Source organism: Strix aluco, chromosome 29, assembly GCF_031877795.1.
Source record: "Strix aluco isolate bStrAlu1 chromosome 29, bStrAlu1.hap1, whole genome shotgun sequence".
Classification (NCBI taxonomy): Eukaryota; Metazoa; Chordata; class Aves; order Strigiformes; family Strigidae; genus Strix; species Strix aluco.
In genome coordinates, this window is record NC_133959.1 from 5,264,280 (window position 1) to 5,529,871 (window position 265,592).

The 265,592-nt window shown below is 47.0% G+C and overlaps 13 protein-coding genes and 1 long non-coding RNA gene across 25 annotated transcripts; 5 read left to right on the forward strand and 9 right to left on the reverse strand.

Annotated features, from left to right (window-relative positions):
- Positions 1–2,652: 2,652 nt before the first annotated feature.
- LOC141916257 (uncharacterized) lies at positions 2,653–3,491 on the reverse strand. Its single transcript, XR_012621092.1, has 3 exons — positions 3,470–3,491; positions 3,198–3,230; positions 2,653–3,012 (listed from the first exon to the last, which is right to left on the reverse strand). It is a non-coding gene; the product is annotated as an uncharacterized LOC141916257 (long non-coding RNA).
- A 489-nt stretch (positions 3,492–3,980) lies between these two features.
- On the reverse strand, positions 3,981–6,540 carry LOC141916255 (butyrophilin subfamily 3 member A2-like). Of its 2 annotated transcripts, XM_074808579.1 has the most exons (5): positions 6,059–6,540; positions 5,664–5,747; positions 5,161–5,508; positions 4,412–4,693; positions 3,981–4,091 (listed from the first exon to the last, which is right to left on the reverse strand). In XM_074808579.1, the coding sequence occupies exons 1-5, from the start codon at positions 6,228–6,230 to the stop codon at positions 3,982–3,984; spliced, it is 996 nt and encodes a 331-aa protein (XP_074664680.1). In that variant the 5' UTR covers positions 6,231–6,540; the 3' UTR covers position 3,981. The 2 variants fall into 2 exon arrangements, with proteins under 2 accessions (XP_074664680.1, XP_074664681.1); XM_074808580.1 differs by lacking the exon at positions 5,664–5,747.
- A 1,618-nt stretch (positions 6,541–8,158) lies between these two features.
- On the reverse strand, positions 8,159–13,872 carry LOC141916254 (butyrophilin subfamily 1 member A1-like). 4 transcript variants are annotated; one of them, XM_074808578.1, is made up of 9 exons: positions 13,100–13,279; positions 12,627–12,728; positions 12,232–12,315; positions 11,729–12,076; positions 10,981–11,262; positions 10,556–10,660; positions 10,037–10,057; positions 9,765–9,797; positions 8,166–9,328 (listed from the first exon to the last, which is right to left on the reverse strand). In XM_074808578.1, the coding sequence occupies exons 3-9, from the start codon at positions 12,302–12,304 to the stop codon at positions 8,787–8,789; spliced, it is 1,404 nt and encodes a 467-aa protein (XP_074664679.1). In that variant the 5' UTR covers positions 12,305–12,315; positions 12,627–12,728; positions 13,100–13,279; the 3' UTR covers positions 8,166–8,786. The 4 variants fall into 4 exon arrangements, with proteins under 4 accessions (XP_074664677.1, XP_074664679.1, XP_074664676.1 ...); XM_074808575.1 differs by having other exon boundaries at positions 8,167–9,328; positions 12,627–13,869; XM_074808576.1 differs by lacking the exon at positions 12,232–12,315 and having other exon boundaries at positions 8,159–9,328; positions 12,627–13,872.
- A 541-nt stretch (positions 13,873–14,413) lies between these two features.
- On the reverse strand, positions 14,414–20,424 carry LOC141916494 (butyrophilin subfamily 1 member A1-like). Its single transcript, XM_074809060.1, has 9 exons — positions 19,193–20,424; positions 18,798–18,881; positions 18,295–18,642; positions 17,546–17,827; positions 17,121–17,225; positions 16,799–16,819; positions 16,600–16,620; positions 16,328–16,360; positions 14,414–15,891 (listed from the first exon to the last, which is right to left on the reverse strand). Exons 1-9 carry the CDS (start codon positions 19,362–19,364, stop codon positions 15,338–15,340), a joined length of 1,620 nt encoding a protein of 539 aa, XP_074665161.1. The 5' UTR covers positions 19,365–20,424; the 3' UTR covers positions 14,414–15,337.
- Positions 20,425–25,780: 5,356 nt separating this feature from the next.
- On the forward strand, positions 25,781–77,517 carry LOC141916497 (ceramide synthase 4-like). Of its 6 annotated transcripts, none has more exons than XM_074809068.1 (13): positions 25,781–25,873; positions 26,062–26,223; positions 36,120–36,174; positions 52,168–52,341; positions 59,053–59,170; positions 61,717–61,835; positions 63,826–63,883; positions 66,318–66,368; positions 69,894–69,986; positions 70,936–71,064; positions 71,335–71,441; positions 71,867–72,023; positions 75,574–77,517. In XM_074809068.1, the coding sequence occupies exons 2-13, from the start codon at positions 26,205–26,207 to the stop codon at positions 75,763–75,765; spliced, it is 1,272 nt and encodes a 423-aa protein (XP_074665169.1). In that variant the 5' UTR covers positions 25,781–25,873; positions 26,062–26,204; the 3' UTR covers positions 75,766–77,517. The 6 variants fall into 6 exon arrangements, with proteins under 6 accessions (XP_074665169.1, XP_074665170.1, XP_074665171.1 ...); XM_074809069.1 differs by having other exon boundaries at positions 25,816–25,934; XM_074809070.1 differs by lacking the exons at positions 25,781–25,873; positions 26,062–26,223 and adding an exon at positions 32,320–32,403.
- Positions 77,518–81,610: 4,093 nt separating this feature from the next.
- On the forward strand, positions 81,611–94,379 carry LOC141916500 (ceramide synthase 4-like). The gene is made up of 10 exons (XM_074809075.1): positions 81,611–81,909; positions 83,596–83,713; positions 85,751–85,869; positions 87,037–87,094; positions 87,648–87,698; positions 88,430–88,522; positions 89,875–90,003; positions 90,293–90,399; positions 92,446–92,590; positions 93,663–94,379. The coding sequence occupies exons 1-10, from the start codon at positions 81,743–81,745 to the stop codon at positions 93,732–93,734; spliced, it is 1,059 nt and encodes a 352-aa protein (XP_074665176.1). The 5' UTR covers positions 81,611–81,742; the 3' UTR covers positions 93,735–94,379.
- A 2,045-nt stretch (positions 94,380–96,424) lies between these two features.
- Positions 96,425–101,496, reverse strand: LOC141916493 (kelch-like protein 23). The gene is made up of 3 exons (XM_074809059.1): positions 98,396–101,496; positions 97,232–97,643; positions 96,425–97,020 (listed from the first exon to the last, which is right to left on the reverse strand). The coding sequence occupies exons 1-3, from the start codon at positions 99,372–99,374 to the stop codon at positions 96,708–96,710; spliced, it is 1,704 nt and encodes a 567-aa protein (XP_074665160.1). The 5' UTR covers positions 99,375–101,496; the 3' UTR covers positions 96,425–96,707.
- Positions 101,497–101,657: 161 nt separating this feature from the next.
- On the reverse strand, positions 101,658–106,023 carry LSM7 (LSM7 homolog, U6 small nuclear RNA and mRNA degradation associated). Its single transcript, XM_074809083.1, has 4 exons — positions 105,962–106,023; positions 105,467–105,557; positions 103,900–103,971; positions 101,658–102,728 (listed from the first exon to the last, which is right to left on the reverse strand). The coding sequence occupies exons 1-4, from the start codon at positions 105,998–106,000 to the stop codon at positions 102,586–102,588; spliced, it is 345 nt and encodes a 114-aa protein (XP_074665184.1). The 5' UTR covers positions 106,001–106,023; the 3' UTR covers positions 101,658–102,585.
- Positions 106,024–106,089: 66 nt separating this feature from the next.
- Positions 106,090–131,492, forward strand: SPPL2B (signal peptide peptidase like 2B). 2 transcript variants are annotated; one of them, XM_074809051.1, is made up of 15 exons: positions 106,090–106,227; positions 114,722–114,841; positions 116,613–116,795; positions 117,547–117,636; positions 117,995–118,134; positions 118,961–119,103; positions 119,928–120,024; positions 120,181–120,297; positions 121,817–121,898; positions 122,662–122,736; positions 122,863–122,925; positions 124,314–124,413; positions 125,411–125,488; positions 127,628–127,788; positions 128,765–131,492. In XM_074809051.1, the coding sequence occupies exons 1-15, from the start codon at positions 106,171–106,173 to the stop codon at positions 129,050–129,052; spliced, it is 1,794 nt and encodes a 597-aa protein (XP_074665152.1). In that variant the 5' UTR covers positions 106,090–106,170; the 3' UTR covers positions 129,053–131,492. The 2 variants fall into 2 exon arrangements, with proteins under 2 accessions (XP_074665152.1, XP_074665153.1); XM_074809052.1 differs by having other exon boundaries at positions 127,628–127,856; positions 128,765–128,877.
- Positions 131,493–153,726: 22,234 nt separating this feature from the next.
- TMPRSS9 (transmembrane serine protease 9) lies at positions 153,727–168,944 on the forward strand. The gene is made up of 19 exons (XM_074809034.1): positions 153,727–153,847; positions 154,718–154,845; positions 155,285–155,352; positions 155,773–155,951; positions 157,096–157,137; positions 157,477–157,590; positions 158,167–158,338; positions 158,593–158,867; positions 159,404–159,540; positions 160,743–161,058; positions 161,872–162,043; positions 163,350–163,621; positions 164,232–164,368; positions 164,953–165,310; positions 165,405–165,521; positions 166,659–166,830; positions 167,140–167,405; positions 167,922–168,058; positions 168,520–168,944. The coding sequence occupies exons 1-19, from the start codon at positions 153,727–153,729 to the stop codon at positions 168,679–168,681; spliced, it is 3,345 nt and encodes a 1,114-aa protein (XP_074665135.1). The 3' UTR covers positions 168,682–168,944.
- A 1,946-nt stretch (positions 168,945–170,890) lies between these two features.
- On the reverse strand, positions 170,891–171,742 carry TIMM13 (translocase of inner mitochondrial membrane 13). The gene is made up of 3 exons (XM_074809086.1): positions 171,553–171,742; positions 171,203–171,271; positions 170,891–171,126 (listed from the first exon to the last, which is right to left on the reverse strand). Exons 1-3 carry the CDS (start codon positions 171,688–171,690, stop codon positions 171,028–171,030), a joined length of 306 nt encoding a protein of 101 aa, XP_074665187.1. The 5' UTR covers positions 171,691–171,742; the 3' UTR covers positions 170,891–171,027.
- A 1,410-nt stretch (positions 171,743–173,152) lies between these two features.
- LMNB2 (lamin B2) lies at positions 173,153–215,266 on the reverse strand. 2 transcript variants are annotated; one of them, XM_074809050.1, is made up of 13 exons: positions 207,576–207,645; positions 207,106–207,260; positions 202,004–202,140; positions 191,344–191,500; positions 190,561–190,686; positions 187,904–188,074; positions 184,181–184,306; positions 183,762–183,982; positions 182,880–183,171; positions 182,252–182,359; positions 181,277–181,396; positions 179,750–179,851; positions 173,153–178,527 (listed from the first exon to the last, which is right to left on the reverse strand). In XM_074809050.1, exons 2-13 carry the CDS (start codon positions 207,121–207,123, stop codon positions 178,486–178,488), a joined length of 1,620 nt encoding a protein of 539 aa, XP_074665151.1. In that variant the 5' UTR covers positions 207,124–207,260; positions 207,576–207,645; the 3' UTR covers positions 173,153–178,485. The 2 variants fall into 2 exon arrangements, with proteins under 2 accessions (XP_074665151.1, XP_074665150.1); XM_074809049.1 differs by lacking the exons at positions 207,106–207,260; positions 207,576–207,645 and adding an exon at positions 214,966–215,266.
- A 14,353-nt stretch (positions 215,267–229,619) lies between these two features.
- On the forward strand, positions 229,620–232,898 carry RPL36 (ribosomal protein L36). The gene is made up of 3 exons (XM_074809085.1): positions 229,620–229,794; positions 232,100–232,234; positions 232,767–232,898. Exons 1-3 carry the CDS (start codon positions 229,702–229,704, stop codon positions 232,854–232,856), a joined length of 318 nt encoding a protein of 105 aa, XP_074665186.1. The 5' UTR covers positions 229,620–229,701; the 3' UTR covers positions 232,857–232,898.
- A 911-nt stretch (positions 232,899–233,809) lies between these two features.
- On the reverse strand, positions 233,810–263,833 carry LONP1 (lon peptidase 1, mitochondrial). Its single transcript, XM_074809035.1, has 18 exons — positions 263,516–263,833; positions 259,607–259,695; positions 259,077–259,196; positions 258,340–258,568; positions 257,710–257,771; positions 256,993–257,122; positions 256,518–256,601; positions 254,600–254,820; positions 252,958–253,096; positions 250,722–250,900; positions 249,479–249,566; positions 247,944–248,066; positions 247,052–247,168; positions 246,636–246,776; positions 246,387–246,552; positions 238,065–238,273; positions 236,628–236,792; positions 233,810–234,180 (listed from the first exon to the last, which is right to left on the reverse strand). The coding sequence occupies exons 1-18, from the start codon at positions 263,618–263,620 to the stop codon at positions 234,016–234,018; spliced, it is 2,532 nt and encodes an 843-aa protein (XP_074665136.1). The 5' UTR covers positions 263,621–263,833; the 3' UTR covers positions 233,810–234,015.
- Between the last annotated feature and the right edge of the window lie 1,759 nt (positions 263,834–265,592).

Genomic DNA, 265,592 nt, shown 5'->3' on the forward strand with positions numbered 1-265,592 from the left:
CGCCCTGCCCCCAGCAACCTCCCCAGTTCCACCTGGGGAGGGAAAGGGTTAAAAGGGGCCTGTGGGTGCAGGTGCCTTGGGCTGGAAGCCTTGGTCCGTTGCCAGAGCTGGGACAGCCTTGGGATCAGGGGGACTTGGTGGCAGGAGCCCCCCGCCTGGAGTGCTGGGCTGGAGGGGGCAGGCAGAGCAGGAGGGGCAGGCAGGGCAGGCGAGGGGAGGGCTGGCAGGCGATGTGAGGGAGAGGTGTGATGCTGCAGGCCTGACAGTCAGCGAGGACGTGGTGGGGAGCCTCGGGATGAGGATGAGGGGGATGGAAAACAAAGCAGATGTCCTAGCGGGTGTCTCCCGCTGCTCGCCGGTTGGCAGCTGGTCACGAGTGGTGTCCCCCAGGGCTTGTTTTTTGGGCCACTCTGTTTAACATCTTTATTGATGATCTGGATGAGGGGATCGAGTGCCCCCTCAGTCAGTTTGCAGATGACACCAAGTTGGGTGGGAGTGTTGATCTGCTCGACGGTAGAGAGGCTCTGCAGAGAGCCCTGGCCAGGCTGGAGCGATGGGCTGAGGCCAACTGTATGAGTTTCACTAAGGCCCAATGCCGGGTTCTGCACTTGGGCCACAACAACCCCACAAGAACTTAATTTAACCCGAGGGCATCACAGAACCTTTATGATTCTCTGGGCTCCCAGTACGGGTCGCAACACCACCCTCCCCCATCCCCAAAATAAGAGGTGCAAGGGGGGGTGTAAGGGGCTGTACCCATAAGAGGGTGTGAGTAATGGGGGGGGCATACCCAGACCTGGGGAGGGGGGACCAGGGTGAGCCCATTTCTCCCCCGAGGGGTTTTGGAGAGCCCGTACCTAACACTGGGGGGGGGGGGGGTTTGGGAGGAGCAGGGGGTGGCAGGCTGTGGAAGGAGGAACCATCAGTCACCTGGGTCGGTGCTTCGTGCTCAATTCCCATAGCCCTGGCCTCTTCCAGGGCTCGGCCTTCCCTGAACCCGGCAGCATCCCACCCCCCCCGACCCCCGTGGGCCCAGTGAGGAAGGGAATTGCCTGAAGAAAACTCAGTGTTGCTCACAAAAGGATTTTGAGTAGTGCAGGAGGATGCCGAGAGCACAGGGGCATCCCGGGGTGCTGGCAAAGTTTGGGGCTCCCCACAAGGAAGACAAGGGGGTGCCTGAGGGCCAGGCGAACTCCACCTCCAACCCCTCCCCCCCCCCCCCCCCCCCCCCCCCCCCCCCACTATTGTCCAAAAAGCGGATTCGGCGCCTGATGTGCAACGGGTCAATAATCACACGCTCGCGAGAGACATTGCTTCTTCATTTCAGGGTTGTGCAAGCCTGGGTGCTCGGTGGTCTCCCACAAATCCCACACCCCAAGGGCACTTTCCACAGTATATTTATACACAAAACTTGCAGAGTTAGTCATTTTCCAAGTCCGTCCCCTCTACGATGATTGGTCAGTAATTTACATACAATTATAACACTGCTGCCACAATACTTCTACTACTGCACGTGCTCAGGGGAAGGGTCTCCACCTGGGCAAGGCTCTTCTTGACCTACACCCGTCATTTTTAGTATTCTAGTGAGGGGACTTCAGCCAAGGATACATGGACCTCGAGTTTGCTTGCCACGTTGGCAACGGACACAAAACAGCCTTCAGACATCCTGATGAGATGTCCCCATCAAGGTGTAATTGCTCCGGGATGTCTTTGCTCAAACAAGGCTTGTTCCTCTGATGAGGGACGCCTTTGGCTTGTCAACTTGACATAGAGACAGAAAATCTCTCTTGACCTAAGCATAATATTGCTGCGTTGTTCCAAAAGATTAGGTTCCTGCACCACCACAACTCCGGCTCTTCTGCCAATCCCCTTTGGGGAGTGGGACAAAAAGCCTCCCGGACCTCCCATGACTGGATTCCATGGGCACCTGGAAACATTTACTGAGCCCAATCCTGCTGTGCCCAGGCAGGATGTGCTGTCCCAGAGAGAGAAGAGTTGCTCAACACCGAGAACATGGCCAAAACCCCTGATGCAACCTGACATGGTGTTTGTAGTGGTGCAGAGCATCCCCCAGCAGCCTCCGGCACCTCAGTGCCCCTCTGCTCCCTGGGCTTGGGCAGGGCTGAGAGGGGCATCTGCTGCCGCTGGCGCGAGGAGAGGAGAGTGGGGAGTGTCTGGAGAAGGGCAGGTGCTCCTGGGGGCTGCAGTAGGGATGAAAGGGGGTTAGAGGGGCTGGGGGGGGCCTCCCCTGAGGCGCAGCTCAGTGTTCTTTGTCTGCACCCAGAACCAGGGGTGGAGGATCTCCCGCTGAGCTGAGCTGGTGGAAAAGTGAATATCTCACCCCCGGTCTTGGCGTTGATGAAAGTCACCAGCCCCTCTGCGCAGTCCAGACAGACCCAGATTCTGCTGGGCATTGGGGACAGGGACAGGACAGTGCAAGGGGAGGTGAGAGACTCAAAGTGCCCTCTATAGTGCCGGACAGCCCAGATCCCTCCTTCAGGTACCACAACCGTACACAACTTCCTCTCAATGTTGTCCCTGGCCACTCCCACAGCCTACTCGAAATCACCTCCTATGTTCCCCTCCACCTCCCAGCAGTGCCTCCCCTCCGTGAACCCCTCCTGGCCCAGCACACAGTAACATTCGCTAAATCTAGTGAAGATGTCTGGCAGGTTCTTCCGGGCACTTCCCAATCTCACGCTTCTCCGATCCTCTGACAGACGAGTCAGGAATGAGCTGTGTCAGGGTCCAGGGTCACCGTATCTGCAGGGCACAGGAGGAGCCAGAGCATCAGGGGCAGAGCTCAGTCCTGGGCAGGGTTTCACCACTCCGGGCCAGGAGATTGGGCATCTCCTTCCTCCTCAAGATCCCCGTCACGGGCCCAGCCCCAGCTCGGTCCCATGGGAAGAGCCCACAGTGGGAATGGAGCCCCACGAGGGAGCAGCAGGATGGGGAGGCAGTGGCTGGGTCTGGGCCGTGCAGGGGTGTCCAGGGGAGGTGGCTCCTCTACGCCTCAAGGATGCAATTCAGAACAGGTCAGAAAGGCAAGAAAACACGGTGAGACCCCAGCTAGTGCCATGGTGTGGGGTGGCTGGGGTACCCAACACACTCGGCACAGCCAGTCCTGTGCACTGGCCAGCCCAGCACAGAGGGAAAGGGAGGAGAACCACCCAAAGTGGACAAAAATGCCCAATTACCTGGATTTTCAGGAAGCAGAAACTTTCTCCATGCTACAAGGAGAGAGAAGAGCTGGTCACATCCCACAGCTGGTCCCCAGCAACTCTGGGCAGGGGAGAAGGTCCAGCCCTGGGGGGTCTCCCCGAGCTGCCCACCCCAACAGACACAGACCCTCGGGGCTTCCCCACACCCAGGGGATGGAGGGATGGGAAGGATGGGTGAGGGGGGAAGGACCAAGCACAGACTTCCCGGGCGAGGACCCTGTGCCGTGCCAGAGCTCGCAGACACTCACTCAGTGCTGCGTCTTGTTTCTCTGGAAAGGAAAAAGGAAAAAACATGTGAGCAGAAGAGACAGCTTCTCATCCATGGCTGCTCCCACAGGAGCTGGCAGAGCTGGGGCACACCCCAGACTCCAGCCGGGCCACAGTCCCCCCAGGGCGACTCCTTTCTCAGGAGGCTTAGATGGTGGAAGGGGCCAGAAAGACTCACCCAGCTCTCGCGACTGCACCACTGCAAAGCAAATGTAGAGGAAGAGGTGGTCAGGAGAGCAGCTTGGGTCATCAGGGGCAACATCTCCAGAGGGTCTCTGGGACCTTCCCACCAGCCTGGCACTCTGGCCGTCCTCCCTGTACTCCCACGCACACCCTGAGAGGCCTTTGGCCCCTTCCACCCTCTGCCCAAAGAGCTTCAGGAACGCAAAATGCTGCTTGAACACAATGATGGTCCCCTTCCACGTACACCCATGGGCCAGGGCTCGGCCTCGCTCCACACCCAGCAGTTCCCCTCCACTCCTCCATCACAAACTTACCTTTCCCTCTCCATCAGAAAAGCGCTGAGGCCCGTTAATGCAACCAAGAGCACAAGAAGCACAGCGAGAGCCACCATCCAGGGATGGGCATTGTGGAAAAAAGGAGCTGAGAAACAAAGAACCGTCAGGAAAAGGGCTCGTCTTATGCTCTCGTCTAGGAGGAGAAGGAGAAAAAGCAAAAACCCCAAACTCGTAGCTCCTAGAACACTTGTCGTGGGAGCCCTGTGCTCAAGGGACATCGTCCTCTCCATGCCATGGCAGCAGCAGTGCTGGCCCCAAGCACACGAGGTGGGCTCAGGGTCCCTCGCGCACTGAAGCTCATCAGGTGGTGCAGATCCCACTGTCCCCCCACCCTCCCCTTTCCCTAGCAACCCCAGATCAAAGCTGCTCCAAGCAGCACAGCAAAGCCCAGCCCTGGGGTCGCACCCGAGATGTGCAGGGACGACTCCTGCTCCTGGTTGAGGCGGCTGTTCCTGACCACACAGGAGAAATTCCTGGATACACTCCCACTCACAACGGTGGCATCTTCAACAGCAAACAGGCCCCGCTCGTCAGAGGAATGTCGCTGGGAGACTGAGGGCAGATGCTGCCCGCCGGCATCTTTCCACAGCACCTGTGGTTGCGGGTACCAGCCGGCCGATCGACACAGCACCTGGATGCCTCCGTCCTCGTAAGCCTCCAGAGAGAGCTGAGGGACAGAGCCTGTGGCTGGGGAGAGCCCGTGGGGGGCCACTTAGGGATGGACCCGGCTCAAGGGCAAAGCCTGCGCCTGCTGCCAGAAACAGCCCAGGGCCCACAGGGGCTGTGGCACCGTCCGTGGCCAAGTCCCTCGCACCACCAAGCCCAGCCCAAGTTGTGCAGGAGCCCCAGAGCATTGGTGCCCCCTGTTCCCAGCTCTCCTGGCAGAGGAAGAGCGAGCTGCCCAGCTCCAGCACCTCAAGGCAGAATCTCCGCACCCACCCAGCTTTGCTCAGGACACCCTGATGCTTCCAGAGAAGGTGCCAGGTCTCCTACGGCACAAAAAGCAAAGTCAAAGGCCACAGCTCAGGCCGACCCCACCACTTGTCCTTTGGCACGTAGCTGCTGGGTGGGAGGATGGGACAGAGGCCTGGCAGGGACACACAAACCCACGGACACCCGGACTGTCCCCTGGAAACCCCACACCGGCCACACACCTGCCACCTCCAGCTTCACTGCAGCTTCTGCGTTTGAGTCAGCATTTTGTACAGTGCAGACGTACTGGCCATCATCAGAGGGTCTCAGCCCAAGGATTCGCAAGTCCAGGCTTCCATTGGAGAGACCAGCTCTGACCAACTCTGTCCTCCCCCAATAGGCCCTCAGCTGCTCGTTGTACTGGTCTTCTCCGTTTCGGTAGTGGTGCACAATTTCTGAGAACTGATGCCTGATCCAGAGGATCTCCAAGCTCCGAGCGTCCTTGGGTGGGGACAAGTGACATGGCAGCACAATGTCCTGCCCCACGGTGGCACGGAGAGGGTAGCCTGGTCCCACCACTCTGAAGCCATCTTGGGGAGGGAGAAGGACACAGAGACACAGAGGTTGCACCTATGTTATTTTCCAGAACCGCAGGGCTCGGACTGAGCTCGTGTGAGCGGTTCCCCTGCCCCACATCTGCCCACCAGAGCGGGCAAAAGCCCCCCCAGCCCTGTAGGATCCCTACCTGATCCCAGCCGCAGGACGTGGAGAGTCACCAAATAGCTCAGGAGGCCCCTGGGACTCACGGGGAACCGCATCTGCAGTGGAGCTGGAGGAGAGGGTGGGGAAGGGTGGCAGAGGGAGGGCGATGATGGGGGTTACGGCCACCGGAGAGGGGATGGGGAAGAAGGGCTGCACCTGCCCCCGACAGGGGCTCTGGGAATCCCACCAAAACAGTGGCACCGACACCCCGACGTCAGGAGAAACCGGAGCTCGAGGGCACACATGACCACACACAGTGTCTCAGTGCATCCCCAGCACTGCCCCGCTGTCCCCCACCAGGAGTTCTTCAAAATCCCTCTCAAGGCTCTAAATTAAATTAAGTATTCCAAAGACCCCACAGAAACAAAAGTCACTCACTGGACGGGTACGAGCAGCGGGAGGCACAAGGCTGCACCAAACACCTCCAAGGCTTTGCCCAGTGTCGGAGTGCAGTGTCATGGGCTTTGGAGGGAGTCCAGGCTCCACCCCGGCACCCAAAACATGATAAAAAGAAGGAGAAAACTAAAGGAGGAATTGAACTGCTGTGCATTTGTGGGCGAGCAGGGTAAGCTTAGAGCTTCCTGGTGACTCCTGGAGATGTGGGAGGAGCCCAGCAGTGTCCCTGCAGCCCTACAATAGCCGGGAGCTTGTGGGGAGTGGGGGAGAAGGGGACAAGATGGGGGTGGCTCCAAGTGCTGGGACATCCCAGACGTGTCCTGTCACCTTGTGGACCTCAGAGCCCTAGGGGGGATGTGTTCCCCACTGTCCCCAGTGTCCCACCTGTAAGGAACTGAAGGAATTAATGCCTCAGACATTCATTGACACAGAACACCTCAAGCACAAGCTCTGACCTTTGTCATTGGTCTCTGCAATGTGGCCCAAGGCAGCGCGGAGTTTATCGAAGGAGGCAGGTCCCCACTCCCTTGCAGTTGTGTCCCCAAACTCCTTAGATAAGCCTCGAAGCGGGGAAACGTGGACGGAGTGAAACCAAATGTTTGGGTTAAAAGAGTGATAAGAGAGAGGAAGAAGCACCAGATGGACCTAAGCAAAAAGGGAGGGAAAGCAGAGGTGGAGGGGGCGAACACGACCACCGCCTCCACCGGACGAGGGGTTGGTGCACCCCATTCCCCCTCGAGGTGTGCGCAGAGCCCCTGCTCCACCTTCCCCTCATCTCTCGTGGAAATGAACTCACGGGACACCTGCCTCTCTTGGTCTCCTCTGCAAATCAGCTGATCAGACCAACGGAAAAGGCGACAGAAAACGTTGCTGGGTGTGCACCCCCTACCCAACGTGAGCGGGCCTGAGACAACGCTGGGACCTGGGCTGGGGATCCTATTTCTTTGACTCTCTTTCTCTCCTCTCTTCTTTTTTTCCTTTCTTTCCTTCCTTATAGGTTTATAAGAGCCCACATCACGTACTTTCCTTCTCCAAGTTCAAGCTCTTTCTACCGCAAATAAAACATTTGAACTGGTTGTCTGGTGTCATTTCACCTTAATTTAACCCGAGGGGATCACAGAACCCTTATGACTCTGTGGGCTCCCAGTCCGGGTCGCAAAACTGCCCTCCCCCATCCCCAAAATAAGGGGTGCAGGGGGTTGTGAGGGGCTGTACCCATAGCAGGGTGTGAGTACTGGGGGGGCTTGGGGGCGTCATACCCACCTTGGGGGGGCCCTGGTGGCCATGCCCAGACCTGGGGAGGGGGACCAGGGTGAGCCCATGTCTCCCCTTAGGGGTTTTGGGGAGCCCGTACGTAACACTTGGAGGGTCTGGAAGGAGCTGGGAGTGGCAGGGTGTGGAAGGAGGACCCATCAGCCACCTGGGTCCGTGATTCGTGCTCTATTCCTGCAGCCCTGGCCCCTTCCAGGGCTCGGTCTTCCCTGAACCCGGCAGCATCCCACCCCCCAGACCCCCCATGGGCCCAGCAGGGAAGGGAATTGCCTGAAGAAAACTCAGTGTTGCTCACAAAAGGATTTTGAGTAGTGCAGGAAGATGCTGAGAGCGCGGGGGCTTCCCGGGGTGCTGGCAGAGTTTGGGGCTCCCCACAAGGAAGACAAGGGGGTGCCTGAGGGTCGGGTAACCCCCACCTCCAACCCACGCCCCCCACCCCCTACTCCCACTCCCACTGTTGTCCAAAAAGCGGATTCGGCGCCTGATGTGCAACGGGTCAATAATCACACGCTCGCGAGAGACATTGCTTCTTCATTTCAGGGTTGTGCAAGCCTGGGTGCTCGGTGGTCTCCCACAAATCCCACACCCCAAGGGCACTTTCCTCAGTATATCTATACACAAAACTTGCAGAGTTAGTCATTTTCCAGGTCCGTCCCCTCTACGATGATTGGTCAGTAATTTACATACAATTATAACACTGCTGCCACAATACTTCTACTACTGCACGTGCTCAGGGGAAAGGTCTCCACCTGGGCAAGTTTCTTCTTGACCTACACCCGTCATTTTTAGTATTCTAGTGAGGGGACTCCAGCCAAGGATACATGGACCTCGAGTTTGCTTGCCATGTTGGCAACGGACACAAAACAGCCTTCAAACGTCCTGATGAAATGTCCCCATCAAGGTGTAATTGCTCCGGGATGAGTTTGCTCAAACAAGGCTTGTTCCTCCCATGAGGGACGCCTTTGGCTTGTCAACTTGACATAGAGACAGAAAATCTCTCTTGACCTAAGCATAATATTGTTGCGTTTTTCGAAAAGTTTAGGTTCCTGCACCACCACAACTCCAGCTCTGCTGCCAATCCCCTTTGGGGAGCGGGACAAAAAGCCACCCGGACCCCCCATGGTCGGATTCCATGGGCACCTGGAAACATTTACTGAGCTCGATCCTGCGGTGCCCAGGCAGGATGCCCTGTGTCCCAGAGAGAGAAGAGCTTCTCAGGACCGAGAACATGGCCAAAACCCCCGATGCAACCTGACATGGTGTTTGTAGTGGTGCAGAGCATCCCCCAGCAGCCTCCGGCACCTCAGTGCCCCTCTGCTCCCTGGGCTTGGGCAGGGCTGAGAGAGGCATCTGCTGCCGCTGGCGCGAGGAGAGGAGAGCGGGGAGTGTCTGGAGAAGGGCAGGAGCTCCTGGGGGCTTCGGTGGGGATGGAAGGGGGTCAGTGGGGCTGGGGGGAGCCTCCCCTGAGGCGCAGCTTGGTGTTCATTGTTCGCACCCAAAAGAAGGGTCGGAGGATCACCCCATTGAACTGATCTGGTGGGAAAGTGAAGATTTCGCCCCCAGTCTTGACATTGATGAAAGTCACCAGCCCCTCTGTGTAGTCCAGACAGACCAGGATTCTGCTGGGCATTGGGGACAGGGACAGGACAGTGCGAGGGGAGGTGAGAGACTCAAAGTGCCCTCTATAGTGCCACAATACCCAGAACCCTTCTTCAGGTACCACATCCATATACCCCTTCCTCTCGATATTGTCCCTGGCCACCCCCATACCCCACCAGCAATCACCTCCTATGTCCCCCTCCACCTCCCAGCAGTGCCTCCCCTCCGTGAACCCCTCCTGGCCCAGCACACAGTAACGTTCGCTAAATCTCGTGAAGATGTCTGGCAGGTCCTTCCGTGTACTTCCCAATCTCACGCTTCTCCGATCCTCTGACAGGACGAGTCGGGAATGAGCCGTGTCCGGGTCCATGGTCACCATATCTGCAGGGCACAGGAGGAGCCAGAGCATCAGGGGCAGAGATCAATCCGGGGCACGGTTTCACCACCGTGGGCCAGGAGATTGGGCATCTCCTTCCTCCTCAAGATCCCCGTCACGGGCCCAGCCCCAGTTCAGACCCATGGGAAGAGCCCACGGTGGGAATGGAGCCCCATGAGGGAGCAGCAGGATGGGGAGGGAGTGTCTGGGTCTGGGCCGTGCAGGGGGTGTCTGGGTGAGGTGACTCCTCTACGCCTCAAGGATGCAATTCAGAAATGGTCAGAAAGGCAAGAAAACGGGGCAAGACCCCAGCTAGTGCCATGGTGTGGGGCGGCTTAGGCGCCCAACACACCTCGGCATGGCCAGTCCTGTGCACTGGCCAGCCCAGCACAGAGGGAAAGGGAGGAGAACCACCCAAAGTGGACAAAAATGCCCAATTACCTGGATTTTCAGGAAGCAGAAACTTTCTCCATGCTGCAAGGAAAGAGAAGAGCTGGTCACGTCCCACAGCTGGTCCCCAGCAACTCTGGGCAGGGGAGAGGGTCCAGCCCTGGGGGGTCTCCCCGAGCTGCCCACCCCAACAGACACGGACCCTTGTGGCTTCCCCACATCCAGGGGATGGAGGGACAGGGAGGATGGGTGAGGGGGGAAGAGCCGAGCACAGAGTACCCGGGCGAGGACCCTGCGCCGTGCCAGAGCTCACAGACACTCACCCAGTGCTGCGTCTTGTTTCTCTGGAAAGGAAAAAGAGAAGAAATGTGTGATCAGAGGGGACAGCTTCTCATCCCATGGCTGCTCCCACAGGAGCTGGCAGAGCTGGGGCACACCCCAGACTCCAGCCGGGCCACAGTCCCCCCAGGGCGACTCCTTTCTCAGGAGGCTTAGATGGTGGAAGGGGCCAGAAAGACTCACCCAGCTCTCGCGACTGCACCACTGCAAAGCAAATGTAGAGGAAGAGGTGGTCAGGAGAGCAGCTTGGGTCATCAGGGGCAACATCTCCAGAGGGTCTCTGGGACCTGACCACCAGCCTGGCACTCTGGCCATGCTCCCTGTGCTCCCACCCACACCCCGGGCCCTTGGCCCATTCCCTCCTCTGCCCAAAGAGCTTCTTCAGGAAGGCAAAATACTGCTTGAACACAATGCTGGTCCCCTTCCGCGTACACCCATGGGCCAGGGCTTGGCCTAACTCCACACCCAGCCCTTTCCCTCCACCCCCTCCATCACAAACTTACCTTTCCTTCTCCACAGAAAAGCGCTGAGGCCCATTAACGCAACTAAGAGCACGAGGAGCACAGCCAGAGCCACCATCCAGGGATGGGCATTGTGGAAAAAGGGAGCTGAGAAACAAAGAACCATCAGGAAAAGGGCTCGTCTTATGCTCTCGTCTAGGAGGAGAAGGAGAAAAAGCAAAAACCCCAAACTCGTAGCTCCTAGAACACTTGTCGTGGGAGCCCTGTGCTCAAGGGACATCGTCCTCTCCATGCTGTGGCAGCAGCAGTGCTGGCCCCAAGCACACAATGGAGGCTCAGGGTCCCTCGTGCACTGAAGCTCATCAGGTGGTGCAGATCCCACTGTCCCCTCACCCTCACCTTTCCCTAGCAACCCCAGATCAAAGCTGCTCCAAGCAGCACAGCAAAGCCCAGCCCTGGGGTCGCACCCGAGATGTGCAGGGACGACTCCTGCTCCTGGTTGAGGCGGCTGTTCCTGACCACACAGGAGAAATTCCTGGATACACTCCCACTCACAACGGTGGCATCTTCAACAGCAAACAGGCCCCGCTCGTCAGAGGAATGTCGCTGGGAGACTGAGGGCAGATGCTGCCCGCCGGCATCTTTCCACAGCACCTGTGGTTGCGGGTACCAGCCGGCCGATCGACACAGCACCTGGATGCCTCCATCCTCGTAAGCCTCCAGAGAGAGCTGAGGGACAGAGCCTGTGACTGGGGAGAGCCCGTGGGGGGCCACTTAGGGATGGACCCGGCTCAAGGGTAAATCCCGCACCTGCTGCCAGACACAGCCCAGGGCCCGCAGGGGCTGTGGCACCGTCCGTGGCCAAGTCCCTCGCACCACCAAGCCCAGCCCAAGTTGTGCAGGAGCCCAGAGCGTTGCTGCCCCCCGTTCCCAGCTCTCCTGGCAGAGGAAGAGCGAGCTGCCCAGCTCCAGCACCTCAAGGCAGCATCCCTGCACCCACCCAGCTTCGCTCAGGACGCCCTGACGCTTCCAGAAAAGGCGCCAGGTCTCCTACGGCACAAAAAGCAAAGTCAAAGGCCACAGCTCAGGCCGACACCACCACTTGTCTTTTGGCACGTAGCTGCTGGGTGGGAGGATGGGACAGAGCCCCGACAGGGACACACAAACCCACGGACACCCGGACTGTCCCCTGGAAACCCCACACCGGCCACACACCTGCCACCTCCAGCTCCACTGAAGCTTCTGCGTATGAGTCAGCATTTTGTACAGTGCAGATGTACTGGCCATCATCAGAGGGTCTCAGCCCAAGGATTCGCAAGTCCAGGCTTCCATTGGAGAGACCAGCTCTGACCAACTCTGTCCTCCCCCAATAGGCCCTCAGCTGCTCGTTGTACTGGTCTTCTCCGTTTCGGTAGTGGTGCACAATTTCTGAGAACTGATGCCTGATCCAGAGGATCTCCAAGCTCCGAGCGTCCTTGGGTGGGGACAAGTGACATGGCAGCACAACGTCCTGCCCCACGGTGGCACGGAGAGGGTAGCCTGGTCCCACCACTCTGAAGCCATCTTGGGGAGGGAGAAGGACACAGAGACACAGAGGTTGCACCTATGTTATTTTCCAGAACCGCAGGGCTCGGACTGAGCTCGTGTGAGCGGTTCCCCTGTCCCACATCTGCCCACCAGAGCGGGCAAAAGCCCCCCCAGCCCTGTAGGATCCCTACCTGATCCCAGCCGCAGGACGTGGAGAGTCACCAAATAGCTCAGGAGGCCCCTGGGACTCACGGGGAACCGCATCTGCAGTGGAGCTGGAGGAGAGGGTGGGGAAGGGTGGCAGAGGGAGGGCGATGATGGGGGTTACGGCCACCGGAGAGGGGATGGGGAAGAAGGGCTGCACCTGCCCCCGACAGGGGCTCTGGGAATCCCACCAAAACAGTGGCACCGACACCCCGACGTCAGGAGAAACCGGAGCTCGAGGGCACACATGACCACACACAGTGTCTCAGTGCATCCCCAGCACTGCCCCGCTGTCCCCCACCAGGAGTTCTTCAAAATCCCTCTCAAGGCTCTAAATTAAATTAAGTATTCCAAAGACCCCACAGAAACAAAAGTCACTCACTGGACGGGTACGAGCAGCGGGAGGCACAAGGCTGCACCAAACACCTCCAAGGCTTTGCCCAGTGTCGGAGTGCAGTGTCATGGGCTTTGGAGGGAGTCCAGGCTCCACCCCGGCACCCAAAACATGATAAAAAGAAGGAGAAAACTAAAGGAGGAATTGAACTGCTGTGCATTTGTGGGCGAGCAGGGTAAGCTTAGAGCTTCCTGGTGACTCCTGGAGATGTGGGAGGAGCCCAGCAGTGTCCCTGCAGCCCTACAATAGCCGGGAGCTTGTGGGGAGTGGGGGAGAAGGGGACAAGATGGGGGTGGCTCCAAGTGCTGGGACATCCCAGACGTGTCCTGTCACCTTGTGGACCTCAGAGCCCTAGGGGGGATGTGTTCCCCACTGTCCCCAGTGTCCCACCTGTAAGGAACTGAAGGAATTAATGCCTCAGACATTCATTGACACAGAACACCTCAAGCACAAGCTCTGACCTTTGTCATTGGTCTCCGCAATGTGGCCCAAGGCAGCGCGGAGTTTATCGAAGGAGGCAGGTCCCCACTCCCTTGCAGTTGTGTCCCCAAACTCCTTAGATAAGCCTCGAAGCGGGGAAATGTGGACGGAGTGAAACCAAATGTTTGGGTTAAAAGAGTGATAAGAGAGAGGAAGAAGCACCAGATGGACCTAAGCAAAAAGGGAGGGAAAGCAGAGGTGGAGGGGGCGAACACGACCACCGCCTCCACCGGACGAGGGGGTTGGTGCACCCCATTCCCCCTCGAGGCGTGCGCAGAGCCCCTGCTCCACCTTCCCCTCATCTCTCATGGAAATGAGCTCACGGGACACCTGCCTCTCTTGGTCTCCTCTGCAAATCAGCTGATCAGACCAACGGAAAAGGCGACAGAAAACGTTGCTGGGTGTGCACCCCCCACCCAACGTGAGCGGGCCTGAGACAACGCTGGGACCTGGGCTGGGGATCCTATTTCTTTGACTCTCTTTCTCTCCTCTCTTCTTTTTTTCCTTTCTTTCCTTCCTTATAGGTTTATAAGAGCCCACATCACGTACTTTCCTTCTCCAAGTTCAAGCTCTTTCTACCACAAATAAAACATTTGAACTGGTTGTCTGGTGTCATTTCACCTTAATTTAACCCGAGGGGATCACAGAACCCTTATGACTCTGTGGGCTCCCAGTCCGGGTCGCAAAACTGCCCTCCCCCATCCCCAAAATAAGGGGTGCAGGGGGTTGTGAGGGGCTGTACCCATAGCAGGGTGTGAGTACTGGGGGGGGCTCGGGGGGTGATACCTTGCTCACTGGGCCCTGGTGGCCATGCCCAGACCTGGGGAGGGGGACCAGGGTGAGCCCATGTCTCCCCTGAGGTGTTTTGGGGAGCCCATACCTAACGCTGGGGGGGTCTGGGAGGAGCGGGGTGTGGCATTGTATGGAAGGAGGAACCATCAGACACCTGGGTCGGTGCTTCGTGCTCAATTCCCACAGCCCTGGTCCCTTCCTGTGCTCAGCCTCCCCTGAACCTGGCAGCATCCCACCCCCCAGACCCTCCATGGGCCAAGCGAGGAAGGGAATTGCCTGAAGAAAACTCAGCATTGCTCACAAAAGGATTTTGAGTAGTGCAAGAAGATGCCGTGAGCGTGGGGGCATCCAGGGTGCTGGCAGAGTTTGGGGCTCCCCACAAGGAAGACAAGGGGGAGCCTCAGGGCTGGATGACCCCCACCTCCAACCCACCCCCACTCCCACTGTTGTCCAAAAAGCAGATTCATCACCCGATGTGCAACGGGTCAATAATCACACGCTCGCGAGAGACATTGCTTCTTCATTTCAGGGTTGTGCAAGCCTGGGTGCTCGGTGGTCTCCCACAAATCCCGCACTCCAACAGCACTTTCCACAGTATATTTATACACAAAACTTGCAGAGTTAGTCATTTTTCAAATCTGTCCCCTCTATGATGATTGGGCAGTAATTTACATACAATTATAATACTGCTGCCACAATACTTCTACTACTGCACGTGCTCAGGGGAAGGGTCTCCACCTGGGCAAGGCTCTTCTTGACCTACACCCGTCATTTTTAGTATTCTAGTGAGGGGACTTCAGCCAAGGATACATGGACCTCGAGTTTGCTTGCCACGTTGGCAACGGACACAAAACAGCCTTCAAACGTCCTGATGAGATGTCCCCATCAAGGTGTAATTGCTCCAGGATGTCTTTGCTCAAACAAGGCTTGTTCCTCCCATGAGGGACGCCTTTGGCTTGTCAACTTGACATAGAGACAGAAAATCTCTCTTGACCTAAGCATAATATTGCTGCGTTGTTCCAAAAGATTAGGTTCCTGCACCACCACAACTCCGGCTCTGCTGCCAATCCCCTTTGGGGAGTGGGACAAAAAGCCACCAGGACCCCCCATGGCCGGATTCCACGGGCACCTGCAAACCTTTACTGAGTTCGATCCTGCTGCGCCCAGGCAGGACGCGCTGTGTCCCAGAGAGAGAAGAGCTTCTCAGCACCGAGAACATGGCCAAAACCCCCGATGCAACCCAACATGGTGTTTGTGGTGATGCAGAGCATCCCCCAGCAGCCCCCGGCCCCTCAGTGCCCCTCTGCTCCCTGGGCTTGGGCAGGGCTGAGAGAGGCATCTGCTGCCGCTGGCGCGAGGAGAGGAGAGCGGGGAGTGTCTGGAGAAGGGCAGGATCTCCTGGGGGCTGCGGTGGGGATGAAAGGGGGTTAGAGGGGCTGGGGGGGGCCTCCCTTGAGGCGCAGCTCAGTGTTCTCTGTCCGCACCCAAAACCAGGGGCGGAGAATCTCCCCACTGAGCTGAGCTGGTGGAAAAGTGACGATTTCGCCCCCAGTCTTGGCGTTGATGAAAGTCACCAGCCCCTCTGCGCAGTCCAGACAAACCCAGATTCTGCTGGGCACTGGGGACAGGGACAGGAGAGTGCGAGGGGAGGTGAGAGACTCAAACTGCCCTGCAAATTGCCGCACTCCCCAGAACCCTCCTTCAGGTTCCACATCCATATACCCCTTCCTCTCGATATTGTCCCTGGCCACCCCCAGAGCCCACGAGCAATTATTTCCCACATTCTCCCACACCTCCACCTCCACCTCCCAGCAGTGTCTCCCCTCCTTGAACCCCTCCTGGCCCAGCACACAGTAACGATCACTAAATCTCTTCAAGATGTCTGGCAGGTCCTGCTGTGCACTTCCCAATCTCACACTTCTCCGATCCTCTGACAGGACGAGATGTGAGTGAGCCGTGTCCGGGTCCAGGGTCACCGTATCTGCAGGGCACAGGAGGAGCCAGAGCATCAGGGGCAGAGCTCAGTCCTGGGCACGGTTTCACCACCCCGGGCCAGGAGATTGGGCATCTCCTTCCTCCTCAAGATCCCCATCACGTGTCTGGCCCCAGCTCGGTCCCGTGGGAAGAGACCATGGCGGGAATGGAGCCCCACGAGGGAGCAGCAGGATGGGGAGGCAGTGGCTGGGTCTGGGCCGTGCAGGGGGTGTCCAGGGGAGGTGGCTCCTCTACGCCTCAAGGATGCAATTCAGAACAGGTCAGAAAGGCAAGAAAACACGGTGAGACCCCAGCTAGTGCCATGGTGTGGGGTGGCTTAGCCACCCAACACACCTCAGCATGGCCAGTCCTGTGCACTGGCCAGCCCAGCACAGAGGGAAAGGGAGGAGAACCACCCAAAGTGGACAAAAATGCCCAATTACCTGGATTTTCAGGAAGCAGAAACTTTCTCCATGCTACAAGGAGAGAGAAGAGCTGGTCACGTCCCACAGCCGGTCCCCAGCAACTCTGGGCAGGGGAGAGGGTCCAGCCCTGGGGGGTCTCCCCGAGCTGCCCACCCCATCAGACACGGACCCTCAGGGCTTCCCCACACCCAGGGGATGGAGGGACAGGGAGGATGGGCAAGGGGGGGAGGGCCAAGCATAGAGCACCCGGGCGAGGACCCTGCGCTGTGCCAGAGCTCACAGACACTCACCCAGTTCGGGGGCTCGTAGCTCTAGAAAGGAAAGAAGGAAACAACATGTGAGCAGAGGGGACAGCTTCTCATCCCATGGCTGCTCCCACAGGAGCTGGCAGAGGTGGGGCACACCCCAGACTCCAGCTGGGCTACAGTACCCCCAGGGCGACTCCTTTCTCAGGAGGTTTTGATGGTGGAAGGGGCCAGAAAGACTCACCCAGCTCTCGCGACTGCACCACTGCAAAGCAAAGGCAAAGGAAGCGGTGGTCAGGAGAGCAGCTTGGGTCATCAGGGGCAACATCTCCAGAGGGTCTCTGGGACCTGACCACCTGCCTGGCACTCTGGCCGTGCTCCCTGTGCTCCCACCCACACCCTGGGTGGCCCTTGGCCCATTCCACCCTCCGCCAAACAGTTTCTTCCAGAACACAAGATGCTGCTTGGACACAATGCTGGCCGCCTTCTGCGTACACCCATGGGCCAGGGCTTGGCCCCGCTCCGCACTCAGCCCTTTCCCTCCACCCCCTCCATCACAAACTTACCTTTCCTTCTCCACAGAAAAGCGCTGAGGCCCGTTAACGCAACCAGGAGCATGAGGAGCACAGCCAGAGCCACCATCCAGGGATGGGCATTGTGGAAAAAGGGAGCTGAGAAATAAAGAACCATCAGGAAAAGGGCTCGTCTTATGCTCTCGTCTAGGAGGAGAAGGAGAAAAAGCAAAAATCCCAAACTCGTAGCTCCTAGAAACCTTGTCGTGGGAGCCCTGGGCTCAAGGGACATCGTCCTCTCCATGCCGTGGCAGCAGCAGTGCTGGCCCCAAGTACACGAGGGGGGCTCAGTGTCTCTCGCACGCTGAAGCTCATCGGAAGGTGCAGACTCCCCCATCCCCCCACCCGCCCCATTCCCCAGGAACCCCAGATCAAAGCTGCTCCAAGCAGCACAGCAAAGCCCAGCCCTGGGGTCGCACCCGAGATGTGCAGGGACGACTCCTGCTCCTGGTTGAGGCGGCTGTTCCTGACCACGCAGGAGAAGTACCCGGCTCCACTCCTGCTCACAACGGTGGCGTCTTCGATGTTGAACAGGCCCCGCTCGTCAGAGGAATGTCGCTGGGAGACTGAGGGCAGATGCTGCCCGCCGGCATCTTTCCACAGCACCTGTGGTTGCGGGTACCAGCCGGCCGATCGACACAGCACCTGGATGCCTCCATCCTCGTAAGCCTCCAGAGAGAGCTGAGGGACAGAGCCTGTGGCTGGGGAGAGCCCGTGGGGGGCCACTTAGGGATGGACCCGGCTCAAGGGTAAATCCCGCACCTGCTGCCAGACACAGCCCAGGGCCCACAGGGGCTGTGGCACCGTCCGTGGCCAAGTCCCTCGCACCACCAAGCCCAGCCCAAGTTGTGCAGGAGCCCCAGAGCATTGGTGCCCCCTGTTCCCAGCTCTCCTGGCAGAGGAAGAGCGAGCTGCCCAGCTCCAGCACCTCAAGGCAGCATCCCTGCACCCACCCAGCTTTGCTCAGGACGCCCTGATGCTTCCAGAGAAGGCGCCAGATCTCCTACGGCACAAAAAGCAAAGTCAAAGGCCACAGCTCAGGCCGACACCACCACTTGTCCTTTGGTACATAGATTCTGGGCGGGAGGATGGGACAGAGGCCTGGCAGGGACACACAAACCCACGGACACCCGGACTGTTCCCTGGAAACCCCACACCAGCCACACACCTGCCACCTCCAGCTCCACTACAGCTTCTGCGTATGAGTCAGCATTTTGTACAGTGCAGACGTACTGGCCATCATCAGAGGGTCTCAGCCCAAGGATTCGCAAGTCCAGGCTTCCATTGGAGAGACCAGCTCTGACCAACTCTGTCCTCCCCCAATAGGCCCTCAGCTGCTCGTTGTACTGGTCTTCTCCGTTTCGGTAGTGGTGCACAATTTCTGAGAACTGATGCCTGATCCAGAGGATCTCCAAGCTCCGAGCGTCCTTGGGTGGGGACAAGTGACATGGCAGCACAACGTCCTGCCCCACGGTGGCACGGAGAGGGTAGCCTGGTCCCACCACTCTGAAGCCATCTTGGGGAGGGAGAAGGACACAGAGACACAGAGGTTGCACCTATGTTATTTTCCAGAACCGCAGGGCTCGGACTGAGCTCGTGTGAGCGGTTCCCCTGTCCCACATCTGCCCACCAGAGCGGGCAAAAGCCCCCCCAGCCCTGTAGGATCCCTACCTGATCCCAGCCGCAGGACGTGGAGAGTCACCAAATAGCTCAGGAGGCCCCTGGGACTCACGGGGAACCGCATCTGCAGTGGAGCTGGAGGAGAGGGTGGGGAAGGGTGGCAGAGGGAGGGCGATGATGGGGGTTACGGCCACCGGAGAGGGGATGGGGAAGAAGGGCTGCACCTGCCCCCGACAGGGGCTCTGGGAATCCCACCAAAACAGTGGCACCGACACCCCGACGTCAGGAGAAACCGGAGCTCGAGGGCACACATGACCACACACAGTGTCTCAGTGCATCCCCAGCACTGCCCCGCTGTCCCCCACCAGGAGTTCTTCAAAATCCCTCTCAAGGCTCTAAATTAAATTAAGTATTCCAAAGACCCCACAGAAACAAAAGTCACTCACTGGACGGGTACGAGCAGCGGGAGGCACAAGGCTGCACCAAACACCTCCAAGGCTTTGCCCAGTGTGTGGGTGCAGCGTCATGGGCTTTGGAGGGAGTCCAGGCTCCACCCCGGCACCCAAAACATGATAAAAAGAAGGAGAAAACTAAAGGAGGAATTGAACTGCTGTGCATTTGTGGGCGAGCAGGGTAAGCTTAGAGCTTCCTGGTGACTCCTGGAGATGTGGGAGGAGCCCAGCAGTGTCCCTGCAGCCCTACAATAGCCGGGAGCTTGTGGGGAGTGGGGGAGAAGGGGACAAGATGGGGGTGGCTCCAAGTGCTGGGACATCCCAGACGTGTCCTGTCACCTTGTGGACCTCAGAGCCCTAGGGGGGATGTGTTCCCCACTGTCCCCAGTGTCCCACCTGTAAGGAACTGAAGGAATTAATGCCTCAGACATTCATTGACACAGAACACCTCAAGCACAAGCTCTGACCTTTGTCATTGGTCTCCGCAATGTGGCCCAAGGCAGCGCGGAGTTTATCGAAGGAGGCAGGTCCCCACTCCCTTGCAGTTGTGTCCCCAAACTCCTTAGATAAGCCTCGAAGCGGGGAAATGTGGACGGAGTGAAACCAAATGTTTGGGTTAAAAGAGTGATAAGAGAGAGGAAGAAGCACCAGATGGACCTAAGCAAAAAGGGAGGGAAAGCAGAGGTGGAGGGGGCGAACACGACCACCGCCTCCACCGGACGAGGGGGTTGGTGCACCCCATTCCCCCTCGAGGCGTGCGCAGAGCCCCTGCTCCACCTTCCCCTCATCTCTCATGGAAATGAGCTCACGGGACACCTGCCTCTCTTGGTCTCCTCTGCAAATCAGCTGATCAGACCAACGGAAAAGGCGACAGAAAACGTTGCTGGGTGTGCACCCCCCACCCAACGTGAGCGGGCCTGAGACAACGCTGGGACCTGGGCTGGGGATCCTATTTCTTTGACTCTCTTTCTCTCCTCTCTTCTTTTTTTCCTTTCTTTCCTTCCTTATAGGTTTATAAGAGCCCACATCACGTACTTTCCTTCTCCAAGTTCAAGCTCTTTCTACCACAAATAAAACATTTGAACTGGTTGTCTGGTGTCATTTCACCTTAATTTAACCCGAGGGGATCACAGAACCCTTATGACTCTGTGGGCTCCCAGTCCGGGTCGCAAAACTGCCCTCCCCCATCCCCAAAATAAGGGGTGCAGGGGGTTGTGAGGGGCTGTACCCATAGCAGGGTGTGAGTACTGGGGGGGGCTCGGGGGGTGATACCTTGCTCACTGGGCCCTGGTGGCCATGCCCAGACCTGGGGAGGGGGACCAGGGTGAGCCCATGTCTCCCCTGAGGTGTTTTGGGGAGCCCATACCTAACGCTGGGGGGGTCTGGGAGGAGCGGGGTGTGGCAGGGTGTGGCAGGAGGAACCATCAGCCTCCTGGGTTGGTGCTTCATGCTCAGTTCCCACAGCCCTGTCCCCTTTCTGGCCTCGGCCCCCCCAGGGAGCTGTGGGTGCAAGTGCTTTGGGCTGGAAGCCTTGGTCCATTGCCAGAGCTGGGACAGCCTTGGGATCAGGGGGACTTGGTGACAGGAGCCCCCCACCTGGAGTGCTGGGCTGGAGGGGGCAGGAGGGGCAGGAGGGGCAGGCAGGGCAGGCGAGGGGAGGGCTGGCAGGGATGTGAGGGAGAGGTGTGATGCTGCAGGCCTGACAGTCAGCAAGGACGTGGTGGGGAGCCTCGGGGTGAGGATGAGGGGGATGGAAAACAAAGCAGATGTCCTGGTGGGTGTCTCCTGCCACTCGCCCAGCTGGGACGCCAGCACTGCGCAGTTCCTCTGGGGGCACTTGGAGAAATCTCTGGAGTGCTGACCCTGGTCCTTGTGGCAGCTGCCACCTCCCCAGTACCACCCGCTGGGAATCCCATCGTGCCGGGATGAGCAGGGCTGGAACAGTCCTGAGCTCTGTAGGAGAGAACTTCTGTCACAAGGACTCGGGGAGCCAGCTAGGACAGATGCCCTCCAAGACTGGCTTGGAGTGAGTGGAGAAGGGCTGGTGGGACGTGGGATGTGAGGGGACTGTCTTGGCCAGAGTGATGACAGAATCGTTGAGTTGAAGCTGGTCAGTGGCAGGAGGAGAAAAGGGCAGCAGAGCTGCTCCTGTGGATTTTGAGAGAGCAAACGTTGCGCTCTTCGGGGAGGTACTTAGCAGAGTCCCTGGCAATCTGCAGTTGAGGCCTCAGGAGTCGGCGAGTGCTGCTCAGGGTTGAAGAAGCACCTTTGAGGAGCTTGGGAGCAGGCAACTGCCCCATGTCAGGCATCAAGCGAGCGGGTCATAAGGGGGCTTGGCTGAGCAGGGACCTGCTGGCTGAGTGCAGAGGAAAAAGGAATTGCACCATCTCTGGGAGCGAGGTCAGGCTCGGCAGGAAGACGGCAGAGCCGTGGCTCGCACACGCAGGGGGGAGACAGGAAAGGCCAAAGCTCAGTTAGAGTTGGAAGCGGCCAGTGATGGGTCTGACCACAAGAAGGGATTTTCAAGTAGGATTGTAGCAAGAGGAGCTCTGCAGAAAACATCAGTGATACTTGTCAGGATGGTCACCTGACAGATAGGCATAAAAGCAAAGCGAGGGATTGAATTTTTATTTTTTTTGCCTCAGTCTGTAATAATACTCATAGGCCGTGGGCTGCCCGGTCCCCTGAGTCAAATCACCCCGAGTGTGGGACCAGCGATTTTCCATTTGTGGCCACTGAATTTGTCAGAGACCAGCTCTATCAGCTGAATGTTCACAAGCCCCTGGGCCTGATCGGATTCACCCCAGAGTACTGGAGGAGATGGCGGATGTTTTGACAGGACCCCTCTCCATTGTCTGCTTTGGGAATCTGGGGAGATCTCGGCTGACGGGAAGCTGGCCAGTGTTGACCAGAGCATGAGGGAAGACCAGGAACCTACAGACCTGTGAGTCCAACCTCAGCTTCTGGAAAAATGCTGGAGGAGATTATAGTGGGTGTTACTGAGGGCATGTAAATAACAATGCACCATCAGGCACAGTCAACACAGGTTCACAAAGGGAAAGTCCTCTTCAACTCATTAGTTAATCCTTCTAGCATGAGGTCACCCGCCCAGCAGATGAAGGGAAGGTGGTGGATGTAATTTTGCTGGACTTGAGTCAGAATTTTGCCACTGTCCCTCATAGCATCCTTCTGGACCAGTTGTCCAACTGTGGGACAAGCAGCTTCACAGGGCGCTGGGTGAAGAACTGTCTGGACGACCGGGCTCAAAGGGTTTGATGATGCCAGGTCAGGGTGGGTGTGCAGCGACTTTGGTTTTCCACACGAGGGTGCTGTCCACATTGGCAAAGGCCACACCTCGGGTTTTCCAGTGGAGCATCGCTCCAGAGATGATCGCCAAACTGACCAGCAGGCTGGGCGGAGCTTTATCTGGACTTGTTGAACGGGATTTCAGGGGGTGACTCGTTCATGGACTGTAACTAGAGGACTTGCTTGACATCTGAACACCATCTCATCCTGCTCACAGTGGGCTGCCAGCGGATAAATGATTACATTTGAAAAACCTGTTTTGCTTACTCATAAATATATTGTACTACAAATACTAACCTGTCAGGGGTTCAGCAGCCTATGTTCATGAGGTGAGTGTTTCCGGGATAGATAATGATGCTTAATGTGAAGTGTCGTGGTTTGAGCTCAGAGGGGCTCTCTGGAAGGCTGCAGGGCCCCACACGGGCCACAGCAAAGCCTGCTGAAGGTCCTGCAGCTCTCTGGAGGTTAGCAGGACTCTGCCTGGGCCCCCACAAAGCCTGGCCAAAAGCTCTAGAACACTCCAGAGAGCAGCACAGCCCTCTGACAGCCCCAGCAATCCCCAGCAAAGGCCCTGGGGCACTCTGGAGGGCAGCATGGCCCTGCCAGGGCTTCAGTAAAGTCCAGTAAAAGCCCCAAGGGTCTCAGGGAGGTAGCAGGGCATTGTCTGGGCCCTGGCAAAGCCCAGCAAAAGCCCAGGGGCTCTCTGGAGAGCAACAGGGTCCCATCTGGGCCACAGAAAAGCCCCGTGAAAGCTCTGGTGCTCTCTGGAAGAAGAACCTTGTGATGGCTCAGGAGCGATGCATCCCAACAGAGAGGAAGTCAGGTAAGAACACCAGGAGGCTGCATGGGTGAACAACGAGCTTCTGGACAAGCTCAAACACAAAAATGAAGCCTACAGAGGGTGGAAGCAAGGACAGATAGGCTGGGAGGAATACAGAGAAATTGTCCGAGGAGCCAGGGATCAGGTTAGGAAGGCCAAAGCCCTAATAGAATTAAATCTGGCTGGGGATGTCAAGGGCAACAAGAAAAGCTTCTATAGATACATTGGTGAAAAAAGGAAAATGGAAAATGGGAAAATGTGGGCCCTCTCCAGAAAGAAATGGGAGACCTGGTTACCCAGAATATGGAGAACACTGAAGTACTCAAAAACTTTTTTTCCTTAGTCTTCACCGGCATGTGCTGCAGCCACACCAACCAAGACGCAGAAGGCAAAGGCAGGGACTGGGAGAATGAAGAACTGCTACTGTAGGAGAAGACCGGGTTCAAGGTGCACAAGTCTGTGGGACCCGATGAGATGCATCCGCAGGTCCTGAGGGAACTGGCAGATGAAGTGGCTCAGCCACTATCCATCATATTTGAGAAGTTGTGGCAGGCTGGTGCAGTTCCCCCTGACTGGAAAAGGGGAAACATAACCCCCATTTTTAAAAAGGGAAAAAAGGAAGACCTGTGGAACTACAGGCCAGTCAGTCTCACCTCTGTGCCTGGCAAGATCAAGGAGTGGTTTCTCCTGAAACTATGCTAGGGGACATGGAAAATAAGGAGGAGACTGGTGACAGCCAACATGGCTTCACTAACGGCAAATTGTGTCTCACAAATTTGGTAGCTGCCTACGACAGGAGTTACAGCGTTAGTGGATAAAGGAAGAGCAACTATTGTCATCTTCCTGGACTAGAGCAAAGCATTTGACACTGTCCCGCACGACATCCTTGTCTCTGAATTGGAGAGGCGCGGATTTGACGGATGGACCGCTTGGTGGATAAGGAAGTGGCTGGATGGTCGCACTCAAAGAGTTGCGGTCAGCGGCTCGATGTCCAAGTGCGGAGCGGTGACGAGTGGCATCCTCGGGAGTTGGGGTTGGGACCAGTGCTGTTTAACATCTTTGTTGGCAACATGGACAGTGGGATCGAGGCACCCTCAGTGAGTTCACCAATGACACCAAGCTGTGTGGGGCAGTGACATGCTGGAGGGAAGGGATGTGCCATCGAGAGGGACCTGGACAGGCTGGAGAGGTGGGTCTGTGCAATCCTCATGAAAGTCAACAAGGCCAAGTGCAAGGTCCTGCCCATGGGCCGGGGCAATCCCAAGCACAGATCCAGGCTGGGCGAGGAGGGGATGGAGAGCAGCCCCAAGGAGAAGGACTTGGGAGTATTGGGGGATGGAAAACTGACCATGAGCCAGCAATGTGCACCCGTGTGCTGGGCTGCATCCAGAGCAGTGTGGGCAGCAGGGCGAGGGGGGGATTCTCCCCCTCTACTCCACTCTCGTGAGACCCCCCTGCAGCGCTGGGTCCAGCTCTGGGGGCACCATCATCAGAAGGACACGGACCTGCTCAAGCGGGGCCAGAGGAGGCCACGAAGATGCTCAGGGGCTGGAGCACCTCCCCTGTGAGGACAGGCTGAGAGAGTTGGGGGGGTTCAGCTGGAGAAGAGAAGGCTCCGGGGAGACCTTAGAGTGGCCTCCCAGGACTGAAAGGGGCTACAGGAAAGGGGGGAGGGACTCTTGATCAGGGAGTGTAGGGATAGGACAAGGGGTAATGGTTTTAAACTGGAAGAGGGGAGATTTAGATTCGATCTAAGGAAGAAATTCTTCCCTGTGAGGGTGGTGAGGCCCTGGCACAGGTTGCCCAGAGAAGCTGTGGCTGCCCCCTCCCTGGAAGGGTTCAAGGCCAGGTTGGACGGGGCTTTGGGCAACCTGGGCTAGTGGAAGGTGTCCCTGCCCGTGGCAGGGGGGTGGAACTAGATGAGCTTTAGGGTCCTTTCCAACCCAAACCATTGTGTGATTCTATGATTCTATGGATATGAAAGGTGTATGCAAAATACAGCACATGGTCATAAAGGAATGAGAGATGTGCTGCCTGTGCTCAGTGTTATTGCAGGTGACCTTGGCTGAAGCACTTGCACACATCCATCGCAGTACTTGTCTGTGAGTATCAGAGAACCAGTGAATGGAATCTGTTTTGTTTAAAATAAAATCCCCTGTTCAGTCTATCACCCTGAGGTTTGCTGCACAAGGGGAGTGGGGAATGCTCTGGTACTCTGCTGGGCTCTCTCAGGACACTTGCCTCTCCAAGGTATGCAGAGCAGGGGGCTGAAGGAGCAGGGACCTCAGCAAGGGACCAAGTGCCAAGTGACGTGAGCCCTGGGGTCCTGACATTCAACCTGAAAATAGCACTGCAGGCGGAGATCACAGCAGGAGTGGGCAGAGCCAAGCAGTACAGAAAGGGCATTGGATTGCTTGCTGAAGTCGCAGTGTCTAATATTAGCCACGGGTCATATACTTTAGAAGCCCTTTCAAGAAGGACAGAGACCCAGGGACAGCTTTCCTGCCTGTAATCCCCTGGAGCAGCACACTCAGTAGCAGTCCTTTGAGGTCTGTAACACAAATCCTGCCAGGCTGCCCAGGGGAGACAAAATGGCTCTTGGCTACTTTGGTCTGTACTTTAAATAGGAACAAAGCTGCTCCCATGTGCCTCCCACAGAGCCTGGGACTGGGGGGAGGGGGGTGCACGGCATCTGATATTCTCATGGTGTCTCTCTCTTTTTCTGTGACACTCACAGAGCTGAAACTTCGGCTCAAGCTACTGAACTTTGGCACCCAGCAATAAGCCACCTTCTCCAGATATCCGAGGTTGGACAGAGACCCAAGGACAACCAAGTTGGGCTGACGGCAAGAAAAATGTGCGAGTGAGGCAGTGCAGTGGATGCCGTCAGCAGAAGAGGGTAAGTGGACTGCAATAAGCACCAGGACGGGCAGAGACCTGGTGTGTCTGAGGCCCCTTGGCCATTCTAAACGTTAGAGTTCAGAAACCAAATGGCACAGTAAAGGCAAACACCTATGTCAGAGGATTGGAGTGGGAAAGAGGGGAAGCGGAGCTGTGCCAGTGGGCCATCATCTGTCACCTGCAGGATTTAGGGCAGAGTCCAGGTAGCACATAGCTGCTGAAAGACAGATCAGGGGAAGGGACCCAGTGTCCCCGAATGAAAAAATCTGTATCACGCCTGAAACAAGTGAAGAAACTGAGTGGCACCAAGAGGTGAGGATGACCCAAGCGGGAAAAAGGAAAGCAGGTTAACAAAAATATCCATACAATGGTGATAACAGGGAGCTGCACAGCATGTTCCTAGGGAATAGTGTATCAATAGTATTGGAATCTCTTGGGATGGTGTTGGCCCTCAAAAGGGAGCTGTTATTTCAGGAAATTCAGAGAAGACACTGATTTTACAATAGCCATTGGTGGATGGAGAAAGGGACCTAGCAGGTTTGCAGATGTATATAATCTTTTCCTAATTAAGACAGTCTTTAAAACCCACCAGCTATTCTGCATTCCAGGGTAAATAAGATGGCAGAGACCTGCTCAAAGCCCTCCGAGTGCAGTATCCCTAGGAGGCTATATGAAAGTTTTTCTCAGTGTGTTCATGTTACTTATTAAACTTTGTGAGAATATAAAAATAAGCCAAAGATGTAGGTATAAGCTGCTGAATCAAAGATTTTTCAACATAACCATAACACATGCTATATATAAGTCAGTGTTTCCAGCGTAAAACAGCATGGGGAACACCCAGGAGCTGGTGAAACCAACAGCACGGCCAGAACAACCTGTGTGTGGCCATTTGTAAAGGTGCTGTAAGTAAAACAGCTCTTGCTGTTGCAACGTGCAGGCTCTGCTGGCCTTCAGAGAAACGGGATCGGAGACATTTACACGTGCGGTGCATTATATTATTGGATTATATTTTGTTGAACTGCAAACGGAGCTGGACTCCTTCTGGTATGTCTTAATCCTGTAAATGCCCGTTACCCTACTGACCCCAGGCAATGCTGAGCTGTGCCGAGTCAGGTGTAGCGAGCAGGCAGATGTGGAGGCCCCCAAGTGGAGCTGGAGTCTCTAAAGAAGGGGTGGCCAGCAGGCTTGGAACAGTTATCTGCTTTCTGTGAAGACACGTGAGGGTTTATTTTGAATGACCTAGCTTAGCTGATGACATAAAGACTTTAAGACTCCTTAGGCTGTTAGGGTTAGGACTGTCGGTGTGAGTAACGTCACCAATTTAGAACAAGAGCATTTCTAGAAGGAAGGGAGGTTAATAATGGTTGGGCCTCCTCTTGAGAAGCACAAATGAAGTGTTAGCCATAGTATCTATCCACTGTCACCCTCATTGCCTGGCCATAACCATATGCCCAACCATAATCTACAGGAAAGTAGATTTCTGAGTTTGTTTGCTGCTGATGACTCCTTCCAAATTCCCAATTTACTCTGCTCTGACACAGACACAAAGCGATAAGCAGAAAGGCACATTCAAAAGAACAGTCGTGTTAGCAACAGCATCTTGTCAGATTCCAGGTGTAAATAACTGCATGCTCATCCCTGAACTATCTGTGCAGTTCCAGTTAGACACTGTCTCACAGCATCCTCTCTCAAGGTCTGAGGAACTGCAGTATCTACTGAAGACAGCCTCTCCCTTTCTTCATAAACAGGACGGATTTCAGGAGTAGGTGTATTAATCCCATGGATATGCTGCGTCCTGGTCTTAAATTATAATGGCCTTGGGATCCTTAGGATTGAGAGGTGGGACGAGGTGTCATGAGAGAGTCATGACTGGGAGTGAATTGAATTTAAATGTAAGAATCCAACTATTTTCCACACTATAACCGAGGGAGATCTGTTGGTGGGGAGGTGGAGGAGTAAGGCTGCAGTCCCCAGTAGCTCTGTCCAAACCCCTGGGCCACATCACGCAGGAGCACTCGCCATCAGAGCCCCTGGCGCACGCCCAGCCCTACGCTTATCAGCGTTCATTTATGTTTAGAGTTTGATGATGCCAGGTCAGGGTGGGTGTGCAGCGACTTTGGTTTTCCACACGAGGGTGCTGTCCACATTGGCAAAGGCCACACCTCGGGTTTTCCAGTGGAGCATCGCTCCAGAGATGATCGCCAAACTGACCAGCAGGCTGGGCGGAGCTTTATCTGGACTTGTTGAACGGGATTTCAGGGGGTGACTCGTTCATGGACTGTAACTAGAGGACTTGCTTGACATCTGAACACAATCTCATCCTGCTCACAGTGGGCTGCCAGCGGATAAATGATTACATTTTACAAAACTGATTTTCTTACTCATAAATACACTGTACTATAAATACTAACCTGTCAGGGGTCCAGCAGCCTATGTTCTGGAATGACAAGTGCTTTTTACATACCTCAGATCCTAATTATTTTATGAAAGAACTTGAAGAAGCCTGATATTTAGAGACTGTTTGTCCACCTTTGTGTTTCAGACCCCTGTGGATGTCTCGAGGTACATATCCCCAAAAGACTGGTACCTTTTACGGCTCCAAGGGAGCACTCTACAGTGGGAGTGAGGGGTGGTGTTCAGCACTCATAGTTCAGAATTCCCCATGATTTATACAACAGGCGAGGCGTGCAGGGGTCAGGGCTGCTCACCAAGGCTCTGTGTTCTGGGTTGCTCTGCTGTGTGGAGCCTTTAGAGGTTTGTGCTGTGCTTCCACGATGCTGCGGGTCTGTGTGCTGGTGACTCTGGTGATTACAGAGAGACTGTTAGTCCCGAGAGGCGGGGCTCATATTGCACCTCTGTAACTCAGAGAGTCACAGCTAACCCAAGAAAAAAAAAAAAAAAGGACAAATAACACCCTGAACACAGCCCCTTCCTTTGCTCCCGTGGTCTTGAATGTTTTTGTTTCACCCTCTGCACACACTGAAATGAGCAGATTTTTGCTCACGAAATGCCCAATCCTGATTCTTTGGAAGTCAGTGGGAGTTTTTCACTGATGTCAGTGGGCTTTGGATCAGACCCAGAAAAGCTGACATTACAAATACAGATGCTGCAAGTCAAGCACTGTTTTAAATTGGTTTCAGTGATGCCACAGAATGAGCTAAAGGACCACTACCCGCATGTGGGAGCACTGGGGTCCCCCCAAGGGGCTATGATACAGCCAGAGATTCCTGACGTGATTATAACTCCAAGGCCCTACTACCTCGTGCAAATATATTCACTGATACATTTCCCCGGGTACCAATCTGTTTGTGGCAACCTGGCTACTGGAGCAGAAACTGTTTTCAAGCCATCAGTCTGCTACAAGCTTGATTTTGTATTGCTTGATTGGAACGGAACATGTGGACTAAAATGTGTGAGAAAAACGTTTGTTTTACTAACACTTCTATTTGTTTGTTATTCTATTATTTGTTTTAAAATTGCTAACATTTCTATCTGCACTGGTATTTATAACCATGCTCATCATAACCATGCTGACTACAGCTTTAGAAAAGTCTGGAAATAAAGAGCTGCTGGACAGCATTTTAGTAAGATGAGACAACAGTCTTAAGTGCTCCAAGAATGCCTTATAGCACCCTGGCAAACAATAATAGTGCACATGATCGTACTCCCAGGACCTGAAAGCAAGAATGATGGGGTAGAACTTTTTTTGGCCTGTGTAACACAGGAGGACAGAATAGATCGTCTTCAGGATTTTTTTTCTGGCCTTAAAATCTAGACAGCTGTATTGCAGTGATTGCAAAGCTGTGCTCCATGGTATTAGCTCTTTTTCCTTGTTTTGACTGAAATATGTAGTACTTTAAGCAGTGTTTTTCCATATAAAGAGCAGATGCAATTTGCTGAAATGTCTTATTTTTTTTTTCCTTTTTTTCTTCAGCACTTCTTTTCCACAGCATTCTCCTGGCAAAACTGGCTGCTCGAGGCTTGGACGAGCGCACGCTTTGCTGGGTAAAAAACTGGCTGATGGCCGGGCCCAAAGAGTGGTAGTGAATGGAGTTAAATCCAGTTGGTGGCTGGTCATGAGTGGTGTCCCCCAGGGCTCGGTTTTGGGGCCACTCCTGTTTAACATCTTTATTGATGATCTGGGCGGGGGGATCGAGTGCCCCCTCAGTCAGTTTGCAGATGACACCAAGTTGGGTGGGAGTGTTGATCTGCTCGAGCGTAGGGAGGCTCTGCAGAGAGACCTGGACAGGCTGGAGCGATGGGCTGAGGCCAACTGGAGGAGCTTCAATAAGGCCAAATGCCGGGTGCTGCCCTTGGGCCACAACAACCCCCAGCAGCGCTACAGGCCTGGGGAGGAGTGGCTGGAGAGCTGCCAGTCAGAGAGGGACCCGGGGGGGGGGTTGATTGACAGCCGGCTGAACATGAGCCAGCAGTGTGCCCAGGTGGCCAAGAAGGCCAATGGCATCCTGGCTTGTATCAGCCATAGCGTGGCCAGCAGGGACAGGGAAGGGATCTGACCCCTGTGCTCGGCACTGGTGAGGCCGCCCCTCGATGAGTGGGTTCAGTTTTGGGCCCCTCACTCCAAAAAGGCCATTGAATGACTCGAGCGTGTCCAGAGAAGGGCAACGGAGCTGGTGCAGGGTCTGGAGCACAGGTCTGATGGGGAGCGGCTGAGGGAACTGGGGGGGTTTAGTCTGGAGAAGAGGAGGCTGAGGGGAGACCTCATGGCCCTCTGCAACTCCCTGAAAGGAGGGTGCAGAGAGGGGGGATGAGTCTCTTGAGCCAAGGAACCAGCGCCAGGCCAAGAGGGAATGGCCTCAAGCTGTGCCAGGGCAGGGTCAGACTGGCTCTTAGGAAGGATTTCTTTGCAGAAGGGGCTGTTGGGCGTTGGAATGGGCTGCCCAGGGCAGGGGGGGAGTCCCCATCCCTGGAGGGGTTGAAGAGTCGGGTTGACCCAGTGCTGAGGGATCTGGTGTAGTTGGGAACTGTCAGTGCTGGGTTAACGGTTGGACTGGATGATCTTCAAGGTCGTTTCCAACCTGGATGATTCTGTGATTCTTCAGTTGTGAAGACAAGGCTGGGTTGAACTAGACACATTCATTGTTGGCAAAAGATGAACTGTGGGACTGCAGAAATGGTTTCCAGCATCATCCACTCGGGTGTTTGTAGGCTGCTGTGTCCTGCTTGATGCATGATGTTTGGATTTTAGAATATAACTGTGTGCGCTTGCATTCATGCACGTATTTAACGTGTTTTTATATGTGACAGAGCAGGTGCTCGGGCATGAAATTAGCAGGTTTGTTGTAAGGAGCCTCAGGAGAGTGATGGAGGTAAAAAGAGGTTACAGGTAAGAGAGAAGTGGGGAAGCATGCGGGAGCAGGAAAGGGGCAGAAGGTGGTTCAGCGGGGCGGTGGCGGGACGGCGCAAGGCTGTCTCTTCATCAGGCTGCAATGAAGATTCGCCGCCTTTATCTTTTTACTCGCACTCATGGAAGGTGCATCTAAACGGCCAGGCTGGTCCATCGGCGTTTCATTCTCACCGTGGCAGCTGTAAGCGGCCCCGTGCGAATGGCAGCGTCACCTCGCAGGGACACGGGACAGTCGGGTCCGTGGTGACGCGGATCTGCCGGGCTCCCCCCGTGTGAGGGCTCCGTGTCACCGCTGTCACCTCGCACCCGTCCTAGCAGGGCTGGCCCCTCCAGCCCGGCTCTCCCGGAGACCCTCGGCCCCTCCGGAGCAGGCGAACAGGCCAAGTTTCCCCCAATGTGCCTCCCGTGGCCCCGGTCCCCTCCCGGGCGCGTCGCTCCCGGCGAGGCCCGGGCGGGGTGAAGCGCTCCGGGGCCGCCCCCCCCTGCCCCGTGCCCCGTCCCCGAGGGCTGCCCCCGCCTGCGGCCCGCGGACTCCGGGCGCCCGCCCGAGCCCCCCCGCCTCAGGGAGACCCGCCCCGGGGGGCCGCGGGGCGCTCGGCCCGGGCCTCTCCCCGCCGCGGCGGCCGCGCTGAGCGCGGCGGGGCCCGGCCCGGCCCGGCCGGCAGCGGAGCGGGGCGGCAGCAGCGCCCGAGCCCGCCCCGCCCCGCCCCGCCGCCGCCTCCTCGCTCCGCCCGGGGCGCGCAGAGGCCGGACGCGGCGCGGGTCTCCGCGGAGAGCGGGTCGGCGCCGCCCCGGCGCGGGAGGCCGGAGGTGAGCGGGGAAGGAGCGGCGGGAGAGGCCGGGGGGTTGCCGGGAGGGCGGCGGGGGAGCCGGCGGGGCCCGGGGAGGGAGCGGGCGGCGGGGCCGGGGAGCGCTGCCGAGGGCGGGGGCTGCCGCGCGGGCTGCGGAACCCGCGGCCGAACGGGGGGTGTCGGGGAGCGGCTCCTCGTGCCGGTGGCGCCGCGGCGGAGGCGCGGGAAGCGCTGAGGGGAGCCCTGAGGGGAGCGCTGAGGGGAGTCGGCTCCCGCCTGCCGAAGGGCGCCCGGCGCGGCGGGAAGGGGCCGGGGGGCTCGGGTTGGCCCCGCAGCCCGGGGGAGGAGCGGAGCCCTGGGCGCCGGGAGCCGGACGGCGGGAGATGGACGCAGAAACCGAGGGTCTGTGGAGCTGCCGGCGCGGCCGGGAGGGTCCGAGCCCGCGGCGCTCGGGAGGAGCCGTTCTGCCCTCCCGGAGGCAGCTCTGGTGGAGCTTCAGTGCCTCGCTCGTAACCCTTTGCATGAAAAATGGTGAAATTGGGGGAAGATTTTCTCGCTGGCCATGAAAACTGTTCCTAGAGAAAAGGATGGCAAAGCTGGCACGAGGCTGAAAGAAAATGTGATTATGGGCATTCTTTAAAAGATTGGTGTAGTGGTCAAAATCCACAGAATCATCTGGGTTGGAAAGGACGTTGAAGCTCCCCCAGTCCCACCATGAACCTCACCCTGACCGTTCCCAACTCCACCAGATCCCTCAGCGCTGGGTCAACCCGACTCTTCAACCCCTCCAGGGATGGGGACTCCCCCCCTGCCCTGGGCAGCCCATTCCAACGCCCAACAGCCCCTTCTGCAAAGAAATCCTTCCTAAGAGCCAGTCTGACCCTGCCCTGGCGCAGCTTGAGGCCATTCCCTCTTGTCCTGGCGCTGGTTCCTTGGCTCAAGAGACTCATCCCCCTCTCTGCACCCTCCTTTCAGGGAGTTGTAGAGGGCCATGAGGTCTCCCCTCAGCCTCCTCTTCTCCAGACTAAACCCCCCCAGTTCCCTCAGCCGCTCCCCATCAGACCTGTGCTCCAGACCCTGCACCAGCTCCGTTGCCCTTCTCTGGCCACGCTCGAGTCATTCAATGGCCTTTTTGGAGTGAGGGGCCCAAAACTAATTCAAGTAGTATAAGGATAAAACCAAATCATCTTAGGCTAAAGTTGCCAAAAAACCCAAACCAGATGCTTGGTGACGAATTCATGTCTGGAATCATTTAAAGCCCGATCAGCTGGCAGGTTTGGGGAAGCACTGGCAGTTGAGTAAGACTGAAGTTGGGTGTCGGAGCATGAGTTGAGTGTTTCCGGGATAGATAATGATGCTTAATGTGAAGTCAGACATCTGAGTTTTACCTAGCTAGACTTGAAAATGCTTGCTTATTTACATACATAATTTATCAGCATCTAAAGGTAATTCCTTGTTTTGCAAGTGTAATGTGCAGTTTTATGACATAAGTTTTGCAAAAGTGGGGTGGAAGATGTTAGAGAAGGCAAATGGGGTGATGTTTGTCCCCCAATCTCCCCTTTGGCCAGCAGGGACAACTGGTTGTGAGATGTGAGACTGTGCTGGTGATTGATGTATTTACAAGCTCAGGTTTATCAAGATAGTCAGGAGACTGACGGGGACTTAAAAAGGCAGAGGAGCTTTTTCCCCATTTCTGTATTTTTTTTAAAAAAAAAGCTTTTATGTTGTTAACCTAAGGTTGTAAACCTAAGGAAGATAAGGACTGTGTGAGCTGCCTGTGTTCGGAGCAGCAGAGAAGCTGGCAAAATTGAAAAGTGCATCTGATGTTATGCCAAAAGTGCTTTTTTCCTAGAGTCAGTGCTGCTGAGTGAGGAATACCTGTTCTGGGTTATTAGCTGTTGCAAACTGGTGAAATTTGTATAAAATACTGATTTTCTTAATCTAATTCCCATCTCGTGTTAGAGTTATATCAAGGAGATAAAGCAGACAGTAGAGATTTCTCAGCTTAATAGCTGCTTCCAGGCAGGAAGGAGAGCAAACACCTGCACTGAAAAATTATTATTGCGTTGTCTTTCTGTTATAATGCTCCTACATCTGCAGAAACTGGGTTTAGTTTTGCAGTCTGTTGCACAGGTAATTCAGAGAGATTTGGCTTCTCTGTTGACATGTGGCAAAGATTAGATTCCTGCTGCCAACGCTACAGGCTGTGCTTAAGGAGCTAACGCTGTATTTCATCTCTAATCAAAATAAAAGGGTCTGTTCTGAGTTGGTGCCCTTTTCCCATGTTCTTAGTGTCTGGGGAGACCCTACTCTACCAGGAGAGACAAATGGGGGTGCTTGGGGATGTCTAAACTACCTGCTCTTACCTCCCAAGTCTACCTGGGGACACCGACCTGTCTGAACTCTGACGCTCTGAAGCCGTGTACTCACGCAGACATCATCACAGACTTAAAAATTCAGTTTTCTAGTATGCACTTTTTTTGGCAGAAATAGAAGTATTGAAGACTTCTTTTTAAAACTTCTCCACTTGAGGGAGTTCCTTTTCTTCTCTTCATGAGGCCACCGGCTTGATGGAAAGCATTTTTATTGTGGTTTTGAAGGCGACTTACAGTTTTCTGACATGCCTTTGAGTACAGAACTGAAACGGTGCCTGGTCTGAAGGAGAGCACGAGCTCTGAAGAGTCAATATCACACAACAGCCAATTTTTTATAGACCTAGCAGTGTCCAATAAACACAAAAGCTGTATCAGTCATTCCTGCAATTGAAAATATCTCTGAAAGGCAGCTGAGGAAGATCTTCAATGATATTCATGAGCCCAAGAGGGCTCAAGAAGCAAAAAGGTTCCAGGAAAGTCTGATTGCTTTCTGTCCTTTGAGATATATATCAAGAAAACGAATACTGTTTTTCTAATATTCTATACTTCTATAATATTCTAAACTCTTCCCTGCAGAAATTTTTGGGAAAAAAACTGAATTCAGGTTCATAGATTTAGACACATTCTTCTTTTCTGAAATGTTTATGGCAGAGAACAATGCTTTACAGGCCAGGGAAGGAACTGAAAGCCTCTGTAGATTGTTCATTTGAGCATTCTCTGATTCTAGGAAGCAGCATATACGGGCTCGATATGCAAAACTCAGACTGCAAACCAGTTATTTCTACTTGTGAATAGTAATTATGGTAAATGAGTGTTTAGTCAGTACAGCTGCAGGTGGTGAGGCTGTAGCCACCTAGACATACTTCTGAGCTTTGCCTCATTTTCTTCCAAGGTAGTTACAACCCTGGGACTTCTCTTTCTGGAGAGCACTGCACGCAGAACTAGGATAAAAGAGTTTGGTTTGTGACCACTGCTTGGGGCAGACTGAGTGATCTGACACCCGCTCTGTGGCAGCTGGTTGCCACGTATCCACGTTATGATTTGTCAAGACTTTAGAAGCAGTTTTTTTAAATGAAAGATCTCTCAGGGATTTATAGCCAGTTTCTCTGCAGGTGAGTAAAACACAGCTAGAATGTTGTCATACACTACTTCTTCAGGTCTAAGATGAGCAGGGGCAAGTTTTATAAGCTTGCTACTCATCCCTAAGAGAAACTGGGAGAAACACAGGCACAGAGTATTTGATGTGATGTGATGCTGAGGGTCCCTGCAACTTCGTTGCATATGTACACTCAGAAATTGCTTTGGGCCGCATATATAATATATTTAGACTTAATTTTGTGTTTTGTGGGTTTTTTTTCAGGTTCCTTTTGCAGAGGCCAGGAAAAACTAGATGACATGAATCCCGATATTACCAGGTATGCTGTCGCAGTTGGACATTTGGAGCTCAGTGGGGGCGTTTTCTGCAACAGTTCAGTTTGATCAGCTTGAGCTGCATTTCTGTAGAGAGAAGTAACACCCTTGCCTGCCCCAAGCCACTCGTGCTTTTCTCTCATACCTTGATTGAGCCTGCACAAATGATTTCAAAGCCAGGTAGTGAATTGCACTGAGGAACCGGTGTGGGGTAAAATCAACCCTGAGTAAAAAGAAGAAAGTTTAAGTTTTAACCCAAATCTTTTTCTCAGCCTGGTTCTCTGTGAAGCCTCACAAATTCTCGTACTGAGTACGAGGAGGCAGAGGCGGTGAAGTGGGAGTGCTGGTCAGGAACGGGTGGAGGCCAGGGTTTAGTCTTTGATGGCAGTGTTGGTTTACACTGTCTCTAAGTTATAAAGAACCTGTCTCAGCAGGGAAATCTTTTCATGCTGGAAAGAGCAGCAGTTTCATTTTAAGGACTGTAGTGGATCTCTCCACCCACTGATATAATCTTAAAGGAAACACATCTGTTTCTTCCCTCACTGTGGTTCCCCGTGCTCCAGTCTTTGGCTTTGTTCAGGTGAAAGCAAATTTACAAGAAATGAGATTATGGAATCTCAAAGGACTAACATCCACAAGTCAAAACCAATAGTCTGTCTTGATTTTCTGTACTGTGGGCTGTAACTAACATGTACTTGTTCTCTTAAAAATGCTGAAAATTGCACCTGTAGCTCACAGCACTATCTGGAAAATCACATTTTTAAAAATTTGGACTCTTTGGATGCATCTAAACATTGCTATGGTGTACTAAGTACACGCTGAAATCCCGTGTAAAGAGGAGAGTGCAGTTTTGAACTGACTCTACTTTAGCTGTGAATTTAGATGCTATTGATAAGAACAAAAGTGTCATAAGATTTCCAGAGTCAGGATTGATTATTGTGCTCTGTGTTTTATCTCCCGCTTGTATTTCTAATGTCTGTTCCAGATTTTTTACATGTAGGAGAAAACCCATACTTTTACCTAAAGGGAAAGAGGAAGTCAAGAGTCTTTATCTGATACAAGATCTTACTTAAAAATAGATTGCTCTTTAGAAAACCAAAACCGTGTAATTATTTCCTGCTAGTAAAATTAATTATCCTCATTCTAGGTAATACTGATAGAGTAACTGAATACTTCAATGGAATATGTCACAGGTTTAGAATTTATACCACCGTTTCCATTTGCAGTGCAACATGCTGCAGGTTGTGTTGTAAAAGCTCCAGCTACCAGAGTTGCTGGACCCGGAGCACATCAGAGGAAGAGGTGTGTAGGAAACTCTGCCCAGAGCTGGGCACTGCATCCTCGCCCAGCAGAGTATAAGGCCCCAGCACACACAGTGCAGGTTCTTGTTTTGTTATGTCGGGGAAATCTGTTCCAGGAGCCACTACCCAGCCTAGACTGGTGTCTGCTGCAAAGCTGCCCTGAAGGGCTGAGGTGAGCAAAACGTTGCTCTCCACCACTGGCATCCTTGCCATCAAAGGAATAAGAGCTCCTCTCCTTGGTCCTGTGCAGTCATGATGTGACTCAGTGGTGGTCCTGGCCTTCACACTGACCTGCTAGCTGTAGGCTGTTTTCCACAAATCGCTGAAATACATGGCAAGTCCTTGTTCCATGTCCTTGGACACCCTCCTCTTTCAAATAAAGGCTTTCATTTTATTGTGGGTTTCTATTGTATGCATGCATTAACCTTTAGTATATCTGCATTGAATGTTTAATATTTAATTCCACTGGCATTCCATGACAGGTTCTTCTTAAGTAAAGAGAAATCAAATGTCATCATTTTCCCAGTTTTGAAAATCCACTGAAGGCTGTTTGTTCTCCTGGGGTAATTTTTGTGGTGTATTCATGTTTACTGACGAGTACACCTCAGCATGTTTGTCCACAATTACACAGCAATGTCAAGAATCCAGTACATGTTCCCCACTCCTCTTTCCAATATGCTTTAGTTTCAATTAATCCGAGAGTAGCTTTCATTTGAAAAAATAGGAAATATGCTCAAAACGGACTAACTGCAGGAATTCAAGATTGATCCAGCTTTTACTGAAATTGGTTTTGATAACAAGTAGTTTCTTTGTTTTAAAAGTCATTTCCAAAAATCAATGAATTCTTCAAACAGTTTGCTTTCTGAGGTTGTGGAGCAGATGGCTAACACGGGTATGGCATATGCCTTCCAACCCAACAAGTGCCAAGGCTTTGAATGAAAATAGAGAAGGAAAGAAAAAAATCTTGGAAGAGGTAAACTACAGGCTGTGCTCAGATTATTTTTTTGTAATAAGCAGTGTTATTTATACCCCTGGGGTACTATCAGAGCTTTTTGGGCAACTGCATCCTTATTGTTCATCTCTCTTTCTTCATACATATATATGAAAGATAGCCTCCTTCTGGAGGATGTCTAGGACGTTATGTCAGACTTTGTGTTTAATATTTTCAAAGAAAAAATCAGGATTTTTTCTATTCAGAGATGATGATGAAGTAAAAGCATGAAGGCAGAATTCCTGAAATAATAATTTCTAGGTGATTTTTCTTGTAAAGTTATTTGGGGTGAATTAAAGCAAGGAGAAAGTGACCCTTAGTTATCTGTATTTTTAAAATAAACCCTGAGCTCAGCCAGCATGAATCAGGGCTGTGCTGCAAGAGCCAGAGGTGCTGATTTTGTGCGGGAGGATCCAAATGGCTGTGGCTGTCAGTCTGGCCTGTGCTCAGGGCTGGCCTAGTCCCCCTCTGCAGCTGGTGTAGGCGTGATTGTCTCAGCTCAGGGAGGGCAGAGCAACTGGCTGCAGTGAAGATAAATTAATGTATGTATTGTAGAGAGATTGGCCCAGCTTGGAATAAATGGGGTGTTTGGGTTACCTGTCACAGTGCCCTCGTGCCTGCAGTGTAACGCGGGGACTCGTTAGCAGAGCAGGAGGCGGAATCTGCAGTTTAAGGAGTGACCGGGTTAATAAGGAGAAGACCACTTAGGCTAAGCAGTCTGAAATAAGCAGTGAAATAAGTCTGCATTCAGCAGCACCACTCATTAAAATGGTTCCATTGTACATCAAAATCAGAACCATCCCGTAATGCCAAAATTGCTGGATGAATGACACAAGGTGGTTGCAGCCTTGAATATCATGAGAAATAATAATCCTGTCCTATAATGATTTGTTTATGTAATAGGTAAAGCTCAGTTGGAGTCAGGTTCTGCTGGTGTTAGGTACTACTGCCTGTTGAAAGAAGTTGAGTTTTACATTCTGCTTTATAAGCTGTCTGTATTACAGGGCTTTTAACTTATCTGTTGCTAATCAAGAATAATTCATATTCAGATTTTTTTTATCTAGCCATTATAGATTGCACTACTCATTAAGCAGTAATGATTGTAAAAAGTGAGTCACAATTCCTTCAATCTTGGGGAAAGGGAAATCTTTGTACCAGTTGCAGTTTCTTTCTCCATGTTTTTAATATATTTTGCTTTTGCAGTAATGTTGGGAATGTAGATGTTGTTCTCAGATAAGGTTTTAAATTTTGTGTTTTGAAACGAAAAACAAAACATGTACTAATTTTAGCTGTGTAAGAGTATTTTTTTTAAAAAATCTTAATTTTAGACTAATTAAATTTCTTTTTTTCTCTCCAAGCTTTGGAAGAGCCTGGGGAGTTTGTGGGAACAAATACGTGGGAAACTGATGGGACTGGTGATACTGAAATTCAAAGCCAGCTCATACGAAGTAATTAAAGTCTCTGTGTTTCCTTTATGAGGGAGGAGAAGGAGGATTGTGTGTAAAGTCATGCTCTGCATATTGTAGGTGTACTAGGTTGTAATATAGGGATGCCTCCCTCAGCTTCATGCAAACAAATTCATCGCGACTGATAGATAAGCACTTTTCTAACCCGCCTTGGCATTCAAGATGATCCAGTTCCACTTTGATGTTTTATTTTTGTTAGATCTGTGGCACATGACACGCGCTTCTGTCCCTTTGTCTTCCTTATTTATCCAACTGATTCTCTCATTTTGACCTAGCATTGGCAGTTCAGGAGTTCAGTGCTTCACCTAGCTGCATGCTCACAGTTGCTGTTGTGATAAATTAGAAAATAGTCCTTGGGGAGATGGCCCGTTTGTGGGAGAGAGAAGGATGACACTGATTGACTCACTGTAGGGGTTGACTGTACAAATAAGAAGCAACGGCGAAGCTTTGGTCTGTGGGGAAGTAGGAACTCGAGATGAAACTAGGGATGAAGAGCTTCTGAGGGCTGCTGCAAACTGCAGAATTAAGCGTGTGGCCAGAGGTGACAGAGAGAAGAGGAAGAGCTCTCGCAGAAGGGAACAGAAAGGCTTGCCAAGGGTGATTCTTAGAGCACAGAGTAGGAAAGGGCCATCAGACCAGAACCATACGACTATTTAGGAATATTTATGCTTTGAAAGGGCTGAAGAATCAGGTAATGCACTGGACAAGCATTGCACTGTCCCATGAGCTTATATGAAAGAGGCTTTATTCAGATCTGTGCGGTATTTTAATGTGACTTGAGTATGGCTTGGAAGCTTGAACCTACTACCTGCTTCTTATTTTTCCCAGTTTTTAAGTTAGAATTAATCTTTTTGAGGCCTGATATGTGATTGCTGAGAAACAGGGATAGTGATAATCGGTTGAAAAATTTCACTTGGCACTAGAAAAGATGTCTGGGGTATGTGTCATATCAAAAGGTCTGGGCAAATATTTTCTGTTTCTCCAGCATCTGAACCTCCATGCTCAGGACCTGGGTTGTAAGGCCAGAACTTGCCTTTGAAAGAGTTTTGAGGATTTCACAAAGTTATTGCTGCTCATGCTTAAAGTTTTGAGCCTTGTTCAGTGTGTATTCTCACAATGTGTGATTCCTTTTGACCCATTCTCCCTCCAAAATCTGTGAAAATGCTCCTGTTGGTGTACAGTCTGCTTGTTGGTACAGTCTTTGGGGATAAATAGCATTTCTGCTTAGAGGGTTTTCTGGCAGTTTTACTGTCTCTTAACTCTGTTTGAAGGAGAAGGTCTCAGTAAGACTGCCTGACTCTTTTGTTTAGTACTGATGAATTCAAGGAAAGGAGCAGTGAGCACTTCGGGTGGAAGCAAGCTCCCTCCTGATTTCTTTGTGTGATCTTCCAAGCTGAATTCTTAGTGCACTGTGGCCTGAGGCCAGTAACTTCATTTTCTTCCTCAGTACTATCAAGTGATGTCAGCCAGTGACTGCTACTTCTGCAGTGAGACTGGAGGAAATAGCAGGCACGACAAGAAAAAATGAAGGAAAAAATCCAAAGAAATTGCTGACTAGTTTGTTTGGATTTTATAGGTGCTTCCTTCTTGCATTTTACATTTACTCTCTAAAGAAACACACGTAGGTCTGGGAATGTCTCTGTGTATTTTGTGGAGATGTTCTAGCTGGCACTTGGGATGCCTCAGTTGCCTTACTTGGACACTGGTCATGTCTGATATTCTTACTAAGACGCAGTATGGTCTGTAGTTTTTTTAAACAGGGATGGTAGAACATGGTGTTCTTGTGCCTTACCAAAACAATCAGCATGTGGTCTTCAGTGGTTTTTTGTTGAAATTTTTTTTGTTTGTTGAGTTAGCGTTCAGTAGCAGAATACTGATTGTTCCCAAGTGTCAGGACAACGAGGTTTATGTTACCTCACCCTGCCTTGGAAGTAATAAAGGAATGTTACTTCATGTAATAATACAGCCATGGAGTAAGTGCCACACAGAGCCTACAGAGGTCTTCAGCTTTTGTGTCTGCTGCTTTTTACAATGGCAACTTCACGCTTTATTTTTGAGACGTTTGACAACGGGTGCTGCAGTTCAAGCCAGGTTTCTTCAGCCTTAGTAGGGAAGCATCTTCAGGTTCCTGGAGGAGGAATATGGCAGAAGCAGCTGTGGTATTTCAAAATGTGCATGGAAGTTCTTGCCTTTTTTTAAATTTCAGGAGGGTAGGTTTTGGCTTGTTCAGGGATCTGCTTGGCAGGTTCTCATGGCAGACTGTGCTGCCCAGCAAAGGGGCCCAGACAGCTGGTTGCTCATCCAGGACAGCCGGCTCCAAGCACAAGTGTGGTCCATCCCAACATGCAAGAAGGCAAACAAAAACGGTAGGAGGCCAGCAGGGGTGACCGTGGAACTGTTGTGGAGCTCAAACGCAGAAAGGAAGTATCAGGAGGAGGGTGGAAGTGGGGATGGATGGCCAGGAGGAATATAGAAGTGTGGCCTGAGTGTATGAGAATGGATGTAGGAAAGCCAAAGCTCAGCGGGAGTGAAGGATGTGAAAGGCAGCCAGAAGGGCTTCCCTAAGTACACTGGCAGCAAGAGGAAGGCTAGGAAAGATTTGGGCCCACAGCTCTGAGTACCTCCTGACCAAAGATACGGTGAAGCTGGAGGTACTCAGTGCCTTTTCTGGCCTTGTTTTTAACTGGTTAAACCAGTAGTTGTTTTTTACTGAGCAAAACCAAGGCGTTGTACTCATCCCTCTCAGCGAGGGATGATGGAGTGAGAAGAGCTGTCTGATTTGCATTCTGAGGTGGATGGGTGCCATCAGCCTGAAACCTGTGCTGTGGGTCATACCTGGCAGTCTGCTTGGGAGCCAAACACTGCAGTCAGAGCAGCCTGGCAACGAAGGAGCTGGCAAGCAGAGCATGAGGGCTGGAAGTTTGTAAGTAATTTATGCTGGGTAAGGAAGAAGAGAGTATTGCTCACTGGAGATCTAGGTAAGCAAGTTTGTCAGCTGGCTGGGCTTTCATTTGCCACTTCTAATGTTTGTTTGGGCATTCTATGCTTTTTCTGGGACCTTCCCAAAAGAGGGTGTATATGAAAATTATTGCCTTTGAACAGAGCAACACATGACCAGCCTGCACCAAAGTATGAGATAGGGTTAATGTTGGTGAAAAGCTGGAAAGTCTAGGAGCCAAGGCAGAGCAACCCAGCTCTCTCAGGGGGCTGAAAAGAGATGTTTTCTTAGGGAGTTATGGAGGCAAATTTTGTCCTCCTGCCTTTAAAGTTAGGAGTGGAGAATCAAGCTTTTGTTGGACTGGTAGTGGAAGCAAGCAGATGGTAAAAAGTTCCTTGAAAAAGTTGAACAATTGCAAAATTAATTTATTCTTGGGTGAGCAGAAGACATGAAATAATTTGATAGGAAATGTCAGCTGGTAGAGCTAAGTGAGGAGAACATCTGAAAGCCAGGGACTTGAGGATAACTGGTCATTGGTGGAGAAACAAGGCTGCACAAATAATTTCAAATTTTCAGCACGCTTCCGAAGAAGAGGATTGTGGAGAGCAAAGTTTGGATGAGGAGAGTGAGCCTGGAGAACAGTGTGTTGATGATTACAAAGGGAAGGAGATTGTGGTTTTGTCACTACTAGTCAGGTTGAAAATCAGTCTTATTTCATGCAAAAACAAAGGGGAGATTCTGCCAGACATTGTGGTTTTGTGGAAAAGCCAAGGGCATTCAAAGTCACAGGAGAGATGAGAAAGCTGGGGAACAGAGGAGAAATACAGCAGAATCAGCTGTAGGTAAAAAAAAGATTTGTACCTAAGATTCATACCAGAATTCCATGTGATTGGAGATTCTGCATCAGTTATGGCCAGAGCAAGCAGGCTTAGATAATCTCCAAAATAAGTTCAAAGAAATGGAGGTGTAAAGGGTGGTGGGTTTTGTAGAAAAGTTACTTTGACAAAGAGAGTGAGGAGGAGACATGCCAAGAGAGTGAAGATCAATAGGTGGTTCATGGATTGAAACTATAAGGAAAGATTTATTTTATTTTATTTTTGCCATGGGAGGACATTCTTAGGCATTTTTCTTAACTGACAAATTTCAGGTGTGTCTCTTGGACACACACTTTCCTCCGTGGTGAAATTCGCTTGATGATAAGAAAAGCCTTAAAGTAGTGAAGAACCAACAGAGGGGTAGGGAAAGAGAGGGGTCTCAGGCCAGGGAGATGGTACGGATAAGGCAAAATCAGAAAGCAGGTATGACACCAGGATAGCTAACAGGGATGAGTAAATGGAAATGAGCATGTCAAAGCTGAAGGGAAATTTGAAAAGGTTAATGTATTCCCTTCAGGCTGGAGACTGGAACTACCTAATCTCCATCTCGGCATGCTGAAAATAATGGTATGTGTAACTAAGAATTTTGGAGCAAAGATTTTTTTTTGTCTATAAATTTTACCAAATCTTTGGTGACAATACTTGATATATATTAGAAAAAATGTATGAAAAATGTTAGAAGAAATACATGTAGAAAAAATTATCGCAGCAACTGTAATCCCAGTATTGTGATCTCAGTGTGAATCTTGTACAAAAAAAAAAAAAAAAAAAAAAGGACAGAAAAACCCTGGAGACTGAGATTAAGAAATTAAATGTAATGTGGGTGTTCAAAGGATAGCCCATGTCACATTTACCTGAGCTTTCTTGTTAAAATTATTTATTTCTGCATAAGAGAAATGCAGTAAACTTCATGTTTGAACTCGTAACTTCTCTTGTGTAGCTGGAGTGGGTAATTTTGGTTAAAGTGGAAGACATCGGGATTATGGGAAGTATCAAACAGGTAAGAAACTGCCTAGAAGAGCTATCAGGAGAGGATTTACGCATGGAATTCTTGAATAATTGATTTCTTAGCAAAATTAGTTAATGGTTCAAATGCATAATATGCAGTGGTAACCCAAATTCAGGAAGTATGGACCAGAGCAGGACTGGAGTACAGTGGCTCTTCCGATTTGAACTAACAGGAACCTTTATAAATATGCAGAGTACTTTGTTTCTTGACCCCAGCTGCTTCTCAGAAAGATAGGACGAGCCTCTCCATTTTGGTCTGCAGCATATCAAGATTTAAGAGGCTTTTTTGGGTTTAATTATTTCAGCCATAGCCCCATGATAAAAATAAAGCGACTTGAATCAAGAAGCAGTGTAAGTGCATCCTTATGGTGGTGTGCTTCCACATTAACGAATAATTCCCCCTGTGGCAGTATTGTGCTGCTGGTGGTTAATTAAGTCCTGGGAAAACTGGCTATACCAGGAAGTCTTCTGCAGGAATACCTGTGCTGGTTCTGGCAGCGATGTCATTAGCATGATGCTGCACTTAAGCTAATAAGAGTTGGCAGACCTAAACGGCTTGGCCCAGAGCCACTTCAGGGATGTTTGTACCAGTGACATTGTCCACCCACAAACCTGAATAATCCACCTGCAGACAGTGGACCACTTCGGGCATAATCAAGAACTGGAAAGTCTTCATGGCCAGAGTAAGAGGCGTGAGGTGACCTTGAATATAGCACAGTGTGCAGAGTTGTGTATTTGGACTAATGGTAGAAATTTGTGTTAGAAAATGCAGATGTTAATGCTAGACACTCCTCTCAGAAGCCCTGTTCAGGAACAGAATCTAGTCAGAAACAGAGGAATGTGCAAAGAAAGGTTTCAGCTTCTCTGACTATAGCAAGTTGTATTAGCTCTATACAATATAGGGAGGATTAGAAGCAGTGGACTTGTTTAGCCTAGACAACGAACTATGAGAGGAAGGTATTGTGCTATAAACAGTAAGAACAACTTGTTTGTGGTAAAACCCAGTGTTAATACAAAATGAATTTTAATGGCATTAAAATTCTTTACTGTGGTTATTCTGTACCCACCAGAGGGTTTAGGAACAGCTTTCTAGTATGAGCAAATGATGTAAAAACATTGAGACACCTCTGATACAGCTTGGTACCCTTATTGAAGGGATTATTGTTCCTTGTCATAGCAAAAAGCTGAAAGTGCCCCAGTGAAGTCTTGGTTATTTCTAAAATTAAGAGCTTCCAGAGGAAGAGAGGAAGAGGAAACAACTTAGTGGGTTGGAATTGTATGTTGGAATTTGGAAAGAAGTTGGAAGTTCTGTGCTATTGGGGTCAGAGTTCCTACAGCAAAGACCAAAATTACCACCACATCAATGTTACCAGTATCTGCTGCACTAAAATTGAAAACTCCACTGTAATCTTTTCTTTTATTATGGTTCTTTATTTTACCTTCACAGTATAAGCAGTGAACAGTGGCTAATGCAGTGTCTAGCGTAACACTGTAGCTGTAAGCTGCCCGGCAGATACCTACACCCAGTCATCTTCAGAGTGAAAGGGTATTTACCCAGTTCTTTACCGAGACTTGTACGTCTTTTCTCTCTTTGATTCTCCCCCACCCTTATCTCCTGTATTCACATATTTAAATTTACATGAGTATTCATGTGCCTATATATTAATGTTTAGCTTGGGAATAGATTCTGTAAGTGAAGCAGCAGAATAACTCTTTGAAGATGTAAGCAACAGTTAACGTTTTCTGGGTAAACCTGCTTAGCCATTTTACCTGTGAGACAAGGAGTAACCTTTCTAGCTAGGTGCCATGCTGCTTCTCAAACAGTTCTGCTTTGAAAGTGAAACTGTATATAAACATGTCCTGAAGGGGTTTAAGTACAGTCGTGTTCCTGATGTATGGCCCAGGGTTCAGGCAGCCCTGCAGTGCTGCTCTCTGCTGCAGCGTGCAGTTACTGCAGGCGCATCCCTGCAGGCCAGCACAGCAGTTTCTCCTTTCCTTGGAGCAGCTCAGTGCAGCTGGACAGCAGAGAGAGTTGCTGCAGTTAAAAAGCTCGTAGTTGGATCTTGGGCTCGAGCTGGCAGTCTGCCGCGAGGCGAGCCACCGCCTGTCCCAGCCCCTGCCTCTCGGCGTCCCCTCCGTGCTCTTAGCTGAGTGTCCTGCAGGCCCAAAGCGTTTACTTTGAGAAAATTAGAGTGTTCAAAGCAGGCTGGCTGCCGGCATACTGCAGCTAGGAATAATGGAATAGGACTCCGTTCTATTTTGTTGGTTTTCGGAAACGGGGCCGTGATTTAGAGGGATGGCCGGGGGCATTCGTATTGTGCCGCTAGAGGTGAAATTCTTGGATTGGCGCAAGACAGCCTAGAGCAAAAGCATTTGCCAAGAATGTTTTCATTAATCAAGAACAAAAGTTGGAGGTTCGAAGGTGGTCAGATACCATCGTAGTTTTGACCAGCAGTGTGCCCAGGTGGCCAAGAAGGCCAGTGGTATCCTGGCTTGCATCAGCAATAGCGTGGCCAGCAGGGACAGGGGAGGGATCTTACCCCTGTGCTCAGCACTCGTGAGGCCGCCCCTCGATGACTGTGTTCAGTTTTGGGCCCCTCCCTCCAAAAAGGCCATTGAATGACTTGAGCGTGTCCAGAGAAGGGCAACGGAGCTGGTGCAGGGTCTGGAGCACAGGTCTGATGGGGAGCGGCTGAGGGACCTGGGGGGGTTTAGTCTGGAGAAGAGGAGGCTGAGGGGAGACCTCCTGGCCCTCTGCAACTCCCTGAAAGGAGGGTGCAGAGAGGGGGGATGAGTCTCTTGAGCCAAGGAACCAGCGCCAGGACAAGAGGGAATGGCCTCAAGCTGCGCCAGGGCAGGGTCAGACTGGCTCTTAGGAAGGATTTCTTTCCAGAAGGGGCTGTTGGGCGTTGGAATGGGCTGCCCAGAGAGGTGGTGGAGTCCCCATCCCTGGAGGTGTTTAAGAGTTGGGTCGACACAGCGGTGAGGGATCTGGTGGAGTTGGGAACTGTTGATGTTGGGTTAACGGTTGGACTAGATGGTCTTCAAGGTCTTTTCCAACCTAGACGATTCTGTGATAAACGATGCCGACTGACGATCTGCTGGCATTATTCCCATGACCCACCATGCAGCTCCTGGGAAACCCAAGTCTTTGGGTTCCGGGGGGAGTATGGTTGAAAAGCTGAAACTCAAAGGAACTGGCGGAAGGGCACCACCAGGAGTGGAGCCTGCGGCTTAATTTGACTCAACACAGGAAACCTCACCCGGCCTGGACACGGACAGGATTGACAGATTGAGAGCTCTTCCTCGATTCCATGGATGGTGGTGCATGGCCGTTCTTAGTTGGTGGAGCGATTCTGTGATTCAGATAAAACCACCAAGTTTTAAAAAAAAAAAAGTCACGAGGCAAGTAAAGATTTAACAAAATAAATACAGTGGACAGGGCTGCAGGGCTGCACAGATTCCAGTTGTTTCAAGACCTTCTAACTGCGTCAACTTCAAGGAGCTTTGCTGGTTATATACTGAGTGCCTGATCTTGTCACTGTAGGCTCAGTGAGTGCCAAAGCCACGTCCTCCCTGTCCCCATGGCATGGCCGTGATACTTCTCTATTGATTTCATCCTTACATGTATATTCTATGACAAACTTAATGTTGTTCTTCCAGCTTTTACTCTTTTGCTTACCATTTGTGAAATCCTAAGGCTGATCTGTTTAGTGTCAGGTATGGAAAAGTGGTTTGCACTGTTGGTTTTTCCCTTTGTTCTTGCTGTACTCTTCTGTCTCTCTGTTCCCCTTGTACTCAGAGCTGGAGGGCTTCAGGGTGCTCTGTGAGGCATAAAGAACTTTTGAGAAAGAAATGGGCCTACTTTTGATTTTCTGTGGGTGCTCAAAGGGCATTTTAAACACACCGTTGTCTTCAGCTTTCCAGCAGCCTTGACTTGGGAACTTGTCCTGTGTAAGTTGCAAAAGATAAACATGTTTCTTCATACTGTACCCTTTTCTATATTTTTGCGATATGTAAAGATGGCTGCAGAGATAACGACAGCTTCCAGGAAGGTGATCTTGACTATGTGTAGTTTACACATGAGAGTGGATTAGATAATGGCTGTTTACTTCCTTAGCACTCTGCATCTAAGAATATTCCCCATAAGCAAATGGGAAGACTTGTTTTATATACTCCCCACAGAGAGCCCTCGTCACAGTTCAGCTGCTGTCCTCTACCAAGCGTGAGTTGCCCCCTTTTTTTTGAGAGTTGCCCCCTTTTTTTTGAGAGTTGCCCCCTTTTTTTTGAGTTGCCCCTTTTTTTTGAGTTGCCCCTTTTTTTTGAGTTGCCCCCTTTTTTGAGTTGCCCCCTTTTTTGAGTTGCCCCCTTTTTTGAGTTGCCCCCTTTTTTGAGTTGCCCCCTTTTTTGAGTTGCCCCCTTTTTGAGTTGCCCCCTTTTTGAGTTGCCCCCTTTTTGAGTTGCCCCCTTTTTGAGTTGCCCCCTTTTTGAGTTGCCCCCTTTTTGAGTTGCCCCCTTTTTGAGTTGCCCCCTTTTTGAGTTGCCCCCTTTTTGAGTTGCCCCCTTTTTGAGTTGCCCCCTTTTTGAGTTGCCCCCTTTTTGAGTTGCCCCCTTTTTGAGTTGCCCCCTTTTTGAGTTGCCCCCTTTTTGAGTTGCCCCCTTTTTGAGTTGCCCCCTTTTTGAGTTGCCCCCTTTTTGAGTTGCCCCCTTTTTGAGTTGCCCCCTTTTTGAGTTGCCCCCTTTTTGAGTTGCCCCCTTTTTGAGTTGCCCCCTTTTTGAGTTGCCCCCTTTTTGAGTTGCCCCCTTTTTGAGTTGCCCCCTTTTTGAGTTGCCCCCTTTTTGAGTTGCCCCCTTTTTGAGTTGCCCCCTTTTTGAGTTGCCCCCTTTTTGAGTTGCCCCCTTTTTGAGTTGCCCCCTTTTTGAGTTGCCCCCTTTTTGAGTTGCCCCCTTTTTGAGTTGCCCCCTTTTTGAGTTGCCCCCTTTTTTTTTTTTTTGAGTTGCCCCCTTTTTTTTTTTTTTGAGTTGCCCCCTTTTTTTTTTTTTTGAGTTGCTGCCAGGTACATAGAGTTCTGGAGGAAGAATCCTTGGTTGTGGAATTGCAAAGCAGGCTGCTGTGGCACCTTTCCCTAGCGTGCCTGCTGGCTCTGCACTGTTGGGTAACCCTGTGGTACTGAAGAAGTGTTTTCTGAAGAGCTGAGGCGGGGAGGAAGTGTAATTTCTCTCTGTAGTTCTCACAGATATTCCTGATGTACCGATGCTTCTCCTGACTAGAGCTGAGGTTTTTAACAGCTAAGAAAGTTTACCAACACTTCTGAGGTTGGTGTTTTTTGTGCCTTGTGAAGCTCTTTGTAATTCAGCCACCTCGCTTAGGTTACCTGACTCTTCTGCTGGTATCCAGTACCTATCTGAAGTGCACAAGCTGTTTTGAAACACGTCACCACACTTCATAGTGACAGTGTGTTGAATTCATCATAGGCTAAGCCCAAACTCCACAATTTGCTTCTACATATACATACACATTCCTTCTGCTCTGTAAGTTTGAAGGCTCTTAAAACAGAATTTGCAGAGTCTGTAAACCCTGTTTATCTTCATTTTATGTGCCAATGATTTTTGTCCAGACATTGCATTTGGAAGGAGAGCTAGCAGAAGGAATGGAGAACAGCCTGGAAGTGGGAGCAAAACCACAGTTTCCAGAGTCCCAGAAGCTGCACCAGAAAGAAAATACTGTGATTATAATCAAACTGAAAGCTGGTAAAAGCACTGGATGTTCTTTTTGGTGCTAGTGAAGTTGGATATTACCTTCCTGCCACTCCTTCTGGTTGTAGTTCTGCAGTATACCAGACTCCTGATTTTTAGGAGGTATTTCTATGTTGTGGCTATCAAAACATAAATGATACCAAACATTTATGTGTTTGATATCAAAAGGTGGAATCAGAGAATGCAGGGAGGAGAAGAATGCATTTTTAGTAAGATGTTTTTCCTTTTTGTTTGTGGAAAAGGGGGAAGTGTTTTCCTGCTTTGTAGATCATAAATGGTCAGAAAGTTTGCATCCACTTGGTATCAATTACATCTATATTTGTAATCAGCTTTATTATCATACTGAATTGGCTGTGCATGCTCCAGGAGAAATGAGAGTCAACTCTGAAGAAAGCGGGTCCTGGTCCTTCCCTGTTGTAGTCAGATCAAAAGACACATTGAGATGAATAATAAAGTCCCAATCAAGAAAAGACATTATGATTCAGACGATATCCCTCAGACTCTGCAAAATTCTGGAATAAGGCAGATCTTCAGTTCAACTAACAAAGAAACTACTTCTGAATTAAAGATATCTTCAAAATCAAGCTTTGATCTGTTAGGCACTTCTCCTTGCAGAAAATAGGCCAGGGTTTGGGCCTCTGTTGGGTGAGATACTTGGTGATACTCCGGTCAGACACTTAAATTATGCTTTTTCTCTCGGTTTTGTAAGGTGGCATTTCCTGTGTACTGTTCCGATGATCTCAGTGGGCATCTCATTCCCACACTTCCCCTTTTCTTACTCTGTGCCTGCCCAGAGTCTGTTCAGAGCTTGTGTTTGGGATATGTGCTGTTAGCAGCTAGCCTGAGCAGCCTGTGTTGGAGGGCAGTGCAGCTCATATTTGTGTATGAGGTAGAATCATCTAGCAGTAGTATTTTTGTGTTGAATGCTTTGTTCCGCCCATTCCACTGTCTTTTATGCTGCTCAATTCACTGATCATGTATGTAAATCCCACCTTCAAGCACGGTCTTTTAAATTACGTTAAGAATCCAGTTTACCAGTTAGCACAAAAGTTCTTACCTGGAAGTAGTTTCCTTAATCATTTAAAGCAGAAGATAGATCTTTTTTTTCTTTTTTTTAAGGTGAAGTCTCAGAATAATGTTCATTCTAAAGCATACATACACACACATGCACACAGTGGAATTGCAGCGTGTTAATAGAAACAAATACAAAATATCAAAGACTAAAAAATAAGGTTATGTACATATAAAAGGACAGCTGGCAGCCAGCCTTGGAGCAGACTTGCTGCATTCCCATGATACCAAGCTGTCAGTCTTGTAGAAAGGAATCTATGAATCTGAGAAGCTGCAGTATTAAACTTAAAACTTTCCGATACATCTTGCTGAGAATGACACTAATGTTCTGTTGAATTCTGAGGCGCTGATCTCCACTTCAGCCCTTTTTTGTTTCTGTGCCAGGAGTCAGCAGTCACCAAGCACCTGATAACAATCTTTGAGCAGGTTATCAGTTCCTTGGGCACTGATGTATTCCCCACCTCTTCTGCTCTCGCAGCCAGATGCAGCCTCAGCGAGGGTGTAATTCTTCCTCTGCTTCACTGGCTTGTGCTGACAGGTTTGCTACGTGCGAGGGTGTCCTCAGTTTATTCTGGTCTCTCTTCCTTCCAGGATGGCACGCTCTCTGTATGACTGGCTGTGGCAGCACGAGTTCTGGCTGCCCCCAGGAATCACCTGGCAGGATATGCAAGAGTCTGAAGATGTCCATTACCCACAGCCTCGTGATCTCTTGCTCAGCATCCCTTTTGCTTTAATCTTGGTTGTCATTCGATGTGCCTTTGAAAGGTAAGTTATGTAGTACAGTTTGGGGTTTCTTAGGGATGATGCTGGCAATTTTGGTCCAAAAGCTGGCTTTATTGTCTGTGCCAGTGTATGACTGAAGAGGTCCACAGAAACTCCAGGTCTTAAAGTTTGCTGAGACATATTTTTCAGCTCTTTCTTTCCAGCTCTGTGTACTGTGGCTAAAGAAGTATGTTGAATATAGAACACAAAACCTGCCCATAAGGTCTAATTATAAGCAATGTGACTACCTACACTTCCAACAGGTAGACCCTAGATAAGGTTTATGCTTTGTAAAGACAGACACGCTGTTTTGTGTTCTGTTGCACATTACAAAGAGGGAAAAAAGACAATTGAAATGTGTTTGTCATCTTTTTTTAAAAGAGTAACTGCACAAGAAAATGGAAGCAGACCTCTGCAGGCTGGAAGGATGTTTCTTCTCCAGATTCTCTGTGATACAAGGACAGCTTGGAAAAGTTTATAGAAGTTGAAAAGATTCAGAGCTCTGCTGTGAGAATGGTTTTAATTAAAAAAGAATTATAGCCAGTATTTGTATGTAAACACAAATGCGTGAATAATTCTTTAAATAATCATTTTATGATGATAGAAAATTGGAATCCAAATCTCTTCTTTGTAGCAATATGTTTAGTGTGCATTCCATAAATTCCATGAATTTTATCCTGCACTTTCCTGGGGACATAGGTGTCTCTGTTACCTCCACTGATGTGGGAACAAAGGTGCTGTAGGTAACCATTAAAACACAAGTGACTCACAGTTCTTCCTTGCTGATCTGCAAGACATGGCTGGACACAGTACTCCTGCAGGTAGGTGCTGTCAGTCGGTGACTTGGACACAGCTGCGAGGTGCAGCTGGAGATCAGCCCCCATGTCCTGCATCGACTGGGACTGTCCAGGTCTCCCTGGTACAAGACACGAACAGGAAGAAGAAGGAGCCAAACTCTTCTCCATGGTGCCCAGTGACAGGACAAGAGGCAGCAGGCACAAACAGAAATGGATGATACTCCATCTCCACATAAGAAAACACTTTTTTTTTTTTTTTTATTGTGAGCGTGGCCAAACATTGGAGCAGGTTCCCCAGAGGACGAGTGGAGTCTCCATCTGTGGAGATACTCGACGCCCAGCTGGACACAGCCCTCCCCAGTCCCCTGTAGCTGACCCTGCTTGAGAGCAGAGGTGAGCTGGATCATCTCCAGAGTCCCTTTCAGCATCGATTCTGTGCTTCTGTGACTCCGTCCCTTTATTCCCCTTCCTCTTGCCACACCACTCTTAGTCAGTCTGAATATCTTCTCCATCTGCTTTAAGATGCCAATGGCCAGGTAAACCAATATTTTTCTTTTCCCATCCAAGTGCTGCCTCAGCTGGGAGAGTTTCCACAGGCCTGGTCGTACTCATTAATTTTAAAGCTATTTTGATTCACAAACTTCATTAAATAAAAGCTTGTCACACCCTTAAAAAAAGATAATATCACAAGTCCATTTTACAGGTCCAGGAAACCTGTAATCATACCACTATCTTACCTATGGCAATTACAAGCCAGTGTTCTGAGCTGGATTCTTGTTTGTCCTAACTCTCTGCAGTCATTTATTTCAGCATGACATTTTCTCATTCTCTATCATTACTGTTTCATGTTCAGTTCATCATGGAGGAGAACACTTCCCCTAGTGAGTGGGAGGTATGAACCAAGTCCTGTTACCCTGTACGTGCAGTGGCACTAGCCCTGTATAAAATAATTTGCAAAAAGTTTGAGAATTGCAGACTGAAAGGATGCGTGTGTTATCTCTCATTCTCCGTGTAGATGGCCTTGACTTTGTAGCTTTGGCTATCTAGTCAGTGGCTCAAAACGAGTGTATGTAGCTAGTATACAAGTTTGGGTTTGGTCGCTTTAGCTTGGTCTCTGGCAGTTTATTCTGCCTGCACCAATTACTTGCAACTGTGCATCGGGTGCAAAGCATTTTCTTCTCTAGGTGCACTCTGTGTTCTTGGTGGTGCCTGCTCTGGGATTTCAGAAATGCTGTAATGCCTTCATGTCATTTATCTGTGTCAGAACTCCAGGAAAATACTAAGAGGCAGGAGAAGCCAAGAGGATTTTCTGCAATCCCTCATTCAACAGCTGCATCAGCCACCATGCTTGGGCCAATGGTTCCATCTTCTTGGTTTGGAGATTAAACCTGGGAAAGACCCCGCTTCATCAAGCATGGATTTTCCTCTCCTTGGCACCTGCTGGCTGAACTGGGAAAAGCTGAGACAGCGACATCCTTTTAACAACCAGTTATTCTGTGGATTAGGTGGTGGCTGTGGGAAGAGGACATGCGGTAGCTGGGTGGGGCCTGGGAGAGCTGAGGAGGTTGTGGGCGCAGCCCTGGGGGAGAAGAAACAGCTCACACATCAGTGAAGCAACTCTGCTCTGAGCCAGTTCGCTCTGGAGAAGGTGGGAAAATGGGATGTTTGGTGCTGGTGACCTAGTTTTTGCCACAGTACTGAAGCAGGTGCTGGGTAATGAGGACCTGGCAAAATAGAGGACCTAGAAGTTTGGAACCTCTCCCCTTCCTTTGATGTTTCCAGATTGTGCTTGTGAGTAGGAGATATGTCCTGCACCCATAACTTGGAGCCTGATTTTAAGCACCTGTACAGCTTAGCAGAACTTTTCCCTGGGCATATGCCTGCAAGCAGGGGTATTGGCTTCTCCTCTACTTCTATAATATTTGAGACCCTTTTCTGTAAAAATCAAATTCTTGGTGTGCCATGATTATGAAAGAATCACAGCTTCTATTGCAAAGTGTTTCTTGCCTGTAAGGTTACAAAAATGTGGAAACTGAAGTGCTTAGAAGGATAGTAAGGCAGAAAGTTGGAAAACAGAATTTGCATACAATTTAATCATCTTACTTCAGACTTGACCAGTGATTTTTGGATGCTGGGGAACTGAAAGCCAATGTCAGTGAATTTGAGTACAAATAGTTCCCAAATTGCACTAGAGAATTTTAATCAGAAAGATTAGGTTTTTTTCTTAGGAGGGTTGTGACAGCATGTGAGCCATGAGTTGTACATAAAAAGAACGGGATACTGTTGATCTGCAGGGAACAGATACTTGAACTCAGAATCAGAAGAAAGATAGATGGAAGAGGACACCCTTTTAAAGTATTTTATTTTGAAATGTATCTTTCTGAAATTCATTCTGCACAGAGATTTTGTTGTTGGTCAATAATCAGGAAGGATCTGAATACAGTTTAGGTTCTATAGGCAGGTTTTTTTCTGCAGAGATGTGGGACACAGTGTGGTATTTAATTGAAAACTGAACTGACTTGACTCAGTTTGGACAGTAGCACTGTAGTGACTTGAGATCTTGTATCAAACAGAACAGTTTAACTTTGATGTGAAGCATTTTCTTGTAAGCAAGAGAAGGTAGAGACTATTCCAGGAGCACAGGGGTAGCCGTCTGCCAGAGGAAAGCGTGAGGCTAAAAGAGATTGTGCAGTTCAAAGAATAGAAGTTCTGGTTGCTGCTGTCACTGATTCTGCATTTCTTAGTACTAGAAGATGTTTGCAGAGTGCACCCTTATAAATTCAAAAACATTTCTGGGAGGAAAAAAACCCAACTCCCCCCCCCCAAGTTAAATTATTTCTTGTATCTCATGCTAACCCTGGAAGCCTCTGCAGAGGGTATGTAGCCCAGTTTTGCAAGGTGGGGGAGTATCAATTTATGCTCCTTCACAATTAAGCCATTTAGTTTCAACTTCAGCAGGTTTCACACAAGACATGGTGCTTACTGAATAAAATGTCTTAGTGTGAACTTTCCTGTGTAAACCGTGAAGTGAGAGAAGCTCACTGATGGAGAAGTAGGCTAGAGATGAGAATCATCTCGCTGACTGTACTTTGCCTTACCTAGCTGTGGAGAGGGGTACAGCTTAGTCCTCAGACTTTCTCCTTCTGTCTTCCAGAGAGCTGATAAACTGCCATGATGAGACCATCCCTGCAGCTGAGATGATGAATCTGTGATGTTGAAATCAGAACAAGCATCATCCTGTTAGGGTTACTTGGAACAAGATTTAACTGAAAACTGAGTCAGAGCATACATCCAACATGTACAAATGTCCCTTAGGAAGAATTTCAGGCCTTGATTTCCCAATGATGCTCACAAATGTAGGATGGTCCCATAATTCATGGTTAAACTCAAAACCTCAACAACAAAATAATTGTAACTTTGGTTACAACACCTTGCCTTCATCAACTGCACCTGGCTTGTCTGTTACAGTGAGATTTTATGCCATGACCATAACAAACCAGCAGGAAAAAGAGAGATGACAGGGATTAAACAAAATTAAGAAATCAGTCAGGATAATTTAAATAGTTTTTCAATAAGAAACGTGATGGCAAGTTGCCCTAATGCCTCGCAGAAACATTCTTTTTCCTTTTAACGTGTCTGAAAAATTTCAGACCTTTCAGTTCCTGATGTGGACTGATAAGAAGCTGCAATAAGGTTCTTCTTTAACAACAGACCTTGATTACCTCTTCCTCTTCGGAGGAGCGTGTATCAAATGACTTTTGAAAAAGAAAGATCAGGCCCACTTCAAGGAACTGCTTAATATAAGAACCAAGACCTAGTGCAGAGCTTAAGGTAAATGTTTTATCAATTTCAGTATAGTTGCAGATATCATTGAAATACCATGTCATTTTTCTTAGCACAGGACCTGCTGGTCCAACATCACTGTTAAACCCTTTGATATTAAAACGAATTGTAAGATATAATTGAAACATTTCTTAAAGAGCAGTTGGAGGTAAAATCCAAAATTGCCAGTGATGGCTGTATTCCTCTGCCACCCAGCAGTCTGCTGGTTGCAGCAATGCCAGGGTGCTGCTGGATTTCACTGGAGCTAATCTGCTTACACATAGCTCTTGTGATCACTGTGTGTCTTGTTGGAAAGTAGTTAGCAAGCGCCCTCACCCCTGCCTCTTCTCTCATGGTAGAGACATACCTTTTTCATTGGTCTTGGTACATCTTTGAATATTCCTGCAGCCAGTGACGCTAAAGGAATTTCCCAGAGGTGATGAAAAAGACCAACTGGCTGTGCAAAAGAAGGGTGGAAATGAGTGAGCAAAATGTGTAACCACTCTGTGGTTTATGCCTCAGTGTAAGAGAAGTTGCAACATTCCTTAGGTAGGTGATCTGTTTATAAAATTGCTTTCAATACCTGTTAATTAAATTAAGAAATGAGTTCTTGGAAAGAAAACTTCAGAAAGATCCTTCTGGAAGGATGTTTGATCTAGAATAGTCCCTAAGCACCTGCACATGTGCAGTATAGGCTGTATGGCTGGAAGAGACCACAGACAACCACACCATATAGTCACAGTCACAAATATATCCCACGCTGTTTTGAAGTAAAACATCTACATAGAGAAGAAACCTCCACAGCGCTTTTGCTGCAAAGTAAAAAAGAAAATCTTGTTCCATGTCTGAATCCTTAGGGGTAACTCATCGGAGGACCTGCCCGAACAGTGTGAAGACTTGACGGGGCAGAGCAGGCGGGGGTCTCAGCACTCGCTTCCTCTGCGTGGTATTCGTCAGCTCATGACCACCCTCAACACCGGTTTACAGTTGATAACCCAGTAACTGTTCAGGGAAGCTGTTGGTACCTTAAGCAAAAAGCTCTTACTCCAAAATCCAGAGATTTTGTATGATTTCAGCAACAGTGCTGCAAAGTGCTTCTAGGCAGACAGTCTGCTCTTTTTTCTGATGAGGCTGACTGCATGCCAGTGGCAGTGTGTAAAAGGTAGCGATTCATAAGGACAACAGATTGTACAGAAATTCAAGGAGAATGCAGTTAATTCGGGCCTTTTCTAAAATGATGGTTTGCCAGGTTTCCTGTTTGTGCAGTGTCCGTGCAGGACCTCGCTTCACACCATTGATGAGGCTGTTCCTATTGCCAAGGGAGAGAAGAGTGTTTGTGGAGGAGTTGAATTGTTGAGCACAGCAATACCGTGCCCAGTTTTCTTACTTCTTCGTAGCTTTTTTCTATTTATGCAGATTTTTTTATTTATATTGTTTCACTGTGAAAGACTGAAGATGCACAAGCATAAGCATCCATTCCTTGTGACTACATTTCTAGTTGCTGTGTCCTTATTTTACAACCGATGTTTGACTTGCATTAGGAAAAATGGAGGTAAGTTGCTCCAGTAAAGACCAAGTGGCCTCCTCTTTCATCAGGACATTTCTTCTGCGTTAGTACCACACATCTGATAGAGCCTCCCTCTTGATCCTGAGCCAAGTCCTTAGTTCAAGTGGATGCCGTGTATGTTCAGTATTCTAGGCTGAGCAGTGAACAACATTCAGGCCTTATCATCACTGTGGTACTCTGCTGCAAGCAAGCCAAAGAGCAAAGATAGGTATCATGGCTGTCTCCAAGCCTGGGCTTTGTGCCATAATCCCAGATGCCCAAGCACAGTGGATTCAGAAGCTGACAAAGCAGGATATAGCATTTCCCAACCTCGTGTCATTTTGGATATTACAGCACAGAGCTCAGGACAATAGAATACAAGTCTCGCTGTAAGTTTGGGGATTTTTTCCCTCTCTGGTTTACCATACTTGTGCCTAGATTCAAAATGTGGGAGGTAGCTGTTATGTACTACATCATGTTACAACAGTGCTGCAAAGTCAGAAATTACTCTTCTGTTTTTGGCTGGACCTTTTATCTTTTCTTTTGCAGAGCCATAGCCCTGCCCCTCAGCAGCAAACTGGGTGTGAAAGACAAGCAGAGACCAAAAGCTCAGCCTATCCCCGTCCTGGAAACATTCTACAGTACACGCTGCAAGAACCCTGAAGAGGCGAGTCCTTTCTTTTGCTTTCCTTTTGCTTTCCCTTGTGTCTTTAGCCAAATAAAGTCACATTTGGAATCCTGAAGTTTGGTAATGCCACTCATATTTGGAAGCTCAACAAAACAGCAGGAACCACTATAGTGTTGGCTGCCTGAGACCAGCCACAGAGGTCATTCTGCAAATGCCATCAGCTATCCGTTCTGCTTCTGCATGGGGGAGTAGCAGCTTTTTGTAGGTAGCATACAAAAAATTGAAATGCCAAACTTCTGTGGACGGGAATCTGTTCTCCCAAAGGAAATGATGACAAATGCTGTTCCCTCTTGTGTTTGCCTTATACACAGCACAAGCAGAAACACAGGAGGTTCTGTCTGAACATCAGGGAACATGTTCTTACTGTGAGGGTGACCAGGCACTGGAACAGGTTCCCCAGAGAGGTTGTGGAATATCCTTGGGGATGCTCAAGAGCTGTCTGGACATGGTCCTGGGCAACCAACTCTGGGTAGCTCTGTTTGAGCAGGGGGGGTTGGACTAGATGACCTCCCTTCCAACCCCAGCCATTCTGTGATGTTGTCTTTTCATATATCAGCAAACCCCTGTCACATCAGCTGCCTTACTGACTCCACGTTGCTAGTCCTTGCAGCTCAGCAGGTGTGGATTACTAGGAGGAGTTCTGGAGTGGGTCATTCTGTTGCTGTGCAATCCATGAGTTTGAGATTGGCCTTTCAGGAAGCAACCAAAGTCTTGGCCGTCTTCACAAAGATTGTAAGGAGCATCAGAAAACTGCAAATGGTGGGTAGTTTTCCCATGAGAGATAAAAAGATTGATCTTGAAGAACTTGGCAGGATAATCCAGTTATAATGGCTGTTGCTGAGGGGAAAAAGCATTGGCAGGATTGTGAATTGACAGGCAGTATTAGGATTTAGCCTTGTCAGTGAAGTCCCTGGATGTGACCCTTGTGGTAGGGAAAGGAATCAGATTTTCTTTCAGCTCCTTTTTGCAGGCTTTCTTGGCCTTGAAGCAATAGCTATTAATCCTTACTAAGGATGTATGAGCAGGGGGCTGGGGTTCCAGTCACAAGGGGTAGTCCTAGCACGGACGTGTTGCTGCCTTGAGAAGACTGTTGCAGCATGGTTCATACTGCGGTGGGGCATGTGGAACCAGCTTAAAAGTAAAGGGATGGAAGCTAAAATAAAAATGCAGGCATTCATCTGGGTTGCACAGCCAGCCTTTCTCCCCAGCAGTGGGAAGGAGTGTTCTCAGGAACACTTGCCAGTACGGTGGTCCCTGACCTTCCTCTTGCCTCTCTGTCTGCAAAAACTGCACATTTCTCAGTAAAACTACTTCTGTCGCAGAGATCTATCTCAAGGCCTAGCTTTGCAACCAGGATTTCCCCACAGCTCTCCCTGCATCCGCACTGCAGTGAAGCTGGCACTTCTGTCAGAGAGAATCTGTGATACCAGAGCATATCCTCACCACGGGACTCCTGACAGCAGCGTGACATGGAGCAAGAACAGCACAGCTGGCTGCTGCCTGGCTTTCTCCATGCACCAGATACCCCTCAGCCAGTCTTCTAGCTTCCCCCCTCTCCCATGAGCTCTCAGACACCAGCTGTTGTCCAACACAAGATGAGATTTTGCTGTTCTCAGCAGCCTCCTCCTTGAGAGGAATTTCACATTATGGAGCAGTTGGAGAATATAAATCTGTGTCTCCATTTGTCTCCACCACAAGAACAGAAATCAGTAAGAGTGGAAGGAGACACATCTGAAAATTGGTAATGAATATACTTTTGTACAACATGCTCAAACTGTGTACGTCACTCTCATGTATGATGCCATTAAGGTAAATGCATTCCATGAAAAACTATTGCTTTACTTAAAAAATAAGGCTATCCATGGTGACACTTCCAGAAGGAATATAAAATGTGACAGACTTTTTTCACATCACATGCCAAACCCCTAAGAGTCTAAGGACAAGAAGGAAGGTAATTGCAGGATTTCTGTGGGTAATCTATTGAAAAATGATCCCTAACAGGTTTACCACAGCAAGAGAATATCCGGTAGGAAAATGATGTTGCCTCTGCTCATGATGTCAGTCAGGATATTGGCTGATACTGCATGAGAATGCTGAAAGCGTGACAAGATTTGGTGCAGAACTTTAAAAATTATTTAAGCTGCGGTAGATCTTTCTTGGAGTGACAGATTTAAGGGACTTGGTCCCTGAAAACAGAGTGAGGAAGTGATTCAACAGCAAACTCCTTTGAGGAGACGAGACCAGAGTTTGAAAATAGAAACTGGAGAAGTTCACGTAAAAAATGTAAAGTTTTAACATTTAGCATTAATAACCAGTTTCTTATGAGGGGAGTGGAAAGATTTTCTATTATCTGAGGTCTTTACACTAAGAACGGACAGCTTTCTGAAAGATGCCTTAGCTTGAACAGATTTGGGCTTGCCAGGAGCCTGCAGCTGGGCTCTCTGGTGGGTCAGACGAGACGCCTGTGTTGCCCCTTCTGACCTTCGAACCTGGCTCTGAACCCTGCTGCCTCACCTGTTTTCCAGGGTGAGCTGATCAGTTTAGCCAAACGGTGCGACCTGCCGGTGAGGAAGGTGGAGAGGTGGTTCCGGTGCCGGAGGAACATAGACCGACCCAGCCTGTCGAAGAAGTTTTGCGAGGCCTGGTGAGCAGGAGCACAAGCCATGAGTGGCAGGGCCCTTTCACTGAAACTGAGCTCCACAGGCAGCTCAGCACCTCCCCGCCTGCCCTCCACCCTGCACAGAGAGCATCCCGGGTCTTCCCTACCCCACCTGGTTCTTTTGCAACTCTGCTGCTTCTCTGTTACTGAAACATTCCTTGCTTTCTCCCTTTTTCACTCCCAAGTCTCCTTTTATTCCTGTCTCACCTTTATTCCTTGTAGGGCCTCTGCTTCTGACTTTGTGAGACTGGCATTCTGCTCTGAAACACAATCGTGCCTGAAAAGCTCCCTACTGTTTTGCATCTTACTGCTTCTTCCTGCTTTGCTGCTGTTTAGGTGCCTCCAAAATAGTCAGCCTTTCTCTTGCCTTTCCCATGACTTCCCTTTGCCTCACTACAAGCTTCTTCAAACTTCTGCTACGTCTTTTCTGCAACTGTTCTGCATGGTGTTGCTTTCAAAAGTCACAGGCTGTGGGCTGGATTGTGTTCTGCTGTCAGTTGACTTCAGCATCCTGTAAGTCAAAACCCAGAACCCTTTCATAGTGGCAGAGAAAGGGGCCTATGTGAAAGCCTGTGTTTTCCAAAGAGCAAAACTACTCTTGAAAACAGATGTGTAGAATCCTTATTGTGTGTAGAATCCTCCTTATTATGTGTAGAATCCTCCTTATTACGTGGAGGCACAGAATAAATCTGTCAGCCAGTTCTGTGACTGTTAGTCCTGGCTAAGCTTTCCACAGGAAAGGAGGATTCTCCTGAGCTTGGCTGAAATGCCTTACGTAGGAGTGGATGCTCTGCCATTCATGTAAGGAATAGCTTCTTGCAGGAGAGCCCCAGAGATGAAAGAAATCAGTAAATATCTGCAGTGCTGTTCATCTGTCTAAAAGTGTGTATCCATAGAGTGGGCATCAACTTTGAGCTAATCACCTCACGCTCCATTTAGCACACAAGCTCTAATTCAAAACCCCTGCCTAAAAACCCTAATTGAAAAGGAAAAAAAAAGGATGTGTATTATTTATTTATAATATTCCAGATAGTTGCAGTTAGAAATATTTACAAAATCTGCGGACAAGGAGTTGTAAAGCAGCCATGCTTAATCTACTTCCATCAAGATGAAATCTAAGTTCTCCCTGCACTTAGCTGGCTTGCAGTAAATTGTAAACAGCAGATTCTTTTCTGACTCAACTCACCTAGGATGGTGTCCTTTCACCTGCCCTCTACCACTGTTTGCAGTCTCTAAAAACAATGTCTTCCCCATGTGATGTAGTAGCTTTGTACAGTTTATGTCTGTCTTGGAGCTCCTGGGGGTTTCATTGACAGGTGGAGTCTCTCCCTCTCTCTCAAAATGTAGTTACTTCTGATCTGTGATGGAGATTTTTGGAAATTAAAGGACTGGGTCAGGCAGCTTTACTCCTTTGAAGATTTCCTGTGTTTAGTGTAGTAACAACTTGTTTATTCTGCTGGGGTGAAATTCCCCTCATTCCTTACTATATGTGTGTATATTCAGTGTGACCTGCCTCTGTCCACTGAACTTGGCAAACAGTCCATACATACTTCTGTGTGGGTTTAATGTGGGTAAATCATTACCAGCTCCTGACTGAGACCAAACATGACAGTCATTAATTACTTTACATGATAATGAATTTAGCATGCCTAATCTCCTGAAGCCTAGGAGAGAGATTGGCATTGCTTCTGCTAGTGCTGGGAGGGCTTGGGGTGATTATTCGGCTGATCATAGTCGGTGGGATTCTTGTATTTTTTGCCATCTGTAAAGCAGAATAATTGCTCTTTGTGAAGTCTGTTGAATGTGCTAGGGACATGCAAAGAGCCACTGCTGCTATGATCTGGGCAAACTTTGAACGTATTAATGTCTTTGTCTTAATAGTGTCATTCTTTGAATGAGTGTGATCGATACACAGAACTGCAGCTTGGGGGGTAGTGGATGGGATTCTAACGTACTTTGTTTTGTTTGTTTGTAGCTGGAGGTTTACATTTTACATGATTTCTTTCTTCACTGGACTTGCTGTTCTGTACGATGTGAGTACACAAGCAGTGCCACCTGCTGTTCTACCTAGCCAGTGCCTGCAAGAATGGCAGATTTTGTTGTCAAACATGTCCTTTCAGACCTTCTTGTAGAGGTTTTCCCACCAGGTCAGTGTGTATCTGCACAGCACATTTGTGACACCACAAACATATTGGACCATGCTTATTTTAAAAACTCCAGCTCAAAACCAAGAGGTTTCCTCTTCTTCTGGCAAAGCAGAAGACAGTTGTGTAAAAATACATTTTTGTGGGGTAGGAGAGGAAACCCTTACCTGAGATGAAAGCTGCAGGGCCTGTTTGTTTGTTGTATCCAATACCTGTTTAAGGTGAAAAACTCGGGCTTCCTTTGGAACATGGACTGCAATTTCATAATTTTATGTATTAATTTCTTCTCCTTACCCAAGATGTAAGAGATTCAGGCTCATGCCTTTGCTGTTTCTCTAATTTGATAAATAATGAGTTCTCTTGATACAAATTGAACTGCCTCAACAGGCAGAGGAGGTAATAGAAGCCATGTGTATGCTCTAATCACTGAGCTGTGATCACTAAGCTGGGACTAGGGGCATTGGTCATCCTCTGACTGTGTTTTAAAGGTTCCCCTGGCTCTTTTGCTGAATCCAATTCCCTAGGTGAGCTTTGCAAAAGTCTTCTACACTAGCACCTTCTGAGAGGGTTAAATAATGGAAAACCTACAGATCCCAGGATGACAGACACCAACTATGCTTGTAACTTCTTGTTATTGTAACAAGTGAAGAACTTTTAAACTTACACTGACTTTCAGGTGAGAATTTAAGGTACTCTGGGAGTATGAGGATTACAGGATGAGCTAGCAGAGTGGAGGTATGTAAATCCCAGCAAGTGTTTTGTGGATCTGTACATCAAAATAGAAGGCTATTCTTTGAGGCCAGCTATGAAAGTTTGGTGTGGATGACGTGCTTAGATAGTACAAGAGCCCCCCTGTGTTCTTCTGCACGTTACCTGACCATTCTAGGAATGAAAGATCATCTTCACTTTTCCTGAAAGTCTGTGCTTTATTCAGTATACATCTTCCAGTTGTCACAAAAAAAGGAGGCATCTGTCCTACAGACAGCACCTCTAGATCCCGTAGCAAGTAGCATGTTACTCTGTTATCTAATATTGTACCAAAACGACTGCATTAAAAACAAGGACAAAGAATTAATGTGCCAGGGCATATTTGCATGTGACATTTCCTGACTTTCGCGCGTTTACTTTGAAATCTGAGTAGTATTTTAACATGCATTTGTTTCTGTGGAATGCTGCTCTTTCTTTAGAAAAAAGCAAATGTTTAAATTCTGTATTCGTGGCTTTAGACTGGTGGGAAAAATCGCTGCCCCATGAGTCAGTGAAATAGCAGGTAGCAATGGAAAGTTATCTCACAGCAGGCCACCAGAAAACAGCTTCATTTGCTGAGGATAGAGGAATGATAAAATTCAGGGATCTGGAGTTCCTTTCTAGTTTAGGTAGCAGGGTGTGCCATAGTTGTTCCAGAGCTTTCGCTTTGTCCTCTCTGATTCTATATCACACATCTCTCCTGGTTCTGGACCTGTATTTGCTGTAAATCCTACTCCCAGTCCCACTCCCAGCCAGCGGGAGGTTGTGTCTCCTCCTAATTACCGCTGCTCATAAAAACCCACTGCTTCCTGCTTCCCTTCCGACTGCTCAGGCACCAGCAGGTGCTCAGTGAGAGAAGAAGAAATGTTGCCTTCTTGCTCTTAGCTCTGATATCTGGAGCCTTGTAGAGCTGTTCTAGAAAATTCCCCTTGCAGATGTGGCCTGTGTTCCATCCCTGTATGCTCGAGGACACGCCTGCTCTGATCAGGTCTGGGCACAGCCAAGGGTCAGAGCATGCTCCATGCAGGAAGAACTTTGGGGGACTTTAGTTGCCATGTTTCTATGAAAGTTCTAACCTGCCAATTTTCTATGAAGTGTGAACAAGGTAGGATTTTTCAGAGGTTCATTACTTAGCAGACTGCAGCGTGATCCTCACTGTTAGAGGAAGAACCATGTTCCTGACACACAAGTTTTCATCCATCTTACCACATTTAAGTATTGTCCAAACCACAGAGATTCTTAATGAAATAGTTGTAAGAATATTTTAATATATCCAAAACATCACCACCACCCAAACTTGTAAAAGGCTGCAACAAGTTGGTGGAAATCTTCCCTGAGCTATTTTGTTTGGAACTGGGCTAAACAGCATGTGAAATTTCAGCACAATAGCCACAAATTGGCAATGTCACAAGCAACTGCAAGTTCTTGTAGTGGAAATCTCTTGGGAACTGAATTCCAGACAGTGTGACCAGCTCTGCCTGTCATAAAATGCAACAAAGAATGTAGTAGTAAGAAACTAAAGGAGTTAGTTGATAAGAGAAGAATTCCTTGTGTTCATGTTGTATTTTCTTTCCAGAAACCTTGGCTTTGGGACCACAGAGAGTGCTGGACAGGATATCCACAACAGGTGAGCCATGCAAGAGGGAAAATGGCTGTCATAAATCATGTATTGTCTTTTGATATCTTTTGCAAATCAGGTTATATTAGTGACAAAAGAGAGGGCACTCACGAGCCCTAAGAATTCAAAGCCAGATCCTCATTAAGGAAGAATATATCTGGTATAGTCTAAACACAATAGAGGACGAGCTGGGAGAGCAGGAGGACAGTGCAGAAATAAAGGGGAAGTGAGAGTTCTGACCAGGTGAGCCAAGAAAGTGAAAATTGGGAACGCTCCAAGGTGGTTTAGTTTGTGGAGGAGACTGAGGCCAGAGGAGGACACATTGCCTGAGGAGAAGTGAAGACTTCAGTGGAGAGTATCTAGAGCAGAGGACAGGCTCTGATCGCTGTGTACTTTCAGCTCTGCTGAAGAATCCTGTCCACGGTGCTCCCCAAGGAGTTTGCTTCCAGTGGAACTGGCAGTATGGCCAGTAGCAATGCAGCATCATTCCCATTAAGTTCAGAGGATGCTCTCTTACAGTTTTACAGTGCATACTCTGAGTTTTTTCACAACAGCTCTGCAAGAAGCTGTCCAGTGAGTTGGAAAGCATACATCTCTTATCAGTGCAGACCAGAATAACCTCAATGAAAATTGCCAGCTGGGAACAAAACCTGCTTCATGTTCATCAACACAAGAAGCAAAGATAGCAACCAGAAGCCAGGTACTTTTTTGCCCAACTGCCTCCCTTGTTATTCCTGCTCCTATAACTTGAGTTGAAAGAGTTAGAGAGGGGCTTCGCCTGCTGAGCACAGGAGCTGTTGCCTGCTCTGCCTTTCCCTTTATGTTTTTACATGCTCTGAATTCTTTAGGGAAGACAGCTGTGGCCTGTTCTATAGCAGAAGCCTTCCTATATCACACTGCTGTGGATGCCAGAGCAGACATAGTAAAGAGAGCTAAATTTCATTAAAGTGAAAAATCTGATTCCAACTTTGGAAGAAGTTCCTCTATCCTATGAGAGCAGCTGGTAAGTGTTTCTAGCAGGATAGTAATCTCCTGTATTACCATGCAGGGAGCTCCCATGCAGAGGATTTTACAGTACTAGAATTTCCTGGATAGGAAATAAATTCTTTCATTAATTTAAGAGGAGGCTGAAGGAAACTTGATCCTAGTACCAAGACAAAGTGAAGACTGCCTGTGTTCCAGGGCTTTTTTGGTCTGGCAGTCAAAGTTAGAGCAGGATCTCATGACAGTACGTTGGGGTTCAAACCTGTAAATGGAAAGGTAATGCACAATTTTAACAAGTGTGAGCCACAGGAAACAGAACAGAACAAATAGTGAAGAATGAGGTAGTATCTTTCAAGCCAAGTCTCCAGACAATCTGCTGTCTCTCAAAGGCAGAAGTTTTAGGGGCAAATCTGTAGTTCAGTGTAAAAGTCAAACCATACAAACAGGTGGTGCTTGGATAGGAATGTAAAACTAAAAGGATCACTCGGATCCTTGTGTCCTGTTCTGTACCTTTGGAGTACGTGTCTTTTCGAGGACAATCCAAGCCATCATAATGGCACACTGGGGTGGGTTGACCCTGGCTGGCTGCCGGGTGCCCATTGCTCTATCTCCCCCCTCCTCGACTGGACAGGGGGGAAGAAATATGGTGAAAGGCTTGTGGGTCGAGATGGACAGGTACCATCATGGGCAAAACAGACTTGTCTTGGGGAAATTAATTTATTGCAAAACAAATCAGAGTAGGATAATGAGAACAAATCTAAAAACACCTTCCCCCCACCCCTCCCTTCTTCCCAGGCTCGAATTCACTCCTGATTTCTCTTATCTCCTCCTGCCAAGTGGTGCAGGGGGATGGGGAATGGGGGTTGCAGTCAGTTCATCACATGTTGTCTCTGCTGCTCCTTCCTCCTCCCGCTCTTCCCCTGCTCCAGCGTGGGGTCCCACCCACAGGAGACAGTCCTCCATGAACCTCTCCGCAGTGTGTCTTTTCCACGGGGTGCAGTCCTTTAGGAACAGACTGCTCCCACGTGGGGCCACCGGTCCTGCCAGAAGACCTGCTCCAGCGTGGGCTCCTCTCCGTGGGGTCACAGCCTTCTTCAGGCACGTCTGCCTGCTCTGGCCTGGGGTGCTCCGCAGGCTGCGGGGAATCTCTGCTCTGGTGCCTGGAGCACCTTCTCCACTCCTTCTTCAGTGTGGCCTTGGTGTCTGCAGAGTTGTTTCTTTCACATATTCTCACTCCTTTCTTCCAGCTGCTGTTGTGCTGCAGTTTTACCCCTTCAGTATGTTATCCCAGAGGTGCTGCCACTGGCACTGATGGGCTCAGCTTTGGCTTGGAGCTGTCTGGAACTGGCTCTGTCAGACATAGGGCAGCTTCTGGCACCCCTCTACCAAACCCTTGCCATATAAACCCAACACACACACTTTCCAACATCTGTAACAAACAGAAAAGACCAAAACCAGAGCTAGTAATGTCCCACTGGCAAAGAGCAAGAAAGGTCAAGGACAAACCTGTGTATTAGCAGGAATAAAGAGTGTAATAAATACAATTTCTACTAAACAGACCATGACCTGTGCTACAGACAATGAGAAAAGAAATGCCAATTCTTCCAAATAATCTTTGGAGAAAAAAAATCCCTTCTGATCCAGAGCTCCTGTTTGGATAACCCCCAGAGTGTGAACAGCACATACCAGCCCAGAAGATGTTACTGTCCCCCCTGGTAGCACCAGTGCATCCAGCTGGGCTTCCTCCTGTGGCCAATCACTGGTGCTACAAAGGAAAACAAACTAAAATCTCTGAAGGCCATAGAGCAACACTTTGGGTGGAGAAAGTCCAGATAAACTGGTATTTGGGAGCACCATACTCCATGATTCTTTGGAAATGCTAGCTGCAAAGCCCCTTTAGTCATAGTAATTTTTTTTAATCAAACAGGTTTGGGTTTAAGGAGGCCATATAGTGCTACAACAGTGAAAAATTACTTGTTAAATAACACATACCTTGCTGACTGAATCTAAGCTCTTAGTTTTCCAGCTGTAAAACCCCAGAAAAATCACTCAGAAGAATGCAAATTACTGTTCACACTAGGATTGCACTTTCCCCCCATTAGTTTAATTAAACTGAAAAATCTGTGATAGAGTGCAAGGTGTCTGAAGCCTCTCCTTGAATCCTAAAAAGGGAATGATTTATTTAGTTACTACTTACCTATTTCACCAGGGTGAAATGGTTTACATAGTTTTTAAAACTGTACTGACTGCTCAGGAATCTGCACAGTGCTGAAGAAATCCTAAAAATATTCAGAATATTCCCGGTGGTTCCCTAAATGTTCCACATGATGCAGCAAAATGGAATTTCCCCTGCTATTTGCCTCCGCCTCAGCATGATGACTTTTTAGTCAGTAACCACATTGTTCACTTGAAGTATTTCCCCCTGAAGCTGCAAGAACGAGTTTTGTTGGTTTGGTTGTCTGATATTCTTTTTCCTAGGAAGGAGTCTGCACTTCCAGCCCTTGCTCTACTTTATCTGATGGGTATTTCACTGTCTCTTCCCCCTCACAGCCTCTCCAGCCCTCCCTGTTCTGGTACTACATGCTGGAGCTCTCATTCTACTGGTCACTGGTCTTCACCCTGCCCTTTGATGTGAAGAGGAAGGTGAGTGACAGCTTCAGGGAAGAATCAAGCACAGACAGACCCAAACTGAACCCTCGGGAGAGTCATCTGTGAGAGCACATGAGTAGTGGTAGTCTGAGGTTTTGAGGGTCTCTGTCCTTGCTCATTCCCAGGGATTTCCATTCCCAGTCACTGGCTTCCTTCTGGGAAGCAGAGAACACAGACCCTGGAGCCTTTCCTCCTAGGTGAGGTGCTCCAGTCCCTTCAGCTTTGTAGCCCTTCACTGGATTCTCCCCAGTGTGTCCATGTCTCTCTTGTACCGAGGAGCCCAGAACTGGACACAAGAAAGGTGCAAACTACTGCAGAGTTCTCAATCCAAACTTAAAATCCAAACTTTAAAGTTGTCTTCTGGGATTCTGCAGGCTGCACTGATCGTAGAGGCAGGCAAAGAGACGATTCTCTGCCAGTTGAGCTGCACGTGTTCCTAGGTGCCAGCGCCCCGACAGGCAGGGTGATGTGTGGTTACACAGGCATACACGTGCGCTGAGGCTGTGAGTATACCCTTAGAAGTGATACAAGGTGTCATGAGTCTCCATCAGCGAGCCTGGGGGTGTGAGATGAATATGCAAACTGGCATGGACAGGGGCACAGAGCAGGGATACGGGCACTGCTTTGTGACAGAAAGGGAACGCTCTTCATGTTGAATTTGTACTGATAATTTGCACCATCATCAGATCATTACTGGTGGAGGGAGAGAGTGTTCTTTGTTGTGAGATCCTCGTTTTACACCATAAACTCTTCATTACTCTGTCTCTTAGTTGCCTGCACTTCTAGAATGTGTTTGGTAAAAGAGTTACATAGGTAAGTCCTTACAGTGGGAGGTTTCTTAGTCACTGGGTAGAGATCTCACTGCTACCTGCAGGAGGCATGCTTTAACCAGGGCAGAAGGTGCATTATGTATTTTATTCTCTGCCATGCCCTTCCTCATCAGGATTTCAAGGAGCAGATAGTCCATCACGCTGCAACCATCTTCCTGATCAGTTTTTCATACTGTGCCAATTACATCCGCATCGGGACGCTGGTGCTGGTGATTCACGATGCTTCTGACTGCTTCCTAGAGGTGAGCTCCACAACCTACCTGCCAGGCAAAGCCTAGCTAGCAACAGTGCTCTTCAGCCAAAGGCTGTCTTTTGATCTAGCACAGTATGGGCCAAGCATTATGATGTCTCACTGATAACTCAGTGCTGATCTCCTGACCCAGCCTGGGGTGCCCTGTGGAGAGCCATGATTACCTGCGTGTAGATTGTATCATATGTGGCTCATTAGCCTCCTGGAGCATGTGCAGATGCACTGTTGTGACCTGCTGTTTTATTGTTCTTTCTCCTTTTAGCCAACTAAGATATTCAATTACATGAAGTGGAAAAAAACTTGTGACAGCCTCTTTATGATCTTCTCAGCTGTTTTCCTCATCAGCCGCCTGGTCATTTTCCCCTACACGTGAGTCTGCTGCAGTCAAGAGAAATGGAAAAGCTGCCTTCTGAGAGACAGGATAATTCAGCTGGGTTCTGAATCTTTCGCTGCACCCTTTGCTTTTTCAGTCCTTGAGCGTATGTCCCTGCCCTCTGCATAGGCTACAGTGCCACATGGCTGTTGCACCTGCCTTGGGGTAAACTAGAGTGGTCTGCCTTGGAGTTCATACAGTAGCCTTAAAGTCCTGAAGTGTGCTGCAGAGGAGGAGTCCTCGGCCTGTGGCTCTACCCCGCTTATTTCTGGTGGGGAGCTGAATGTTGGCTCACATGTGTTACATATAAGAAGGAGGTGACTGACCTGAAACTTCCTCTGTGACTAGAGCTTTCTGGGGCTTAATTCCAGCCCTACTAACAACACACTTTCCCTCCACTGCAATTCCCTCTCTCTTGCAGAGTGCTCTATAACACCTACTATTACTCCATGGAGATATTCCAACCCTTCTTTGGATACTACTTCGTGAATGCTCTCCTGATAATTCTGCAGCTGCTCCATGTCTTCTGGTCCTGCCTAATTATTCACATGGTCTACAAGTTCATCCTCCAGGGCACGGTATGGATCAGTTTGTAGTTCCCTGTACATCACATGGGGAGGGAGGGTCCACCTAGGCTGCTTGGGAGCACAGGGGTTCATCTGGGATGGATTCCTTCTTGCCCTAGTGAAATTACACATGTAAGTGAGGTGAAAGGAACACTCATTATTAGGGAAAGTTGACCCAAAAAAAGTAAAATTGTTATGAGTCACTACAACATTGGGTCCACTTCTGGTGCTTGTATCCAAGAAAAATGTGGATTGGACTCCAGGGGAGATTTCTGTGAACAAAGCCAGTGACATCTGAGTAAGGATCCCAGCACTTGGTCCAGTATGATTTGTGTTTGTAACAAAACCTAAGAAATCAAGACAGGGAAAGTTGTCATGATAGTGAGGCCAGTGCAAAAGTGCTTCCCTTATAGTACAGAATTTTTAATTACAGTGTTACTGAGATCACAGAATGGCTGAGGTTGGAAGGTACCTCTGGAAGTCTTGTCCATATGCCCTGGCTCAAGCAAGGTCACCTAGAGCAGGTTGCCCAGCACCATGTCCAGACGGCTTTGGGTATCTCCAAGGACAGAGACTCAACAACCTCTCTGGGCACTCTGTGCCAGTGCTTGGTCACCCTCTCAGTAAAAAAGTGTTTCCTGATGTGCAGAGGGAACCTCCTGTGTTTCAGTTTGTGCCCGCTGCCTCTTGTCCTGTCACTGGGCACTACTGAGAAAAGCCTGGCTTAGTCTTCTTTACACTCTCAGGTATTAATATACACTGATAACATCCCCCTGAGCCTTCCCTTCTCCAGGATGAACAGTCCCAGCTCTCTCAGCCTTTCCTCCTAGGTGAGGTGCTCCAGTCCCTTCATCTTTGTAACCCTTCACTGGATTCTCCCCAGTGTGTCCATGTCTCTCTTGTACTGAGGAGCCCAGAACTGGACACAACACTCCAGATGTGGCCTCACCAGTGCTGAGTAGAGAGGAAAGATCACCTCCCTCGGCCTGCTGGCAGCTCTCCTAATGCAGGCCAGGAAGGGCAAGGGCTCATTGCTGGCTCATGTTCAACTTGGTGTCCGCCAGGACTTCCAGGTTTTTCTTAGAAAAGCTGGTTCGCCCCCAGCATGTAACTGGTTCCTGGGGTTGTTCCTCCCCAGGTGCAGGACTTCACGCTTCCTCTCGTGGAACTTTCCAAGGTTCCTGTCAGCCCACTTATCCAGGTCCCTCTGGATGGCAGCACAATCCTCTGGCATATCAGCCACTCCTTGCAGTTTTGTGTCTTCAGCAGTCTTGCTGAGGGTACACCCTGCCCCACCATCCAGATCATTAATACATGTTTTGTATGGATTGTCTTACGGTGCTGTAGGTGTCTGTAGAGGAGATATTTCTGTCTAAACTAGCTGTCTGGACTCTTTCTGTAGCAGTAGAGGTAAACAGGCATGTCCAAACCATTCAAGATTGCACCCAAGTAGTGCTGTATCAGTCATAGAGCAACCCTAGATAAATGTCTGAGATGCAGCTGTATAAACTTAAATGAAATGCATCCCGCTCTTCCTGACCACAGCCTGCAGTATTTGCTGTGAGATCAAACTGCTGCTCAGCATGAAATTCTTCCAAAATCAAAGACATGGCCTAATGGCATTAGATTGGCCACGTGCCAAGGACACAGTCCAGGAGTCAGTGCCTTGTGGGAGTTGACCTCATAGCCCAGGATGAGTTGTTTTATCAGTATCCAACTGGGCAATTCTGTCTTACGGGAACTGAGAACAAGGATTAAAGACTCATCTTCATCCATATTGTCCACATTTTCTTTGTCTGCCTTCCCTTAAGGTAGCACAAACCAAATTATTTGCAAATCAGGAAACGGAAACTTCACAGGGCAGAAAATGAAGATGCAACTGAAAATGCCCTTCTGTTGTTTTCCTAATTCTTGTGTGGGCTGAATTACCACTGCAGTCATTACAGTGTGAAATGATGAGGTAATAAATAGCCTTATTAGAAAGAAATCAGAGAGAAAAATAGTGAAGCATATCCAGAATTTTTCCTGTTTTATCTAAAAATCATCTGCCACATTTGATGCAAAAATACATTTGAGACCTTTCCATATCAAGCAGTGAATAGCAAGGAAAAATTCTCCTAACAGATCTGTTTCAGTGATGATATTTAGTAGCCCAAAGCAGTGTCAGCAAGAACACAGGACATTCTCCCCTTTTTGAGAGACATGAAGTTCTCACTCCAGTCAGTTCACATTCTTCTCACGGGCCTTTCTAATCTCCAGTTTCCCTCTCTGGCTACAGGATTATCTGCACCACCCTCTCACATGATGCCCCCTAATTCCCAATAATTAGATCTGAGCCTAAATCCTGAAGTACCAGTTTCTTTCCCTCATACAGGCAGCCTGAGATAACATTGTTGTAATTCATGCAGCTATATAGTTCCTTTGTGAATCCTGCTGGGTTTAAGGCCTCAGCTACATTCTGTAGCCATGAATGGATAAGTTTAGGAATATCAATTATTATTTGTCCTTATGCTGCAGGTTAGGACTGCTGCGTAGTTCCTGAACTGCCAGTTCCAGAATGACATGAGGTCCAGGTTGTTCACAGAAGGCAGCATCTCCTACCCATGTTGTCCTTGGGGGAAGTTTGAACTCAGTGCAGGTTTAGATTATTACAAACCTCGTCTGCATTTGGGTGTAGCGATCTCTAGAAACAGCACCAGACCAAACAGACTTCTTAATATGATCCAGGAGATAGCCCCAGAAGAACGGACTGAATGGAGAGTACAGGTGTCGGTGCAGCAGCTCACATGCCCCTGAGCAGTTTCCAAAGCCCAGGTCACAGAAGGGGTTTGCTGCTTTCCCTTAGAGCACTATTTCCAACAAGGAGTATGACACTGAATTTGTCCCCAATTTTGGCATCTTGTATTGCAGAGTAGAAACAGCCTGGGAAGCCAGCAAGTGCTGGGCTGCTTTTTCTAAACTCATTTTATCATAGTGTTTCAGCTTTGTCTTCCTTTTAAGGCAATGAATTAAATATTTATAAAAGTGAATTACAGATCTCTCAGTCAATAACGAGAGGAAAAACCTGAACGTAAAACTGAGTGTCATCAGACTTGAGTGGCTTTGTGTTGAGCATATCCTTTCCAACTGTCCAAAGCTCAACCTGCAGCCACCCAGTGGTCAGAAGCTATCTCCTTGTCCCTTTTGGAAGATGTTAAAGAGTTTGATTAACTGCCTCTCCCCATCCCTCTTCCACATGCTCATGCCCAAAGCAGCAGTGTGGATCCCCTCGGTCTTACGTGGTTTTCCTCAGTGCTGGGCATCTGTGATTTGGTGCTGCTTCTCAGCCTGTGCAGTAATTCCTAATGTTTATCAGGGTCACAGCTAGGATTCTGCCGAGACTGAAATAAAAGAGGTGGAGAGAATCTGTTTCCAAAAGTGATATAAAAGCTGGAAGGACACAGTAGAGCTGTGCCAAAGGCACGTCTGAAGCAGCAGAGGAATGTTGTCTGTGGCTCAGGTAGCACTGCTGCTTGTGCAGACTTCCATGTTTGTATTGCTTCTCATTCACGTGTTTCTGTAGATGGAAAAGGACATGAGAAGTGACACAGAAGAAAGTGACAAGGATGAAGAAAGAGAAAAGATTAGGGAAAAGGAGAAAAACGGGATCACGTATTTCAGCAACGTCACCAGCAACAATTATATGCAGAGGAACGGATCTGAGCCACTGAACAACAGAACCCACCTCACCAATGGCCACGTCAAGGAGAGATAACTACTGCTCGTGTGCTTCTGAGCTGGTCTTTAATGAGTCAACCATCTTTAGAAACAGTTTTGCTCATTGTGTAGATAAAATGGAGTGCAATTGCAGTATCATAACTGAATTCCTGCTTCCCATAAACAAAGTGTTTATAGTCAGTGATATTTGAAGGAAGTTTTTGGTCTTTCTTCAGTAAAAGCTTACTATAGGTTGTAAGATAGAAAGGGATCAAAGTGTTTTGACTTGTATTAGGCTGTACCATAGCTGTTGTTAAATGTGTTAATCTTAAAAAATACTTTTTAAAAAAAAAAGGTGGATAAACTCTGGCAACGTCAAGTCTTAACCACCTAATGTTATTTAGCCTGGATCAGCCTCTGGAGGCCTTGGCCCATTGCCATTAATGTTTATGACTAACAAGTGTGAGACTCTAAATCTTAATACGGGGACACCTCTTTTAAGAAGACAGGTGCCCTGTACACACTCAGAAAATTCAAACTGAGCATAGTGGAATGAAAGCTTTGGAAAGACATATGAGAAAACATTTTCTTCTCAAAGAAAATGCTGCCGTGTGCCACGTGACCAGTTTTGTAATGGTGTGGATGTCAGTCCCTTCTGTTGTCAGCATTATTGCCACAAAGGTGGGAACTCCAAAACCCAGACTGGGGAGGGTACCCACCCAAACTGTAGTTGGAAGAGCTGGAAAATCCAGGCAGCTGTGTCTCAACTGTCAGGTAATCCTTTAAACCTGTCTTGGAAGGAAATGCTGTTGTGAGAAGGGAGGTGACAAGAAACTAGATAATCTGGAAGACAACAGTGATTTAAGTGCTCATGTTTACACCTGGTGTGATTGGCACAGTGGGAAGTGTTTACAGAGTTAGCTTGTGGCAAGAAAGGAGTACATTTCCCCTATCCTCAGAGGGAAAAGGATTCAGAGATCTGCTGAACTTTATGGAATAATGCTTTAACATGGCCTTCTAACTCTGGGGCCTTTACCTGGATGTATCAAGAATAGCAAGTTTAAAGCAATAGTCCATGAAGTCATGACGCAGTTTGGATTCAGTTTGTGTAGCTGTCCTATATCTTACAGCGTGTGTAGTCCTAGACTTCAGATTCCGTAACACCTTAAAAGAGTTAAATTAGTATGACACGAATTTCTGTTTGATAAATTAATCTATGAAACCAAAGTATTAACAGATTCACTGCAATGAGTGCAGGGACTTAGACTGCCAAGGCCATGCAGACACTTGCCTATATGTGCCCAGTAAGGGCCAGTACTAACTGGGGGGAGGGGGACATGGACCAAGGAAATGCCTGATTTGAGGAGGTGGTGCACATGCTAAAAGGCAATAAAATTAAAAGACAGCATAGAAGGACAAGAGGGTTTTCAGCAATCCACTCAGATCACCTGAGATGTGACTGAGAGAGCTTTGACCTGAGCCTGTATGTGCTCATCTTAGGTTTCAGTCAAAAGACATTGGATAATTTCAGAGAGGAAAACGTGGTTGCAGTGCGAGTGATTTCCTGGGCAGTAACATGCTTTGGGAGGAGCATCTGCTCCTGCATCATCATTTAAATTTGTGTTTGCTGAAAATAGTTTGTCTCTGAAACCTTGATTTGAAGTTCGAAGTACATGTTCTGTATTCTGTCACGTTTCTTTAATCTGAGTACAACCTTGCCACTCCTCTGCAGGTGATCAGGAGGGATGCTTATATATCATTTTGTACTACTGAATGTAAACGTTCTTTATAAATTACTTCTAAAAACTTTGATTGGCCTCTTTCTGCTTCTTTTACTAGCAGGAGGTAACCTGGCTAGATGTGCCTTACAGGTGGACGTGTGATGAGGCGGACGTGTGGGTGCCGTTTCCGAGGTCCATACACGTGCAGCCTGCGTGGAGAGGATGGTGCATACCCAGCAGGTGGGGCCGTACTGGGCCATGCCAGTAGAGAACTGGAGATGCCTGATTTGTCTCCTACTGGGTAAAACTGCATTTGGCCCTGGAACAAAAGACACTTTGGGGCACCCCTACACTAGACCTAGGGGGTGGACTGGGTTACTTGGTACTGCCAGGCCAGCTGGGGAAATGCTTTGGACTTGTGAGGGTAGGAGGAGAGAAATTAATGTATATTTTTATTTTTCACGAAGTTTTAGAAGACTAGGAAAGACCCCTGTTGTAAAACCACACCACCTCTCACCTGAGGAGCAGAATGCCTCCCAGGGGCTGCACAGTGCGCTGTGGAGATGGTGCAGACATATGTTGATGCCTGCTGAATTTTATCCTCAGGGCTTTGCTGTCCCCCCTGAAGATTGAGATAAGCTTATTAGGAGGCAAATCTGGTTCTTGTGAAAGGATACACCAAGGATTCAGGAGAGCTGTTGGACTTGATTGAGTGCTGCTTTTAGCTGAGGAACGGAGCATGACAGTGATGAGTCACTGGGGCAAGTTTTCTTGCCATCAACTTGCTTAAAGAAGTTCTGTCTGTAATCAGCTTCCTCGCCCTGTTGTTCCACCTTCTCTATGTCTGTGCCAGTGTTGGGAAGCTTGTGAGTGCTGTGATACTGTTTATGAATTTAGTGTATAAACTCCCCCCACCCCCTGCATACTAGGGACATCACAGCCCCAAGCACAGAGAAGCTGTTGTAGGAAGCCTGCAGCAAGACTATCACGTGTCTGCTGAAAAACCCAGCAGAGCAGATGGAGCACGGGGCACCACAGCAGAATCTGGATCTCTTTACCCTGTATTTTTATCACCACATGTGCACAGAGAAAGTGCATCGCATGTTAGCAAGCAGCTGTTGGAGATGAGGTGTCCAACACCAGGTGAGCTACAAGAAAAAGAACATTTACTGGTGCTCCCAGGCTGCTGTGTGATGGGTGAGTCAAGGAGTGGCAAAAACATGGCCCCCAGGGTGGCATCTGGTCATCGTAGCCCAAAATTAGAGCTGACATGAATCTGCTGACTCCAGACCATGCGGACCTCTAGTGCTGTTTGGGATCTTGTTTTAAGAGCAGTTTGTCACAGTTGTTCCCTTCCCCCTGCACACACTCGGGAAACATCAAAGATGTACGTCCACTGCATTTTTTTCATTTAGACACGTATGCCCAAGGGAACCTTTCCTTGGTTGGCTACACGTTGAAAGACACTGTTTTTCTTACGCACACATGTGCACCAGACACAGTGCCTGCAGGTAAGGGCGTCCCATAGAACAGGAAGGCAGCGTTAAAAAGTCATGTCTAAACGAGGAAAGTTGAAAGGACATGTAACTTTGGCAGACTAATGTGAACTTGCAATAAAGCAGGCCAAGAAATATGTTGAGAAACAATACGAAAGGCAATACCAGTCTCTGAAACATTGGAAAGACTGCGGGAGTCACAGAATCACAGAATCATCCAGGTTGGAAAGGACCTTGAAGATCATCCAGTCCAACCGTTAACCCAGCACTGACAGATCCCAACTCCACCAGATCCCTCAGTGCTATGTCAACCCGCCTCTTGAACCCCTCCAGGGATGGGGACTCCCCCCCTGCCCTGGGCAGCCCATTCCAACACCCAACAGCCCCTTCTGCAAAGAAATCCTTCCTAAGAGCCAGTCTGACCCTGCCCTGGCGCAGCTTGAGGCCATTCCCTCTTGTCCTGGCGCTGGTTCCTTGGCTCAAGAGACTCATCCCCCCTCTCTGCACCCTCCTGTCAGGCAGTTGCAGAGGGCCATGAGGTCTCCCCTCAGCCTCCTCTTCTCCAGACTAAACCCCCCCAGTTCCCTCAGCTGCTCCCCATCAGACCTGTGCTCCAGACCCTGCACCAGCTCCGTTGCCCTTCTCTGGACACGCTCGAGTCATTCAATGGCCTTTTTGGAGTGAGGGGCCCAAAACTGAACCCACTCATCGAGGGGCGGCCTCACCAGTGCTGAGCACAGGGGCAAGATCCCTTCCCTGTCCCTGCTGGCCCCACTATTTCTGATGCAAGCCAGGATGCCATTGGCCTTCTTGGCCACCTGGGCACACTGCTGGCTCCTGTTCAGCCAGCTGGCAATCAACCCCCCCAGGTCCCTCTCTGACCGGCAGCTCTCCAGCCACTCCTCCCCAAGCCTGTAGCGCTGCTGCTGGTTATTACACTGCTCTGATGTCAGACTACAGCTGGCTGTGCCTCTTCACATTCCCACTTGGAAACTTAGATTTTTCTGGTAACAAGATTGAAACAAAAAATGGCATTCTGCAGTTGGCAGTTTAACTCCTTCTAGTACGAGTTTGCTCTTGACACCTGAGTGAACGCCAGGCAGGTTTGCTATTACCCAGTTAGTGTGTTTGCTATGTAACATCTTCTCACCCACCAGCCTGAGATGGATCTTCTCTGGGCTTCTAAGCAGGGAAGTCACATGCAGGCAGCTCACTGAATTTTTTGGTTCTAGCCTGATCTTGTCTCCGTGTTCTTGCTATATGCCTCGATTATCTATGACTATTTGGGCCCCTCCCTCCAAAAAGGCCATTGAATGACTCGAGCGTGTCCAGAGAAGGGCAACGGAGCTGGTGCAGGGTCTGGAGCACAGGTCTGATGGGGAGCGGCTGAGGGAACTGGGGGGGTTTAGTCTGGAGAAGAGGAGGCTGAGGGGAGACCTCATGGCCCTCTGCAACTGCCTGAAAGGAGGGTGCAGAGAGGGGGGATGAGTCTCTTGAGCCAAGGACCCAGCGCCAGGACAAGAGGGAATGGCCTCAAGCTGCGCCAGGGCAGGGTCAGACTGGCTCTTAGGAAGGATTTCTTTGCAGAAGGGGCTGTTGGGCGTTGGAATGGGCTGCCCAGGGCAGGGGGGGAGTCCCCATCCCTGGAGGGGTTGAAGAGTCGGGTCGACATAGCACTGAGGGATATGGTGGAGTTGGGATCTGTCAGTGTTAGGTCAATGGTTGGACTGGATGATCTTCAAGGTCTTTTCCAACCTAGATGATTCTGTGATTCTGTGAATAAATGATGGAATTTGTGGAAACACATAATATTAGAGGAAAGAGTCCCCATGGGTTGTGTATGAGAAAATTATGTCTCACTCTGCTGGAGTTATCCCAAAGAGTCAGTGAGCACATGCAGAGGAGAGAACTTGCTACCTACTTCGCTTTACAAAGGCATTCAGAAAGGTCCCTCACCACAGACTTAGCGAAATCCCTCTGAGGTGTTACCATGAGACCAACAGGGATTTTTTTGCAGCTCTGTATTGTTGTAGGTGCCCCAAAAAAGGGGGAGGAAAGGCAGATGGCAAAATTGGCTGATAATGAAAGTTACTCATGCTGATGATGCAGAATGACTGCGAGCAGAAGGTTTTATGGTACTGAGGGACTGAGTGACAAAACCCAAGTGAAACAATACGGAGGAGAGCAACGTGGTGCACCAAGAACGTCTCCTGAAGTGCTGGGCGGAGCGTCAGCACTTCAGAGTAGTTTTGGGGAGCGGCATATCCACTTAGTGCTCGGTATGTGATGGTTCAAAATGCAAATAGGATACGGGACGTTGCTGGGCAAGACGGAGGAACCAAAACTGAGACTGTTGGGGCCCTGAGGGTGCAAGAAGATCTTTATGGCTGTGGCCAGTCTCACCTGGGACCACACCCTCTGCCAGGTGTCAGAGCTGATTAGTAAGTGAGGGCTTCACAGCCTAAGGAAAAGGCTGGTGGAGCGAGCAAGAGAGAAGCCCCTGTTATTACTGTCACCAGGTGGGGACTTCAGTCATCTGCGCAGCAGAGTGTAATTGAAGTCAGCCACCTCCTTGACACCCACTAAATTACTTTCTTGTACTAGGACATCTTACCCCACCTCCAAGCTCACGGGCAGGTCAGAACAAGCGATGCTATTTCAACTAGTCTGAAGTAATGGGATCAAGTGAGAGGTGGGGAGTGTGACTGATGAGCTGTTTTGCTGGGATTCCTGATTTAGGAGTGAGTTTTATGCCTTACTGCTACCTGCTTGCTGAATCCCAGAGGCTCTGCTTTCTGTGCCCGCCGTCTCGACCAGGATGGGACTATCAGAGGGGTTCTGGCACCATGAATATTGGCTGCCGCCTGGAGCTACCTGGGAAGACATGAAGGAGTCTGCGGATGTACACTACCCACAGCCTCAGAACCTCCTGCTCTGCATCCCTGGTGCCCTGCTCTTGATCATTGTCCGATGCATCTTTGAAAGGTGAGTGCAGCCAATCTGGTTTCTCTTGCCACCAGTGTCTTGCAGAGTTGCTCCAGACTAATCCTTACCTCCTTCCTGGCCACTACAAAACGGATTGTCCCCAAGAATACTGAATCTCTCTGCTTTTTGTGACATGTGGTATTTCCGTGGCAGCTCTTTGCCCTGCCCTCCCTCTCTCCTGTACTTGTAACATAACCTGTACCAGCAGCTGTGTAAAGACAAGTCAGTCAGTCACACCTCAGCTGTGGGTGGAGGGTCCCTCTGGAGAGAGGCCAAGTGGGAGCTTGCAACACAGATTTGCCGGGTATGTCAGTGTTGGGATCCCCCAGCTGAGCCAGGGCTCAGCCTGATCCTAGAGGATGCTCCCAAGTGAGCCCCCATTGTCAGCACAGAGGCAGGAGGAGGGGGTGTCCATGGCTCCTGGGGCTCACTGTGGGATCACTTTACTCACACCGCTCCTCCCTGCCCAGCTCTGCCCTGCTGTCTCCTCCCAGCACCAGAGGTCCCCAGTTCGATCAGGGGTGATGCACCCCAGTTGCCGTAGCTGTGGGCATTCGCTTGGCTGAGGGAAATGGTACTGCCCAGGGGAGCCTGAGGACCCACTGGCACCTCCCCAGGACTCGCCTGTGGAAATGAGGCAGTTCCACATGGCTCAGCACAGGAGATGGACCCAGACTGGGCTTTGGGCCCCTTTTCCAGACCAACCCTCACGCACAGGAGCTGATGAGTTGAAGCAGGGCAGTGCTAGCGTGGTCAGAGCTGCTCAGATGCTTCCCCACCAGGCAGAGCGGGACTTTGGGCAGGGGGGGTTGTGAAGTAGCAAGGCTGTGCTCAGCAAACATCCCTCAGCTGGGACATGGGCTTTCTCCTGTGGCCTAATGGAGCTGGGGGAGCACTAGCCCATCTCCCTGGAGAGCTGGCTCCTGCCCACTGCGCACAGCCATGGGAGAAGCTGTGACAGACGGGCTGGAGAAGGAGCCAGAATTAATTCTGGGGTCATCAGGTCTTCCCTCAAAGGTGTTGCACTTGATTGTCTTCCTAGAAACAATGAGATTTTTAGAAACCAGTGTCTTCCACTAGAGCCTTGCTGGACTTTCCTGCAAAGCCAATGTTTCCTGCAGGAACCAGGATGTCCCCCTGTGCTCCGTCCTTGGCTCCTGCTTCAGCCAGTGGGCACAGCACACGGGACAAACACTTGCAGACTCATTCACTCAAACACTTGCAGACTCATTTCATGGCACGGTCTGGACTGCTTGGGAACGTTGTAAAGGTGACCACCATGCACTCCAACACAGAGAAATGCAAGGTGTCTCAGGGCCTTGGCGGAAGAATTCAAGATTGCTTACTTTGTAGTTGTTATTGTTGTCTCCACTGCAGATCCAACATGCCTCACCTTTACTTTGGTGCCATTGCATCTCTCTCAAGAAAGAGCATTGACCTGACAGAGGCGCTAGGCTTTGCGTGTGCCCCTGGAGCAGTACTGGGTCCCTTGGGCTGTGCATGCGTAGTTGGGGTGTGCTGGTGCCCTCGGGCTGGGTATGTGAGCACCCAGGGCAGGGCTGGGCCCCTGGTGCGGTGAATTCGTGCACAGGATACAGCGCTGGCAGGATCTTGCTCTTGGCTGACTCTGGCTCACAGCGTGGGCACACACGTCCTCTCCTGTCTGAACTCTCTTTCCTCTTTCAGAACCGTAGCTCTGCCCTTGGGCAGGAGGTTGGGTGTGAGTGACAAGCGGAGGCCCAAAGTTCAGCCCAATGCCACGCTGGAAGGCTTCTACGTTCTGCTGGGCAGGACCCCAAAGAAGGTGAGTGTCCCCTGTGTCCCGGTGTCCTGAGCGCTCAGGCAAGTAACACCTTCTCTCTGTCCAGATACCCCAGCCCAACCAAAACAGCCTCAGAGGCAAGGCCGTTACTGCTAACTAGCCTTCCAGGGAAGAAAAAAAATATATATTTATACACAAGTATCTCAGCATCTTCCGATATGTTCAACAGCTGCAGTCCCAGCACCCCCGGAGCTGCTGCGTATCGAATACAGCAGGTGGTGGTATGAGAGCTGCTGGCTCCGCTAGGGACGCAGCCATCGCCCCGTTTGGGTACAGTCTATGGATAAGGCTCTTTTTTTTTAGCAGAACTGCAAGTCCTTCAGAATCGTAGAATCATTTAGGTTGGAAAAGACCCTTAAAATCATAGAGTGCAACCATAAACCTAACACTACCAAGTCCACCACTAAACCATGTCCCTAAGCGCCGCGCCTACACGTCTTCTAAACACCTCCAGGGTTGGTGACTCAACTGCGTCCCCGGGCAGCCTGTTCCAAGGCTTGACAAGCCTGGCAGTGAATAAATTTTTCCTAATACCCAACTGAAACCTTCCCTGCTGCAACTTGAGGCCATTTCCTCTCGTCCTATCACTTGTTACCTGGGAGAAGAGGCTGACACCCACCTCGCTACAACCTCTTCCAGGTAGTTACAGAGAGTGATAAGGTCTCCCCTGAGCCTCCTTTCTTCCAGAGTAAACAACTCCAGTTCCCTCAGCCGCTCCCCATCAGACCTGTGCTCCAGACCCTGCACCAGCTCCGTTGCCCTTCTCTGGCCACGCTCGAGTCATTCAATGGCCTTTTTGGAGTGAGGGGCCCAAAACTGAACCCACTCATCGAGGGGCGGCCTCACCAGTGCCGAGCACAGGGGTCAGATCCCTTCCCCGTCCCTGCTGGCCACGCTAGTGCTGATACAAGCCAGGATGCCATTGGCCTTCTTGGGCACACTGCTGGCCCATATTCAACTGACTGTGGACCAACACCCCCAGGTCCTTTTCTGCCGGGCATCTTTCCAGTCACTCTTCCCCAAGCCTGTAGCGTTGTGTGGGGTGGTTGTGACCCAGGTGTAGGACTCAGCACGGAGCTTTGTTGAACCTCACACAGTTGGCCTTGGCCCATCACTCCGGCCTGTCCAGATCCCTCTGTAGAGCCTTTTGACCCTCAAGCAGATCAACACTCCTGCCCAACTTGGTGTTGTCTGCAAACTGATTGAGGGTGCACTTGATACCCTCACGCAGATCATTGATAAAGATATTAAACAGAACTGGCCCCAGTACTGAGCCCTGGGGAACACCACTTGTGACCGGCCAACAACTGGGCTTAACTCCATTCACTGCAACTCTTTGAGCCTGGATTATGACTCACACTAATCCATGGATTTTAAATTATTTTTTTTTACTTAAATTTCTATGAAGCTTTGTCAGAATGATTAAAAAATGCTCATGAGCTCATTTTTACATTCATTTTAATCTCAGTTTGTAAATCTTAAGGCTGAGTAGTTTTATTTGAAATTCATGCATAAAACAGAGCATGTTAGAAATTATGATTTTCAGCCTGTGAATGTGCAGTCACTCAGATGCTTTTTCTGACATTACTGAGTGAACTATGTGCTTGGTTTTTTTTATCATCACAAGCTAAAACTTATCTTGAAGTTTGCTATCTGTAGCTGATACTCAGTCAAAATTGCATCAGAGGTGGAAAAAAAAATTATTTAGACTTTTTTAGCAAAGACATTGAATCCCATTGTGTAAGCTGGCAAAATTTAACCAGGGAGAGCCTGTGCTTACTTCTGAACCTGCATTTAGATACGACTGAATTGCAGTTTTAACATGGCCAAAATGATTTGGGGGTTCACATATGCAAATAGAGCTGATACAATTATGGGTTTTTTTCCAAAGAACGGTGTTCTTTGGGGAAACATGGACCCACAGCAGCAGAGGCAGCCTGCAGGGGCACAGCTCTTCCCCCTCCCATGGGGGCACACAGCCTTAGGAAGGCTGAGTCCTGCTTCCCTGCTGTTTTCTAGGGGGACCTGGTTTCACTGGCCAAGCAAAGCGACCTGCCGGTCAAAGAGGTGGAAACCTGGTTCCGGCACCGGCGGGCCCAGGACCGGCCCAGGCTGATGAAGAAGTTCTGCGAGGCCAGGTAGGTGGGCCAGCAGGGGCTTCTGGTGATGGAGACCTTCAGCAAGGTCTGCACTGCATCACCATCCCCTGCCCTGTCCGTAGCCCCAGACACACCCCCAGAGGAGCCTGCTGCCAGCTGTGGCTGCGAATGGAGACTTTGTACCACGAGACTGGGTCCCACCCCTGCACGCTGCCAGCTTCATCCTTCCTTCCTTTCCACTTTTAACTTTAAAAAGTTAAAGTTGCCTCAGAAGAGTCCACTGGCCTTGATGGAGGTCGGGTTTAAATCTCAGCTGCTGGAGGGATTTTGAGCAGCATTGCCGTTTGCAAAACGTGTCAAACTTCTTCTCAAGATGATACGAAATTAAAATTTTAAAATATTCTCAGCATGGATCATAAAATAAATCCATAAAGTGCAGTTAGTAGGCAGTGCAAGCCGTGAACAGAGGGAGGTAAAACTGAAAAACGCCAGAAAGCATTCCTTTTCCTCAAGTTATTTGCTCTCTTGTATGAAATCTTCCTGCATATCTCATCCATACGTGGAGTCAGAAGGGAGAGAGGAGTCACCAAGTGTATTGACCAGAAGTCAGGTTACCTCTCGTTCTCAGCTTGAGGTCTAATGCTGTATGTACACAAAGACCCCTATCAGGTGTGAGATCTACTCTCCCTCCCCCTCTGAAAAATAAATTATTCAGTGCTTGAATCCTGTTGTTACGCTTTTTAAAAAATATTCTCCCGAAAAAACTTGCTCAGTGCTTCACACTGCAGCATTTCTGAGGAAACTCCTAAGACCCCTGGTATTCCTGTGCCATCACTGGGAAAAGTTAGGTGCCTTCCACAGGCTGTGGCATATAAACATTTGCATAGGTGATCTACAAACACCCACATAGCAAAGGGAGACAGGTAGAGGCATCTTGGTAGTCATGCTGCATCCTGTTTAATGCTGATGCAGTACGGCAGGAATTTGGGCACCGCGTGGGCCGCAGCGGAGCCTGGGTGGGCTGTGGATACCCTGTTGCCTTAACAACACACACGTGCATGTGCAAAAGGAGCTGAGGTTCTGCAAATCCCCGCCCAAACAAGCGTAGGTTCCCCTGTGGGCTTTGCAGCGTCCTGGGCACGGGCTGGGGAGCTGCTCCAACTCTAGAGGAAGTCATAATTTTTTTTTTTTTTTTTTCTGTTTTAGCTGGAGATTTACATTCTATTTCACCTCATTCTTCTCTGGGCTGGGTCTCCTGTATGATGTAAGTACGTGAGCAGAGTGATGCTGTGGAGTGACCCTGTTCAGGGCTTCCTCGTTCATGGCAAATGAGGCCAATGGTCCTGGGCCATTTTGGAGAGCCCATCCAAAGATCATGTGTGGCCACAACTGTGGGTCCAAAGCCAAAGAAGGACAAATTCAGGGGCACGGAGCAGAACCATTCCCAATTCTGATTCAGCAGAACAGTCCCCCTTTCCCTGGGTGAACCTGGCCAGGTGTCTGTGACGTTACCATGGCTTTCCCTGTCTTAGATCACTGTGTGATTCCTCACCGATAACCCACAGACAGCCCTTGCACCTCAGCCAAAACCAGACCCTGTCCTGACTGTGGCTGCTGCCCACTGCATGTTGAGACCCTCTGTGTGACATCCTGTGTGTTCACTAATGACAAATGCATTTTGCCAACCACTTTTTCCAAAGCTCAAAGGCAGATTGGATCTAACATGGGCACACTGACTTCTTAAAGTACTTCTTCACATGGTCAATACGTGTCATTAAAAGGCTACGAGTTCTTACCGCTGCCTTCTCTCTGCACAGAAGCCCTGGTTTTGGGACCACACCGTGTGCTGGCTGAAATATCCACAACAGGTGAGCAGCAAGTGCATGGAATCACAGGATAATTCATATTGGAAGGGGGACCAGAAGGTCTCTTGTCCAACTTCCTGCTTGCAGCACTCAGCTGTGAGATCAGACCAGGTTACCCAGGGTTTTCTCCAGTCGTTTTGAAAACCTTCAAGGATGGAGAGAACACAACCTAGCCCACTGTTTGACTGTCCTCATGATGAAAAAGTTTCCCCTTGCACCCACCTCTCTTGTTTCAACTTATGCCTGCTGTCTCTCATCCTTGCACCATGGCAAATGGCTTTGACTCTCTTCTTGACAAGCTCCTCATAGGTGCTCCGTATGATAGTGGACAGAGAGTCTCTGCCCTGAACAGGCACCTCCTCTCGATGAGATTCTCTGTAACCCAAGCCTGGCTGGAAGCAGCTCTGTGTATGCAGCCACAAAAGGGACCAGACAGTCAGGACATCCCTCAACCTCTCAAAGCAGGGATGGAGATGGGAGATGTCCCAACCCCCTGCAGAGGGGAGACCCCAACTCCTCTAAGTCCCTCTGCAGACTGGCCAGGGCTGGTTCTGCTTTTGGACCAGGTTTGTCAGCACATCAGCAAACAGTTCAGTCACAGGGAACATGAAAATTCAAGCCCTGCTGTCCCAAACACGGGTTGAATGAAGGGGCCTTGCCTGGGAAGACCCTTCCCCTCTCCCATCCCCCAGGGCTAGGGAGGGATGTCACGCTGCCTGTCGCTTGTCTCGCAGCCTCTCCCATCTGCATTGGACTGGTTCTACCTGCTGGAGCTCTCCTTCTACTGCTCACTGGTGGCTACCCTGCCCTTCGATGTGAAGAGGAAGGTGAGTGACAGCAGCACAACTGCAACCCCCTGCCAGGAGGCTTTCCTCTCCCTCTGTCAGCTCCCCAGGAATACAAAGGACAGGGCACACATGCTGCCACAAAGACCCCTGAGCGCATGAGCTCTCGTATCCCACCATTGCACCTTGCGCTGGGTCCCACGTGTGTGTGGTGTGGCCTTCCCACCTGCTGGGCTGGGGAAGCACCAGGGGCTAATATGGGGTCCCCCCGCCTGGCCAAGGGGCATCATGGCCCTTCCCAGCTCTGGTCTCAGGTGTAGCCTGAACCAGAGGGCTGTGTCCTGATGTGATGAGGGTCCTGTAGATGCGTGGCTACATCTACATCCTGTAGATGTGTGGCTTTTCAGCATGTGATGAGGTGACCTCCTGGGACCCATGGACCCAGCACCCACCATTGCCCTCGCCTCGTTCTGCAGTGGAGACTGCACAGAGCTGAGTTCAACTGCACAAGCTGAGGTTCAACCTCAGCTTCATTTGGTTGTTTAGTTTGATCATCACATCTCTCTTTGGAGATTTCATGCCTTTCCCCAGAGATGAGCTCTGTCCAGCTCTCACAAAGCATGTCTTGAGTCCCAGAGGACCCACAGAAACTCTATCAAAATTACCAACACTGCAGTAGTCTTTGTAGACAGGTCAGTTATTGGACACCTGCAATGCTTCCAAGAAGCAGCAGGAACCCACTGCCTGGCAGTGATTCTCCGTGGGCCAGAGCCAGAGCTGCCCTTCCCAATCCCACCACAGAGCACTCGGGGGTCATCGTCTCATCCCCCAAAGCACGGCCTTTTTGCACACACAGATTTGTTCACGCAGGCATGAACCACCCAGCAAGGTCCTCTCTTTACATGAGGCATGTGAGAAGGCATATTCACTGCCTGCAGCATCTCCAGCCCATCCCATTGGTCCCTCTCCAGGGCCAGCATGGGGAGGTTGAAGAGCTGCCTCTGTTATGGCTAGTGGGTAGGACCTGCCCCAGGCCAAGGGCAGTCTGCTGTCATTATTAAAAGCTCTTCAATACGCAATGGAGGGGTCTGGAAGGAAAATATAGGGTGTTAAGAAAGGAACTTTGTAAGGGCAGATTGATTCATGGAAAATTTATAAAATCTGTCTTCTAGCATGTTTGCACCCATGTCTACCTCACTGGTATTTATCTGTGTTTCCATAAATTGGGCATTCATTCTTCTTGGGAATGTGTGGGACCTCAGAGAGCTGTAGCACAGTGGGGAGGAGCACTGATGCCTTGTGGAGGTATCTGACACATCCTAGTGAGGCAGCAACATCCAGGAACGAGTGCTGCCAGGTCAAGGTAAGCCTGACAATCTCTCTTCTCATGCCAGGACTTTAAGGAACAGATCATCCACCACATCGCCACCATCACTCTGATCTTTGTCTCCTACTGTGCTAATCTGATACGGTTTGGGATGATAGTCATGCTGGTCCATGATGCCTCCGATTATATTTTAGAGGTGAGTTACCCTCACCCAGAAATGCAGAGCTGTTCTTGTGTCTGTGGGCAGTGTGTGCCTTGACACATGTGGATGTGTTGGCCCACACAAGTGAGCCACTTACGTTCCATAGTGCCAGAGCATTTAGGAAGTATCAGATTTATTGCTCTTGGGGAAAAATAAGTGAGTGCGCAGGGGCTGGAACACATCCCCACAAGCCTGGTAACCCTTGCAGGACGTGGGAAATCCCTCAGCCCCTTGGAAGGAGAACACAAGCACATGGGACATACGGCAATTTGTCTCTCTACAGCTTGCCAAGATGCTCCATTACATGAAATGGAAGCGGGTCTGTGAAGCAGTCTTTATTGTTTTCGCTGTGGTTTTCATCATATCCCGGCTTGTCATTTTCCCGTTAACGTGAGTTACGTTTTAATGTTCTCTGAACATGGGTGTTACGTGCTATTTGAGCTTCTGCAGAGATGACCCTCCATGCTGAGGGGAGGGAAGGCAGGGAGCAGGACACTACAGGGAAGCTCAAAGATTAATCCAACTGGAATTGAGGAACCCAAGAAAAAAAATCCAGGGTTTTAGCTATATTAATTATTTAATTAACTATATTAATTAATCCAGAGACACAGCCTCTGTCCTTCCATTCCCACACTCTCACTGTGTCTCCCAGGCAGGGCCTGTCTCACCAGGGGCTGTCTCTCATGCTGTGATGAGATGTTTACATGCAGCCCCAGCAGCTGACCTCTCACGAGCTATTGTGGCACTGGGAATGTTTTAGGTCTGTCTTTCTCCATCCTCCTAAAGCCAGCCCCACCACAGTCTGAGCGTAATCCTTCTCCTCTACTCCTGCTCAAGACCTGGTGTGACTCTTCCACTGTGTAGGAAGTTGCCTCCTTCTGTTGCAAACGCTGGTTCCTACAAGAGAAAGAAGGTACAAACTGTACTGGTTAGAATTTCTTAGCAGACTAAGAAAGGCCTGCTTAAAGCTCTCTTAACATAAAATTAATATAGAAGCAATGGCATAGTAATTTAAAGTGACCCATCATCTATTTGAAGTAAAAGAAGAAAATCATGAGCGCAAGCTAAGGATTCAGGAGGTAGGATACTCGACGTGCCAGGAGAGTATCAGCAATGATCCCTCCAGCAGCCACACACAGTCTTGGAGAATGGCTGACCACACCCCTGACCACACTCCCAGCCTTTAACTAGGCTGAACTTGTTCCCCTTTCTTTACCACTGCCAAGTCCCCTGGAAAAGCTGATTCCAATGAACTTCCCAGAAACTCATTCCACAACACTTGCGTTATAGTCTAAGGTTTCTGTTTTCTTTCAAAACCAAACATTTCATTTATTAAACCCAGAAGAATTTTTTGAATGGGACATGTTACACACACATAAGCACAAGTGTGCATTGCTGTCCTCTGTTCCTGCCCTGGCTCCATACCAGCGCTGAAGATGCTGAGTTTTGAGTTTTGGTCCTGCTGCCATTTAGTTTGGACACCTGTGAGGGTGACTTTGCATAACCAGTCCCAGATTCTGGCGGTGAAATGGCTCCCTCAGCAAAGTAATAAAAGCTTGAGGCAACTTTCCTGAGAAAGAAACTAGAATAACCATGACTGCAGTTGTCTCCACCGCAAAAACACCTCAATATCTCAACCTGCTGTATCGTAACATAAGGACAAAGAAGGTAACAGATGTCCCAGGTCAGACCAAGGGTCCATCTAGAGCAGCACCTGTCTGCATCAGCAGCAAGAAGCAGATGTTTAGGAAGGCAAGAACAGAGCAAATAGACGTAGTGTCTCTCCAACAATCCAGCTTCCAATGAGTCTTAGATTTCATGTCTTAGATAACTTGCAGAGGAGGACACATACTAGTGGTCATCATTCCTCTCCTGCGTTGAACTGCTCTCTGCTCTGTCTGCTCTACATTTCCAAACCTTCCCTCCTTTCTGTCCCCATCTAACTGATGATAGTTTCTGCGACTTCTGCCAAAAACAATGCCCTGCCCAACTGCTCATCTGTACCCTCAACTCTTCCCTAACTTCAGTTAAAAAATTAATTTATAATCTTTTTATTTAAGTGCCAGTCGCCAGGTCCCCTTATGGTTTAATTTTTGCTCCTCTCCAGACTCATTTTAGGAGAAATGCTACCTGTTCCTGCTGCTTCTGGGAAGCATTGCATGTTTCTGATAACCAACCTGTCCGCAAAGACGATCGCATTGTTAGTGATTTTAATAGAGAGTTTCTGCAGGTCCTCTGGGAAGCGGGCCACGCTTTGTGAGAGCTGGGCAGAGCGTGAAGCCTGATGGTCAGTCCTAGCACAGCTCAGCTCTGCACTGGGGTCACACGAGCCAAGTAGTTGCCCAGAAAGACATTTGACCCTTGTAAGAGTGAAGGTAAATGCCCTGCTTTAGTCTTGGGTGTCCTGATTTGTCTCTCTTTCTCTCTTACCCACAGCACATACTATTACTTTGTGACAAAATTTCCGTTGTTCCTCATAAGCTGTCTGATAAACACTTTCCTGCTGATCCTGCAGTTGTTACACATTTTCTGGTCCTATCTAATCATCCAGATGATCTTCAGTGTCATCCTCTGTGGTGCGGTATGAAAAATCTTTGTCTCCTTCTGTGCCACCACTACTCATGAAAGACCGTGAGATCCCGGGTGACTCCTGCAGGGAAGGGGTGGGAGAAATGGGACCACCCAACAGGCAGAGCTTCTGAATTCATGTGTTGGGAGTTGTGTGGATACCTCTGCTCACAGAGACCAGAGCAGCAGCTCACTTATAGCTTGTGGCTGTGTGCTGGTGACGTGGGAGCCATCCATGGTCGTTTCTCCTCACGGCCTAAAGGCTCCCAGTATGCAGTTTGCAAGACTGGGAACCTGTTGGTATGGCCAAAGCAGAGTAAGGAAGGAGCAATCAGGTAAGCCTGGTAGATTCCATGCTGTGTATTTGCACCTCTGAGTTTTGGGTGCATTCCACAGGCTTTTGATGCATGCCAGAGTTTGCATAGGGATCACTGAAGAAACCTTGTCCCCAGAGATGCCCGTTCCCTGGCGTGCTTTGCTAACGTAAGCAGGTGGCATCTTGGTAGGCTCTGAGTAGTTTTGTGAAGGCTTTGGGGATCTGTGGCCAGGAGAAAAAAAACCCACCACAGTGTTGGTGTTACGCCTTCAGCTTACCTTGAACTACCCCTTCATTGAAGCTAAATTAAGAGAAAAACAGTTTTTCTGGAGGAAATGATGGAACATACGCTCATCAAGTTCGTAGATGACTGCAAAATGAGGAGACAGTCAATACGCTCACCGGGCAAACACGTGTTGACTTGCAGAGCTTTGACAGTAACAAACTGCACAGGGAAACATGCAAAATAACTATGTGTAGAATAAATACTAACTTATTTTCAGAAGGTCACATTACATTATTAGGGTGACCAAAAAAGTGTCCAAAAGTTAGGTGAAACCATAACAAAGTCAACCTCTGGCAGTTTAAGGCAACCTCCCAATGCAGGGACAATTGCACCACTGGCTTTAGGGACGTGATCGCGTGTTATTTTTACTCTAGCTGTCAGGTTAACACACCAGTGCTGTGAATGAAAACAGGACTAGTCCCCTGCAGTATATACCACAATATAGGTTTTGCAGCTCATTTACATTGTCTTTCTTTCCTACAGAAAAGAAAAGATGCCAGAAGTGACACTGAGGAAAGTGACAGGAGCGAAGCAGAGGATCTGGCAAAGAACTAAATGTAATATGGGTCTTGCTGCAAAACACCAAGAGCTGGGCAGAGTCTTGAAAGCAGGGATGCTGAATCGGACCTGGGGGGAGAGGCCACACAAGCTCACAGATGGCTTCATAGAGGCATCATCCAACATCTAGATGGGAATGAATTCCATCATAGCTTTTATAGGCGGTTATAAATCACTCTAGGAGATGATTTCTTCACTTCTCCTCTTGCGACCATTCTTTTGCTACTACTCTTATGATCACTTATCCAGGGAAAAAAGGTCTACCAGCCAAAGTCTCCGTGTAAACAGAGCAGGGGTTGAACAAGCTGCTGAAGGGGTGACACCTAACTGGTTATCTCAAAAACTTCCCAAAGGTTCATGAGATAATAAACTGCAACTGCTGATGATTTAACTAACCTGGCATTTCAGAAGATACTAGCAGTTATTGCCAACAGTTATTGTCCTCAGGAAAGGCCTTGCACGTCAAAGACACTGACTTAAGTGGCAAACAAGTTTTCAGTTGTATAGTATAAAATGGACAGGCTTTGGGGAAGAATAAACCATTTCTGCAAACAAGGCCTGGCCAACAAGCTGTGTTTGCTGTATGAATTATACAAGATAGCTTGTGTGTCTAAAAGATTTTGCTAACGGAATGTCTACTTGGGGAGAAGGGTCCTAAAATTGAAAGCAACTGAAACTCTTCCAAACTTTTCCACCAGAAATTATAATTTAGTCTAAATGGCAACTTTCCATAGGGATGTATTCATTTTGTTGAGGTTTCATTTTGAAAATTGGAAGAGTGTTACAATACAAACATTTTAATGGGATAGTTTAGGGGTTGGATGACTTTTCACCTTGTAATATATTGTAATTATTGTAATAATTACATATTACTGATGTAATTTTCAGAATTTATCGTAGAACATAAAATCAAAAGTCAACGTAAAAATGAATTTTACCTAAACCAAAGACTTTGCATGATGCTGCAGCTTTTTAGAATATGTTTATGTCAGTAGGAAAATCTTCTTAGAAACTTGCTGGAGGTCTGACATCACTGCTAATTCAAAGGCTCAGAAAACGCAGAGGACAGATAAATCTACATATATGGATGTAAACAGTGTACAGAAACCTGCAAACACGGTCTTTAAAATGTGTTTTCTACTCAGGTTTTGAGTATGCTTCCAAGGGGTCTGACACATTTTACACAAATACTGGGGGAAACTGTTTCTGAGAAATGCAGAGAGGTGGAGAACGAGGGATGGTGTAACTAGAACACACTGCTGTGAAGAACCGTGGTCCATCTCCCACACCTGACCTATGCAAGGCAAAATACAGTCAGGAAAGGTGCACGAGAAAGGCAGGAGGAACTGAGCCAGCGTTCCCTTGAAGGGCTTTGACATTCAGATCTGCTGGCAGCAATGCTGAAAGGCAGCCAGGCACCTGTCTCTGCGGGTCGCTGGCCTTGAGGAGGATGCTGCCTAGCCCCAGCTAGCTGTACTGCGCTGGGCGTGCAAGACCCTTCATCAGGATACCTGCTGCAAGGGTTTGCCCAGGAATTATTTCACTGTGTCCATCAAGGATGATACTTTCTTTTAAAGCGCCAAATGATACATGAGAATCTCAGCTTTTTAAAGATTTATATCCAGGGCACAATAGTACAACTGGCCATTGGACTCAAAGAACAGGCCCAGCCTTTCATTGCCACCAGCTTCATCACAGGGGAAGCACCAAGTCTGCTCTCAGCTCCTGGAGCTGGCAATGCCACCGCCTGGCTGGGGGCTGATAGATGGACTGGAGTCAAGGAGTGGAAGCCAGCCTGAATTGAGAGGACTCCACGTTTGCAGGCTTGGTCAGAGCAGCTCCTGCCATCCTGACATAGTTCTCACAGTGGTAGGATTGTTTTTAAGCAACACCTCTCTGTTTTTAAGGCTTCTCCCCTTCTCCGGAGATCATGATCACTCAGCTCAGGAACTCTGAGTACATTTTCCTTTCAGTGTTGCTGCATCACACCAGACTCTGCTGACATAGGTGACCGATAACACTTGTAGTGCAACCTCCCAGGTTGCACTCTCCCCTTCTCGTCCAGTCAAGCAGTCTCACAAGGCAGCCACTCCCTCAGCAGCTCCATCCTTGGGAAGCCTGAGCACCCTTGGAGATCCATCCCCTACTGCTGTCCTAAGGCCATAGTTCTGCTCATCAAACCCTCTTCCTCATACACAGTCTTTAATTAAGGCTATGTTCAGGTCCCTGCTCCTTGCACCCTCATTTCAGTGCTTTGGGATGGGAATTTTTATTCTGGGTCTGTACAGGAACAAACCCAAAGGGGACTAAAGAAACTGAAGCAAGACTTTTAAGTGCCCCCACTTGCAAATGGTTATCATCACATACCCGAATGCACAAATCCAGAATAGTCTCCCTCCTTCTGTGGTGCTCTCCAGCCTGGAATAAAGGTAATTTTAGCCATAATTACATAACCTAGGAAACTTGCTGAGTTCAGGCTAAAATGATACTGCGTATGGCTTGACTGCAGTGGTTGTCTGGGGTTCTTTTTTTGCTCTGTCCTACAGCACTAAGAGCTCATACACCCTGCTGAAGATTCCCTTGACACACATTTGATTTATTATTTCACTCCTACAGTATTTTCTAACACTGATGCAATTACTTTCCTGTCTCTGCCAGCTGTTCAAAGGAGAGAGTGCCACAGAGGTCAAAGGTCAAACCAACCCTTTATTTACCATCAACCCTGAGGAGTTTATGTACCATAACAATGCTGACCACTATTTCCAGTAATGATCTGAAACCTTTGTGTAGACATAAAGGCTTCACTGGCTTTTGCTTTAAGTTCATTTGCCAGGTAGGAAAAAAGACAAAGTTATGGAGGAACAGATTTATTTTCAAACTGAAAAAATTTCACAGACCAAACTTGACACGATCTAACTCCCATCAGCTGTAAAGCACACGACTGTTTAGTTATGCTGGATCTGGCATCTCTCATGCCCACGTATCAAATCTTCGCACAGAGACACACCCATGAATAGGAAGGGGGCAAGGGAGTTTGTTATCTATGACCTCACACATATCAACGTAGGGATCAAAGAGGACTACAACAGGGAGGGCACTGTTCCCCTTCCTCTGTCCAAGGAGATAAATTCGTCCATTCACAGTGCTGCATCCCATGAAGAACTTCCGAGTCAAGCATTCCTCATCCACCTGGGTCCATTCATCCGTCTCCACATCAAACCGAAAAGCTCCCCCTCCTATGGTGTACAGAGCACCGTTCAGTGGTGTGATGCAGAGGTCATACCTGGGAGGGAAGATCAGAATCAATAGGAAGATCTGGCCCCTGAAATATTCAGTGTGACCTTGGTCCTCATACCGAGTCCTGTTTAAACAGAGAACCACACAAGTGTTGGTGGGACAGGACTTCTGGATTTCTCCAGCCCAACCTCTTCTTGGAGCAGGACCAACACTAGAAATTTTTTTCTTCTGCCAGGTCTCAGAATATTATTTCTTACCTTGGAAGTGGGGAGAATGAGATGACATCCCAGCTGTCTGTCTCTGTGTTCAGCCTTTGCACTCCATCGTATACGTGTCCATTTTCATCCAGGCCACAGACCACATAGATCCTGGTTCCCACGCTGGCTGCATCTCCTCTCTCCACAGGCTGAGCCATAGGACTCATGCTTTCCCACTCTGACTCCACCAAAGCCATGCGCTCCACCGCTGGGATTATCCCTTCATCTGTGCTCCCTCCAAGGACGTACAGGTAGAGCCCTGCTCCTACCGCACAATGGCTATTGCGGGACTTCTTCATGGCAGGCCCTTCCAGCCAGCTGTTGTCCAAGCAGTTGTAGATGAGCACCCAATCCACACTATACCACACAAACTCATCCCGGAAATATCCTCCTGTCACAAAAAGGAAGCTCCCTGGAAAGACAGGAGAGAAAAGTATCAGTTACACAAAGGCTGAAAATTGCTCCTGAGAACTAGGGTTCTCATTTCTCCCTAGACTGTACTGATGAGGTGCAAGATGAGCAGAGAAAATTACTGCTCTTGATCAGTTTGCAGTATTTGACTCCTCATCTGCACATACATGCTGGGCCTACAGGATGCAGTAAGTCCTTCCAAGTCTGCTCCTTCTCTTGAACAGAATCATGGAAACAGTGGTTGGAAAGAACCTCTGGGGAAGAACCTCTGGGGATCTCATGTCCAAGCTCCCACTTGAAATGGGACTGTCACCAACACTAAATATGGGAAGCCATTGTATTGAGCTGTCTTCAAAGTCTCCAAGCATGAGAATGTCACAACATCCATGGGTAAGTTTAACTTAACAGCAACTATAAACCAGAAGTCACCATCTGTCAAAACCACATGAAAGAGAAGGCCAAACAAATACGCTGCTTAAAGTGAAGCCGTTAGACTCACTCCAGATAAAGCTGATGTAAGGAGTTCAATAGTTTCTGCTATATGAAAAGAAATATTCAGCCTTGTCTAACGTTCTCCCAGGACTAAGGAAAACAAGACCATTCTTTGAATGAATAGGAACACAAATATGAATGAGGTTTTAGCAACACTGAACAACGCAGTTTTACAGGAGAAGCAGCTGAACTCCCTGCATACGAGTCTCTAAGCCTCAACTTCTACTTGGATTTGCTCAGTCCCACTTTTCTGTGAGTTACCTACTGCTGCCACTGCATACTGGGTGAGGTTCCTGCGCTGCAGTGGAGAACAAGCCTGCCAAGTCCCTGTTTTCGGTTGAAAGAGAAATAATTCTTGCTGTTCCTTTTCATGCTTTCCGCCCAGGACATATAAGGTGTCATAGCTCCGACCAGCATAAGGACACAGTTCCATATTTTGCCAGCTGGGTGGAGGACAGCTGTCTAACTTCTTTATTAGTCTGGAAAAGGTATCTGTCTCTCCAAGGCGCTTGCTGCGTTTCACCAAGATATCGAGGAAGGACAAACTCAGAAAAGTGACCCTGACTTCGCCCACCAAATCCAGAAAGTCTTCCTCTCTCGTTGCTGGGTCCTCCATTATCCACCTCATAATACTGTCAAAAACCACATCTTCTCGTGAAACGAAGAGGTCATTGCTTTTTAGGAGCTGCATCAGCATTTCTTTGGGTAGGGCCTTAAATTCTTCCTGGCACATCACATCCCCCCAGTGAGTGAGAGCCACGTTCATAGCAGACACATGCAGCTCTATAAAGGCAAATTGCTGCGAGTAGGTCATCAAGCCCAGGCAGTTGGAAACATGCAGCTCCCTCTCCAGAAATTTCTCACACAACAGTTTCACCCTGTCAAACTGGAAAAAATCAGCTGTTTCCAGTAAGCTGATCACATTTTCTTGACCTATAAGCACCTGGGCTGTGCGAGTGAACTCAAGTAGTGCCTGAAAAGGCACCGCATCTATCCCTCGGATCACTATGTGGTATTCAGAGCTCTCTCTTGCCCCCCCAAAAAACATGGCTTCAAAATAACGACTGTGTACTGAAAGTACCCTACGGCTGACCTGAAAGAGTCTCTCTCCAACCTCAAGAACTGTGTCTGTGATCATTTCTGTCTGAGATCCCAGCTCCTCTGGTTCTTGTGCAGGCTCCATGCTTGCTGACTGCCAGGCAGTTAATTTTAACTCAGCCCTTATGCAGCCTTTACTCATGCGAGGTCTCTGGAAACATTATCCCCCTAGCTAGGATAAATACAAGATAAGCCAATCTTGTCCTAAAAATAGAGCATGTTTTCTACTCTCCTGTTTTGCTTTTCAGTCTTTCCTGCTGCTTTCAGAGCAGCAATAGTGGGAAAGCTGTATGACCAAAAAACCACAGATTTAATTGGCATCTACCTAAGCCAGGTAAGACTACAGTGAATTAGGGGAGATGTGAGCCACTCAAAGAGCCTGGACTACAATGAGGACAAACAGCCAAAACCTTCCTAAGCACTGACTAAATACCCAGAAGTTTTAGAACACTGAACCCATTTCTAAAAAAATATCCATTTTACAACACTTTTCACTTCTGCAAATCAAAACCAGGAAAGCTCGAGACTTTCTGGCAAAAAACACTGATTTCCCCAAAGCCACAGTGTTCATCAGTTCAAGTTTAATATCAAATTCCAGATTGCTCACAGCATTTAGTATATATTTAACTTTATACTTTAATAAGAGACGGGGGGAAGGAATGAGCCCCCATGCAAACCCAGATAGCTGTCACATATTCAGTCCTCCTCAATCTCGATGCACTACATAAACACTCATAGTACAAGCAACAGCTCACTGATTCCACATAGTGAATTTTTCCAAAGCGTTTAGACCAAGCTATTAAGGGGAGAGATTTGCACAGTGACCTTGAACTAGTGCCCCTTATCCCCAAGAGCCCATCCCAGCAAGACTCAGTCTCATCTCTCAGTGGAGCTCAGCAAGCAGAATAGGGCTATCTGGATTAAGAGCACCTTTTTTCCTCTAGAGGTTCCCTCCTGCATTTCTGGAAGAGGCTTCTGTAAAACTGCTGTTATAAATGGTTTTATAAAACGAGTCATATTTAGGAATTAAGTCCAATAGAAAAGCATGTACGTATTTAGAATTCAGCTATAGAATCACAGAATAGTTTGGGTGGGAAGGGACCTTTAAAACTCGTCTAGTCCAACCCCCTGGGACATCTTCAACTCGAGCAGGTTGCTCAGAGCCCCGTCCAACCTGGCCTTGAACGTTTCCAGGGATGGGGCATCTACCACCTCTCTGGGCAACCTGTGCCAGTCTTTCACCACCCTCAGCATAAAAAATGTCCTCCTCCTATCTAGTCTGGATCTACCCTCTTTTAGTTTAAAACCATTACCCCTTGTCCTGTCACAACAGGCCCTGCTAAAAAGTTTGTCCCTTATCATTTTCACATTCTTATTTTCAGGTACTCGATTCCCAAATATAACCCACAAGTCTGCATTGCACAAAAGGACAGCCATGCATCATGCAATGAAGACTGAGCAACCCCTTAACCGAGCAGGAAATGCTGAAAACGTGCCCTTCTCCAGGTTGTGCACTCGAGACATGACTTCAGTCAGAGCTCTGTCCCCTCTCTGCATCCGGAGTGTGGAACCCACTCAAGAGCTCCAACACATCTGTTTCTGATGCTACACTTGGAAAACAAGAGTGCAGAGATGGTGCAGCGTGTTATTGGTACCAACAACCAGCACCTGCTCCCACCTGAGGGACAGCTCAAGACTACTCAGGCTGATGGTGAGCAAGTTCTGCTCCAAACACTAAATAAGGAGCCTCTTCTGAATTGAGCCATTGCATGAAGAACAAGTGTTGTAGTGTTAGGAAAAAATTATGTTGGAAGGAGCATGACTCTGTGAAGCACTCCAAGAACGAACCCCTAGGAGATTAAAATCTAGAAGCACTCAAGTTTACACAGGCACAGGTCCCTAGTTTCACAGCCTCCTGGAAAAGTCAGATATACTGAACTGGAATTTATTTACTTCAAGTTCCCATCCATTTCAGAGCTGACCCAGGAGAGGCTCTGAATGGGAGGACGATGCTGCTGCCAAAATGAACAGCCAATACAATCTGTCCTTGGCATGTTTTCTTGACAACCTCTAGGAACAAGACTGCTGCTGCCACCAAAACAATTTACTCTGCCACAGCCTCCTCACAAAGGGTCCTCAGGAAAAGCAGGTGGCAGAAGCACATAACAAGCAGCCTAGGGGCACGTATCTCCTACTAGTGAGTCTTTAAAATGCCCAACAGAAACGCACGAGTCCTCATCTAGGGACAGATGCCCTCAGTCATTCCTCACCGATTTTCTGTCTTGAGTGGAACACAGCTTCTGATCTGGTTCCTTCCAACTTTGCTGTGTGTACACACCTCCTGAACAAATTTCATTTACAACTGTGGAGAACTGCGATGTCAGCCATAGAGCACTTTTTCAGACTAAAAACCAGGACATTTAAGAACAGATTAATTTGTATTTATTCACTCAAAGGTCCTCAAATCTTGCTGTTTCTGCAGTATAAAAGAAATAAAAATGTTTACTTACAAATCAAGTTATAACAAGCATAACCACAAGTGGATAGCTACAATATAAAAATATGCAGTATTTCCAGACACTGCCTACAACTGAACATCAGGATCTTAAATATTCTTCCCCTAAAATTCCAAGTATCAAATAGATACTTCCATAAGGTTCATGTCAGCCAAGAATCGCCCTAGAAGTTAGTCTCCAGTTCTTCTGCAGAAGTGTGGGAGCATTCTGATACACAGATCACAGCCCACAAGATCTGGAACAAATGTTACGAAAGAACTTCTTAGCTTGTAAAGGTGATGACAAGGTACTATACAAGGAAAGTAATTTTCCTGCACACCCCAGAGCAAGCAGGCAGGAGACTGAACTCAACAGCAGGAAGACTACAACACAATGCTTCCCAGCTGAGTACTGACATTAAGAGGAAGAAAACATGTTCTAATGTATTTAGGCTTTGGATTAATTTAGGTTAAATACATTTCAATGTATTTAAAAATGTAAACAATATAACCAATATTGAGGGCATTCTTTACTAATTTTATGTGGTTGTTTCAAAACTCACAAGATCAACAGGGTCTCAGACAATTCCACGACAACATATTCTCTCCTGTCGGCTCTAAACAATGTAGTTACACATTTATTTGGCAGGGGTGGCAGGAATCAGAACTTACTTCTTACACACCATGCCCCATCCTCTCATCATTTATGGAAAGTCACAAAAATAAAAGTTGACTGTTCTTTCACACTAACAAATACACATTCAAACTCCTCCTCCAAAACAGGAAGTTTCTCACACACTGATAGTTTTCTCAGGTGATTTGCACCCTTGAAGTCTTCAGAGACAATCCAAAGAAAGCATTAGCCATCTTGCTGCTGAATGAAAGGGTTTGGAATCGCTTCCATTCCATCCTGTGGACAAATAAGAACCACTGAAGTCCCTCTGCAGACCACAAGTCCCAGCTGACGTGTGTCTTCTGTTAATTTGTATTGATCATCTGGATCTGAAAAGCAGAGATTCACAGTTACAATGGCAACATAAGGAGAAGAAACCAAATTCCATCAACTTCAAGAGGCACAGTCATACAGGTTTTTTCCAGGCATTTCTGCATTGTTATATTGAATACATGGACTATAAAAGGGATGCAGCAGTAATATCTGATGCCTTCAAGGCATTACTGATTTACTAATTTTCAGAAATAGCACATGCCACAGTGAGCAATAAAGAACTTCACTATGTATGTGAGGGAAAACACGTATCTTTTAAAGAATTCAAAGGTCTTTGATTATCTAACCAAAAGCATACATACAAGTGATTGAAAAAGCTCCTGATCCCATTTCAAATACCATTTTAGACAAACATTTTGGGAACAATGCGAATCAGAAAAAGACCCTGACTTCAGAATGCACTAAGTATGCAATGCACTGGTCCATTCCCAGACCAAGCCAAACCAGGCTGTGGAGGGGGACAAACACTTGACACAGCAATAGCCAATTCTACCCTCCAGGAGATGTCAATATATTCAATAAAAATGCACTACACTCATCTTTTAAAACTCCCCTCTAAGAGTAAAATTAAAGCTTCAGGTGCTTCCTTGTAAGCAGGCAAGAGAATACTCTTCAAAAATGGTGTCTTATCGTAAGATAAATTTTATTTCAGAGAGGAGAAAGGGAAATGAGAATATTTATCCTTGGATGGGAAAAAGAAACAAGTAAGAAAAAAAACCCCTACAGCTCTATTAGCTCTAAGAAGCTAAAGAAGGCTGTAGTTCCACAAAAAGGCAAAGATGTTTAAGACAGTAAGATACTAGCTCTTGCTGAGATGCTTTTCCTGCTTTGAGCAAATCAGCAACCCTTGAGCAGTATAAACAAAGGCAAAGGCAACTGCCTTATCTGAAGAGACACACTACTTTGTCCAAGCTTTAGAGGACAAGAGCAGTAAAGGATTTATAGAGGAGCTCAAGAAAGGACTACCAAGAATGTTCGACCACAGGGAACGTGCTTAACCTAACTTCTGTTATCTTATCCCTCCCTTTACAACTTAGTTATCATGAACATGTCTCAGTTTGGATGATGTCAACCTGCAGTTTCTGGTTATTCACTCACCGATCTGTAAGATTTCCGTTAAGAAAATCATTCTTAGGGAGCGTTTTACACAGATAGCGCATTACTTACCTCGCATATATTCAATGGTACCATCAAGCACAAGGTTCAGAAGAGGGTCAAATCCCTTCAGGACACCACTTGCTATTGAAGAGCACACACAAAACAATGATTAGAGACCAAAACCAGGTATACAAGACCACGTGAAGGACACGTTCAGTTCTCTGGCTCTTTTCCTCCTTCAATCAAGGCTATCAAGCAAATGAGACCAGAGATATTAAACAGTGCCCTCTTCATCACATGCAAATGCACAAGAACTGGTTTGTGTTGTGCCAACTGAAGCTTACAGGCTTTTTAACCAATTCTGCAAAATGCTCTTCAGGACATTGACATTTCTGTTTTCAGCCAATTTCAGGGCCATTTTAAGAATATTTCAGCATAACAAATCAATACAAGTCACATCACAAAAAAAAAGAAGCTAACCCCAAACCAAATAAATACCATTAGCAAAGGGATATGGCAAAAAATGAGGCAAGACTGCAATATTTTGAAGTGCTTTCCTTAGACAACCCATTTTCCAGGTGCCCTCCTGGAATATAATCTCTTTAGCATAAGCACTGCCTCCACAGGAGTGCACTGCAGACAGCCAAGCACTTTGTCCTAAAACAGAACATGATTCCACAATTGTGGTCACTAAATAAATTGCAAGACTACACAGAATCATTCCCAGTTTGAAAAATACTTGCTGATTACCAGCATTACTATCCCTACTAACAGCCCAAATCTAAGAAGGGACTCCCACCATCCTACGTGTTACATGAAGATCATAAAAGAACTTGGCATGAATTTTTTGAGAAGGAAATCTAAACAAATGGATTCAATGGAATTGTCAACTGCCCCAAAACCCCCCTCCAAAACCCACATTTATCAGCAAGGAGTCCAAGTAACTTCCAAAACCTCACAAGCATCAGGTCCCAGTAGAGTTTTAAAAGAGATTTTTAAAAGCAGAGCAAGCTTGCTTTGGAAAAGCTTCTGCTGAGCATCTCCCACGCAGCAGGCTGTTAACTTTCAGACAAACAAGTGGTCTGCAGGATGGAGATGGCAAGCTGGGATGGAGAGTGCAGGTACGGCAAGGGAGCAAGAAAGGGGTGGGGGGCTGGAGGGGAATGACGACGTGAGAGTCTCGAAGGGGATGAAAAGCCATGATGAAGTATATTAAAACAATCTGTGAACTCCAGGCACATTTAGTATGTTAAGAGATGACAGGGGTATTAATCATAACACCCATAAAGGTTTCTTTGCTGCTTTAAGTGCACCCTTGCAATGTGAAAAAACAGTCAAAAGAAACAAGACAGTTGAAGACAACCAGTAAAAGAAGATGAAAGAAAGGTGCACAGATGAAGCATAAAGATAAAACTGCAGCCAGAGGATTAATGGAAAAGTTGAAGAAGATAAGCTTCACACCGGTAACATCAAACAGTAATGAATAAAACTCATCGTCCTTCCTTGAAAGACAGCAACGACCACAAAGGACACAAAAGCCAAGCAAAGAGCGAGGAAAAACGCCAACATGCAAAGTAAACCTCATGCTGCAGAGGCACAGGCCGCATCCCCGGCCCGGGGCCGAGCCCTGACTCACCTTCTCTCCCACCTTGGAACTTCACTCGGATCGTTTTATCGATGTATTTGGAGAGATCCAAAATACTCTCCTTCTTCTTCTTCTCCTTATCCTAAAGGAGAGGAGCACAGGCAATCTGAATTAAAAAGAACCCTCCCCTGCCCCGCCCTCCCCGCCGGTTACACATATACTCAGTAACGCTTCTTTTTATTACGCTGTTTGCAATACAGCTGCAGAAACCGCCCCAAGGTTTTCCACCCCAAGAGCTCCACGCGAAGGCAGAGCAGGAGGACCGGGCTGACTGGCGCGGCAGCGGGCCGGTATCCCGGGGCGAGCGGGTCCCTGCAGCACCGCCACGGGCCCCGGGCCCGGGCCCGGGCCCAGCCCCAGCCCCAGCCCCAGCCCCAGCCCCAGCCCACCCCGTGCGGCCGCGATCCGCGGGAGGCGACTGGAGCCCGAGCCGCAGCCGCCTCCTCACAGGCGGCCCCGCGCGCCCGCCAAAGCCCCGCTCCTCACCGCCATCTTGCTCGCGCCCCCTCCGCCGACGCTCGCCATTTCATTCGCCGCTGCCAGAAGTGACGTCGCACCTCGGCGAAGCCCATTGGCGGCTCACGGCCGCGTGGGCGGGAATTCCGGGGCGGGTTGCTGGGTTACCTGGTGCGGAAGGGGCCCAGCCCGGCCCGGTCGGAAACAAAGCGGGCGGGGCGCGGCGCCGCGGGCCCGGGATGGCGGCGCAGCGGGCCCGGCTCCGCGTCTGGCTGCTCCTGCATTTCCTGTCGCAGGTGAGCGGCTGCGCCGGCCCTGGGAGCTCCCGCGCTCTGGGGGTGGGGGGGAGCCCTGCTGGGATGGGGAGCAGCAGCCGGGCGGGGAGCGGTGACGGGCAAAGCCGGGTGCCGGCCCAGCGCTGGTCCCAGGGCCCTGGTGGGGTCTATGGGGCCTCGCTTGGTCGGACGGTGCTTCTCGGTCTGAGAGTCGCCTTTGGTGGCTAGTAACGGTGCAGAGCTGAGCCCGGGCTGCGCGGCAGCAGCGGGAGGGTGCCGCAGCCCTCCGTCGGGGGGGGGGACTCCTGCAGGGTATTAATGATCAAGCCGCGACCCGCTTTTTCTGGAGGAAAGAAGACAGCATCGTTCGAACCCCAGGCTGCGCCCCCACCTCTGTGCTGTGTGACCTCCGCGATTTAGCGGTATCTTTATAGGCATATATCTGGATTTGCTTGTAGGGTTTTTTTCCTTTTTTCCGTAGTTAACACCGTGTTCCTCATAGTTCTTAAAACAGAGTCCCTGTCAGGCCAGCAGCCTTCTCCAGGCAGCCCTTCGGGAAGGGGGTGCAGGCCAGTGCTGGGATCCTCGCAGCAGGGACGACTCTTGGCTTTGGGTTCATCCCAACTGACAAACTCGTTCTGAGAAAGCAGCCAGCAAAAAAGAAAGGGGATTTGTGCTGAACCTGACCCCATAGCCTGTCTGGAGTCTTGCATTCTCATTACTTACAGTACTAATAAGTTTTGTGGGATAAATATTTAAGGGTGTGACAAACTAGGTATATAATCCTGATACAGGAGAGGGTGGATTTTTAGTTATTGTATTGCATGGTACATTGTATTTTAAATTCAGGTGTTTTGTGTTCTGAAAATGTTGAAGTGTAATTTAAATTTCTTAATGGTTTATTAGGTAATTTGGAGGGTACTATGTATTCTTGAGTATTATTGGTGTAACATCTTCACACAACAGTCTTAGTTTTTCCCTCTTCCATACCTGTGTCCTTACTGATTCCTTTCCAGTGATCTTTAGTTGCAGAACAGTCTGGTTGCCAATTAACTTTTATTTCTGCATCATCCCCTTTTTTCTTTGTCATCGTTTCCTGTATCATCCCTTCCTTATTCCCCATATGCCCTGTGCATTTTGGCACCTCTATTAATGCTTCAATTGGACTGGTAGTGCCAGCACAGGCCCCACAAATTAATAAGGTATAAGAATGGTCAAGGACTGGTATGGAACCAGTTTGATCCATCAGCTTAGAAAAGGTGAGCACATCACAGTGTGGAAGGACAGCAAGTAAGACATGGGTAGATACTTGGAGTTCTTGGCTTCAGCTGCATGCATTGCAGCATCCTTCCTTCTGTAAGCGAGTCATTTAGTATGTTTGTGCAGTGGAACAGTGTTAACATGCTTGAAGGAGCTTTGAACAGGCTGGCCGGAGTGCTGAAACAGTCCTGCCGCTGCAGCAAAAAGTGAATTTACTGTATGCTGCTAATATGTTTCTGTTACTGGAGCTGGCTCCTTTAAGATTTGCTTGAATACCTCATATTTCGCAATACAGCTCTTGTACTTGCTCTTGTCCATAGGTAGTACATCATCCCCAGCTTGAGGCAGAGAGGAGTGCTGTGATGCACTTGTACTACCGTGATACACCAGTGACTGATGGATGGGGTTATTCTGGAGGACAAAGCTGACAGCTCTCACAATAAGCTGTTGTGTGCATTTGCTGTGTACCAGCTGTACTCATTATCAATGGCTTACTCCTGTCTTAGTGCTGTTGGGCATATTTGGTATATATATTTGTCTCCCTCCTTGAGATAGGATAATAGGATTGATTTATTTTTTCCCTGGGGCAGGGGGACATAGTGTCCACATTTGCTTCTAAACTCAGATTTATGTAAGGAGAAGGAACAGCTTGGCTAGTGAAGCATGGCTCACCCAAATGTGGGCCCTCATTTGGGAACAGCTAAAGAGGGGTGTGATCTTAGAGATCCGAGATCATGCACTTAAATCATGCTTTGGTATCCAAGTCCTCACTTTTCATTTAACTTTCCTCTCATTCTCGCCATTCCTTCACGGCATTGCTGCCTCTCGGTTGTCCTGTAACAATAGCAGATACACATGAGCCTTTGGCTAATGAAGAATACAGTAATATGATCTACAGGGAGCATGTTGGATCTAGCTGGTCTTTACTATGCTAGCTGTCCACAGAATATTGAATTGAGGTGATGATTTCTGTATTTAAAATCAGAGTGCTCTGATGTAGGTCAGAAGAGTTGAAAAGACTGAAATTCTGGATTAAGGTGCTGGTTGACAGTTTAGTCTCATGGAATTGTTGCATTCTGAATATGAAACTGTCTCCGCTGTACAGTGCTGTTAAAGGAGCAGTTTCTTTGTGTGCAAATTTGCTGTCTGCTGTTGATGGTCTCCAAACTGATCGGTGTGGTTTATGGGAAAGAATGCACCCCAGCTCTTGGGAACTTTGCTATGTGTTTTGTGCGATACGTACTGTAAGAGAAGGCATAGCTCGTTCATTCCTTCTTCAAGGAACACAGCTCCTAGTGCCTGTTAAGTCTCTCCAAGATTCAGGTGACCAAATCAGCTGATAGAGCTAATGAAAGTGGAGAAAGTGTATTGGGCATCCAGGTGAGTTTGGGGACAGAGGCAGGAAGGAACAAACAAGAATGAGCCGCTAGGTTGGCTCGGTCACTCACATTGCAGTTTCTTGAAATATGGGTGCACTGAATTCCTCCTCTCTACCTTCTTCCATCACTTAACTTGCAAGCTCCAGTGCTTGTCTCTGAGCTGCATTAATTCTCTAACATGACAAAAAAAAACTCATTAAAAAAACTGGGAAGTGTTCTGTTCTTTATATGCATTAAATAAACCGTGGAAAGGCCTGATGAGGTTCAGGGCAAACAATTAAATTGGCTCAGTTGCCTCTTAAGTTGTGCCCTCAGACTTTACACTTCTGTTGTGTGAAAGCCTTTTCCTTGTTTTGCAGCTATAAGCCACTTCGTCTTAATTATACAACAATCTTCATAAAGCTATGATTCTAGCAGATTTCCAGCTTTGCAGAGGTCTTGCTTGTGACATGTCACTGTTGTTGAATATGGATGTCTGATGGGTAACAATGTTTAAATGCAAATACTCTCTCCTTATTCATACAGGGAAGAGAGATAATTCCCTGCTTAACTGGGAGAAGTTAATTCCGCTGTTTCAGGCTGGGAAGCCCATTCCTGTTGAAGCTTGTAGTGCTTTCTAAATCATATGTGCTGTAAGAAGCAAGCATCAAAACACCTTATCGTCACAACAGCTGTTGTTTTTCTGTCAGTGTTTGAAAAAAGCTGGGCTCGATATCCAAACACTTGGAAAAGAGCCCTTCAGGGTTGTAAGAACAGTGTGTAGGATCTGCACAGGAGATTACATTTTCCCATGGGTTAATCTAGGATATGGAGTGATCTCTAGGAACTAAGAACTGCCATAAATGTTGCCATCATCCCAGTGCATCAGCTGCACGGCTTTGAACTTACTTTTGTTGTCTGATACCTAGTGAGAGAAATAAAATCAAAACTGGAAGCATCAAAGCCCTATGGTACTGAAACAAGAAACTCCGGTGCCTATGGCTCTGCTTAGGTGAGAGGATAAGAACAAACTTGTAGTGGCTGTTAAAAGACTTCAGAACAATGCTTTGATGCTAAGTGATAATTGCTTTGTAAAAATGTCTGTTAATCCACATTCTCCATGGACTGCATTCTGCACAGACTTTCTAAAACTGTACGCTCTCTTCTGCTTTTAGCCCTGCTCATATTCCCTTTAATTCCTCTCATCCATGATTTTTAACTTGGCTTTTGGCACACAAAACCACATAGCTTCTAAAATGTTCGGAGCACTTCACATTAGGAACATTTTACTCCCTTAATATTTATTTAAAGAACATCCATTAAGTTGCTCAGAAAGCATAATTGTGTATTATTGTCTTCAGTGTGCCATTTGGGGATTATTATGAGTTCCAGTAATGGTTGTCTAAATGGAAATGTAGAAACACATCTTATAATTATTCTCGTTTTAAAGGTGTATAGCTTATATCTTATAAATATAAAACTTTTAACTGCACAATGCATAAAGCTGTTCAACTACAGGTAGCAAAACTACCTGAAGATTTTGGAAGCAGTTGACATGTAGCATTCAAAACTGAGGTACTTGATGTTGGGATTGTTTTAAGCCCAGTCAGACCGTGTAACAATAAGCAGGAAACACTTCTGTTCTGGTCTTTTGTCTGTGTCTGTATTTGGATCTCTGTGGCTTCTTCCTCATGAAAGTAAAGTTCAAGATAATAATAATGGATTATTTTTTAATACTTCTTCCTTTTGTTGAAAGGGTTTTACGTGCTGTGGTTGAATAGCGGAGACATGAGTTGAAAAGCCCTCTGTAAGAGGACCGTGAGGCTCTGAAGCAGTAATTAAAGACCAGCAAGACTCCTTCTTCAAAAAGAAGCACTGATCTAGATTTGTATAATTGAATTTAGAAAGAAAACAAACACAAAAAAAAACCCCAACCCTCAAAAGTTAGTTTTTGCCCTACTTTCCAAGTATTTATTTTGTATCTGAACATTTTTTTTTTTATCTGAAGCATTTAAAGCTTTCTGCAGCAACTCTGTAATGCTCAGATATTAGATTGATTTCTTAATGTGGTGGTGTCCAAACCTGACCCAATGGGTCACAGAACGCACATGAGCAAGTTTGGTACCAAGGAGCTGATGTTCAGTATTTTCCATGAAGAAAAGAGTTCTTGAACTTAAACTTTAACAGTTACTGGAGATGGTGCCTGACACTACTCCCAAGACAGTACCTGCAGCCCTGAAGTGTCCCATAGAACTTAATGGTGATGTTAAAATTAGATTCTGCAAGTCTTTTCGTTCCAGTGAGCAAAAGACCCTTTTGTCAGGGTGAAGCAATGCAAGGTACCCATTTGCCACTTACAAATGGGAAGGAGGATTTGCATCAGCACCCTTAGTCTGTGAATTTTGGTTCGCTTAATATGAGAATGAAGTCACCACTAATTAAAGTTAAATAAAACCACTAGTGGTAGGGAAGTTGCACATACTTCCACAGTTGCTTTGTTTGTCTTCCTGATTTCTGGTTGCCTGGATAAGTACCTACTAGGGCTTGGTGTACAAGCAGACAATGCCTCAATTCCACAAAAATACTTACTTTTGCAGATTCTATGTATGGTTTTGTAGGTGGTTTTGGTCTCTTTTTTGGGGGGGTAGAAGATGAGGAACATATCTGGTACTTAGAAAACTGTGTCAGTATACATGGGGAAAGGAAGAAAACATTTAAAAGAACAGAGCTCATCATGAAGAATAAGAAGATTGGTGAATAACTCTGTAATAAGGAAGTGCTTGCTTGTACCTGCTTGTGATGACCCTATGCTAGCCCCTAGGTCTTTTAATTTTGCTGGAAATTGGCCTAATAAAATTGATATAACCAAAATAATGAGGATTACTATGTTTGTGTAGTAGTTTAAGCCCAGAGGGCAACTGAGCACCACACAGCTGCTCGCTCACTCCTTACTCCCACAAAAGGCTGGGGGATTGAGACAAGGACAGGGAGGGATGATCACCAATTATGGTCACAGGCAAAAGACAGACTCGATTGGGGAAGAAAAAGAACATCAATTTAATTTGAACACAACCACCGCTAAATTTATCAATCAGAGTAGGACAGCGAGAAATACAACCACATCTTAAAAAACACCTTCTCTCACCCCTCCCTTCTTCCTGGGATCAGCTTTGCTCCCAATTTCTCTACCTCCTCCCCCTACCCCCAGCAGCACAGGGGAGCAGGGGATGGGGGTTGCGGTCAGTTCATCACCCCTTGTTTCTGCTGCTCCTTCCTCCTCAGGGGCAGGACTCCTCATGCTCTTCACAGACTTCTCCAGCCGCAGGTCCCTGCCGCAGGTTGCAATCCCCCCAGCAACAAACTGCCCCAGCGGGGGCTGCCCTCAGCATCCCGGCCTCCTCCAGGCACAGCCCCTGCTCCGCCGTGGGGTCCTCCCCGGGCTGCAGGTTGGCATCTGCTCCCCCGGTGCCCTCCATGGGCGCAGGGACAGCCTGTCCTCTCCCCATGGGCTGAGGGGGGTCTCTGCTCCAGCCCACCTCCCCGCTGCCACCTCCTCCTTCCTTCCACTCACCTCGGTGGCTGCAGAGGTGTCTCCCTCGCAACTCCTCCTCGCAACTCCTCCTCGCAACTCCTCCTCGCAACTCCTCCTCGCAACTCCTCCTCGCAACTCCTCCTCGCAACTCCTCCTCGCAACTCCCACTCCTCCTCCCAGGTTCTCCTTCTTAAATACGTTATCACAGAGGCACAGCCGCCGTCACTACTTGGTCGAGGCAGGTCCGACTTGTAGCTTGGAGAGTTTCGAGAAGCTTCTCACAGGAGCCACCCCTGTAGCCCTCTCCCCCCCTACCAAAACCCCGACATACACAAACCCAACACAGTTTGCTAGCTATTATTTTGCAGGGATGGGAAGCTGAAAATATTTGTGTTAAAAGGAGCACTTCTTGCAAATAAATGTGGTTAGAATGCTTAGCTGAATAAACAGACTACGTACAGTGTATCACAACAGAGAAGATGCCTTAAACTGGTGTATTTGCTGCATGTTACTGTTTACTTTTCTCTGCAGTCCTTATTCTCTTTCTCCAAATTCCTGCAGGAACTGGGTTTTGTTGCTTCAGTTTCCTGGAGTTCTTCAGGAGAATCTTGACATTTCTATGATTAAACCAACTAGGATTACTCTTGCTAGCATGGGCTGTTCCCAGTGTGGAGGCAGCTGCAGTAAAGGCTGGTGTAGCTCCAACCTGAGGCTGGGCTGCGTATGAACTGGAAATAATGTGTGCTGCCTTATTAAGTAAATACTCAGGGTTTACGTGGAATCTTTTATTAGGTGAATACTCAGGGTTTGTGTGGAGTCTTTTTTATTTTTTTTGTACCTTTTGAAGCTTTGAGGAATTAATAACAGCTTTAAGAGAGCTCCGAGTGAAGAATGGTAGGGCAGGGTGTTATGTTTGAAACCCAGTCTGTGACTAACTGTGCCTGAGCTTTGAGTGTAGCATTCCTAGTTCTTCAGCTCAGGACTGCAGCCTGGGCTGTACTTGGGTGTAGAGTTCATACGGTCCTTCCACTGCAACTCAGCTCTGTTCCAGAGGCTGAACGTCAAGTTAAAGGTGGCCAGATCTCATGATTCATTATTCAGGTTAAGGGATTTTACCTATAAACAACCGGAGTGAAAGTGGTGTCTGCCTCTGACCTTGTTGTGGGTTAACCCTGGTAGGCAGCTAAGCACTACACAGCTGCTTGTTCACTTCCCCTCCCACACCCAGTGAGAGAGGGAAGAAGAAAGAAAGAGTAAAAGCCAGAAAATTTGTGGGTTGGGATGAAAATTGTTTAATAAGCAAAGAAGAAGAAGAAAGAAAGAAAACAAAGCAAGTGATGCAATCGCTCATCACCTCCCATAGGTAGACCAATGCCCAGCCAGTTCCTGAGCAAAAGATGGGTAACCTCCTTAAAAAAACCCTCTTTTCACTTTTCATTGCTAGGCATGACGTTATATGGTACTAATATCTCTTTGTTTAGTCATCTGCCTGGTTGTGTCCCCTCCCAACCTCTTGTGGACCCATCAGTCTATTCACTGGGGGGACAGAATGAGAAACAGAGAAGGCCTTGGCACTGTGCAAACACTGTTCAGCAATAGCTAAAACATTAGTTTATCAGCATTGTTTTGGTCAGAAATCTAAAACACAGCACCACACCAGCTGCTATGAAGAAAATTAACTCCATCCCAGCCAGACCTAGTACTACAGGCCTGTAATAATAACTTAGATATGTAATCTTGTAGCAAATATTGTTGGAGTTTTGAGAGCAGTGAAAAGTATATGCAGTATGTAGTCTTGAGAATCTATGTGTGCTACCTAGGACGTAAAAAGAGCCGATGATGCTGTGGGGTCTTGTCAGACCTACAACAAAGGTGTCCTAGGCTGAGTTTTGGAGCAGTGTGACTCTGGAATTGATCATTGCTTCAGGCTGTGCTTTCAGGGCTTGGTAGGCAGCAGGCCTCTTGTTCTAGCTCTTACCTGTTCTGCAGTAGTCCAGCTTCTTTCTCTTGCTCTGGTTTATATACTTATATGCACCATTCTAGCTGTGGTGTTTGGACTGGCTGTTTCTTTTGGGTTTTCTTTTTTTATAAAGACATCCAGTAACATTCAGTGAGGTTTCATTTGATTCTTTGACCAGTTGCTGTGTAGGAGGGAATCTGCCTAATGTATCCAAAGTCTTTGTTTGAAGTATGATGGAAATAATAACAAATGCCAGTGTACTCCCTGCACAAATACTGAAACTTTGTAGAATCTTGTTTTTCTTTGAAATACAAAGCAGGCTAGTCAACAGCAAGTTACACTCATCACTTCTGTCATTTCATGTGACCTAAAATTCTCGTAGTGAAATTTTTGTTGTGTTTTCAGGTGTACTGTGAGTATGGGATGGTACATGTCCTTTCAGAGAAGGGAAGCAGCAAAGGAAAAGACTACTGTATCCTCTTCAACTCTCAGTGGGCCCATTTGCCACATGATCTGGGTAAAGCTGTAAGTACCTAGCCAAGCAATGACAGAAGAATGTATTAAAAAATGCCTTTGTTACAGGGAAACTTCTAATTTCTAACTTGGATTAGTAGAATTTGAAGCAACTCAGAAAATACCTTTATCTATTAAGATCACCTTAGGCAGTGCTGTGATGGCAGTATTCTTTTCCAGGCAGCATGCAGAGGTGATGACTGTTTCTGGTCCAAACCAAAAATCTTCTTTTTGCACAACGTGATCAATTAAATTAAAATGGCACTTACCTGTGGTTGGAAAGGAGTTTTTGTATGTCAGTATGATGGTGGCCTTGCTAATATACTGAATTGTGACCTTTAGTGCTTTCGCGGTGGTTCATAGTTCTGGCAAGTGTAAGAATAAGTAGTCCCAAACTGTGTCAAGCTTTTGCTTCATTATCCAAAGCTGACAATTGAGTCACTCTATTCTGTGAGGAAAAAGTTACTGTCACTGAATCAGCAAATACACTTTGAATGAGCTACTAATTGAGGAAGGTGTGGAATAGTTGACTGATACTCTGTTCATTTTATTCATTTTATTCCTTAATCTACCAGCTGAGCGCTACACAGAATTATTAATGTTCCTTATCAGTGTATAATCAGATCTTAATTAGCCATGGTGGGATTATCAGAACTGCAGATTACTCCCTAGATATGTAGATAGCTCAGATGTGGCAGCTGTCTTTGCCTTGCGTAGACCCAGCTGATAAACTCGTGCACTTGACCTGACTGTAACGTGAAGTCAGTGCATGGACACGCTGTATCCCTTTGCTCCAACAGCAGAAGTGGGAATGCGGAAGTGGATGAAGCTGATTTGAGAGGCTTAGGGTCTTGCATCCAGGCAGACTTCCCACAGAGTCTCTATCATTCTATCATTCTAGACTCTAGGATTTGTGAGAGCTGGGGACTCTACTGTAGGCATCTTGTTTCAACCAGTCTCATAAAAATTCACTGGAGACACGTTTCAGTAGCTCTGCAGGAGCTAATATAGTCTAGAACAGCTTGCACTGAACTGAAACACTCAGCAGGTTCTGATCTGCCTTCCACAGAGCACTTGGGTTGCCTATGCTATATCCATTGCCTATCCCTGTTTCCTTCCTCAACTCTCCTCTGCCTTTTCCTTCTTTCACATTCTCCCTCCTCCTTCCCTCCAGTACTCCAGCAGTTCAATTCATTAACTGAGGCGATGCAGTGTGCCAACCTGAGCTCACTGTGCATTTGTGTTACGCTCTGATAGAGCTGATAAGCTTTCCTCAAACCTGCTCAGCCTGCAACACCTCTGAATTGCAAGCAGCTTAGAATCCAGTCTGCAGGTGCTTAGGATCCAAAGGTCTCAGCTAACTGGATATGGTTGGTTTCAAAATGGAAGTTTATTTTTGTACTTTACCCCAGCCTGTGTTTTTGTTTCTAGCTGTTCATACATCATCTCAGCCTGCCACCCTAGAATTATAACACTTTGCTGTACTCCTCCTACATCCTGGATACGCACATCGGAACAGCAACAGTGCTGAAGAAAACAAATGCAAGTGCAGATCATAAGCCAAATTTTTATTATCAGCAGAATTCTGTACAATAAGGTGAAGCAAGGCAGGACCCTGTGTAATAGAGAGAACAGCACTGTTTCAGCTTTCAAGTCTCTCTGAGTATACTCTATCACCTTGAAAGTTCTAAATTACCCTTTAGAAACTCTGTGGTTTCTGCTCTTGACTTCTTTTCTAATTTTATTTTATATGTATGTACTTAACTAATTATTTTTTTTTCAGTCACTCTTGCAACTACAGGATCAGACAGCATCTGTTTTGTGTTCTCCTTCTGATGTACCCGATGGGGGATTTAATAATCAAATCCCCATGGTGATGCGAGGGAATTGCACCTTCTATGAGAAAGTGAGGCTTGCTCAGATAAATGGAGCTCGTGGGCTGCTGATTGTTAGCAGAGAGAGACTGGTAGGTCTCCTATCTTTCTATATTAGATGATATTAAATATATTTCTATATTAGATTATATTAAATATATTTCTATGTTAGATGATATTAGATATTGTCTTGTCTTCAGTGCTCATTGCTGGTATTTGATGCTCCTCTTCAAAATATACATGTGTGTGTTTATGCATGTACATACATCACATAGTTATGTATGGAAATAATACATCTGAAGGAAGAATTAATGAAACAAAAGGAGGTACTCATTTAAGTAGGAAGAGTGGTGCATAGAGCTCATGTAACGTTCAAGTCAAGGGCTCAGAATTATCCTTGTGTCATGAAATACTGGAATCAAAGAAAGAGGTTGGTTGTTTCTTGACTTATACTACTTACTACCTTTAATGAGATCTAGAGCACAGTGAATCTGGTGCTTTAGATTTAGCTGGAGCATCACCAGTGTATGTTTTGTAAAATTAGTGGTTTTGAATTCTGTAGTCAATACTAGAGGCACACATTGCTCATAAAACCATGACCCTGATATGCAAAAGATACTGCTTGAAGTTTGGTTGCTGCACTTTGCTGTTACAGTCTGTAATGACTTATGTTCTACTGGAAACAGGCATACATTTTGACTTTGAGTTTTTGCTGTCATTATGTTCCTTTCTAGAGTATTTTCCAAATTAACAGAAACAAAACTTGCAACTTTAACCCTTTTGAAGTAGTAGAAGTATTTGCAGAAATTAATATATTCTTACCTGGTCTGAACTGTCTTTCAGGTTCCTCCTGGGGGTAACAGGAGTCAATATGAAGAGATTGATATTCCTGTGGCTCTGCTCAGCTATACCGATATGTTGGATATTGGCAAGGTAAACGTGATGCTAAATGCTCTGATTTATATTATCTCATTTAACTGAGTCACTGCTCAACAGTGTAAGTCTATCTTAAGAGCTTTGAATCTGTAGAGAGTTCTACTCATGAAAATTGCATTATTATATTTTGAAAAAAAAAATGCAGATCTCTTAAGAGGTTATTTCTCATCTTCAGAATAAAATCAAAATGGACCTGGTGCTGGAAATAAATATCACTAATAGTAGAGCCAATAGATTGCTCTTAAGCATTTATAATAAAGCTTGATTCTGAGGTTGCTTAGTGAAAACTAAATAACTGAACCTTTGCTAAGGTAGCTTTTTGGAAGTCCTTCATAACTTGTACTTACCTCTGCAGAGTTTCGGCAGCTCAGTGAAAGGGGCAATGTATGCACCAAATGAACCTGTGCTAGACTATAACATGGTGATTATATTTGTCATGGCTGTTGGGACTGTTGCAATTGGAGGCTACTGGGCAGGAAGCAGAGATGTGAAAAAGTGAGTAACTGGAATGTAGTGTATCAGTTTTCTTGTATTTTTCACAGGAAAAAAAAAAGGTATTTATCTAAAGATCACCCGGTACCTCTGCTAATGAAGTTTGGAGACGATATAACCAGAATGGGAAAATGTTGATGTGACGTTTGAAAGGCCCTGAGCCTTGTATTGGCTTAGTCACTGTGTGAAATTATTAGAATATAATTTGCATGTAGAGTGTTTTAGTATTTTGTCTTGTCAAAAAGCCAAACATTTGAAAAACTCAGAAGATTGGGTAGTAATAGGTTTCCTGTTTGGGCTTTTGCAAAAATTCACCATAAAAATCTTTTGCAAAAAAATACTAAAAATTGGTTTTACTAGTATAGTGCAAGACAAACTGATTAAACGCCTAACATATACTATGTTTATTATGAATCTTCTATTGAAATTTTATGGTTACTTTTTGCCAGTAAGTAGAGTTGGGGAGAGGAGGTCGTCTGTGACACACTTATTTCTAACATTTGCTTTATATACACAACCTGACTGGGCTTCTTCTGAAGTCAGCAAATTATTCTGTGGTAATTTTTAGGATTCTGTTGAGTTGTTAGTGAATGAAAAATAGTGCTCTTGATAAACTAACGCAGCGCTTACTGTTTTACGCATTGTGTTATATCTGATATTCATACATCCATGTAAAATGTGGAGTTCCACTGACTGAAGTGGAAATCAGTGCAGACATTGGTGTCGTGTCATGTTTTCCAGCCCCACGTAGTTCTCACAGAAGATTCAGTGACCTTTTACATCGTGTTGCAGAAGGAATGGACTGATTATAGCCATGTTACTCTTTCAGGCGGTACATGAAGCACAAACGTGATGATGGGGCAGAGAAGCATGATGATGAAACAGTTGATGTGACGCCCGTAATGATCTGTGTGTTTGTAGTGATGTGCTGCTCAATGCTGGTCCTCCTTTATTTCTTCTATGACCACTTAGGTACTCTTAAAGTTGTGTTTGTATTGGTGCATCTTCAATATCACAAAGCTGCTGTCATTTAAAGATCATTTTTACTGTGAAAATAATTGAAATGGCTGTCTTCTGTTGAGTTTCTTTGTCCCAATATGATTTAAAACCCTGGAAGAGAACCACCAAGTAGATTTCTGTACCTACTTTTAGTGAGGTTGGATTAGGTGATCACAGAGCTTCTCTCAAACATTAAAGCCTATTAGGTAGATACAGACTTAGTGTCTTCCACCTTCTATTTTTGTCAAAGATGTTCTCAAACCTATACTTGTCTTTCTACTATTGTTCAATTTGAAGTTGAGTTATGGAATCCGGGATCACTTATCAAATTGATTAACAAAAGAGCATGAGAGCCTCATGCGCTGGAACTTCCGTCCTCATATTTCTGAGGAAGTTATGAAAAATGCATCCCATCTGTATTAATTCATTTTGCTACTGAGTGATTTTAAGACTTCCCTGTAATGCTTGTGTACTCATAATGAGAAGATAAACACTTCACCATAAATAGCCTTTTTAGGCTCATGATTTAATGACTTTAAAAATATTAGTGCAAAGGTTTTGATTTGAAGTAGCTATTGCATAAAATACACCTAGTAAAATGAGCTAGAAATAGATGCTTAAAGAGCATAAATATAATCAACAATCATTTGGAGTCTCTGAATTTAACTTTCCCTGGTGCAATGTAAGCCTTATTTCTCATTCATGCTTTTTGATTGTCTGGTTTTGATTCAGCCAGGGTATGAAAAAAAACATCTCTTACCTTATCCTACTTGCACTTACTACTTTTTCTTTCTCAGTCTATGTTATCATAGGAATATTCTGCCTGGCTGCCTCAATTGGTCTTTACAGTTGTCTGTCTCCCTTTGTAAGAAGAGTCCCCTTGGGAAAGTGTAGGTATGTGGCAACTTCTAAAATTTTAATAGGCAAAGTTAATTTTTTATAACGTTGGGTAGGTGTGGGATTTACAAGGTGGTTTCATACTTCAGAATGTTTATAAAGGAGGAGGGTAACTACACAGACACTGTAGCTTTTGGTGTGTTTCACTTTCAGAATCCCAGACAACAACTTGCCTTATTTTCACAAGCGTCCGCAGGTCCGGATGTTGCTGTTGGCGGTGTTTTGTATCTCTGTCAGCGTAGTCTGGGGAATCTTCAGAAATGAAGATCAGTAAGTGTATATTTTAGTTTCTGCTCTACAAATTGTAATATGCTTTATTGTATAAGTAACTGACATCCGTAGAAGCCCAAATTTATCCAGAATTTAGGAGTGACAGGAAAGAAACTAGAGACTTGGGCAGAAATTCTTAATTGTTTCTTGTGTATTTCACCTTTGTCTTGTTGGTTTAAGTTACAGAAAACTGTCTCTTGTTAAGCTTGAACTTCTCTGAGTCCCAGTCCGTATTCTGATCTCTGACTGAAGACAGCTTTTCAGGAGTGGTGTAGAAAGTTGAATACAAGTTATCTAATTTATTTCTCCATGGTCTGCATGTGCATTTGCTCAGAGAGAATAAGAGCTGTGAAGATTGTTACATCTTTAGTTTCTTTCAACTGTCTAGTAATAATTCTCTATGTAAATAATTATCTAGTAAATAACTCTCTATGTCCAGTATTGCTGCAGAACCCAATTATAGCACGTTCTCACCACTTTTGTTAGAGTTTTTTGTTGGTTTGGATTTTTGGGGTTGTTTTTTACCCCTCACCTCACTCCCAGATGCTCCAGTTTCCCCATATATACATGATGTGTTCACCTTCTTGGTCCCTCTATCAGGGATTTTGTGTTGGAACTGAAATCCTGACTTGTTTCTGCTGATGGTACCAGAGATGTCTTGCTTGTGCCTTGAATGCCTGTTATTGCCCTTGTGGGATCCATTTTCTGTGTTAAGGCTGTGGATCATTCACTGACAGAACTTATAAATCCAGGAAGCATCAACTCTGAAACACCTTTTAGAGAAATAAGTGTCAGTCTGAGGACTACAGAAGTACTAGAGAGCTATTCCAACCTGGGATATTTAGGACTAGGAATTCCCTTTTCTGCCTCAAAACTGGCATGGACCTGAGTGTCTCCTGCACAAAGCTTCATCAGCAAGTGCTCAGGTATTGATCACAACAACATAATCTCTTGTTTGCATCTAGACCTTAGCGATTTTCAGGAAACCTTAGTGTTTTGTATCTCAAACCCTACTTCTCTTTGATCATAGCAATTGAGAATAAAGCAGAGAGCATTGGTACTTCTATACCTAACTTGCAAAACACCATCAAGGAACAGCTCCAACTGCAGGTTTCCCTCAGCACACGAAGGTGTACACATACACAGGCTGAAGGACCCCAGCGCTTCCTATTTTGGTACCCACTGACCTAGTTCAGCCAGTTCACAATCCACCTCACTTTCTGCTCATCTCTCTACAAGGATCTTATGGGAGATTCTCAGTGGAAAGCCTTACTGAAGTGTAGATAGACAACATCCCCGCTGCTCTTCCCACAGCTACCAAACTGTCATTTCATTGTGGAAGGTTATCAGGTTGATCAAGCATAATTTCCCGTTTGCAAATCCGTGCTGACAACAATGTTGACTTTGAGCAAGTACTTTTAATAAATTTTTTAGTCCCAAGGATGTCCTTAGTGAGGACAAGGCTTGGTTTGGCTTTCCTATTGTTTCCTGCAAAAATGTTACTTTCTTCTTTCTCTAGGTGGGCCTGGGTTCTGCAAGATGCTTTAGGAATCGCTTTCTGTCTTTATATGTTGAAAACAATTCGCCTGCCTACATTTAAGGTATGAAAGTTAAACAGATGTAAAAAGAGGATGTTTGCCTGTATATAGTTGAACGGAGGAGCCACTGACAACGGAGTACATTGGCTTGGAAATGCACTTCCCTTCATTTGTAGCTTGGAAGAGAGTGATGTAATGGGTTATAATGTAGACCAGTAAGTGGCCAGAGTGCTGACTATTAGTAAATCACACACCACACACTCACTTGTGAGGTTTTTTTGTGGTTTGTTTTGTTTTTTTCCAAATTTGACACACAATTGATGCATCATTCTGGTGGTGTTTCAAATCTTCCAGAACTTATTCAGTATCCTAAGATAAAAATCAGTATTAGTCATTTAGTTGCTCCTTAGGCAGCTCTTCAAACTCTGTTTCAAGTTATCTTCATCTATAAATTTTGTTTCCCTGTACAGATTGGCCAAAGTAATGTGGATACTGTTTCAAGCTATGCCTATCATCCTGCAGAGAAAATGCAGAACTTCTTAATATTTGCTAACAAATTGAAATGGCACCATTTCCAGATTTTACATGATAAAGAATTTAGGGACTAACACGTAATTTTGTGTCTAAGAATTCCTTTCTTTTATATAGCGCATGTGAGACCAATTCCTCCATCTAAAATATTTAGGAATTAAGAAAAATACATGGGTGACTTGTTTTAGTCCTTGTTAGCTTTTGCCTTGAATAGTCTTAAGTTGCTAATTATTAATTCTTTGCTGTTTACTAATGCATAGTATGTAAATACCAAGCATCTTGTCTCTTCCTTCAGGGTTGTACCTTGCTCCTCCTGGTTCTTTTTGTGTATGATGTATTCTTTGTATTTATCACACCTTTTCTAACAAAGGTAAGTGAAGTACTTCTCTGCTGCTCACAGAGCAAAGTGTAATGACCTGTTTCTCTGTGTGTTCCTAAATGATCCCAGACCTGCTGAGAGAAGTGCCAATTGACAATTTTCCCCTTTTTTCTTTAGACTGGGGAGAGTATAATGGTGGAGGTGGCTGCAGGCCCGTCTGATTCTGCCACTCATGAAAAGGTACTGTATGTAGTCTAAGAATATGGCACTAACTTCCAGCTCTTACACTTTCAACTTCTTTAAAATTCAAAGACCACAAAGCTGAAATGGAGATGCCAGTCTGAAAAGAATTTAATGTGAAAATAAGCACTCCTGAACTCTCTGGAAATCTACACCAAACACAGGGGTCATCACAACAGCTTTGGTCTTCCTTTATCTTGCCTTGAAAGGATTTCAGTATAAGGAAGCTGGTTAGCTCAGCTTCACAAAAACATGTGGCCATATTTGTAAATATAACTTACTGCTAATGAAGCGTATCCATTTTTACCTAAAGAGAGAAAACTCGTATGATTAGTCTCTCACTTTCTCCTCCAATCCTATTTTGATAATTGCTTTATGAAAAGCTGAGGCTGTAGGCAAAGGAGAGAAACACGAATTGGAGACAAAGCAAACAGAGGTCAGTATTCAGCGGTTCTGAACCGTTTGCCAGCAGCCAGCTGTATGCACAGAGCTGTACAACATGATGTAGCTGACTCAGGAAGGGAAGTACGTGAGGTGTAGGAGATAGTGAGATACAGTGTGCAAAACAAATAAGAAATTAATCTGTAGGAAAATGGGGTTTGTTATTTTAAGGATGATGGGTCTCTTTTCAGCAATGATTGTAATGCTGTCACGTGAGAAAATAGTAAAGAAAATAGTTGTTTGCAGGTTGAACTACGAGTGGATCAATCCATACTAATTTCTTTATGTTCTTGTATTTTGTACCCCTTTAGCTTCAGTTTTATGCACAGACTGAATTGTATAAAACAGTGATAGTATAAATAGATAAAATTTATTCTAGCACTAACATAAGAAAAGAAAAAAGTTTCTTTAACGTACTGTCTTAAAGAGAATATGTGTTTGCAATGAACCTTGCTGTACTGTGCCTCAACATTGCAACTTATGTAATAAATAGGAACACTTGGAGGGGAAAAAAAGTCTTTTAAAGTGATTTGAAAAATAACTTTTTAAAATTATTCAAGTCTACTCTTTTTGAGACTTTTATTACAACCAATAGAATGAAATATATATGGTTATTTCTTATGCATGTGGCAGCCTACCTAAATTTTTTACGTTCCTGCAGTTAAAGCACAGTTGATACCTTACTGCATGTGAGGACTTTGAAATTAATATGCTGGTTTGAGATTTCTGTCATGCAGAGTTGTCCTGGCTGGTTTTTTTAGAAAGTATTTCATCACTCCTATCTTAAATACATTTTGTTAGTTGTTGGTAATATTAATAAAAGATTTTAAATATAAGATCGTATTTGAAGTCTGCAGTTTCAGTACAACAGGAACAAGTTCTGATAGATGGTGTCAGTATAGAGTGGAAACAGCTTTTCATAAGGCCTATGTCTCTCTCATTCCAAGCTCCCAATGGTTCTGAAGGTTCCACGACTGAATTCCTCACCATTGGCTCTGTGTGACAGGCCTTTTTCTCTCCTAGGATTTGGAGACATTTTAGTTCCAGGTATTTCTTGTTTAGCATGTTAAGAATTTTACTTGTTGCACTGTCATGTTAGTTTATTCCTCCTGTACTTCCACTTCAACTGGGAAGTTTGATTTGGCTACTATAAACCTGATAAATTTGTAAGCGTATCCTTTATGTTCTTTTTTTCTGCACTATTCACTTTTTCCATAAAAAATTAATGCACATGCTTACGGTTCAGTTTCACAGGCAGTGATGTCAAGAAATGTAGAGAAATCTCAGGAGTTGATTTAGCTGATTTTTTGATTTAGCTGATTTTATAGAATAAAATATCTTTAATAGAGGAAATTATTTGTCCATTTGCACATGATTTGAGTGCACACATACCTGACCACTCAAAACTTCATAATTTTGTTAGTCACACAACATCTGGTGTTTCTGTCACACCTCTCAAATTTGACTTTAGGTAGTATGTAGAAGTATGCCTGGCACCACTGCAGGTGAAAACAAGTATGTATCTTCTGGCTTTCAGATTTCTTCTGAGAAATCATTTGTTTATTTTCTTGTGTTTTGGGAAATATGAACTGTGTCATCCCCATCTGTGTCCCATCCTCCCCCTGACCTATAATAGGTCATTATATAATAGTCGTTAGCCATAAATTCCTGCTGTCTTTACTAGGAGCTGGAAGGGATGAACTCTCACCCTTATTCTTGTCGTGAGCACTGTATTTTTACAACTGTTTACTAGGGATGGGATGATGTTTTGTATCTAGGATCTGTGTATTTGTAGAGGTTAATTTTATTATTAGAGTGCTTCTGTTGTACTGGGCTTGTGTTATCGTGTAACTGTTCTGTAAGCTGTGCAGCCTCCTGAACGATGCTGTCATAGTACTTAAACACAGGGATGCTCAAGGAAGTGTTTGGAAAAAAAAAAATCTTGAGATAATTTGATAATAATCTTGAGATAATTTGATGGGTTTGTGTATCTTAATGCATGAGTGGGTTGAAAGCATGTTGTAATTGTTCTTTCCTTTCCTAGGCTTACTGGTAGCTTATTGCCATAGATTTGATATTCAGGTGCAGTCATCCAGAGTCTATTTTGTAGCCTGCACAATAGGTACGTGTAACAGTGACACCTGAACACAATACCTGTAGAAGTTGCTCCCTTTAAAAGCATACCATCGATGGTGTATTACATAGTTTGGGGTTTTATTATTCTCCTCCTTTTATTACTAAACAGAAATATTTTTAGGAAAATCCTTTCGAGGCTAGACCTTCCATCACCAAGTTATCTGTTGTGATTTTTCCTGAGCTGTTTTGCCTTATATAAGGGGAGCTTCTTCTTACCATAGTTTCTCACTATAACCCTTACATCTACACTATCTTTATACATACTTAGCTACTCATTCTGGTTTCTTGATTCATGAATCTTTGAGTTTATTGCGTATGAGAATTCAGGTTCAGGGGTATCTTCCTTTGACTTTGTTCTTTTTGTGTATTCTAAAAATCTGTGACCTGTGATGCAATGAATGGTATTATGAAGGCTGTAACACCTCTAAAGTAGTTTTCTTTAGTTTGTAGGATTCACAGTTATATGCCATGGACAAGATGACTGATGAATAGGATCTTACAAATTACTGTTTGCTTTACAATACAAAGTATTTATGCTAGCAAAGACTTAAGATACTTGCAGTTAATATCATGAAAAATTTTAATGAAAAACTGCTTTAGAAATTCTTTTGAAAAAATAGCTAGGTTCTTGAAGACTTAGAGCAGGGTTAGAGAGATGATTTTATACCAAATCTTAAATAATTTCCTCTTGTATATACTTAAATGAAACTGTTGTCTTACCCAGAACTTTCAAAACACATTTACAGAAATTGATAGGAAAATGTTGTCTCAATGAAGAGTCAGCACTACTGTTGCAGCAGTGAAAACCACATACAGGGCTTGTGTTAGCGAGATTGACTCAGCAGTATGAGAGAAGTGATTATTCCCCTCAGTTTGGCAGTTGGATCAATTTGGCACCAGGATGCCTGGTGCAAGACAGACACTGACGTACTGGAGTAAATCCAGTGGAGGCCATCAAGGTGGCTGAGGGCTGGAGCACGTGGTTTTAAAAGAAAGCAAAGAGGAGATTCTGTTGCTGTTCACAGCTACCTAATGTGAGGATGCAAAGAAGATGGAGATTTTTCTTACAGGTGCACAGGGATAAGATGTGAGGCAATGGATTTAAGTCACAAGAAGAAATATTTAAACCAGATATAAGGAACTCTCACTAATAACAACATGTGCCCTGAAAAAAACATTTTGAAGAACTGTAGAAAGTTATTGAGTATTCTAATCATAGAATCATTTAGGTTGGAAAAGACTTAAGATCATTGAGTCCAGCTGTAAACCTAACACTGTCCTAACAAGTCCACCCCTAAACCATGTCCCTAAGTGCCGCGTCTACACGTCTTTTAAATACCTCCAGAGCTGGTGACTCAGCTGCTTCCCTGGGCAGCCTGTTCCAGCGCTTGATGACCCTGTCAGTGAATAAATTTTTCCCGATATCCAATCTAAACCTCCCCTGGTACAACTTTTCCTCTAGTCCCATCACTTGTTACTTGGGAAAGGAGACTGACACCCACCTCGCTACAACCTCCTTCCAGGTAGTTGCAGAGAGCAGTAAGATCTCCCCCGAGCCACCTTTTTTCCAAAAGAAACCACCTCAATTCCCTCAGCTGCTCCTCATAGGAGATGGATTTAGCTTCATTGTTCTGAAAATGTCATTGAAAATAATCACAATATGAGATCCTAGCTGCTTCTGTTCTACTTAGTAATTTTTGCAGAATATATGCAGAAATTAAATAGAAAATAACAACAAATTGTAACATGCAGCTGGCTTGTTTTCTGGGGTTTTTTAGTGGTGTTGCAGCATAATAAGAAACAGCCAAAGCCAAGCCAAACAAGAAGCACATGTTATAATGGTCAAAATAATTGCCTGTATCTGTTGAATTCATTCAATATGAGGCACAATATTTCATTTGTTTATTTTGCCTTTCTCAAACTGCTTAAGGCAATGATTTAATTGCACAGTATGGACTAGGCCAATCACACTACTTTCACAACATGTTACTATCGACAGAAAGACTGCAGTACCTCTGTTAAGTAAAAAGTTCCTGTTAGAACGCTCATCTAGCTAATTATTTAGTTGTTCTTGATCAGACCTATATCTGAGTAACTGGGTTTTGCTGGTTTTGTTTCCTTCCAGCATATGGCATAGGCCTTCTTGTGACCTTTGTTGCCTTGGCATTGATGCAGATGGGCCAGCCCGCTCTCCTCTACTTGGTGCCCTGTACTCTCCTCACAAGCTTAGCTGTGGCTCTTTGGAGAAAGGAGCTCGCAATGTTCTGGACGGGCAGCGGCTTTGCGGTGAATACCAGTTTGATATGAGTGTCTTCAAGAAATACTAATATTATAAAAACCTAACTAAAATTAAAGTTGAGTAAAATACTGTAAAGTATTATCAAACAAAACCAGATTTTTCTTTTGCTTGATTGTTTGCTTTTTTACATACTTTTTTGCCTCAGTAAGGTTCTCTGTTTTTAATGTTTATGGCCACTTAAACTGGCTAGTGAAAAGTAATGTAGACCTTGTTTATCCTCCTTTATTCTGCCATAATTTTACTCATTTGATCTCTGTTGAAATTATTATTGAGTAAAATTAAATAAAACATTTTTATAATATATAAAGTATATCCTTACAATATTTTTCTTCATATTTTTTCATAGCCTACTGCTTATGAAGGTAGAAATCTAGTTCAATATAGTAAATTATCATTTTGTTTCACTGTCGTACAAGTGAAATTAATTTGATTCCAAAAGGAGTAATTGTTACTGTGATGCATGTTGATAGATTTTGAGTAACTACTTGAAGGCCAAATCTCTCAAGCTAGAGGTTCTCTGCAGTGAGTGTTTTGTTAATCGACTATTTGTGATAACCTTCACAACTTTCCTTTAGAGAACTGAATTTAATTGGTGGAAAAATATTTGAGATCATCTGAAATGTGATGAAAAGTTGCCAGTTGTACGCTGATAGTAAAGGTGGGCAAAACCAGAGCGTGACAGAGTGCCAAAGTGCTGTTTGCCTGTTCCTGTGTAATCAGCAGAGCACATCTGAAATCAGTGAGGAATGATCAGGCAGAAAGCAATTAAACACATTTCTGGAAGAAAAATCCCCTTGTGTACTATAAACACAAAGACGGGATAGCTGTATGCATGTGTCCACTACTGGAGAATGAGAAGAGATGATGGACTTTTAATCTTCATCTTGTATGACCATCACTTCTGATAACTGGACACGATAATTCTTGCTTTCCAGCTTTCTGACTGTGATCTTCTATTTACAGAAAGACCTACCTCAGCCTCCCGTGGTGATAGCTCCTGTCAACTGCTCTGAGCTTCCCAAAGATAGCAGTGTACCAGCCTCTCAACAAGACACAGAGCAAATGACCAATCCTACCCTCCATGTGAAGGAGCTGCATGGCCCCACCTCAGCTGCAGAGGAGCTGGCTGATACCGACACAAAGATGGACCAGTCAGAAATTTCTATTGCACAGAGTGAGGAACCAGCTGGTCAGAATAAGGACGACCTTGAAAGCAAATGCCTAAATGCAGAGCAAAAACAGCTGGAATAAACAATGTGATAAGAACTCCTTATTTTCCCTCACAAACATATCCATCAAAAACCAGTATGTATTTAGGACTGGTTTAGTAGTGTTTGCATTCATTGAAGAACCTCACTGGGAATCTGATCATCAAATCCAACAACGAATGCTCTGCCTCCAGCTTCAGTACAGCTATACACTTCAAACATCTTTCTGAAATATGGTGCTCTATAAGGGTTCTGTTGTATGGATTTCAATGATCATTTTATTAGGGAATGCCTTTGACCGTTCCATTTTCATTATGTATTAAGAGTCTTTATTTACACCGTACTGAGTGCTTGTGTGGCTATTTTGCTGCTTTAGCATAGTGTAGGTTAACATGGAGGAAAAGCATTGAACAAGTCTGCTACAATGCTTAGTTGAGAGAAATATGATAGTTTTTTTAGCACTTTCCCTATTGTCACCTTTTACTTTACTTTTCCCTACTTGTCAAAGCCATTGATAGGTTAATGGTTGGACTGGATGATCTTCAAGGTCTTTTCCAACCTAGACGATTCTGTGATTCTGTGATACAAGGGAATGCTTTAGTATAAACTGACATTCAGGAAATGCAGAGAATGGTTAAATTACCAGCCTCTGAAAGGATTTATACTACCATGGTGCATTAAATGCATCTCTTAACTTTTTTGTCTTTGTTTTTACTTCCAGGTACCTGGGTTGGCTACTAGTCTAGTTTAAAAGGCAGGATGAGTGGAGCTACAGGAAGCTTTCTAAGCACTCGTATGAACTCTAGGGGCTGTCTCTGAAAATAAACAGTGTTTGTCACAGAATTCTGTCAGGAAGCAAAAGCATATTAAGAATGTTTAATGTTTGAGAAATAAAATACAAGCCAAATGGGTAAGAAAATAGGTAGTAGCACTATATTAAGCTTAACAGGCAGTATTTTTATTGGGGAAAATGTTAAAGCATTAAAAGTTCGTATGTTTGGCGTTTTGAGCTTCTACTTGTTACTCGTTTAAGGAATATAATTGCAATTTCTAAATCTGAAGAATATCTAAGTCTGAAGAATATGTTTTCATTCCCAAGGGAGCACATATGGTGCTATAGTCAGTTGTGATTTCAAACTACTTGCTGCTCAGTAACTAATCATCTGCCTCAGTCATGTTTTGCCTGTCCCAGGAGTAGCCAAAGCATGGCTTGTCAGGTTCTGGAATGAGGCTGTGATCTAGCCTATTATTTTGCTCTTCTTGCCACGTGACATTGGGAAGGACTAAATTTGCGAATTTAAAATTTTTTGGGGTGCAGCTGGTCTTGCTTTGTATTCCTGAAATTGTGCATTTTCTTGTATAACATAATTGAGCCTTTTATGCATCAACTTTAGTACACATAGAGGGATGATGTGATTTGCACATTATTTATTCCATCTAAGAACATTTGGCTTTATCAAAGTTGTCTGTTCTACACTTAAATTGCAATCCCAGAAAGCCTCAAACACTTCACATTAAAACTGAAATAGAAAATGGAAGTATTCTAGGATCCTAGAATATGATTCCAATTTGCATGGAAGAAATACTCTTTGGAGTTTACGAGAGCCCAAAATGTCATTTACAGAAGTACCATCACAGTGACGTGAGCAGAGGCAATGCTTTTAAATTAAGAGTCTCCAGTTGGCATGATGAGTTGGATTCTGAAGGGCTCTTTTTTAATGTCTGTCTGTTAAATTTCAGCCATTGTCTCTTTGGCTGGATCTTCCAAAAGTTTGCCCTTGTGCTTTTTGGATGATAATTTCTGTTTTAACCTGTTTCACGTTGGGTGTATACTGTTCTTTCTCTAGAACGTGAAAGGCTTTCTGTAAAACCACACTATGGCTTCAGAGTTTTACCAGCTTCTGCTTAAAGCCTCAAGCCCTGTCTGATAAGTTGATTTAATGGTGAGTTTCTTGAAAGGCTTCCCTAGTCCAAAGGCCTGCGCTGCATTTAGTTTAAAAATCACCCTAATGGAAGATAGTAGTACTAATCTGTTTTTCAATCTCCTCTTTAATGGACTATGTTACTTTTGCCAGCAGTAATCTGAACCAATTATTACTGATAAAAAGCAACAGAGACATTTCACTGAAAACTTCAGCCAGCTGGATTATGCCTTAATTTAAGCCATTGTATAAGTATGTATATTAAATTAAGAAAACAATCTTGTGTTTCAATAATGAACTTGACAAATAGCAAGAAAACAAGTTTGGAGACTGACTCAAAGTTCTATGGTTTTTTGCCTTGATTGTCTTTCAGTCATAATGTTATTTGGAATAGCTTTTTATATACTTAAAAGCTAGTAGCTTTCAGATGATGAAAACATTAAGTTTTATCATATACTTGAAAGTGTATTTTAATTGTTCTCATATGCTGTGGGTTAGGAAACAGTTTATTTCTGAAATTGTTTATAACTCAATTAAAATGAAAGAATTTATAACACTTAACTTGTAGACATTTAACCGTTGCTTTGTTCACATTGCATCTAGATAGGTCTGCTTGGAGCACGTCCTTCACCTTGTTTCTGGGGGTTTTCAATCTAGTTTTCAGTGTGACTTTTTTTTTTTTTTTCCTCCAAACTACAAAGATCAATGTGGGGGAAAAAACCCAATCGCTACTCAACGCAATATCTCCAGTTAAAGTGTGTAAACTGGCAGTGAGTTGCATACTTTGACTATTCCAGTACTGTACAAATTGAGTGACCCTGGTGCACCAGTTTGGCTGCGACTGTTTGTACCATGATCCTGGGCAGTTCAATCACTTCCATCAAAAAAACAAGGCTGTGCTTTTTTGTCTTCCAAAAACCTCCCTGACCAGCTTAATGTAAGACTTAATGTTGTGTAGGAAGATGTGAAGATGTGTTTAGTGTAGCTGACTGATTTTATTTGATGATTGCAGATATACATCCCACACCAGACTTGAATTAAAATGCTCAAAGTAATGAAAGTCATGTTAAAAGTAACGTTGATGTGCTTTTTATTTACATCTTTCACATACTAACCTTTAACTAACTATCTAAAATTCAATAATTAGGATTCTATTTCTGAAAACTTGTATGTGTTCAGGGGGAGCACCTGTTCTAGTCAAAAAAAAACCAAAACAAACCACCACAAAAAACCCAGCAACAACCAACCCCACTTAAAAACATTTAAAAAAACCCAAAACAAACCAAAAAACAACCTGAAAAGCTCTTTCAATCACAGTAGTGAGGAGCAGATTCTTTCCTGGGTCTGAAATTACTAAATATCAGTGTGTTGGACCAAGTGTTTGTTCTTGACTGTGTCCTCCTGAAGGGTTGCACAAATGCAGCTGAAGGTAGAATGCAACCTGAAAGACTTTACTAAGGGTGACAAGGAGGGAAGAATTATCCCAAATTCTCTTTTAATTTTGGTGATTTTTTTTTTTTTCTTGTCACAGATGAAGAGCATTTTAAATGAAATAAAAAAAAAAGACAGAAAAAATATATTCAAAAATGTATTCTGTTTTTACCAGTGGCAGTAAAAGAGCACATCCACATATGCAAGAATTATACTTGTGAAAATATTTAATGTTTTCTGTAAACTTGGACAAATGCCAGAAGACAGAAAAATCTGCAGCACAGCATGTTTTCCAATAGGTGGTTTTAACATGTCTAAAAGAAATCTTCATTTAGAAAATTGTTGGTTTCGCTTTTTCCTCTTCCTTCTTTCCTATTAACCATACCAAATTTCTTGAGCTTTTACCTACGTCTTGACCTCAGATAATCAGTCAAGCTTTTCCTTCAGAAGCTGCTCTTTTCTTACAGTAGCCCTCAGTATGTCTGTTGTTAAGAACACCTTGCAAGTCCTGATAGCATTTTTCAGACGTGCCCGTTTCTGTGTTGCAGATCTGGTTTTTTGCGTTCATGGTGCATCGCTCAGACTGAGAACATACCGTGACTGCAATGGTAGTGCCTGTAGACTTCTAAATATGCTGGGAAATAGCACTGACTGTGGAGCCAGAAAGAAACTATCTAGTGAACTGCACTGAAATAATATCATTTTGAGCTTTAAGAATGTGGCTGCGTTCATTAATGAATTAATATGCTGTCTGAGAGATGCTGTGTATTTTACCTGCAGCTCTTTGTTCTCTAGGGTCTGATGGGCAACAGAATGCTTAGAGAATTTAAGGGTAGTTTTCTACTTAACCACAAACCATGTTCTCCTATAGGTTCTTGCTTTGAAAGCTCTTTCAAAACAAGACTTGAGTCCAAATATATGCTCAGTCTCCTGGACGTCTCACCCTACAGTTTGTAGAATTTTTCCTGGCTAGACAATTTAAAAGAAAAAAAAAAAGCCTATATTGGGTGTTTGGTAACAGTGTTGCCTTGAAGTAAATGCTTACATGCAGCTATTTTAGTGCAAGATCCTGCAGTTTTGTTCTTGTCTTTCTCCTCCTTAGCCCCATGGTTGGGTAGTGCATTTCTGGTTTCTTGCACTACACTGGATGTTGAGGATGTAAACCCCTGTAATATTTCTTTTTAATGGCGGCTTTGCTGATTATCAACTAACAAAACAGTATTTTGTTTATGTTTTCATGGTTTGGCATGTTCTTGGTAGTATGTTCATGGGTAAATAAGCTGGCTGAGCAGTAACGTGCAACTAGTGCATGTTGACACTTGACACGCATCACATTGACACAAGTGTTTGAAATACAGACATACCAGCAGATACAAATATTTGTCAAAAACCTGCAGAGACAGTGCCTTCTTCCATGACAAATGTAATCTCTGATGTTTTAAAATAAAATCTGTAAGGGCTGCGTCTTCAGGAAAATGAGGACGTTATTATTAGAGTCCAGAAGAGAACAGAAATTCTGATCAGAGGTCCAGAAAACAGCAGCAGCAAGGAGAGATTAATCTTTAGGTATTTTATCTAGAGTGTGGTTTCCCAGCTGGTTGGCAGGATGTGAAGCATGGCCTCAAATTGCACCAGGGAAGGTTTAGACTGGATATTAGGAAGCATTTCTTTACAGAACAGGTAGTCAGGCATTGGAATGGGCTGCCCAGGGAGGTGGTGGAGTCCCCATCCCTGGAGGTGTTCAAGAGTAAAGTTGACTTAGCGCTTAGAGATATGCTGTAGTTGGGAGCTGTAAGTGTTGGGTCAATGGTTGGACTGGATGATCTTCTGGGTCTTTTCCAACCAAGACGATTCTGTGATTCTGTGAGTTGTTCTAACAAGCTCTTTGGCTCTGTGCCGGCGGTGCTAGGTAGGATGGAAAGGGAAAGGATAAGAAAAAAAGGTGGCTCAGAAAGCGTGAGGAGATGCTGAAAAAGAATGGCAGTGGAAGAGTTTACTCCAGAGGGGTCTACTACTCCAAAGAGAAGACTTAGGAGCTTGTGTGATAAATATCCAAAAATCTGAAATGCTGTTGCAAATTGGAAAAGCAGACAAACAATTTTTTTCTTTTTCAAGTAGGGATGGCATTAGAATTAAGAGACTTAAATGACAATAAGGTAGTTTTGGGGCTGGTGGTAGAAAATTCTCTAAGAATGGCTAACAACTTAAGTGGGTAGTTCTGTGGGGTAGGGCTATTCCTGCCACTGCTGAGCTCATCTTGAGAGTCAAGAATTTAACCACGTAGACAAGAGCCACTTGCATTAGGGGCCAGCAAACAAGCCCTGGCCCACTTTAGCCCAGGTGTAGTCTGAGGGTCAGGCTTTCTATAATTTAATGCCAACTTTACCACAGAGCAGTCCGTTTATATCTTGTGAGTGCTGTAATGGAGTTTTGCAAGCATTGTGACTGACAATTCAGATCTTATTACAAAGGTTTTGTTTTGCTAATTTAAAGATGATAAATCCTCTGGAAAGAAACCACATCAAAGCACATGTTAAATAGATGCAGCGCTCTTTCTACTGAGATAAGAAATACTTTTTTTAAATGTATGTTTAATTTGTTGAGTTCCATTGAATGTTTCTGGCACCCTGGAACGTGCTCAGAACAGCCTTGCGTGCTGCCAGAAGCTTCCTTTGGCACTGGCACAAGAGAATAGTCTCTCCACTGAGCCTCTGTACCTTCTGTATTTATCAATGATATCCTCTTCTGTGAGTGTTTCACCTTTGCCTTTTCCTTTTCCAGTTTTGCAGGTGAATATTCAAATTATCTGGAGTAAAGATGAGGTTTTGCCATCTGTAGATTAGTGATAGATGATAAATAATATGCTTAAATTGGATTTTCTAGAATTGGGAGCTAGTATACTGTGCACAGAGTGATCTATAATTTCAGGAACTAGTAGAGGACTTAACTGTGTGTGATGCAGTGACTCTGTTTCAGTTCTGTTTTCCCAGCAGTTGTTGGGAATATTGCAACTCACAGTCCTGTTGTTGATCTGGTAGCCAAGGGTTACAAGTGTGCATGCTCCTGGGATAATTTGGAGCCACCTTCCTTAGCTGAAGACAGCATTACAGTTTATCAAGTTTCTCACAATATATTCCTGCATTTTAACATGCAAGTTCAGCTCCAGATGCCAAACTTCATCCGGGTGTTTGTCTGAGAAATCTTTGAGATGATCTGTAGGCTAGAAAAGTTTGAAAACTGCTTACTGCTGACACACATGTGCTGTATGTTGTGAACTTTCGTTGGGTGTATAATAGAAACATTGGTTAGGTGAAAATGTGCAGAGATGTGGTCTCAAATTAAACAAGCTTATCATAGCTCCTAAAAAAAAAAAAAAAAGAGCTGGTAGGGTGCCCTGCAGTCGCAGATAGAGCACAATAATTCCCTAACAGTCAAGAAAAGCTGAAAGATTTCCAGTACCATGAGTGGGATGCTCTTTAGGACCAGCAATGCCCTGCTCAGCCTGTGCCATTAGTTCAGTGGTGCTTCCAGGAGACCAGCCCTTCAGTGTTATACACAAGAATCATAGCTGATACTGTTCCCATTACAATAACCTTTCCTTAAGCCAGAAGTTTGTAAAGGATAGAAATAGCTCTCTTCATCTTAAAGGTGTAGCTGTAGTCAGGAAAATGCCAGAAACCTGCCACCTCTCCATTGTGGATCCAAGCTTTAAATGGCTGGGACGGTAGGAAGCTGGTGAGGTATGGGAGGAACGTAAGCCTTGACATGCATTTTTCACAGCAAGAAACCAGTAGGGTTTTTTATTATTCTGCTTTGTCTGAAGTTGTTCCAGTTCATGTTGAGCAAAGACTTCAAAACAGTGGTTCAGGTCTAGTTTGACAAGAAAAAAAAAAAATAAACCCTCGAGAAAAGCGCTGCAGTTCAGTCTGGTTTGGGTCAGAATCTGTTTTTCATAGCTGACAGTGGAGACTTCAAAAAAAAAAAAAATGATCGTGTCACAGGTGTTAGCACATACTCTAAGGTGGCAGCAAGCCTGTGCAGGGAGAGGCCCATTAACTGGCAGCGAGAGAGACGTACGGCTGCGTGTGCTGGTGTGAACATCTACTGCCTGTTTGTCTTCAACTCGGGCTTTGTAACTCGTCCTCTCCAACAACCTTTTGATACTCAAAACTTTCACAGAGCCAGCACAGGCTGTGGGAGAGGAAAATTAAACGTCAGTGTCACAGTGCACACCTAGTGCTGTCTGAAAGCACACAACTGGGAATCATAGCCCAGCCTGATGCCTGGACGTGTGTGGCATTCGTCAGGGGGGTGGGTCTCACATTTTAACACTTAAAAATTAATCTTTTTGATCCTACAAGTCACTGATAGCAAGTACGAGCTCCTGTACTTTCAGCCTGGCAACATATGAAAGCAAAACCTACCTCTATAAAGAAAAAATACTTCTTTACAGCCCTGACCACGGCTGGTCTGTTCGTTATTTTTTAACGTGTTCCTGCAGTTTCTCCCTCCAGCCCAGTGCTGGAGGAACTGGGGCTCTAAAAGCATCCTAGCAATGTGCAAGTCCCGTTTGAACAATGCTAATGTTAGTTTTCTAAAACTGAATTAGTGATGCTTTGTATGTGGATCAGATGGCGACAACTTAGAGCAGTATAAAGAGGATTTAGGAGATGACACCTATTTGCTTAGTGGTAGTTTGGATGCTTGGTAGTAGTGAGGGAGCTTATTCTTGGGAGGTAACATTTTAAGTAGAACAGGTTTAAATGTCTGATGTCTTTGTGGAAGGACTTTGTAATAATGTTCAAATAATAGTATATAGGCTAGTGTTATGAAAAGTGCAAACTCTAAAGGTTCTTAATTTTAGCGCTTGCGAATGCATACGTCTAACTACATATGTACGCATGAGGAATAAACTTTAAGCTCGTTTCATGTGGTGCTGAAGGAAGGATTTTCTTGTGATCCAAAACCTATGATGTATTTTTGCTGTTTTAATATCATCTATGCAGTTTGGCCCCTTAATTAAAAAAAACAAAACAAAACAACCCACCAACCAGATGAAAAACAACAAAAAACAATACCCCAATTACCCAAAATAATGGCTAAGAAAGTTGGCCAGTGTAGGAAGACTGGTGTGAAAACTCAGTTCAAGTATTTTTCCTGCACGGAGGCTACTGTTGCTAAATGAACTGAAGCTGTGGAAACAAAGTATGGATGGGATGTAAAGAATAAGGGATTTAGTTCTCTGTAAGGATGTAGTCAGTCATCAACAGCTGTGTCAAGGATGCTGATAAAATGAATATCCTTCCCTGATTCCCTGATTTTTATCTTGCATCTCATTTACCTTGTGGGTTAGTCACTCCCGTACCCTGTGCATATTAGTTTCATAGTTTTAGTCCACTGGCTTGCTGAACTGTAGAGCCCCTTTTGTGAAGAGGGTGACTCTCACACAGGCTGTAGAAGGTGTAGTTTTTGCTAGGTGATGGCTTGCAAAATGGGTGCATGGTACCTGCAAGGATAGATAAATCAGTTATTTTGTGACTTTTATCTATGATATAAGTATCTTATATCTATGGTACAAGTAAGATTATTTTTTGTTATTATTTGCAAGTAATAACAAAGAACTGAACATGTCACCTTACTGATATCTCCCTGTGCTGACAATAGGATAGAGCCATCGCAAAGACCAAGAGAAAAAGCAATGTCACTTCCAACTAGTAAAGGACATTTTTGGTAAACATTTCTGGTTTTCCAAAACTGTAGGTCTTGCTGTAATACATGCATCAGATTTTCAATTCAGTCTGGGTGGGTTCTTTCCACCCTGTGTCTGTATAGCTCTTCATGGTTTTGATATCAGCCCTCCCTCTGACTGAATTACAGCCTTGTATCCAATTGCACAGCGTATCATAATATATATTTTTATATATGTAAATACATTGTAATACATAGCATTTCCAGTGACCAAATGTAGATTTGCTTCTTCCTCCTTCTGTGATGTAACATGGGAAAAACCTCATTTCAAAATTAACAGTGGGGGGAACAGAGTCTTAGGACAAGAGATGAGAAATATCCCAAGGGTTTCTGCAGAGTGAATTTTCCATGGAGTAGTTAAGCCTGTTTCAGGCACGCATAGATACGGTGAAAGAAAACAAACTTGAAAATGACTGGTCAACTGAAATCACAGTAGGGTTTTTTTTTTCTGTTTTGCTTTTAAAAAACACTGGAATTTACTTTCCTTTAGCCTGTTTTAGTTTAAAACTGTAAAAATTTTCTAAAACTGTAAAATAAAGATACTTAATTTTTGAACTGAATTTTGCTATTTTGTATCATCTTTACATTTGAAATCCATTTCATTACATCTTTTTCTTTGCACCAGGACGTGATAAAACGTCTTTTATGATTTAAAAGACTGCTGTGCACAGCTTCCGTCTTGAGCTGGATTCCATGCAAATTCCTAAAACTTGCCTGTGGCTTTTTCAAGTTTTCTGTTGATGTGCAAGACTTGATACCAGAGCCAGTGTTTCACATCCCCAAACAGTCCGTGCAAGTCATCTCTCTTCCCTGCTTTTATAACCCTGATGTCATCGTTGTGCTGATACAATCAGTTTTGACTAATCTGTTGCATGTTGTAGTGCTAGTGCTTGGGAAGGAAGATGGTTACTAACAGTCCCTTTTTTAAAAAAATACTAAATTTCTGCTGAATTACAAGGCAAGTCATGGATGTATCCCAGAATGGTACAAACTGAAAACATTTCCACTCCATGACTTTGTGCTCATGGTTTTTTAGTATGTCCCGCATTTCACTTTTAGATATGCAATACAGTGAGGAAGACAAAAATTGAGAAATTTCTTGTGTTACCTGGCTTTAAAAAAAAAAAAAATTCAGCAAGACAGCCTTTCTCTTCGTGCAGTTGCTGGGGAATCAAGAGACAGCTACTTCTATTCAGACAAAGAGGGTTCAAAACCAGAAAGACTGGTTTTGTGTTAAATAAAGGGTAGTAAATATTAAGATACAGTCTGGCCACAAAGCTCTTCCTAAGGTATTCTAAATCTCATCCTATATTAGTTGAAACAGTACCTCGTATTCTAGTTTTAAACATACACTTGTATACTTAGAACAAAATTAAGCATAATGAACAAGTTGTATGACTTTTACTTTACTGTATCTGTTGCATAGAAATAGCATTTATTTAAAAAAAACCCCAAACCAAACAGGTTATTGGTCTTGGCACAGAGTAATGGTCTAATTGTGAATTAAATCATTGCAACAGGAGGATGTCTTCATCTGGGTCGGGTGAGACCCTCAACTGTTGTTCTGCGGAATTCTTACACTAGAGCTGCCACCAGTACCACAAGTGCGTGGTCTGTCACTGATACAGGATCACGGAATCATCAAGGTTGGAAAAGCCCTTGAAGATCATCCAACCATTCCAACCTGAAGTCCAACCATTAACCTCACACTGCCCATTCTCATCGTATTGATTATCTAATTACATTCAAAGCATCTCCCAACTACCTTACATATTTACTAAAGAGCTGTCCTACTCCTACGTGACCATCTCCGCATCTGCAGGAGCGGTTTGGACTGACTGCAGGCATCTTACCCATTTACAATTCGCTCAGTTTTGCAGCAAGACCCCCGCGGGGAGTCTCTGGAAGGAAGGGCTGGATTCTCCACCCAGGACGATTGCTCATTGAAGCACAGGAACTGCTTTGTGCACAGGTGCTGCCTGGAGGTTGTCTTCAGGGCACATTGAAATTCCCACCTGGAGAGCTCCTGCAGCGATTGCTCAGATACTTTCTTGTGAAGATCTTCAGTCAATTGCCTGGTTTCAAATCGGTTCATTATCTCACCTGTGCAGTTCCTGGACCACCTGGGGACTTGATGACCTGGCTGCACCAGCTGTGCACACAGGGACAACCCTGATCCCCAGCTCTACCACAACTAAAAGACACACTCCAGTTTCATACTCACAGCTCACTTGTAACAAGTTCCATACTTCTTGCCACATATCCCAAATGATTTTAATTTTTTTTCTATTTTAGAAATGAAGATTGTATATCATACATAGCAAATAAGAGAGAGCTTTTCACTCACCACGATGAACCGCAGCAGCCCACACTTCCAGCACTCACAGGCCCAGTGCTGTTGTGCAGCAGGAGATGGAAGAAAGTTAAACAGAAAAATAGTGATGATGAGTGAAAATACAAAGCTCTGAACTTCTTCAGCCTATAAGCATACTGCTAGGTATGAATCTGTGGTGGTTTTCTTTTTGTGGGAATTGTATTCAGGTAAATACAGTATTTTGAATTTTGATCTCAGGTTTTTCTGTTTAAGTGCAATGATTGTATTCATGGTTTGTCAGTGTTCACATCCCTTCTCTTCAATATCACCTCCAAGATCGACCTGACTCTCTAGATCACCTCTGCATGCTGCTCTCAGTAGAAGAGCTCCTTGGAAAGAGATGTAGCTTTGGGAAGAGGTGTGCTCTGGGTCTCTGGTGGCTCCTCGGAATCATCCTGGTCCCAGCAGGTGCTCCTGAGCAAGTCCAAAACAACCCCTGGCTCTAGCCCAGGGAAATCTTCCAATCTCAGGTATTTTCAAAGGACTGCTTTTTTCACTTTTGCTTTACTGGTTAACTGCAGCGGAGCAGAAGCGGTAATTTACCATTCTATCTTATTTTTGGGTTGTTGCATCAGATCAGGACAGCTGTCACTAGTTCTTGCATAAGAGGTTTCCATAAAAAAATCTAGATGCTTTAAGGAAACAAGACTTAAGAGAGGAAATTACCTCCAATTGTTCTTTCCCAGGAATCCATCGCAATGTTCTGATGGTCTTTAGCCTCGTCATGGTCAGGTATGTATTTGTCCTCTGCTAGTGCACAGCCGTATAGTCCAACCATTCAAATGTTTCATGTTTTCCTCTGTGTGGGGCAGGGGAAAGTCACTTTTCCATGGGGGATGGAAAGCAACCCCATCTGAGCCGCAAGCCTTGGCCTGGTACTCCTTCCTTGATCTGTTTGCTTCCCAGCATGGGGATGGACTAGCATAGGCAGCGGGCGTTAAGGAGCTGCATGGACCCTCTGGCCTGGGGATAGTCCATCCCAGGGGCAGAATTTTTCAGTCTTGTTGAACTTCAGGAGGTTTCTTTTGTCCTGTATACTGCACTTGGTTACCTTACTACTGTCAGGTTAGCTGTAGGCAGTACCTCTTTCAAGCTGGCAAAAAGATCCACAGTACCTACTACAGCGATTAGGGCGATAGTCCTATTTCAAGTGAGAAGCTGGTTTAGGGACTCCCAGAAGTCCATATCAGGAGTATATTTATTTTGTACCTTACCTAGAATGGAGGTTAGCAAAGGGACACAGTGCTGTGGCTGTCCCAGAGCTGTTCAGTGGTTGCCATACACGGAAAACAATTCCTCCGAATTTCAGATAACTATCATTAATAAGAAGTTAACAAGTCACTCAGTTTTTCTATAATATTTCTGTGGAAAAACAGAGGGGGGAAATTCTAGCAGGAAAAAGCCATATGACCATCAGTTTTCTGTATTTATGAAAATCACTAGTGCAGAATTGGATTTTATGGAAGAAAAAGCTTCTCAAATTTCCTTGTAAAGTTGTGTACGAGTATTTCTTCTATTCCTATATTCTCTTATATTTGGATTGGTTTATCTCTCTAAAGAATTAAAATGAAATTAAATCAACAGATATTTCTGTTGTTCCTTTCAGGTCTAAGAAATGTTTCTAGTGTGGAAAAAGAAAATGAAAAAAGGAAATTGCACTGAAAATGTGGCTTGGGGGTGGTGCTGCAGTGTGTGATGCCAATCCTTGATGTGTCAGTATGGGGTTCTGATGATAAAATAACTCTTAATTTCTGATCAGTTGCCATAAGCTGTTAGTTTCTATCCCTGTTCCATTTCTTAGTTGTATCACAGAAGAAAACCAAGAGACACAACCGTTTAACCTCACCGTCAGTTTTTCCATGCTCTCAGTAAAAAGGCTTTCACACGAAGCAGAATGAAACGAATGGTCTTTGAAAGCCTCACATGTAAAGCTCTCCTTGCAGTGTATTTTGCACCTAGAAATTTTCTTGGCCATTGAAATAATTATGTATCCCACGCGAAACATTTTCCAGTGCTCCAACGTGTAACATAGCAAACCAGCTAAATACTCTTAAAGGTGTTTAAATCCTGCTGGTGCATCACAATGTGTTCCTGGTTGTTCTGTAGAATTTTAAAGATTACATTGCTTTAGTGCAGCATTTCTTTTATCTGTACTCTGCAATAATGTGTGCAGCAAACCTGCAATGAGCAGAGTGGCCCAAACTGCCCCTGTTGAGTTCAGCAAGTCTGGTTGCCAGTGACTGTCCATAGTGACTGTCTTCTCGATTAACTTCTATGGGTTTGCTCACAGCCCGTTCAGCGGGAGTGCAGAGACTGCTGCTGCTACCCCTCATCTCTAACCTATTCTACCACTAATGCACCTACTAGGTTTCACAGAAGCACAGAATCATCTCGGTTGGAAAGGACCTTGAAGATCATCCAGTCCAACTGTTAACCCAGCACTGACAGTTCCCAACTACACCAGATTCCTCAGTGCTATGTCAGCCTGCCTCTTGAACACCTCCAGGGATGGGGACTCCCCCCCTGCCCTGGGCAGCCCATTCCAACGCCCAACAGCCCCTTCTGCAAAGAAATCCTTCCTAAGAGCCAGTCTGACCCTGCCCTGGCGCAGCTTGAGGCCATTCCCTCTTGTCCTGGCGCTGGGTCCTTGGCTCAAGAGACTCATCCCCCTCTCTGCACCCTCCTTTCAGGGAGTTGCAGAGGGCCAGGAGGTCTCCCCTCAGCCTCCTCTTCTCCAGACTAAACCCCCCCAGTTCCCTCAGCCGCTCCCCATCAGACCTGTGCTCCAGACCCTGCACCAGCTCCGTTGCCCTTCTCTGGACACGCTCGAGTCATTCAATGACCTTTTTGGAGTGAGGGGCCCAAAACTGAACACAGGAATCGAGGTGCAGCCTCACCAGTGCCAAGTACAGGGGTCAGATCCCTTCCCTGTCCCTGCTGGCCACGCTATGGCTGATACAAGCCAGGATGCCGTTGGCCTTCTTGGCCACCTGGGCACACTGCTGGCTCATTATCAATCCCCCCCAGGTCCCTCTCTGACTGGCAGCTCTCCAGCCACTCCTCCCCAGGCCTGTAGCACTGCTGGGGGTTGTTGTGGCCCAAGTGCAGCACCCGGCATTTGGCCTTAGTGAAGCTCCTCCAGTTGGCCTCAGCCCATCGCTCCAGCCTGTCCAGGTCTCTCTGAAGAGCCTCCCTACCCTCGAGCCAATCAACACTCCCACCCAACTTGGTGTCATCTGCAAACTGACTGAGGGGGCACTCGATCCCCTCGTCTAGATCATCACTAAAGATGTTAAACAGGAGTGGCCCCAAAACCACTCCTGTTTTGGTGGTTTATTCTCTTATTGCAGCCATATCTCCCCTCCTCCACTTCTGCTTTTGGGGTTGGTCAAGCAGTTTTGTCTTCTCCACTCCCACAAAGATACGTGCAGGTTATTCTCTATCTGCTGAGCTTTTAGGAGGATGTCAGGCTTCTGCTCAGCTCTTTCACGGTGAGGCGTGTACAGTACACACAGTCAGTAAAGACGGGAGCTGCTTGTGGCATTCACCGGCTCACTTACAGCCAAATGTGTTTCTATTCAGAGATTGCTGCATTTTCCCGGTTAATTGAACCTGCAGGAGGAATTTCAACCAGCCAAGTCTTCATTATTGGTGCTCAGGAGGAAACCTAAAACCGGTTTCAGTGGTTGCTCAGGTTGGAGAGATCTGTGGGACAAGAGATGTTAGGAATGAAAGAACACGCTCTTATCAAAACCAACTTCAGGGGAGTCTCTGTGATCATTTTATAATTTAAAAATCTTACGTTCTTTCCTTGCTTTGCTCTTTTAACACACTAACTGCTAAACTTTGCCATTAATGTTGAAGCTACTTGAGATCAGAAGTGGCAACCGGGTGAGAGCTGACTGTGTCAAGCAGCAGGCAAAAATTCAGATGAAAGCAAAATGAGTTCTCAGTTTTTCATGTGTTTTTCATCTTTTTAAGATGGCAGAAGGGTCATCTGTGGGCTCAAATGTCAACTTCAGCACAAGAAACCCTGTCTAGTTTTGGCCTCTGCCGTGGGTGTGATGGTAGATAATCCCTGACCATCCCTATGCAGCAGTTAGGCCCTTTTCCTCGCACAGATTGTTATGATGATAAACAGAGTGAGGGCTATGGATGCCTGACTGAGGAAATTAGTGATTTTTTGTCAAAGCGCTCCGCTTTACTGTTTTCTGCGTGCTGGGACGGTGCTTGTGAACGGCTCGTCCGCACGGCTCTGCTGCGTGGGGCTGACAAGCCCTGGTGAGTGGGGTGGGTTCAGTGCTGCTGGCACCAATCCCCGGCACTTCAGGCAGCAGTTTTGCTTTTTGTCCTGCTGGGGAAGCGCCACCGAAGTGAATGAGAGTTGAACTGCAGAAACCGGACTGCGGGCTGAGGAGAAGCGAGGGCTGGGGCATCTCCGCTCCAGTTCCCACCGCAGGCAGCTCGGAGGCAAAAAGCGCTCAACGCCAAAGTCCGGTGAAGAAACAAACCAGCTTTTCAGGGTGAATGGTTTCTGCTTCTCAGCCTGTGCCTTTAAGCCCGGTGTGCAAACTCCCCGTTGCCTCCCCCCCTCCTCTGCAGCCTCCCCGCGGCCGGCGTGGGGGCAGTCCCGGGGGAGCGGAGCGCACGGAGGCTCAAGGTTTCTCGGGAGCAAGACCTGGTGGCAAAGGGAAAAGCGAAGCAGGTGAGTTCCTGCTCCCTCCTAACAATCCTTTTTGTTTCCTTCAAGGTGTTGGGCGCTCTTGGCTCGGGTGGGAAGAGAAAAACCCGCACCTTGTCTGATAACCGCCCCCACCCGTGGGTGCTCCGCGTCCAGCGCCACTTCCCAGCGCTGGGACCGCGACCGGGGCCGGAGGGCTCGGGCCATCCCTCCTCCTCCTCCTCCTCCTCGGGCAGGGTTTGCTGCCGGCGCTCCGAGAGGAATTTGAATCTGCTCCATCCCGCTGAATTTTCCCCTCATGCTTGGGGAAATTTCTCCTGCTTTGCTGGCTCTAAGGAGCTTGTTTCTGAATTTATCACCTGGTGGGGCAAACGTCTAACCTTTTATTTAAAGAGATGCAAATAACTTCAGTGCTTCCTTTTTAGCTGCTTATGGCTAAATAAGTTTCCTTACGTGATCCTGGAGTGCTTTTTGGTGTTTTTCGATTCCATCTGACTCTAAAACGACTCGGGGGAGGTTGGGCGCATTTTGCACAAACGAAGCGGTGATGCTGGAGGGGATTTTTTCTGTCAGACCAAAGGAACTGGCTGCAGAAATGGGCTCCTCATTAGAATGTCTGTGGAAGTTCAACATTTCCGCCAGTTGTGCCCTGCAGGTTGTATTTCTGTAGGACATTTCATCTTTTGTCTGTGAAGCAGCATGTCTCCAGCTGTACTAAGTGTGTGATCTAATGGATGAGCCTTGGTGGAAAGGGATCTCCGGACCCTCTTCTCTGAAAGTGCTGGTTAAGGAGGGACGTCTTAGTTTCTTTAACACTCTGGAAACCAAACGCAGAGACTGGTCTACATTATTTAAAAGCTATAATGAATTCTGAAATATTCTAGAAAGAAAGTTCAGGGTACTTCACGGGAAATAAGAAGCGCGGCTTTAGCAATAATGCAGACCTAAAGTAAGCAACATCACTGCTGTAGGACATGTGGCTGTGAGCAGTTTTGACCTTGGCATGGGACAAATCTTGTAGCAACCTCCATGGGTGGAGCAGCACCATCTTATGAGCTAAAGTAAATGTTTCTGTGGCCGTGTGGTGCTTTGTTCCGATGGCTGAAGGACAGGGCTTGAGAGTGCTGTCACACTGCTTTGCACCCACTTCTCTTCCAGCCGTGAGGCTGCCCGGCAGAGTTCGGGCATATCCCCCCCGTGTACTGCCCAGGGAAGGTCCCTGTGGGTGAAGGTGCCAAGCAAGGCAGCGCAGGCCGGTGCAGGATTTGAGCAGCCCGTGTGTGCCAGCGCTCTGCGGCCTGTGCTTGGGGACGGTCTCCTCAGGCAGGAGGGGCTGACCGAAGCTGTACATGGGTCACACAGCCTCAGCACTTGAGTTTAGCAGACGACTATCCCGTATTGATACGTGTAGAGTTTCATTCTGCAGCCTCAGAAGTCAATGACAAAAATCCCATTGACTCAGATGCTGTGAGTTCCCTGCTGAACTGATGTCTCTCATCACTGGCTGGTTTCTCTGTGTGAATTCTTCCTGTGAGGGAGCGTGCATTGCAGATGGCTGGTTTCAGGGTAGCATGGGCGGTTTGTGCCTGTGAATGTTGATGCCTACCTGTCAAATTGCAATAACAGCTGAAGCTAGGTACAATAAAATGTAATTTACACATTGCTTCTAGTATATGTAAGCTGGTAAGAAAGAATAGAATGTGATTATGTGCAAAACGAAGACATCTACTTCAGCCCTTGTTCCTCCAAGAACCTCTGGTCCCAGTATGTCCACTAACTTCATCAGGACCAAGATTTTGCCCACAGCCAGACAGTGTCCAAGGGAGGAGGGTCGTTGTCATGAAAGGAAATGCCATAAGTTAAGCATGTGAGTTTTTCTTGGCCATTCATGAGCTGAAAAGTATTGAATTATATAGTGCTCCTATTGTGAAAAGTAACTGGACAAAAATGGCACTTCCTTGCTTACTGGATACTCCCCATGTGTATTCAGTATTTACTATCTGTACCGAGTTGTCAAGCCAGCACAGTTGGGGGGGAGGAAGGCAGCCTTTAGTTTACTGTGTAATCCATGGCTAAAAGTTTAAAAAGTAATTGCAGGTACAAATCTGCCCAGTACTCTGTTACCAAAGGGAGAGCTCAGGGCTGAGTGTCTCCAAGGTGGAAATGATGTTAGAGCCTTTGTTACTGGTGATAATGCGAGCACTGGGGAGCTCAGCCTGTCTGTCATGTCCCAGCTGAGACTGCAGAGCTGGCAGGCAGGGAGAGGATCTTCTTACTTGTAAATTGAGAGACATTTGAAGTCCAAGAGGGACAATAAACAAGGCCTGCACAGTGTCATTGGGCTTGCTGAGAGCAGGACTACAGCTGAACCAGACGCACCTCCACGAGGAGTGCTGAGAGCGAGCAGGCGTTCAGGACTGTCCCAGAACGGGATGGCAGGGACTGGTAACACCTGGAGCAGATCTGTTCACTTGCAGGCTGCTGGCGGTCTGGACAGTACTGGGGGCTCTTTCCTCACTTACCTCCATAGAGACGAGGTGTCCTCAGCCCAGGGGCTGCAGCCTCTTAGGCGACAGTGTTTCTTTCTGCTTGGAACTAGGGTGTAGCCTTTCAAACGCAGCACAACGCCACTAAACATTAACCTGCAGAGAGGTGGGGATCGTGCACAGCTCTGCATGTCCAGCTACAGAACTTGGAGATGGGTTAAACCAGAAGGATTAAAGAAATAGTGTTGGGTAGTTCGAGGAACTAGTCTGGTGGCAGGAGATGCTCAGGCCACACGAAACAAAAAGGCCGTGTTAGCCAAACCCAGCTTGACTGTGTCTGCTGATCATGTGGTTTGTGTTTGCTTATGAAGGTACCGTCTGCTCCAGCTGGCATGATGCTGAGCAGCTCTGTCCTTTATGTGTTCTACCAGCTGGCTGCTGTTTCTGCACGGGCTTTTTTTCATGGTGTATCATCACCTCATCAGAAGATTTAAGACGTGTGGACTCACTGGGAAGCAATAGTTTTGTTCCAAGGCTCCCTTCCTTCTCTGGAGCCCCACTCCCGGTGCAGCCCTGAGGTGCCCTCAAGCCGTAAGGGGGAACTGGCACACAGTTCTTGGCCTCTCCAGACTGACACGTCCACCCACCACCCAACAGATAGATACCTCTGGTTATAAGTCCACTCCCCTAGGAAAATATTCTACCTTCTATCAGTAACTGCTGCCACAATTTGCTGAGTCCCATTTGCATACAATTAAATTCCCAGCTGTAAGGAAAAAATTACAAGGCTTGATCCCATTTTAACTGAGAGATTTGGGTTTCCCTGTTCTCACCAGCAGGTTCTGCCAGCAGAGCTGTTTGCACACCCATATCTCTTCATCTCCTCTGGTCATGCTTCTGCTTTCACTTACCACAAGTGACCATCTTCTCTCTTCTGCTCAAGCTCCTGGTTTTGTGGCACAGATGTGCTTTGTTTTTCTGGCACCTGTGATTTTGAATGGTGAACCCACCAGCTGAGGCATGTTGGAGTCTCCTTTTACATTTTGGGCTTTCTCCTTCTGGAGGAAGGTGATTCTGCTTCTGCTGTACTCCTCCTCTGAAGTGCCACAAGTCTTATCTTGGTGATAAAATCGTTAGTCCTTCACTCACCTTTGACCAAATGCTCAATTCCTGAGGTTGCAGGTGGTTGCTGCTGATCTTGTCTGCCTCAAGCAAACAGCATATTTTTCATACCAGTGCCATCATTTCGCAAGGCTCTGTCTGGGTGAGGGCTTACAGGCATGACCTTAGACCATGAGACAGTTTTACAGCCCTTATGTCTGAAGGCTCAGCAGACACAGCATTGCTGTGATAAGAGTCAGACCACCCTGTAATGGTACCAATGTAATGTGGGGTAAAGCAAATGTTTTATTAACACTCAGTTATTCAAATGGTTGCAGCATATCAGCTGCCCTTTATAATCATAGTGTTGGAGAAAACCGTCCAAACAAGAATGTAGAAATGCAGCACAAAGACTTCAGAGCAGCCTGGCCTCTGCCATCTGGGGACATCGGGGTTTTTTCGCATTCGTTATCTGTAAATGAAGTTGACTTTTGAAGACATGGGTACTGTGGTTTCTTTCCTGTGTTTCTTTCCCTGTTTCTTTCCCTGTTTCTTTCCTCTGATCAACAGACCCGAGGAGAGGCTTGGCTTGTGTCCTCATGGTGGAGGGCTGCTGCTAGGGGCTGGCAGACCCCAGGAACAGGAGAAGCTGGAGAAGAGCAGGGGGGAGCCTGGGGCAAAGCACTCTGAGATAGGGGTGTGAGCATTCCTGTTCTGAAGGGAGAGAGACTAAGTGTGGAGAGCTGGAGAGGGCTGGGAAGATGGCAGGAAAGGCCTCAGGGTGAAAACATGAAGAGAAAGACAGCAGAGGCAAAGGAAGAGAAATACTGAGTAGTGGAAGACAAGAGGCTGAGGAACATGGAGGTAAATGAAGGAAAAACAAGCCCTTTTGCTGGGTAGCCGTCAGCATGATGCTGGGAGGTCACCATTGCACTTCAGCCTCGGGAGCTGTTACATTTTGCAAGGAACCAGTTTCTAGCTAAAACCAGGAACCCCCACAAAATTTGTGCAGAAGAGTTGTGCACCCTGGGCCAGTCTGTGCACACCACAGGGCTCATCAGGCTGAAGCAGAGAGCCCCGCCACGGGGCGGCTGTGATCTGTGCCCAGGGCGCCGGCAGACACCCAGGATCTCCCTCATGGCTCCTGCATGAGATGAGCCTCTGACCCACGGCAGGAGCACACACGTGCTCACACACACGTGTGCTCACACACACATGTGCTACTTTCTTGTCCTCCTTGATGAGAAGAGCAGGTGTTAGTGTGTTTGGCTAATTAGAAGAAATAGTACAGATAAACAGATATTTGTACCATTTCACTTTATATTTTGAAACTTCCCTACCTGAACCAGTTGAGAAATAACACAGATCTTCCAAGGAAATCCTATGGAATGACTCAAGGCTGCCTTGGAGCAAACTCCAGACTCCCATAGAGAAAACAAACCCTGAGCTGCCAAGAAGAAGAGCAGAGCTAGTGCTCCCAGGAATCTCGGCAGATCCTTAGGAACAGCCGAAGATGGTTATTTTCACAGGACAGTTCTTGTTGACTTTCTCTGTAGCACATTTTACACACCTTCTCTGCTAAAATGAGTGAGAAGAAACCCCACTAATACAGGACTGGGAGGACTCTCTTAGATCACTGAGTTTCACCCCTGCCCCGCTATCAGGGGCATCATATTTTATAACTACTCACAATTTATAATCTGACAAAAAATCATAAATGTGTTTTTTCTTCTCAACATTCCTACTGAAAAATCCTGTTCCTCTGACTCTTAACACTCTCCTAATTTCTGCCCACACCAACAAAATTTGCTTTTCGCTCATCTGATTTCATGCAACGTTTTTCAACGTATATAGCTCCTTGCTACTTATCTCCATTATGTATTTATAGATGGTCCTTATCTTCTTTCACTAAAACAATTCCAATCTCTACTTCACTTTTGCAAGATGGGCTTTCCATTTACATGTCTTTTTAATACTTCTTCAACTAGCACCACTCACACCAAAAGGAAACAAACTTTCCTTATGCTGAAAGGCAGAGCAAAGACGATGAGTTTGGATTGTTTTGGGCAGTAGAAGGCTTCTCTGTCTCTAAATATTTTTTCTAGTTAAAATGCCAGTGCAGTCAATAATATGAACTTCTTTCTAGGGTCCAAAGTACCTTTTACTGTAGTATGGCCTTTTCTACGCAGCCAAGATTAGTTTAATCTAAATTATATTGTCAAAATAACACCCAGCCATAGCCAATTTTGTCTGTGATGTTAATTTTTTCCTCAGATGCAGTCGTCCTGCCTTTAAACAGTGGTAGTAAGACCACCACTGAACAGGTCAGCATACCTGGACTAGATTTTTGAGCTTCCATGTTCAGCATACTGCAGGAGAGCTGGTGATGCCAAAACCTACTGAAAAAGTGGAGGAGGGATTGCTCATCTGTATGTATTCAGGTCACAAGGACCACTGGAAAATATGTTTCCTACCTGTCTCCTCTTAGCCAGGGCTGAACTGCCAAATGGAGATATTGTTAGCAAAACACAGGGGCTCAAAGTGCCGATCTCCGCCAGGCTCTGTTACAGCTGAAAAAGAATATTTGGAGGTGTGTTTGAAAAAAAGTGGTATCTTGGACAGACTCTCCCTTCTTCTCCCCTTTCTCTCTGTCTGTTGCCTCACAAAGAAGTGACCTTTTAAAATCTCTTATCTAGAAGCTTCAGTTAAAGCGCTCCTGAGGCCTCTTGGAAAACACTGAAAAGCTCTTCTGAAACAGTGCTGCTGCTCCCTGTGTCCTGGGTGCCTTTCTTCCCTCTTTTTCTTTCACTGCTAGATGCATTTGCATTAGAAAAGGCTGTTTCTTCGCAGCTTCCCTGTTTGCTGAAGTCACCCCTGATTTACAGCATCAGTAAATAGCTGCTGTCCCAGCCCAACCACTCACAACATCTTCTGAACTGGGAGGAGGTGGCCAGTGCAGAAGTGACCAGACCAGATGTCCCTCGACAGGACAAAATTTGGGACTGAGGAAGGAAAAGCTGAGTGGATTTTATTTCTTGAAGCTGTCAATATCTAGGCAGAGTAAGTTTGAGAGATTAATTTGCCTTGCCAAGACTCTTTTTGTATGACCTGTAAATCTGAAGTTTCCCAGCAGCTACAGGTCGAGTCCTCAAAAAACCCACTCTGAAGCTGAGGAACTTTGGATCTTTGGCCAGGAAGGTTGGACTTCCATGTATTTCAACTCTGACCGACCAAATTGTCTTAAACTTCCGTGTGCTGAAGGGAAGGGTTGTGTGTCTTCTTCCTACCTCTGGGGGAGGAATACTAATCCAGTAACTTAATACATTTTAGGGCCAGGGGAAATCAGTGCCCCTTCTTGTTTCGTTAGGCTTCTTGCAAAAACTAACATGACTGAAGTATGGCTGATGATTGAGTGAGTGTGGAGTGACTGCAAGATATCTCAGGCTGTTTCATTCCTACAAATATCCAGTTATTGATGATGTGCAAAAGAAGGCCAGCCACAGGCTAGCTTGTACTAGGCAAGAGCGCAGACAGAAAAACAAGATAAGTGCCCTATTTTGGGCACTTCTGAGATCACATTTGGAGTACCGTATTCTGTCTGAGCATCTTCAGTGCATGGAAAGCATTGACATGCTGGAACAAGTCCAGCAGAGGCCACTGAGTTGATCTCAGGAGACAGGAAAGATCACACGAAGGGGCTTTGTTTCCTGTGCGGGATGTTTGTACCACTGGAAGCAAAATCCTGGAAGCACCAGTGCCAGCACTGACCACAGGGAAGGAGAAACTGCTCATCAGGGTGGTAGCACAGCTGTAATTAAAGAACATATTAATTACTCCACATTACTAGGCACTGGGAGCTCTCTGCTAAACGCTGTAGTGAGTTTTGTCATTCACTGAATTTACTGACTGTGATTTTAAATTTCCTTCACAATTCTTGCAAAAATATGAAATAGCGTTGTGCTGTGTATGAAACCTCGACCTGAAATCCACCTCAAACAACTACAGGGTGAGGTTTATTACTTGGCCAGTTTTAATCCACATAACATATACCATGTTCTAGACAGCCTGGTGTCAGGATTTCAGTAGCCAGGTCAGAACGGTTCAGTAGAAGCAGCCAAGGGTTCTTGAGGTTTTCAATACCAATTGGCTTTGGTACATTTGCTCGCCAGAGTCCCAGGCAGGTCTGGCTCCACAGTTCTCTATTCAGACTGCAGAGTTTCACATTTAAGGATGTGACTGCAGTCTAGTCTTGTAATTTGTATAAGATTACTCTGAGATAAATGTTGTACTTTCCAACTTAACTGTTCCACCTGCTACTGCAGCTCCGTGACTCCTGAGCAGCACCAAAGCATCTGCTAGTGACACTGGTTGGTTTTAGGATCTTTACTAGGGGTGATGTCTTGAGGCAGAAAGAGCAAGCCAAGATGTCAAGCCCGGTCCACGCTCAGCCCTTGCTATGAGCTGGCGTATGAGTTCACCCTGGCATCGTAGGTGGTAGGACCTTGAAACCCCACTGCTAAAGCAAGCCTGGGGGACTGCCTGCTGAAGAGCAGGTACCAGCTGCTGTGCTGGCTGGACCCTGCAGCAGGGCCCGTGATGCTGCGCTCACCCAGAGCTTGTGTCACCAAAAGTGCCTGTGCATGGCGTGGAGGTGGAGTTTGTACTCACAACAGACATGGCCATACTCAGTGATGACCTCCTAGAAAGAAAGGGAAGGGGAACCAGGCAGGGAGGGGCCATCCCATAGTTGATGTGTTCAGCTCCTACAACCTGGATGTATTAGTAAAATCTCCTGACTGCAGCCTGAGGCACGTTCAGGGGATGCAGTGTGGATCCACCCTTTTACTTCTTGTGATAATGCACTAGTTGGAGCTCCTGGGGTAACCACAGGTGGCATGTCACATTCCATGCAAATCTTGTCCTTTTCCTCCTCTTCTTAATCACAGGGGCTGTCTGTAGAGCTGCTCAGGAAGCATGGACCAGGTAAAGCCAGTGCTAGGCACCCGGAGCAGGCTGAGGGCCGGCTGCTGGAAGGTAACCATTGCTGCCGCCGTGGTGGGCAGTGTGACAGCCCTCTACCTGGGGATCCTGCTGGGTGAGTGTGCTCCTGGGTATGTTCTTTCAGTTTGTCTGCTCCAAAAAAGAAACGGTCTGCACAGCTCACAGTCCTCATTGCAAAAACCCTCAAAAGCCTTCTGCTGAGGACAAAATGCAGTCATCTCTCCTCACACACACACAAATTGCAAGGACTGTAGTCAACTCATGTTCTGAATATCTGACTTTAAAGCACGTTATCTCCAGTGTCGCATGACACGTATGCTCTGTTCCTCTCCTCTGATCTCTCCCTGTGACTCCCAAATTCCCTGTCACTACTTCACTGCCCCAGCCCTCTCCTGTCAGAAGCTCTTGCAGCCACTGACCGCTGCCTGTTTTCCTGTCCCTCTCCAGAGCATGGCCACCATCTCCTTGCCTCTCCCACCTCCCTCCTCTGCCTCTGGTGCCCCATGGCCAGATGTCACCTCAGGCCCCCACCCCGGTGTGGATCCCAGCCTGCCATGGCTGACAGATCCCACCACCACAGCTCTACTGTACAGGACCACTTTCTAAGCTGGCTTTGGTACCCAGCGTGCTTTCTCCAGCCTCTTCCTGCAAGGATGGAGCCAATCTGGGGTCGCACTGCCAGGTTGTACCTATCTGTTCATGAACTTTTGTCTCAGGCTTGACAAAAACCCACCATTTTCAAGTTCAAATTAGTACAGTGCAAAATTCTCCTATAGCATGTGTGCAGGGTAGCCCAGCCCGGCCATGGGGCACCCCCAAGGGGTGGTCAGGGACAGTCAAGCTGCTCAAACCAGGGGGGTCTAAAGGACACGATGAGACCCACGTTCCAAAGCTGGGCCCAGCCACGGCCCCAAACCTCCGCGTGTCCTTTGTGCCTCTGACAGACCCTTTCCCTCTCTGGCAGCCTGTCATCCCGCGGGAGAGACCAGCTTTGAGCACACGGTGGAGCTGCGAGGAATCACGTTCAACAGCAGCTTACAGATGGAGAACTCCGACTACTACAGGGTGCTGACACCTGCTCTTGAGAGGCTGGTGAGTTGATCTGGGCTTGCCAGAAAAGACTTGGGAAAGACTCTGGTGGTTCCCCAGGGCCCAGCTCAACTGTCCTCATTCAGCAGAATCTGGATGCCAAGGGCAGGAGAAAAACAGGGATTTCTTAAACAACAGCAGAGTACACTGAGCTGCACTTCGAGAGGGCCCATCAGGGCTCTAAGGGACATTTGTGGAGTGGGAAATGTGTGCTCAGGTCTGTTCCTTGCAAAAGAGAAGGAAGGCATAAAGAAGGGATGTGCTGCCTCATGATCTGAGCCAGGGAAAAGGGATACACCGCAGGTGCTCCTGCTGCCTGCAGAGACAAGAGAAGATGCTTCAGCTTGCTCCAGCTCCCTGCAAAATCCCGGGCATCATCTAGTCCCATCTCCCTGGGGTCTTCTACCCAGTAAGTGTGTGACCATCGTTCTTTTCTTTGCAGTTTCTGTCCAGTTTCCAGGACTCCCAGCTGGACTGGAGCTGCACCGGTTGCACCATCCTGGGCTACAGGTGAGTGTAGGCAGCAGTCTCCGCAGACTGAGCAGCTCATGTTTCAGAGCATTCTGACAAGCTTCACCAAGAAGGTGAGCTCACACCTGTGTTCTTGTTCAGAACTAGTAGAAAGAGAAGCTGCTTTTTGGTCAAGGCTGAATTTTCTTCTGGGATGACACCGATATTCTGGATTTTTTCATTTGGAAATGCAGTCAGAAAGGCAGAGGAAAATGACTTGTTCAACCAAAGCTGAACTTTGGGCCAAAGAAAAAGATGCAAATGATCATTTCAACCCAGAGCACATCTCCAGAGAAACTTGCACCTTAAATTATTAAGAATTAGTTTTGTTTCCCTTGAGTTCCCTGTAGGCAGCTAGCACAAGAGCCTGTCCCTTGTACTGACCCTGGAGCCAATGTCCCCATTAATTCTGTCTTCCAGCAGGAATGGAAACTCAAGTGTGCTCGTCCGTTTCCGCCTCCGCTTCGCCCCCCAGGATTCCCAGGCCCTGAGCTCTACCATGGAGCAGGAAGCTCTCAGGCACGGGCTGGCCACTGCCCTGCACAAGCAGGGTCTCTCCCTGGCTGCCTATGGCACTATATCCTCAGCTTCTCTCACAGGTATGTTCCTCACGCAGCCGCCGGGCAGCCGGAGCAAGGTGCCCTGTGCTTGCTCCAAAGGTCACACTGGCAAAAACACGAACTGTGTCTCAGCCAAACCATTGCAGGGCTTTGGCTCGGGATGTCCAGTCAAGGCTTCATGCCCAGCAGCGATGTTAGAAATGGAGATGCTGCCAGACACCAAGCGAAGATTGGTGTTGTCCCAGGAGTTACCAGCTTCACCAGACAGCAGCAGAAACATGCCTAGATCTTGGTGGTTGCTCAACAGACATTTGTGGGGAGTCTCCAGGTCCCCCTCCAACGCTCATGCTGTCCTGCTGCTCTCTGCCCTGCAAGAGCAGCTTTGGGGGCCCTGCAGTAACAACAGAGCCTAAAGCATAACTGGCAGCTTCTTTGGCTTTTCTTGCAGCACCTGGAACCAGTCTGAGGGATAAGAGATCAAGCTTCAGGAGGTTAATTGCTGGGTTGTCTGCACCTACAAGTGCGCAGCAGCCCTTAGGCAGTCCTCAGGGTTGTAGCAATAATTTCTGCTTAGGTAGGTATTTATTATATTTGAATTATTCTCTGAAACCGCCTGACTAGAAATTCTCCTTCAGTGACTGTGGAGTTGCATGTGACTGTAGGACTCCAGGCCCAGCAGATTTAAAAATCACGTGTGCCTGGAAAGCACGAAGGTGTGGGTTCCTCTGCAGGTTCCTCTGCACTCCCTGCAACGCTGGGCAGGGGCCGTGGATCTTCGGGAGCCTTTGGAGGGTGCACAGACACCCTTGGCTTTAGGCAACAGCCCTGCATGGCTTCAGCCTTGGAGCCCTCTCCTGGGAGGCAGCTGCTGCCACAGCTCTTGGGAACGTCCCCCTGCCCCTGGGATGGCTCCAAAAGCCTGTGGGGCTGTAGAGGGCAGCTCCTGCGCTGCGCTCTGTGCCTGGGCTGGGACAAACTGAGCAAGTGCCCTGGCAAGGGAGCGGGGCCAGGAGCTCACCGCTGGCTGCGGGGCAGGGAAAGCGATGGCCAGGCAGGAGGAGGAGATGAAGCAAAGCCTCTGCCAGCCCTGGCCCGGGAGCAGCACGGTCCACGGGAACACGCAGCTCCTGTGCCCCTGACTGGGACACCCTCACTGATCCCCATTCCTTCCACTTTGTCACAGGTCCCAGTGAGGTTTCTCCCCCCAGACCTGGATTGAAATCAGGTAAGAGCCAGGCAGCAGGAAGAGCCGTCTGCCCCAGCTGCCCTGGCTGCCCTCTGCAGCCTGACCTGTAGCCTCCTCCTCGCCAGTGGCCTGGCTGCAGGTACAAGAGGCATTTGCGCCCCATTTTGCTCATAACCTGGTGGTGCAGGGCCCTGCACCCCTTTCCCCTGCAAGTTCAACAAGAGCTGCAGCCCCGCTCCTGGCTCCATCCTGCAGGGACTGGCACTGCCAGGGAGCAGAGTGACAGGGACGCTCCGGTGGTTGCTCCTGGGGAAGCCGGGGGATGGTTGTTGGCGGGGCTGTGGAGGTCACGAGTGACTCGAGCCTTGCTGTCCCCAGAGAGCTGCCCTGGAGACGCGTTCACTTGCCACAACACCCAATGTGTGTGGAAAGAAAACCCCGAATGCGACGGCCAGAAGGACTGTGCCGATGCCTCCGACGAAAGGGGCTGTGGTGAGTCTCCCGCAGCCGGTCTCCTAGGTGTGGGGTCAGGCCACAACCCACTGCTGCAGACCTTGACTGTTTTAACACCACTGGGCTTCTGGGCGCTGAGGAGAGCCATGGACATGGCACAACTTGTCAGGCCAGTAGTAGAGGTCTGCATCAGGATGAGGGGAATTGTACCCTGGAAGCACCTTAGTCCCAACAACAACTGCAAAGGGTCATGACAAGACCCACCTTCCTGGTGGGCTGGGATGCTGGGCAAGCACCACATGCCCGCAGGCTGCTGGGAGCAGATCACGAGGCAGTGGCTGAGCTTGTGAAACTAGCCAAGGTATTTGTCTCTGGAATTTCTTGCTTTAGAAGAGTTTCAGGGAAGATGCTGTGAGTGGCCAGTGCTTTGCCGTGCTCTTTTCCAAGCCTGCCGGTTGAATTCTGCGCTGTGACGTCCCTGGCAGTGTCCCGCTGCTTGAGCATGTGCTGGCAGCACGCACGAAGCTGAAGCAGCTTTTCCCACTTGCCTCTGAGAGCACTTTGCTGGTGCGCAGCGGCGGGATCCTGAGGCGCTGGCTCTCTCCTCCCTTTCAGACTGCGGGAGCCGCCCTGCCATGCAGACTGCCAGCAGGATAGTCGGAGGCTCAGAAGCATCCAGAGGGGAGTTCCCGTGGCAAGTCAGCCTGCGAGAGAACAACGAGCACTTCTGTGGTGCTGCAATCCTCACAGAGAAGTGGCTGGTGTCTGCTGCTCACTGCTTTACTGAGTAAGCTCTAGCCACGCTACCTTGCCCCCCTGCCCAGTTGCCAAAAGCTGCTGTATCTTCCAGCTCAAGCTCCTGCTGTACCACAGCCCCATCACGCTGGGTTTCCTTCCCCTACCAGGCGAAGCCACGGGGAGCTCTTGCCCCAGCGCAGATGGCAGGATGGGCAGGAGGCAGCAGCACCTGCAGCGGGCGGCTCTGGTTTGGGGGGTGATGCTGTGGCTGCAGGCTCACACGGTCCCGGCTCTCTCTTGCAGGTTTCAGGACCCAGCCATGTGGGCAGCTTACACGGGGACCACCTCCCTGAGAGGCTCAGACAGCGGCGCAGTGAAAATGGGCATCGCCCGGATCATCCCGCACCCCTCCTACAACACTGACACAGCTGACTACGACGTGGCCGTGCTGGAGCTAAAGAGACCTGTGACCTTCACTAAGTACATCCAGCCCGTGTGCCTGCCAGACGCTGGGCATCGCTTCCCCGCCAGCAAGAAGTGCCTTATCTCTGGCTGGGGCTACCTCAAGGAGGATTTCTGTAAGCAGAGCGTGGCGGGTGGCAGAGGTGGGGTGTGAGCGGTGCAGGAGGCACCAGGGAAGGGAACTCGGGCCGTGCTCTGGTCAGCCGGGGTGGGCTGTAACACGGGCAGCTGGTCCCACGCAAGGTGCCCTGCGGTGAGCTCACGGTTGCATCTTCCTCATTTAGTTTGAGGAAGAGAAGGCTGAGGGGAGACCTCATCACTCTCTACAGCTCCCTGAAAGGACGTTGTAGAGGTTGGTGCTGGTCTCTTCTCCCAGGGAATTAGTGACAGAACAAGAGGGAATGGCTTTAAACTGCAACAGGGGAGGTTCAGACTGGACAGGAGGAACAAATGTTTCCCAGAAAGAGTGGTCAGAGAGTGGAATAGGCTGCCCAGGGAGGGGGTGGAGTCCCCATCCCTGGGTGTGTTTAAGGGTCCTTTAGATGAGCTGTTGGGGGATGTGGGGTAGGGGAGAACTTTGTAGAGTCAGGCTGATGGTTGGACTCGATGATCCAAAGGGTCTTTTCCAACCTGAATGATTCTATCATTCTAGTGGTGAAACCCGAGTTCCTGCAGAAAGCAACAGTGGAGCTGCTGGACCAGACGCTGTGCTCCAGCCTCTACAGCCACGCTCTCACAGACAGGATGATGTGTGCTGGCTACCTGGAGGGGAAAGTCGACTCCTGCCAGGTAAGCTTTGCTCAGGAAGCCAGCACACCTCCCCGCGTGAGTCTCTTCCCTCCCAGTATGCCCCAAGCAGCATTTCAAGATGCAGGATCTGACACCGTGGTCACAGTTCCCCCACCAAGGTTTGTGGCCATGCCTTGGACCCAGGCATGGATCAGGGACTGCAGAAGACAAAAATGAGGATGTGTTCTCTAGTGCTTAGAGCAGGGCACTGTTTAAGGGGCTCTTTTGGCTAGTTAACTACTTTTCTCTACATTCTGAGCTGTAATCAGGACTGATGCTACCAATGTACCTGGCAGGTCCTCAGATCAAACTCCAGATGGCAAAGGGCAGCAGTGGAAACTAAGACATACACAACAATTTTTGGTGAACAGCTTGGTGTTCTTCCTAGTTAGCTTTTATCCAGCCTGGAACTGCAAGTGGTCAGCTGGAGAAGATCCTGCCTCTCACAATGTGTGGGGAGAGGAGGACTGTGTGGGGAGAGGAGGACTCTGATCTCCATGACTCTCCCAGTGGTTTGGCAGGGCCCTTCATACCTGAACCCACCAGCTGAGCAAAACTGTACTTCTCTGATGGTAGCAGTTCATATTTCTGCACCAAACGCAGCACAAGCACCAGAGAAGGGGCCAGGAATGGAAGATTCGAGGCTGGATGATGAACGTAACCCATCCAGTCAGTCGTTACTCACCTAGAGCAATCCAACCCCCAGAAGACACTGCCAGCTTCACAGACACGTGTCTTACATCAGTGACATTCAGTAGTTTGACCCCACAGAATTGACCAGGGACCCATAGGCCAAATCAAGAAAACATGATGCAAAGATTAGCATGGTCTCCCTGGGTTGTGTATCATGCAATGAACGCCCGTCATGTGGCTGTTGAGGGGCTACTGGGCTTAACCTGTAAGAGCAGCAGTTTAACGAATGATTAAACCAGTAGAAATGCTTACCTTAGATTTCATGGAGGATGTCCTTGTGCTCTTCTGGCATATTAAGGGCACAAGGCTACTGCTTAATAGCAGGACAGTGTGCCCACAGAGGAGCACTCAAAGGCCAGCACGGGAGATGCTTCATTCACCACTAGGCTGGAGCAAATAAGCAGAGATGAGCTGGGATACACGGGGACAGAGAGACCCAGTCTAGCAGAGTGGCCAGGGAGAGCTGGGAGCATCCCCAGGGAGAGCTCACTGTCTGCCTTCTCTTGCAGGGTGACTCTGGTGGGCCCCTGGTTTGCCAAGAACCATCTGGCAAGTTTTTCCTGGCGGGAATCGTGAGTTGGGGAATTGGATGTGCTGAAGCCAGGCGGCCCGGGGTTTACACCCGTATTACCAAACTCAGAGACTGGATCTTGGATGCTATTTCTGCCTTCCCCACCTCCATAGCCAACACGGTCCCTCTAATACACTCCAGCACTAATAGTAATGTGGTCAGCTCTGAAGAGCTCAACACCACCACCGGCGCAGTCCCCACCACTTCACCAGCCCCAGCTGCCAGCAAGCCAGTGACTGCATCGAGACCACAAGGTATGAGCACCTCCAGGGTGGGCACCGTGGCAGGAAGAGTGGCTGGTACAGGTCCAAATGTCAGGTTGGTTCTTTTGTTGAGCTGAAATGACCTTGAGTAGGGTGAGCCACACAACTCTTGCCTAAGTGCTAATGGCCAAGGCACAAGTGAGACTATCTGGCTGCCCTGGCTCAGCCCAGAGCAGCCTGGCAAAGTCACTGAGTACCTGTGCAGAGGAGTTCCATGGGCTCCTTTGCTTGTGCGATTGAATGTGTAATTTTGTCTGCTGGCTGTGTAACTGGTCTGCTCCAGCAGGCCCAGGACAGGGTATTAAGACACAACAACATCTGACACCCGTTGACCACTCACTCCTAAGGATCTTCCAGCAGTTCAGAGTTTTCACAGCAGCCATACATCTCCCTGAAGGTAAGGGGGCAGGGGTTGATAGGATGACCTGTCAGCTCCAAGGAGCCCTCCCAGCAGCTCTGCAGGGAGATACAGGTGTAGGGTATTTTTCTAAATTTAGGATGAACTTTTTCTCTGGAATGGCAAGGCTAAGAGATACAGAGTTGCTGGTTACTCTGCCTTCCAGAAAGGCACAGGACTAAGGACTTGCCAAGAGCAAGGTGCAGAAAAGCAGTCAGGGTGAAAGCCCATGTGTGGATGTGCACGACCGCCGTTAGGGACCACGAGCAGAAGGCAGGGCTTAGGCAGATGCCTCACACTTCAGCCCCGACCTGTCCCTGCTCAGACTTACTGGTTAGAGAGAGCAAAATTCTCTCCTCACTTTCCTGCTAGGAGTACTCACAAGTCATGCTTTGACTCTTGTTCAGAGTGTGGAGGACGACCCGGGTTCTCTAAACCCAGCAAGATCGTGGGAGGAACAGATGCTTCCAGAGGAGAGATCCCCTGGCAAGTCAGCCTGAAAGAAGACTCAATGCATTTCTGTGGAGCCACCATAATCGGGGACCGCTGGCTGCTGTCGGCAGCTCACTGCTTCAATGAGTGAGTCCATCCCTGCCAGCACTGCTGTCCCAGCTCACCTGCCCACTGGCACGTGGCCATGTAGCCAGACTCACAGCTGTGGCACTGGAGTCACTGGGGAAAAACAAGAACACACATTGGACGTGAATTTTTGTTACAGCCAGAGATTCATAGTAAAAGGGGGCTTGTGGGGAGGCTGGAATGAGGCAGGGAAAGGTTAAAGTAGCCTGGGCAGGGAGCAAGGACAACACATCTAATGGGTGGAAAAGGACAGGTGCCACAAGAGACTTTCTTCAAGAAATTTAATTTTAAAAATTGGCTGTAATACAGGAAATAGTGACACGTGGTCAGCTGCTAAAGGGAAGATGGTCAGTTCAGTCCTGCACAGTTCTGTTAAACAGCAAGAGCCCAAGCCTAGATTTATTAATAACCTAGATAAAGAAATGAGTAGCAAGAGGATAGTGTTTGTCAAAAATAAAAATTCCTGAAGGCGGAAAAGGTGGGGGACTAACTATGAAGAATTTCAAGACAAACTTACACGTTAAATAGCTGGGCAATAAAGCAGTAAGTGAAATGCAAGGTACGCAGGTGTGAAGTGAGGCGGTGGCCGAAGAGCAGCGTGATCTGTCTGGAGGTGATAGTGGGGCTCCATCAGCTTTTGCCATTCAGAAAAAGAGGTCAGAAATACCGTGGATATTGCCATGAGAACAGCAGTTCTGTGGGCAGTGGCAATTCAAGAGCAAGTGGGACAGGGAAGTGATCTTGCCCCTGTACTTGGCACTGGTGAGGCCGCACCTTGAATACTGTGTTCAGTTTTGGGCCCCTCACTCCAAAAAGGCCATTGAATGACTCGAGCGTGTCCAGAGAAGGGCAACGGAGCTGGTGCAGGGTCTGGAGCACAGGTCTGATGGGGAGTGGCTGAGGGACCTGGGGGGGTTTAGTCTGGAGAAGAGGAGGCTGAGGGGAGACCTCATGGCCCTCTCCAACTCCCTGAAAGGAGGGTGCAGAGAGGGGGGATGAGTCTCTTGAGCCAAGTAATGAGCGATAAGACAAGAGGGAATGGCCTCAAGTTGCACCAGGGAAGGTTTAGACTAGATATTAGGAAGCATTTCTTTCCAGAAGGGGTTGTTGGGCGTTGGAATGGGCTGCCCAGGGAGGTGGTGGAGTCCCCATCCCTGGAGGGGTTCAAGAGGCGGGTTGACATAGCGCTGAGGGATCTGGTGTAGTTGGGATCTGTCAGTGCTGGGTTAACGGTTGGACTGGATGATCTTCAAGGTCTTTTCCAACCTGGATGATTCTGTGATTCTGTGATTCTGTGTATTTGCAGGACAAATCCAGAAGAGATCGAAGCCTACTTGGGAACAACATCACTGAACGGAACAGATGGGAATGCAGTGAAAGTCAATATAACAAGAGTGATCCAGCATCCCCTCTTCAACCCTGTTATTCTGGATTTTGATGTGGCTGTACTTGAGCTGGCGAGACCTCTTGTCTTCAACAAGTACATCCAGCCGATCTGTCTCCCACTCGCTGTGCAGAAGTTTCCTGTTGGCAAGAAATGCATAATTTCTGGGTGGGGTGACCTCCAAGAAGGGAACGGTAAGCAGTGGTGTATTACCAGCTGATTTGCTCCGGAGCAGTGACAGACTCAGCAGCAAAGCCTGTGCCACCACAGTTATTTAGGAGCCACCAGCAAACAAGAAAATGGAGAGAGCAGCTTGGCAGGAACCAGGAGAAACCTGCTGGGGTCCCCTCAGTAGGTTCTCCTGTGTTAAGCAAGAGCAGAGCACTGTGTCAGTGACCTGCTGTAGCTCTGGCAGGACAGCACGTCAGCCTCAGCAGCCATGCTCAGTTGCAGAGATGTTCCAAGCAATTAGAAAAGGCAAAGATCCCACTGTAGAAAGAAGCCTGCAGGTGGCACATGTGCTACCAAAGAAGCCCTACTGTCCCTCTAACAGTTGACCAGGAGCCCACAAGCTCTCAAAAGAGAAACTTGCTGCCTGTGTGCAGTATCCTGTGTGCAGAGTTATGAAACTGCAGCCTGGGGTGAGACAGGAGCTTCAGGGCTGCTGAGAGAGTGGCTCATATAGGACACAATCCCTGTGTGGAAGTAGAGCCTGTTTTCCTGAAATATGTGTTGGGTCAGTCTAAAAGCCATTAGTTCCCACATCTCTCTGCTGCACTCACTAATCCCGTGGTTTTCATGCAGTTACCAAGCCTGAAATCTTGCAGAAAGCTTCTGTGGGCATCATAGACCAGGAGACCTGCAACTTCCTCTACAACTTCTCCCTCACTGACCGAATGATCTGTGCTGGCTTCCTGGAGGGGAAGGTTGACTCATGCCAGGTACAAGTCTGGGATTTCTCTGTTCCTCTTGTGGATTGTCCCAGAAAGCTGGGCTAATTCACAGCCTCAGCCACATCCTTGGGAAATATTTGCTGAGCTGCTGTGGCCAGGCTGTAATCCACATGTACCTTACCTCAGAAAACCCAGCCTTGGAGCCTTGGAGCTTTAGAAAAGTAAATAAAGCTTTATCAAGTTGAGCATGATTTAAAGCAACATCCCACTGCTCTGTCTGGCCAGACTGGAGTCCTGGATGAAGCAGGTCTCCTCCTGTGGCAGTGAGACAGTGGTAGTCGGTGGTGGCTGTCCCTCCCTCGTGGAGAGGTGCTGTCAGGAGCTATTAACTTCCATGACAAATGCCACGTGCAGCCAGGTCGAGCCATTCACCCTCATTTCAGCCTTTGCACACTCATGTCTTGCACACACACTGCAAGGCAGCAGACAGCTCTGTGGGGCTGGAGAAAGAACCATTTGGGGGTTCTGAGTCCTCCCAGTGTGGCTGAGGGGCAGCTCCATGTAGGTACTCTTGGGAGTAGCCCTCTCTTGGGAGACTGGGCTGAGCAGCCATTGTTCTGCTTCTTCCTCAGGGAGATTCAGGTGGACCTTTGGCCTGTGAGGTGACCCCAGGAGTGTTTTATCTGGCTGGCATCGTGAGCTGGGGAATTGGCTGCGCCCAGGCTATGAACCCAGGTGTGTACGCCAGAATTACCAGACTCAAAGACTGGATCCTGGATACCATCTCACAGTTGCCCAGTGCTGGTGCAGGCACCCCTGCCAGTTCAGCCATCACTAGAACTACTGCAGCCATCCTCACCCGCCAGCCCAGCACAACAGCTGCGAGTCCAATCAGCAGAACCACCCTGGGGATGAAGACGACCACAGACATGAAAGAAACCTCCACAGCTCTGAAAACCACTGAGCCTGCCAAGCCCACCCAAACCCCAGGTAAAAGTGACAACAGATTTATTGACACATTCGTAGGAGACCCTCAGCCCCAGCACAGAGGGTACTGAGCAGGCCATGGGTTATTGCCTTCCAGTGGTGCCTTGTACCAGCTTCACCTTTAAGTGTTCCAGCAAGATCTGTATTGGAAAAGAAAATCCTGAATGTGATGGCGTTGTTGACTGCAGCAACGGCTTTGATGAGCAGAACTGTGGTGAGTACTCCCTGCTTTGCAGCCTGCGCCTGCTGCCCAGCCTTATTCTGCACTACCCAGACTCCCCAGTGCCACCCACCAACTTCCCATGGGCTGTCTGGGGCCTCATGCTGTGCACTGGGAGCCTGGGCCAGCCCTTTGGTGGTCCAGGTCCTACTTGGTCTGACAGAGCCTGTACCAAGATAAACCTGGATGAGCAGGGACCAAATTTTCTGCTAGAAAATGTGGCCTCTTCTATGCTATAAACAGAATCACAGAATCATCTCAGGTGGAAAAGATCTTGAAGATCATCTAGTCCAACCATTAACCTCACACTGACTGTTCTTAACTACACGTTGAAACATTAGAACCCGTTTCCCAGCACACAGCCCTTCTGGCCAGTCAGTCTGCCAGTACACGCTCTGCACAGCATGGCAGCCCAGACGTACGAGGAGCGGCTGAGGGAACTGGGGGGGTTTAGTCTGGAGAAGAGGAGGCTGAGGGGAGACCTCATGGCCCTCTGCAACTCCCTGAAAGGAGGGTGCAGAGAGGGGGGATGAGTCTCTTTAACCAAGTAACAAGCAATAGGACAAGAGGGAATGGCCTCAAGTTGTGCCAGGGAAGGTTTAGACTGGATATTAAGAAGCATTTCTTTACAGAAGGGGCTGTTGGGCGTTGGAATGGGCTGCCCAGGGAGGTGGTGGAGTCCCCATTCCTGAAGGGGTTGAAGAGTTGGGTTGACTCAGCGCTGAGGGATCTGGTGTAGTTGGGATCTGTCAGTGTTGGGTCAATGGTTGGACTGGATGATCTTCAAGGTCTTTTCCAACCTAGACGATTCTGTGATTCTGTCTTGTCACCCCCGGGGCTGCTCCTTGGACTGCACCTTCCTTGCCGTGTGACAGCTCAGCCAGTCCATCCAAACTTCCCCTCCTCACAAACCCCATCCCTGGAAGGTGTGATCTGTGATAACAAGTTCCCAAACCATCCCCTGTCTGCCAAGCCTTGCCTCAGATGGGCGATGGAAATTCATCCCATCCTACTGCCCTGTGTGTGTCCGCCCAGAAGGCTGCCCCACGGCGTGGGCTATGGAAGGAGGGCAGATGATAGCCCTTTCACTTACGGTTACTTAAAACCATGGTGCCTCTTCTTCTGTCCCAGACTGTGGCTCAACGAGTGCTCTGGCGTTCAGCAAGATCGTGGGTGGCAGCACTGCAGCTCGAGGAGAATGGCCCTGGCAAGTCAGTCTCTGGCTTCGGCGGAAGGAGCACAAGTGTGGGGCTGTCCTCATTGCTGACCGGTGGCTGCTCTCTGCAGCTCACTGCTTTGATATGTAAGTCTGAGACGAGCTAGTGAAGCCAGCTGGCTCTTGGCCTCACTCCTGTCAGCCCACCTGCCCTTCCCCTTCCTCGCAGTCCAGCCCCACGGCTGGAGGCACACGCTCCCTGGCACAGATGTGCCCCTTCAGGTAAGCGTGAAGAGGAGTGAGTGGAGCAAAGCCGGGGTGTGTCCAGAGTGTGATGGGGACGGGGGTCCTGGCCTCACCAGGTGTGGCCACGGCGGATCCCAGCCCCACGAGCGGAGGAGCAGCCCTCCTTGTGAAGCCATGCTCCTAACATCCAGGTTTGCTGTCTTTCTGCAGCTACAGTGACCCCAGAATGTGGGTGGCCTTTCTAGGAACACCCTTCCTGAGCGGCATCGATGGCAAAATGGAGAAAATATTCCGTATCTACAAGCACCCTTTTTACAACGTCTACAGCCTGGACTACGACGTGGCACTACTGGAGCTGAGTACGCCCGTCAAGTTCAGCAACACCATCAAACCTATATGTCTCCCAGACAATTCACACATCTTCCACGAAGGAGCCAGATGCTTCATCACAGGCTGGGGCTCCACGAAGGAAGGAGGTACTGACTGAGAGGGCTCCCTCACACCCACGATGGCCAAGCTAAATGCCATCTACCCCGCGAGCCCAAACGTCTACAATTTCCACTCCACTGCCCCAAGTGTGCCAGGCTGGACCCTGCAGGGGATACGAACCTGGGCAAGGCCTGGTGCCACCACAGTCTCCTCCCCAGCATGGTGCTCCTCCATCTGTTACACCTCTGCCCTCTTGCAGCCTTCCCAGGCTTTCTACATGCAGCCACTGTGCTCCCCATCCCTGCAGCAGCTGCTCCAGCTGTGCTCCTGCAGTACAAGGACCACCCCGATACCATTTCTGTCTGGTCAGCTGAGATGCCTGACAAACTACACACCAAAGGGACCTTCTTGTGCTTGCTCTGCTGGGGAGGACCCAGGCCCGTTCCACTTCCCAGTGCAGGTCTCTCCCTTTGGCGAGCAAGGCCGCAGAGACCCCACTCCTACCTGTGCTGCTGCTTCTCCTAAGCTCTGCACCAAGCTAACAGTGACACTTGCTTCCTCAGGTCTCATGTCAAAGCATCTGCAAAAAGCAGCAGTGAACATGATTGGAGACCAGGCCTGCAAAAAGTTCTACCCTGTCCAGATCAGCAGCAGGATGGTGTGTGCTGGCTTCCCACAGGGCACCGTCGACAGTTGTTCAGTGAGTGCGAGAGCAGCAAACGCTGCGGCTGGGACAGAGCAAACCTGTGCAAAGTCCCCGGGCTGTATTCTCTCAGGAGGGCCTTGCCCTGCCTCCCCCAGCTCAGCTCCCCGTCCCTCCATCCCCATGGGCTGTTGCCATTGTCCAAGTCCGTTGTGCATACACCCCGCTCTGCCTGCACCAACCCCGTGACAGGCCAGGGGGACATGCAGAGCGGTAATGCCGAGCAAGAGACCACAGGGACACCACGGAGGCTGTTCCATGACCCTGTTGAGCCTCTGAACACGCTCTGTCATCTTCCAGAACCCCAACCTCGACTGTGCATGCAAGTACATCAATGAGCAGTCGTGGGGAACAGGACGGGAACTGCCTCTGTGTCCCAGAGAGAAAGAACATCTCACAGCTGGGGGGGCTGGGCTGCCTCTTCGGCTTGACACAGGACCCTTTTCCTCTCTCCGCAGGGCGATGCAGGTGGGCCCCTGGCGTGTAAAGAACCCTCAGGGAAGTGGTTTCTAGCAGGAATCACAAGCTGGGGCTATGGCTGTGCCAGGCCATACTTCCCTGGTGTCTACACCAAAGTCACAGCTGTCCAGGGCTGGATTGCGCAGAACCTCAAGCTCTGAAGCTGCATTTCACCACTCAGGGACGGCGACAGAGGAGTAATCGCTAGAGGATGCACTAACCCCTCAGCTACTGTACTTTTTTTTTGGATGCTGCAAAGGGGTGAAGATGGCCTGCAGGTATTAAGCAGATGCCAGTGTTGTGTGACCCACTGCAGTTGTGACACCAGGGCATTTGGTAACTGCTTTGCATAGAAAGGTACAATTCTAGACGTTTTCTATAAATAAATGAGGCCTGTCCCATCTTAAGACCTGGCCAAACATCCTATGCATTAAAACATGGCCTTTCTAGTTGGAGGGGTGCCTGAAACATCTGCCAGATTCATCTAGTCTGGCTGACCTCTGTCTGTGAGCTGTCATCCCAAAGCCAAGCCAAGAGACAAGTGAACTTTGTTCCAGCCCAGAGTTAGCCCTTGCAGAAGCCTCAGACCTCACTGCCTTGATGGAGCTGTTACATTGTGCAATGGCTTGTGGAAAAGACACGCTAGTGTTTCCACTCAATACTGGTACTAGTAAGCTCAGTGACGATCCCTTGGCTCACCATTTGACCATAAGGCAGGACTAAAACACTTGGACTTAAGACTGCACAGGCCCTCATCTGTATTAGAGAATGAGGATAGGCTTCTCACACCCCCCCACACCCCCAGCTCCGTTTGCATAAGGGAACAGGTGATTAAATCGACAAAGACTGAGGTATAGCCACACAGATCACTGTTCCAGGATAAATTCAGAGTGCTGAGATAGTGGCCCAAGGGTACAACGCCTTCAGTGGGCAGTCAGCCAGCGTAAGGCACAGAAACACCTTCGTTCACAAGACAAAACTGCCGCAGAGCTCACGTGTCAAGTCTTAGACACGTCCTCATAGATTCAACCACCAAAACCGAACAGCAGCCAGTACCCCAAACCCCTTCCTAGTCTTTCGCACTGAAGCTCTGCATTTGGGTACAGCAGGAGGTTTCTTCTTTCCCTCCCCAGCTGGTGGTGAGATCCACCACCTTCCCGGCTGGAGCACTAGCAAGGTGGCAGACCTGGCTTCCAGGCATGGCTCAGCTTAAGATGGGTTCAGAGCCATGGCTGGAACACTTGGGGGATGCTCCCATCAGTGAAATGGGATTGCTGCACAGCCAGTACCACAAAATTCATACAGCCATAAAGAAAAGTAAAAAGGCCCATAGCAAATGTGGCTGGAAAGCACTTTATTTTCAAGTAGTGGTTCTGCCCAATCTGGATGGGAAACTCCAGTTTCAATTAGTCCAAATATCCAGTTATCTCCTAATAATTTACCTTGTGTGAGAACACTTTAGTCCCTTCATAGAAGCTATCACAGTGGGAGATTAAGTGAAACCAGGTTCTCCCACATCCCTTTGAATGTCCTAGCAGACATCATCTTTCCAGTCTGTCTCCCTGTCCCAGCAAACAGGGAAATATTTTATAAAATACAGAGGAGCTTCAAAAGAAAGGATTTCAAAAATCTCACTAAAGGGGCATGAGCACTTTTAATTTCCACCACTCTCCTCTTCCAGCTGCTGTGCACACTGCTGACTACACAGCATAAACCGACCTTTCCAGGAGAGGTGTGTAAACCGAGAATAATACAGAGCTCAGCCCCAAAGTAGACCCAAGTCCTCTGCTGCAGAAGTGCTCCTCCCTCAAAAAAATGACGCCTAGAAGGTAGGCTCCAAGATGGAACGTCTGTGCCAGAGCCAAACCAGACTATCGCAGCCACACAACACATTTTAGTCGATAAAGAAATCAACCTAAGTACTTCCCAGCCCTTTTCATCCCCAGCTGTGCTCGTACAACTATTTGCAAGGCTGCAAACCTGGTAAGAGCACCCCTGCTCCCCAACACACAGCTTGAGCTGAGTCAAAGCCTACGAGCTCAGAAATGAGCCCCACGTACACATACAAGAGCCAAGTGGGGCATGTGGGGCATCTTACAGCAGCTTTTCCACTGGGACTGGGTAACTACCTGATGGCTGGGTCCATGCTTGCTTCCTGGCCAAGGGGAGTGTGTTGCTGGCTTGGCCCCCCCTTTTCCACAGAAGGCTCTTGCCTCTCGCAGCCTTTCAGCAGGGATTTATCAGCTGCTATATGCCTTGGCCAGTCTGGACCGCTGGGAAGGGCATGAGGCAAATCAAGCAGCTCCCGGTGGCTCTCAAGGCTGATAAATTCACTCGCTCCTGGGGCTGGTGCTAATAAAAGCCAATGGATGCAAAAGGTTCAGCGAGGGTTTATTGCTCTGCCATGGCAGGGGCTGGAAAGGCGGCAGGATTTCACCCCCAGCCTCCTGGACTGGCCACTCGTCCCTTCCCCACATGGTCCCTCCCTCGTCCAGGAGCCGGGGCATTCACATGTTGGCTCTCTCCCGCTGCAGCCGAGAGTTGTAGGCTCGCGAAACCGTGTTCCAGGAGTCCATGTACCGGTCCATGCACATGGCGATGCACTTCTGCGGGACAGAGAGCCCTCAGCGGTCGCCCCGGGGGGTGGCCCGCGGGTCCCCGCGTCTCCCCGACCGCGCTCACCTGCTCCGAGTTGTCCAGCGCGCCGCCGGGCTTCCCGATGCACTTCCGAAAGCACTTGTCCGTCATGCGCTGCGGAGAGAGCCCGTGAGAGGGGCCGCGGGCCCGGCCGGGGGCAGCCGCCGGGCCGCGCCGGGAGCACCGGCCGCTGCCGCGTCCCCCTCCCCGCCGTGCTGAGGGGCAGCGGCACGGCCCGGCTGCCCCGCGCCGGAGGGCGGCCCCCGCGGCCCGGCACAGAGCGGGGCCGGGACGGAGCGGGATGGGGACAGAGTGGGACCGGGACGGGCACGGAGCGGGATGGGCACAGAGCGGGACCGGGACAGCCCCCGCCCGCCCCCGCGGCCCCTCCTGACCTGCAAGAGCTCCTGTGCGTTGGCCACGGCGATCTGCACCTTCACCTGCTCCATGATGACCCCCGGGTCCAGCTTCCCGCCCCCGCCACCCCCGGCGCCGAAGTCGGAGCCGAAGTCGGAGCCGAAGCCGCTCTCCATGCCGCAAAGTCACCGCGGGCGGCGGCCCCCACGCTGCCGGCAAAATGGCGGCCGGCCGGGACTACGGCTCCCAGCGTGCCCCGCGCCCGCACGGCACCGCCGCTCCCAGAGTGCCCCGCGCGGCCGGGACGGGGCTCGCGTCCCCTTCCCGCCGTGCCCCGCGCGGCGCCCTGAGGGCGGAGGCCACGGGGCCCGTTGCCCGGCCGGGGACCGGTTTTGGTGTGAGCACCGGCTGTGGTGCAGGTGGCCCCGAGAAAGCTCGTAAGTCCTGGGGCTGGAAAGGCGCCGGCCGCGGCGGGACCGAGGGGAGCCTGACCCGGGCGGCGGGGCCGCACCGTCCGCCCGCCCTGGGCCCTTTCGCAGGTGAAACACCGCACAGCCCGCGAGTACCGAGCTGTGAGCGCGGCCCCACACACTGACGCAATAGGAAGGGCCTTAGAGTAGCTTTACCACAGAGAAAAACGCTGCACAGCTGCATCCCAACATGAAATAAGGGCGTTACGATCTGAGCTCACTACAGAGAGCGACTCCCTGGGGAATTTTCTCTGGCATTAATTCTTCTGACCTTTGAGAATAGGACTAGGGTTCCCTCCGCCTTAGATGACTCAGGTAAGAGGCTCATACCCTTAAAGCCTGCGCTAATTCCACGCAGGTAAATCCTCCATTAACTGAGAACGCTGTGGGAGGTGGTAGAAGCAGATGAGAGACACCACCACTATGGAGCTTTTTTCAGGAGTAGATGTGATGTACAGAAAGGAGATCACTGCTTATCTCTGTGTGAGGTGACAAACAGCATTACAGGAGAGCTAAAGCCAAAACCAGTCGCCTTTACTAGCTAGAGCCCACACTTAAAAGAGAGGGTATTGTAAACCATATCCTGTCTGTGCGTCTGTCCACTTAAAACTGAAACCATTCCTACACCACACAGAAATCTCAGCGCTAAAGATGGGGTAGATGCCTACAGTACAATTTTATAAGTACAGACTAGTGAAAAGAAGTGGACTGGAAATTGAGCAGCTCAGAGCAAAGCTTCCACCCACTTCCTAGTTCCTAAGAATCAATCACTGCCAGGGCTCCGTATCTGCTCTTGTTCTCTCAAGTCAGGATCAAGTGGGCTAAATGGAAACGCCCCCCTCCAGTGCAGGGGCTGCAGAGGTCAGTGGGGTGATGAGAAAGGAAAGGGGATGTTTATCTGCTCCAGCAACTCAAGTTCTTCCCTCTGCTTTTGCTGGGAGCGGTGCCGTGGATCAAAGAGGACGGCATTTTCCACGAGCACTGCGTCTGCGTACAGTTTAAAGGAAAGTTTTCATTTGCTTTTGGAGCCCACCACGCAATTTGGCTCATCTCTTTTAGGAGTGCAGATAGCTCGTTGTCCCCCATCTCTACACACAGGAAGGTCCCCTGGGATGAATTATCTCAAACAGTCCATGTGGCCTCTGTGTTGGTTAAAGAAGGAAACAAACAAAATGCAAAACATTTATTTGAGTGTGTTGTACAAAAAGTTTCCAGTCATAAAATGTATATTACAAATCATTGAAAAAGACAAGACATTTGGCATGCATATTCTAAAAAGAAAAAACCACTTTGAAATGATAAAGTCTAGATCATTATGTAGTTTCCATAAGTTCCATGTGAACATTTTCATAATTTTGCCTTTGTATTTCAATTTGCAACAATTTTCACAATTCCTGATTTTAAAAACTTGAACCTTCCAAAAACTCATCTGCAGCACCTGACCAGAGGTGGTCAGTTAAATTGACCAGTGACCTAGAACCAGAGCTATCTAAAGAAAGATTGTGTTAAAAAAAAAAATACTTAAAAAAAAAAAAATCACAATTCAAGTCACAAGGCATCACTGTTATGAAGATAGAGTTCAACTGTATTTTCCGCCCAAATGGAAAGCATTTTGGCCTAAACTTGTTTAAAATAGCTTATTGCTTATAATTTTAGTGTAATGATGATCTGGGTAGCTGGAATACACAATAACATCTACCTTATCAACACGGAATCATCACTTCATTAAAATCTAACTAGAAAATTTGGAAGTTCAATAAAACACATTTTATCTTCCTCAACTCTAAGTCAATTCACTGCTTGTGCTATTCTGAACCGAGTCTTTCAATATTAATAATCCTTTTCACTCTCTAGACCTTAGCATTTCAAGAAAGGCATTATGTTTACAAATAATAATTGCATGTAAATATGGTCTTGTATTAAAAAAAACCACTTTGAAATTATTTTAAACTGGTTTAAAGCTAAGCATATCGAAGGGCAAATAAAAATTCTGTTTCCCAGGCCATTTTAAGTGAGAAAAGAAACTCTCCAATATAATTTGTCTTGACATTCAGCTAAAACAATGCTTTGAAAAATGCAATCACTATCTCACCTTCCACTCACTGGTTTACAACAAGGCTTTATTTCCTGCTCACACAGGGTTTGGACCCAACAGAAGCAAAAAAATCCAGTATCAAATATGGATATACCTTTGTTTACAGGTAAGACTTTCAAAGAATATATGGAAAGAAGAGAATGGCTTCACAGTAAGGAAGTGGAGAAGTGGCTACAAGAGATATAAAACATACAGCATGCACGTTTGCATACGGCATCAACATCTTTCTGACGCACACAAAAGAGATTCTCAAACGTGCTGGGGTATCGAGAGGGATTTCTACAAGCCTCTCCTAACTAATCTCTGTTCAGGTTGCAGTTAAAGGGCCTTTATACAGGATGAGCATTAAAAGAAAAAAGGGCGTATAAAAACCAGTAAGATCCCATAAGATCCCTGAACTGAACATGAGGTGTCCCGTTGCTCAAGGATAAACACGCACATTAAGTGATCTCCTTTCACAGTACAGTCTGCTTCACACTACAATACGATTTTCACAACTAATGCAAGCTGCAGACAAGCTTGTCTGGCTCTTACATTACAGGTCATGGGAAGCATTTGTTTATTTCCTGAGACTTTTGGTTCCTGCTACAAACACAAACTACGCCAGCCAACTCCCACCTCATGGCAAAATGGTGCTGAAGACAACTGGTCAGTGTAAACTAGTTTTTGCCATGGCATATCTAGAGTCCTGAACTAGCCTAAGTAGACACACTGGGAAATAACGCTGTGCAGCAAGAAAGGACTCACAGCCACTCTATTACTTGGAATAAGTCACTGCAACACAACAGCTGAAGAAAGAAATACAGAAGTAAGCGAGAAAGAAGTGGCGTGAAATGTCAGAGGCGCTCTGTAACCACAGTCACTCTGGAGGACGCCACGTTACCGATGGTTCTGCCGAAGGATGGACTTGGTCTGACACAAGCATTTTCACATGGTACAAAATTAGTGGTAGGTAGTATGTAATATCATGTTTTCTATGATATTCTGTTACAATCTACACAATTAAAAGATCGGCTTAACTATTCTGCTGCTGTTATGCTGTTACTCCTTCCCCCTTTTAACCAGTGAGAATCAGTTAGGAATAATTTTTACTGTTTTATCCAGAATAAAGTTGTTTGCTTATTTTTCTGGAATAAGAACACCGATAGGGGTAGTTACACTTAAGTAACTACTCTGAGAAAAGCTATACTGGTTGATTTCCATAATCAGAGAGGCCTTAAAATAATTTTTCTCCTGACAAGTCAAATCTATCTCTCCTTCAAGCTCTACACCTGATATCAGACACTGGAGTAAAAATGCTGACTATCCTCCAACTTCAAGAATACAGGATCAAATAGGAAAAGAGGGTAAAGGGACACTGGATTTTATTTGAACAAAACACTTTTAATTATCCTGAAAATGGGGGGGGGGGGGGGGGCGGAATCCTCAAAAGACCAAAAAAAAAAAAAAAAAAAAAAAAAAGAATGCTTTTTTGGTTTGGTAAAGCCAAAAAACCTCCCAGTATGGAGCACCTTTGAAGGGATTAGTGCCATTATACTGAAGCTCAGCATCAAAAGCAAGAGGAAAGGATGGCATCTAGAGAAGCCGCACACACAAAAAAGAAAGTACGTGGAATACAGTAGTTTTTCTGTGTCTTGTAATTTACAGCTAGGAATTACTTCTCATATTTTTAGTAGCCTCTTAGAAAGCACTGTGACAGAATCACCCACATTTAGACTGCTGGCATTCAGCTTTTCCCACAGTGTCAATCACTGTTTTACACGAACACCTGTATATACCTATACATGTACTGAAGAATATGTACTGAAGAATAAAATAAACTGTTTCCAAAGTTAAAGGACACAGTTCCAAATCTAAGGACAAATTCTGCAGACTGTTACTGAAGGGCACAGTGCTCATCACTAAAGATCTGCAAGCACCAGTCCTTAAGGCTACAAGACACATTCCCCATACAGTAGCTGTTAAGAAAACTATGGCTCAGGTAGCAAGAGGTTTTTCCTCATTCAAGCTGCCTTTCCTAGCCCATTCTTTACAGAAAAAAAAAGATAAATCACAGAAAAAATGCAAATGAACTACACACTCATTGCTTTAGTATTTAAGATCCCAGAACAATCTTAAATTTACAAGACAATCTTAAAGAAGAATAAGCAATCTGAAAACTGGCCAATGTAAAAAAAAAATAAATACAGATATTTAGGAAAAAAAAAAGCAAAAAGCCCTCAAACATTATGTAATTATAATATAGAAAGCTGTGGGTCAGAAAGGGAAATGTTGTCCAGTGGTTGGAAGGTGCAATGCAAAAATACTTTTACGTTGATTGCATTCATTTGCATAACAACAAATTTAGAAAAGGTAATTGATAACAGTATGTCTGAGAAACATAATTTCACTAGATACATTTTACAGAGAGATAGACAGGATTTACTACATATTTAACCTTCTACTCAAGCAGAGTGGGAAAATTACATTAGAAAAACGGCCAAGTACATCAATAAAGTTACCCAATTAGCCCAAACAGCCAAATCTTTATAGTGCTTTTTTGTAATGGATCTTCTGATAATGGATTAAAACATAATTCTAAATTTCTACTAGTTTAACTTCAGTAATTCAGTCATCCCACTGAAATAAAGAAAAGTAGCATCTTTGATTTATTTTTAAATGGCAAAATAAATCCATAAGCTGAAGAAAACCCTTTTGTTCCCACCCTGCTTGCATTACAAAGTCATCATCAGTCAAAGCCACTAAACTGACTTTCTAGGTTATATCTGTCAGTCACAATACTGTTCAGAGAACATAATGTCCAAAAGCCACCGAAAACATCCAAACCTTGTAGCTTGTTTGATGAGTCTAAACTATTTGAATGACAAGAGTTCAAGAGTGCAGGTAAAAACAGGATTCTATGCTGGCATCAAATGGTATCCAAATTTTGTATCCAAACTACTAACTAGTGGAAAAAAACATCTGCTTGTACAGAAGCCAATGCATTCTTTGGAGCAGTCAAGTATTTTTCCTAGTGCTTAAAGATGCACTACTACACAAATATTAACCCTTAAGGGAGTCAGAGTTATCTCCACAGAAATGCAGCAGAAGAAACCTTAAGCTAAAGGGACACTGTCAGATACAAAATGCATCATACTGAAATAAAAAAATCACCTGCTACTCATACAAAGCATTTTTTTTTATAAAAAACATTATTCTCCCTTCACTCATTGTTAAGACTTGACTTCGAGCATTTGAACACTGCAAAGCAATGCTTATGTCCTAAACAACAGCAGTTCCTTTTAACTTTTTTTAAAAAGTCATTAAACTATTTCTGTGCTATTTTGCAAATACTGCTCCTTAAGATATCTGACAGCGCCCCTATGAATACAAGAGAAGTATGAACAAGCTGCATCTAGCTCTGATTAAAAAAGTCAACATTTACACAGGTTAACCTTTAAAATCCCCAATATTTATCATTGCCAAAAGTAAAAGTATTTTTAACATCTAAAATCCTAATCATTCTGTTTAATGCTGAATATGTCAAAAGTATTAAATCATGATGCTTAACATCACAAACACCGTACATCACAACCTGTGTCCATGATGTAACAAGGTCTCATTTGTGAGAATGTCAAAATCCCCTGAAAATGAAACAGTTAAAACTCTGGTTTGGACACTTCCATACTTTAAGATGGTGTCTATATTCAGTAAACAGAACCCATCATTCTCCATCTTCTGAAATAATCATATGGACCTAAGGTGTTGACAGACTCAGATGTTTTTACCACGAGGCTGTCAAACCCTGGAGTAGGACAAGATGCCACAGTCCTGAGCCAAGAATGTCTAAAATGCAGCTTCCCTTTGCTACCTCCATTGGTGGAGGAGCATTTTTAATGAACCTGGGGTCTACTTTTCCTAAGCTGGGCACTGCTGAGGATACCAGGCAAGATACTACCATTTCTTACAAGGTAAGGAGGAAACACTACTGTGAACCTCTCCTGGGGCCCTGCAGATGAACATGCTTTCTGAAACTTTTTTTTTTTTTAAATATATCCTGGTTATATACGCAGTTATAGATTTACCATACACTCAAGGAGTCTCATCCCATCTCAGCTAAAAATTTCTTTTCTGCTGCAGGTTTGTACATAAGACTTTAAACTCTGTATGGGAAAAAATACTGTATTCCAATATAGTGTTTCAACAAAGAGGGAAAAATAAAGAAATCTCTTAAAAATTCTGGCAGTTTTGTTCAGTAAAGTTTTTTTTTTGATTTTTTTTTATAAAAATGTACCAAGGAGTAAACTTCAAAGAAATCAGATGATGCATATAAAAATAGTTTTCAGTGGCTCTGGAGGGAAAAAAATAGCAAAATAAAAGGAAATAAATGAAAGAAAATAGCAAATAATAGTTTCTTTTTTCTTTCTTCACATCACTGAGCATCCTCTAGAGGTTGTTCTGGGGTCCCCCTAAAATAAAACAGACATAGTTGAACTCAATTCTTACTAGCTTTTCATATTGTAAGCCTAGACTCTGGTTATCATCTCAGTTGTTAAAAGCTTTTTTTTTTTGGTAGCTTAGTTATATTCAGGGAACATCACGACTATAGAGAAAGCACAGCACACGTCACAGTCTACTGCCAGGAGTAAGACACTGCTACTCTGGTCTTCTCTGATGGGTTGACTGGTTAATCTCCATACTTTCTACAACGATGCAGATGGCAAATGAGAATCAGCATGTCATTAGCTCTACAACAGGCAGTTCCTTCCTTTATTTCCAATGATGCTTCCATCTGAGATATCTATGCTGCATAGCTGCTTCTTTGGTTAAAAAAAGTTTCAGTTGCTTTATACTACAAATACACTGCTCAATCTCCCAGAGACCAAAAAAGCTTTCAGAACTCAAGTTCAAACCTGTACAGGATGAGTTCTTTGTGAAAAGAACTACTAATGGCCACTGATCAGGAGAACAAATCACCTGAGTTTGAAATAAATTGAAAATATTTTCTGATATCACCTGTATGAAGTATCTTTCTCCTTTTCACTCTGCCAACTGCTGGTCAGTTATTGCACAGTACTTAACTATGGGTTATGAAAACATACAGGTGGTATTATTAAGAAAAAAACAAGTTTATTTCAGATGTGTATTATCAGAAAATAAACCAATAAGCTGAAGCTTGCAGCAACAGAAGCACTATAAAACTTCCTGGTTTTTAGTGGTTATATTTCCCAATGGTTATATTCTGCTTACAGCAAGAATGCCACAGTTTGTGGTGTTTTTTTTTTTTTTATAGAGAAGCAAATACTGGAATGGGAGGAACACTGACTGCTAAAACTAATGTTACTAACCCTAGAAACAGTCGATGTCATTGCAGTGCTGCACATCTCTGATCTGCCGCATACTTCCACAGATACCCTGGCATCCTGAACCAACATTAGCCACTGCTTGAGCTGCACCAGTATCAATTCAAGCAGCAATTCCTGGAAGAATCACTCCCATTACACTCTCTGTGCACGGCAGCAATGCTGCAGGGTTACAAGCCATTCCGAGTGCACCCTCTGCGCGCATCCGTTGGAAAAACGGACTAGGAAGCTCAGAGCTTGCAAAAGTTGAAGGGACCCCCCTAAATCTTACGCCTGATTAATCCAACCAATGAGGCACGAGTTAAACATCTGGTCTGCATCTTATTACCTGTTGGTTGAAAAGATCTTCCTCTCCAAAGTCTGCTTCATCCTCCTCTTCTTCATTCTCTCGCACGACTACAGATTTAGTAACATTTCTCACTGCAACTTCCTACACAAAACAACAGATAAGAAGATGGCCAATAGTCTATCTATATCTTGGTTTTGCTATAGTATCAATATAATACCCCTATTAAATTTTGGAGGATTTAAAGAAATTGCCCTAGATTTAACATCAGGTATGCAAGCAAATACTGGTAATATCCTGGAAACCACAACATTCCTGTTTCTATCCACTAAAAGGCATGGTAATGTAATTTAGCTTCTGGAATTTTCTTTCATTACCTAGGGATTTGAGAGGAAGCAGCCATGTTTCAGAAGGTCGTTAGTCAATTTTATACAAGGTCACAGCAGACCCAGCTAGGAGCTGTCTGAGACATACCATAATGTGAGAAACGCAGTACGATTACACAGCCTTAAGAATATTCCTAATTTCTACTAAATATTCTGTATTAATTGCATATATCAACTATCAGGACAATCTTCCAAACCAGGCACTAAAAAGAATTCTAAAACCCCAAGAAGCTTTCTTTATCACTAAATCATTTTTAACAATTCTTAGTAATAAGAAATTCTTCTGTACACTTGCACCCTTGAAATCATAGGTGCAAATTTCCACTTGAGGAAAAAGTCACCCTAAACCTACACTTCTAATCAGGGATACTAAAGGTAGCCACGGTGGGAACAGACATAGATTTGAAATTTTTTCAGATACTAGTTTAACCACTTTTATTTGAATACTAAGCCAGTCAGCTTTCTATTTGTACAAATGACCTTCCCTCCTACCTTGTCCTGTGCTGCCGTTCCTGCACAAAGTGCTTCCACAGAATTGCCAGCAAGAAAGGCAGCATGAAAACTGATACAACTGTGGTCGTTTCACTTTCCTATTTCTATCAGATCACCGGGATAATGGCACATTTATGAGTAACAGCCAAAGCACAATCCTCCCTTGCAGGAGTCTTCTGCAGGGATGGTTTTAAAAAAAATCAGTTGTGGGCAGATGCAGGACAATGCAGAATACGCAGGAACGTGTGCCAAATGAAAACTTCTGGTATACTTCCAATATTGAAAGGACAGTCATTTTCCTACAGGAACATTCACATTGCACCCCACAGTGTTGTAGGTACTATATAATGTAACTCTGAATTGCCAGCAACACTGATTTTCTTTGTCTCTTTTGAAAATACATGCTCCAATTCCAAACAAATTCTCTACTAACAGGGTGTTTTTCTAGAACAGGAAAAAGTAGTCTAAGGATGTGGTCAGGATGATTATTAGCTTTCCAAAATTTCCCCAAACTCTCAAGAGATACGAACAGACATTTAACTATTTGAGTGCTATATACCATCCTGTTTTAGAAGGCAACAGGGGAGATCTTAAAATCAGGATTTCGTTGTCATCATCGTCCCCCACCCCCCAAATTAAAGAGTTTGGGAGATGACCCAGCCCCCAGCTTTTTTCTACAGACACAGCTTACCTCCCCTTCGGAGTTCACGAGGTATGTGCGGATATTTCCTCCAGTGCCCCAGCTGCCTTGGTTCTTCCACACGAGAACAGAAGGGGGGCTATGGGATACGCCTGCATCTGCACCCCAAATCTAGCAAGAAAGACATTCTGTAATTAGCTATTTATGCACATTTTATTTTTAAATATACAGAACTCCCTAATTCTCCTACTGCTCTCTACACACCAGTTTTGTTTCTGAATTCCAATGGCAATTTTACCCTGCTTTTACCTACACCATTACTTGTACTAAGATACTATTCTCAGTCTACAACAAAAAGTGACACTATCCATTTAGAAAAAAAAAAAAAGAGAAAAAATTATCTAATATTGCAGTCAATTCTTTTCTAAATATACATATTTCTCCTACCACTGTCTCAATGACTACACTGTATGGAACCAAGACATAAAATGCAGCTTGTCCTGTATCAATTTAATCTTTTACATGTATCTGAGCAATTGATACTGAAGTAGAAATAACTGGAACTGATTAAAAGTAATTTTCTTCTTCTGAAAGAAATCTATTGCAGACTGAAAATAAAATGCAAAATTATAGAAAAGCAGCTGTTCTACTATAGTTAAGGCTGAGAACATCTAGTCTTAACTAGACTGAATGAATGCTCTGAAGTGCTCCTATTTCATTAAGAGGTTGAGCAGGATTAGTGTTCCAAACTTGAGCAAAGGTGTTTGAAAACAAACAGCCATTCACCTGCCCCCCAAAATACCTTTTTCTTCAACTTTGTGCCCATAACAGTCTTAAATACTGAAGTGCTAATACAGAAATTCAATTTCTTTTCTGCATTTTTGTAACTGAAATCCTGCTCCTCTAAAGTGAGATCCATGAAACCAGAAGTTTTACATCAAATCAGGCTTTACCCAACATCACATTTACAAGTGCCCCAGCATGAACAAAATAATATGTTGTTGACATACTGTAAGTACAACTTACTGTTACAGTCTGCCCAGCTCTGAGGACATATTTAGGAGTAAATTTGTAAGCAATTTCTTCTCCATCTCCAATTTGTCTTTTCAGTCTCCAGTTACCCAAAGACTGATCCTAATGGAGAGAGTCATAAGGTTATTTAGGGTGAGCAAAACAGCGCATAGAGGCATCAGAGCTTTCTCTAGGTCTCTTTGTTATTAAAATAATGCAAACGTAAATTTATTTACATGGCTGTTAGACACCTGCATTCTAATTTGACAGTATTTTTCTATACCCACTAATAGTCTGAAGTGTAAATCCCATAAGGTCATTCAGCAAAATAAAAAAAGGTACACATTTCACACAAAAAAGTTATGCTAGAGCCAGCAAGGCTATTCACATAAGCAAGGTACCAGCACACGTTTAGATATTTGAGAGACAAACTATGTTCTCATCCTGAAATCATTACACTCGTGCTCGCACACTTAAGGGTCAACATTCAAATGCCCCTGTTAATTACTGCAGGTTGCTGCACCTTGAGATGTTGCTCCAGCTCTCCAAGCGACTCCCCCTGCTAGTGCTACAAAAGGCTGTGTACCACTTCAATTTAGCTCCCTCCCCCTCCTTGTTTTCGAGGAGCTCTGCTGACGCTCACCTTCTCCGAGTTGTTCTTCAGTTGAACGTATTTGCCCTCCAGGTCTATCTCTTCTATGCTGATACTTCCTGTAGCTGAAGCTTGCTGGGACATTTGGAAGCTACTGCTACTGCTGCTCCCACTAATACTTCCAGTGCCAATTCCACTTGTTCCGCTGCCTGAAAGCTCCTCTGCTTCAATACGTTTTCTCTTGCCTCGCGAAGAGCGAACAAGTGAAGTGCTGCTACTGCTGCTGCTGGAGGTAGCCCGAGAGACTGTAACACGGGAGGAGGGACTTGGAGAGAGCTTCAACCTTAACACAATGAAGAAAGCATTTTAATTAACTCATCCAGGGAACTACAAAGCAATAAATGCTACAACATACTCAGTAACCAGACTGTAATATGCCCCAAGGCTGAAAGCAGCCTCACTGTGTGAGTCAGGAGGACTGCATATAAGAGAAGGGGGAGGCTATCCATCCCTGAGAAACGTTCTGGTAATATGATTATGTGACATGGAAAGCAGTGCTAATGAGAGCAACACAGACCACTTACCCCTCCCCTCCAGTATACCTACTACTAACACACTATTCCTGGGCCACATAATTTAAAAACAGGAAAATACAGAAATATAAGCACTTAAAAAAAGAGGAGATGAATGTTTAGGCTCAAAGTTATATATTCCACTGTACTCTGAGACCTTAATAAAAAACAAATTAAAATAAAGACACTGTTCAGATGAGAACACTTGCAAGTGTTCCATACAACACATTGTGGTGTGAAGGCAATATGACTTCAGCGAGACAAAGTCTGGGCATTCCTGCTCAAATGGTAAAAAAATAAGCATAAGGAATGAAAACAACACCTGCTAGCTGTAAGAAAAGGATGTGGAATCTGTACATACCTTTCCTCTTCTCCTTCCAGAAGTTTTCGGTAAGCAGTGATCTCCATGTCCAGTGCTAATTTAACATCAAGCAGTTCCTGGTACTCCGTAAGCTGCTGTTGCATCTGGTCCCTCATGTCTGTCATTTCCCTCTCCTTTGCATCTATCATCTTCCTAAACTTTTCCCGCTCACCAGCCATCATTTCCTCCAATTCACGAATGCGATCTTCTGCTGCACTAGCCTAGACAGACAGCACAATGGAAAACCCAGTTGGCATCTACGTGAGTACAGTAAAAAAGTTAAAAATTCATCTCCCTCCCAAATGAACACAAAGATTTCTCTCTGTAAAATTCTGAAAATATGAAGGGACAGAAATGTTAATATATCCAAACAATACAGTGCTCTGTATTAGAGATGAAGGCAAGTTTAGTCCTTTTACCTGTTTCTGAAGGGCAGAAAGCTGGTAGCTCAGAGCTTCTATTCTCATGCGAGCCTCCTTCAACTCCTCTCGAGCTGCACCAGCAGCTTTATCATTTTGGTCAGAGGACAGTTTGGCATTCTCCAGCTGGAAGGCAAATTTTATACACATCACTTGCATTGAGTTAGATATCCTGCAAATATCCGTTCGGTAAAAAGAATAGAACCCATTTAGTCTTCAAGAATTTTAAATTGAAATTTGGTAAGTTTATGATAAGAATTGCATAACATTAAGGAAATGCCCTAAGGACCAGGAAAATCTATTTCGGTCCTATTCCCATAGGATTTACTTATGCTATTAAAAAAAAAAGTCTATTAGCCCTTCCATTATACACACAGCCTTATAGTTTCCAAAAACTGAGATTCATGTCATCACACTATCTGCCTGTTTGTCCTAAGAACAATCACACTAGGTCAGAGAAAAAGCTACCTAGTTCACATCCTGGTCTAACAGTTCCACAGCTGCCCAGAGACTAAACTCAGTAAAATACTCCACAGGTGTTATGTCTCAGCTGGCCGTTTGCAAGTCAGGGACTTCCTAAGCCAGAGACAGTATTTTGATACTTACTATCTCTCAATGGATTTTTCAGGCAGGAATATGTCTCTGCTTTCTGAATTTATGGGGCAAGGAATTTAGCTATATATGAATGAAGAACAATCTCCTTTTGTTTCTTGCAAATCTGCCACTGGACATTCACTGTCCCCACTTCTACTAAAAAATAATCACTCCTCATTCAACTTCTCCATGCTATTTATCCTTTTACAGACATCCACTCTATCTTCCCCTTTTCTCGACTCATCTCTTTTCCCAGGTGAAGTTTAAACTTTCCTCAGGAAGGACCTGTTTCATACTCTTAAGTATCTTTGTTAGTCTTCTCTGTATTACTCTCTACTACCTTTTCAAGAAAGACTAAAACTGCCCACAGCACTTCAGATGACATCCTCCCCAGAGGCAGAACAATGCTTTTGGTTGTATTCTTTTCCAATAGTTGCCAACATTCAATTTGTTTTCAGTTGTTGTTAACTGCACCTAGTGAACAAGATTCATTGCTAGCGGCTAATTTTAACCAAATCTGACAGAGCAGCAATGGAGCTCAAAGCTATTACACACTAAGTTTGATAAAAGTAGATAGCTAGAAAAAGCATCCTTTTTATGCCTTGCAACTTGAGTTCAATCATTCTGCTACACACCATGGAATCCACCCAGGAACTAAACTGCTCCAGTTCTAAGAACTGTTACAGGCAGAACATGTTCTTTTTGTCACACAGCACAAAGCTCTATAAAATCAATCATTAGCTCTGCTGTTCACAAGGTTCTGACTAGGAAAGAAAACACACATAGAGCCTTCTTTAGGCTAAGGGTTTTGAAGGAACTTCAAGTCAACTATATACTCCACGTCTTGTAAAGTTTAAAATTAAAAATTATTTGAATGCTGGTAACTATTCACTTCCTTACACTCATGCTGGCATAGTGCCAAATCTGCAGATTTAGAATTTCTATTGCTTATTATCAAAGATCATGGTTAGAGCAAGAAGTGAGCTTTTGCCAAGACTCCCTCATCCTGGAGAAGCTCAGTAACTAAACAATTTACTTTGACATTATATTCCTTAACAGCTCAGGCTCTCCCTGAACAGGGACACGTCCACAGAAATCCACAGAACGAAGGTCACAGCTAAGCCTGTTTTTACCTTCGCATTCCAACTTCACCCATAACAACCACCATCTTTTATGTGGGGAAAAAACAGCTTAATTTACTCATTTCCCTGTTCAAATCTTGTTATTTTTTCATTCTCCAAGTCTGTATTTTGCAGACTTTGTTGTTGTTGTTCTACTAGGCATCTTCTACCCTGGATCTTCTTTGGACTGTGACAAGGCAATCCAAATATCTCGTTGTATAAAAATATTGCATGTTCCTAACTTCTGTGAATAATGCTAAGACTGCTAACTGTACTTAATTTTGCTTTTTAGTATCTATTATCTACATTGTTGCTGCTGTAAGAAATAGTTAAATATTTGTAGATGTTTCTCAAACTGTAAATAATCAAACCAAAGAATTTAAAGGGAATCTCAGTGAAGGGTGGGGGAGAATAATGTTAGAAGCACCATAATTTCTCCACTGCAAGAGAATTAGAAGTGGCTGTAATTATTGGCAAGTATTTTCAATAACCAGAAAACTGGCAGCTGCCTAATTCCTTCAGGTAGGACAATGAATATTTTTTAAAAAACCAAAAACCAAGAACAATGACACAAACCTGTAACCAGCAATTGTACCAATAACAAAGCTGCCATTCCTCCCATGTCCCCAGTGCTGGATGAACTGGGATTCACACAGGTGTGAGGGACACCCTTGACTCCCAGCCGTGCTTTGGTTCAGGCTGACAAAGGAGCAACGAGTCTCACATCCTTGGGGTGAACTTGCAAGCTGGAAAGCCCCTGACTCATGTACAGGGGAGTGAAGGTGTCTTGAAAAATATTTCGAAAGCTGGTTTCGAAACCCAAAAGTACAAGATAACTAAAGCACACAGATACCAGAGCTAAACCAAAGACATCTATCTTGTCTATACTACTGACTAGCAGCCAACTCCTTCACCCTGTAAATATTACCATCAGGATGGGCCCAATTTGAGCTCTCCCAGCTGGACTGCATGCCAGGTGACCCTACTTGAGCAGGGATGCCTCTCAAGGTTGGAGATTCTCTACCTGAGACTAAGAGACCCTTCCTTACCCAAGGCAGAGACCCCTTATTCGCCACAGATATTCGGTAAATGACTGATCGCATGCTGAATTAATACTGTGAAACATTACTAATCCATGTAGCTACTCAGTATTATTATAAACATTGTCTGGATAATTCTATTAGACATAAACCACTGACCAAGTCTGAAACTAAAATTGGATCCACCCACACCTAGGCTCCAAAAAGAGGTTAGAAAGCAAGAAATTCCACTCTGAACCTCATGACTCAACGGGAGGGTTCTCCTTACTCTTTGCGTCTCCAGTGTCTGTGTGAATCATTCTAACTTAATTTTTCTTTGTATATTCCTTCCATACAGTAATTAATAAGGTGAACCTTGCCATCAAACTTACTGAACCTTGTCAAACCACTGTTAAACTTTGTTAAATTCCATGAAACTTATTGGAACTCTGTCAAATTATTATTTCACCTCAATAAAACATATTGCTGCTTCTCCCTTTTGAGTGAGGTGTATTTTACTCATCCACAACAACAGGCAGGTAAACCAGAAGAGTGCAAATATTTTAAAGTTTAAGAAACACTCTCCTGGAGTTTCTTAAACACTCCTATGTTCACATTTCCCCTCTACTCCGCTCTGCTGAGACCCCACCTGGAGTACTGCATCCAGCTCTGGTGCCCTCAGCACAGGAAAGACATGGACCTGTTGGAGCAGGTGCAGAGGAGGGCCACAAAAATGCAGTGACCAATAGTTCCATGTGTTTTCTCACAAACTGGCCTTTCTTGGCTAAAGCTAGTCCTAGCTACTCCCTCTGGCTATAACCTCCCTGGGAAATGCACCTGTGCGTAAGCACCGGAGGAGGCATTTGAACACTGGGACAAAGCTTCTTCACATTATAATTACTTGTCTCCATAAAGGCAGTAGGGCTGATGGAAATGGTTTCTCTCACCAACTGGACTTCCTGTCAGACAGTGCTGTGGGCAGCAGTTACCTTAGCCTGATAGGTCTGCTCAAGCTCCATTTTGTACAGCTTGACTTGTTCATCATGTTGATTTCGCAGATCCTCCAGGGCCTGAGTCATTTTGGATTCATACTCCTGTTGGCGACTAGTGTCCACCTCGACCAAACGATGTTCATGTCGTTTTCTTGTTTCCCTTATTTCCTACACAGACACACAAAAAAAGGGGAGGACAAATTCCCACATTAGGGTAAACAGTACAAGCAATTACATTCAGACAACAATTAACTATTTCAGTACTAATTATTTAGTATATAGGAGCTACAGTACTAAAGGCACTGAAGCCTAAGAACTGCTGCATGTACTAACAGATGCAAGTTACTGTTCTTTTTTGGCAGGATATAATTGTTAAAAGTGATTACACTTCAAAACAGGTTTAAAAATAGTCGTATATGGTTTAAGTAAGGAGCTGTTTTATGCTACGAAAGTCAAAAGGGGGGGAGAAGAAAACATGAGTTTTTACACAGCAGAGAGTTTCCATGTGCTGCAGTACAAATCTTTTCAACATACATCCCTACATTACAATAGCAGTCAACAAGGAGTCAGATAAAAGTGAACACTTTTTGTAACCATTACATATTGAAAAAATAATTATAGAGAAGATCTGCATCTTCAAATCTTACTTTTAAGCATATGCAGATCTTATCTCTCTTTTTATATACTGGATGACCTCTACTCATTAGATTTTGATTATGTTAGTAATAAAGCAGCAACCCAAGCAATCCTGAAGACATAAATGTAATTTTTTCTAGTCAGAGTTTGTACTAATAAATTTTCATTTTTAGAGAAGTACGAGTTCTCTGTGGCTAGAACACTGGTCCCAAACTAGTGAGGCAAGACTTACTCATGCACTCACCCACGCTGAGCCCGGCAGAGACCTGGCCAGGCTTGAATGCACGGTATGAGAAAGAAGGGATTTCTCCCTTCAGGGCAGGACCAACAACAAGGGAGTGACTCCGAGCACTGGCAGAAGGCCTGAAGGTAGCAGCAGGGCCATGAGGAGGAATAGCAGGCAAGTGAAGCCAGGCTCACTTTTCACACCTAAACTGGAGTCATAGCAGGCTAACACAAATTCAGAGTGACTTTACTAGTTGTTTTCCAGAAATGCTCTGCATGTGAAAATAGACTCTTAGAAACATGCCCTTCTACTCACAGCAATATGCCCTGATGTGATCTGGAAGATGCTTTCCCTTCTGTGGTGAATTTTTACGTCAACAAATCTAGCAAGCAGCAGTCTCTCAGTAACTGTAGGCAATGACCCTTCAGAGGCCATAAAAATATCCTGGGGGACTACAAAGTGTCGGGTGAAGGGCTGAGTTGATCCCGCAGTTCAACACCTCTAGAATAAGCAGGGTTCACTTGCCACACTCCCAGTCATGATGTTCTAACTCTAATAGAGCTTTGGACCCTTCACTGAGCCAAATGAATTCACTAACCTAAAGGAAACCAATTCTTTTTTTTTTCTTTGTGTGTTGAATTGGTCCATACAAGGATCAAAGAGCTCCAGGGATGGCTAAAGGAACACCCCCACTTTGCCATAGCCAAGCCTTAAGATTAGTTCTGCTGTCTCATTTAGCTTCACCTTTAGTCAGTAGGAACACAACTCTCCTCAGGAAGCAAAGTTATTTTAAGGCCCTACAACCAAGCAAGGGTCTGTCACTGCAATTGCATACAGCAATCCAACTACTCCAGGGCTTGGAAGTGAGACAATGCTCAGTACCACTCAGGGTGATCTACCTGGCTGGTTTCTCTGCCCTGCTCCAGCCCCTGCCCCTAGCCACACAGCCCTGCCCCATCCCTGCATCCCGTCTGGGCACTCATTTGATTCCGTGGGAAGACATAACTCAGCCACTAAGCTGGCAAAAATTAAACTCAACCAAAAAAACCTTAAGTATTTTACTACTTAATCAGGCTGAAATGGTTTGGTGCACGGTGAGCTAAACATCACAACTAGCGTCGGTGAGATGAAGGGCAGAAGCACGTGGCAGCTGCTCAGCAGCCACTAACTGAATGAGCTTGCAGAAGAACCAAAGGTCAGAGCTGCTTTTCACAAGATGAAATCCACTGACGTAACACTTTGCCTCTGGCACAGAGAGGAGGTTGTGCTTCCCCTTCCCAATCCCCACCTGTGCATTCCCACTATTTACTTTACAAAAGCTCTGGTCCTCACTAGAACCACTACAAGCCAACTCAACTCACTAAAGAAGCAGAAAACTACCCTTCAGAAAACCACCACTGCAAGAAGCAGGGGCATTGCATACTGTTCTCATCAACGAAAACAGGTTATAGACAGGTCCAACAATCACCAAAGCTGGCAAAAGTAAGGCACAGGGCCATGCAACCAGGTCCAGAGAGACAGAACAAGAGCTTCCCTTTCCCAGAGCAGTCAGCTGCTACATTAGCTCACGTGCCCATGGAACGGTTCCCTTGTCACCTAGCTCTCATGCCAGCTCTGCCACTGATTTACCATGTAACTCTTGCAAAACCTTGGACTATTTTATTACTCAATCCATTTATAGCAAGGATAATACTCATTTTCCCCACCTGGACTAGTTAGCAATTGCTTATAGACAGTTTGAATAAAAGCTACATAAACTTCAGACTATCATAAGATACTAGGTTGATAATACCTCCTCAAACACATTCTTCCTGAAATCCAGATCCTCTTGCAAGCTCTGGCATCGATTCTCCAGGTCCACACGCATTAGTGTCTCCTTCTCCAACTGCTTCTTAGCCACAGCATGACCATCTTCAGCCTAGTAAAGAATTTTAAAGATAATGATTTAATTGTCTGGATCCCTATTTTCCATCCGTAATCCCTCTATGGTCTTCATTTAACATCTCTGGACTAATTATTCACAACAACAAATCTAATGTCAAGCCTCTGTTTTTAAAAAAAAAAAAAACACAACAAAAGAAAAAAAGAGTGTGTGTGTGCTTATGAATATTTAAAACAAGCTTTCGTGTTTGTATACCAGTTATTTTAAATGTAGGATTATTTCAATACAGTATGATAATGGATTTGAGGATTATTAATTCCTCAAGTACAATATGTTGCATGGTTTTCTTTTCCTTGCTAGCATAGTCCCACTAGGTTCTCCAGTGTAAGTTTAAAATTATGCAGGACCTTACAAAGGACAACATCTAGTAACCTGATACCTCATGAATATAGAAATGCCAGAAATCTTTAAATAAAAGCTTTTGATCAGCAAAATTTTTAAAACACCATGTTGCTTTGGTTGTTTTACAGAGGTTTCTTACAATTTAGTTTTATATCCAAGAGGGGCAGGCAAAGGTTCAGCAGTAAGCAAGCTCATCAACAACGTTCAGACTATAAACTAAGTGCAAAGAAAAGTAACAAGTTTTACAATAAATAGTCTCTCCTGTGCTAAAGCAAGTAAGCATTGCTGTACCTTAGCAAGTTGGGCACGCAAATCAGCCACCTCTGCTTCCAGACTGCGTTTCTCATTCAGGACAGTGTTGAGTTCTGCTTCGCTTCTATGGAACAGCACTTCAAGATCCTTAATGCGACCCTGAGCCACAGACAAGTCTGCCTCTTTCTTCTTGTAGCTGAAAAAACAAAAGTTAATTATATTTATGCATGGGTGCACATACATCTTGAGCACGTCTTGGTTACAACTACAGATATTTTGTTATTATGCACATTTTAAGATTAGTGTACCACTAGGTGGCTCCTAGAGGAACCTGCAAATGCAGCCAGTAAAAGTAATCATTAACACCTCTTAAAACTCTCAGCTTGTACCAATGTGTTGTAAATGCACTGCCTGATAAAGAAGAAGGTATATCATGGGCAGATAAGGGGAAAAAAGAAGGCAGCAACTCTGACAGCTAAGAGGTAACAATAAAGCTGCTTTATACACAAGGTGTGAAGAGTAATTTTTTAATTTAATTTAATTGCTGACATCTATCACTGTGGACTACAGCCCCTGAGAAGCAGAGCACGTGCATCTCCCAAAAAGGCCCATGAGCATCCCCCGTGTTTTGTACTTGATGTGGCCAAGCCCGTTCCCTAGGATGTATTCCCATACAATGTAGTAAAGTAATCCACCATAGAAATGTCCACCTTCCAGGAATAAACCAGTGTTTCTTCAGCAGTATTCATTGTGAGCAAAGCAACTCTGGTCACTTTAAATATGATTATTTGAGCTGTTATATCCAACTCACAGAAATCATCAAGGTCATCTTCCTCCTGCCCACCAAGTATTTGTCTACCTTCTCCTCTACCACACTAACTTTCTGCAGCTTCTCTAGGTGCATGTTATGTAATTAAAAAACTGGTTTGTTATGTGAAGTAATCCTTCCTTGCTGCAGTTTAAGCTTGCTATTATAGTCTCACACCACTAAGAATGCAGGGAATGGCTTTCTGGTTTTTTCTTTTAAACCATCTTAGAATTCATTTTGTTCCTTCCCTTTCCTCAAACTTCTCTTCTATAGATCTGTAATTTCCAGCCTGTGGTCAGTGAGCTGCTTTTAAGGGCCCACAGAAATAATTTTGAAGAGAAGTCCTACGACCTATAGGCTTTTAAAAGCTCCGTATTTGGTCTGCAACTCCAAACATGGAAAAAACACTGTATTTGCAAAGGGAAAAAAAAAAAAAAAAAAAGCTGAAAACCACTGCTCTAGATTATACAAACCTTGCTCCCCAGCCCAAATCCTGAGTCTTGGTTCCCAAACTTCTGATCACTTGTATTGTCCTCCTGAATTTCTAACTTGCCGATAACTCTAACAAAATGTAATGCCCAGAATTATTTTACAAAAATCCTGCTTTATGGGGTATTGGTGTGCCCTACAGACATTATTTCTCTAAATGCCTCAGCATGATGTGCATCTTTTTCTAACTACAGAATAAATCAACACACTCATTTTGTGATACGCTCTAGCTACGAGGCTCATGTGCTCTCTCTGCATTCCTTGGTGCAGATCTCTGAATTTGTTTTCATTTAACTGTAACCAATTTTTCTTATGGTCCAATCTGTCACCGAGAGTCCTGTTCTGCAACATATGTGCAGTGTCTTCAAGTTCAGCAGCTCGTAGAAGACATATAGACAAAACATGACTTCCACTTAAGACAGTTATTTAGCAGCAACCAGAAAGCCTTCAAAATAAAGACTCTGCAGACACGTGCCCCTGCATCACACATGTCGCACAGCAAAACAAGCCACTGCGTACGTGTCACAGACAATCAGATCTGGAAACCTTCTGTCTGTGCAGTTCCTAAAGGGCAAATGCCACCTCACACCGAGTATGAACAGCAGTGCATGCTTACACAGCCCAGAGCGTCCTCCCACCTGCAGAAGCCCGGCAGCATGCAAGTATTCCCAGGGAGATGGGAATGAATAGAAGTGTTCAACATGCAGCTCGACAAAGCACCAGAAAGAATTCCTGACAGTGATAAGTAACTTCTGCTCCTTCATGAACACTGACACTGGAAGACACTCCCAAGCTGCTTTCATATGTATTTTTATTTGCATTTATAATTTCAGCCTCATTTATTGTCTTCGTGCAAAAGATCGACAGAAGGCTTTGCAAAGGTGCAACCTGCTTTTGGGGGTCTCTGAGATGACCAGAAGTTACAAATGGCAGTCTCTGCATCTGTTGAGATGTGCTAACGCTCTCTGAAGGACAGCAGGTAGGTTAGGGTAACCCTCTAGAGCTCTTTTTTCCAGAAAGCAGCCAAGTTTGCTCAAGGGAAATATTTGAGTGATCACATGGGGTAGCAGGCAGAGAAAGTTGCAGCAAGACAGTCACACAACTCAGAGCTGGAGCTTGCAGCTCAAGCAGGAATACTGCTGAAAGGAGCAGACGGCTGAGGACTCATACATCTACCTCCAGGCTTTGCTTGACCTGGGGGCTTGTGACACCAGTAAAGATATGAACAGATACTCCATGAACATCAGGACAGGAGACTTTCCTTAACCAGGCCCTTCACGTTACCTCTGCTATACTGAATGCATCCTGATCACTACACCAGGTCTGGTTCAGCAGCCTTGTAGGAGGGTGCAGTTCCACCAATGCAAAAATGCGCATCTCACTAGTAAATTAAGTGTTCCCACCTATAACTCCTCCACTCATCCCCTCCCTCCCTCAAGCAGTGAAGTTTTGTCAAGCAGCTAAAGATGCACATAAAGTGCTGGAAGATGTTACATAACATAATAGGAAAGAACCATACTTGCTTCAGAATGGTATCAGAATATCTATTTTTACAACAATATATTGAACCTAGATTTAAAATATGTCCCTACTCCTAATAGAAACATATTTAAACTAAAAGGTTAAGCAGTTCCTTGTATCATATGAACAGTGTTAGAACATCCTAAAGATATCTGACTTCTGTAAAGTGAAACTACCAACTAACTGCTTTATGAACCTAGTTATGAACCTGGCTCAATAGAAAAAAATCTAAATTCATGAGTTGTGTTCAAGGTACTAATTGTACATGTTAAGAAATATACTGAATCACAGAATGGTTTGGGTTGGAAGGGACCTTAAAGACCATCTAGTTCCCACCCCCTTCCACCAGCCAAGTTGCCCAAAGTCCTGTCCAACCTGGCCTTGAACCCTTCCAGGGAGGGGGCAGCCACACCTTCTCTGGGCAACCTGTGCCAGGGCCTCCCCACCCTCACAGGGAAGAATTTCTTCCTTAGATCTAATCTAAATCTCCCCTCTTTCAGTTTAAAACCATTACCCTTTGTCCTATCCCTACACTCCCTGATCAAGAGTCCCTCCCCCCTTTCCTGTAGCCCCTTTAAGTCCTGGGAGGCCACTCTAAGGTCTCCCCGGAGCCTTCTCTTCTCCAGCCGAACCCCCCCAACTCTCTCAGCCTGTCCTCACAGGGGGGTGCTCCAGCCCCTGAGCATCTTCGTGGCCTCCTCTGGCCCTGCTTGAGCAGGTCCGTGTCCTTCTGATGATGGTGCCCCCAGAGCTGGACCCAGCACTGCAGGGGGGTCTCACCAGAGTGGAGTAGAGCGGGAGAATCCCCCCCCTCACCCTGCTGCCCACACTGCTCTGGGTGCAGCCCAGCACACGGTTGGCTTTCTGGGCTGCCAGGGTACATTGCTGGCTCGCAGTCAGTTTTTCATCCACTGATACCCCCAAGTCCTTCTCCTTGGGGCTGCTCTCCATCCCCTCCTCGCCCAGTCTGGATTTGTGCTTGGGATTGCCCCGACCCATGGGCAGGACCTTGCACTTGGCCTTGTTGAACTCCATGAGGTTTGCACAGGCTCCCAGCCTGTCCAGGTCCCTCCAGATGGCACGTCCCTTCTCTCTAGAGTATCAACCATACTATGCATGTTTTGGTTGGTTGTTTTTTTCACATTAGAAAAAAAGTGCTTTTTTGTTTTTTTCCTGAAAAAGTCTCATGTTCATTTTCTTTTCAGGATGTTTCTTTCTTATTTTGCTGGCATCTTGCAACAAAACTAAAAGCTGTAAATAATACACACATACAATTCTATCTACTAGTTTTCACTGCAAAACAATTGTCCCAAGCAGTGTGAAGGCCCCTACCTCAAAGTGTTTTTTTCTGTTTCTTAATTTACATTTGGAACCTGGTCATTGATTGTAACTTGACTGCTGATCAAAGAACATGGTAAAGGACAATGACAAATATGTATATTGTGAGTAACACCAAAAAAAGCCCAAACCCCCACAAAAAACACCCACCACACAAAAACAATTAAAGAACACATGCAGTTTTATGACACCAATGAAGGTGACAGTTGGAAAATTAAGGTATTTTCCCAGAAGGCCTCCCTCACAGGAAACCCTTTTAAGTTTAGTTAAGATAGGATTTGGATGCTTCAACTTAATCCCTGGGATATCTGCGACATTCACAGCGTACTGGCACACAAGCCACAAAAAAGGACCCGTGGGAGGTTTGTACCATAGCACAGGGTAACTGAGAGTGTCTACAGCAAGTGTGGGAATACAAGGGAAGACTGGCGAGAAGGACTGTAAACATGCTTAAGTGACTTGCAGCTGGAGTGTCAAAAACACATATATCACACTAATTGTTGTTTAGCTTTGTGTGCTTTAACAGGTAGAACTTCTGCATTTAGATAACACAGGCCTGTGAGAGACTCAGAGGCACCTTATCGAACATCCTTGAGATTCTGGCCCTGCTGTGGGAAAGATCAAAGCACGGTGGAAAACCATGCCGGTGAAAATCACTGATATATACAGTCCAAAGCAGCAGGTTCAAGATCTTTTCTTTCTTCTCCTCTTTCTGACTAACAAGGACCAAGCTCCACAGTGCCTGCACCCCCACCTGTGTGCCTCTGTCATGAGGTAACAAGAATAAACTTACTCCTTGCATCTCATCCGTGGTTTTGTGGTTGTTCCTGCGTCCTGCCTGTGTTGGCTCACACAGCAAGAGACTTTGATGTTCAGGCATCTGAATCCCACTTGCAATGTCAGGAAGTCATGTATGCCATTATTAATTTGCAAACTGAATTGAAATGTGTATGGATGCTAACATCTTAACCAACAGCTCCTTCTGGTTTTCTGCAGATGAATCCATAACCTGGAACCAAAACTAGTTTCACTCTATGACAAAGCTCCTCTAAAGAAGTTAGAATTGAACAGGACTTAAACTAGACTTGAAGGGGGAGGGCGACAGCACCAGGCTTGCCCATGACAAGCGGTGGGATGACACACCACGGTTAGAGGGACAGGGTGCCAGCAAGGGCCCTCAGCCTATTGCTCTGAGACGTGCTGAGTACACTGGAGCACACTGGAAGTCTTAGGGAGATGAGCCCGGGGCTCCTGAGGTAATAGGAGCCAACAGGGTAACACCAGTGAAATACCTCAAAGGAATGAAGATGTGTTGCTCTAAGGTGGCGATATGGCCAACAGACCAGCTGAAATGCCTCTACACCAATGCATGCAGCACGGACAACAAACGGGAGGAGTTGGAAGCCACAATGCTGCTACAAAGCTACGACCCAGTTGCCATTACTGAAACTTGGTGGGACAAATTCCATGACTGGAGTGCAGCTGTTGATGACTACACGCTGTTGAGAAGGGGCAGGCAAAGAAGGAGGGGCAGAGGAGTTGCCCTCTACCTCAAGAAATGGAGAGGTTGTGAAGAGCTGTTTCTGAAGCATAGCCACAAGCAGGTTGAAAGCTTATGGGTAAGAACTAGAGACCGAGGGAACAAAGGGAACCTTGTGGTTGGTGTTTACTATAGGGCATCCAATCACAGGGAGCCTGCTGACAAAAGCTTTCTTACTTCAGCTACAGGAGGCATTGCACTCACAGCCTCCTGTCCTGCTGGGGGACTTCAACGACCCCAACACCCGCTGGAAAAGCAGCGGAGAGCTGTGGGCAATCCAGGAGCCTCCCAGCATGAGCTGAGGATAACTTCTGAAGCCAGGTAATAGAGAGCCCTACAGAGGGGATGCAATTCTGGACCTGATGGTCACCAACGCAAGTTGGTGACGTCAAGACTGGAGGCAGCCTGAGCTGCAGTGATCATGCACTGGTGGAGTTCACAGTCCTGAGTGATGTGGGTCAGGCGAAGAATAAAGTTGGGATCCTGAAAGAAAAATTCCAGCTGTTCAAGGAGTTAGACAGGGACTGGGGGAGCAAAGTCCCTCCCACTACAAGAGAACATCAGGTTTCTGACCACCTGAGGAACCTGAACATACATAAGTCTATGGGACCTGACAAGATGCATACCAGAGTCCTGATGGAACTGGCTGATGTAGCTGCCAAGCCATTCTCCATCATATTTCAAAAGTCACGGCAGTCAGGTGAAGACCCCAGTGACTGGAAAAAGGGAAACACTGCACCCATTTTAAAAAAAGGTAGAAAGGAGGACCCTGGGAACCACCGACTAGTCAGCCTCACCTCTGTGCCTGGGAAGATCACAGAACAGATCCTCCTAGAAGCTGCGCTAAGGGACATGGAGGACAGGGAGGTGATTCAAGACAGCCAGCAAGACTTCACCAAGGGCAAGTCTTGCCTGACCAGCCTTGTGGCTTTCTATGATGGAGTGACATCAGTGGACAAGGGAAGAGCTAGTGATGACATCCATCTGGACTTCTGTAGGCCTTTGACATAGTCCCCCACAACATCCTTCTCTTTAAACTGGAGAGAGATGGATTGGATGGATGGACTGTTCGGTGGATGAGGACTGGTTGGATGGTCACATCCAGAGGGTAGGGCTCTGTGAGGGCCTTACCTCTGCCCAAAGAGGCCATGGCAGATCTGGTTACCACACAACACTTCTAGCACCCATGCAACTCATAGGGGTCTTGGGAGACATCCGAGTCTGATGTAAAAGCCTGTCTGGAACTTACCCTTCTTCACACATCAGCAGCTCAGGAGCACTCAAAATGCAACTGTATTTAAGAAATTACTAGTAAATAAAATACAGAACAAGACATTGAATGCTGTTATGGTACAACCACATCTTGAAGTTCCAATTCTGCAGCCTTCCTCCCCAAGAAGATACACTAAAATGGGAAAAATGACAGAGAGGGTAAAATGTTGAAGGCACCGAGCAGCTTCTTTAGAAACAGCAGCTAAGACATTTCCACTTGAAAAAGAAAGTCTTAGGAGGTATGAAGGAGAATGCAAAAATTAGTGGATAAATGAACAAATGGAGCTGGGCTGGCACACTCGAAAACATGTTTTTCTTCATATAAGATGTAGGTAAGTTCAGAATCCCCTTGCTAAGTCTAAGAACACTACAAACAGATGGTCTCGCGATACTGGTCACACTGTGAAACGAAAACCCATGAAGGCTTTGCTACACAGAATCCAGCTGGACCTCAGGAAGTCCATTAGCTGAAGGGAATTGCTGAAGACTGAAGGAGTATTCTAGAGAAGCCTTGTTACACATGCTCCGTTCTTATACTCTTCTCTAGATGCCCAGGAGTGGCTTCTAGCAGAGACAGATTACCAGGCTAGATGGACCTTTGGTCGAATCCAATACAAATTGCCCTAGAAAATGCATTGGGATGCTTCTTGTTGACTTACTAGGCAACATGATGTCCAATTATCCCAAGGACAAAAAAAAAACCCACACCACAAAAAAACCAAAAACAACCAACCCAGAAAATGTTAAAATATCAGTAATATAAGTGTAAAAAAAAAAAAATCTAAAATGACCAAAATACATGCCAGGGCATCCAAACCCCAAGAGCTGAATTTGAACTCGCACAGAATACTGGGGTAGTATCATTTGTCAGTATCTGAACAAGATGCAGAAAGACGTAACCATAAGTGCTTGCTCTGTACTCCAGTACACTGACAGACAAAACATGTTCTTTCCTAGACCACAGGCCCTGTCCCAGATCCTTGTGTACCGACCAAGGGTCTTGCTGCCAGACGCACAGCTGCTTCCCAGGTCCAGTGGAGCTGTGCAAGCAGACAGCCTCAGAACAAACTAAGAGCAGGGTAAGGCTCCTACGGACACAAACTACACCTGATGTCACCACAGCCAACCACACCCCATGGCCTCCCTGGAGCATCCTCAGTGCCTTCATGGCTTTCCATGTTCACAAACCCGGGCTTTAGTAGAAAAAACAAAGAGGAAGTCAGCTCTTGAAGCAGTAGGTTGGCTATATTCGGATCCTATAGCTAGAAAAGCCTCTGACTTGGCAATTAAAATTCAATTCATTCTAATGTTGAAGAAACATTTCCCAGATATCCTTTCAAGCTAATGTTTTCTCCACTCTGCCTACTCCAATTATCCCTTTTCTTCTCCCTCTCATATGGGAGACCAGAGGAGAAATGTCCCAAGGCAGTCTATTATCTCCTGTTCCAGCAACCCAACCTATTCCAAGCAATGAAGTGGCAATGCCTGGGATCCCTCCTGGCAGACTGTGCTGGCATCCTTAAGCCTCTCCTCTGTCTTGAGCTCGAGAGACTGAGGTAAGTGTAGTGAACATAAAATTACACACTAACCTACTCTTCCACTATACACAGCTCTCAAAGCACTGAAGCAAGCTTGGCCTGTGAGAAGCACCATCTGACTGTCAGCATGGGCAGGGAGGACACTGTGCAAACAGACTTTTAAAAGCTGCATTTGCAAGAATCATGTTTAAAATCTGGCCATGTCACAGATGTAACTTTCCACATGACCCAAGCCAGGCACCCCAAGAACACTCCAAGTACAGGTGTCTCAAGGGACTGGAAGCAATCTGGTAGAAGACACTTTCAGGTCAGGAAGAATTCAATTCTACTCCTATGAACTATAAGAACAAGAGAGAAAACCAGGTTTATTTTCCTCATATTTAGTTTATCTCAGAAAACAAAACAAAACAATGTTTGAAATCAGTCTGGTAGAATTAACCAGTCATTGAAGTGACTGGTAAGGGGTAACTCCATTGTCCAAACAAAGAGCAAGGGAGGTGACCCAAGGGAAAAATACCAGCTCCATCATTTTAAGTACACAACATTCTACAACAAAGTATTTGTAAAAATCTCTTAGTGCTATCGAAAGCCTAAAGAAACGGAATTGGCACTGATTCTCATTAGTTGGCAAGTGAAGATACTTCTGACTAGGATACCTTAATCAAAATATAGAAATAAGCATCTTGCAGAACAGGAGAGGTGAACCAAACTCCAGTTACCGCTGCTGCTCACTGTTGGAGCTTGCTTTAAAAGTCAAGCAAGTGGAGTATTTGCTATCACCGAGACAAAAGAGACAACCTTGATGGCCATGTAACACTGACTGTCATGCAAAATATATTACCTGAAATAAATGCCAGGACCGCTGGCCTAAGGCTTTTAAGAGGGAGATCAGCCCCAATAGGAACATGACAGTAGGGCTGGGTGGTAATCATCTCACTTAACTTTAGGGGTTTATGTCTGACCTAGTTACTATAGCAGGTTTTTTTATGGTTAACAAAGGCCTAGGTAACAGTCTGTAAATTTTAGCACACAGATCATCTAACCACACGCAGGTATATCTTCTGGTATGATCTGTGCACCAAGTTCAATGGGCTTTACTGTGACTTACTCAACTAGAGATGCTTACACTACAGCTATTTCATACTTGGACAGTTATTTTAGGGGCAAAGTCCACAAAATATCTCCAATGGCTGACTTTAACAATAGGGCCCAGCACAGAAAATGAAGATCCAGTGGTACAGCAAAGTTTACAGAGAAAACAAGATATACTTCATCATAAATCAACTGAGTCAGAAAAAACACAAGGAAGGGCAACACTTCATTCCTTCTATAACCACTTAGATGGAAATGAAGGGAGATGGGAGACTGTACTGGCACTGATAGATTAAAAGCAGTTTTATGGCCAGTGTTCATAGAAAGGTTATGTACATACTGACATGCTCAGGAAAAATCTATATCTGCTAAAACAGATATCAAAATTCAACCAGAAGCAAAAAATAGTTTTGCCACCACATACATTCATTTTAAAATGAAGTTTCAACTACTAAACAGTACTGAATTACGAAGACTTCCTAGTAGGAATAATGTAGCCAGTTTATTAGGCCAATTCTCTTTGGTACAGACTGAACAGCATTTTTTTTTTTTTAAAATGTAGTTGGTACAAGGTCTTTTTCTGACACACTTACATTGCAGCTTCATGTTTTTTCAAGGCAATGCTGCTTCCATATTCCCAAATTGCTCAGGGCCACCCTCTTCCTTTATTTCTGCCATCAGTCAACACAGTGAACCGACAATAAAACTGATAATGTTTAAAAATTAGCTTTCCTTGGATGGGTCAATTTTAATCTAGATCAGTTTCTCAGACCCGTTTACCAAGCAGCTGCATATGTGCATGCTCACATAAGGAAAGGTACAGCAGGACAGAAGCAGACAAAACAGATCATTTCAGCCTCTAGATGTCTGAATTGCTCAAATCACAGTATATTAAGCTTATATCTACAAATACCTTTGTTAGATTATCTGCTCTGACTAGCTGTACCAACAAGTTGAGTAATTTCTCTCTGACAAGCCTGTATCTTCTCACTGATCTGCAATGCTTCCAAACGACATTAAGAAGTATCAATAACATCATTCCCACTGCAAATATTGCTCATTCTAATTAACAAAAAAAATTAAAAGGAGTACTTTCCTTACCTTTTATTGAATTCCTCGAGTTCCGCTCTCAGTTTTCCAATTTCAATCTGTAATCTAGCCCTCTCCTTGGCAGTTTCATCCAGAACTCTTCGAGCATCAGCCAGTTCAGACTCATAGAGATTCTTGATTCCACTCACCTAAGGGGAAAAAAGTATTCAGATAAGAGAACATCCCAAAGACTATCAAAGAACAAAGCATGATTTCTGTTGTTTAAGAACATTCTATATCATACACTTTCAATTAATACACACTTGCAATTAGATGTGATCTAGACCCGAAGATTTAATTTTTATTCCTAGTAGGACATAACAAAGTATATTGTGTTTGAAATGTGTGAGTCGTCCAAAGAGATAAGCTGAAGCAGATCAGTACACATTACAATCAGATCTTAAATTATTTGCTTTCATTTCCAATACTGCTGCTTTGAGAGATGTTTTTTAAACACTTAAAAACTTATTTTGTGGCATACAGGTACACGGCACAATTTGACACTTCTGCTCTTGCACTATAAAGCTATAAAGAATCTGAAACTAGATGAACTACAGAAATGTGAACTATTCCGAGATGAGCTTCCACTCCTGTTCCTAACCTCAGAGGATAAGGATCTATAGAGGTCTCCCTGTCCCAACTCGATACATAACCAGCTATTCAGATCACAGCAAGGCACCCCAAAGTCTTCCACACCTTTATTCTTTTTAGAATGCAAGATTATTTGAAAGGTATATCAGAGAGATAAAGCGTCAAGGCCATATAAGATTACTGCTATTGCTTCTATGAAAGGATACCAGAACAACTTTTACTAATGTGAATTCAGAAACAGCAATCAGGGAGTGAGAAGAGCCAAAAGCAAAATGTACCAACTTTAGGAAGAGAAATTTCATAACAAAGCATAAAATATAGAAACAAGAAAGCAAACTGTGCTATTCCTAGGAGCGCCTATTTCAACATCAGAGTGACACCAATGACAGACTCAACCATCTGGTCTTCAAAAAGACTGATTAAAAGCAGTCAGGATATAATTAAGTTCCTGATAGACTATATTCTCATGAAAGTTCTGAAATTAACTAAAATATGACAGTATGAGGGCTGAGAAGCCTTAGTTTACAAGCATACCACATACCAGAAACAACTTGGCTGTCTATCCATGCAATCTTTCTTCTTTTCTTTAGAGAATTAATTCTTTCAAGCTTTATACAACTTAAAGGGCTTTTTTGTTTTGTTTTTTTTTTTCTCTCCATACCTGATAGCCAGAGGCAGTCTGTGGCACAAGCCAACACAACACTGTATTATCACTTACAAAATTTAGGAAGTTCTACAAAGAAGTATGCCATGACTATGCTAAACTCTTTCATACAGCACTCCACAATGCTGAGAAAAAAAACCCTGGAGATGTTAATGCTGTACAACCTTTCATTATGGAGGATCCTTGAGTGAAAATACAGTATTTGCAAATTGCAATACAAAATACAATTGCCCAAAGGCAGGCACTGATTCTGCACCATCAGGTAGTGCGTCTACAACACTTCCTCTCTAGTGTAAGCCCTTCTTTAGACCATCTGCCTGTCAACTCTTAAATGTGCTGCCCTAGGACATCTACCAGGAACTTGGGGCTCTATTGCTGTAGGTTCAGAGAGACACACACCAAATCACAGTGCAGGACACAAGGACAAATCCCTTCCCAGTACTCCAGGGCATAAACTGGAATTGCATGTCAAGGTACAAAGGAAGAAAGCCTTTTTCCCTAAGTTTTTGTAAATACTGACACAAAAAGATGTTGCTGGTGTGATACTGACAACAGTCAGCAAATAATTTATGCTTTTGAAGTGTTACAGACAACACAGAACTTACCACCACTAAAACAACAATATTCTAAACAGAAAATACTTAATGCAATTCATGTGCAGAGAGAATATAGCCAGACAGAGCTAACAATAGCATGATGAAAGGTGTTTCAGAACCTGTTGGTGAAGAGAACCAGAGACTGTGCTGCTTAATTAAAAGGACTGATTCATTCACAGCAGAACCAGTTGTGGTAGCTTAGTATGTATTTTTGTCCTGCAGCATGTTAACCTCTTCTCTGCTCTTATTCCAGTAACAAACATGAGAAGGAAACACACAGGTCCAATTCACAGTCCAAAGTGTTAGTCAAAAAGCGACTTTCACTAGAATTTTAAGCTAACGCACTGAGCAGACAGAAATAACTGAGACATAAGGACACACTGCAGCTTCCAGCACAGGGAGGCAGCAGACAGCTGGGAGCAGTAGCACCTTCAATCACTGCAAAAAAAACCCCCAACCCAAACGAAACCCCGCGCCAGAACTCGAACAACAGGATGCAAAGAGAATATGGACTCGCGATAACACTGATAAAAGTTTTAGACGATCAAACTGAATTGGAGGACAGTTCAAGATGTCCTCCTCCTTTCTAGATCATAAAAAAATAACACCCTGATTATTTTCAGCACTGGTCAAGCAGAGCGCCAAATGCAGCAGCACGTGCAAAGGAAAGTAAGTAGTGCCAGCTCAGCTGAACTAGCCTGGGATTATGTGCTTTGACAACACTTCTAGCCCAAGACAGTTATTGATTGAAAGCACCCTTCTACCCCAGCACTGAGAGAAATTCTGGAAATGTTTCAGGGAACAGAAACTCTGATCTAGTGCAAGGAACTTAACGTAGAGTCTACTGACTCTCTGAAAATCTCCAGAGAAGTATGGTCCAAAGAGTGCCCCTGTTCAGTGTTCACATAGGATTTTGCTTTGTTTTGACTCTACACTCTTCTGCTCACTCCCTTTTTTAACAGCTTTACATTTGCTACTTAGTTTGGTCTCTAGTACAGCGACACCTCCAGCCATTCATAAAAGATGCTGTTAAACCACAGCAGGACCTCCTAGGATAACCCTCACATGTCCCTCCTGGACAAAAACCAAAAGTCAATAGGAACAACACCCAGTATCCACAGCAACAAGAGAAGGAAGTTGAATAAATGTATCTGATACCTGTGATGCCCATTTCTGGTTCTTTGTCTCATCACACTTCTAAGCAGAGTGCCACCAGACAGTGTCTACCTGCCCTTAAACACTCACAAATACAAGAAAGAACCTGTCTGATGACATCTTCCATTTTTTGTCATCTTCTATCAGTAGAACCTATCAATTCAAATTCCTTCCTTCATCTGTTGTTTCTCATCACTTTGCTTGGGTTACCACAACCCCACTGTCTCCTGCTCCCCACATCTGAGAAAGATCTCATCCTTGAAGCCTATGCCAATCGTTCCACTGTAAGCCAGTAAGAGCAGCAGCTGGTAGAAAACACCAAAGGGAAAAAGTATAGAGAACAAGGCAAAAATACAATGATTTTTCACTCACATATACTTCCATCTTATAAAAATTTAAAAAAACAAGAGCCAAAAATTGCTTCCAGGCACCAAAAACCAGTAGTTACCAAATACTACGTCATCTACCTGAACTTGTGCAAAGCTTTTGACACTGTCCCACATGACATCTTTGTCTCTAAATTGGAGACACAGGGGTTTGATGGATGGACCACTGGGTGGGTAAGAATTGGCTCAATGATTGCACTCAGAGTTGTGGTCAACAGTTTGATGTCCAAGCTGAGAGGAGTGACAAGTGGCATTCCTCAAGGATCGGTGTTGGGACCGGCGCTGTTTAATAGCTTTGTTGGAGATAGGGACAGTGGGATTGAGCGCACCCTCAGCAAGTTCATCGACGCACTGAGGTGGTGACATGCTGGAGGGAAGGGATGTGCCATCCAGAGGGACCTGGACAGGCTGGGAGCCTGTGCAAACCTCATGGAGCTCAACAAGGCCAAGTGCAAGGTCCTGCCCATGGGCCGGGGCAATCCCAAGCACAAATCCAGACTGGGCGAGGAGGGGATGGAGAGCAGCCCCAAGGAGAAGGACTTGGGGGTATCAGTGGATGAAAAACTGACTGCGAGCCAGCAATGTACACTGGCAGCCCAGAAAGCCAACCGTGTGCTGGGCTGCATCCAGAGCAGTGTGGGCAGCAGGGCGAGGAGGAGGATTCTCCCACTCTACTCCACTCTGGTGAGACCCCCCTGCAGTGCTGGGTCCAGCTCTGGGGGCACCAACATCAGAAGGACACGGACCTGCTCAAGCAGGGCCAGAGGAGGCCACGAAGATGCTCAGGGGCTGGAGCACCTCCCCTGTGAGGACAGGCTGAGAGAGTTGGGGGGGTTCAGCTGGAGAAGAGAAGGCTCCGGGGAGACCTTAGAGTGGCCTCCCAGGACTGAAAGGGGCTACAGGAAAGGGGGGAGGGACTCTTGATCAGGGAGTGTAGGGATAGGATGAGGGGAAACAGTTTTAAATTGAAAGAGGCTAGATTTAGATTAGATCTAAGGAAGAAATTCTTCCCTGTGAGGGTGGGGAGGCCCTGGCACAGGTTGCCCAGAGAAGGTGTGGCTGCCCCCTCCCTGGAAGGGTTCAAGGCCAGGTTGGACGGGGCTTTGGGCAACCTGGGCTAGTGGAAGGTGTCCCTGCCCGTGGCAGGGGGGTGGAACTAGATGAGCTTTAAGGTCCCTTCCAACCCAAACCACTCTCTGATTCTATGACTCTTAATTTGTCTAATCCTTTTGTAAATCTCTTCAGCTTCTGGTTTCCACAACAGAGCGCATCATACAAGCACAACTTGTATTAAGTTAACTTGGATTGTATTAACTTAACTTGCATTAAGACCTACTGCTTGATAATTTCATTTCATGCCTTTAGTTTTTGTGTTGTGAGAAATGCTGAATATTTGCTTCCTAGACAAATCTCTTTGTTTGGACTCATGACTTAGAGACCTCAGGTTTCTTCTCATCTCTTTTGCAGATTTGCTCCTGGTTAGAAATTATTCTGCTGCTCTGCTTATCTTTGTCACCTTTCCTTACACACTTTTTCCAGGCTCTAGATGTTTTAAAATAGGGCAAGCAGCATTCAGAATACAGAAACAACATTGATTTACACAGTGATTATTGACCAACAGCTACAAAGGAAAACGGGGATGTTACAGGATATCAGAGGCAAAAAAATGGAGTAATTCTATCAGGTTTCAATTAGCCCAAACTGTAATCCAAGAGGTGATACCTGAGCTGTTATTTTCATACACTAGTAGTGAGTGCCATAGAGTGGCTAATGCAGGAAGCCACAAGAGAGAAAGCAACTCTTCACCTGGTTCTCAGCACCACATAGGAGCAGATTCACCAAGATACTGTCAAGAACTTCAGATGACCTGGTTTCAGCTGAAAAAAAAAAATCTACAACTGTTGCAATTGGCAACTAGGGAACACTGAGGTATTTGTTAAAACAAGTTAAAAAAGCAGTGAAAAATAAAATATTTCTAGAAAGAAAAATATTGTATAAAGAAATCATCATAGGCTAAAAAGACCACAAATACAAAATATTTTAAGATAACCAAAACAAGGAGTGTATGAGACATAGTAAAGCATTTTTCAAAAAGCTAAGGTCGTGTGGAGAGGAGAAAATAAAATTGATCATGACTTCTGTTAATCACAATACAACATGGCAAGCCAAAAAATTAAGCTTGAAGAACTCACGAATGGTGTACAAAGCAATTACTCTTGCTCTGCTCATGAAAAAGGCATCCATGACAGTCTATGGTCCAAGTCAATCAGTTTATGTAGAACCATCACCTAAAAAAATGCAGTGAAAACATACCTTTTGGGTTTTTTTTTTACTTATATTTGCGCTAGAGGAATCTTCAAGAGATTTCTGCACTTAAGCATCAGTTGAAGTATCATAGATCAACAAAACAAGCAGTAACAAACCATCACATTTAGAAAGTGTTAACGGCTTTCTAAAGTCCACTTTTTGAACTAAATCAATCAGTATGTTATTCAAGCTCTCATTCTAGAGTTCACTTTGTACTAGAGAATTAGAAGATGACTCATACCATATAAGTTTATAGAACAGAATCTACCTATCACTAAACTCTGAAGTCCATGGCAGTACAGTAGACATTAACCTGAAGAACACAATTACAGGGCACGTACTGAGGAAGAATCACTATGACTCGTGTAAAATAAGTTTCATAACCTATTGGACTTGCTCAGTCAACCAGGTATTCACAACAGATCTGGTAAAAAAAGAAGTAGTGGGTACATGTATAAGCACAACAGAGTGGAGAAAAAAGTCACACAGTATGTTTTTTTAAAAGGGAAGCAGTGGACAAGGGAACAAGCACATGAACAAGGGTTTGAAAAGTCAACAAGCATTCAGAAAGTGGAGATTGAGATAAGTCAGTCTGCCAGGACCCCAAAAGGCTTGAACAACATCCCCTACCAAATACTCCTACAGAGGCCATGCAAAGTCCAAGCAGGTATGGAGATAAGAGACACAAAGACATCACCTTCCAGGAACTGAGGTGAGGTTGACTGGCCCATAGTTCCCTGGATCTTCCTTCCTGCCCCTCCTGAAGATGACATTAGCTTTCTTCCAGTCTTCAGGAAGCATTCCTAAGCATCATGATCTTCCAAGGATAACTGAGAATGGCCTTGCAATGATGTCGGTCAGTTCCCTCACACTCATGGGTGCAACCCATCAGATCCCATGGACTTATATCCAGTTTGTTTATATGTTCCCTATTCTGATCCTCCTCTACCAGGAGTAAATCTTCCTTGTGCCACCTTCCCTCTGGTCTCAGGAGCCTGGGATTCCTGAAAGCTGGTCTGACCACACAAAGGCATTGAGTACATCAGCCTGCCTTATGTCTGAGTTTAGTCAGGACCTCCTTGCTCATCCATACAGATCTCCCACCACCTTTGCTCCATTTCCTGATTGTTCGGATGGCCCACTCTTGAGCTTGGAGAAGGTTATCTTTAAGTATCAACCCAGCTCCCACAGATTTTTTTCTCTCCAGGGCTGTAACCCATAGGATTCTTCCAAGCAGAACCCTGAAGAGGCTAAAGTCTACTGTCCTGATATCCAGGGTTGTGGTCCTGCTTTTGTTCTGCTCTATCCTCTAAAGATCCCAAACTCCACAGTCTCCTGGTCACTGCCCTGACCTTAACATTCCTGACTAGTTCTTCCGTATTTATTAAGTATTAGGTCCAGCAAAGCATGAAGACTAGCGCATGTGAGGCTTCTTCCAGTTGACTGAAGGAGGCCTCGTTTACCTTTTATTCTTGATCAGGTCAGCAGCAGACACATACCACAATGTCACCCACCTTGGTCTGCCCACTAATCCCGACCAACAAGCTCTCAACTAGCTTATAACCTGCCCCTAGGCAGAGCTCCAGGCATTCCCACTGCTCTCTCACATAAAGGGCAACTCCCCCTCCTCACCTTCCTGAGAAGCCTGTATCCATCCGTCATAGCACTCTACTCACACGAGCCATCCCGGATTCCAGTGAGTTCTGGAACTGCCCACAGACTTCCCATTCCCCCACCTGTCCCCCGTGCTGCACACAGCAGTGTTACGGGCATTGCAGAGAGGCACCCAAGCGTGAGGATTCCCCAGGAAGGGCAGGAGAGCTTTCCCCACAACGCTGTCCTGTAGGCACTTCCTTCTTTACACGTCTATGCTTGGGGTGTTTCCATTTCATCCTTTTTCTGTTGCTTTCTCTTCTGTTCACATAACTCCAGACCTTTTGCTTGCTTACCCCATCCACTTCCTCACCTGACCTTACCTGTGAGGAATCTCTCCCTCCCCCATCATTCCCAGTTCAAAGTTCTCCTCAGCAGGTTGACCAGCCTTGTTGGCAGATATATTTGCCCTACTTAGTCAGGTGGATCCTGTCTCTTTGAAGCAGTTGTCAATCCTGAAAGACGGTTCCATGGTCACAGAAACCAAATTCCCATTGCCAACAGCAGTTGCGCAATCCAGTATGGCTCTGCAAGATCTGCTCAGGCATCCTCAAACCCTTCCCCCTTCACACATCACCCAGGTCCCCATGCCATTAACAATCATCCAGAGCCACGTAGTCATGTTTGATCTTTTTCAGGTCACCCCACCAGTATCACTGGTGCCTACGTGGAAGAGCAGCAAAGGTAACAGTCATATGGCCAAGTGAGCCTCAGTAGCCTCTCTACAACATCCAGAATGGAAGCCCCTGGGAAGCAGATGACAGGGTAGGCCAGCAAATGGGTCCCTCTGCTCTGAAAATGTAGTACCATGCCTCCCACCCCACCTGAAGGTGATGTAAGAAATAAAGCCAAAAACCTCAAAACAGAGTTCAGCAGGAGCCAGAAGACAGGCTGCAGCCTAATCCACTACATGGCAGTATGTTCCCAAGCTGAACTCTTCCTGCACAGAGGCCAAGTTGGACACCCTACAAACTGCACTTATGCACGTGCTTTCACTTTTTTCCTCTTTTGCTGGCAAAACCAAGGCAGTCTTCAAGTTTGTAATTGGGCAACACAGGGGACAAGGAACCAGAGATGTTTCCATAGCACAGTCTGAAAGGCAGGACTGCTGGATGCTCTTTAAAACCTACCAACCTGTCCTGAGAGCACTCAAAGCTCACTGTGCAGCAGTTCAAGGATAAAGACATGAAGACAGACCCTCCCACAGAAATCACTTGAGAAAAGCTGCAAGACATCACTCAGTGAAGACACAGGGAACGTGCCAAGAAGGCAACAAACCTACATGCTAGGCAAGAAGCATGCCCCATCCCACAAGTGAGTCTAGACAAATTTGGCGATGAAACATTAATCTCATTAGCATGCATTAATGTGCAAAACATAAGCATATTCCCAGCAGGCGTGGCTCAATATGTTCTTATTCACCCAGTTACAGATTCACAAAGGACTGCCAGTCAGCTATGGCTCAGACTCACCAAGAACATCAGTCAGGTTCTCAAAAACAGTGAAGATGTGTGTTGCGTATCACCACCATCACCTCCCAGATGATGTCTACAGTGCCAGAAGACCATCATCTTGGCGGCTACAACTCTCAAGTGACCCACCATCCACAGCAGCATCTGAACATGTATTTTTGCAGGTGGCAACTAGGCAACACCAGACCCACATATCCTGGTCACGACAGTAGCTCTGGTACTACACATGATGCACACAAAGGGCACAGTAGCTGCAGTACTGGCAGATAAGTGGAGATCAGGTGAGACTACAGTGAAAGTTCTGATGGCTCTGACATACAAGATTACAGCCACCTGCAACTACAGCCACAGATCTGGGAAGATACAGGTGAAGAGGGAACCCCCTGCAGGTGTTGCTTTTACCACAAGGGCAATTGCTGTCAGTGGCTGAGGCTCCCAGGGATCTTCTCTTTTTTTCCCTCCCTACTTCTCCTTTCTGTGGGTGAGAGGAGAGGGATGTCCTCAGAACAGTGTAGTAACCCCTCCCATGCCCATCAAAACACCTTTTCTGGAAGGCTGCAATCATAAGCACTGCAGGGGAGGGCAGGGAGTTAGCAGAAAGGGAACTGAGGACAGCTCTAGGAGTCTTTCCCTCTTATCCCTTCCAGTATTTCCCCTCCCAGCCTCACAAATTAGGTTATTGTAAAAGTGACCCCAACAGTGAGAACAGAATCAATCATATACTAGGGAGGTAGAAAAACAAGGGGATGAGTTAAATTTCTCTTCTGTCTTAGGCAGGGATTCAAGCAAGAGAGGGAACAGAGAAAGAATGAGGACAATTACAGGTTCCCCCAGCTACACAGGCAACATTTTTTTATGTTTGTCTGAGGGCTTACTGTATAGATTTTTATTTCTCTAGAGGCCTACTGCATACAAGTAGACGTGGAACAGCATTGGACAGGGTTAGGAAAAGCAGGAAAAATAGTAGAGGACTAAAGATGAAGCTCAACTTCCGCAAAGTTCCTCTTCTCTACCGTTAAGGGGTGGCAGCCCTGTGTTCCTCAAAAAGAGCAACAGGAGTTACTTTGTTCCAAGGCCATGATGCAGCTGTGGTCTGCAAAACTAAGGAGATTGCCTAACAGAGGAGGAGAAAGTGGCTGCTTTCTTCTATCTTCTGCAGATTGGTGATTAAAACGAGGAAAAAGAACATCCTGATCTGCTGATGACTGAAGAGTCTCTGGCAGAACAGTGATTACGGTCCTTGCCTGCACAGCATCAGCAGAACTTCTCTCATCTAGAAGATATTCCCCTAAACCAGAGCTTTGAGAACAAGATCAGAAACGTGCTAACCCTTTGTTCCCATGCATGCAGGGGTGGGGGAGATGATGTCAGTAATGGTCTCACCCCAGCCCCTTTCTCAGACATGGTCACTGTGGGATACTGGAACGACAAGCAATGGATAAACATCTCTCTCGTGATACCATGCTCTCATCTACTGCTTGTCAAAGCAATCCTCAACTTCCCATTTGCCTTCGATTACGGACCCATCACCTGCTCTCAAGGCAAGTCTCAGGCATTAACATAAGGCCCACCGGTGAGCAGCCGCTCCTGTTGCCATCCCACAACACACATCATTCCATCTACCAGATGATGTTCCCTGCCACTACCAGAGATAAGCCAAAAATATTAAAATATTTAGACAGCTAAAAAACACAGAGTAAAATTTACATACAGTTGAGGACAACCAACGGGAATTTGCATCTTGGACACCCTGGGGAAAGAAAATATTTTAAGCATGTAGAGCTAAAGATAAAGGTACAATGATGTAGCCAGAACAGTATATCACCGGACTATGTTTAACTGTGCTTCTAGACAGAAGTTAGTTGCTTTGGGGTTTGTTTGGGTTTTGGGGTTTTTTGTGGGGTTTGGAGGGTTCATTTTTTATTAATATCTTATTTCATGCTAAGCTTAATCATTTTATGAACACATATTCTAACAGCGTAACAAGAAAACTGAATTGTCAGCAGAAAATCCAGTTTATTAGATTGATCCTGAAAGTGAAAGGACAGGATTCTCCAATTCCAGTAAACCCAATAATCTGACAGTCATCCTAAATTTTACTGCTCCCACAGTCCTAAACCACTGTCTACCATCCTACATCAAAACAGTAAGACTACAAAGTCTCCTTTTCTGGACATATGTAAAGAATAAATAAGCTGTCCTAAAGGGATGAGGGAAACATTTAACAAATGTGGTCCAGAGACTAGCTGAAGCATCTTACATTGTCTCTGACATATCAAAGAGCAGCTTGAGGAATCCTCACAAAGTTTATTAGAATATGTCCAAGAATTAGGACTTTTTTTGAAGTTTGGAAGAAAAGTGAAGCAAGAAAGCTCAAGGGCAAACTAAGCAAGATATTTATATCAAAATCCTCAAGTTTTTTTTCTGATTACTGCATCAGAGCATTTTTCCAGAATTGGTAACACAGAATTGCTATTAGGAGTGAGTTTATGTTCATATTAAAAATATGAGATTGTATCTATGTTGCCTGCTTGTCCTGTTCTTACTCATTACATGTGTGCTGTCACTAGAATTACATTCTGCCTCCTACGTTTAAAATGCATGCTCCTTCTAGCCTCCAGCAATCTATAACTTACAAGCTCCCTGAACCAGACATGGTTATTTTGTTTACAGCATGATTTCACATAGGACAAGCGATGTGGCCATGCTTTGTCTAGAAGTATCTAGTTATTTTGAAAACATGGAACTTATATCATTAAGTGGCACACAGGGACTTTAAAGGTACTTCAATCCTGAATGTATGCTGACTGCAGGTAGGCCAACGACTCCCCAAAACAAGACACTATCATATCTGGTTTGCTTAAGCTAAATTAATTCAAACCCTCCTCCCACCAGCTCTAGCATCAAACCAGACCCTTAAATGGGAAAAAAAAAAAAAGCTACACAGCGGCATAGCAATCCATTGAATCACACACACAAGTTACAGTAAAGGCTTTCCACCGAAGTTTAACTTCATCTCAGAGGTGGGACACCATACCTTGCAGAGTGACTCCAATAAATGGAGTAGAGGGGGTTTGGGCTGGTACAGGATGGGTGGGACTGTCCCCAGCTGTGTCACTGACTACATCCTTCCTCCATATGGGAAGGAGAGTCCTGGGGGAAAGCAGATACAACAGAAGAGGGAAAAGCAAAACATGGCTTAGGAAAAGGGATTAGCCAGTTTTGCCTCCAAGACCACAGGAAGCAGATCAGAACAGTTCACACTACAAGAATTCAATTTCTAGCATTTCTGGGGACAAAGAAAGATTTCCTCTGGTGAGAAGCAAAGTTCGGCGAAACCCTTCCAAATTTTTTATCTCATCACATCAGCCGTCAGGACAGGGACCGTAAAGAAAAAGTAACACGCAGGTTGCTACAATTCACAGGACGCATGTGCTCAGCATGGGCTCCAGTACACCGAGAGGCTCAGCCTGCGCGGGGAACAGACGACAAACTACAGCAAAGAACCAGCCCGCGGCGGACGAGACCCACACGCAGCCTCAGAGGACCCCAAGAACGGCCCTTCTGTGCCCCAAGCCCGACCTGGCCGAAACGCGCCGGGCAGCCTGGCCGCCCGCCCGCCCGAGGAGCGCCCGCCCGCCCGGCCCGCTCCCGCCACCGCCGCCGCTCCGGATGCCGAATTTTCACTCGGTGACGATCCCGGCCTGAGCCGCCTTTATCATGGCACCAGCAGCCTCTTTGCACGACATCGCGGCCTCAGAATCCCCGGCAGCCCCCGGGGGGGGTGGGGGGTGTCACACAGACGGGCAGGAGCTGGCTTTCCACACCGCCCCCCCCCCCGTCAGCTCTGCCCGGCCCCCCCAGTTCTCGCCCTCAGCCCCGAGCCCACCGGCCGGGCACAGCCAGAGCCCACCGCCCCGCCGCGACCCGAGGCCAGCGCCAGGCGGGAACGGCGCGGCGGGACGCGCATGGCGCCGCCACAGCGCGCCGGGCGGGCGGAGGCGCCGCGCGGGAACGGGTCGGTCGAGCCCCTGGGCCGCGGACCCCCTCCCCGGGACGGAGCAGGGAAAAAGCCTGTAACGGGCCGCCGCTGGTCGCCTTCCCGCCCCGGAGCCGCGGGCGAGGACCAGCAGGCCGCCTCGGGCCGTACCTCCCGGGTGGTGACCTCCTCCTTCTCGGAGATCTTCAGCAGCAGGCGGTCATTCTCCAGCTCCAGCGCCCGCACACGGTCGATGTAAACGGCCAGGCGGTCATTGAGCTGCCTCAGCTCCTCCTTCTCCTGCAGGCGAGAGATGCGAGTCGGCGACAGCGGGGTCCCGCCGGGGGTGCCGCGGCTCGGGGTGCCTGACATGGCGCTCAATTCGCGGGCAGGCGGGCAGCGGGCTCATTCAATCCAGCCGCACCGGGGGAGGAGGGAGCGGTAAGATGGCGGACATCGCCTCCCCCGCCGCCGCGCCGCCTGGGAAATGAAGTCTCGGCGCCAAGATGGCCGCGCCGCCCCGCAGGGCGCGCTGGGAGGCGCAGTCCCGGCCGCCCTCCATTTTGTGGGCTGCTGGACGCCCGGCGAGCCCCAGTCTGCTCGTCATCCAAAAGTGTAGCTTGTGCCGCGTATTAAAACACAAAATTAGGTAGTTGTGAGTGTGAGTAAAGCGCATCTTGAAGGCAAGATGCTTTTTGTAATAAAACCGGGAAGGACCGGGATTGTTCTTCACACGCTCCTCAGCTGTCGGCAGCTGCTCCCAGTCCTGCTCACAGCGGGAGCGGCCACTCGGGCGTTGGTGGCTGCGAGTCACCCCACGGGTCCCCAGCCCACAGCGCACCCCCCACCCTGCCAGGGGCTCCCACAGCTGCCTGGCCGTCCCCAAACCTCACTCCAAAAAGGCCATTGAATGACTCGAGCGTGTCCAGAGAAGGGCAACGGAGCTGGTGCAGGGTCTGGAGCACAGGTCTGATGGGGAGCGGCTGAGGGAACTGGGGGGGTTTAGTCTGGAGAAGAGGAGGCTGAGGGGAGACCTCCTGGCCCTCTACAACTCCCTGAAAGGAGGGTGCAGAGAGGGGGGATGAGTCTCTTGAGCCAAGTAATGAGCGATAGGACAAGAGGGAATGGCCTCAAGCTGCGCCAGGGAAGGTTTAGACTAGATATTAGGAAGCATTTCTTTCCAGAAGGGGCTGTTGGGTGTTGGAATGGGCTGCCCAGGGAGGTGGTGGAGTCCCCATCCCTGGAGGGGTTCAAGAGGCGGGTTGACCGAGTGCTGAGGGATCTGGTGTAGTTGGGATCTGTCAGTGCTGGGTTAATGGTTGGACTAGATGATCTTCAAGGTCCCTTCCAAACCGAGATGATTCTGTGAAACCCACCTGAACCGTCGGCTGCCATCACGCCGCGTAGAAGTGATGCCATGCTGCTCATCATCGCAATTGTATCGAAACCTCTGTAGTATCTCACTTACAGGATATATTTTCCCAAGCGTTACTAAAACATTGTTATATAACCCTGGTTTGAGCTGTTTATGAATTTGCTGTGCTTTGCTGTTAGTGCTGAAGTTTTATAGGCCAGGGACCTTCTGTTTGCTTAAATTGGGGGTGGAGAGTCTCAGAAAAAGTACTGATAAGCTGTTTGCAAGGGTGGAATTTTAGGAGTGCTGTTTTGTAGATTTTTAGAAATTTCTTCCAAAGTTTTACTGAGAGGTTGCAATGCCTCCTGGTCTCCAATCAGGCTGTTCAAGAAGAAAGCTCTCCTAAAATCCTTTCGCAGTCCCAGGGAATGCAGCCAAATTTTGTACAAACTATAATCCACTGTGAAGTTGTCCCTTCCTAAAGATTTTGAGTATTACTTTTCCCCAAAAATATTTTTACTGAATATACCCCAACTTCTGCCACTTCTTGCACATTAACTGGTATAAAGTGGATTACTGTTCCCATGAGCTAATTCCTCATGTCCCAAAACTTTGGAGGCTGAAAAGTTCTTACTGCCGTTGTGCCTTCTGGCTACCAGAGAAGGCTGAGAAAAGGGACATTTTCTGCCTGAGAAGCAGAAAAAATGATTCAAAGTCTGTCGTCCATACACATGGACAGCAAAGAAAAAAAGCAGCATGAGCATAATGCAAAGAAGTGCTGTGCATGAGAGGGAGGACGGATCTAGATAGAGAAATGGGAAACAGAGCAAGAAAATACTGCACACGGTATATGAAAAGAAACTTAGGGAGCCAGGCTGAACAAATAGGAGTGAATGGGTTTATCCTCAAAATAGGACCTAGATGATCCTCATGTTAGAGGAACTGGTATCCTAATATTGAGCACACCTCAAACTGGAAAACCTCAGAATAAATCCATGAATTCTGGAAGCTCAGTACCCTTGTTGGCAAACAGCTCTACGTCCTTCTTGCAGTCACTGTATATCTTTAGCAGCTGACCCATGTAGATAGTGTGTTTTCACCTGAATGCATTTGTTTCAAAATATGCATCTGATATGAAGAGAGTGGTCCTGGCTTCCTCTGTAGACACCAGAGAGCACATCCCACCTGGCTTGGGCATCCTCTCTCCTCGGACAGCACTGACTGCTCCTTCACCTCTATCTCCTGCAGAGAGCTGAAGGCGGGATTTCTACACGGAGTCTGTGAAGCCGTGGGTATCAGTGGGTTACCTGGAGGGGGTTTATGAATGATAAATGAAAGTAAGCCTATAGATCACTACACATGCCCCTTCTGTAGGCATTTACACAAACTCCCTATTGGAAAGTCACTATTACCAGATTTTTATCGGTGAGATGTGATAATACGATATACAAGCCAGTGTGGAACTCGGCTTTCTGACTGAATTCGAGTTGGTTTTCACTTGAATTTATCTGGAAAAGGAAGCAGAAAGAAGAGACTACAAATCCCAGAGTGCTGTGTCGTCGTTGCTCAGCAGGGAGGTCAGATCCTGCCCCGTCTGCCTGCTCCGGGCACAGAGCTACACGAAGGACAGCCCAGCATCCCTGGAGCCGCCTCCTTCCTCATTGTTTTCATCCGCGTCTCTGGATTTGAAGTATAGTGCGTTTTTTGAATTTTGGCGCCTGTCTGCAAACTGTAAACCAACGCTCCTGAATCAGTTCCAGCCCCCAGCCCCGTGCCTCTGCCCGAGCTGCCTGTGTGCAATCCGTGTCATTTCAAACAGCGCTGCCTTCCCCCGAGCAAAGCAAAAAAAATGCCTGTGAGCATCAAGCCGTGCACTTAGAATGAACTTGTTCTCTCTCAACACGCAGTTTTCAACACCAGCAAATTTGTGAAAGACCAGTTACAAACTTTTGATACGTGAAGCCAGAAAAAAATATTTTAGGAATGCTGAAAGCCTCTGTACAAGCATTTTTGGGTTAGCTAATTTCTTCTCGTGATTTGACATGATACTACACCACATCTGACATATTTTGGAAATTCTTTTAAACCTTTTGCTTAATTTTGACTGATACTGTAATCCTGATGTAAATCCCCTTTGTTCATGAAGTTTAGCCCAAACTCCCCCATTATTTTGTCTGTCAGATTTTATAGATAATGGCTTAGAAACTTTGAATGTTTCAGGAGTTTGTGGGAGGTTTTTTTGTCTTCTAATGTTACCAGTTAGTGCTGATATCAACTGTGTTGAAGTAAAATCTTTTGTTGCTAAATATACTTCCTGAAATATGCCTCAATAATAATAATAATACCTAAGATTTTCAACATTTTTTAGAAGGTCCCTTTCTTTAGCACTAATCAGAACACTTGCATGCTTTCATTCTTGGCACTGGTCTCCCCTCCTTGTTAACTGAAGATGTATGTTCACTTTTCCTATCTCCGCTAAAAAGAAAAGGACGGTTTGGGGGTGGGATGGGGAGAGGAAAGCATGAAGGGAGGAGGGGAAGTGCAAAGGCTGAGAGCCCGCTGGACAACTGTGTTTTACAGGGAGTACAATGCATGCTTCAGTTGTGGAATTAGCATCTGTTCAAATACGGGTCCTCTCGGATCATTCTGATGATACAGGTTAGTATTGAACCAGAGTCTGTGTTGTCATTAGTCTCTCCATATTTAGCAATTAGTTGTTCGTTAAGGACCTTGACAGTTCAGTGCTACTCAAAACAATTTTATAGTAAACTGCCTCTCTGCTTTGAGAAGGTAGAATTGATTTGTTAGCCCAGGACACAATCATTTAGTGTTTGACAAAGGGACTATCTAGGCATGTGTCAGCCTTACCTGGCTGGGGGGCAGAGGGCCATGGCAATCCCTGGGGCTGAGCTCCTTGGGCTTTTCAGATTGGAAACCTGTTTGGAGCCCCCCAAGGCTCCTGCCTCATCCCCTCCCCCAGGTTTACTCTTTGTGGAAAGCAGAGCACAGAAGGTTGGTGCATGTACAGGTTCCACCCTGATACAAAGCAGGAACTTGGACGTGCCCTGGGCTCAGTACTGGAGCTCTAGCTCAAAGGTACTTGCAACATATCTGACTGTCTGGGTAGGATAAGAATAAATTTTTGGGATGTCAGCGAACACAGACAACAGTGATAGGCTCTGCCTAGCACTGGAGTGCTTCTGCCATCAGATAAATGAAGAGATTACTTACAGTACGTAATAAAGACAAAGGAAAACCTCTCATATCCTTTGATGCAGAGCATCTTCTCAGTCGTTGACCAGTTTCCTGTACAGTTGGGTGTAACAAGTTTTCTGATACTGTCTGGGATTTCATAATGACTCTGACATTTTCATGAATCTGGGGATGCAGGATTTCCACTGTTATTTCTTAACTGCTTTAGTTTCTCAGCAGCTGCTGCCATGCCCTCCCCTTTCTCATTCTACACTTATTTGTATGTCTTTAATAGCAGGATTATTTCTGTCTTTTTTTTAGTTGCCTAACTTCCCCTCTGCCTCGTGTTCCTTATCTCACTCTGAACAGCCTGTTAATGTTTAATTGATTGTCTCAGATATTTTCATTAATTTCAGGTAGGGGCAAGGATTGAACATGTAGCACAGAACATTTTCCTATCAGTCCAGATTCAATCCAGCATTAGTGCTTAAAAACCTGCTACAATGACTGCAAGTCTGGAAGAAGCACTCATACCTCACCACAGATTTCTGCTTCAGAATTTCAGCTTTCATTGAATAAAATTGCTTTCAGCAGTGTCAGCACAAAAAGCACCAAAGCAAGTAGAGAAAATTCACAGTATGCCGTGTGTCATGGATGAGATCTTCCTCATCTGCTTTAGAAAGTTTGCTAAGAGACATGTAAAAAAGAGCAGAGGAACACAGTGCACAGTTGTGGGATTAAAGCAAACAGACAGCAGACTGTATATAGAACGAGGATTTTTTTCAAGACAAGACACCACACTGTTAACGTGTAGAGGCTGTATTTATTTCTAATTCCTCTTTGGCAGGAGCCTTCAACAATAATATTCTTCTGCTACAGTATTTAACCTCCTTACTGAGGCAGAATTCAACCTGTATCACACCAGGGGAAGCGTTAACCAAACCTGGGGAGGAGAATTCAGATCTGTGCTTGGGATTGTTCACTCTTTTGTGGCAGGAAGGCGAGTCACTGTCATAATCAGGAAGGCCTGGGTGGCCCTTTAGACTCTAGTACTGGAACCAGACCCTGGTCTCGTGACCAGAAAGAAATGAGAATTTAATTTTAAAACCCTCTCAACAAAAAAGTGGCAAAGGAAGAAGCTGGTGGGGGGTCAGTGCTCAGGGTTCCTCCACTTTCCACAATTTCACTTCATCATTTTTCCACACAGTGATTTGCTTATAATACCACATGCTACAAAGAGCCCACGTCTGTGGCACAAGCGCAGTGGAGTGGCCTTCTACAGTTGTAACTCGTTCACAGCCTTTATCAGGCAAAGGAAGTGGTGTAGTGTGTGATACACCACAGCCTTCAGTGCAGCATTAGCTACTGAGTCTTCCACTCACTGGCTCCCCATACCTCAGGAACTCTTCCAAAGTAATAGGAAGACAGATTTCTTGGCAATAAAATACTGTGAAAAAACCACTGAAAACAGATGAGGTGGCCAGGTAGGAACAATATCACCATTTCCTTCTAGTCAGGCTGCCAGCAGCCCTGCAGTCTGTGGAGGTGGAGCCATGGGCACTCGTGTGCATTACTAGCTGCCACTTATATAGGTAAATAGCAAAGTTAATCTAAGATCAAGGAAAGGGTTATTCATATCACCTTTAATGAAATATTGGGCCAATAATCTCTAACATTATGAATTTTGACTTTCACACACAGAGCTGAATTTCATTCTAGTTATACTTGCAGGGATTCAAAGATAAAAGACTCCTATGCAGCCTGCCAGGGTAGCCCCAGGTTCCCTCAGAACACAAGCAAGCCCCTAATCTTTGAGCCGTTTGGCAGTCTGGAACGTGTCGTGGAGGAGGGTGGGGACTGGCTCTGAAGTGCAGTTCTGAGTTCACAAAGCTTGCTTTATCAGCCAGAAGCAATCCCAGCTCTGCTCTGAGAATCACTTAGATCATTGCTACTCCAGCGGAGCTGTGGGAGGGGAGCGTGTAGTGCTCACACCCCTACGCTGTTATTATATAAAACCTGGCACTGATCTCCAAGCTAATGAAAACAAACCCAGTGTTTTTTTCAAAACAACCATTTGGCGCCTAATTTTCAAATCCGCAGACCAACTGCAGCTGGCTGGGTGCCCATCACCATAGAGCTATTTACATATTTTCCTCCAGCAGCTGCAGTAACCTGTTATGTAGCTCATGTCTGGCCAGGCTAGCTCAGCCTCTGTCATGGTCTCACTGGAGATGGGTTAAGATTTCAATTTTATTCTGTTAAACAAACAAACCCCCCAATGTGTTTTTAGCAAAGTTTAGCTTAGTTTTTAGCAAAGAGGGGTGAAAGCAGAAACCTTTGGCTCCCTTTTGAAAGATAATTAGCTCATCATGCACCGTAACATAAGAAATCCTGCGTACATCTGGGAGTGCTGAGATTCCTTAAGTAGAGTTTATAAACATATGTGAGAGGGGAGAAGACAGGTCAATGGAGATGAAGAGGTATGTGCATGGGATCAATCTCTCTTGTGCATATTATACAATTAATAAAGGTTAATAAAGGAGATGAAAGGAATGCTCTCTGCAGTTCCGAAGTGCACCCCACCCAAGATCTCAAAGTATCTTACAAAGGATAATTTATCAAGCATTATAATGATCTTGCAATGAAATTAAGATGACCGTGAAGATTCCTCAATTAATGTCTGTATGTCTTGAGCTTCATGGAGTAGCTGGGTGGTGATACTGGCTGGATGACACCTCCTCACTCAGTGGTTCTGGTTCAGTGCCCACCCCACCCACCTTCTCAGTGGCAGGGGTTGGGTCTGCAGGACTGGCCTGAGGCCAGAGGGGAGAGAGAAAACCTCCACCCTGTATCTGTCAAGGAACTGGGAGTCCTTCCAGTGTAGCGACTGGGTGCCTCAGGTGACCAGAGGTGCTCAGCCAACCTCAGGACATCTTTAGGTGCATGACCAGAAAGCAAGACTCCCACAAGGAGAAAATCCTGTGTGAAGAATCTATACTTATATGGGCACTATGACTGCTTAGCCCTTTGCCTTTGCTCTGTCTTTACACAAATCTCTTGAATTCCATTTACTTTTTCATTCAGTTTTCTCCTCCCCACCCTGCACACCCTTTAGCGTCAACAAGAGGCAGCACCCTGGCCACACCAACCAGTTCATGACCAAGTTCATTCTTGTCAAAAATGTCTTCTTATGTAAAAGAAATAGCAACATTTGCTTTCTACAGGACTCTCCTGTTGGCATACGTACAAGGAAGGACCAACACCTCCTTGGAAGGTGGATACTGCTATTATTCCCTTCTTCTCAGGAAACAGTCTTGCAGGGTTGTCCCTGCAATCCTTGGCCTGTTGGTGGGTCTTCTCCCAAAATAACTCACTTGGGGAAAGACCCCCCCTTTGCAATCCCCTCATCCTTCTCAACCCTTGCATCATCCTTGCAGCTTTTCTGGCTTCCTTTGGCCTCTGTGACCAGTGGCTGCTCCCTGCTCTGCAGGAGGTCACAGGTATGTCCCCACCTCCAAGGATAAAGGTAATCCATCCATGCAAGCAAGGAGTGGAAATGTCAGAGCTCTAAGCCTTTGCTAAACATGCTGTGTCATGAGATTAGTCATGTAAAAACGCTTCATGGCTGTCTGGTACATACAGTGCAAGCAGAGAGCACAGCTGAGAGCTGGCTCACACGCAGCTGCTCCTCTGGAATGGTGTCACTGGAGAAATGAAGGGGAGCCTCTATGCTGGGGAGCCCTTCTTGCCTCCACTGGGACATGCTGGTCAAAGCCCTCTTGGGGTGGGTAAGAGACATGTCCTTGCTTAGTGGGACCAGGTCTGGGCAGGCAGCGTCCAACCACAGCCCGTGACAGCTTCTCTTACCAGAAGCACCAGGGTCTACTCAGGTAAATGCACAGGTCACCTCGGGGCTGCGGGAAGGCCTGTGCCAGAGTGGTGAAGGATCCTTCACACAGGGACTCTGCAGCCTGGGACATGCCTCCTTCCCTTGCAGCGCCTAAACGCACTCACCTGCACAGGGCACGCTGCTTCGTGACAGTCACCCCGTTACGGGCTGTGACTGCTGACCGTGGCTCTTGTCCGTGCCGCAGGCTGAGCACCTCACCCCACCTTCCCCTCTGACCTTCTCTTCAACATGGCACCCCAAGGGCCTCCCCGCAGGCTCCCGTGCTGGCAGCCCCTTCTCCTGTGCCCTGTTACTGCCCAGCCGGGAGCTGCACCCTGAGCCTGGAGCAGCGCTGCTCCCAGTCTGGAACGGCACGCCCAGGTAAAGGAGAGCCCTGGGGGGCCAAGCTAGAAATGAGAGCCAGCTTCGAACCTCCACCTGAACCTTGAGGTCCTCACAGGCTCCACTGAGACGCCAGTCTGGGCTTCTGCCTCCCTCCAGGAGGCTCCTCACGGCTGGGACAGCCCAAGACCCCACTGGCACAGAATGGCAATAGGGCTGAGCTCATCTGGCCTCCCAGTGCTGCCCAAAGGGACAATGCACCCACGCTGCCCCAACTGCACCACCCTGTGCCTGCAGGGACACTCCACGGGCCCACCAAGGGACTGGGGCATGGGCTCATCCCCACGGAAGCCACTCATACCTATATGGCATTCAGCCATTGCAAAACACTGGCCTCTTGTAAAAGACATCTGTAACACAAATGGTGGTTGCGTTTGTCCAGAGTGGCTAATTCTGAGGGAAATCTGTAGGGCTGTAAATGGCCTTTCCCACCTGGTTGAGACCTTTCCATCCCCAGCAAGAGCAGCAAGTAGGAAAGGAAGGCAAGTCACTGTGGTCCTACTGAAAGGGGCACTGGCACAGGGGAGAAGCAGTGTGTGATACAGCAGTACAGCAGCTGCAGGGGAAACTGAGGCCCTCCTCTATGTGGTTCCCTACAAGAAGGAAGAAAATTTGCTTCTCAGTGACAGAAATAAAGGTTGTTTACCCAGGCATACCCTTTTTACTTGGAAGTGATGAGCAACTTCCAAGGAAGACCAAAGCTGAGGCACCTCTAATTGCAGAAGTGGATACAAAATTAAGGCATTCCATTGCATGGCAACAGACGTGAGGTAGATCAGCCCAGACTGTAAAATCCCAGTGCAGCCCCAGAAGGGTTAAATCCTTTCCTTCAGCAGATGGAAGCAGCCTGCCTGAACTGGCAGCTGCAGATGGTTCCTCTGCTCAGGCAAAGCAGGCAGTTGGACTGGCCAGGTGGATGAAAACCATTGTTCAGCAGAAGCTCCAAGGAACAGACAGGGGTTGTTTTCCAGTTTTTCCTGGAGCAGGTGGACTCAGGAACAGATGCCAGCCTGTGACAGCACGGGTGACAGTTTTAGCAGTGCGCCTATGCTATAAAAGAAGCCTTTGCACAAAACATAACATTAGAAATACACGTAGTCTTCCCTGTTGGCGTTACACACAGCGATAGGGGAATTGCTGCAGGGTCGCCTGCCTTTCCTCTCTCAGCAGTGCAGTTTTCATGGCTTCTCTGCCCATGCACACGCGCTGCTTCAGAGGGGAAACCATGGCTTGAGCGGAGCAGCTGGTGCCCTTGCTTACGGGGTGATGTAGGAGAAGGATTTAGCCTCCTGTTTCCTCTCCCAGTTTTGGTGGTGGAGGCTGTTGGTTTCTGATTTTGCTGTGGAAAGTCTTGCAAGTTACCAGATAGTTCTGGGGGATGTTGTCCGGACCTCAGTTTACTTACCAAGACCAGAGTTTTCTTTAAAGTCAGGTTGAAACTACTTCTGCTGGAAGAACCAAGGACCAATGGGAAAATTGCCCTATGATGTGCAAAGCAGTGTTTTGTTTAAAAATATGGTTAAACCTAACTAATGAGCCACCACTAAAGAAAGTGGTTAGAGTCTCTGACTGTCTCAAAGCAGGGCTTTAAAACTTTGTGAGAGAGACAGTGAGCAACAGGGTAACTGTCTGGCAGAAGGCAGCCAGAGGTTAGCTGGGCTGGGCTGGGCCTGATGCACATTCCCTGTGCTGAGGCTTCCTTGGCAAACACAACGTAGGAGAGAGACAAAGCGTCTGAAGGCAGCAGAGTCACTCCAGCGGGAGAGGCTGTTTTCATTAAAAGACGTAGCAGGGGAGACTCTGCAGCGATCTTCACTTCCCTCCCAAGATGCTTCAGCAAGGAAGGACCACCTTGGTCTGGCTCTGGTCGCTCCCTGGACAGCCCCGTTACACACCAGGAACTCCTCCACCTCCTGCATCCCACAGAGGTGGGATGAACCCCTTCCCTAGCTCTCTCCTGCCCTCACAAAGGAGCACAGTGGAGCATTAGTGGCAACTCCTACCAAGTGCCAAGCAGTGCCAGCACAGCATTGCACGCCTGGACGAGGGGCCTTGCTCATAATCACAAGTTTCTGTGTCTGACAGCCACAGCCACTTCTGAGCTGGCAGAGTTATCACTTCTGTTATCACTTTTGCTGTCCCCACATCCTCTTTTCAGAGCCCCATTCTATCTTGGTGCATGGGGGTATTTCCATCCTTGACTGTGAGGGCCTCAGCTGCAGAAATACTGCGTATGATGAACCCTGTGCAGGGATTTTTGCTGGTTGGTGTTGTGAGTAATTATTTCCTGGAAGACAGTGAGTCTCCATCACTTGGGGAAACATATGAAGATGAGCTAAGGAAGCACAGAGTGGACCTCAGTGCAGAACCAACCTTGCAGAAGTGAGCGGGGCTTTCAGGTGTTTGAGGCCCAGAAGCCTCCAGCAGGACAGCCAGGATGCACTGGGGAAGGGGCATTTCCAGAAGAAACCAGTGCACTGAGAGCAACAAGGTCTCAGCTCAAATAGGAGGCCTCGGGAATGGTGCTGAAGTGCTTGCACACTGGTTGTTATGCATATTTTTGTTAATTAACATAAGTCAGTAGCCTCTGAATTTAAAGTAGCTTGGATCTTTAGGCATGAGGCTGAGCCTGTCTCCTGTTTGCCTTCCCGGTGCCCGGCCCTACCGGCCTCCCTGGCTCTGCTGGCTCACAGGGTGACCTGTGCTGATGCTAGAAGACACCTGGCAGAAAACCATGGCTGGATCTTGTTAAATGCAAACATCTGCATCTTACAAGGCCTTTGCCAAGGAGCGGTAAGACAGGAAGGTGAAGTGCTGCAGGACAGCAGCATGCTACAGCTTCCTGACTCTCCCCCTCACTTCTGGGGAGGTGATTAAGTTCATGCTTGGAATTACTGGGTAAAAGGCCTCCACGGTTGTGCCAGCGGTAGGAGCACGTCCTGGGAGAGCATCTTTAATCCAGTGTTACACACCAGCTTGTTGGTTGGTGTAGGCTCCACAGCAAGGCTCTGGGAATTCCAGCTCCACAGGCAGGAGGGAGGGGAGCTCTGCCTTTCCATGGGTGCAAGTGGTGGATCTCAGGAAGTGTGTGTGACTTTTTGGCCATGAGAGCATGCAGGGGGCTGGCTGAAAGAGGGATGCAGTGAAATGAGTAGTGGAGATGAGTTTGGACCTGACTTGGCTGCCTGCCTCACCTCTGCAGTGAGCAGGATGAGCTTCAGGTTCAGAAGACAATGGGGTCCAAGGCATCATCATTCAGCTGTGCATCCTGTGCCTCTGTGAGGCGGACCATGGATTGTGCCAATGCTATATTTGGAAAAGAGGAGGAACACTAAGATAAACCTCACCTGTCTTGTGGCAGAGAATGGCTCTCTATAAACCTGGAGCAGATGGGAGAAGGACAAGGTGTTCACATGCTGAACTCTTCCTTCTTCCCTTGGTCTTCAGCCAAGTCCAGCTGAACTCTGGCTTTTCCAGTTCTGTCCCTGCATGTCCATGCAATGCTTGTGTATGTCTCTTGAGTAGCTTGGTGCTGCTTCCATCTTCCATGCTCTTCATTTTTGCATTTAAACTCAATCCAGAATTCCCCATTCAGTCTGGCCTCCTGCTGTACTTGCTTGACTTCTGGCACATTGGGATGGATCGTTCTTATACTCATTCTTCTCCATTAGTTAATCAGAAATTCATGTGGCTGCTTCACATCTACCTCAGCTCACTTCTGCTTCTCCTCCAGGCTGAAAAAGCCTCATTCCTTCCAGCACCCCTCACAGGACATATGCTCCAGGCCACAAACATCTTCATGGCCCTCATCTGAACTTATTCATTTATTGATGTTTTTCTTGCACTGCAAGGCCCAAACCTAGACTGGAGTACTGACTCCAGATGTGATCTAACGAGTGCTGAGTAAAGGGAGCGATCACTTCCAGGAACCTACTAGGTGCACTTCTGTTAATACAGCCCAGTATGTTCACCATAGCCAGGACACACTGCAGATGTTCAGCCTATTGCCCACCAGGACCCCCATGTCCTTCTCAGCAGAGCCAGTCACACCCAACCTGGGGTTTCTGATTCAGCCCCAGTCACGTGGCTTCTTTTACCTTATCTCCCTTTTTTCTTTCTCCCATGCTCACCTGACGGGGTCTTTGCTCATAAGGGCTCTGGGAAAGTAATAAGGCAAAGGGCATGGGGACTTAATGCAGAATTCAAAGAAAAGGAGAAATTCAGCTGAGATGCAAACCACCTGCAAATGCTGGGAATGTGGGAGAAGGCATTTACCACTGCTGGAATGGCAAAACCTTCTCGAAACTGAAAAACTGGATTTTCTAGTAGGGACTTGTAAAGGCGATGATGGGAGGTAAAGGGTCTGAAAGAACCTTTTCTTGGGGGAAAGGCAGTGTTTTGGGGGGCATTCAGTGAAGAATAGGAAGGTAAAATGAGGAGAAACCCAAGGAGAGTTTGGGGACTCTACGTCTACGTTTGCACATTGAGTGGAAAAGAAGGTGCCATGACTGGAACACAGCAATAGCCGGGGTGAGTGGGGGAAGAGCCCGTGTCTGCAGCATCCTGCTGGGTGTCGGGGCTGGCAGACCAGGCAGCAGAAAGCACCAGCCTCCTCCTGCGGGCAAGTGTTTCTTTCAGAGCCACCGTGCCTGATGGGTCACAGAGACGAAGCGGGAGGATCCCCTTCTTCTGCACACCCAGAGCTGATGTCAGCACCCACCTTGAGATAGCTCCAGGCACAACGGCCGTGGCAGGAGAGGTGACACCTCCTTCTCCAACCCGGGGTGTGTGGCAGCTCCTCCTGCAAGAAAACCAGAGCTTGTGGGTGGGTGGACCTTTAGCTGCGCCATATGATAGTTCTCATTAGTAAAGATTATATCAAACTTGGGTTGATTTTAGAGGTGTAGATAGCAAGTTTGGCCTATTTTTTTTTTTTTCTTCACTTTCAGAAATGCTGGAATGAAGCAGATTGGGCGTTCCTTTTGTCCATAGTCATATAGTCATATAGTCATATATGTCACCTTCACCCTGCAAATGTCTGTCCATATTCTGCCCTCCTGTGGAGGAAAGCGTTAGAGCTAGGCCTGTTTCACAATCTAAGATGAATATTCCTTACTGCTTGAATTTGTGCCATGAGCTGGGTGACAAAGAGTCCAACGAGACTGCGTGTGTTAGGACAGCTGCCCTGGTATGGTCCTGCAAAGACTCGTTCGATAGTGTGTCTAACAGCAAGATGTAAAATTCTGTTTAAAAATTCAAGATTTTCAATTTCTCAATTAAATTTGTATTTTCAATTTTAAGAAATTAAATGGACTTGATTTTGAAAGCAGAAACAGTTCATTAGGTCGAACCACATGTTCGCCTCAGTTCTTTTTCAGAGGTAAGGATTTGTCCAGGCAGGAAAACCCAATCTCTTTCATTTCAACAAAACCGTTTAGCCCGTTTCTTTTGATTTGTCTATCAAACATGGCCAAATCGTGGCCAAGCAATACTAAAGTTTTAATTTGTGGGAGAAAAATCTGTTTGAGCTTGGCTTAGCCACAGAGCGGGGTCTGACCTACGGCCCGCGGTGGTGGCGACTCCCCTCAGCAGTTTTGGTGTCCAGCCGCGGGGTAGGTTTAACGTCTGGATTCACACGTGCTTCACGGCCGTGGGCCTGCAAAAATCTAATTCTTCATTTACTTATTTTGTATTCTTGCCCTCACAAATCACCGCTGGTAAAGGATCGGGCCCTCCCGAGGATGGCGGGCTCCGAGGGCCCTGCCCGGGGGCGCGTCAAGGGCCCCCCCGCTCCTGCCAGCCCTGGCTTTGGCCTGATCTGTCCCACCTGATCCTACCCCCGAGGCTCCGCCGGGCCCTCCCCGGGGGCTCTGAGGTCGCCACAGCCCGGGGACGCCGCGGCCCTTCGCCCCCTCCGCCGGCAGCGCCGAAGGCCCCGCCCGGCCCTGGGCCTCCGGTGCGCGCGGGCCGGAAGCGGCGCCGTCCCAGCGTCCCCCGCGCGCTGCCTCCTTCTGCTGCGGCGCCATCAGCGGGACAGGGCGGGCGCCGGCATCCGCGTCCATCGGCAGCCATGGCGATCCGCTACCCCATGGCCGTGGGCCTCAACAAGGGCTACAAGGTGACCAAGAACGTCTCCAAGCCCAGGCAGTGCCGCCGCCGCGGGGTGAGTATGGGGCGGGCGAGGGCCGGGCCCCGGGAGAGGCGCTGCCGGCAGCCGCCGTTCTGCGGCCCCTGGGGAGCCCGCCGGGGGCCTGTCGCTCCCCGCCGTTCCGCGGCCCCTCCGGAGCCCGTCGGGGGTGCCGGGCGGGGGCCTGTCGCTCCTGGGGCGCGCACCGCGTTCTGCGGTCGTGTGCCCGGCGCCGCCGCCGTCCCGCGGGGTGGAGGGAGGGCGGCTGGGAGGGATGGGCCGTGGTTGGCACCGGCTCAGGACCGTGTTAGGGGCGTGCGGTGCCGCAGCTCGGTTTCTTCCCCGGCTGCCGAGGAGAGACGGGAAGGCGCTGACTCCGCGCACCGCCTGGGGATGGCGTGGCGGGGGTGGCTTGGCGGCGGGGGGCACTTGCAGGCTGCTGCTTTGCCGCCAAACCCGAATCACAGAATCATTCAGGTTGGAAAAGCCCCTCGGGATCATCGAGTCCAACCATCAGCCCGACTCGACAAAGTTCTCCCCTACCCCACATCCCCCAACAGCTCATCCAAACGACCCTTAAACACACCCAGGGATGGGGACTCCACCCCCTCCCTGGGCAGCCTATTCCACTCTCTGACCACTCTTTCTGGGAAACATTTTTTCCTCCTGTCCAGTCTGAACCTCCCCTGTTGCAGTTTAAAGCCGTTCCCTCTTGTTCTGTCACTAATTCCCTGGGAGAAGAGACCAGCACCAACCTCTCTACAACGTCCTTTCAGGGAGCTGTAGAGAGTGATGAGTCTCCCCTCCCCTTCTCCTCCTCACACTGAACAGTCCCAGCTCCTTCAATCTCTCCTCACAGGATTTATTCTCCAGGCCCTTCACCAGAAGGCTTAACTGGAGGTGTAAGACTGGCTAAATCCGAGATGGGTGACTGTCTGCAGCAGCAGTTGTGTAGGGGTTGAATGTTACCTTTCTGGTTTGCAGAACTATGTCCTTTGTGGGTCTCCTCCACTCCTGGTCTCAGGGGTGCAAAGTGCTGTTTGGCCCCGAACTGCACTGACTGGGACCCACAGAAAACCTGCAGGAAAGCAGTTTTAAGGGTTGAGAAAGCTGGTGATGTTACACATGGAGTGGGGGCTTAGATCATGGAAAGTTACTAAACTTGTGAAGGTGGCTGTGGAGTGAACTAGCTGGTTATAGGAGAATTGGTATCTGTAATGGAAGAATAAAATGCATTTCAACTGCAGCTTAAATTCATTTAGCAGCGTGTCGTGGTTTAACTGGCAACTAAGCCCCACCCAGCTGCTTGCTCACTTCCCCTGCATCGGGATGGGCGAGCGATTTGGAAGAGCAGAAGTGAGAAAACTCATGGGTCGAGATAAAGATGGTTTAATAGGTAAAGCAAAAGCCGTGCATGCAAGCCAAGCAAAACAGGGAATTTATTCACCACGTCCCCGGTGGGTGTTCAGCCATCTCCAGGAAAGCCAGGCTCCATCACGCGGAATGGTGACTTGGGAAGACAAATGCCATCACTCGGAATGTCCGACCCCCATTCCGCCCCCCTCCTTCCCCAGCGTGAGGTGCTGAGCACGATGTCATATGGTCTGGGACATCCCCGGGGTCAGCTGTCCTGGCTGTGTCCCCTCCTGACTTGTGCACCCCCAGCCTGCTCACTGGTGGGGCGAGAAGCAGAAAACGCCTCAACTCTGTGTAAGCAGCGCTCAGTGGTGACAAAAACATCACTGTATTCTCAACACTGTTTTCAGCACAAATCCAAAACAAAGACCCGTACCAGCTACTGTGAAGAAAATTAACTCTATCCCAGGCAAAACCAGCACACAGTGAGATAAAAAATAGGCTGGGTGACTTCTGAAGTCTATTCTGCTTCTCTTAGTAACAGCTACAGGTGTCGCCCCCAAAACTGCCCAATAATGACAAATATTGGGAGTTACCCAGGTGCAATGAATGCGTGTGTTAACACGAGAGGTTAATGCATATTGTATCTTTTATCCCACTTTGATTAAATGCTGTGTTTCGATGTGGTGGTTGAGATGTGTAGCAATGCAAACCCGGGTATCTAATGGTCCTGCTTTTTTTAGAAAATGGTGCATGCAAATGTGCAAAATAGGCAATACTGTGGCTAAAAGGAAAAGCAAGTAGCGTGTCTCCTGGAGATCACTGTGCTGCACAGCACCTCCCGGGGATCGGACTTCCTTGGGACGCGCCGATAGCATAAGCATTAGCCCAGTTTGCCACAACCCTCTGCAGTCCGTGGGTAAATCAACACCTACATTCAATGTGATTCATATATTTTTCTTCTTCCCACCCCCCCTTCCTATAGCGCCTGACCAAACACACGAAGTTTGTGCGAGACATGATCAGGGAAGTCTGTGGCTTTGCGCCCTATGAGAGACGTGCTATGGAGTTGCTGAAAGTTTCCAAAGATAAACGTGCTCTGAAGTTCATAAAGAAACGGGTAGGTCAATCCAACATCTTGGTGAGGATGCCAAAAACTCGGCTGTAGTTAACTTTGTTTTCTGCCCTTCCCTAGAGACACTTTGGTTTTTAATTAATTCTCTTTTTGCAGTTTGGGAAGTTACTGGTCTAATCTGTGGGAGTGGAGGGAAATGCTTCTTGGGTTGGGTGGGAGAGGGATGTAAAGGAAATTTGCTAAAAAGGCCCTGAGCTACAGGAATCCAGGCTTGCCTTGCTATTTTTGCATTATTTGCATATCTGGTGTGGGGAGGAGGAGAGTGATACTGATGGAGGTTGGGTACCTGTAACCAGGTGACTTGAAATGGGGTTTATTGAGAGCAGCTGTGTCAGCTGAAAGCAGCTTCCACCTTGCCCCAAGTACTACTGGGATGTGATGGCAGGTAGCTCCTGGCTGGCCAGTCGAGGTGGATGGGGTTCAAGTCCATGTTTAGCAGGACTCTGCCTTCTGAGTAAAGCAGTCTCCTGCCTGAAGCAGCGGGGAAGGGATGACTGCCCTGCTCTCTCCCCTGCAGGTGGGCACTCACATCCGGGCCAAGCGAAAGCGGGAAGAACTCAGTAACGTCCTGGCAGCCATGAGGAAAGCTGCTGCAAAGAAGGATTGAGTCGTACAGTGTGTAACTCAATAAAGTCCTTTCTCACAAAAACACGTGTTGTGACTGGTGATGGAACATCTGCTTCAGCCGGTAGGAATGGGGTGCTCCTGGGGGTGCTGAGAGGGCCCTGAACTGCACTAATCCAGAAACTCCATCACTATTTTCTTTTACCTGAAGCTGGAGATGCTGATACTGGAGTTGCTGGTACTGGCCTGTGATAAATTCTAGAGGGGAATCCTCTTCCTCCTCCAGACCTCACAGAACTAGCCTTTCTCAGGATGGGGAAGCCTTTGCAGTAGCTAAGGCTGTGATACCTTCCACCTCCCAGCCTGTCTCCAGCCCTAGATGGTGGTAGAAGTCAGCGGACAAAAATTGCTGTTGAAATAGTAACAACTCTGCACTCCTTCCCCATGGCACATGTTCCTTGTGCAGCTTTTCCTGCTGGTATCCCCCTTGCACCCTCCATTCACACCCTACTTTCTGCAGTGCATTATCAAATTATGTGAAAATTGCAGTCGTTTAGAGCTCCCTGAATTTCAGCAGGATTATTTACTCTCCACTAAGGGCTGCCTTGCTGTGAGACAGGACAAGGCCTGTTCTTCCTGCAAAAGGAAAGAATTTCAACTAGACTTTATGTAACTACAATTCCCTATTTCAATCTGCTTTTTCTAGCATTTGCCACAAGATGAAGTACTCCAGTTCTCTGGCCCAAGCCTGTGTTTATTGATGTACAACACTGATGCTAAGATACTGAATTCCGTACTCAGTGAACATAACACAGCTGCTGCGGTAGCACCGCCAGTCTCTGGTGGAATGCAGTGCTAACTGCTGATACGAGCACACTGCTCTTCTGTCCAGGCCTGCTCTCTCTTTAAGCCTGGCCTTGTTTCTGATGGTAGTGACCTGTGGTTTAATATGGAGAACCGTGTCCATGGTGGCTGATAACATTCACATTCTTTAAGTAAAATTTCACGATTTTATTGTAAATACTTAACATGGATCATAATTCAGTATTAAAGAGTGAGAAATACTTTATTCTAGCCAAGCCATAATTCATTTCAGCAGCTGCGCAGCAGCAATAGCTCCGTTGTCCCCAGGTCACCCCAGTTCCGGGTGGTGGCTGGGCATTAAGGGACAGATCACCTTCCAGGCATCAGGTTGTTGAACATCATCCTCCAGCAGAATCCAGCTTTGAAAATGCTATATCAAATACCTCTTTGTAGTGCTCGACAAAATGCACTTCCAGTCCTTCTGTAATGAATCCAGCAAGGTCGTAATAATCCTTTTTATTCTCTGATGGCAGAATGATGCAGGTAACACCCGCCCTCTTCGCCTGTGGGGAAAAAAAAGTTACGCAGTCTGTTGAGTCCTAGAAATCCAATCTACTGGAAACACACTCTCCCATTTTAGAAAGGAAGAACAAGAACAGTTATTTAGGAGCGTGATCTGGCTTTACTCTGGAGAGCAGCAAGGGCATTACAGAGGCCACTAAGGATGGATCATGTTCTAGACCTCCCTAAGTCCCCAAAACACGCTCTCCAGTCCCACCTTCTCAGCTGAAGTGGGAGGTATTTTAGTAGGACCCTGTCAGCATATTGGGAGATTGTTAAGAATTTGTACTATTTTACAGTTTTAAAAGTCTGTTCCAACTTGGGTGAGGATAAACCCTAAAATCAAAGGAAGAATTAGGAACAGCTTACCAGACCAACCCATCACATCAATACGTGTGACCCACAGCACCACTGTATAGAACCTTCTGAGAGGACGTGCCAGGAGGAGCACAGAAAGGGGGGCGCCCTCATCGAGTGGCAGGTTTGTACCCGCTCACTTCGTGGGTGATCCTGCATTTATCCCTGTGTGGCCACTCACAGACATCTCTCTATCATATGTTAGTCCTCCTGAAGTGACTACCACAAAACAAAATGCAAAATTACCCATTTTAAAGCCACACAAAGAAAAGGAATCACACTGCACAAGGCTGTAGCCCAAACAGATTTGGGGAAGAACACTGATGTGAAGCTCCAGCTCAACAGGCTGCCAAAAGAGCTTTTCTTGAAGACAGAAAAATGGGGATGATGCAGGGCTGATGTAGGCAGGAGCTGTACAGAGGAAAGTACGGAGAGATTCAAATGGTTGAAAAAAATTCTGAAAACTGCAAAGGGTTGAAACCAAAAGAGCAAGCACCACTATAAATCCAGTGCTTGCAAGAGTGCTTCAGAGAACTCAGTCTATACAGCTTGCTTAAAAAAAAATAAAAATGAAGTAGCTTGAACAGGGGAAAATGCAACACACTAGAAGTTCTTTCCATATAAAACACAAAACCATAGGGCTGTCTGAAATTTTAAGTCAGACAAATTCGAACTGGAACTGGGTGTGCTGGGTTTGTGTGGCAGGGTTTTTGGTAGCAGGGGAGGGGGCTACAGCAGTGGCCCCCTATAAGAAGCTTCTGGAAAGTTCCTCCCCTCTCCTGGCTCCAAGCTGGACCTGCCTGTGGCCAAGGCTGAGCCAGCTGGGCGATGGTGGCTGCACCTCTGCCATAATGTATTTAAGAAGGGAAACCTGAGAGGGGGTGGGGACTTTGAGGACAAGAGGAGGACACCGGTGCAAACACCGAGGTCAGTGGAAGGAAGAAGGAGGAAGGGGGGAAGGTATGCTGGAGCTGAGAGCCCCCCTGTATCCCGTAGTGAGAGGGCAGGGCCGCCCCCTGACACCCGTGGGGGTCATGGGAGGAGCAGAGATCCGCCTGTGGAGGCGCCCGCAGCGGAGCAGGTGGCTGCGCTAGGCCGGGACTATGTGGGAAGGAGCAGCCCCCCCCCCGGTTGTAGTTCAGCACGGGTAGGTGCAACGCGTGGGGATGACCCATGCCAGAGCATCTCGAAAAGAATGCATCCTGTGGGGAGGACTCAGCAGAGAGAGTCTCTGGAGGAGTGTCTGCCGTGAGAGGGGAACACCCGGAGCTGGGGGGAAAACGCAGAATAGTGCTTCCCCCCGCCTGGAGGAAGAGGCAGCAGAGTGACTGCACCCCCCATCCTCTGCCCCTGTGCCACTGGGGGAGGAGGTAGAAATATCAGGAACAAAACTGAGCCTGGGAAGAAGGGAGGGGTGGGGGGAGCTTCTTAGTGTCCCATTCTGTCTGTTAAGTGTCGTTATCATTAGTGTTTTGAATTGAAGTGACATCCTTTGTCTTCCCCCAATAAGCCCGGTTTTTGCCTGTGACCGTTAAAGGTGAGCAACCCCTCCCTGTCCTTATCTTGATTCCCGAGTCTTTTGTTTCCTTCTTCCTCCCTCCCAGCGCTGGGTGGGGTGGAGGGGGTGGGAAAGGAGTGAGTAAACAGCTGCATGGTGCTCAGTTGCCCTCCGGGCTCAAACCCCACATTAGGGAACAGAGCCTTAATGCTAACGACGACATTTTACGGATACATTAAATCTCACTGGATGCCCTCCTTGAACAGGCACTTCAACCCAGCACAGATTATTGGCCCATCCCAGTCTGTGGTAGGTAAAACAGTTTTAATAGCCAGATGATACCTTCCACCCCTAATTCCACCAGTCTAGTAAGTAACTAGATCAACACAGATGCCCTGGCACAAAGCCTGGGGTCCCATCTCCTTCCTCACAGGCAGAGACACAGGCAAGATTCCCACGTTCCCCCACAGGGAATGTTGAATCGTTGCCTCTCCTGCTACAGGAGCAATCACTCTGGCTGTCCCAGTCCCTGCTGAGCCCAAACCAGGGCTCTCTCCCACAGATGATACATGGAGACAAGGGAAGAGCTCTTACCGCAATAGTCTTCTCCTTGATTCCACCAACAGGAAGAATTTTTCCAGTTAATGACACCTCCCCAGTCATGGCCACATTCTGTCTCACAGGGCAATTCATGGCCAGCGATAGCAAAGCTGTCACTATCGTACACCCTGCACTTGGTCCGTCCTTTGGTGTTGCTCCCTGTTAAAAAAAAAGCACAACCCCCCTGCCTTTAGCTCAAAGAGTAGCAAAGCCAGGCAACACTTTTGTTGTTGCTGTTTTAACGTGGCCCCAGTTTCACAGAGTCTCACTCAGGTTTTTGTGAAAGTGTCACTGATGGAATCCTGCTGTTTGAACTGGCTGATCTATTAACAACCAGGTCAGTCCTCACCTTATTCAGGAAGAATAATCCATGAGTCTACAAGTTGGTTTCTGGCCTGATGCCACTGTAATACTCATCAGGCTCAGGACTTTGAATAAGTAACATGAGCAAAAACCAGAGCACAAGTGCTTTGAAGGTTTTTGTTGACCTAAGCCAACCATGGAAACAAGTATCAGTGGTCAGCATCACAAGGGAAGAGAGCATCAAGAGACACAAAATAGTGGAGGACAATACTGAAAATCATTCAAGGCAGAGAAGATCATTTGGTTTAGAAAGCCCAACAAAATCCAGGCCTAAACTAGTGACAGTCTGGATTTATTGGAGATCAAACAGATCCCCGAGGTAAGAGCAGAAGAAACGCATGTTTGAGAGGGAGTAGAGACAATGTCTGCTGTTTTCTGATCCTCCAGGAAACAACCACACAAGTTACAGCCAAGTACCTGGACAGACAGAGCAAGCTGCAACAAGGACTGTAGACCAGGTTAAAGCATGCAATAGTTCAGAAGCAAAGCTTGGACACAGAGCACAAAATTTGTCTTTAGTAAAGCACCTGCCCAAGCCTGTTACACAGTGTATGAGCCCCTCTGAGCACTGTGTGCATTTATTTCCACTCCCAGACACTAGAAAAGTGCAGTCACTGCCATTGTATGGACTAGGAACCATGGCACAGAGACCAAGAGTAATATTTTCAATTATGTGTAAAGGATCTGAGGCCTTCATGAAGGCCTGGTAACACAGAGACCCAACTTTTGGTTTCCTTGTAGCCGCATACAAGCTTTTATCCAAAATACTTATCTCTGTGCCACAGTTTCCCCACCTGCACAACAGGGCCAACAGCTACACTGGGATTCCTTACAGCATTATCCAAGCCCCTGTATTCTCACCACATGCTTGCTGCAGAAAGGAATGGAAACGTAGCTAAGAATGCTTTCACAGGATCCTGAGGAAAATGTCTTCTTTTCAAGGTTTTACTGCTAAAAAGTGGCATTCTGCACAACACAGGGACAAACGAAATGCTTTCCAACCTCATGTCTAGGGGAGCAAACCAGCCCAGCTGCTGTGCATGCCCTGTGAATTCTGCATCAATTTACCTCTGGCACATGCAAGTGGATATGGGAAGACACGAGAAAGTCATTGTTGGGGTCCTTCTGCATCAGAAAGGCTCTTGCAAACGTGTAAGCTATTTTAGCACTCTCTTTCATTACATCTCCCAGTTGCCCTGTTACTTCAAGGGACCCATCCTTGTTCTCCTTGTCTTTGGGTCGCTTCAGAGATGTTTCAACAAACAGAGTGGACCCTCCTAAGAAAGAAAAGAAAAACAACATCCTGAGAAAATGTAAAGGAAAATCAATCCGGGTTTAGGTGATGCAGAAGCAATGTCAGGAACTTGGAACTGGGGCTCTGTATCAGAGACACTAGTTCTTGGGTAAAGAGCAGTTGAAACCTGCTCTCCAGATCCCTTCAGGAAGGCTGGCTAGAAAGCTCAACAGCGCTGCACCGACAGTCTCCACCCACTGCTTCTTTGGACTTCACACTCCACCAATACAGATGCAACCCCTAGTTAGTGGAAATAACCAGTTCTTATAATGGTTTCAGGCTCTTTTTAGCCAAAAAGATGAGCTCATACCATAACACACCTCTAGCCAGTTCAGCTTCCCTGTATCAGGCATCTACTTACCTTCTCCACTGTACTGATCTTTTCCCTCTTAACTACTTCAGCAGTATGCAGAGGTCATATCCTTTGCTGTGTGCTCTATTTCCATACTGTGGTGCACATAAGCCCCTGAATTACTAGGAGAGTAATCCACTGAATGGTAACTAGCCCAACAGAGTGGTGGAATACCTGTATCTGCCCTTGACATCAAAAGCCAGGTCAGTGGTGCAACATCACTGGAGAGATGCAGCACGAAGAGAGAGGGATGCAGCACGAAGAGAGAGGGATGCAGCACGAAGAGAGAGGGATGCAGCACGAAGAGAGAGGGATGCAGCACGAAGAGAGAGGGATGCAGCACGAAGAGAGAGGGATGCAGCACAAAGAGAGAGGGATGCAGCACAAAGAGAGAGGGATGCAGCACAAAGAGAGAGGGATGCAGCACAAAGAGAGAGGGATGCAGCACAAAGAGAGAGGGATGCAGCACAAAGAGAGAGGGATGCAGCACAAAGAGAGAGGGATGCAGCACAAAGAGAGAGGGATGCAGCACAAAGAGAGAGGGATGCAGCACAAAGAGAGAGGGATGCAGCACAAAGAGAGAGGGATGCAGCACAAAGAGAGAGGGATGCAGCACAAAGAGAGAGGGATGCAGCACAAAGAGAGAGGGATGCAGCACAAAGAGAGAGGGATGCAGCACAAAGAGAGAGGGATGCAGCACAAAGAGAGAGGGATGCAGCACAAAGAGAGAGGGATGCAGCACAAAGAGAGAGGGATGCAGCACAAAGAGAGAGGGATGCAGCACAAAGAGAGAGGGATGCAGCACAAAGAGAGAGGGATGCAGCACAAAGAGAGAGGGATGCAGCACAAAGAGAGAGGGATGCAGCACAAAGAGAGAGGGATGCAGCACAAAGAGAGAGGGATGCAGCACAAAGAGAGAGGGATGCAGCACAAAGAGAGAGGGATGCAGCACAAAGAGAGAGGGATGCAGCACAAAGAGAGAGGGATGCAGCACAAAGAGAGAGGGATGCAGCACAAAGAGAGAGGGATGCAGCACAAAGAGAGAGGGATGCAGCACAAAGAGAGAGGGATGCAGCACAAAGAGAGAGGGATGCAGCACAAAGAGAGAGGGATGCAGCACAAAGAGAGAGGGATGCAGCACAAAGAGAGAGGGATGCAGCACAAAGAGAGAGGGATGCAGCACAAAGAGAGAGGGATGCAGCACAAAGAGAGAGGGATGCAGCACAAAGAGAGAGGGATGCAGCACAAAGAGAGAGGGATGCAGCACAAAGAGAGAGGGATGCAGCACAAAGAGAGAGGGATGCAGCACAAAGAGAGAGGGATGCAGCACAAAGAGAGAGGGATGCAGCACAAAGAGAGAGGGATGCAGCACAAAGAGAGAGGGATGCAGCACAAAGAGAGAGGGATGCAGCACAAAGAGAGAGGGATGCAGCACAAAGAGAGAGGGATGCAGCACAAAGAGAGAGGGATGCAGCACAAAGAGAGAGGGATGCAGCACAAAGAGAGAGGGATGCAGCACAAAGAGAGAGGGATGCAGCACAAAGAGAGAGGGATGCAGCACAAAGAGAGAGGGATGCAGCACAAAGAGAGAGGGATGCAGCACAAAGAGAGAGGGATGCAGCACAAAGAGAGAGGGATGCAGCACAAAGAGAGAGGGATGCAGCACAAAGAGAGAGGGATGCAGCACAAAGAGAGAGGGATGCAGCACAAAGAGAGAGGGATGCAGCACAAAGAGAGAGGGATGCAGCACAAAGAGAGAGGGATGCAGCACAAAGAGAGAGGGATGCAGCACAAAGAGAGAGGGATGCAGCACAAAGAGAGAGGGATGCAGCACAAAGAGAGAGGGATGCAGCACAAAGAGAGAGGGATGCAGCACAAAGAGAGAGGGATGCAGCACAAAGAGAGAGGGATGCAGCACAAAGAGAGAGGGATGCAGCACAAAGAGAGAGGGATGCAGCACAAAGAGAGAGGGATGCAGCACAAAGAGAGAGGGATGCAGCACAAAGAGAGAGGGATGCAGCACAAAGAGAGAGGGATGCAGCACAAAGAGAGAGGGATGCAGCACAAAGAGAGAGGGATGCAGCACAAAGAGAGAGGGATGCAGCACAAAGAGAGAGGGATGCAGCACAAAGAGAGAGGGATGCAGCACAAAGAGAGAGGGATGCAGCACAAAGAGAGAGGGATGCAGCACAAAGAGAGAGGGATGCAGCACAAAGAGAGAGGGATGCAGCACAAAGAGAGAGGGATGCAGCACAAAGAGAGAGGGATGCAGCACAAAGAGAGAGGGATGCAGCACAAAGAGAGAGGGATGCAGCACAAAGAGAGAGGGATGCAGCACAAAGAGAGAGGGATGCAGCACAAAGAGAGAGGGATGCAGCACAAAGAGAGAGGGATGCAGCACAAAGAGAGAGGGATGCAGCACAAAGAGAGAGGGATGCAGCACAAAGAGAGAGGGATGCAGCACAAAGAGAGAGGGATGCAGCACAAAGAGAGAGGGATGCAGCACAAAGAGAGAGGGATGCAGCACAAAGAGAGAGGGATGCAGCACAAAGAGAGAGGGATGCAGCACAAAGAGAGAGGGATGCAGCACAAAGAGAGAGGGATGCAGCACAAAGAGAGAGGGATGCAGCACAAAGAGAGAGGGATGCAGCACAAAGAGAGAGGGATGCAGCACAAAGAGAGAGGGATGCAGCACAAAGAGAGAGGGATGCAGCACAAAGAGAGAGGGATGCAGCACAAAGAGAGAGGGATGCAGCACAAAGAGAGAGGGATGCAGCACAAAGAGAGAGGGATGCAGCACAAAGAGAGAGGGATGCAGCACAAAGAGAGAGGGATGCAGCACAAAGAGAGAGGGATGCAGCACAAAGAGAGAGGGATGCAGCACAAAGAGAGAGGGATGCAGCACAAAGAGAGAGGGATGCAGCACAAAGAGAGAGGGATGCAGCACAAAGAGAGAGGGATGCAGCACAAAGAGAGAGGGATGCAGCACAAAGAGAGAGGGATGCAGCACAAAGAGAGAGGGATGCAGCACAAAGAGAGAGGGATGCAGCACAAAGAGAGAGGGATGCAGCACAAAGAGAGAGGGATGCAGCACAAAGAGAGAGGGATGCAGCACAAAGAGAGAGGGATGCAGCACAAAGAGAGAGGGATGCAGCACAAAGAGAGAGGGATGCAGCACAAAGAGAGAGGGATGCAGCACAAAGAGAGAGGGATGCAGCACAAAGAGAGAGGGATGCAGCACAAAGAGAGAGGGATGCAGCACAAAGAGAGAGGGATGCAGCACAAAGAGAGAGGGATGCAGCACAAAGAGAGAGGGATGCAGCACAAAGAGAGAGGGATGCAGCACAAAGAGAGAGGGATGCAGCACAAAGAGAGAGGGATGCAGCACAAAGAGAGAGGGATGCAGCACAAAGAGAGAGGGATGCAGCACAAAGAGAGAGGGATGCAGCACAAAGAGAGAGGGATGCAGCACAAAGAGAGAGGGATGCAGCACAAAGAGAGAGGGATGCAGCACAAAGAGAGAGGGATGCAGCACAAAGAGAGAGGGATGCAGCACAAAGAGAGAGGGATGCAGCACAAAGAGAGAGGGATGCAGCACAAAGAGAGAGGGATGCAGCACAAAGAGAGAGGGATGCAGCACAAAGAGAGAGGGATGCAGCACAAAGAGAGAGGGATGCAGCACAAAGAGAGAGGGATGCAGCACAAAGAGAGAGGGATGCAGCACAAAGAGAGAGGGATGCAGCACAAAGAGAGAGGGATGCAGCACAAAGAGAGAGGGATGCAGCACAAAGAGAGAGGGATGCAGCACAAAGAGAGAGGGATGCAGCACAAAGAGAGAGGGATGCAGCACAAAGAGAGAGGGATGCAGCACAAAGAGAGAGGGATGCAGCACAAAGAGAGAGGGATGCAGCACAAAGAGAGAGGGATGCAGCACAAAGAGAGAGGGATGCAGCACAAAGAGAGAGGGATGCAGCACAAAGAGAGAGGGATGCAGCACAAAGAGAGAGGGATGCAGCACAAAGAGAGAGGGATGCAGCACAAAGAGAGAGGGATGCAGCACAAAGAGAGAGGGATGCAGCACAAAGAGAGAGGGATGCAGCACAAAGAGAGAGGGATGCAGCACAAAGAGAGAGGGATGCAGCACAAAGAGAGAGGGATGCAGCACAAAGAGAGAGGGATGCAGCACAAAGAGAGAGGGATGCAGCACAAAGAGAGAGGGATGCAGCACAAAGAGAGAGGGATGCAGCACAAAGAGAGAGGGATGCAGCACAAAGAGAGAGGGATGCAGCACAAAGAGAGAGGGATGCAGCACAAAGAGAGAGGGATGCAGCACAAAGAGAGAGGGATGCAGCACAAAGAGAGAGGGATGCAGCACAAAGAGAGAGGGATGCAGCACAAAGAGAGAGGGATGCAGCACAAAGAGAGAGGGATGCAGCACAAAGAGAGAGGGATGCAGCACAAAGAGAGAGGGATGCAGCACAAAGAGAGAGGGATGCAGCACAAAGAGAGAGGGATGCAGCACAAAGAGAGAGGGATGCAGCACAAAGAGAGAGGGATGCAGCACAAAGAGAGAGGGATGCAGCACAAAGAGAGAGGGATGCAGCACAAAGAGAGAGGGATGCAGCACAAAGAGAGAGGGATGCAGCACAAAGAGAGAGGGATGCAGCACAAAGAGAGAGGGATGCAGCACAAAGAGAGAGGGATGCAGCACAAAGAGAGAGGGATGCAGCACAAAGAGAGAGGGATGCAGCACAAAGAGAGAGGGATGCAGCACAAAGAGAGAGGGATGCAGCACAAAGAGAGAGGGATGCAGCACAAAGAGAGAGGGATGCAGCACAAAGAGAGAGGGATGCAGCACAAAGAGAGAGGGATGCAGCACAAAGAGAGAGGGATGCAGCACAAAGAGAGAGGGATGCAGCACAAAGAGAGAGGGATGCAGCACAAAGAGAGAGGGATGCAGCACAAAGAGAGAGGGATGCAGCACAAAGAGAGAGGGATGCAGCACAAAGAGAGAGGGATGCAGCACAAAGAGAGAGGGATGCAGCACAAAGAGAGAGGGATGCAGCACAAAGAGAGAGGGATGCAGCACAAAGAGAGAGGGATGCAGCACAAAGAGAGAGGGATGCAGCACAAAGAGAGAGGGATGCAGCACAAAGAGAGAGGGATGCAGCACAAAGAGAGAGGGATGCAGCACAAAGAGAGAGGGATGCAGCACAAAGAGAGAGGGATGCAGCACAAAGAGAGAGGGATGCAGCACAAAGAGAGAGGGATGCAGCACAAAGAGAGAGGGATGCAGCACAAAGAGAGAGGGATGCAGCACAAAGAGAGAGGGATGCAGCACAAAGAGAGAGGGATGCAGCACAAAGAGAGAGGGATGCAGCACAAAGAGAGAGGGATGCAGCACAAAGAGAGAGGGATGCAGCACAAAGAGAGAGGGATGCAGCACAAAGAGAGAGGGATGCAGCACAAAGAGAGAGGGATGCAGCACAAAGAGAGAGGGATGCAGCACAAAGAGAGAGGGATGCAGCACAAAGAGAGAGGGATGCAGCACAAAGAGAGAGGGATGCAGCACAAAGAGAGAGGGATGCAGCACAAAGAGAGAGGGATGCAGCACAAAGAGAGAGGGATGCAGCACAAAGAGAGAGGGATGCAGCACAAAGAGAGAGGGATGCAGCACAAAGAGAGAGGGATGCAGCACAAAGAGAGAGGGATGCAGCACAAAGAGAGAGGGATGCAGCACAAAGAGAGAGGGATGCAGCACAAAGAGAGAGGGATGCAGCACAAAGAGAGAGGGATGCAGCACAAAGAGAGAGGGATGCAGCACAAAGAGAGAGGGATGCAGCACAAAGAGAGAGGGATGCAGCACAAAGAGAGAGGGATGCAGCACAAAGAGAGAGGGATGCAGCACAAAGAGAGAGGGATGCAGCACAAAGAGAGAGGGATGCAGCACAAAGAGAGAGGGATGCAGCACAAAGAGAGAGGGATGCAGCACAAAGAGAGAGGGATGCAGCACAAAGAGAGAGGGATGCAGCACAAAGAGAGAGGGATGCAGCACAAAGAGAGAGGGATGCAGCACAAAGAGAGAGGGATGCAGCACAAAGAGAGAGGGATGCAGCACAAAGAGAGAGGGATGCAGCACAAAGAGAGAGGGATGCAGCACAAAGAGAGAGGGATGCAGCACAAAGAGAGAGGGATGCAGCACAAAGAGAGAGGGATGCAGCACAAAGAGAGAGGGATGCAGCACAAAGAGAGAGGGATGCAGCACAAAGAGAGAGGGATGCAGCACAAAGAGAGAGGGATGCAGCACAAAGAGAGAGGGATGCAGCACAAAGAGAGAGGGATGCAGCACAAAGAGAGAGGGATGCAGCACAAAGAGAGAGGGATGCAGCACAAAGAGAGAGGGATGCAGCACAAAGAGAGAGGGATGCAGCACAAAGAGAGAGGGATGCAGCACAAAGAGAGAGGGATGCAGCACAAAGAGAGAGGGATGCAGCACAAAGAGAGAGGGATGCAGCACAAAGAGAGAGGGATGCAGCACAAAGAGAGAGGGATGCAGCACAAAGAGAGAGGGATGCAGCACAAAGAGAGAGGGATGCAGCACAAAGAGAGAGGGATGCAGCACAAAGAGAGAGGGATGCAGCACAAAGAGAGAGGGATGCAGCACAAAGAGAGAGGGATGCAGCACAAAGAGAGAGGGATGCAGCACAGAGAGAGAGGGATGCAGCACAGAGAGAGAGGGATGCAGCACAGAGAGAGAGGGATGCAGCACAGAGAGAGAGGGATGCAGCACAGAGAGAGGGATGCAGCACAAAGAGAGAGGGATGCAGCACAAAGAGAGAGGGATGCAGCACAAAGAGAGAGGGATGCAGCACAAAGAGAGAGGGATGCAGCACAAAGAGAGAGGGATGCAGCACAAAGAGAGAGGGATGCAGCACAAAGAGAGAGGGATGCAGCACAAAGAGAGAGGGATGCAGCACAAAGAGAGAGGGATGCAGCACAAAGAGAGAGGGATGCAGCACAAAGAGAGAGGGATGCAGCACAAAGAGAGAGGGATGCAGCACAAAGAGAGAGGGATGCAGCACAAAGAGAGAGGGATGCAGCACAAAGAGAGAGGGATGCAGCACAAAGAGAGAGGGATGCAGCACAAAGAGAGAGGGATGCAGCACAAAGAGAGAGGGATGCAGCACAAAGAGAGAGGGATGCAGCACAAAGAGAGAGGGATGCAGCACAAAGAGAGAGGGATGCAGCACAAAGAGAGAGGGGTATGGTGTAGTTGGGAACTGTCAATGTTATGTTAATGGTTGGACTGGATGATCTTCAAGGTCTTTTCCAACCTAGATGATTCTGTGATTCTGTGGATGCAGCATGCCTCAGCTGGGCTGCACGTCGGAATGGCACCTCCTGCTTTTAGGGAAGCAGACAAGGTCTTGTCCTCTCTGAAAAGGCTTGTGCTTTTAGTCACTGCTGTTTCTAATGTATGTGGTTCATATGGGATATGGAGCATAAAGAGAAAACATGCTGGCCTGAAGCTAAGATGAGCTTGGGTAAGGGAATAAGAAAGGGTCCCTTCTTCATGGAAGTAGTGAGGATCTAGAAGGCCACAGAAGTTGATTTTACTGGTGCCAGTAGAAGAACTTCACCAGTGAAGGCATCTCAGTAGGGAAAATTCAGTCTGACTATCACTTTGAATTTCTGAAAGCTATACAGAAACGTAGACATTAAGCCAAAAGGAATTTTGTCTCACCCATAGCTGTCCAGGCCAGACCCATCACCACTCCCGGAGGAGTGGTTTCATACATGCGATCCACAGTGAAGATGGGCTTTCCTACAAAGTCCTGCAGGTTTTCAGGTGTTACTTGGACCGTCTCTGCTTCTCCACTCACAATTTTATAGGCAGATTTCCTCAATACCTGAGTGAGACAGTAATTTGTTTCTGTAGAAAAAGCTGAGAAGGCTGAAGCACCGTAACAACAGTTACAAACCTTTCCCTCACCTTTTCTACTTGTTTCTGCAGATTCCTCACCCCACTCTCTCTGCAGTACTGCTTGATGAGAACAGTCAGGACATCTGATGTGATTTTGGCTTTGTTTTCATCCAAGCCACACAGAATTCGTGCCTGAGGGACCAAGTACCTCTGAAAGAAATAATCCCCCACATCCTTCTGTTAGGATTTGTGACAAAAGCCTTGTGGTTCCAATTCACTCAACTTCATCCTGCTATTAGCTCAGTGCCATTTTTTGGAGTCCACAGCCTATGGAGTTACTTTAATTGGGTGTTCAATTCAGAGAAACTTGTCCAAAATGCCATGTAACCTAATTTTTTTGGACACAGTTGGATGTAAATACGTAAGCCTGAATCTGCCAAAAACATTTTATCAGACATAAATCACAGCACAGTGGTTTCTCTTACCTCTGCAATTGCAAGTTTCTCTTCTGCTACGTATCCTGACACATTGATCACTTCCATTCTATCCCGCAGTGGCTCTGGAATGGTTTCTGTGACATTGGCAGTACAAATAAAAAGTACCTGGAAGTATTACAAGATCCTATTAAGCATTTTCATTATCCTGCTGCTTTACTCCAAGCAATAGTTCCTCAGTTCTGTGTTTCTCTGTCTGAAAGGCTGGAGCAAGATCATTTCTGTGGAATCCAGTTTTCATTACAGAAAAAGTTTTGGATTTTAGAACTGTGTAGTAGGATGTTCCCTACCCCCAAAATAAATGTTTAGAAAATGTTTAGAAACACACCCAGCACAAACTGGGAAATCAGAATGGTCCGATATGGACCAGGAAACCATTTGCCTGGGGAGATCTAGCTCTCACTTCTAAGTTTTTTCTACCTTCTATGAAGTTAGCACAGAAGTGAACAAATTATGTGTGTATATATATATTTCTAATCCACCAATTCTGCAATTAACGTAAGCTGCACAAAAAGTGCAACACTGTGTAAACACAACCAATTTCAAAAGCTTGACAGCAGCACGAGGCCACCTCACTTAATAGCAACTCTGCCAATCACTGCATAGAAGAAAAACTCCCGCCTTTTCTAGCTGAGACCACGCATCTTTGTGTCCCTAGCTCTACGGGGAGTTCGGGCTACAGGACATATGCTGGTGATCGTGTTCTCTTAAGTATGTACAGACACTTTGGTTAAAGTCAGCTCCTTCAGAGACAGCCCTGTACCACTTGTGTCTCAATCCCATCTGTCTGACTTTCCAACCAATTAAAACGTCAGCATCTTTTCATGGACACCTCTGCATTCATACATTCCAGCTCCACCACCTCTGCAGAAGAGAGAAATACCTTTGATAAATCCACAGGAACATCAAGGTAATGATCCAAGAAGTTAGAGTTCTGTTCTGGGTCCAACAGCTCCAGAAGGGCTGAGGATGGATCCCCCTGATATCCTCTTCCTATTTTATCCACCTATGGGAGAAAAACTTTAAATGCTCCAAGAACTTTCCCACCACAATAAATTCTCACACAAAGATTCATTCAAGGCTCCATCTGAAAATCTTCACGTCTTCGTTCATGAACAGCCACTACCAGTCTATCAGTTTTCTGTGCATTCACCCAAGTCCCCACTATCCTACTGCAGGAACACATGACACATCTGAAAAGACACGGGGCTTTTACAGTGTTGTAGAGAAGCACTATGAAGTCTCAGGGAGTGTGCATACAATCAAAAGTGAGTTATTGAAGATTAGTGGGCTACTACTCGTTAAGCTAAGCTATAGTCACAGACCAGAATACTTATTCTAGAGTGGGAGGACCACAGGGTGCTGCTGCCTTTTATACCATTTCACTAATATGTAAGCTAAGAGGCTCTCCTTACTCTGCCCAAGGTTCAAAGTACCTACACACAGCCACTCATCGCAGCTCTGCTAGAGACTCTCTGCTGCTTGCACAGAATCATCAGCTGATTGAGGCTGGTAGGGCCTTCTCGAGGTCATCTTGTCCAACCCCCCTGCTCAAGCAGGGCCCCCTAGAGCCAGCTGCCCAGGACCACATCCATGGTTGTCACCTCTTTCAGCATTGTTCATGTCCTCGGGAGGAGAGGTCACAAGAGGGCTGCTCTCCACTGCTTTTTCTCCCTAAAGAGTAGCATTAACTAGATGGACATAATGCGGTTTGTTACTGTGGCTCTTCACCACCACCACCACTTAAGTGCCATGACCCACAGGTTTAAAAACCTTTCAAATCAAGATACTCATTGGTTACGTTATACGGGGTTACACTACCCAGTTTCTTGGTCCCCCACACCATTCCCAAGACATCTGCTGTTGGTCTTCCCCAGGCATGGCACACAAGGAGGCCAGCGAGGCCTTTAGTCTATTCTGAACACCTGCCACCATATCCTGTCCTTATTTGCTCTTCCACAAGGCAGCAGGCTGGTAGCCCTGACTCATTCTCAGATCAGATCTCAAATTGACTACAAGCATCCTACTCCTTATAGTCTTGCTTTAGACCTGCTGAGAGAGTGACTAATAATCCCGTGGGCAATAGTGGTTCATGCACAGTGAGGTACCCACACCCAGGCAGGGAACACATGAGCTACTGAAGCCTCTGAATATCCAGCCAGCTCCGTTAGAATCCTCATGATCCAAACAGCTGCAATTTAATGAGAAGGTCACAACTGAAATATTAAAGTTGAAGTCTGTTACAGGAAGAGAAAAACAAAGGTATCCCTGTCACCCAAAGAACTTGAGTGCCCAGCCTCATTTCAATAAAAAAACCTGGGATTTTTAGGAGAGTTACTGCTTCACCTTTCCTGTTGGGGTCAAGAATTGATACATGTTTTTAAGAGCAAAAACTAGAAGAAAGACCAGATACATCACCTCATCGATCAGTATAAGTGGATTCTCTGTCTTGGTCTTTTTCAGACACTGGATGATTTTTCCTGGCATTGCTCCAACGTACGTCCTCCTGTTTTACCAGAGACTGTATTTAGGGAACCATTGTAAAGTACAGCACACCTCACACAACACAGCGTGCAGCTGATGAACGGGTATATCCTGCTGGAAAACATGTCTGTATTTCTTTCACATCTATCAAAAGCATTCTCCATCACCATGTCAAGCACCAAGACCCACCTAGTCTGTTTCTAATAGAGATCAGACATGAATTTTGTCAGAATACTCCCAGACTGCAGTTTTTATCTTTAATTTTAACCACTTTTAATTTAAGAAGGAAGCAAAGAGATAAGGCTGAGAACAGAGATGTTTTAATAGTAACTTCTTGGGTTTTGGGTAAAGGAATATTTTTTGTCCCTATCGAGGGAGGGAGTAAAAGAAAGATCAGTGTCAGTCAAAAGGTACACTTGAAGGAACGAACTTCAAACAGCAAAACACAATCTTTCTCCTAGAGGAAACTGGCATCCAGGAACACACAGAAGCAGAGCAAGAGGGTAACAGAGTGAATTCCAAGAGGCACAAAGCAGAGAACGTCCTGAAAAGTTTATGAAACATTTCTCTCTGCTTTAGTATGATACAGGGCAGCACCTCACAGGTTCAGTTCACACTGCAGAACAGCTACTCTTCCTAGTTTGAAAACACTGTTTGTTTTCAGATGTATGGGGAAGGAATAAACCCATGGCAGGGTCGGATCTGCTGATTTTTGTATTCAGGTCTTCTTGTTCTCTCCATGAATATTCTTGTTCCCAAGTTTTCCTCACGCAGCACCTCCCTCCTGGTTATTCAGAAGTCTCAACCACACCTGAACACATGAATGACCCTGTTCAAACTGGTCACTACTCTCCAGTGCTGGCATTTATAGACAGACACAAATCAGCATTTGGCATCAGTCCAATGCTTTTGGGTAGCTCACGCAGCTTTTCAAAGATCTCCCATGAGCCTACACAGGAAGCAGAGAGCGACTGAACTTAGAGACACAAATACAACTATGTTCCAAACTCCACCCTTTGCTATCCTGTTCACCTCTTCCTCTATCCCAACTCCTGGCAGCCAGGGTTGGCAGAACAGAGATGAAAAATCACACACATTGTCCAACTCCAGTTAGGTTCCTATTTTGACAACATGAGTAAAAATTGCTGGATTGAGAAACTGCTCAAGTTACACTGACCTGTGTCCTTTTATTTCTGCTACATCAGTCATCCCTCCAACACTGAAGCGGAAGTACTCTCTGTTTAGGGCTCTGGCAATGGAGCGGGCAATGCTGGTTTTGCCAACCCCAGGGGGGCCATAAAAACACAGAATTTTTCCCTGGGTGGATCCTCGCAGCTGGCTGACTGCTATAAATTCCTGCAGAACAGACGAACCACCAGTAGTGAACAGAAGGCAACTGCAGCAACACCAAAACATATTTGTTATCAGGTCAAGCAATGACTAGAAAATGAGCATCATACACAAAACTGGTCATCAGAGGAGGTGGGGAGGGCAAGGGGAGAAGCTAAGCAAGGGTACTGGTGCATCTCTTTTCTCTCTTGTTATTTACACACTTCATTGTCCCTGGGTTTCGTGCTCTGTACTTATCTCCCCAGAAGCAGTCTCCACTGTCTTGGAGTGGGAAGACAGACTTCTAGTTCTTCTCCCAGCTTCCCTAGTTCTCACTCAAGTCTCTCAAGCTACATGGGAGCATCTCCTACTGTACCACTTCTTTGCTAAGTTAAACTTGCATCTTTTCACACTCCTATGCTAGGCAACCCTTAAGTAACACTCAGCAGTTGAGAAATCAAAAGATCATGGTTCAGAACTAAAGTCTCAACTGCTCACATGCTTATGGTGGAGAAATCACTGTGCAAGTGGGCAGAGAGAGGTGATTCCCCTGTAATCAGCCAGTTATTTAGCAAAGATGAGCCTTGATCTCTTCCCCCTACAGCACTGAACTCCACAGCAGTACTATGCAAAGACAATAGCACCAATCTAATTAAGGCTCAAACCTGCGTAGGTATTTCTCAGTACCTTAAAATCATCAGCTTTGCTTGCATTGCTACACCTGAGGAATCTCCTCTGTGCGGAATTAATCACATCAGTAATCAAAGCCTTAATCTATTTCTGTATAAAGGCTGGGCCTAGTCAGCATGAATAGTGCTGACAAGCAACAGAAGAGACTAATACTCAAAAGGGGTTATCTGCTTGCAAGTGTGCAACAACAGGCTGACCATAAACCATTAGAAATAATAAATCTGATAGCAGGATTTAGTCACAAATCTTGGGCATTACTAGGAAAAGCTCCCTTTGGCTGTCAGCAATTGAGATACATCACAACCTTTATCTTTTTCTAGAAGAAACTGGAACAAAGCAATTTAATCAAAGCAAAATCCCAGGATGTCTAAGAATTTACTATTCATTACATATAATGACATTGTACTGTTAGCTTAGGAGATGCCTATATAGCTTCTGTGCACAACAGTTACTGAGGTGGCTGAAGTACCATCCGGGCTGTCCCCAAGGTAACACAAAGCTCTGCTACAAACAGCATGTGGGAACAGTAAGAGAAACTGCTTTGCTACCCTCCTTGGAAGGAAATGGCCGAGTTGAAGGCTAGCTACACTCAACAGCTTCACCAACTCTGCTAAGCTCTCACCACGATTTGTTAATGCAAAGTCAGGATCTGCACCTGTCTCCCCTCTGCTGGGCACCTTCCTGCACTTGCTCAGTACGATAAAATCCTGCCAGCACTCGGATTATCTTTCACAGCTTGAATGTGTTGGCTGGCTACAAGGAGGAGCCTATTCCCACCCCCTGGAAAGGAAGGCAGTTCTCACAGCAAGTTGTTGAAGTTGTTGCAACCTGCTGCAGGTATCTACTCTTATATAAAAGAGCTTCCCTAACCACAGCAAGTGCAGGCAGGACATCCCCAGGCAAAAGTGACGGAAGTTGTGATACAACACAACACTGAGAACTACCCTGCCTGCTTACGAGGGCTGCATTGCAGACTATAAACCCTTCAGCATCCAACACAACTCTGGGGGTAGGTAAAGGTTGTGAGGCAAACATGCATCTTAGCTAGCTTCCCCCCTCAATTTCAGAGTTATGAGCAGAGGTTCAGCGTGTTTTGGAAAGACAGTAGGTTTGCCAGTCAAGCAGAACCATTTTAATAGTCTCTGAACAAACTGATTAAAATCCAGAGACTTATTCACTTGCTAGCATTAAGAAGCAGAACAGTGTATTGTGGTTTGAAATCAAAATATGACCTTCATTGCCACAAGTAATTAAACACATTAACTGATCACCAGAACATTCTGTTCTTTCATGGAGCATTCTGTCTGATCCACGACCTGAAATCTGAAACACATCCAAAATGCCTGATGCTAAGCAGAGTGTGAAATGGGACACACTGCCTATTCCTGCCTTACCAGAATTCGCTTCTTGACGTCATCCATTCCATAATGATCCTCCTCCAGAACGGCTTGGGCTCTGGTCAGCTCCAGGTTCTCCTCACTACACTTACCCCATGGGATGGATGTCAGCCAGTCCAAGTAGTTCCGTGTAACACTGACAGAAACACACAAATGCGGGTGATTTGACAACAACCAGCTCATGCCCTCCTGCACTGCCTTCCAAAATAACCTCATCCAGAACAAGTGGGATTTAAACTACTCAGAGAAAGGACACTATGAAAAGAACATCCTTATCTGGGCAGTCATTGCTAAACTTTTGTTATGGTCTTCATTCCCTTGTCAAAGACAAGGAACCTCCAACACACCATGCAAAGGTGTAGATTTTTGACACAAATTCCCTGTGTGCTGGTTCCTGCCTGAAGACAAGAGGATTGTTTGTAAGCTCTGCACTACTGTCAAATGTTTGAATCAGGTCACGAGACTTAAAAAGATAGAAAACCAGTTTTCTTTTCCCCAGTGAACCAAGACAATGTAAAGAAGAAAGACTCCTGGTTCAGAAGCAAGGAAAAACAGCTGGATGTACAACATGACAGAGAAAGACTTAAGACTAGAAGATAAGGATGTTAGTGCCAAAGCTAACAGTAGAGATAATCAGTTTAAACAGACTGCTACTGAGGAGAATGCAAGTGCATAAAAGCAGCACTCATCTGTTCTAAAACTCTGTACTCAGATCAGGGATTCAAATGTACAGGGAGGACTGCAAGATGCAGTAAACAGTAAATTGTGTGTAATCGTGACCACGAGCAGCACAGCCTCCGTGCTTGGCTGCTTGGTCCCAGGATTCACTCTACAGCAACTCCTGCACCAACAGATCTTTGGCCGTTTCCCCCCAAGTACTTCCTCTGCAAACTTGCTACCGCTGTTACTACTCTGACAGAAAAGGAAAGGTACCATCTTGGCTGTGAAGCCCAGTGTGTCTTTCCTAACTTCCTCCCTCCTCCTAGTATATAATTATCAAGATGTTTCTCATCCAAATGACATGCCTGCCTTCAAACACTGTCTTTTACTCCATAAAAGATATTTTGGTTTAGAAGTGAAGATCCAGGACATTAAAGTGCTTAAGAGTACACTGAGGGCTGCACTGTACAGCACACACTGCCTTGACAGACAAGAAATGTTCACAACAGGCTCAGTTTCTGACAATCCACGTCACAGATTATTCACAAACTATTCACTCCTTTGCAATTCCAACCCTGTCCCAACACTTCAGGGACCACCTCAGGTAGCTTAGCCAAGGTCATGACTTAGCAACTAGCTTCTCTTCTCTAATGAAAACACCTAAGAGAGAAGAGTCAAAATCAAGGGCTGAAGGAATCACTGCACATTTCCTGAGGGGGAATGAACTGCACAGTTCTTATCCACAGCATTAGGCTGCAAGAGAAGACCTAAACCGATCAAAATAGGTAAACTACAGTAAAACATAGGAGATTGGGATAACAATCCTATAGCCAGGATGTGATCACATGCTACATTCAGGGAAAACAACTATGACAAAAAGAGAAAAGAAACACTTAAGGTAAGAGCTTCACAGAATTGTATTGATTTCTCTCATTCTCTCAACGAGCCCTGACAGCAGAGGACACAGCCGTGCACTCACTTGAATTCTGAGGAGTGATTATCCAGCAAGCCCAACTTGTTTAACTCTTCATCAATCACATCCATGACATGTTTTGGCACTACCAGCTCCTTTAGACGCTCACGGAATTTCTCTTCTATAGCATCCTTGTCCTCTTTTTCCAGACCTAGCTCTTTCTTAATGATCTTCAATTGCTCTTGGAGAAGGTATTTGCGATGTGTTTGCTTGATCTTCTCCTCAACCTAGACAAAGCAACAAATGCAGTAACTATTCTGGTCCTGGTACAACCCATCAAACGTCAAATGATTCCACATACTTCTCAGTTACGACCTTCTCAGCAACTGAAAATACTACTCAGAAATCATTTGCAGCATGTTCTAATATAAAAAGCGACTGTGCCATACTCCAGCTCCCTCCACATCTCGGTGGCCTCCACTGGCCACGATTCAGTGCTCCAACGTTTTCTTTATGCTGGGGAGACCAAAAGCTGGTCAGAGTAAGCCAGATGTGATCTCCACAGTGCCAAATAGAAGGGAATAACCACTTCTCTCAATCTGCTGTCTACACAACTGAAAATAGAGCCCAGTATGCAGCTGGCCTTCCTTGCCACACGGACAGACTGCTAATTTATGGTCAGCTCATCAGGGCCTCAAAGTCCTTTCCTGCAAAGCTAGTTTATATCCAGTTGGCACCCAGCCTGTCCTGTTGCACAGGGTTATTCCAACCCAGGTGTGGGACTATGAATTTCTCCATGGTAAACTTGAGGAGGCTCTTACTGACTCCCTGAGGGACATCACTAGTAGCGAGCTGCCACTTAGACTTTATAGTGTTGATCACAATCTTTTCTGCCCATTAGTCTAGCCAATTTTTTCACCCACCCTGTACTACATCCTTCCAGTCTGTAACATACCAATTTGGTCATAAGAATACTATGGCTGGCCACAACAAAGCCTTGTTAATGTCAAGGTATACCATAGACATTGTTCTCCCTTTGTGTTCTAGGCCTTCTTATCAGAGAAGACAATCAGGTTGATGCCGCACAGTTCGCTCTTGGACAATCCCTTCTGGCTCTTCTATATCATGTCCTCCTTCATTTGCCTGTACAGGGCTTCCAGGAGGATTTTCCCCATAATCTTCCCAGGGGTTGAGGGCAGGCTGACACGTCTGTAGTCTCCCTGATCCTCTTTCTTGAAGATGGGTACGGCATTTACTTTCTCCCACTTACCAGGAACCTCCCCAGTCACCACAGTGTTTTAAAGATGATTGAGACAACAAAATAATGACACTGATAAGCCCTCTCAGCATCCTTGGGTGCATCCCACCTGGTCCCACAGTCCGCACGCATCCAATTTACTTAAGAAGTCTGCAACAATTCCCACCCTGGTCCAAAAGCATTTTGCACTTAATATGAATTTTAAAAGCCCCAATTATTGGGAGCTAATAAACCCAGGAACTTTTGACTCAGTAGACACAAATCTTTGTACTTCATGTACTAAGTTACCATTTTGATGCAGTTATTGTATTCTGATTAAAACATCTAACAGCCAGGAACTACTGCAGTTCACAGTGGTTAGCAGAGGGTCTTTTAAAATAACATTGTGCTATTTACACCCTTACATGCTACATACACCATTACGTGCTGTATTTTTGCACAGATGCTTGGTAAACTGCAGTTCCCTAGGATTTACCTGTTTGCACGAAATTACAACTTGGACACAACTGAACAGCAGATGCTGTAGCCTCACATCTTGTTATTTTTACATTGAGCATGAAAAGTCACATTTCTAACAGAAGAATGTTAAATCTTAACTCTAAAATAACCTCCATTTAGAGTGCGTACCATTGTCTTCCTTTAAAATTCTTCACTGGCCGTGCTAAGCATCACAGTGGTGGATGTGATATAAATACATACAAGATATCTGTTACTTGAAAAACTTACTTCCCTTCCAAGACGCTGCTGAAGTTTGCTCAGCTCATATTCCTTCTTTAGAAGAGAAAGGGCTTTGTAAAGGCGCTTGGGAATCTGGAAAAGTAGACACAAAATGAATTTTCAGACATGATACTCTTGTCAACTCCCAGTGAGAAAGGGAGAATAAAAACCTCCAACAGGTTGTCTGGGAGAACTCTCCAGCACCCTCAGATGTGGAAAGATGAACTGTGTAGCAATTCCACAGCACGCAACCAATGCGTGAAAGAAATTATTTGCCACTAAAAATGCAGAGCATCCAGCCTTTCCCTTAAGGCAAGTTATTAATGACTTAATATATCCTTCAACAGGAACCTAGTCACTGATGTTAATCTATCAAACATAGCACTCGAGTCCCCTCAGTACAAGGCTGGTAAAGAAATCATGACATACAACAGATGTATTTCTGATTCAGTTAGCATAGCTTTAGTTAAAAACTTTATCTTACACTGGTTTCTTCCAAGATGTCTTGAAGTTCCTGCGACTCTGCCCCTGTTAGTGCTGCACCCATGTCACTCAGATAGATGGGGTTATCTACCACACGTTGCCCAGCCTGCATCATCTGAAGTACGGACTCTCTGAAAAAATGGTAATAAAGCCCAAAATGTAAACTTTCACATTCATAAGGGAGTATCCTTATATAGTTATTTACTTGTTATGACAGAGCAAAGAAATGAAACACAGTTCAGTTTCAGAGCAAAACAATTAATTTTTCTGAATTTGACTAAGCCAATACTCAGTAACAAACACATAAATCACTTGATAAAAGGAATGATCGCTGATAAATAAAACCAAATATATAAAATGCTCTCTGAACAGTTATGTAAAATTTCTGTGTGCCAGTATCCTAAGACTCTTATTATGCCCATATTCCATACATCAGACCGTGACACTTATTGCAGTGAGCTTCACTTAGACCCAGATCACCTACCATAGGACTTATCGTCCTACCTTGTATCTAAGTTTCACATCAGGTTTCCAAAACTTCCCCTCTGTTTCCAACAAAGGATGATAAAGCTTACATCCCAAACCAAAATTCCAGATGACTATTCAGCAAATATCTCTTCTTTATTACAGGAAAAGGACAAGTGGAACAGAAACTCTCAGTGTGCTCCAGCCTGAGAACACCCTGTTCCCAAAGCGGGGCAGCACGGGAAACACGTACCTGTACAAGGGGTTCAAGGCAATGATGTCCCGAATGGTTTTGACAATTTCTGCAGTAAGTGCCTATAAACACAACAAAAATTTAATCAACAAAAAGACTGGGAAAGAACAGACAAGGCCTCAGTACAAACACGGCATTCCCCAACCTCTCCAGCACGGGAGCACAGGAATGCAGCCCTGGCCACCCCCGTGCAGCAGTGTGCTGTCGTGGTACCCGGTGGGGGGGCCGTTACTCCTCCTGGGAGGCAAGGACAGGCAAGAAGGGCTATAGGCTGGCTCCCTGCACACGGAAAACTCAACTGGTTCTTGGCCAGAAGATATGATCAGGTTGACCACTCAAGTCACATTGGAGCAAAGACTCAGTTTGATAGAGAATATTACACAGATTTAAGCACAGCCCAACCTCTTCATGCAGCAGCTTTTTGAAGTGTCCAGTTCTAAGGAACTGAGCTGTTGTAATGAAAAAATCATTATTTTCATATAATCTCCTCACGCAGCGACTGTGAGGAGGAGGAACTGGTTTCTGAAGCCTGAAATTACAGCCCCGTTTTAGAACTCTTCCTTTAAAGCAAGAAATATAGGTGCAACTCTCTACAGGACAAGTCCAGCCTTGTACAATTAATTCACTCACTTTAACCTCTTCTGTGATCTGAAAATCTTCATGAACCACATTCTCTACTTCTACCATGAGAACTTCCTGGGAGGAAGCAGCTACAGGATCTAGTACCACTTCGACAGCTTGGTCCTTTGCACCAGGCTCCTCTTCAGCCTCTTTCTTAGAGCGCTTCTGTTTCCTTCTAATCTTCTGTTTGTTCTCAGGCTCCTCAGGCTCCACCTCTAGTTGCTTGTTTATACGAATCCTGAAAGCCAAAAGAAACCAGCTACAATCAATTCCCCTCTGTTATATGTTATTTCAGCTCTTCAGTGTGAAAAGAGACTAAGTCGCATCTTGAATAAACTAAAATTTCAAACTTTGACATTGTACGTGTTTTGGTTTTTTTAAAAGCAAAAATACCAGCTTGAATTAGTTCGAGAGATTTTCTTTTCACCATTACTAAACTTCACTGTACTTGTCAAAGCAACTGCTAAACTTCAGCTTAATGAATGTTTGCTTGCATCACATTACAATTTACATGAGCACGACATGCATTGGCTCTTCCTTTTTGCAGCTAAGCTGTCACATCTGCAATAGTACACAGAATATTGGGGCTGGACACCAGAGCATTATCAGGATACGTTGTGGTAACAAAGCAAAAGCTTGCCGTACACGCTTTGTGTATAAGAATGCATATGCGTGGTGAAAACAATAAAGGGATATATCTGCTATAAAGAAGTCTGGTGAGATGCAGTGGAAGTACAAGTAATTACCGTCGGTGTCCCATGACTATCATACGCAACTTGTCTCCAAGGTCCTGCATTTCATGAATCTGTACAAAAGTTCCCATCTGGTAGATCTCCTTCAGATCCTCCACCACATCAGACTCATTGCTATTGAGGAAAAAAATTGAAGTAGATATTCAGAATCTTGAGAAAGCAGGTAAGATTAAAAAAGAAAGAAACAATCACGGTTGCAGAACTTTAAACTGGGCTCAGGAGCAAAGACACTTCACTTTATCCCCGCTGTTACCACCATGCAGCCCCTTTCCAAATCGCTCAGCCACCTGGATGCTTCATCTCCCTCCCAAATAATAACTTGCTAAAGCAAGACTCCAGCTCCTAGCAGAGCTGTGGTGGCAGTGAAAACTGTCATAGTAAGATGATGGTCCAAGCCTATACATAATTTCTATAATACTACCCAAGGCAGGTAATTTCAGATTACAGCTTTTAGTGTAAATGCAGCCTAGTCATGGAAATAGCTTGTTTTTAAATTTTTAAAAAGATCAAGAGAAACGACTTACTTATCATCCTTTTTAAGAAAAACACCAGCATAAGGCTGGGCAAGACGAACTTTCCTCCTCAGCAGCTCAACCAGCTTCTTATTTTTTACCTACGAGAGCAATAGGTAAGAAGTCAGAGGTGGATTTTCTGTGAGCTTTGCACCCTCCGTGTGTAAGGCCAGGCATGGTGAAACCCTACGACTGCATTATGACGCCTTATCTCGGATTTTTCTAGTCTGCCCTCATTAGGGGACAGTAATATAAAAGTGGAAGAATATGAGAGAAACATGAAATTTGAGTATTTAAAACAAGTCATTGAGCACGTAAGACAAGTTTGAAGGCAGGGGGAGAAACCAGGCCTAATCTATGAGTCTTATGAGCAAGAAACCTCTCAGTCACTTGAACAACACCTGTAAGAGTTTCTGTTGCTATCGCTGTCCCCTTCCCCTTCCACACCAGTACATCCCAGCTCTCCACTCCTACTGGGAGCTAGTCCAACCTTCCCCATCAATTGTCTGAACCCTGCCCACCCACCTTAGTTTAAATCCTCTTCTCCAAAGCCCCCTCTGTTGCTCTCCTACACCCACCAGCCTACTTGAGTCCCTGCCAGTATTTCTTTCTGGTTCACTTTTACTCCCCTCTGCTCTCTGGATGCCACACAGCTGTCCCTGGCAGATCTCCCAGCACCACTGTAACTGTTATCACAGCAGGCTGAACCGAGCGACAGAGAAAATACCTCCTTGTGAATTCTGCCTTTGCATGAAGTCACACTGCTGACCCCTGAGTGTTCTTTCAAAGACGGCTGTAAGCAGCGCTGCTCAACGCTTCTGACAATAAACAGCGTGGTCTTGAAAGAGGAGTGTGAGCAATACCACCATTGTTGGCCTATTCTAATCTTGGCATACCTATTTTAATTTTGCACAATGTCTAGCAACATTATGCTTGCCAGTGTCACAGTCATTGACAGAAAGAAGAAAATTAAGAATTACAGAAAGAAGAAAATTGAGAATTCCACATTCACTGTAGAGACCTTCACATTGTCAGGAAATAAAAGTATTAAATGGCAGCTCAATGAATTCATAGAATAAGAGAGCATTTCACAATTATCTTTATGTAAGACACTGTTGACCTATGCATTAAAATTAATGATTTACACATAAAAGTGTCATATGGTTACACACCTAAAGATCGTAATAATATATAATCTTCTCCTTCCCCCAACACATCTATAGAGACACTAAAAATTGCACATATTAGATCTGGACATGCAGAAGAATACTATAGTAGAAATAATCTTTTAAGTAAGACATATAATAATGTTATAAGTAGGACTACAGGAACAGGAGAATATTGATTCAGTGCTTGTTACATTTACTCCAAAATCAGACTGGTGTAATACTAGTGCCTTTCAGGAGGATAAAGTATTTCTGGCCTGTGAACTCAAGTCACATATCAAAGATCAAATTTATGGCTCTTAAAAAATACATATAGGGGTGCAGAGGGGCAGGATCACACTCTGAAATTTTAAGACTACCATCCCCACCTCTCAGCACTCTCTCCCACCATAGCACTGTTGCTCTACATGGAATTTATGCTTTCTTCTTGCAGCTCACAGCTTGCTGCCTTCACAAATATTGTTGGTGGTGCTATGACACAAACCCCCAAAGCTAAACCAAGGACACATTTGCTCAACCTTCAGCAAAAGAACACAGAGAAGACAGCAAACTCTGGAAGACTTTCTGTGTGAACCACTGACCTTCCCCCTTCAGAGCAGCGTCACTGACTGATGCAATATCTATGAAACCCAGAGCCCATGACCATCCCCAAAGAATCCACTATTCACAGAATCACAGAATCATCTAGGTTAGAAAAGACCTTGAAGATCACCTAGTCCAACCATTAACCTAACACTGACAGTTCCCAACTACCCCATGTCCCTAAGTGCTATGTCGACCTGACTCTCCCTGGGCTCCATCCAGTCTTTGGACACGCTCAAGTAATTCAATGTCTTTTTTGTAGTGAGAGGCTCAAAACTGAACACAGTAATCGAGGTGCGGCCTCACCAGTGCATTATTTCCTTTTAGCTAATCTGAATCTCTTATTTCAATTTATGCTCATTGTCTCTTCTTCTCCTGCTGTGCACCACTATGAAGAGCCTAGCTCCATCTTCTTGCTGACCTCCCCATAGGTACTGGGGAGCTGCTGTTGGTTCCCCCCCAAGCTGTCTCTTCTCCAGCTTGAAGAAGCCCAGTTCCTTCAGCCTCTCCTCAAACAGCAAGGGGTCCAGTTCCCAAATAGCTTGAAGGCCCTTCCCTGAACCTGCTCCAGTTTTTTGATTTCTTTCTTCTGCTGGGGATCAAAACTGGACATAGAAGTTAAATGTGGTCCAACAAGTGCTGAAAAATGAGACATAATCCCTTCCCTTGATCCACTGGCTGTGTCCCTGCTAACACACCCCAGGAGGCTGCTGGTCATGCCTGCTGCCACGGCACATGGCTGGCCCATGTTCAGCTTCCCACCAGGTCCGCAGGGCCATTCCTGCAGAGCTGCTCCCCAGCCTGGGCAGCTGCAGGGGTGCTTCCTTCCCAGAGGTAGCACTTTGCGTTTGTCCTTGTTGAATGCCATAAGGTTCCTGTTGGCCTGTTCTTCCAGCATGTCTAGGTTGCCCTGAATGGCAGCCTGATCTTCCAGAATATCCATTTGTTCCCTTAATTTGGTGTCATCTGCAGGTTTGATGAGGGTGAACTCCATCCCCTCCTCCAGGTCACTGACAAAGACATTAAACATTGGAGAGCTGCCAGTCAGAGAGGGACCTGGGGGTGTTGACTGACAGCTGGCTAAACACGAGCCAGCAGTGTGCCCAGGTGGCCAAGAAGGCCAATGGCATCCTGGCTTGTATCAGCCATAGCGTGGCCAGCAGGGACAGGGAAGGGATCTGACCCCTGTGCTCGGCACTGGTGAGGCCGCCCCTCGATGAGTGGGTTCAGTTTTGGGCCCCTCACTCCAAAAAGGCCATCGAATGACTCGAGCGTGTCCAGAGAAGGGCAACGGAGCTGGTGCAGGGTCTGGAGCACAGGTCTGATGGGGAGCGGCTGAGGGAACTGGGGGGGTTTAGTCTGGAGAAGAGGAGGCTGAGGGGAGACCTCATGGCCCTCTACAACTCCCTGAAAGGAGGGTGCAGAGAGGGGGGATGAGTCTCTTGAACCAAGTAATAAGCAATAGGACAAGACGTAATGGCCTCAAGTTGCACCAGGGAAGGTTTAGACTGGATATTAGGAAACATTTCTTTACAGAACGAGTAGTCAGGCGTTGGAATGGGCTGCCCAGGGAGGTGGTGGAGTCCCCATCCCTGGAGGTGTTCAAGAGACGGGTTGACATAGCACTTAGGGATCTGTCAGTGCTGGGTTAATGGTTGGACTAGATCATCTTCAAGGTCCCTTCCAACCGAGATGATTCTGTGATTCTGTGAAACAGGATGGAGCCCAGGAGAGACCCCAGTGATACTCACTCCAGGTAGGGTATGACCCAACATGATTCCAACATGGCCAGACTATGCGGTTAGAACCAAACATTAAGAAGCAGAGGGCCACAGAGCATTACATACCTTGCCACCCTCCCCAGTACTGTACGATTAAAAGAAATCTGTAAAGACACAGAGTACGGCTTTGGGGACAAAAGCACCCCTGGCATTACCAGAGGCTGGGAGCCAGCCTGGGGCCTGTGCGCGCGGCCGAGTCCGGTTCTGCCGCCTGCCGGGGTCTGGTCGACAGACCGCCGTGCCCCCCCCGCTGAGGGCTCTTGGCCACGGCCAGGAGATGGGCAACCAGCTGCAAACACGGGGCAACGGGCTGCAAACCCGCCCCCGGGCCATCGCCCGCCCCACGGCCCCGGGAAAGCCCCGCGCACGGGCCGGCCTCGGCGGCCCCTCACCTCGATGATCTTGATGAAGCGCGGGAAGACGGGGTTGCGCGTCACGGCGATGAGAGGGACGTTGGGGAAATGCTCCGGGACGAGCAGCGGCGTCAGCGCCGTCATGACCGGCCCAGCCCCGCCAGCGTCCGCCCCGCCGCCGCTCCCGTCCTCGCCGCCGCCGCCGCCGCCGCCCTCCAGCGCGTCGCCTCCCGCCAGACCTCCGGGGCTCCGCTGGTGCCATCGCGGGCCGGTGCTGAAGGCGACGCGGGTCGGCGGCGCGGAGCCCGGGGGGGGCGCGGAGCCCGGGGGGGGCGCGGAGGAGGCGGCCGCCAAGAGACGGCGCCGCGCGGGCCCCAGCAGCGCCGGCCGCCAGCGCCCGCACAGCCGCAAGCAGCGGGCGGCGGCCATGCTGCCGGCGCGCGCCGCACGACACTTCCGCCCCCCGCCCCGCCCCGCCCGCCGCGACGCGCATGCGCAGGGAGCGCCGGGCCCGCCTGGCCGAGGGGCGCGTGGAGCCGCGCACGTCCGAGCCCACCTTGGGGTGGCGGGTTCGCGCCCCGGCCCCGGCCCCGCGCCCCTCCGTGCGGGGGCGCCGCGGGGGCTGGGGGGGGTCAGGAGAAGGGCGGCGGCCGGCACCCGCGCTCTCCTGGCAGCAAGCTGCGCCAGGGCAGGGTCAGACTGGCTCTTAGGAAGGATTTCTTTGCAGAAGGGGCTGTTGGGCGTTGGAATGGGCTGCCCAGGGCAGGGGGGGAGTCCCCATCCCTGGAGGGGTTGAAGAGTCGGGTTGACCCAGCGCTGAGGGATCTGGTGGAGTTGGGAACGGTCAGGGGGAGGTTCATGGTGGGACTGGAGGAGCTTCAAGGGCTTTTCCAACCTCGATGATCCTGTGATTCTGTGACTCCTCACTGCCGCCGTTGCATCAGCCCAGCCACTGCTGAGCCTCACCACTTCCCGGCTGGGAATAGTGGGTGTGCAGAAGCCAAACCATCCCGGGTGAAAACAGTGGAGAGGCGTGGAGGGAAAGAAGGGGGTGTGCAGCCAAAAATGAAAGCAACTCCCACTGGAGAAAGGGCCCTGCTCAGGGGATCTCACGGATGTGTCTTTGGCCGCTGCCTCAACCTTCTCTGCAATAGGCCAAGACCATGTCACCTAGCCCTGGTTGCCCAGGACCGTGTCCAGACAGCTTTTCAGTAACTCCATGAATGGAGACGCCCACAACCTTTCTGGGCAACTTGTGCTGGTGCTCAGTCACCCTCACAGTAGCAGTGTTTCCTTGTGTTAAGAGGGAACTGCCTGTGTTCATGCCCACTGCTTCTTGTCCTGTTGCTGGGCTCTACTGAGAAAAGCCTGGCTCCACCTTCTTCACATCCTTCCTTCAGGTATTTAGATACATTGATAAAACCCCCCTTCCCTTCTCCAGACTGAACAGCCCCAGCTCTCTCATCCTTTCCTCATGGGAGATGCTCCAGTCCCTTCATCATCTTCATGGCCCTTCCTTGGACTCCCCAGTGTGTCCATCCCCAGTGTTCATCTTGGGTTGGCATGTGACCCAAGGGGGAGAAAACTGCACTAAGCACCTGGCCTAAGAAAGGGGGGGGTTGAACCACCACACCTGTCAGCCCATTTCTTCAGCCTGTTGAAAGATGAAATTTAAAGATTCCAGGGAGCCTTGAGACTTGTCTCAGTGGTATGAAAGGACAAGAGGCAATGGGCACAAATTGAAATACAAGAAATTCTATTTAAACAAAGAAAAGATTTTTTACTATGAAGGTGATTGAACACTGGAACAGGTTGCCCAAAAAGGTTGTGGAACCTGCATCCTTGGAGATGTTTAAAATCCAACTGGACAAAGTGCTGAGCGACCTGTTCTAGTTGACGCTGCTTTGAGCAGAGGCATTTGACTAGATGATCTGCAGAGATCCCTCAACCAAACTACCTGTACTACACAGGAGAGTGCATAGCTGGGAGGGCAGGAGGTGTGGAGTTGATTGGATATGCACGCCAAGTGCACTAATAGGCCTTAATGGCCTCGGTCATCCTCACTTAGGGCCCCTACCTCAGACCTGCTTCATCACCACGCTGTTGTCTTATGGTC

What these genes read in the sequence shown, in the direction of transcription:
- LOC141916255 (XM_074808579.1), bottom strand. Translation starts at nt 6,230, where the DNA reads ATGCACAGCAGTTCAATTCCTCCTTTAGTTTTCTCCTTCTTTTTATCA. An exon ending in CGTCCTGCGGCTGGGATCAG is followed by an intron (nt 5,509 to 5,663) that starts GTAGGGATCCTA and finishes TCCCTCCCCAAG; the next exon opens with ATGGCTTCAGAGTGGTGGGA. An exon ending in AGTGAAGCTGGAGGTGGCAG is followed by an intron (nt 4,694 to 5,160) that starts GTGTGTGGCCGG and finishes GGCTCTCCCCAG; the next exon opens with CCACAGGCTCTGTCCCTCAG.
- LMNB2 (XM_074809049.1), bottom strand. Translation starts at nt 215,166, where the DNA reads ATGTCAGGCACCCCGAGCCGCGGCACCCCCGGCGGGACCCCGCTGTCG. An exon ending in CTCGAGGAATTCAATAAAAG is followed by an intron (nt 191,501 to 202,003) that starts GTAAGGAAAGTA and finishes TTGTTTTTTCAG; the next exon opens with CTACAAGAAGAAAGAGGCAG. An exon ending in GGAAGAATGTGTTTGAGGAG is followed by an intron (nt 188,075 to 190,560) that starts GTATTATCAACC and finishes GTGTCTGTGTAG; the next exon opens with GAAATAAGGGAAACAAGAAA.
- TIMM13 (XM_074809086.1), bottom strand. Translation starts at nt 171,690, where the DNA reads ATGGAGAGCGGCTTCGGCTCCGACTTCGGCTCCGACTTCGGCGCCGGG. An exon ending in ACGCACAGGAGCTCTTGCAG is followed by an intron (nt 171,272 to 171,552) that starts GTCAGGAGGGGC and finishes CTCTCTCCGCAG; the next exon opens with CGCATGACGGACAAGTGCTT. An exon ending in CGCTGGACAACTCGGAGCAG is followed by an intron (nt 171,127 to 171,202) that starts GTGAGCGCGGTC and finishes TCTGTCCCGCAG; the next exon opens with AAGTGCATCGCCATGTGCAT.
- LOC141916497 (XM_074809068.1), top strand. An exon ending in ATGAATCCCGATATTACCAG is followed by an intron (nt 36,175 to 52,167) that starts GTATGCTGTCGC and finishes TCTTCCTTCCAG; the next exon opens with GATGGCACGCTCTCTGTATG. An exon ending in CCTTTGATGTGAAGAGGAAG is followed by an intron (nt 69,987 to 70,935) that starts GTGAGTGACAGC and finishes CTTCCTCATCAG; the next exon opens with GATTTCAAGGAGCAGATAGT.
- SPPL2B (XM_074809051.1), top strand. Translation starts at nt 106,171, where the DNA reads ATGGCGGCGCAGCGGGCCCGGCTCCGCGTCTGGCTGCTCCTGCATTTC. An exon ending in TTCGCCTGCCTACATTTAAG is followed by an intron (nt 121,899 to 122,661) that starts GTATGAAAGTTA and finishes CTCTTCCTTCAG; the next exon opens with GGTTGTACCTTGCTCCTCCT. An exon ending in TTTTGTAGCCTGCACAATAG is followed by an intron (nt 125,489 to 127,627) that starts GTACGTGTAACA and finishes GTTTCCTTCCAG; the next exon opens with CATATGGCATAGGCCTTCTT.
- LOC141916500 (XM_074809075.1), top strand. Translation starts at nt 81,743, where the DNA reads ATGGGACTATCAGAGGGGTTCTGGCACCATGAATATTGGCTGCCGCCT. An exon ending in GGCTGAAATATCCACAACAG is followed by an intron (nt 87,699 to 88,429) that starts GTGAGCAGCAAG and finishes CTTGTCTCGCAG; the next exon opens with CCTCTCCCATCTGCATTGGA. An exon ending in CTTGTCATTTTCCCGTTAAC is followed by an intron (nt 90,400 to 92,445) that starts GTGAGTTACGTT and finishes TCTTACCCACAG; the next exon opens with CACATACTATTACTTTGTGA.
- LOC141916254 (XM_074808575.1), bottom strand. Translation starts at nt 12,798, where the DNA reads ATGCACAGCAGTTCAATTCCTCCTTTAGTTTTCTCCTTCTTTTTATCA. An exon ending in TTTTCTGTGGAGAAGGAAAG is followed by an intron (nt 10,058 to 10,555) that starts GTAAGTTTGTGA and finishes TTTCCTTTCCAG; the next exon opens with AGAAACAAGACGCAGCACTG. An exon ending in TCTGCTTCCTGAAAATCCAG is followed by an intron (nt 9,329 to 9,764) that starts GTAATTGGGCAT and finishes TGTGCCCTGCAG; the next exon opens with ATATGGTGACCATGGACCCG.
- LSM7 (XM_074809083.1), bottom strand. Translation starts at nt 106,000, where the DNA reads ATGGCGAGCGTCGGCGGAGGGGGCGCGAGCAAGATGGCG. An exon ending in GTTCCAAGGTGGGAGAGAAG is followed by an intron (nt 103,972 to 105,466) that starts GTGAGTCAGGGC and finishes GCTCTTCAATAG; the next exon opens with CAAGTGGTGTCCTGAAGGGA. An exon ending in TACCATTGAATATATGCGAG is followed by an intron (nt 102,729 to 103,899) that starts GTAAGTAATGCG and finishes TCTGCTTTTCAG; the next exon opens with ATCCAGATGATCAATACAAA.
- LOC141916493 (XM_074809059.1), bottom strand. Translation starts at nt 99,374, where the DNA reads ATGAGTAAAGGCTGCATAAGGGCTGAGTTAAAATTAACTGCCTGGCAG. An exon ending in GTATGCAGTGGCAGCAGTAG is followed by an intron (nt 97,644 to 98,395) that starts GTAACTCACAGA and finishes CTGTCTTTCCAG; the next exon opens with GGAGCTTCCTTTTTGTGACA. An exon ending in TCATTCTCCCCACTTCCAAG is followed by an intron (nt 97,021 to 97,231) that starts GTAAGAAATAAT and finishes CTTCCCTCCCAG; the next exon opens with GTATGACCTCTGCATCACAC.
- TMPRSS9 (XM_074809034.1), top strand. Translation starts at nt 153,727, where the DNA reads ATGGACCAGGTAAAGCCAGTGCTAGGCACCCGGAGCAGGCTGAGGGCC. An exon ending in CTACCTGGGGATCCTGCTGG is followed by an intron (nt 153,848 to 154,717) that starts GTGAGTGTGCTC and finishes CCTCTCTGGCAG; the next exon opens with CCTGTCATCCCGCGGGAGAG. An exon ending in GCTGCTCACTGCTTTACTGA is followed by an intron (nt 158,339 to 158,592) that starts GTAAGCTCTAGC and finishes TCTCTCTTGCAG; the next exon opens with GTTTCAGGACCCAGCCATGT.
- LONP1 (XM_074809035.1), bottom strand. Translation starts at nt 263,620, where the DNA reads ATGACGGCGCTGACGCCGCTGCTCGTCCCGGAGCATTTCCCCAACGTC. An exon ending in GCTTCATCAAGATCATCGAG is followed by an intron (nt 259,696 to 263,515) that starts GTGAGGGGCCGC and finishes TTGCTCTCGTAG; the next exon opens with GTAAAAAATAAGAAGCTGGT. An exon ending in TGCAGAAACAAGTAGAAAAG is followed by an intron (nt 246,553 to 246,635) that starts GTGAGGGAAAGG and finishes TGTCTCACTCAG; the next exon opens with GTATTGAGGAAATCTGCCTA.
- RPL36 (XM_074809085.1), top strand. Translation starts at nt 229,702, where the DNA reads ATGGCGATCCGCTACCCCATGGCCGTGGGCCTCAACAAGGGCTACAAG. An exon ending in GGCAGTGCCGCCGCCGCGGG is followed by an intron (nt 229,795 to 232,099) that starts GTGAGTATGGGG and finishes CCCTTCCTATAG; the next exon opens with CGCCTGACCAAACACACGAA. An exon ending in TGAAGTTCATAAAGAAACGG is followed by an intron (nt 232,235 to 232,766) that starts GTAGGTCAATCC and finishes TCTCCCCTGCAG; the next exon opens with GTGGGCACTCACATCCGGGC.
- LOC141916494 (XM_074809060.1), bottom strand. Translation starts at nt 19,364, where the DNA reads ATGCACAGCAGTTCAATTCCTCCTTTAGTTTTCTCCTTCTTTTTATCA. An exon ending in CGTCCTGCGGCTGGGATCAG is followed by an intron (nt 18,643 to 18,797) that starts GTAGGGATCCTA and finishes TCCCTCCCCAAG; the next exon opens with ATGGCTTCAGAGTGGTGGGA. An exon ending in GCTACGAGCCCCCGAACTGG is followed by an intron (nt 16,361 to 16,599) that starts GTGAGTGTCTGT and finishes CTCTCCTTGTAG; the next exon opens with CATGGAGAAAGTTTCTGCTT.